General features: G+C 41.4%; 10 protein-coding genes across 18 annotated transcripts in view; 2 read left to right on the top strand and 8 right to left on the bottom strand.

Moving 5' to 3' along the window:
* Positions 1-12,160: 12,160 nt before the first annotated feature.
* On the bottom strand, positions 12,161-16,349 carry cox16 (cytochrome c oxidase assembly factor COX16). The gene is made up of 4 exons (XM_085766972.1): positions 16,187-16,349; positions 15,346-15,423; positions 13,300-13,368; positions 12,161-12,490 (listed from the first exon to the last, which is right to left on the bottom strand). Exons 1-4 carry the CDS (start codon positions 16,244-16,246, stop codon positions 12,377-12,379), a joined length of 321 nt encoding a protein of 106 aa, XP_085623098.1. The 5' UTR covers positions 16,247-16,349; the 3' UTR covers positions 12,161-12,376.
* Positions 16,350-17,788: 1,439 nt separating this feature from the next.
* Positions 17,789-75,044, bottom strand: actn1 (actinin, alpha 1). 5 transcript variants are annotated; one of them, XM_085768414.1, is made up of 22 exons: positions 74,751-75,044; positions 48,265-48,379; positions 47,257-47,376; positions 43,321-43,407; positions 42,637-42,724; positions 38,582-38,660; positions 37,624-37,705; positions 36,602-36,687; positions 30,400-30,492; positions 28,869-29,099; positions 27,275-27,422; positions 26,872-27,022; positions 26,235-26,343; positions 25,665-25,805; positions 24,584-24,766; positions 24,316-24,450; positions 23,963-24,142; positions 22,463-22,609; positions 20,043-20,123; positions 19,630-19,695; positions 19,134-19,292; positions 17,795-18,416 (listed from the first exon to the last, which is right to left on the bottom strand). In XM_085768414.1, the coding sequence occupies exons 1-22, from the start codon at positions 74,847-74,849 to the stop codon at positions 18,258-18,260; spliced, it is 2,739 nt and encodes a 912-aa protein (XP_085624540.1). In that variant the 5' UTR covers positions 74,850-75,044; the 3' UTR covers positions 17,795-18,257. The 5 variants fall into 5 exon arrangements, with proteins under 5 accessions (XP_085624536.1, XP_085624538.1, XP_085624537.1 ...); XM_085768410.1 differs by lacking the exon at positions 19,630-19,695 and having other exon boundaries at positions 17,789-18,416; XM_085768412.1 differs by lacking the exon at positions 20,043-20,123 and having other exon boundaries at positions 17,789-18,416.
* A 7,680-nt stretch (positions 75,045-82,724) lies between these two features.
* Positions 82,725-98,647, bottom strand: dcaf5 (ddb1 and cul4 associated factor 5). The gene is made up of 9 exons (XM_085767173.1): positions 98,127-98,647; positions 96,043-96,186; positions 95,347-95,383; positions 95,075-95,214; positions 93,673-93,802; positions 91,594-91,807; positions 88,377-88,443; positions 87,276-87,403; positions 82,725-84,827 (listed from the first exon to the last, which is right to left on the bottom strand). Exons 1-9 carry the CDS (start codon positions 98,332-98,334, stop codon positions 83,478-83,480), a joined length of 2,418 nt encoding a protein of 805 aa, XP_085623299.1. The 5' UTR covers positions 98,335-98,647; the 3' UTR covers positions 82,725-83,477.
* A 3,624-nt stretch (positions 98,648-102,271) lies between these two features.
* pacs2 (phosphofurin acidic cluster sorting protein 2) lies at positions 102,272-167,061 on the bottom strand. 4 transcript variants are annotated; one of them, XM_085766806.1, is made up of 26 exons: positions 166,889-167,061; positions 123,963-124,050; positions 122,762-122,851; positions 121,880-122,005; positions 119,745-119,907; positions 119,347-119,420; positions 118,419-118,499; positions 115,918-115,977; positions 115,642-115,796; positions 113,779-113,869; positions 112,718-112,789; positions 112,265-112,389; positions 111,860-111,992; positions 111,557-111,661; positions 111,332-111,438; positions 110,854-111,008; positions 110,644-110,754; positions 110,328-110,436; positions 109,210-109,242; positions 106,195-106,239; positions 105,361-105,403; positions 105,207-105,249; positions 104,512-104,647; positions 103,712-103,932; positions 103,251-103,364; positions 102,272-102,747 (listed from the first exon to the last, which is right to left on the bottom strand). In XM_085766806.1, the coding sequence occupies exons 1-26, from the start codon at positions 167,005-167,007 to the stop codon at positions 102,629-102,631; spliced, it is 2,718 nt and encodes a 905-aa protein (XP_085622932.1). In that variant the 5' UTR covers positions 167,008-167,061; the 3' UTR covers positions 102,272-102,628. The 4 variants fall into 4 exon arrangements, with proteins under 4 accessions (XP_085622932.1, XP_085622930.1, XP_085622929.1 ...); XM_085766804.1 differs by lacking the exon at positions 106,195-106,239 and having other exon boundaries at positions 115,918-115,974; XM_085766803.1 differs by lacking the exon at positions 106,195-106,239 and having other exon boundaries at positions 166,889-167,060.
* Positions 167,062-169,887: 2,826 nt separating this feature from the next.
* On the bottom strand, positions 169,888-176,969 carry srsf5a (serine and arginine rich splicing factor 5a). 2 transcript variants are annotated; one of them, XM_085768400.1, is made up of 8 exons: positions 176,879-176,969; positions 175,230-175,363; positions 175,063-175,133; positions 173,835-173,960; positions 173,180-173,249; positions 171,622-171,695; positions 171,429-171,533; positions 169,888-170,898 (listed from the first exon to the last, which is right to left on the bottom strand). In XM_085768400.1, the coding sequence occupies exons 2-8, from the start codon at positions 175,353-175,355 to the stop codon at positions 170,580-170,582; spliced, it is 891 nt and encodes a 296-aa protein (XP_085624526.1). In that variant the 5' UTR covers positions 175,356-175,363; positions 176,879-176,969; the 3' UTR covers positions 169,888-170,579. The 2 variants fall into 2 exon arrangements, with proteins under 2 accessions (XP_085624526.1, XP_085624527.1); XM_085768401.1 differs by having other exon boundaries at positions 173,853-173,960.
* Positions 176,970-181,180: 4,211 nt separating this feature from the next.
* Positions 181,181-189,528, bottom strand: LOC146963522 (deubiquitinase DESI2). The gene is made up of 5 exons (XM_085767645.1): positions 189,280-189,528; positions 185,409-185,481; positions 183,378-183,471; positions 183,141-183,282; positions 181,181-181,652 (listed from the first exon to the last, which is right to left on the bottom strand). The coding sequence occupies exons 1-5, from the start codon at positions 189,316-189,318 to the stop codon at positions 181,413-181,415; spliced, it is 588 nt and encodes a 195-aa protein (XP_085623771.1). The 5' UTR covers positions 189,319-189,528; the 3' UTR covers positions 181,181-181,412.
* Positions 189,529-191,336: 1,808 nt separating this feature from the next.
* synj2bp (synaptojanin 2 binding protein) lies at positions 191,337-197,684 on the bottom strand. The gene is made up of 4 exons (XM_085767413.1): positions 197,494-197,684; positions 196,722-196,858; positions 195,344-195,439; positions 191,337-193,424 (listed from the first exon to the last, which is right to left on the bottom strand). Exons 1-4 carry the CDS (start codon positions 197,555-197,557, stop codon positions 193,287-193,289), a joined length of 435 nt encoding a protein of 144 aa, XP_085623539.1. The 5' UTR covers positions 197,558-197,684; the 3' UTR covers positions 191,337-193,286.
* A 1,574-nt stretch (positions 197,685-199,258) lies between these two features.
* Positions 199,259-205,373, bottom strand: lgals3a (lectin, galactoside binding soluble 3a). The gene is made up of 6 exons (XM_085766844.1): positions 205,218-205,373; positions 204,752-204,769; positions 203,952-204,659; positions 202,656-202,744; positions 202,190-202,346; positions 199,259-200,338 (listed from the first exon to the last, which is right to left on the bottom strand). Exons 2-6 carry the CDS (start codon positions 204,764-204,766, stop codon positions 200,183-200,185), a joined length of 1,125 nt encoding a protein of 374 aa, XP_085622970.1. The 5' UTR covers positions 204,767-204,769; positions 205,218-205,373; the 3' UTR covers positions 199,259-200,182.
* Positions 205,374-207,213: 1,840 nt separating this feature from the next.
* gmfb (glia maturation factor, beta) lies at positions 207,214-216,385 on the top strand. The gene is made up of 7 exons (XM_085766779.1): positions 207,214-207,344; positions 209,789-209,885; positions 210,901-210,950; positions 211,216-211,267; positions 211,431-211,511; positions 211,621-211,694; positions 212,940-216,385. The coding sequence occupies exons 1-7, from the start codon at positions 207,342-207,344 to the stop codon at positions 213,009-213,011; spliced, it is 429 nt and encodes a 142-aa protein (XP_085622905.1). The 5' UTR covers positions 207,214-207,341; the 3' UTR covers positions 213,012-216,385.
* Positions 216,386-217,701: 1,316 nt separating this feature from the next.
* cnih1 (cornichon family member 1) overlaps positions 217,702-223,703 on the top strand; it is a 6,165-nt gene continuing 163 nt past the window's right edge. Inside the window, exons 1-5 of the mRNA XM_085768513.1 lie at positions 217,702-217,823; positions 219,089-219,157; positions 221,912-222,024; positions 222,129-222,272; positions 223,041-223,703. The exon at positions 223,041-223,703 is cut by the window's right edge and continues 163 nt beyond it. Coding sequence (XP_085624639.1) covers positions 217,743-217,823; positions 219,089-219,157; positions 221,912-222,024; positions 222,129-222,272; positions 223,041-223,068 — 435 coding nt within the window. The 5' untranslated portion in view covers positions 217,702-217,742 and the 3' untranslated portion in view covers positions 223,069-223,703. The remainder of the gene's footprint in view (positions 217,824-219,088; positions 219,158-221,911; positions 222,025-222,128; positions 222,273-223,040) is intronic.

Raw genomic sequence — 223,703 nt, 5'->3', positions numbered from 1 at the left:
GGAGAAACGATCTTAAAGTAGATAACAAAAAAATGAAGGTGACATGACAGATTCATAAGTTTTTGTTTGTTTGTTAATTTTTTACCAATGCCATGGATTTGTTTTAAGTTCTGCTCTTCACAACATGTACATATATACAGCAAAAATGAATGCATCCAAGTTACTTCTCTAATCATGAAGTTAAGCATCCATTAATATAATTTTGTTTTGTCAAAATAATCTAAGATGTGGTGCAAAAAAGACAAAAAGCATAAACGGCTATAGGCAAGAAAATGGGCTTTGCAGATGAACAGTTAAAAAGAAAGTCACCCATAGGCCTCAACTGAAAGTTTATGTCTCTTAAAAGTAATTTTATGCTCCTCTGATTTGCGTATATATGATTGTTTAGTATCCTCTGTAACTTTCAATCAAACAATTTCACTGTTGCTCTGATCCAGGCCAGGGTCCCCTGACCTTTCTGACCCCTGGTCTAGGCCCATGTGGCATCTATCCATGAGGCTATGTGCGCTAGTGAAACATCATAGAGCTTTTAAAGCAGCCAACTATTCCACAGTCAAAAGATACAACTCTGAACGACTGAAAACAAGTAGTCCGCTGTTTTCAACATTGCTAGACAACCCAACAGTGACAATAGGACTCCAGAGCGACCCAGAAAAAAAGATGCACAAAACTCAAAAATTAAAACATTGAAAGGTTTTTCAGCGTGATGCAATACTTTACAATGTCGACCACAAATAACAAACTGTTCCTTTAAATAAATCCAGCACAGTGACTCCCAGAGTTCAGACGTATCCTCACCATCCCGTTTGTGTCTTTGTGCCCCCTCTTGCAGTTGTATTGCACAACCCAGTGATCTTCCATCCCCTGTTAGATGCATTAGTAGCCAGTAGATAATGAGCTTCACTGGGCACACAGTCCTTGATGCAGCGCAATCACCCATAACCACTGCTGACAAGACAGACGAAGCCCCAGAGACAGGAGCAAAGAAGGAGGATGTTGACACTACCACCACCTCTAATTACAGCAAAACAGCATCACACAGACCTGAAGCACAGTGGAAAAAAAGATCCTAAAAGTCCCAGGGCAAACCAAACTGTGTGTAAAATTAATACAAGTATTAAAAAGTCTTTAAAATTAATTAGCAATTAATCTATAATGAATTATAATGAATCCACCCAGAAACAACATGGAGAGACTTGGCGCAGTCTTCTTATTGCAGTAAGCAGAGTCTCTTCTCTTTTGGGATGGAGCCTATATGCAAAGCAGGGAAAAAAATCAATTGGGTCCGATTTTAATTACATAGTCCGGCACTGTGGCACAGAATCTTATTAGCCTGTTCAGATTTCCATGCTTGTTAAATTCAAATATGAAATTCAAAAACAATCACTTCCCCAAATGGACCAAGGGGAGGAGACTGGCCAATCTGGTCAGGCAGCCCCGACATCACCACATGCATCCGCCATCCTCCGGTCCTCTCCATGTAAAGTTGTAATTAGTATGGAGAATACGGTTGGATGTTTTAATGAAGTTTTCTTATCTGCAGGGGGAAGGGTGGAGGCACAGAATACAGTGGACGGATTGATGTGCAGGCTCGCTTCAAGTGTACCTGCAGCCAGCATGCGTCCCATGATTGGAATTCAATGCCCGCTCTTGCCTCTCCCATCAAACTCCTGCATGCGTTCAGTGATGATTAATGGATCATACTTGTAATCAACACACCAGGCTTGCTTGTGCTTCCCACTGAGTGGAGCGGCACTCGCAAGGGCGGGAGGGCTTGATGGCCGTAGCCCTGAAAACTGACTGGTTGCATTGATTCGGTGAGAGTAAAGCGACTTCACCTGTCCTCTCCCTCCCTGTTTGTCCCTCAGTATGCCTGACGGCGGCCCAGGGCCCGGATCAGTTTCATTAAAACGTCTGGCATGCAGCAGCAGAAGCAGAAAATCTGGAGCAGGGAACGATACAGCATAGCACAAGAGAATAGTGCTGCACTTGCACTTTGTGATTCGTATTTTCTCCCTCTGCCTGTGCTGCGTTAGGCACTCTGCACATGCTGATCATTTGTAGGCGCGAGTTGCAACAACTTTAGTGGGGGGAAGAAACGAAAAAAAAAACAGTCAGCGCCTGGATGGTGGAAGAAAAACGAGGGAGGGTGGGGGAGGTCATCAGGGGAGTGAACAGTGACATCACCTCCAGGCGACGTCCACTTACGGCAGTAAGTAATGAATAGTGAAGTTGTGAAATGAGAAAGGTAAAGAGTCACCTCACATCAGCATCTAAAGACCCCGAGTCTGGAGGGCGACTTCCTGTCACCAGTGAGTGTGTTTTTGTGTGTAGGGTGGTGTGACAGTGGGGGGTGTGATGATGGGGGCTAAGCACCAAGACACCTGAGGAGTCAGGAGAAATGATACATGGGGTGGAGGGATGCAACAGTGAACTTAAATGCATGTTGTAATTTCATCCATAGTATAACTCATTAATACAAAACTGTGTCTACTAACAACGCCTTATCACTTCTACAAGAAGTAGAAGTAAAAAAAAAACAGGGATTTCTCTCCTCAGGTTGGTTAATTTGTAATGATTTGAGGCCTTGAGGCTGGCTATACACACTGATTTAGTGCCAAATATGTCGCCCCCAACAACCAGGGTTTGTTGCAAATTGTAATTATTACAAATAATCCTACAGTGTTGTGTCAGTACGATTATTTTACAGCTCCCCATCATTTTGGAGCTTCCTCAGTAGGGACGTGTTTGATATCATAAAGTTTCAAACACTCCAGGCTGCCTCCTCTGGAAATACCTGCAACAGCCAATGATAGTGAGCAGACCAGGGAGTGTCACCATCCAGATGTTGCATATTACTTTTACAGCTCACAAACAGGGCAGCTAACCAAGCTATGTGGGAAAATACAAAAAGACCAGCTAGACGAATTATTGTATATCATTACCTAACATAACCGGACCAATGTGGAAAAGACACCGACGGAAATTGCAGCAGCATATTCATTTCTATTCTGAAGTCACGTTTGATCACATGAGATCACAGCAGGTGTGTGGTCAGGTAATCTCTAATGTGTGCATTCACTGGGATTATAATGTTAAAAATAGGTTGAAACTATCCTTATTTTCAAAATCTAGTGTGTAGCTAGTCTGACAGATAAAGCCATACAGTAAAATGTCAAAAAAAATAATAATTAAAGGAGACATATTATGCCCCTTTTCCACAAATAAAATGTCTGTGACATGCTTCGGTCAAAATACCCCAAGGATCAAACATCACAGAACTTTTTTCATCCATTTAAAACAGCCCTGTTCAGAACAGCCGGTTTCAGTGCCTGTCCCTTTAAATGCAAATGAACCACATCTTGCCCCGCCCCTTCTACTGGTACCAGGTACAGTAGGTGTGGGATTATACAAATTTGAAAACTACTGTAATTGCATCATTTGAAGAGAACTGAGGGAACAGCTCGTAAAACTACATGAATTTCAACCTATGGAGCCTGCAAATTACAGATTATTTTGTCAATTCTCATATTTTGGGGGCCAGAAGGCAAGAAAAAAACCCAAATATATGTTAAAGAGCCTTCAAAAAGTGATGTTTCCATAATATGTCCCCTTTAAAGTTTGAAAAATAAACACGATTTCAGGCAAAAAATGTTAGCATTTTCTTGTTTCTTTGTGCCTCGCTGGCCCAGAAAGTGGCACAGCACAATTCATTCACGCATCCTGGTGATACGCCTGAAATGGTGCTGGGAGCAGTATTGTCCATCTGTGTTCTGACGACTTACTGGAAAAAGAGTTAATTATCCCTTCTTGGTTCCCATTTGTGCCGTTGACTCCTGTGCCATAACTACTGCCAACTTTGCTGCACATCTTTGTGGAGCAGGCTTATATATAAACTGGTGCGACACAGCTGATGTGATAGAAAGAGGATCCAGAATTTTTTGACTCCCCACTCCTCTGTTCCCTTCATCAGCTTAGCTCTGCCAAGACACTGTGCAGCAGCCTGTGGCACAGATTCACATGTCAGAGTTCACCCAAGTGAAACTACATGAAAGATCTACTATCATCTTCATTTTAAAGGGTCAGTGACCAAAATGCTTGACAGCCACTGCGTCACAGCATCACTGCCATCCCATTTTCATAGGTGGGTAATGCATGCACATCATCACGTTAAGAGGAAGAGCTGGTTATTCTTCATAATATGCTACAAAACCTTGACTCTTCTGCACCAATAAATCCTCTCCTCAAATAAAACCCTGACAGTCCATAAATACACAGAGAACAGTGAAGATAGAAGGGAGCCCTGCGCTAAGCTTTCACACTGTATGTATTTTTCAGCTTAAATGATATCCATAGAGAGCAGTATTTGCACACACATTGTATAGCTCGTCTATGGAGAGTGCCACTTCTGCAGCTGCAGCTACTGGAGCCGAGCATTCAGTGGTTCACTGGTCTGGAATATATTTGCAGCGGAAGATGGGTGAGAGAGGAATACCCACACTGACTCCATTACATCAGAGACACAGTGAAGATGAGAGCGGGGCACTGGACGCCACACTCATCTACTCATCCACCCTGAGCCTTATGGTGCTGAATGAAAGAGAAGGGAGGGATGAAGATGAAGAAAAAAAAAAAAGGGACGGGACAGCGGGGGGAAGACGGGAGATCAAGGCGGAGGGGTCAGTTCGTCGGAGGGGTCTCGAGCTTCGCCTGCTCGCTTGGGCCCCCTTTGCCCGACAGCCACGTCTCCATGGCAACGCGTGGCCCCTTGCCTCGGTCCTGGGGAGAGTGGAAGTGACGGCAGCGATCTGTGCGCGTTCCGTCTGGCTCATTATGTGGAGAATGAAGTGAAACAGCCACGGGGTGCATTTGTTCTGCGTGGACTACCCCTCAGCTGCCAAGCGTCTGTCTATTTATAGAAATGAAATGAGAGAGTGAGAGAGTCAGAGGGAGGAGGAGAGAGAGCAAGAGAGAGAGAGAGAGAGAGAGAGCCTAAATAAAATAAACACAGGGGTCATTTCCCCGCTAACTTTCCTCCCTCCTTCTGTGTAGAATAAGTCTATTTTTCCTCGTTGGATTGTGCAGCTCGCTCTAAGTGACATTTCAGTGAGTCAGTGAAGGTTGAGGCTCTCACTGACCGCAGCCTCTGCGACTCTGTTTTACTATCTGGGACAAGGGCCGTATAAAAATACATAAATATACACCAGGGCTGCGACTAACGTTAACCGTCCTTATTGATTAATCCCTCAGTTAATTTCCATTAATCACTTTGTCTTTAAAAATGTCCTTATAGCTGCATACAACTACATCAGACTGCATTATTCAATGTTTCTTCTTTTAAATGCTAAAAAAAGATAAAAGGACAGACATACTTTTATATGTTGATAATCACAACCTAATGTGTAAAGCTAGGAAACTGATTCTGTGATCATATCTGACAATATCTGTGTACATGTTGTGAGATACTGTAAATACTGTTAAGTGTCTGACTGTACAAACTGAGAAATCCTTATGTGAAATATGTTTACACTCTGGGTTCATCACCTGATACATCAGTAATCATATTATCTTATAACTCTTTAATATTAATAATGGCATTAACCTCAATTGTACAGCATCATCCGTGCTTGTTCCCATGTGTAGGATTTGTACATTACTGCCTTTAATGACTCCTAGTGGCTGCAGCCAACAACACAGTGGCAGACAGTTGCACCTGCTGCTCCACAAAACTGAGTTTGTCGAACAGATTGTATCATTTGTCTGCATGAAAAAAGACTTTGATGCTGCAAAGACCAACTAATCTTAAGGATTAAAACTTTAGAGATCAAATGAAAACGGCGGGTGTATTTTTTTTCACTAATGAGTCCGTGCTGCATTTAGTGGGTGTGACTTCAAAATCCAGCTAATGGCCACAACTCAGCAGACTATCTTTCTATCCATAAGCTTAGAGTCAAGGTGGACAGACACTCATCTAGTCTAATGTCCTACCCTAATAGGCTGTTTGAAGAGGAAACATCAAATTAATTAAATAATAATAACAATAATCACTAAAATTAGCAATGTGTTGCTTGAGGGTTCACCAGGAAATCCTCAGAAGAGTCACAGAGTGTTTTGCATTTCCTCACTGCACTGAATGATCTTTGAGAAAAATGTCTTCTTGTGAGTGGTAATTAATCATCATCTGGAGTGTGTGTGTGTGTGTGAGAGTGTGTGAGAGGCGGTGGAGGGGGTGTTTCTTCATTCACTCAGGGCCAAAAAGAGACTGAGTGAAGACTGGTTCATCTGCACAGTGTTTGCACATCAGAGCCGAGATGATCTGGCTGCCGCAGTTTGATTTGGTTCACGTGGAAAAACTTCCTTGCAGGCAGGCCTGCAGATCACAGGGGCCAAAACTGAACGACGGGGGAGTCCCAAAGCTGCATGGGGCCACCGAAAATGCCGAGGATTGTGTGGCGCTGCAGCAGACCGGTTCTCACAGGGCCCAGAATTTCAACCAGCTACATGATTCTTCATTAGTTCTACCGCTCGTAGAACGACTTGGTAAATATTGAATTTCATTTCCTCCGTTTTTAGCCTTGTCCAATGAATATTTAATGACGTTTTCTTGCATTTTCAAATGAAAAATTGAATAGCATGTGAAGGGATGGGCCTTTTTCAAATTAGGACTCAAGCTCATCATGCATCCTGACAGGTCACTTACGATAGCAAGGCCCTGAGGATTGACCCATTTTGGCCTCTGACGACTACACCCGTACAACTGGAGTGTGCTGTAACATATCTTTTTGCTGCAGCGCTCTCAAGTCTCCTCCACATGGTTCATTTGGAGTGGGCTCCATAGAGGAGCTGTGAGGCAGAACGGCTTTGCACAATTAGTGAGGTTACGGATGGTTCATCAAACACATACACACACACACACACACACAGCTAAATAAATACCATGTGATGTACATTTTACACGGGACTGTGAAATGACTAAATGTGGAATATCTAATATGAAGCGCAGTTCATTTTTTCAGCAGTATGGCGAAGTGAAAGCTGTCACGTGTGAAACAACAAACACGCTGTCAAAAATATTTCATCAGAACTACTTGTATAAAATTTTTTTTAAAAACACCCGTTGTGTATGGTCGTGTGTATTTATCTACACCACCACCACTTCTTTACATTTTAGCAAATTCAAAAGGAAAAAAAAAAGATGTTTAGTTATTTATTACCATTTCCTGTTTGCATGTACTATAAATATACAGACAGCCACCATTGGATTACTTTGAGGCTGCAGAAAACCTAAAAACTTTATGATTCATAGGCAAATTCTGGAGTGCCAGAATGTCTTTTTTCCCCATGATTTCAAAGTGGATTGATGGATATTTATTCATGGAATATTATAAACATTATGCGAATCATGATGTTCTCCCAAAGTGGAAGCCACACTGGATCTAAAAATATGTGTACAGATTTTGACTGAGTTATATGTCTGTTAAGAAGGAGGCTGCAAATTTTGATGCCGCAATCAGGCAATAAGGGTTTTTATATCCTTTTACATCCTGCTGCTGCAGCTGCTGGCACAATCAGAGACTTAACTACAACAACAAAACTGCCTTCCTTTTTTTTTTAACACCTGCATGTACCTGTCTCTCCGCTTCCCCCTCAGCTCCTGCAACACACACACACCCATCTGGGAAGTTGGAAAACCTCTGGTCCAAAACAAGGGCATTATTTCAGTATAATAATGATTAAAAAATGATCAGAGATTGTGAACATGCTGATTTGAGTTGTTCTGAAAGCTCCCTGAAGCTGCCACATGAGAGCCAGCAGGTTTTAAATGATCTGACAATTCAGAGCTGACAGGGAGATTTTGAGAGGACAGGAAGTCAACCGCCCCTTCCCGTTTTAAATGGTGATGATGATATAGTTCCCTTTCTTTGTTTTTTAATCATACAGGCCACAATAGGTGGTATGAAATTGGTGTAAGTTAAGTGAAGGCAAAAATAATTCAATTTCGAGAGTAACAGTCTAACAGCCTCATAGTAAAAGCCATCTGAAGGTCATTCACTTCCTTCAGCACATCTCAGTGCATACTAATGAAACCATTTCAGAGGCCTGTGTCTGTGGTTTAAACTATTGATCAGTGTGGTGAAAACAACATTGTGAAACTTGTACTTGAGCAGAGACCAGGAGCAGACAAGTGACAGCATGTACGAGTATTTGCAAAGGTTTTTAAATCACATTATAGAACAGGGTAAGAGTTTAGGCTATCAATTCCTTTACCAAAATGCTCTTTTGACCTATACCCATGCTCCTGCAAAGAGAGGGCCAGGGGTCATGGGTCAGAAATCAGCTACAGAACTGCCAAAACATCCATGTGCAAAACTGACACTGGCAGGTTTTCTAGTGTTGTGCTCAAGCTTTTCTATCCAAAAAATCTAATAGTCTAATAATATAACAGTTTCCATGATTAGTTTGAACAAACATTGTGAAGTTTTTACTTTGGGCTCTTGATTTCTTTTTCTTTTTTTTTTAACAAGCCCAACAATGAATTATGAAAACACACGTCACATTATGTAGACTTCAAGTTACTTACACATGGAGGAGAAAAGCCAGTTCCGACTCGAGCTGGATCCTTCAGCCGCTGCTCAGACTCTCCATCCCGGTGCAGACAGAGACAGACCAGTTCATGTGCGACAATAATGTGACCAGGAAACAGGTTCAGTTCCGCCTCGAGATGCATCCTCGTCGATAAAGACACTTGACAGCGGAGGTAATAACTTCACGGATGTTTTCGTTGTCCACCGGCCGAGCGGGATTTGAGCCGCTGGTCCTCATGACTGTTTCACCTGAGAAGGCTTCGTGGATTCAGGTCAGGTGACCTTTACCTGAACTCTGCCATCTTACATGGGGGGCCGGGGTCACCGTCAGGGAACCAATGGCTGAACAGGAGACCGCACAACACACCATCACCTTTTTATTTATTTATTTATTTTTACCATCACCTTTTTATGTCTTTACAAAGAAAGTAGTTCGACGAGAAAACCTCTCCTGTGAAATAAATAATTTAAAAGATTTAAACTCAAATTAGATTATCCCTGTGTTTGTTGTTGTTGTTGTTGACTATATGTATAGAAAATTGGTTCTTAAAGTATTTGATATTGTTATATTTAAATTCCAATTGGTCGTCTGTTTATGTCAATGATAATTCAACTCGTAATTCCAGATCAATTTCCATAAATTCATAGGCTAAATCAAAATGGACACCATTGAAATCCTGCTTTCATTGTTTTATTGTTGAACTGAAACAGGACTGAACTTCAACTGAATATATGAAGACTTATTGTATCTTGAAAGGAAATTAACTTTGCTCGAGTTCTTGAAGAACTCCTTCTGGCTTGTTCAAAGTTTATAATGCAGTTCTGAACATTTTTATGTGAAAATTACTATAACTGTTACAAAACTCTTTATTATACCTTCTTGGTGTAAATGAAACAAATATTGCTGCTGTTTTATCAGTGGGATTTTGAGTGTATAGTATTACTTCTGTTTTTTACCGAGTGGTGGTATTGCTTCTTAAAATATCTTACTACTTCCTCCAGCACTGCAGCAGCAAACATTACAGTGAGAGCCACATTCTCCTCAAGTGCAGTTCAACACTGGTCTATTGACTGTCATCAGACTCAATATTTCTTCTTTCCCTCCGCTGCTTCTCACTGATTCTCAACTGATTTTCAGACAGTGTGTATCAGCCCAGGGGCAGTCTGAGGAGGATCCAGAATAAGTGCATGATTCACCTCTACAATTACAGATGCACCAACATGTGGCTGCTCTAAATTTAGAGAAGCCCCCTTCAGAAACACCAGACATTTTTATCAACACGCAGCCTGACAAGAGAGCCTTGATGTGATCTACTAATCCTGTGACAAATCACTTGATTGCTCTGCTTTGTCATTCAGTCCTGTTTGGTGGATTAGAGGCAATTGCTGCTGCACGGCAGCTCTGCTTGACAGGGAAACAACCAATGACAAAGCACCACTCTCAGCCAGATCCATCTCTGTAAAACCTGTGCATTGAGAGAAAAAAATCGTCACATGAGCTGTTTGTTTGTTTCCCATAAACATCCAAGCCTGAGAAACTAAAGCAACTCTAAATTCATGAACATAAGAGTGTGATTATAGAAAATATAAATATATCCCGAGATATATGGACAGTGTCATGGAGACCTCTGCACCTGAAGAATATTCATTACATCCCTGTAACACGAGCTGAACAAGGCAGGACATACATAACGTATACACAGTGATGTAAAGACATCGCAGTGTACAGCAAAAAATCGTGTTCTTGTGTTTTGTAGGAACACAAGGTAATGCTATTTCCATTATAAACCTAATAAATCCACCGCATTGCAAAGTAATAACTGTCAGAGAAACAGATTACTGTCGAGACCTATAAAGCCTGAGGAAAGGCTGGACTGTTGTGTTATTTATTCTTTTATACTTTCAACTGGTAAATCAATGTGATAACAGTTGTAAACAAAGACTCACCACATCCACAAGCTTTTGTCAAAAACAAAATGAAACTTAAAGTTACAATTTAGATCAATAGCAATAATTTATTGAGATGTGAAAATCATACATTGATATATATGTATATATTTATATATATGTATTTACTCCCCCCCTTTATTTTAGTGTAGAAGGCATAGTGCAACAGGACACAGATGCGCCACCTACTGGTTTATTTTATTACAACTTTCTCATCACACCAGAGGAAAACCAGCCAGCAGCTGACTGCTTAATAATTTTCAGGATGAAAATACATGACTCAATGCCAGAGGTTGCGCTAGACTTTTTCGTCGCCGGTCATTTTGACTGACGGGGTCATAAAAATTCCGTCATAATCTATTTTTACCGGTCACTTTAATTAAAAAAAAAAAAAAAAGATAATAATGCCATATTCAATAGCATTCTATTTTAATTCATGTTTAATTCATATCAAGTCCAAACAAATTGAACAGAGAATGCTCCGAAGCAGAGTCTGCGTCAGAGCACATCTATGGGTCATCAGTGAATGCGGGGGTCACTTTCTGCCACTCAACATCTAAATACAACGTAAATACCTGATGATGACATCAGTTTTCTGTCAACAATCAACATGCTAACCCATGTGTTATACCAAAACATCCAAAGGAGCACGTTTTCACATAGGCACCGCATAGTGCACTGGCGTTAGCTCTCTCTCTCTCTCTCTCTGTGCCTCTCATTTCTCTTTTACGCACGCACGCACGCACGCACGCAGCCACTGCGCATCACTGAAACAACTGAAGCTATAGACCACACAGCCAGATGCAGCACAAATTCAGACAGGACAAAACCAACTCAGCTTTAAGTGTTATAAACAATGCCACGGCGGGCAGAATACATTAAAATAAGGCTTAACGTTACCTTTAGAAGAGTTGTGCGCGGCGAGTGTGTGACACGGTGATGTCCTGCCCCCACCGCTCTACCTGTACCGAGACACACCGCTCTACCTGTACCGAGACACACCGCTGTGTAGCTACAGCTACGTAACTTAACAGCTGACTACTGTCGGCCCCTCGGACACTGCAGCTGAATCTCGCCCGTTAAATCATTATCGACCGTCATATTTGCACTGACACGACTCCCATCAACATTTAATCCACTTGAAGGAGTTTGAATACTGCGGGGAAGCTTTCTGTCTTCTTCTCTGTTGTTGGTGTTTCTGTGTGGCAGCGCTACAGCGCCACACACGCTCCACACAGGCCTGGAGGAGGTACTACAGCGTTTTCTACTGAGCGCACCAGCCAGCTGTGAGTTTTTTTTTTTTTTTTTTTTAAATCTAATTCTCACCGTAGTGACTTTGTGACATTGTATATGTTTTATATCGTTATCCACCGCTCCATGTATTGATTATCCGCCGGCTTCATTGTAAACAAATGCACATGGCCAGACGGCCATGGCTGTGAATTGCAATCTGTCAAAATGACGGATGGCCTCAAATTTTTTCCGTCACCGTTTTAAAAAAACGGTCAATGACGGAAAATATCCGGTTAACGCGACCCCTGCTCAATGCATATTTCTTTAAATTTATGGGCAACCTTGAAGGCATTTCAAGGTTTAGAGCTCAAGTGGCAGAACTGTAACCACCAGTAGCCCTGAACACCCAGAAGAGACCACAACAATGCACCTTTCCACAGTTTAGCCCTGAAGTTGCAGCATCCAGGATAATTTGGTCTCTGTGGTGTCTTTGCCACAGACTCCATCCATTCTTGTCTGGCGCGTCCTGCTGCAGTTTGTGTGTGTGTCTGTGTGTGTGTGTGTGTGTGTGTGTGTGTCTGTGTGTATGTGCGGTCTGCTCAGCTTGAGCCTCAGTCTTTCTTGTTCTGCCTGGATCGCTGCTGCTCCTGATAGTCTTTGGAGTCCTCCCAGGGACGAGGACCACGGATGTTCCTCCACTCATCCAATTTCAACTCCTTTATTTTCTGCAGAAGGAGAAGAAAAACATTAAGTGGGTTAAGAGGTTTACGCTTCAGTATGCTGAAATTCAAAAGTTTCTGCAATTTTATTAAATCAATAATCTGACGCTCAGTTTCCACTTGTCTTCCAGAATAAACTATAAATTAGTAGTTATCCCCATATTAAAGTGATATCCTATAGGAAATCAGGTTTACATGCAATCAAACTGCAAAATTAAAAAAAAAAAGGTTGTAAAATGAAATAATATAAGATAAGATATTCTTTATTAGTCCCATGGTGGAGGAACTTCTAGTACTGCAGCAGCAGACACCAATGACAAGAATAATAATTAAAAAAAACACAAAATAATGAAAACAAGGCAATAAAAAACAATATTTGTAAAATTGCCTGTAGAAAGATACATTTGCAAGTATTTCAGGAAAGTAAACAAAGAAAAGAAGAGAAAACAAGAGGATTATATCTCCACACAATTTATTTTGGAGAGAAGCAGGCTTGTGTCTTGACTTTTACAGACCTGGGTCAAATTATATTTTTAAGTAACTGTAGTGTGTTGTAGTGCTGACGACAGGACTGTTCTTTATCTGGGTGGAAAATGTTCAGTGCTAATGTTACAGTGTGAAAACCCTGTAACTAGGCCGTGTGATAACACCTGAGAAGACCCGGGGACACGGCAAAAAGATCTTTTTGTAGGATTTGATGACATCCTGCATAAGCACATATGGTTAACCAGCTACAGAACAGACAGAACAGGCTGGTTCCTTTCTCTCTTCTTCCCTCCCCAACACCTCCAAGGTCTCAAGCTGTCTCTCCTCACCGTGTACTCCTCCTCCAGCATAACTGGCTGCTTCTCGATGTTCACCTTAGACTCCAGTGAAGGATCCAGCTGAGAAAAGAGAGAATGGAGGAGAGATATTTTAAAAACATATATGGAGCTTTATAGCAGGAATAGGCCTACACATTCATGACATAATACAAATGAAAGGAAGGAAGAGAAAGGCAAAGACGTGGAGCGGCTTCCTGTTTGAGTCTTGGATTAGGTTGGGTAAAAAAAGTATATATATTAGAGTTGAAAGAAATTACAAATTAAAAAAACAGGAACAAGGTGAGAGGTTTGTGCGGTTACATCTTTGAACCGATGTGGTGAGAAGCCGCAGCATCTCTCCTTCGTGTAATCTTGTAGTCTTTCTTTAATGTATAAAAGATGACATCTGCAGAAGAGGTGAATACATTTTTCTTCCACAAGACAAAAACGGAAGACTTTCATCATCTGTGTCAAAGTCAAACCTTCTTCAAACCTACAAAGAGGATCTAATTTAACCCGTTTTAGATTTATTCTTAATTTGGATGAAAATCACCAGGTTTAGTAAAAGTTAAGAACAAAATCTTGAGGGAGAGCGTTGAGTCCAATGGAGCTATCTGGGTTTTGCAATTCAAACTGATTTTGCCCCAGAATAGGACTGAAATGAATCCCATTCTGACTCATTACTTTTAATGAGTTCTAATATTTCATAGCAATAATGCTGCAGTTACTTGGGTGAATTATGAGTTTCATAGTTCCATGACTGATTTTTAATTAGACCCACATACTACAGCAAAATAAATAATATATTGAAAACTTTGCAGCTTTTAGACTTGGGAATTTATTGCCCAAGTAAGTAGCGTGATACCTGCTCTGATGAGGTATTAACGCTACAATGCCAGCAACCTGAACCCCAACAACAAACTGGGAGCCTTAGGAGGCGAGGAAGACTCACACAGAACCTGGACAGGGAAGAGAAACTGCCTTGAAGTTCATATCTGCCTGCAGGCTAAATTAAATCATTGACGAGAAAATGCAAATTGGATCACACAGTGACTTACTCTCAGACAGTGGTTTAAATGATTTAAAGTGGGGAAATGAGAACAAAACAAAAGGACCGGCTGATAACAGACCAATTAAGAACCAGAGGAGTGGTTTTAACCATGTGCATCTGACAACTGTTCAGATATCTGGTGCATTCAATTACGTGTTCACGCAAACACACACTCTTTAACACACACAACACACACAAGGCGGAGATGGATCTCTCCTCCAGAGTCAGAGAGGAGAGAGGCTCATCAGAAGAGAGCGAGTGGTGGGGGCAGCTACACAGGCAGCGTGCCAGGGCCATGCTGCCCCCCCCCAACCCCCCATCCCCTTTACTGTCTTCCACAGTCCAGTGCAGCTTCACATGGGCAGTAATAAGAAGAGATGCCCCTGCCATCTGGCTCCCACCCAGATGACATGCATCGGCGTTTGTCACAGTAAAATAGCACAAAACATCCTCTTCCCCTCGCAGCCAGCTCATCAGATAGTAACGGCTTCTAATAAAGGGTGAGTCCTCTGTCATTTTAATGAATTGGGTCTGTCATTTAATGAATTATTGGAGCCTGTCCTCACTTCTTGCTCTTGTACTACTAACTCACTCTAAACGGGTTGCAAACGCCTCTCAGTGATGTTTGCCTGCAGTGATCTGAAATATACGGTCCAATTCTGAGTTTATAAAAAATATAAGTAAAACTACATTTCCCACACTGACCTGGGAGATCCCAGCAGTGATGAGAGAAACTATTAGAAAGGTGACATCTGTATATGTGAACCATTTTTGTACTGTGAACGTAAAATGAATTTTTCACCCAGGAGCAACTATTATTCTAACCACTAGGAGGAGTATTTACAAACAGACTAACTGTACAGATGCTGCTGCCTTGACCCTGAAAGTGTGTGTATAATAATTCTGTTAAGTGTTAAGTGTTTTCTATTATATTGTACATCTTACAACTTAAACTTTTGTTATTTTTAATCATGCAATAGGTAAAATTTCATCTTTTTACTACAAACCTTTCTTCTGATCTTCTGGGAATCATATCGGATTTGTGTAAACTCTCGCAGGCCGAAGGAGCCTCCAACTACCAGCAACTGAAATAACACCAAAAATATGTGTAGTTAGTTCATCAGAAATGTTTTTTTAATGAACTATGTTCAGACTATGCATGCCACAATACGGGAAATTTTCACAAGTTATGCAAGACAGCATTTGTGAACAGTAACTGGAACTTAAGACTATTGTTATGATCATTGATCATTATTTTCTTGCAGCAAATTTGTCGTTTACTTTTCATTTTATATTAACTACGAAATAAGACCAACAAACCAGGAAATTCTCATATTTCACAACCCACAACCATCAGATGTTGAAATTTGTGTTTGAATTTTTGCAGCTCTTGTGGAGACAAGACAGCACATGTTTTGACCTTTACCTTTACTTTACTTTACTTTACTTGACAAATCTGGACTTTATTACCCCAGACAAGCTAAAGATTCTTTCAAACACAGGTTCAGATTTATGAGACCTTTAGTCTATTAATAATAACACCGTAAAAGAAAATTAACCCTCCATTGCTTTATTCAGATCTAAACCACATCAGACCAGACCAGGTCCAGCTGATAAACTACTAAGCTTAGATGTGCAGAAAAGAAAGTAAACAAACGAGAAAAACAGCCACCTCTATTGTGAAGCTCTGATGACCAAATCATATTATAATAACTTAAACAAGAGAATAACCTAATACTTTGAAGTTTGACAGCAGCCTTACATGTTCATCTGTTAGCTAACAGGCTCAGCTCTGCCTTTCTGTCGTTATTATTTAGGTGAAAAAAATGTGATATAAAAGTTACTTACGAGCATCGGGACTCCATATCTGACCGTCTTGTTTTTCTGCAACGCCTTTATGCTAAACATGATTATTATTTCCAGCTACTAGTCCATTTTACTGGTACAAACTGGGAACAGGTCACAGGAAGCTTCTCTTGGAGCCGTTCCGACGGACTAAACTGTCCGGAGCGACGCGAAGCCGCGAACAAACGTTCCGCCATGCGTAGTAGTTTTTTATTATGTGTGTTTGTCTCTTTTTAAATGGACCCGGAGTCTATCTATCTATCTATCTATCTATCTATCTATCTATCTATCTATCTATCTATCTATCTATCTATCTATCTATCTGTAGGACCGAAATACATGTTTTGTGTAGTCGAGAGAGAGTAATGTAAAAGCCCATGTTATTTTTATTTTATAATAGCCTATATTTCATTTATGGTTATTCTATTGAGTCAGTTTTTAGTCTACTGGGAAGATTATGTTTGATAATACAATACAAACATTCATCGTCTTCCCTTTGTGTGTCAGTGATTTCACAGTGTCGACATTGGAGTCACAACCAGTTACTGCTAACAGTTTATATAACAAAAATTGTGTAACATTTGTAATGTTTTCTTACCTTATTAGCATCCATTAGTTTCACCTCACACACCCATCTGTTAACACATCTAGGTATTTTCATTTGATTATGTGATTATGGTAGATTTTTATGATGTCCTCTTCTAGGCCTTGTCTCTCTTGAAAAATATATTTCTATTTCAATTGGACGTTTGTCCCAGTAAAATAAAGAAACACAAGAATCATTCTACTTTATTAGGGCCTATGAACAAAGTACTATATGAGCAAAATACTCCAGAAAGAGGGTGTGTCCGTTTTTTTATAATCTAATAATAATTTAATCACTTTTCACTTTAGTTTGCCTTTGGTGCTTTTTCTACCTTTTAAAGACAGTGGGGTACATCATGTTCTTTGATATGTCCCTATTGGTGCCTATTGTACTTATAACTACGTGATTGTGCGTTATGTGGACATTTTTCTAGTGTGCATTTGTACAGCTCTAATGGCTGAGTGTTGTGCTTCGACCATCATTTGTCTGCATACTGAGAGGTGATGCTGGCCTCCTTTGATTGACAGGTTTTTTCCCAGGTGCTTCTCACTTTCATATGCACAGTGCTGTTTGTCTGTATGATGTTTGCTGATGAAGGTCTGGGGAGGAATGACGTGTTGTGTTAATGAAGTTCAAGTATGTGCTGGATTCTTTGGTCTTCTTTTCAAGTCGATAGTCTTTGATCTGGCAGAGAGATTTTTTTAAAATTCATTGCACATTTAGGCCCCTACTGGTTAAACCTGCATAGGACTAAATCACAATACACCCTCAGATCAAAAGCATTATGTTGATGTTCATAATATATTATATACATGTTATATATGTGGTCTGATTTTGTAGATTTGATACTTTTATGATCTTTATTACCACAAATTAATCTGAACTAATCTGTAAATTTAAAACAGAGACAAAAAAGGGGGCTGCAGAGTCAGCTACATGCACAAACTGTCAATGTGAATCCATGTGAATCCAAAAACTATAACCGATCCCTGCAGCAAACAGAGAATAAGAAGAGGAAGTATAGCAATTTTTCTTTATTACAATTTCTGTCTCTTATTTTCAATCAGGTGAAGAAAAATACCTTTTTTGTTCAGTATAATAAAATATGTTAACTTTATTCATTTTATGAAGAAAAACAATGACAACAAGAAAATAAAAACAGAAACAAACATTTTTTTCTCTCTCCCTCTTTGTAAACCTGGAGAGCTGCTGCATTGCATGGGAAGCAAATACAACGGAGACAGAGTGTGAAGGAGCGGGGACGAGGCTGGACAGGTGGGAGGAGAAGGAGGAGAAGGAGGAGGAGGAGGAGGAGGAGGGGGAGCAGGGGGAGGAAGAGACAGAGGATAATGACAAAAAGATAAGGCCAGAGACATACAAAAAATGAGCGTAGTAGGACAGGAGTGTGGTGACGGGGCAGTGGGAGAACGTGGCGGTGATCGGAGCAGGTAGGCTGGTGGTCCCAAGTCAGGACAACTGACAGAGTGTTCAGAGGTCGCTCTCTCCATACAGAGCGGTAGAGAACGACATGTAGTCGAGGGCTCCTGGCACGCCGTCGGGGCCGGTGTAAGGCGCCATGCGGGCGATGCAGTAGTCTGCCTGGTCTGGCGGCAGTTCCCGGCGCAGCTCGTCGGCTAAAATGTAGTTCTGTGGGGGATCAGAAAAATATTTAGACGTTAGGATTTAGTACAAGTGCCAATCACACTCAGACTCAATGCAGCTCTCAGCCACTCGTTGCACTTTGCGAGCTTGTCCAGATGAGTCAATTGTACTGTAGGACCTGAGAGCTGGAATAAATGAGTCACTGGCAAAGAAAGGCAAACACTGAGCGAGTTGAAGAGAAATACATATTTGTCTGAGAAGCTGACAGAACAAACTGGTGCTTAAATGTAATTTAATTGACCAGGTGACAAGGACGGTGACTCAGATAGGACACGGCAATTGCTCCATTACTATTGGATGTGTACATCAACTCATATTTTACCCTTTAGTTGCCATAAGTCTGTTTTTGGTGGCCTTAAAACTCTCAGAGTGACTTACCACTAGTCAGCTGCAGATATTTCTCTCTATCTGGATGGCAGATACTTACAAATATCTTATTTTGTCTCAAAACAGAGAAACATAAAACAAATTAATGGTAAAATCTGCAAATTTTTACCTTATATAGCCATGGCTACAAATAATGTATTCACTTCTATAAGAAACATTATCAGACTATAATGTAGATTGTAGTGGCTTTAAATGTGCTGTAGTCTTTACTGTATTTTTATTTTTACTTTGTTGTATCTTTGTCTACATAAAAACATTTTAAACAATCATCTCTTTCTGTGTTAATACCATTTTTCTTTTTATGTATAACCGTACCTTATCCCCTGCCAGAACTTTGAAGGAGGCCATCACTTGGTCGGCAGTGTCTGTGTCGGCCGTCTCGCGGGACATGAAGTCGATGAAGGCCTGGAAGGTGACGAGGCCCATCCTGTTGGGGTCCACTATGCTCATGATGCGGGAGAACTCGTTCTCACCCTGGAGGCAACAGAGAGGAACTGTGAAGCTGGGTAACCATGGTGACAGTCTGCACGGCAACGGACTGACACAACACAGCAAATGACTGGCATCCAACATATGGTGATCAAACTAAGGATAACTTATTACATGAGGAAGTTTTGGAGTATTTTGAGGTGATACATATAATACATTAAATACATAGTAATCAATTTGTTCAATTCAAAATAAAATACAGTACATACATTGTTTTAAAACTGTAATCGAATTAACAGTTACATCTATTTCTTATTTCCGGCTTGCCTCAGTCATCACACACAATCATACTTCCATACTTGAAGAGTGCTCATGGCTTTACCAGGTTGTAACCCATGGAGATAAGGCAGGTTTTGAAGTCTTCCGCATCCATGATTCCTGTTCTCTTCTACAAGGTCAGCGAGGGACAAACGAAAACAGGACAAGAAGAGAGAAAGAGAAAAGGAGAGGGGAGAGGAGAGGAGAGGCAAGGATAGTGGAGGAAGTTATCGGAAAAAACAAAGGATTAACAAGGAGTGGAGTTTAGGAGGAGAACCGCAACGATCCATTGATGGGAGGTTGCAAGGTGTGGGAAATTACAAGAGGAATTTAGACCAGAGGGATCAGCAGAGAAGATGGATAAAGAGACAGAACAGGGGGGAAAGAGAGAAATACAAGAAGGAAAAAGGTGCGAAAAAAAAAAAAAGAGAAACCAGTTAAACCTCTAACCACGGGGCTGTGGCTACGTTTAAGTACCTGTGCATCGTTGGCGATATCGAAGCCCAGGCTGATCAGGCAGGCCTTGAACTCCTCCGCGCCCAGAGTGCCCGAGCGGTCCTGGGGTGTGGGAGGCCAGTGCCAGGCGATGCGTCGGGGCGGGGGGGCCACAGGCCATGCAGCAACACATACAGCGGTGTCAGTGACGGTGAGGAGGGGTGGGGTGGTGGTGGTGGTGGTGGTGGTGGTGGAGGATGGAGGGGTGGGGGGTAAGACGAGGAGGAAGGTGAGGTGGTGTTGGAGGAGGGTGGAGGGAGTGCACCATGCACGGGGTGGGAGGTGGGGGGGGGGTGATGGGAGAGGGCCATGCACGAGGGATAGAAAACAGAGAACACAGTGCATATTCATTAGGACTGGCAGGTGAACACACGGTGGCAGCAGTGCTGCCATGCTGGGCGAGGGCATTCAGAGGCGTTAATGTGCAGTGTGGCAGGCAGACTACTGGGCCTTGTGGTGAGGTTATGTTATTCATATCGTCGATGGCACATGTACTTAAAAACACAAAATATGCTCCACGTATGCAAAGTATAAATCTCTTTACCTTTTTTTTTTGTATGGGCAAACCATGGAGCAAAATGCGTCGTAAAAACACATTTACAATCACATTCATGTTCCCACATACTCATATAACATACATGTATAAACACAGATTTGAGATTATTTTCACTATCAACTGATCTACCAATTATTTTCTTCATTTATCAATGAATCGCTGATCTATAACAACAGCAATAAATACCCATAACCTGTTCACTGAGGGTTAACCGTCTCATTTTTGTTTTGACATCATATAAAGCTGTGAAATATTAAAAACATCACATTAGAGAAGTTGTGAATGTTTATCAGTTGTGCCTTTAAAAAATAATTAACAAGTTCAACAAAATAGCTGCAATTAATTTTCAATAATTCTGTTTTCATCACTAATTTTCTGTTCATTAACTTCTGAGTAATTGTGTGATGGCATGTTGTGTCAGATTAACAGTCAGAGACCATTAGATTGTGTTTAACAATTATATAACATGTGGAAAAGCAGTAAATGCCTATGTGTGGAAAAACTAAAAACCTGTAATGTTTGACGCAGTTATTTGAAAGAATAATTAAACGATTATTAAGAGTTGTTGATTAACTTTCTGTCAATGGACTAATCATCTAGTCAGTTTCTTCAGCAATAAAATTCAGACAATCCAAGTCAATCTGAAGAAAATTAATTATTTAAATGCACCTGGTGCCCAGATAAAACCATGGAGAATAAAATATGACACAAAGACACAAGCTCAGACCCACACTTGACTGCCTGTGGGCTGAGATCGTCCACCTCAGGTATTGATTAACAATACAGCAGCTCTGGAAGAATGCGTGAGGTAATGGTGGAGTCTGCAGGAGAGCTGGTGGGGTGAGGAGGAGCATGAGGAGGAGGAGGAGGAGGAGGAGGAGGAGGAGGAGGAAGAGGAGGAGGAGGAGAGGGAGCTAAATAAACTCCTCCATAATTGGTGCTGTTTCTGACATCGTGAGCCCCAGTATAAACACAGAGGTCTGGGGGGTGGGAGGGTGGGGCGAAGACGGAGGGTTTTATAGAAACTGCCTTCAATGGGAAGATACTGTGACACGATGATCTGTGATATAAACTAGAGTCTTAAAATTTCCATTCTATCTGCTCTGTTTCATTTCTATTTAGACATTTTTGTACTTCACAATAAAATGATTTCATAATCGGTGCGTGAGTCTGACTCTAGTTTTAAGGTCCTGAGCTCTTTAACGGTCACTCCACATGATGCATATCCCACTGTTTTCTGGTTAAAGGGTCGATAAAGGACGTTAGCCACACCTCGAGCAACATGGAAGGACAAAACCCAGACATGATACATTCTCACCTTAACGTCTTCGTTTTGCAGATGTGGTCTGAATATTTAAAAAAGACAAACTTGTGACCACATACAGCAGAAACTGATGCATATTATCTTTCAACGAATAGTTTGAGAAATACACTTAATCACTTTCTTGCGAAAAGTTCAATGACAAGGAACAGGAAATAGTCTGGTACAAAAAACCCCATAAAACTACAAATTGCTGCTTTTCAACTATTTAAATTTCAATAGGTGCTAGTAAGCAGCTTTAATCATTTTTTGACAGAGCTGGACTAAGAGTTTCCTTTCTTCTAAACTAAGCTAACAATCTGATGGCTTCAGTCTTACATGTAACGGGTAGTGATCTTACTACCAGTTGATCCGACCACTTAACTCTCAGTTAAGAGTGAACTAGCATTCCCCAAACTTTTCCTATTTCAGTCTCACTCTACAGCACGTCTGTGAGCCAAGACCCAAATTCGACCGCCTCACTGTAAAAGAGCATCGTCACCTCTCTGCTTTGTGTCTGCGCGGTGACTCAGTGCGAGTACTGACCCTGTCGAAGTGATTGAAGGAAGCCCGGAACTCGTTCAGCTGCTCCTGGGTGATGCCCTTGGCGTCTCGCGTCAAGATCTGGTTCTCGATTTCATTGATGGTGCGGGCGATGGTGGTGAGTAGCTGCTCCCAGCCCACACGGATGTGCTGCAGAGGAGAGAGAGAGGAGTTAAAGGAGGATGAGACAGAGAGTAGAAGTACCCTCAGGTGCATTCAATTTAGATTTACCTCTGGGTCTAACTGTGGCTGTGAATGACGTGTTATTTGTTTTATCATGAATTATGTCTGACATTGCCTCTAACGTGAATAAAATCATCACATTGGCATCTAGTAAACATTTTAGATTTCGAGAGCTCTGATTATGCTCAGTCAGGAATTTGGCTGCTCCTCTGCCACCATCTTCCCTCACAGTGGAAAAGTAATTCAGTACAAAATGACGACAGCCTGTTATTCAGCTGTATCCTATTGTTCAACAGCTTGAGCAACTATAGAATAAACTAATACTCTATATTTCTGCCAATAAGTCTGGTGCCAAGACAAAAACCAGCAGCTTTCTTCAGAAGATGTAAATCTTTAAATACTTTTACAAATATAAACTACATTCCTGAAACAGCTGGACACTGTAGTTTTGAATAAACTTTACTCAAATAGGAGTAAATATTGCCTTTGTTGGGGACTCTGTATACTATATATCCACATTTGAGGACAGCAGCAGGATGTTTTATTTAGTAGAGTGTCAAAAGGAATGAACATACATGTCCATGGTAAAATAGTGTGACTCATTTATGAGATATCATGATATATATCAGTTTTGGATGTAAAAACTGTCTGTTACTTTCTGGTTTTGGTCTCTTTATGGGTTTTAACAAAAAGGAAAACTGAATATGACTTATCTTTTAAATGGTCTAACAATGGTTAAATCACAACCGATAGGGCATGAGAGGTCACCCAGCAAATATACAGCATAAAATATCACTTTTTAATTCAATTCAATTTAATTTACAATGTCGAAATTGCTTTTGTCTCTTCACCAGAGTCGTCATACAGCAGCCAATTCCAGACACACCCACACAACAGCTTTGAAGACGCTTCTGTTGTTGTGCAGGGTGTCTGATTCATATGAATTAGTTTGGCCAGTAAAAAACCCTTCTTGGCAGAAAAGGGCTTCAGAGTTAAGCACTTGGCTGATGAGCCGAAAAGTTAATTTTGTACGCTGGGCGCTCGATGGTGAGGTGCCATGTCAGAAAAGTTCTGTATTAAAACTCTTGAAGACTTTCCTGTGGTCGTCTTCACAAGCCGCCACCCATTGTTTTCTACTTTGTGGTGAACCACAACCATCTGACACCAAGGCGCCGTTCAACACAGCGTAAAGTATTTGCCGGACACAGCCAGGTCAGACGGACACGGACAGAAGTGAAGTTGGACATTCTGCAGAAATCTCTGTTTTTCTTTCACATGTTTGACTTTTACTTGTGTTGAGGCCTTAAATTCAGGTTTTACCTCCATGGTGTAGTTGGTGTGCTTGTTGTCAAAGATGAGAGCTTCCTGAATGAGCTGGTGGTCTCCCTCCAGCTGGTCGATCTTTGGCTTGTAGTTGACGATGCTCTTCTCGTACTGTCGTAGGTGCGTCAGCTGGTCCTCCAGGGTGCCGTGCATCTCGATCGAGATGCGGCCGATTTCCTGCAGCGATGCATGACGAGAATATACAAATGAACTGCCTGGTTTTCACACCGACTTCCCTGCATTTCACTTGTTTTTAAACTTTGTGGTGGGTGATTAAACCTAAAAACCTGGCCTCTCTCTGAACTTGTTCAATCATCATTAAACGTCTTTCTGCCTCTGGCCATACTGACCTCCATCTTGGTCTGGATCCAAGGCCCGATGACATTGGCCTGATTGGCAAATTGTCTGCGCAGACGCTCGTTGTTCTGCTGCCGAGCGTGCTCCTCAATCAGAGCCTGGTCGCGCTGAGGCACCAGCTGCCTGACCTACAGCGGGGCGGGGAACAAATTTCAAAGTGTTCAAATGAATGAAAAATACAAAAAACGAACTAGAAACTGAGGATTTAACATAAGATTAAATTATTATTCATTTTTCCCTGCTTGGGATTGATTTTATTACCTTGTCCCATTTGGCGTTAATCTCCTGTGGGTTGATGGTGGTGTAGGGGTTGGTGCCGGCCATATTCACATGGTAGGTCTGCACAATCTTGGCAATCTCGTTGTGGATGCCCAGGATGGCCTGGCGCTCTTTGTCGGCCTCTGGGAGCGTGGCTTTGAACTGCTCATGGGCTGAGCTTAATCCCTGAGACGCAAAGACATCAAGATATTTATATGTAAATCACAACATTAAAAGGTTATCATGAAAAAGATCTCACTTCCTTCCTCCTCTTGATTTTCATCTTATGAAAACTCCAAACAACCCCCCAACCCCAGAGCCGGTGTATGTATTTAAAGTGATCAAATCTAACTAAACACACACTCGTATCATCTGTGCGTTAACTACATAAACATGAGTAATCCATTTCCTTCCCGCGGGTCCCTAATTTACATTTGATTTGAAGCAGAGAGTTTAAAGTCTGACATTTTGGGAAATAGGTTTATTCCTTTGAGTTTGATAAGAAGATCAATATCTCTCTTATATCTGTCTGTTTAATGCAAAGTTAAAGTGAACTAGTCAAAGTGTAAAAACAAGTTGCAGCTTGTACCAGACTTTTTTTGGCTTTACTCAACTACCTTCACACCACAAAACCACAAACTTGTCCGTTTCACCTTTTGAATTGTTTACATATCAAACGAACAAGATAAATTTGCAGTTCGCTTTAGCAGTGCAGGTTGCCTGATATTTTTTTTAAAACAGTGTCAGGCTAGTTGTTTCTACCCGTTTCCAGTCTTTCTACTATGCTAAGCTAACCAGCTACTAGCACTGACTCCATGTTGACTGAATAAGTGTACTTCCTAACATATTAGACAAGTGCTTTAAAGGAATAGTTCAACATTTTGGCAAATTGGGCCATTGCCATAATCCCTATAGTCATTGCAGTAGATTTATTACCTTTAATTGTTGGTGCAAGCTATTTTCAGAACAGCGGAGCAGATCCCTTTAAATTCTCAGTGACGCATTGTATATAACCTCACACTTGTTCTTTCCAGGGTAAACAAAGTCCTGTCTGTTCCACCATGTCAGTTCTGTCCGTGCTCACCTGGATTTCTTCGATGGTGTGGACGATAAAGGTATCCTGCAGGTCCTCCATGGCGCCCTCCATCCAGTTGTTGAATGGAGCCGCTCTTTTGGCAAACTCAAGGTACAGTTGGTCGATGGTTTCAAGCAGTTTCTCAGTCCTCTGTTGAGCATAAATAAAAATGTTACCATACAAACTCACAGGTTTTTATTGACCTTCAAAGCCTCACTGGGTGAAATTCAAGGATTTAGAGACAGTTTGGTTTTATTCACGATTCTTACAAAGAGCTAGCGCATATAGATGGATTTGGGGGAGGTTATGTTTTTTTTACAGATAAAATCTTCAGATTTCAAAGGATCCTTGAGGCCAGCAGGAGCCCTGAAAATCACCCAGTCTCTTCACAGCTTCTCACTGTGCGGGAGAAGACTTTCATCTCTAAATGTGTAATTATTTCTGCTCCAAGCATCACCAAGAAGAAGAGGGGATTTAAAAAGAAGGATAGCGAGGAGACTGAATTCAGAAGTTAGAAATCAGACTTGTTTATTTTCAATCCTCTGAGGGTTTCCCAGAATCTTTCTTAGCCCTTCTCACCTGCAAAGCCTCACTACGTTTCTGGGTCAGAGCTCCCAGTGCGTCCCACTGGTCACAGATCCGCTGGCATCGGGCGTTTACACTGGGGGAGTCGTAGTAGTCCAGCTCACTGGAGCACAAACACACAAGAACAGAAGAGACTTGTTATCGTAATGCTATAATTCCCAGTAAAGCCAACATCATTTGGCTGCTTTTGTAAAATCATCTTTCTTTGATGCACTTCAGGATCCAACTTTGTCATGGTGTGATATCTCAATGTTTTGTTTTTGCCGATTTTGTGCTGTGAAATGTTTTTATGGATCCCTACAGGGTTTCTTTGTGTCACTTGCAAAGTTTGTATTTCTTTAATTCTTTTCATTTCTTATTGTGTTTAATTATTTACATCTTAGAATGTAGTGAAACTGAGCTCAAGAGAGTGACTTTTAAAGTTTATGGTTGATATTCTGAAAAGAATAAAGTTTGAGCTTGCAAAGTGAGATGATCGATATGAGCTTGGAGGAGTCACGAAATTAGAAAAAAACAAAACACCCTTTGAATCTGAATCAGTTGAATAAATGTTCTAGATGCAAAAAGAAAATTCCCCGTGCTGTTGAGCCAGTACTGTAGATCTGTCCAACCCTCTTTTGTCATCTCTTACTTTAACTCCTGTGCGATGGCTGCAATTTGCTCCACACGGTCCTGATGTGCAGCCAGGTCACTCTCAAAGGCCTCGTGTTTCTTCAGCAGGGCCTTGATCTCCGACAGAGAGGCCGTCTCGTAGTCACGCTTTTGCAGCATGTCCTCCTTACCTGCAGAGGGGAGACACAGAAAATGTATCATCTCAGTTAAACGTACGCTGACATTACTGTATGTCTCGGTGTTGAGCTGTTTGAGACGGCAGTAACCACCAACACCTCAAACATGTAAATGTTTAAAGGCTGTAATTTCCATTTCCAATTCCACTGTGGCTTGAGGCACATGGCACTTAACACTGCAGCCTGCAGGATCTTTACGTCAGAGACCACGAGCCATTCTCAGCTGCTTTTAAAAATGTTCAGTACCTTCGGTCCAGGCTTCATGGATCGCTGCTTTCTGGCGGAACTTCTCCGCCAGGTGGTCGAGTCTTTCCAGCCTGCGAATCTCGTTTAGGAGCCACTCCTCGTAGCCTTTCTCTGCTCCCTCTAGATTTCCCCACGCGTTGTTAATGTCCTGTGTGATGCAACCGAGAACAGTCAAGGATTAATTCTTGCCAAAAACAGACAGAAATAAACAATGTCTACAAATAGCCAACATTTATTCAGTTTCCTGAGCAAAACAAAATGTCATTTGTGTACATTTACTGAAACTGAAATAAAGCTAATCCCACTTTAACATCTTTGGCCAACAAAGAGAAACATAAACAACCTTCAAACACAACAATCTCATATCATCACCTTAATAAAAATTGATATGGTGATTTAGTTTGCCAACAGTCGTTTATTTACTTGGATGAATGTGCATCCAAGACTCACTCTGTTCTGGCCTCCACACACCAATGGAAATAAAACATCTGGCTCTTCAGCTGCTAAATGCCCCACTATGTCCAATCGCTAGTCGCTAAACTAGTCGTTTACAGTTGGACACTTTTATTTTCAGGGATTTTCCACTGAAAACCGCTTCCTGCTGTGACATTTATGAGAGCTATGAGCCAGAAGAGACAATAAAACTGTGAATTGTGCCTGTAAAATCCAAAACTATTAGCTAAAATGTGCTAAAATGCTACCTGCAGCTGGGTAATAATTTTCCTTTGTGCAAGCTTATCTCTTCAAGAAACAGCATTAGTCTGTGTCACTTCATCCAATGCTAAAAAAGCTGTTTGAAATTCTTCTGCTATTGTTATTTAGCCAATGTTAGCATTAACAGCTCTGAACTTACCAGTGTTTCCAAGAGTTTCAGTCATTAATATATTTATTATATATAATATAGCCAATACTATATATTTACCTATACTATATATTTGTTCATTTCTTATTAATAAATATAAAACTGATCTATAAATACCAGTGTGCTTATAAACTGCTGTATGTAGAATATGCGTTTTTTTTTGTTTGTTTTTTTGTTTTTTGTTTTTTGTTTGTTGTTGTTGCTCTGTAAAAAATGTTTTAAATTGAGTGAACGAAAAATGTTAATTTAAGAAGGGTAGGCAAAATAAGCTGATGCTTCAGCCTACACCTTTTCGGTCAAAGTAAATTGATTTGCTCGTTGTGTTTTTTGTTCTGATTTATTTTGTTTTGTATTTATACCTTTATATTTGTCTACTGTATTTGTTTTTATGAGACCGAAATAAACATACTAAACTAATAATACAATGTCTACAAAGAGCCACAATACATGCTAACTGGGCTGGAGCTAGCTGGTTAGCATGCTAACTTCAGAAGAAAAAAAGTGATAAAATCAGAAATAAAACAAAAAAAAAGTTTGTTTTTCCAACTGGAGATAGCTGTTGATTTGATGCTGAACTTGAAAACAAAAAATATTGATTATCAAATGTGCCCTGTCATCCACTCTTGTAAACAATGCCTTGCCCCTTGGGGGTTTGGATTTCAAACTTTGCTTTCAAACTTTCTTGCTGTGTGAGTGAGTTTGTGTTTTTCCACACGTTGCTGTGTGACCTACCGAGACCATCTTTCCCTCCGAGGGCATGAAGGCGGGCCTGTTGCTGAGCCTCAGCTTGGTCTGCAGAGTGTTAAAGTTGATCTCCAGCTGGCACTTCTCCTGCACTTTGGGCGGCTTGTGGAGGCGGCGGTAGTCTCTGAAGTCCTCCAGCTTCTGCTGCATGGCCTGCATGGTGTTCTCCGGCAGGCGGTTCTCCAGCCAGGGGATGGTGCGACGGATCCACTCCAGCAGCTGCCATGTTAATGTTGGTGTGTGGGGGAAAGTGTGTGTGTGTGTGTGTGTGTGTGTGTGTGTGTGTAGGAGAGGGTGAGAATAAGAGGAAAAAATGAAGGAAAAACAAGTTTAAGGAAAAGAAAAAGGTGGAAGAGATCATGCAAGTAAAGGAAATCATGATTGATAAGGAGGAAGTAAGTGAGGTGTAGTGGATGTGATTATTGTGTGGGGAAAAATAAAGGTTGAGAGAACTGGTTAGCTTTATTTTTATTTTACTAATTTCTTGCAATCAAATGTAACACTGAGAACACTTGATGTCTGATATAAAAGTACACAGTTGTGTTTTTGCATGTTTCATCCCACTTCAATATGTGTTATTTTCATTGGCTGACCATTTTCTAAAACAAAAAATAGGCTACTTGGATACCGATAACAAATCTACTGAATATCGCTCAATACTCCCTGTTTAGATTAAAAGGCAAACATAGACGCTTTAACAAATATCTGATTCTTCTTAGTTGATAAATAAACTCACAAATGCTCTCTGATCAATTATTTACGAGTGACCACCTTTCAACTTACAGGACTTACAGGGACTATAAAAAGTTACAATGATGATGTAAAATCAATAGTGTTGTTGCCATTGATGATTATTTCAGTTCGCATAAAGCAGCTAGAACTTATACAAAAACTTATTAGATTTGTTTCATTAATAATGGTAAATTGGTTCATTTCAGCTCCAATACCAATATCAAGTGGTTTTGTTACTGAGTCGTATATTCATGTTGTAATGACATGAATCAAAGCCAATCGTTGCCTGGATGGACTTGTGGTTTTAAATGATTTAAAATGGGTGGTAACACTTTATAATAAGTACACAGTATTAAGCATTAAGCATTAAATACAGAATTCATAATTTATAACACATGAATACTCAGTATGTAGTGGTATAAACCACATACTAATGAATATTCATGCATAATAAATGAAGAATTCAGTATTTATTGATGCTTAACTAATGCTTAATAGTGTGTACTTATTATAAAGTGTCTCCAAATGGGCAAAGACATGTGTATAGTCTAATTTAAAAAATCTATAACACTGTTGTATCCTGAGGCCTCTACAGAGTTTTTTTCCTGGCTGCCTGTTTATCTTGATCAACCACCTTCGCGGTCTCTAACCCTGGACCTGCTCTGAGCACAGACACCCCTGGACTGGGAGGGGAGGAGGTGACTCATAGAAGGGGAGAGAGGAGGGAGCGGGAGAGAGGAAACACGGTTGGTGCAGGACAATTGTAGGAAAATCGGGGTGTGCTCACATCACTGGCCAGCTTCTCATAGTCCTCCATCAGCTGCTCATTCTCTTGGTTGACAGCCAGCACCTTGCAGATCCTGTTGGCCGCCGTCTCTGCCTGGATGACGAGGGCGAGGGGAGAAACAGTGTGAGATGAAGAAATGTATCTCTGCTCTGCTGGTGTTGTTGAGTCACCTATACTGTACAGTTCATGTGAATCTGGTGTAGCTTATAGTCCTTGAAATCCAAGTGATATATTTGATTTATATACACTAAAACCATCACTGGCTGCACAGGATTGTCCCAAATGAGTCATTTTTGTGGATGAGGCAATAGATCTGCAACAATGCTGCAAGCCAGTGAAAACAGGACAACTTGGTATATGATGCTATCTCTCTTATACTGCCTGGGCTTGTGTGTTGTGCTGTGAATGTCACCAAATTTAACAATCGAATGTCTTATTTCCAGCAGGAAGGACTCCAGTGATGACTAACAAGGACACATCATTTAGTACCTGTCGTCAGGTGCGGGCCAGGGGCACCTTCCTCTCTGCACCACAGGCTTTTTATAGAACAGCCGTGTACACTCGTGTTATTTTAGCCTCTCAACCTACATACAGAGACCGAGGGAACAAGGAGCGAGGTTCCCGTGAGAATAAGAAAAGGCCCAGCTTGGGAAACAGAGGGTCTCAGCCATGACACCACACTTCCTCAACATGGCCTGTCAGTCTTTATCACTGGACTGGCAATGCATGAGCGAGTTTCCATGACAACATGTAGTCAGGAGAAGCTCATAAGAGAGAGAGAGAGGATTTAATAGAGAAAATACAGGCAAGAAATTTAAGCAACATGCATAAAGTCTGGAAAATCTGCAGTGGATTTAGCGTAAAAAATGGGACAAACAACCATAAATAAACCGCTGGACCAGTGTTTTAAAGTGTAGATAATATCAAAATCGAAAGAAATCCACGTGGCTGTAATGAATCGGGGCCAAACTGCACCACTATCAATCTCTCTCCGACTAAACAAATTGATTTTAAATGCAGCATAGCCTCGCAGCAGTGTCCTTTTAGAGCACGCAGACACACAGTTAGATCAACTTGATTCTCCCTCCCACGGCATTCCACAGAGAGGACTGCTTCCAGCCTCCTTTTGTCCAGAGATCACGAGGAAACTTGGCTCGGTCGGAGACATGCTCCAGGGGGCTCCACCAGGAGCAGCAGGCAGGCCAGATGCCTTAAAAGGAGAGCCAGGATGTGCAGGTCGTGCTTCTGTGAGCAAATGTTTGCACACGAGGGCTGTTTACTGAAAGCTCTGACAGCCAGGACGGCTTTTATGAATTACTTTGTCCTGACATCAGAGGTGCTGTAGCGGAGCGACGACGCTAGACAGATCAATTATTAAAACAAAAAACTCTCCGAAGCAAATGAGGACAAAGCCCCAGTGTGTGTTTAAATCACAGAGCTTGTTCAAAAATCCAGGACATTTACTAACACTGCGGTTTTGTTGACATTTTTAGGATCAGAAAGTATTTTGTCTGTAGTTCCCACATCTCAAATATTTAATCTTCTATCTAAATGGATTATAATCAGTTGTAGTTGTAGACAGGAGTTACACATTTCGTCACTACACATATTTTCCATCTAATTTAATGAGGGCTTAATCCGGATATTATCAGTCCTAGTATCTTCTTGAATCACCAACATTTTCTTAATATTTAATTTTTGTTATCACATTTTATTTAAGCACTTCAAGCTGCGATAAATTAATTCTTGTCCTCCTGAGCTGATAGGAGGTGTAAATGCAACACTGTGTCACCAACTTTTAGGGTGATGTGCTCTCATTATTGAGTGAATAATTGCATCTTTTCACAGCCAGAAGATCCAGAACTTTTTCATTCAAGAGGCTGGAGGTTGATGAAGATGAGAAAAAGCTTTATAGCGCTGAGGGGAACAGTGTGACCTCTTTCTCTTACAGGTCATCGTGTCATCCATTGTTGGATAATGTTATTAATGATCTCAACTTCTCAGTACTACTTTCTGTAAACTTTTATCACCCTATCTGATTGAAAGTGTTGTTTAAAGCCCTCTATACCAGCGTTTCTCAAACTTTTTTCAGTCAGGGCACCTTTCAAAAGTGAATAAAATCTCAGGGCACCCCTGTGTAAAATGTAATTCAAAATAACACTGCATAGCCTAAATGTAAATGTCCTGTTTATTTAGATGAGACAGTATTATTTAACAGAGCATAATACAAACTGTAAATGCAGGGTGCATAGGTGCCTCTGTAGCCTACATATGCACACACACGCACACGCACACAATAATCCGCAATGTGAGAGGAAGAGAGAAGATCTACATGCGCGCAGCGCGCAGGCACGCGCTCAAATGAATCCACCGGCGTCTCCGCTCCGTTCTGACTCTCTCAATCAGAGAGTTTCTACCGTGTCACAGCAGAGTGTTTTTATACATCAAACGCACCGGAGTCGGAACAGAGCGGACACAGATCCACTGGAGAGAGGAGGAGCTGTGACTCGTGATGTGTGCCTGTCTGTACGACGCATTTTTTTCATAGCGTCCTGTGTCCGGTGGACACGGCCCCTACTGCTCTGAGCGCCCGTGACCAACGGCTGTGTCCACGGAGCGGTCTCTCTCTCTCTCTCCCTCCCTTTCCCTCTCTCTCTCTGAACGCTGCTGAAACGAGCCGCCTCACGTCCGAGCCGCTTGATAAGTGCGGCGCTGTTCCAAAAGTTGATTATTTCAACTCTGAGCGCTCTGAGCGCCGCGACAAAAAAAGAGAAGCCCCGACCCGAGAGCTTTTTTTCCGCCGAGGGCGGGTTAAAAGGGCGTCCGGTGGACACGGCCCCTTTGCATAGGCCTATATGTAAAAAGAATGTATTCTATGAAATGTCAGAAGTTTTTTTCACGGCACCCCTGACGCAGTCAGACGGCACCCCAGGGTGCCGCGGCACCCACTTTGAGAAAGGCTGCTCTATACACTGCCTGAAAGTACTTAAATACTTGAATTAATTTGTTTTTCCTCTAAAAAGGTCAAATGTCATGCAATTAAGTCTTAAACTAAGATAATTAGCATTAAAATACCCTCCTTGGGAAATATGTTTGCAGATTCATCGCTTATAAGACCCACGCTTGTTCTGCAGATATCAACAAGGACACAACTATAGTGACCCCAGTCATGTGACTTCTGCTTCTTTATCTACTGTATATTCATGGTACCTTTCAGTACTTTATGTTTTTCTTGCACAAAATAGCAAAGGAGAAAAAGTAACGTCTGCCATCTCTCATCATCTCTCAGCCTGGCTCCAGGTGGACGGACGGGTCCTTGAGGAGTCTGTAAACATTTTCACTTAACTGTGACCAGATTATCAACAATTTGACTTTTAGGGGAAAAAAATGTGACTCTTATCTTAATGACTGTAGAGATGATTCACATGAGGCAGAAACTGTTGCTAACATGGACCTTTCTATGTAACGTCATGGTGAGAAGTTCTATATTTACATTAAGCCAATGAGAAATGGCAAGAGTGGTGGTGTTTATGGGTAAACTTCTGCCCTGGGGGGAACAAGCATGTTCGCCCACCCTCTGTTTCTATGTTAAATCCCTGCCAGCACTGTAAAACTGTGTGCCAGACAGGAGTTGTTTCCGGACTCCTTCTCCTCAGGAGGTTCAGTCACTCCATTAAGAAGTGGATCCTAATAAGTACAGGAAACTGAGTGGATAACCTGTACGTGTGATAACGTCTCTATTATTCTCAGCACAGATCCTGAGCGGCTTTGGCATGTCTTTGGAATAATGTATCCCCCCAGAGAGGGTGAGAACTTCACGATGGCAGAGAGGGCACGTTGAGTGATGTATAAAGGATCAATACTTCACTGACAGAGGGAAGACGTGGAGGTTTTGAATGACTGAGGGTTTGGTTTCCCACCGGGGCCGCCCACGAGAAAAATGCATGAAGTCATAGCGCTTCAAGGCTCATAAAACAAAACTGTTCAACAGATCTGTTTGAGATAAGATCAGCAATGCAAATATGTGTTTTTCTTGGACTAGTTAATTAAAAAAAAAATCCAGAGCTCCTACTCCCATTCTGAACTCATGCATGACATTAGATTTTCTTTGTCTACTACATAAGAAAAATGCTTCTGCAGTAAATCAGTAAAAAAAAAAAAGAAAAGCTGTTCATTTAGACATCCAGCAGAAACGCAGCATTTCATTGTCAAGTTTCTAGCCAATTGATGAATCAAGGTTCAATATTTGTTGTCCTGGGGGCTTTTACTTTGAAATGTTGCCTGCTGAGGCAAAAAAAATGCTGGAAAGCTCTGCAGAACTGGGATGACCTCTTTGTATCATAAGGATCATACTCATACTCATACTCATACATACTCATAAATTATAATAATAGCAGGTCTTGATTTCAATACTAAGCCTTAAGAAGTCAGCCTGATATTATCCTTCTTGTTGTGGTGCAGTGTCCTGGGATCAAACTGTGGTATCACATTTCAGCAGTGAAAAACAAACGTTGGCAAAATCAGACTGTGACTGATCTGTCATTTGCTGCCAGCCACTTTGGCAGGTATCCACTCATTGTTTGTTTGGAGATTGGTTTTTTTTTAGTTGTTGTTTCATTTCATTTCTCACCTTCTGCTTGCCTGAGAACGCGTGGTAGTAACACGACACATAAGTCATGACGGCCTTCTCATCTGGCCTCAAGGTGCTAATGATATCTGCCCAGGGAACAGAGGAAGGGGAGAGAGGACAGAGAAGAGAAAAATGCAACAAGAGTAAAAGTGTGCAGAGACACAAGGGCCAGCAGGGGGCGTAATCACGAGAAGAGGCAGCACAAGTCGTCTCCAGTCTAACTCCAGTTTGTCTTCAAGGTTCATTTTCCCCTTTTTCATTGGAACAAATGTGGCTAAATTTGAAGTGGGAGATGGGAGGACGAAGTGGAAATTCTTTTTTTTTTTTTTTTTTTTTTTTTACAACACATCTTTTAAAAAAAAATTTAATTCTTCAATTTTTTAAAACATATGAATATCTCAAACTCCTCTCTCTAAGGATGTGTTTAAATGAAATGCCTCCAGCAGCTCCATCTAAAAAAAAAAAAATACAAGCAGAGATTTGGCATCAAATCTCATTAATTTTAATAACTTTCTGAACTTTTAAACTCTGGTATTTTGTAACTAAACTTAGTCTGACCGGATTTATCAACCAGCTGTGTTTCGTCCTACACATCTCAGTGCTGTGATGAAACCCAGAGTCCAGCTGTAAGTTTTTGGTGGGGCAGAGGAAATGGACCACCTCTCCACTCTCCTTTCTCTCTCTGCTCATAAACACAGACTTTTCTTTTTTTTGCTAAAACACAGCTGTGTTGAAACTCTCTCTCTCTCTGTGTCTGCTGCTGCTGCTGCTGGGCCTCACAAATCAACCTGGCTCTTATGTAACTTCTGCTTTGTGATGCTGCGAGAGAGGAGGCACCGCACCGTTGCACAGTTCCCCGCTGTACGTCAAGGCAAGCTGTCAAACTAACCAACAATCATTCATTATCCAACAGAGAGAGTCGATGCAGCACTTCTGTCCTGCAGAGGAACACAGAAACAGACTCTCTACTTAATCCAAACCGGTCTCGTATCCATTAAAACGAACCGTTGTCGCCTCCCTGCTTGACTTTGAAGTGCCGCTTTTAATTTCATTCATTCACTCCACCCTCCATTTAATCTGTCGCTCTCGAGGCTGAGCATAACCATCCACTTAAACAGTTACATCTCCCCCCGCCACGCAAGACTTCAGGCCAATTTGTCTCTCTTCGTCAGTGACCGTGGCCTTCATCACAGGCAATCATCATCATTTATCAGATAACCCTTCGTCGCACCTCCCACCGCTCAGCTTCTGTTCTGAGCAACGAGACCCTAATCAGGAGTGAGTCTGGGAGCCCCCGTGGCGCCGTGACAACGAGGTAGACTGGAGACACACTTGTGCTCATTGCCTCAAAGAACAGAGTGTCGTCGTCCCATCATGCATTTGGTGGTGTGAACCATGCGGAAAGTGAAGGAGAGTGACCCCTGCAGGGGGGCGTTGTGCACTGCAGAGAGAGAAGGAGCACCGTTAGGAGAAACACCAGGAGGAGGGGTGAGGTAGAGGAGGAGGAGGAGGAGGAGGAGGAAGAGGAGGAGGAAGAGGAGGTGGAGGAAGGAGACGCTGCATCCAGGATACCTTCTGGGCGCCTGAGAAGGCGTGGTAGAAGCTAGAGACGTAGGTCATGATCGCCTTCTCGTCCGGACGGGCAGTGCCCACAATGTCTGTGGGGAAGAGAGGAGGTCGGGGGAGGAGGAGGAGGAGGAGGAGGAGGGTGGAGGTTGGGGTTTGGGGGGGGAGTGGAGGTTGTTAAACAGAGAACAGATAAATCAAGAAACAGGAAGTGGAGCTGAGCCTCAGCTCTTCACATAAACAGTATCCAGAGTGGAAAGAAAAACACGTTGTATCACAGTCCAGATGTGCTGAACAGGGAGGAGCCTGAGAGTTTTGACCTAGTGAGCTTGAAGATTCAGGATGACGTCTAAAAGGCCTTAATGTATTTGTAATAAGAGACAGAGTGTTTATATTCAATGGAAAAAAAAGGGGTGTTTGTCTCCCTCTGTGTGCACAGCTGCATGAGTGAGCGTCAAACCAAAATACAGTCTCTCAGATCACTGGGAAAGTCAAAGTGTATCGACTTTTTTAAGGTTACAAGCCTGGAGGATCATGGGACAAGATGTTGGCTGGAGGAGGCCAAAGCAAACTTTAGTCCTACGTGATCAATAAACATAAAAAGAAAACATGGTGGAAAAGGGAGAGTCTTTCTTTCTTTCTTTCTTTTTTGTTAGACCTTTATATAGAATTTTTTGGCCAAACTGTTTTTCTGAAGCCAATCGAGCTCCCGTCACTGCCAACACATTCATCTCCATTAGTGTGATTCAGCAGTTTGTAAGGTGATGTACTATTACTGTAGGTACGGAAAAGAAAGTAGAGCTCTGCCCTGTTTCACACCTTTGCACACCTGGCTAATCACCACGGCAACGCAGACACAGCTGTTAGAGTGCCGGTTTCACAATGCTCTTCCTGAGAGCAGCTTTTAATGGCTCTCAGACTGTCAGATCAGCGCCTCTGAGAGAGAGTATTTTTGTCTTCCAACAGAGGAAAAAAGTCTGTTATCCTCATCATGACCGGTTCACCACTCCCCTCCCCCGACTGTTCACCTTCTGCGTCCAACATCTTGGGGATGTCCAGGTACTTCTCCGCCACGTCGAAGGCTGTGTTCAGGTTGGTCATGGGGTCGTCCTGTCAACAGCAGAGCAGACACATCAAAACATTTACACTTTGTACGTCACACTGTGATTTCCTGGTTCTAAAGTGCTGCTAACCCATCTTACAGAACCACATCTGAAAACAGTGACTGTATCTACAATGTGCAACTGCAATGTGACAAGAGAGATGAAAAATACTCTTCAAAGATTTCACAAAAACGAGTTTAAAGTTAATAGTTCCTTTTGTTTTAGTTGCTTGTCAAAAGGTCAAGCGCAAAATCTCAAACCTTACATTTAATCACCATTTTTTAACCAATATACTGTATCTCTGTAAATACATATCTTTATATACATATGATACATACCTATATAGATATATCTATATGTGTATTATTAATGCTTATGTCTGTTAACACTGGATAGAGTACATTTCTTTTAATTACCACTTTTATATATTGCTAAGCACTTCTGTTTTAAGTCATAATTAATCTTTATTGTTAGTCAGGTTTTCTTTTTTTTAATTTATATACATTTTTTCTAACCCCTAACCCCAACCCTAATCATTCTTATTATTATTATCGTTATAATCAATAAAATATCATTACAAAATGCATAATATTTCTTAATTCTAACTTCTGATGTGAGAATTTGATCATTTTATTTATTGTACATGATTATACATTTTTGCATTAACACACATAGACGTCTTATAGATCAAGGTTTGCTGTGTTCATTGTGTTTTAGCCATGTAACTGAGAGTCTAAAATACTTCTACCAAGTCACAGTGACTCATAGTGAGTCCTGTTTCACTCACTGGTGCAGCCACAACTTCACAGTTTCTTTCTCCTGTCTGTCTGAAGATTTGTCAGTTTTGTGTCGGGGGGGTTCACTCACGGGGGGGTTCACTCACCTTGCGCAGTTTTCCATAGTCAATGAGCTCTGGACGGTGTCGATGAATGAGTGCACAGAAACCCAAACCATCTTTCCAGCTGAAACACAGAGAGACAGACAGAGAGCGAGAGGTCAGGGTGAACGTGACGGGAAACGTAATGAGATGAGGAAAAGAGAAGGAATTTGACTTTAATCTTTGATCGAGACTATTTCACCCCCCTCGTCTGTCTCCCTCATTAGTTTCATGTAACACACCCACATCCTCCCCGCAGCACGTGGTGTGTTACTGTAACACAGCAGAAACTATCAGCCTAAATGGGGATGATGGGTCGTTTTAGAAAACCACATGGGCCACAGAGTCTGCAATTGAAGTTAAACCTCAAGTTCTAAAGTTTGGGAAATGTTTTTGATGCTTTGTCACGATGAGAGACTGTCCGATTATAGAGCATGGTCGGTCAGGACAGTCAGGACAGAGTTGCACAGTGTGTTGAGACCAGTTGCAGGACAGTAAGGTGGGGCTGTTATGTGTAGAGTTGGGTGTTTTCCGTAAAAGTAAAAAAAAAAAAAAAGCTGCAGACCTGGGAACTCTGGTGAAAAACGACCCATCAAATTATTTTCAAGGACTCGCAGCAGAATTGGTAATCTCTGACGTCTGGCTTTAGGAGGCCGGGTTCTGGATCGCGTTCAGAGAACCAGACATTTCTGCTCGGTTACTTTTGTACACTGAACAGACAGGGCACTGTGGTGCTGGCTTTCTTTAATTCTCCAGAGTAATTTCCTTGGCAAGCGGTTTCACAGTGACTTGCTGACTTACAGATGTGGTCCAGTGTGCAGCAGCACGGAGGCGCCACACTCGAGAGAAGCTACTAGAGAATACTATGTTTTTTTATTACGTCATGTGAGTTAAGTTTATATTTATAGCATGTAAATGTTAAATATAAATGCTAAGTCAAAGCTGCATTAAGAGATTTTTCTCTTGGCCATCAGACTACAAACATAATGTTGACAGATTACAGTGGATGTAAGGAAGCAAACAGTTTCCTGTTGACACATGCAGCAGACGTTGAACAACATCAGCATTACAGTAATCTGAAGGCATGGTTACATCCACCAGTTTCATTCTGTCTGGCTGTTTAGCTGCTAAATGCTCCACCATGTTCACTGTGTTGGTCTGGGCTGCTGAGTGTGTGGTGCACAGTGGGTCTGTTAAGCACTTTGCTGCCTGCTGCGACCAAAAAGCACAGGATGGAAGTGAGAAAGTGAAGCAAAACAGTAAAGTTCTGAGCCATAAAACCAAAACAAAGAGTTAGAAGAGGCTGAAAAAACCTCAGTAGCGCTGAGAGGAACAGAAAAGTCTGGGAACAGGTTCATCACCATGTCTGATACCTTCCATGTTACAAATTATATGACAATCAGCAATTTCATCTAGCTCTAAAATTTACTTTAATAACTTATTTACTCTTTATAGCTGTAGTTCCCAGTACATTTCGTTTAAAAACACAGTTTTTCTCACATTGTACACTTGTTTTCTATCTCTGTTCTCCCTCTGTCTGACAAAAAGAAAAGTGTGTCAAAGTGAGTGTTCGATAGTTATTAAAATAAAAATGCTCTGAGAACTTATTACCTGGCTTGTCTTGACAACTGTTAAAGGCTGTGAACCACTGCCTTATACAATGAGAACAACAAACAGCTAAAATATACAACCTAGTATATATATATAGGCACTTCAATAAATAATAGTAAAAATAATAATAGCATAAAAATGAATGCAGTACTTAGGTGCACATAGGTGATCATTTAAAATCCAGCTCAAAGGTTAAGAACTGATCTTTTCCTGTAAATCACCGACCACGTGTTTGATTATATCTGAATATTTTTAGCTTCACCTTCTGTGCGTCATTGATCGGTGGCCTTGCGGTGTAAAAGCAGTAATGACTTGATGCTGCAGTGCAATCTCAATCTGAGTTTGGAAGAGTTTAGGAGGATTTACTGGTGGCAAATTAGTGAGATGGCTTATTTAAGTGTATTGGTTTCCATAAAAAACCTGTAATGCACAAGAAGGGCTTTTACAAGGCTGCTCTTATGAAGCAGCAGCAGCAGCAGCAGCAGCAGCATCCCGGGAGCCTGAGAGGAAACATGTAAAAATCTGTACTTTTTCCTTATCTGCCTCTCATCTGTGGACAGAGATGTATCTGCTCTCATCGCTCAAAGACAGAGCACATCAAAGGACTCTGACATCGCCTCTTTCCCGCACAGGGATCATCATCAAGCCTCTCCCTTTACCGTCTCCTGAAATGACCTCACCTCCACCTTTCTTCTCTGCTCGGCTTTCATCAACTGATCTGAGGATCACAGTGGTCTTCTTTCAATTATTCACCACGCATGGAGGCAACACGTGACGTGGATTCGGGACTAACCACCAAACCCACCCGAGGCAAACACGACCAGTAGCTCACATCCTCTTATTGAGGTTCATCACTTCTCCAGTGACAAATCTGCAGATATAAATCTAAATGCGCTGGCTGGTCGCTGCAGCTCCTGCCCTCGCCAGCTGCTCTGTTGTTTGAGAACACGCCTGCTGCTCTGCTCTGCTCTTCGTCTGCTTTGGGTCTGTTCTGTTCACCGTCACCACTGTCTGAGGCCACTAATGTCTACTGTCAGGAGCCATTTCTGAAATTACATATTTATCTAGACCTGCTGCTCTGAAAATCTTAATTGATCCAGACAAGCTGACGTTTTAATTTTTAAGAATTTCCCTCAGACACACTTGCGGGTTTGAGGGATTCATATTTACAAAGCTGCTCTGTGCTGCAGTGGCTTAACTTTAAAAATTTACATTAAGAAATGACTGCAAACGGCAAGACACCATGCGAAAACTGCACTATTTGTGACTGCCGTTGGTTGGTCTTCAATGACGCCAGAGATTGTTGATAGTGAAGAAAAGTTAATTTACAAATGGATTATTGATCAGCTTCACAGTATAAACCCGTAATGAGGACTACTTTTGGGTTGCCAGACTGTGAAAAGTGCCTCTGGCAAGATTTTATCTTCTATAAGTTTTATTGCCTGCAGAACCATTTAATGAATCACTGAAAAAACATGGGAACCTTGACCAATCCACAACCTATTTATATATAGGCTATATAATTGAAAAAATGACTTGTTAGAAAGTGTGACCTCCAGAAGTGTTTGTTAATGGATTATCAATATTCATTATAACCTAATAGAAGAGAGCCACAGTCACAGGGGTTTATCCACAACTTGGTCCCCCAAAAAGTTCTTCTTTACCATTACTGATGTTATAGCTAATATATTAAGTATTAAGTATATTTACACTGTTTTGTGATTGTAATTAATCAGACAGTTGTCCACTTCTTTCTTTGGCCAAATTAAAAAACAACATTATTCAAAGTCACTGATAATGGCACTACGCTTCCTACAGATGCAGATCGCTGTCCTCCTTCCTGTAAACTGCACTGTGCTGCATCATCAATTAATGATAAGAACAAAAGCAGAACCTAAAATGTCTACAAAAACACAGCTGATACTCGAGAGTTTGCCAATTTTAAATGTCTGGAATAACTAAATGAAGAAAAGGCAAAAAAAAAAACCAGTCTGGACTGCTTGTTTTATTTCAGCTGCCATGAGCAGCAGAGGGAATAAATAATGGGAAGAGTGAGTTGGCCCAGTCCTTCGCTGCTTAGTTTAAATTACAGCACGACTGGATTTGTATTGACGTCGCCTTTTCGGCTACATCTTAAAACTTGTGGGACGATAAATTTTGTTTCCAAACTCTGGTGCGGATAAAACTGGGAGTGTAAAATATAGTTCGAAAGTTAATATTCGCATCACATAAAAACTGACTTCAGGTGGTGGTGATGGCTCCTCTGTTTACTCACAGTCTTTTGGCCTAATTTTACCTGCTTGATGCACAGACTTGGACTCCTTACGGCTCTGCATCTGCATCTGCATCTGCTTCCATAATCTCATTTTATTAATGAAACTTCATCTCTGCTCGTGAGTCTAAATAACAGCTTTTAATTACGTATTGTGTTTCCCCCCCTAAAGCCTTACCTGATGTGAAAGTTTTGGATGTTGACATTCTTGTAGGGCGCAGTCTTCCTCTGGCACCACAACAGGAGGCCCTCTTTGGCAGATGTCTCTGCAATGGGGAAGAAGGGATCATTGTGAGGTTGGAGAAACTCTCAGGCTTTTTACGTCGACCGACTCTCGACTAATCCCTGTTTAGTGGTGGATTAAGTGGAGGTGAAGTGAATGGGAAGCATGTGTGATTGCTTGAATGTTTCGTGTGCTCTTGTTTCCAGTGGATACTGAGCCGTGTCTGGTGTTGCGTTGCACCCAAACAGTGAAAGTGAAATACTCAGAAACACAACATTTTGAAATCTGAAGCTGAACTAATGAAGCCTGATTACTTCTGACGTTCAAATTGGATTACACTGTAAGTGCATTATATATGTTAACCAGGGAGCAGACCATAATGTAAACATTTCTACCTCCAAAAGAGAAGAGTTGTCTCTGAAGCATTCACATTCAAATTAACGTGCATTAGCTCAAGTCTAACTGATATTGTGCACTCTGCCGAGATGCGTGACAAAGGTCTTTACGCTGAGACAGTGTCAATGAAGAGTGCTTTCAATTGCAAATGAAGACAGTGAGCAATAGTTCTTTTCAATATAGTGAATGAAGAAGTGTGTGGAAATGTTCTCACACACACACACACAAACACACACACTGTACCTTCCACAGAAATGTCTTGGATGGCAAAGCGGAGGATGATGGTCCAGATCATTCCCAGGGTCATTTTAGCATTGCCATCTACGATCTCTGAAAGAAGGATGAAGAAATAACATTTACACTTCAGAAATTAAACTTAACATCAATTCATATTTCTGACATCTGGCCGAACCATCCAGATGCTACAACTTGTCCAAATTTGGTTGAGAAGTAGAAGATCTTTGGCTTGCTGGTGATGCTGCAGCCTGCTCTGTCAGACAGATGATCCACAAACCTCGGTTCAAGTCTGACATAACATAATCGCAATATTTCAATCTGTAGTTAAGACTTTACATCAAAATAGTTTACAGGTCCCACATTGTATTAAAGTAGATATCCATGTGTATTTTGATTGTAAAGTCGGTTTAGTTTCTGTATTAATACTGTGAAAACGTCAAAGCCCCAGTCCACAGAGAAATTCACACAGCCTGTATTCAGAAACTGAGCCTAAAACCAGCCGTCAGGACTTCCTGTAACTTTGTGATGTCACAACAAAGCAGTCACCACTCTCAGCCGAGCCTCGCCCACCTGGAACTTGGGTTCTCTGACCTTTTTACCTAAAATCTGCTGTATTTTTATCAGCCAATCAGAAGAGAGGCTCAGGGCCTGCTCTCCTCTGATTGGCTGACACAGACCTGTTGTAACAACAGCTCCAGAGAGAAGCTGAGAAGACGTAAAACTACACTGACATGTTTTTTGGGTATTATGAGCATAGATAGATATTCTTATGGATCAATAATTGAAACAAAACACTAGACAAATGAAACATGCTGGATCTATAAATTCTGACCTCGATGTCATCGACATGACAACTTTTTACCTTCCAATTATCAAATCAACAGCACATTAACTTTTACTTCCCAGTATTAGATAACCATGGTCAATGGTCAATAGCGAGGGCTGCAACACTTACAAAGATGATTCACTTTTGGAAAGAAGAAACTGACAGATTGAAAAATGAGATGTTTTTAAAACTACAACCATGTGTTCAAAAGATGGATGATATGTATACAAACAGCTTTCATGGCTCTGTGAGGTCAGGAGCCCAATTTGACACAGCAGATAATCTGTTGATTCACTGCCAAGTCTCCAGTTGCATGATGGTCCACACACCAGCTCAGTTTAGCTCATAGTATTTCTGAAACAGCGCTTAAAACCCTCATGAATGAGATGTGTGATGATTCAGTGATTTGAGCCTGAACCTGTTAAGCTGTCAATCAGTCGCACGCCTTTAACTGAAGGCTGTGAATGAGCTGCCAACGTCCGGGCCTCTGTGTTGTCAATAATGAAAATCCCCTGCAGCAGGTCACCGTGTTTGCCCGCCTTCAATAATCATTTGTTTCTGCCTCTAATCCAATAAGGCACAGAGCACGGCAGCTCCGCGGCCGCTCCACTGTGACAGACAAACTTGGACTGCGAGACATCAGTCAGTTGTCCGTACATGTAACTCTGTGTGAAAGACGGCTCAGATTGAATTAGGCTCGCTGGCCGCGGCTGACACATGTAGATACATGTTGAGATTAGCTCTAATGAACATGGCTGATCATCGGAGGGGGGGAGCACAAATCCCCCCCGACTTTATCCCTCGTCCACAACAAACCCCCCAATGAGCTGCATGGATCTGAGCCTGTGACTAGTCCCATCCCAATACCACAGTTAGCAGGGCCGCTCGACCAGGGGGGGATTCTAGTCGGCTAATCTGTCTGGAATGCCGGTCTGGCTTAGGAGCTTTTACGGCGGCCTCCGTGCACTGCAAAAAAAAAAAAAAAAAATCTCAATCTTATCAAGTTATTTCTGTTCTTCACTGAGGCCCAAATATCATGTTTTCTGAATGAAGTAGTGCAGAAAGAAGGAGATGGAGTGTAGAGCTGAAGAAATTATCTCACTAATCAATAACTCAGTAGATCCACTGTGTCACATCTGAATATTTCAATTCAATTCAAAACCTTTATTTATAACTCGGGATAGGGAGACCTTCATTTTCAGTGGGGCTGAGTGCACAATAACAGAAATCACTATATTTACATATGCATTTGCTCTCACGGTACAATAGTAGATTAAATCTCCATCTCCTTGGATCCTTTGAACAATTTTTTTTTTTTACTATTATTCAGACATTTGATAGATGTTTTATTAACTATAGATCAATCAGAGATTTGGTGGTGGAGCTGTGTCAGATCATACTGAATATAGAAATATCAGATTAATTAATCAGTTGTTATTATTGTGATAATACCCACAAATTGTGCAGTTTCCAAAATGTTGATAGTAGCCTATTGACTTTTCAATATCCAACCCAAGTCAAGACACTGAACTATGTAATATTCATTAAATAAAAGTTTCAAACATTAGTAATAAATCAGACTTTTTGGACTCGATAATGAATATATTTGCAGTGTGTGCGTATTCACCTTAGAGCAGAGGACGAGATCAGAATAACAACGAGGTGTAGAGGTACAAATATGTGCAATCATTAGTTTATTGATCCATGTTTATGGAGATTTAGCTTTTTGCACTCTACGGCTGATTTGCTAGTAAAACTTTTTTTCCTTGTCAAGATTCTCTCAAAGATTCTTATGTCAGAAAGAGAAAAAAAGCTACTGATGGAAAGAGCAGAAGAGGTCAGAGGTTAACCTTATTAGGTGTTGCTAAAGAACAGGCCCAGGCCTTTAACAGAGCCAGATCCCCTTTGTGTTTGACCTGGATTTGACTAATTTACAAGGGTTCATGTTCCTAAGAGGATCAATTCACAAAAAATCCAAAATAGTTACTTCTGGTAGAGATTGGCCATTCATAGTTTCAGTTCAGTTCTGCTTAAGTTTAGAGATACTGTCCAATAAAAGGGACTAAAGAGTGTTTGTAGGGATTATTTCTGCCAAAAAAAGCACAGTAGCTGCATAAAAAAAACAATGACAGTGACCCAGAGTAACCAGGACACTATTTCTGGGAGGAAAAGTTGTTGTTGTATTTCTTTCTTTATTTTTATTTTGTTTTTAAAAGCTTTGAGCAACACATTCAAATTTCTGTTCCCCTTCACTAGACTCAGACAGCAGAAGAAATCTCACAGACACACACCTCAAAACAACTCGAAACTAAAACCACGAGCAGGACTAAATAACACAAAAAGATAGTGATGCATTAAGATCACAATTTAAAGTATGTGTGTTGCAACAAACTCTGGCATTGCTGAGAAAGAGGGAGATAGATATTACGAGAGAGTGAGAGTAGAGTGTTTACTTTGCTAAAGACTTGTTTACTCTCCAATGGGAGGAGGATGGACATCCCCGGGTTATTTGTGCTGAACAATGAGCAGCCTCAGGCCCGGAGGGGATTGCTGATCCTAAGATCTACTCTCAGAAAATGCATCGCAAAGCACAACCTCCACCGGAGCGTTGTGGAATAAGGATCTCATTAACGGCACAGCAGCCGGCGGCACTGCCATGGTAACAAGGGGAGACAGAGGGGGGAGGAGAGGAGGAGGGGGGGAGGAGGAGGAGGAGGAAGGCGACATACACTACATTATAACTATGGACCTTGGAATAGTAGTTATTGATTTGGATTATGGACTAATTCAAATCAATGCATCGCAATGTGAGATTAAAACAAAGACAAATCTAGAGAAGTTCACATGGGAAGTCACTGAGATGAGAGAAGGTAACTAAGTGCAGCAAAGTTGTACAAATTTACTGTACTTGTTCATACATTTCAGAGGAAAATATTGTACTAAGATTTAATGTTCACAATCAGCAGATTAATCCAGTAACTTTGTAATGAAAGAACAATACTCTAATGTTATAATATATATTAGTACAGCACTTTATACTGAGTACTTTCACCTTAAATGCATTTTCATAAATATTGTATGTAACTTCTAGGACTTGAATACTTCCTGTCACTCACCCTCTGCACCAATAGACACCAGCTTCACTCCTTTGCCGGCGATGAAGTCGAGCGCCTTGTTAACGTTGGAGATCTTGTGGACTCTCATCTTGCCTCTCTCTGGTTTGGCCAAGCGCTCGCCTGCAGGAGGAAAACACAGAGAATGTGAAGCAAAGCATGATGATGATGATGATGGTAATGATGATGTCTGACAGGTTCTCTAGGTTTAACTTTAAAATTTGTTTTAGATAAGAGAAGAAAATTATACCCTGGTTAAAATTAACTGGTGTTTTATTTCTCTCAAAGTTACAGTGAATTGGATTTGTACACTTATACATAGAAGCTTAGCTATATCGCATCACCTCATGAATGCCCTCTAATGTTGAAATATATCTACGTGTCTCATAGTATTTGCTTCTGGAGGATACCTTTGTGTTTTCCTTACAATATTTATACAACTCTTATGTATTTGTTTTATCTGCTTATTTAATTATCCATGTTCAAGCTCTGTTTAATTGTGCAACAGAAATAAAGCTGACTTGATTTAACTTGTTTTTCTTCTCTTTCAAACCCAGATTTTGGTCGGTATTTAAAGTTGTTTTCATTCCCAAGAATGTAATTAAGGTCTAATTTATTAATTTCTTCTCCATTTAACTCTGTATTTAGCAATGGCCCTTTTTCTTTCGCTTTTCCACAGCTGCTTTTTAGTAATCCAGTCAAATTTGAGGGATTTAATTTAAGGGCCTTTCATAACTAGACGCACATGTTTAGTTTCCCTTACAGAAGATAAAAATGCTCAAATGTCCGCGTCACCGTGATTTGCACAGGAACGGATATACGACAATGGGATCAATCTTCTCATCTAACTCTCAGCAAGAAAATAAATGAGCATATTTTCTAAAAAAAAAAAAAAAAAATCTGGAGCTCTTGCTTCAAGGTTGATCCTGGTATCCAAAATCAGCATGTGACCGTCCTGCCCAAGCAAACTGTTTTCATTCACTTAATCCTGTTAAGTGAGGAGCTGTTTACCTGAGATGACCTCGAGCAGCAGCATGAGTTTCAGTCCATCCCGGAAGTCCTCCTCGATGTTCTCGATCTGCGTGCCTGCTTTCCTCAGGTGAGAGTTACACCAAGCTGTAAACGTCTACAGAGATGGGGAAGAAGAAGACAAAAGCCTGTTATTTCACACATGGAGATGTAATCTACAGTGTTTATAATTCCAGCGGGCACTCGCAGGGGGAGCAGCTTTGCTTGTGACGCTACCAGTTTGTTCATATTGCAGAGTTATTAACTTCACACTATTTTTACAATCTGTTGCTAATGGCGTCAGGCCAGTGCATTAAACTCAGCACAGGCAGAATTATATTTGGCTAGGTAAACATTAGAGCAGCAGGCTGGTGGCTGAAGAAGTCAGCCTTTTTTCCCTCCGTCTGGTTGATGGAGCTCTGTGTGAGGCCTTATATAGGCAAAATTCAGGTGCTTTGACCTGAATGCAAAAAACTGCTCTCAGTGACATCGCTAATAGCCTGATGTCAAGCTGGTATGATGTATTCCATGTGTTAGCTTTTGGCTAATTAGCAGTGGACTTACTGAAATACATAAAAGTATCAGATAAATAAATTTAAGAAAAAAGTTAAGCGATCAATTGCACTTAATCCTGAAGGAGACATGGATCTATGACAATCTATCCAATAAGACATTTCACTCAAAACTACAAATGTCAGCCTCATAACAGCACAACAGAAAAAGTCAGATTTATCTTCCCATATCTGTAAAAACTTTATGTTGATCCTTCAGATAATTACTAAGATGTTTCAGTTTGGACCAACCACAAAGTCACTGTTTAACATGTTTGTGCTAAGAAAACTGAATCAGTACCAGCTCTGTGCAGCTAAACCCGACCTCTGACCTTTTAGGCAGTTAGTGGAGCTAACTTTCCTACAATAACATGTGAGATCAGACTCTTAAAGACTGAATTTCAATGACAGTCTGTTGGTTTGTTCACACGCTCCTGCCCTTTCACCTTTCCCTGTGATACCAACATGTTTATGTACGGCACTTTCTCCACAGAGCCACAGCACACTGGGGCATTGTACACTGTATACAGTAGGTGTAGCAGGCCTCGGATTGTCTGGCATCGCTGGCATGCAAACATGCTAACGGAAAACATCTGGAAAAAACATCTCAGCCGCCCAACAGGAGCTGGCATGAGGAGTGGGCCCGCCGTGCACCCTGCTGTGAACGCCTCTTTATGAGTTCCCGGGTTAATTACACCCAGGGCCCAAACATCAGGCACCATGTTTCTACCAGAAAGCAGAAGGAGGACCTGCAGGAGCCGAGCCAGGCGTTTATGAAAGCCAGCACTGTCTCTCGCTGGCCTGCCTTCCTCTGCCGGGGGAACAAAAGCCACTTAAAAGTCACTGGGCGAGTTGGGTCAGAGCACTCGTGGAACTTCCCGCGATGAAGTCACTGTTAAAAATGGAGTGGCATGAGGTTTACATGACTATCAATAAACTGGAGCGGGGAAGTGCCAGGTTTCAGATGTGTGCGAGGTTACTGGCGAGTGGTGAGGAGTTCCAACCAATGAAAACCGTGGATACCGGAGGAGATGAGGAGGGAAGAGAGCAGATTATATGGTGTTTTATCTCCAAGGGTAGAACTGACGGAAAAAGGCCAGCAGCGAAGATTTATGTGCAGCACACGCCCTTCACAGCCTCTAAGATGCTTTGCTCCTTTTAAGTTAGTCATGATTTAAGTCGAGCTCCAACAGGCACTTAGGTATTTCAATTAATCCTGATCAATAGTGTATTTAGAGGCTTGCCAAAGATTTGAAACTGCTGCAGCAGGGCTGTGGTGTCAGCAGATAAAAGTGAATACTGCAGAATTCAATCAAAAGGTTAAGCATTTTCTGGCCCTGAAAGTTCAAGTTCTCACTGTATTGTAAAGTTATTTGTCATGTTTGATAAGTGTCTGTTTCTTTTCTCTTCCTTCCCTTTGTTGGTTCACTTTCCCACCACTTGATTTGAGAGAACTGAAGCAGAAAGAGAAGTTTAAATCTCGCATATTTGCAAAAACCAAAGGCTCCTCCTGATACCACAGTTTCAATATAAGTGTAGAAGATACAGAGGGAGATGACCTGAGCGCATTTTCTCTTGAAGCTAGTGCTGAGTGCAGCTTTAACAGGACCAGACAGCTGAAAATGCCAAAGGGTTTTTGAGTCAAACCGCAAAGAGCACAGTTGTGAAAAGGACTAAAAGTTCACAGAAAGAATGTTAGCTTGTTAAATGTGCTGGAAGGAGGGTAAGTTCGGCCGCTCCGGGGCTGGACGACAAGCCTCCTCCTGAGAAGAATTAGCCGGCCCTCCTGCGGCTCCTCTAACTCTCTGGGTCACTGTGGAGCTTGGCAGCGGCTCTCGGTTGCAGGCTGGCAGCCACCTGCACTGTCACATGACCCACTGGCTGTGTTATGGTCAACACTCCCAGGCCCCTCAGGTGTTCTGGGGCTCTTGGCAGGGCATGACACTGACTCACCGCTCCACTGGTCAAAGTGGCAGATTATAGTGCATGAGCAGACAGTCAGATGGGCTTTAAAACAAAAACTCATGGTCATTATTTTCTCACTAAGACCTGTGACGGATGGACCGTGTGCACAGAGGTGTGAGAACTATATATGAATCTAGGAAAGAAAGAAGTGTGTTTATATCTAGAGGGAATATTTTGGTTCTGATGGATTGCAAGACATTTGTCACCGCTACTGTCCAACCACACTGTTATAATTATATAACTATTGTTTTCTATTCATGTTATAAGTATGTTTCAGTTTGTCAGTGTCTGTTGTTCTAACTGCCTGTTTGTTTTTGTTCTTTTGTGCTATAAAACTCACAAAAGAAAGAAAGAAAGAAAGAAAGAAAGAAAGAAAGAAAGAAAGAAAGAAAGAAAGAAAGATCGATCATTGAAGATGCAGTGTTTAAAAATACAAACAAGCTATTAGTTAACTATTTAATATTACAGATTTCATGATATAATATGAATTCTCTGCACTGCAATGCAAGAACAAATTCTTTATTTTCCCATTTTTGACCAGACAGAGCAAAGCCAACTTTTAACCGCTGTTTCCACAATGCAGCAAATATTTCTTAAAAAAACAAAAACATTGTCTTCTTGTTCTTTTTTTTTTTTTTTTGATGAATCATCTTGAACATGTTGTGATGTTTTTGGCCATGTAGTTTTAAAGCGCAGTCATTTAGCACATTATTACAGGATTCTTGTTTTGAAATGAGTCCTTTGGGGACATTAAAAGTCATTTTCAACCAGTTGTCGGAGGAAGCTAGCAGCAGCTGGAAACATCTGCCAGACACAGTCGTCATTTCAGGCAAAACCAACCAACAGTCACCTGCTTGAAACGAGAAATCAATACTTTTGTCGAAACCAGGAGTCCACTGTTTCATAGGTGGAGCCTGTAGCTATGGAAGTATGTACAACTGAGGTTTTCATTCGAATATGACTGTGGTATGACTTTGTGAAAGATTAGCAGCGCTAGCTTGACTTGACTTGGCCGTGCTGTGGACTAAACACCCCCCTGAGACTTCAGTTGCTATCACTGCAGTGAAACAGCAGACGCTGGGTTTTCCCTGTGTGGAGGGCCGAGGTATTTATAGCCAGAGGAGGTGGCAGGATGAGTAGCATCATTACAAACATGTTCTGAATGAGCACCACTGGTAAGCTTCACCCTTGAACGCTCTTACTCACAGTATAATCAGCTAAAAGCATGAAATGAGCTTTTTCTTTCCTGCTCCGTCTGCTTTTGCTCAGCCGGCTTCATCGACTTCTGAGCCATTTTGGAATTTCCTAAACGTCCCAGAATGACTTCTTGATAAACTCCAGATCTGAGAGCTGCTGTAAACTCGTCACATTCCCCTGCTGATCATATGAGTTTGCTGGGGACTGGGTTGTGTAATAACAGTAATATTTCCAGTGTTGCTGTATTACTCTGCAGTTTACTGACTCTGCTCTGGAAAATATGTGAGCTGGCCTTTTTCAGAGTAATTTATCAAGCGCCAAATTAATAATGAAAGCAATTGTTAGTTGCAGCCTTACTTTTTTACATCAAAATGGCTGCAAAATGAAATATAAAAATGTCCATCATAACATATTACAGCCTCATTTGCCATCATTAAACACTTAATTTCATCCAACCAACACTACACAACCCTAAGTAATCTATTAACTATAATACAAGACCAAGAAAGCCAGTTATTGTTAGTTTTTTGTTTGAAAATGACTTGAATGATTAACTGACCATTCAAAATATTTTTCTTTAGATTCACAAAATGATTAATCAACTCACTGGTGCAGCTCTATGAAGTGTAATTGTTGAAAGGTTCGGCCAAAGTAAGTTATTGTTCTTATTCTATGAGACTGACACAAGGCTGGGCAGAAACCTGAAAACAATAAAATATAATTGTAAATGTAATATGCATGACGAGCAGCTGTTTGACAGAGTTCAACATCAGAGCAGTTTACAGGTTGTTTATCATCTAAATGTCAGTACATTGCTGTGCGTGCTGCGGTGCGTGTTGCATCCTTGTGTGCGCTCCATGTGTGATCGTGTCGTCCTTGCACGATTTTTTCTCGGTACAGTATGTGCTGTGAATCTCTGTAAGCTGTTAACATGTCTGCATCAGAGTCCTGGAGACCAGTTCAATGTGCTGCTCATCAACAGCATGCCAGGGAAAATCGCTCTCATTACCGCAGCCCCAACACAGTCTGTTTCAGTTTCAGTGCAACATGTCGAGTAACGCGGCACAGTGAGAGCACGACCGACTGTGTCTGAGGGAGGAACAGGAGGGTCGTAAATTTTCAGGGCCCACTCCTCTCCCCCTCTTCCTTACTCTCGTCTGCCTCTCTTCTCTCTGGTCTCAGCCTCCCAGAACTGAGGCGGGCTATAAAAACAACAGGGGTCAAGAGCGGGAGGAATCTGCTCCGCATCAGTTTCAGGGAAAGTTGCCAGTCAGCGTCATTACACGCACCATTTTTCCCATGGTAACCAATGAACGCAAAGCTCAGCAGACTGAACTTCCTGGAGCGAGCATCACCACATATTGTGCTCTCTGGTGCGATTGTAAATAAAAATAAATAAATAAATAAATAAAAAACTGCAGTTGTTTTTAACATTTATTCTGACGTCATATAACTTTTTTTTCCTTCACTTTACTGATTCATTGCTCAAAATCTCCCAGAGCCCAAGGAGATGTCCCCATGATCAACAATTTATTAGCCAAAGATATTTACATCACAACAAAACAGTGAGAAGCTAATTTTTTCAGATTTAAGGGATAATTCAACATTTTGGCAAATTGGCCCATTGCCATAATCCCTATAGAGGTAGGTTTGTTACCTTTAATTGTTGGTGCAAGCTATTATTAGAACGGCGGAGCAGAGCTGCGAGCTGCTCAGAGCTACGCTACGGAGGCTCATGAAATTTCTTGGTTTCCCTCATCAAACTCATCAAATACACAATCCAACAACTCCAAAACGCTCTGGTGGACAAGTTGTGACCTGCACATTCACCACGCTATGAGATAATAACGGAAAACCGCCTTTGACAGGAACACGCATCAGCTGTTTTGCATGAATTTACCTCGAAAACAACTCGGTCTTGTAACGTTCCGTTATTATCTCATAGCATGGTGAATGTGCAGGTCACAACTTGTCCACCAGAGCGTTTTGGAGTTGTTGGATTGTGTATTTGATGAGTTTGATGAGGGAAACCAAGAAATTCCTTTAGCCTCCGTAGCTTACTGTAGCTCTGAGCAGCTCACGGCGCCGCTCCGCTCCTACTGCTATGACTATAGGGATTATGGCAATGGGCCAATTTGCAAAAAATGTTGAACTATCCCTTTAACATTTACTGTGCGGTCATGAAAGGGACACCAATTCAGGCTACCTGTTTCCAGTCATCAAGCTAAGCTAACAAGCTACCTGCAGTATTTCAAATTTGGTGTAGCCTAGAGATATTTACGTGATATAAATCTTTTGACTGAATCATCACAGTTATATGAAAGACTTTTTTTTATATATATTAAACCAATACTGCCTTGGGATCAGAATATCATTCCTGTGGCTCCTACAGAGACAAAAATAAACTTGTGCTTGATGCCAACAGATCCATCACTGTGACATGTGACCGGATGAACGGCTTAAAAGTTGGAATAGTTTTGTTTAATTTACTGTCGAATCGAATATCATCAAACATTCACACAAATAAGACAACACTGAAAAAGAGCTTAACCTCCCAGACAGTATAAAGTACTACATAATCCTGACGAACTTTAATAAAAACTGCCTCATGACACATTAATAGGAGCCATAAAAGCGTTCACAGAGTTCTCTTTTTTAAAAAACCACTATCTCTCCTCACTGCTGTTCCTTTCCCCACCTCTGACTCGGCCACTTTCCCCCTCCTCCCCACTCCATTAATCAACCTCAGTTAGGAAAATATTTCCTGCGTCCCTGCCAGTTCCATATTAGTACAATCCTTTTACTGAAACAAGCCAGCTCATGAGTGCAAACCCCTGCCATATCCGAACACACAGGCCGGCAGACAAGTGTAGAGGAAAGGCAGATACTGCTGGCAGAGCGTCCGACACAGGAAAGCGGTTTTCAACACCGCGGCCAGTTTCTCAAGCTCGAGTCTCCAGCTAAGGGTACCAGAGGGCCTCTCATGTCCCCACGAAACCCCACAAACAGGCAGATAAATTGCAAGAAAAACGTCTACAGAAATATCTTTCCAGCATCTCCTCCAAAATGTTCAACAAAGATGGAGAGAGGAGGCTGAAGGAGGGAGGGAGGGATGGGGAGGGGGATATTTCTTTTTACAACATAAAAACCATAACGCCACCCACAGCTCTAGTAATGTAATGAGATGTCTGGGATGCGTTGGGGGGGAAATGGGCCTCTGTGGATCCGAGGGAGGTAAAAAATGTTGTGTCTCTCATGTGAAGTCAATTTTTGTTGCCTTCGTTTCACCCAGACTCATGGGGGGAGTTGAGGGGGGGGGTGTACAGAAAGTGCTGGTGGAAAGTGTTTCTGGTGCCAGGAAAACAGAGCTGCTAACAGCTACAGCACCTTCCTCTTTCTCAGACTCCCAGATGATTTCCTCATGTGTGAAAGATTAGGGCACTGCGTTTATAACCAGACGAGTTCACTGAGAGCACAGTCTGCACCCTGGGGGGGGGGGCACATGTGGAGGGAAGGATGTGTGAATGGGAAGTAATCAAGAGGAGGGATCCTTTCTGATTTACTATTATAGAAAGAGTATAAAGCAAAAAGAGGTTTGAACCATAGACTGTATAAAAAGGTTTGAACATGTTCAGACCCGAGTCAGACGGTCTTGTAGCTTTAGCAGAGTTAAACCTGCAGGAGCTTCATGTTTTGATGTGACAACTGGAAACAAGTTCCCAGCGTCTCTCAGTGTCTTTACCGCAGAGATGAAAAAAAGAAGAAAATCTGTCAAAGGATCAAGAAGTACAGCTGTCACAGACGACGATGAACTGAAAGAGGCTGAGTTTAAAAAATGCGAACTGTCAGAGAAAATGATTGTGCCGCTTCCAGAGGTCACAGTGAAGAGCGCGAGCCTGTGACTGATAGACAAGATACACTAATGTGGGTTTAATGTTTCATGTACACGGGAGAAACGGTTTCAAAGATGTGGACTTTCTCCTCATTGATTTTAATGGTAGAAACAGGACCTGTGTAAAAACTATTTCCTGTCCTTATAAAGTCAGATGTTGGTAAAGGGGGGACATCTTATGATCAGGATCCTCCAAGATTTAGTCTTTTGCAGAGCAAATTTTTGTTTTATAATGTTAAAATAGTGCATGCAGTCCTCAACATGGTGTTTATTAATGATACCATGACAGTAATTACATTATATTTAAGTTAAAATGACAGCTGTTGCAACTTAAACACCTATGACAACTTGGCTGAACCACAACCAGGAAAGAGAATAAGACAATGTAAATAAGTTGGTAAAGCAGAACTTTTTCAGTTTTCTAGGCGATGCCTGAATTTGGCCAAAAAGTTGCAAAACATAAACAAAAACTTGGAAATAAAAGATGGAAAAGTATGTGACGCCCCGCTGTGCATTTCTGACAGCACAGTCGGTGGGAATCTCTAACAGAGATATATATATATATATGACATCCTAAAATAAAAATGAACTGTCATCCAAAAAAAGAGAATATAGAGGCGAGTCAGAGTTGACAATGAAGGTCTGGCGGAGTGAACAGAGGATTCAGGTTACTGCCGCCTTCAGTTTGGCGGAAAAGCAAGAGAAACAAGAGCCAAGAGCCGCCTCTTTGAAAGTCACAGTGAAGCAGAGTGGACGGAGCGGGCACGCAGGACGGGCCAAACTGCTGTCTGGCCGCTCCGCAGGCTGCTGCACTGTGGCTCCATGCATCTGGCAAACAGAGAAGCTCCAACACAGAGTCCATCTCTGCAGCTGAGTGGGAGGCGAGAGAACAGAGGGATGTGACGCAAAGACTGAAAAACCCGACGGTAGAGTTGTGTTGGCCCAGAGACAGAGATGGTGAAGAGAGAGAGACATTTGACAGTAAGGGAAAACTGGAGACCAGGAGGAAAACTGGATTTTTTTCCTGATTTGTGACTAGTCTCTTTGTTCCTCCATGAGCAAGGCTTTAAAATGTGCCATTTTTATTGTAATAAAAAAGTCATAGGACATCTTACACCATAACTACATTTAGAGTGCAACTATAATATTGAGACCAACTTTGGACAATTCTGACAAAATATTCGTACTGTTGACCACAAGCAAACTGCAGAAAATTCAACGATTCACATAATACTCAGTTTTATGTTATGATGTTCTGCCCGAGAGGTGATGGATGGACCGGGCCGATTGGAAGAAAATGTTCCTTGAATTAGCATATTTTTCAAGGAACAAGTCATCTAACTGTGATCCAAAACTTTAAATCAGAAATAAATGCAAGCCTTCAGATAAACAGGGTAAAAAAAAAAAACAACTCTCATTTTCTGCAACTTGAAGCCATTAACTTGATTGTTTTTGACCAAAAACTGCTGCATTTCCAAAACCAAGCTGGAACAAGACTCCTACAAACTGCCTACGGTGGCCCAGAGTGGACAGAAGTCGCCTTGTGTATTGACAACAATGGAAAAAACAATCAACTAACTATGAGAAAAGTGTGAGATTATAGTGTAATTAAACTGAACTTTACTCTTATTATGATGATAATAATAACAATGATACTGTAACATTGTTCCACGAGATAATCCCCTCAGATCTGTGGCATCATCTCTAAAAATAAGTGTGTTCTCACTTTCAGTATCACTTCCAAACAGAGCGGTTTAGATCATCTGGCTCCACAGCCGACTGGTTAACCTGTCTGATCTTTGGCCGGCTCATGTTTCATGTCTTAATGATGCACGATGTGATCATAACTAATAGAAATAAGGGCCAAAACGACACCAAAAGTTGTAATGGTCTATTTATTTCACTGGTATTTTAACAGGTCTTTTGGTGCCACCACCAGCGACTGAAAACAAACACAAAGAGTTGGTCTGACATCTACAGAAGGTCCACAGCATGCAGACAACCTTTACACCTCTGCACGAACAGCACGACTCCGCAGCGCAAAAAAAGCGCCACTGCTCCATCCATCCTGCTCGGAGTGAGTCATGGACAGGAACAATATGACCTTTCTGCCTGTTGAACCTGGTGGAAAGATGAGGGGGAAATATCTGCCTCGTTCACTCTCTTACTGCCTTTCCCTGTGCTTTCTTTCCCCCAACAGAGGAAGGACAGGACAGGAGTCTGGGGGCCGGCCAAGTAGCAAGGGGAGTGTGCTGAGGTGGGCAAAGGTCACCATTCATCCCCCTCTAGTCTCCTTCCTCTAACGCTAGCTGGAGGATACAGCCTGACGAACCACACATGCTCTCGTCCAACTCCAAAAACACTGAATGGGGCTCGGCCTGGCAGATGTGCGGTGTGTGAGTGTAGCTATATGTGTGCGTGTGTTTATCCATGCATACGTGTGTTTGTGCAGAGCAGATTGACATGGTCCATGCCGACTGTTCTCCCTCCTCCCTGCAGCTGCATGGTCCTCCAGACACTTCACTGATTTAATCCCGACTCTCTTTTTCTTTCTTTTCCCACCTCTTTCATCTCTTTCTTTAGAGATTTGAACAAACAAGTGTAATTAAATCTTTTATTTTTCACCGAAATGTTACATATTGGTGCCAATACGACACCTGAGTTATGGCAGTGACAGTGGCAGTGGCAGTTTATATGAGCAAATTTTAACCCTGTTTAAAAAGTAGGTCAGTGGTAAACAAAGAATTTTCCTGAGGTTAGAAAAGATTCCTGTTTTACACTATGAAGTAACCAATTCTTTTCTGTTTTAATTAATCCGGTGATTATTTATACAAAAAACAAGTAAATTCTTCCAGATACCATGGCAACAAGTGTCTTGTTTTGTCCAATCAGCAGGCTGAAAGCCAGATGTTGCCTGGTTTGATTCCCAGCCAAATATCCATGTGATGATCAAAGGCTTCTTCCTCTTTATTGCTGTGAGATGCTTCATTAATCACTTCAGCACTGCAGAGTATTTGGGCAGCGTTGTCATTTTTTAGGCTCATGAATTTTTCTGACCAACAGAACTTTATGTTGGACTCTAGTCAAGATCCAAAGGCCTCCCCAAATACCAGATATGCCACAGCGCATAAAAATTAAATGTGCATAAAATTATAACCACAAGATCCAGATATTTGAGGCAGAGAGGTGCAGTTGTAAAAACTGGCATCTTGGGATCGAAGCTAGTTCATTCTCCTATTTCTACTCTGTTGCCCTCATTCAAACCCTCTTTCTTTCTCTCTCTCACACACACACTTTCCCAGAGCAGCCTCGCTCCCGGCCACCGCAGAGGAGGAAGCATTCTTTCCTCCTCTTCTGCAGCCATGATGTAGTGCTATACGCTCTCTCAGGTGCAGCATCCATCCAGCCAGGCACTCAAAACTCAAAGTGCCGAGTCAGCACAGTCATCCCATTACACTTATCTATCAGCGCGGCTGCTGCGTCAGCACACACGTGTGCATGGGGACGAGTGCATGTAAGCAAATGCAGCCTGGAGCATGAACACTTGTATGAAAAGAAAAAAAAATTGCTAACAAAGAAGAAACACACCGCGTGTCAGCATTCACACAAAATGCGTGCATGCACACTTCTTAACTGTAAATGCAAGCAAATACACATGCACTTGCTCACACACACACACACACAGTCCCCAGTTGAAGCGTGTGCTGGCGGAGCAGTGAAGCAGCCAAGAAGTGCAGACTGACAAAGAATAGCAGCCATTGTGACCAGTCGACTGATATTTACTCTCTTGTGGCCCGAAGCACAGCCCTGATGCATATTCATGTGTGAGTGTGAGTGTGAGTGTGTGTGTGTGTGTGCTACGACGAGAAGTCAAAGTGCGGTAATAGCTCTTTCCTCAGCCGAGTTCATTGAACAAAGAGTGGCTCGTCTGTGAAAATGCCGCAGAGCACCTAACACTGGGGGGTTGCTATGACAACCACAAAAGCCCGGAGACCCACAAACAAACAGCTTGGCTGCTCCGAGGCTCTTTAAAACCCACGTCCACGACTCCCCGAGTGCGAGTGCTCGCTGGGATCCAACACGTCAGCATTCACACACATACACACTACACACACACACACAAATACACAAACACACACTATGCACTATGCAAGTTTACAACCACAAAAACATCTGCCACAGAGTTCACTGTGTAATTTCCTATATGGTTTATGTGGACCTTGAGTTCAACGACTTTCAAGGAATGGTTTGGTGGGACCCGTCTCCTCTCCAGCCAAGTCATCCTGCTAAAAACAAGTAGGCTATTCAGATTTTCAAACAATTAAAAAGTCTTGGGATGTAGGTAAATACTTTTACTTGAGTAGCCTACTTCGGTGCAGTATTCTTTCCTATTTCATCTTATTTTTATGTTCAACAGCACATTTTTGTCACATATCAACATAGCCTACAGTTTACTGTGTTTTCCCCCTCAGTTTATGATGAACTTGTTTTATCTTGTTTTATTTATTTTATTATGCCTGAAGAGTGTCTGTCTTTTTATTTTTGAGCCACGCCAAAGATGAATTTCCGTGATAAACAGACAATAAAGTTTTTTTATTCTATTTCTAGGATCATCTTATAATAAGAGATTCTAGCCTCACCTCAAACAGCTATAACATTCACATGTTGCTTCTAAGTTAATTAACATTAATAATAATACAATGACTGATATTCTTATACTTTTGATACATTTGTTGCACAGTCTAAAAACTGTTGAGGGCTTTTTTTTTATTACATACAAAAAAAATCTCCATATTTGGTAAAGACAAACATAAATTTGTTCTGACAAATGTCTGACTGAGCGACACATGGTGATAAGAAGATGCAGCACCTCTGCTGATCTCACAGCACACAAATTGGATGCAAATCCATGAGCAGATGCTATTCAAATACAGCAGCACAGGCATCAAAGAGGCCATGCTGAGCAACAGGTCATTGAAAAGCCCAGCGTGAACATGTATCTCCCTGCTTCACTGGCTCAAAGCAGCGAGAGTGTCCCACTGAACAAAGGCCGGTCTGTGGAGAATCCTGTTCTCTGTACTGTAGGCGATGTGTCTGAGGCCACAGCTCAGCTTCATGGTGCTGACACAAACATGGAGGACACAGGAACACACAGCTGCAGAAAACAGATGCCAACTTGTAGTATACAAGTATAATAAATTAATATTAATGTTGGTTTTATTTTCAGATCACATTCGAGGTGCATTTATTTAGAATTTTGTTTTCTTGATGTCCCATAGTAGTAGCAATGCACCTTTAATAAAAAATGTTCAGGGTATGGCACACTGCAAAGAGAAAAAGGGATTTTCATTGCACTCAACAGGAATAAACTTGTTATCACAACGACTCAGCACAGTCAAAAGTCCTGAGTCACGCCTGAGCTGTCGGCCCTCTCTGACAACAGTCGGACGCCAATCTAAACAGTGTGATGGGAAGTACAGCGGCCCACTTCACTCGAGTCATAACACAGTACTCATGAGTCAGCTCCGGCTCGTTTTGCCTGCAGTGGTCGTGCGATGGGAAGCGTGCGGCCCGGTTCTTGGTGCCGCTTTGTGCCACAGCAGCGTTTTTTACACTGCTGACCGTCACCTGACTCAGAGAAATGCTGAGCTGGGAGGAGCCACACTGCACTCGAACAAAGGACGCTTTCAACACGTCTACACATCAACTGTACTCTATGTGTCCTGTTAAGGCCACTGTACGTATGTGCTGCATCCCTATCAACCAAACCGCCTGTGGACTAGATAAACAACACTAATGTTTAGTCTTCAAAACCAACATGTTTTGCATATTGTGATGTTAAAAAAAAGTGTTTTCCAACAAACTATTCAAAGTAGTTTGTAAATTATGAAATTATTGATTATGAAAAACAAAACTATAAAAATGTTCATATGATACAAGGGTGACATGGCGGCTGTAAACTACCTTTCATGCTTGCTTGTCTACAACTCAAAAATGGTATAAGTGAATAAGTTCAAATATTGTGGTCAGTAAACATGCCAGCAGATTGGCCTACTAGTGATATGAGCTTTGCAAAAAAAAGTATGTTAAACTTTTTTATAGGAGGTACCAAGGTAGGAAAAACGTTTGTGTGTACTTTTTTAATGTACATGTGTTAATGGCACCACATTAGTCTACTGTATTTAGTGGCTGGTCTGGAGCTTTCAAATGTTCTTCATTGGCAGTTCATACAGATGGAATTAGTTCAAGTGCTCAGGGAAAAAAAAAGTTGAACTCAACTTGCTGATAAAGATCATATGATATGATACGATATGATCGAAAGCTCTAGAGCAGCAACTAAACTGATGTTGTGGAGAAATTGTTTAATCATCTACTGTTTCCACAGTCAAAACTGAAACTGACCTTAAAAACGCCGGCCGTGACATTTGGTCACACGCTTAGTTTATCACGTGTAATTACAGAAAATATCAAAAAGTTCCCATCTGGTTCTTTGCTTCAACACGTATTGTTCTGGAAAGTCAGAGATGCTGATATGAAGAAATAAAAACACAGTCAGTGTGTGTGGCCGGGCAGGAGAGGGGAGCTGGTGGAGGGGAGGGGGTGGAGCTACAGGACTACAGCCTTTTGTTGCTCTGGCCTCTGTGTTGTTTATGTGTGGGATCCTTTTGAGAGACAAACAAGCGAAATGAAGCTTCCTGATCATTACAGTAGTTCCACATGTGAGTAAAACAGAGAAGCGGCAGCGTTTTCAGTTCAGTAAACAAACCTGAAATGAAAGCTACTATCAGCAGACAGGAGCATGAAAAAAAAATAAAAAATTCCAGGTGATACATCAACTGAAACCTTGATCACAAGTTAGACAATCTGTTCCCTGCAGCTGTAGCAGCCACTTGACTTCCTCTGACCTCGATATGAAGCAGTCCTGATGTGGAGCGCTGCATTTATGTCACAGAGAGAAATTATGAACAAAGCTCACTCTGCAGAGTCGTGCTCTGATGAATGGAGGAGAAGCCGAGCTGCATCTTCTGCTGCTGTACAAAGCAGCAGTATTGGAGCTGGAAACTCCTGCTATTGCTAGAAATATAAATGGACCAGCGACTGATGAGCCCCAAGTCCATACGCACAGAGTTATGCTCTTAATCTGGTTTTGGATCTATACTCTAACTTATTCAGAATAGGTCATTTAAACTTCCACTTCGTTTAAGAGAGAAGAAGAGAGGAGAAGTGTCATGGATGAATTGGAGATAATAATAATTAAAAAAAATATTTAATATGTTCTGTTTGTTCAATATGTGCACAGCATTGTTTTCACATTTCCACATTTGCATGCACTATTACAGTTTGGACAATAACTTCTTGTTTCCCTTGTATTGAAAGGCACAGGTTTGGTTTTAGACATGAGGCAGATAGTTATGCCAGTGAGTGACATTAAATTAATGCAGTTATCTTCATACATATAAATGATTTATGTCAGTCAAATTAACCCAACAGATTACATTTTATGATATGATTTTGCCTATAGTTTACAAAAAAACACATTATTATGAATTATTAAAGCATCACTAACTCTACTAGCACACTGAGTTTCCTTGGTATACTGTAGCCCGATGAATAACATTATATTTCTTGTGCATTATTTTGGACTGTTCAATTAAAACCTCTTTTCAGGGATTATAGTAATTATTCTTTTATTCTGAAAAGTTGTACAAGCCGCACCTGCAGTCCTCATGTCTTTTGAAAACCTCAGTATGATAAGCAGCCTGCAAGACCAACTCTAGGGTTAAAATGTCCACAAAGCACTCACTGCCACTGGAGAGGATTAATTGTTGTAAGTGCACAGTAATGAGTGAATTTCTCTCTCAGACGCATGAATCAGCATTTTTATTAGCTGCTCTTGTCTCATCAGTATTTTGTGTTAGTGGAGCTGCTGGAGACTTGCACAGCTAAAGAGAAATATTTTGGTATGGTAGTTTAGTACGAAACTAAAAGGAGGCTTTAAGTCAGTGTGGACAGCTTTATCAAAATGAAACCAGACCTACAGTAGATTATGACCAAGGGTTTGAGAGGGGAACTATTTTTGCAGGCCAAAGAAAAATCTTGCGAGCATGTGTGTGTTTCTCTTTCTCTTCTATCTTTTCGTGCACTGGATCAGCAAAAGGTCACAGGAGTTGTAATTATGATGGACGGGAAAACAAGAAGAGGTTCCTGGCAAAGTCAGAGAGAAATTAAAAAAGAAGAAGACAGTCATGAGGACAGTTCAGGAGGACACACAGAGATCAGTCCTCTGGGGACTCCTCACGACCTCTGAACTCCAGACCAACAGTTTAAAATGAACTGCACGATCAGCTGTGACTGGCCACGCTGCCGTATCACCCTCCCTCTCCATCTGTGTCCGTTCACCAGCCACAGCTCCTGCCAGCACTTCACACAGCTCAAACCACTCTGCTCCCCCGCTGCTCTGCCAAGGGCTCTCCACCACCACCACCACCACCACACACCAACAAGGTGCAGGCGGGCGCTGCTCTTGTGCCGAGCTACCAGGGGTGGAGCTGGCGAGGGCAAAGTGTGTGATACAACTTGTAATGAGATCTGCCGTGAGCACTTCAAAAGTGGCTGATTGTTTACGGCAAACAAATGAGGCGACGTAGGGAGGAGGGGAGTGTGCGGATTAATCCCGCGGCGGGAAAACTCTGGCAGAAAAGTAGTGCAGAGAGAGAGGACGAGCTCAGCGGTCAGTGCTGCAGAATGTAGCTGTGTGTAGACTGACTGTATCACAAACAGCACAGAGTCATTAGTGCGTAATGCAACTTGCCTGCAGGCGGTCAACCCTAACTGACCATGAGCACCGGTGCACCAGACGATCAATGGAAACCACTGATTGAAATTCACACGTTCAATACTTGTCCCACTTTAGAAAAGTGGAGGAGTGCTGCAGAACAAATAGCCTCTGGCCTTCATTTTCATCCCAACACTCTCTCTTTCCAAGGACTTACTAACACAGATTGATGGATTGATTTATTTCAAACATCATCAAACTCAGTTCACAGAAACATTTGCTCTGTCTTCATCCCTTTAACCATTTCACGCCCATCTTACCTCCAACAGGCCACCAAGGAAGGTGCACTGAATTTAACTCCCCTTAAAACTCAACTTAATCGCCTGCAGTGTAAATAAAACCCTCAGAAACATCCTGTCTTTACTGTTCAAATGCTGCAATTGCCTATTTATCACACACAGAGCAAATAAGAGTGACGCACCACCCTGTGCACAGAGGAAGACCGGCTTCCTGATAAGACTGCAGGCAGATTTCAACACGCAGACTACAGCCAAAGCATGGGAAAAAAACACGTTTACCTTAAAAGCATCACCACCCACTAAGTCACGTCAAAGAGCCGAGGGAGAAAGGAAAGAGAAAAAAAGGAAATGATGATGAACAAGAAAAAGAGCCAAACTTCTTCTTATGATAAGTTCTTTAGATTTATAGTATTTTATTTCTAACAGCACTTTGATGCTCACTCTATCCCCCATTTACATCAGATAATGACGCACTTAGTTGTGGTCATTATACAGTAGCTCTTACAGTCTTACACTTCCACTGTCAGCCAGTTCATCCAGGGAGAAATCCTCTCCAACATGGGAAGTGATGCGTTGATAAGTTTCCGGCTGATTTTGGATAAACACAAGAAGACTGGGTAGTGAGTGCGAGCAGAGAAGGCTGCCATGTCCGAGCAGAAGAAGACAGAAGTCAAACTTCATTAAGACCGAAATCTCCCAGATCACAGTTTGATATTCAGAATCAGTCATCATATTACAATGTCTAATCCCAACTCTGTGTTACTTTCAGAGTTTGGGGTGTTTAGGAGTTTGATGGAGGTGGTTTGATATTATGTCCAGCACATGTATGTAAGCTTAGCACATGAACTGGAGGAAGTAGGTTGGCGGTTACAGCTTCCACTAGAAGAGGAAGAAGTGTTTGTACCACTCTTGTTGCTGTGCACTCAGCAGCCAGCAGGTGGTTAGCTTAGCTCCTGGAAACAGTGGAGAACCTTCTTTAGCCTGTGGTTTGTGTGCAGGAAACAAAAATATATGTGTTACTTATTTCACAGGATTTTGTTTGGTAGTTCACTTAGCGTTGGCAGGTAGATTTTGTTTCTTTTGGACTGGAAAGAAGTTTCCCCCTGTTTCCAGTCTTTGAACTAATCTAAACTAACTATCTTTGGCCTGTAGCCTCCTACATGTGTCATCTAACTCACAGCCAGAGACCCAGTAAAAATGCAACATGTGTGAATTGTGCTGAGCAACAAAATTTGAATTTGAAATTGATTATGGCTTATTATCTGCTTACTTTGACTAACCAACACTGTTAATGACATGACGAGCAGGTATGTTGCAGGGGGGAAACACCCTTTACGCTGCTGAAGAGTCATCCGATAGCTCGTACGCCCTGCCGGCCTTTGAGGATAAATTATTGACTCCTGGTTGACAATGTGACAAAGCGCGGCCTCCTGGACACGCTCTCTTTGTGCAGAGACCTGAAAGCTCCTCTGTCTGAACCTCTTCTTCCCTAACCCCTCCACCGCCCACCCTACGCCCCTCACCCCCACCCCACAGAGCTCCACCCTTGCAGCTACTGAATGGAAAGGTGTGCCTGCTGCCTGCTCTTACCTTGGTGTCTGTTTACTCAAAGCTGCTTTCACTTAAATGAGACGCACTGCAGCTGCTCCTGCGAGGAGGCTTACAGCTAATGCACTCACATGTTCGTACACTCTCCTTGTACAGTATGAACCCCCCCCCCCCCCACCCCCCACCCCCTCCCTTCGGCTTCAAAGAGAGACTCCACAGTGAGCACATGCACTTCAGAACGCATGAGGTTTGATTAATAGCATTAGAGGAGGAAAGACCCGACTACATCCTCCCCATGTGGTGCGGGAAAATTCCTCAGAAACATGCAGACAGATCGCCTGTAAACCCCCTCTGGGTCGTATGCTATTGAATGCATGTGACTATAAGTGCGTAGTGGTTCCAGACGTGGTTGGGCAATGGGCATTGAGCAGGTTTTTTTTTTTTTTTTTTTTGCTCTCCACTCTCTGCCCCACAGGAAATGCACCTTGACCCGAAATCCCACAGTGGATGTGGAGAAAGCCTCCCTGTCTGGGGCCTCTAATGTGCCACCAGGCTGCAGATGCGACACCGAACGCAGGCCTGTGCAGAATGAATTGTCAATTATACAGCTCAAATGAAGCAAAGCAGTCAAACACATCCAAACTCCCACCCCCCCCCAAAAAACTAAGTCGTTAAAATTCATTGCACAATTGGCCTCGAAACTGTTTTAATGACCTATAACCATGAGCTTGGATTTCTGTATACGTTTCTATATTTGGAGCATGAGCCTGAGAAAATAAGCCATGCAAGAATTTGCATCAGGGCCCTGGCATTTGGGAGCTGTTCAGATAAGAGCCTGGTAATTGCTCACATTTGACTTTTCAAACAGTGAATTCTAAAAAGCCCAGATGCAGTATACAGCTCAATGAGGAAGAATTAGCTTCCACCTTCCTGAAACAAATAAAGGAGAAAGTGTTTGGGGAGGAGAAGTGCAACAACAGCAGGAAAATGTTTTCCAGACCAAGAAAGGGATGGGGAATTCAGCCCTCTCTCTCTCTTCAGTCAGCGGGGAAAAGTTTTCTCAATCACTGGCTCTGCAACAGGTATGAGACCAAAAAAATTTTGTTTTGTAAAACACGAAAGGAGGAAACACACGGCTACAATAAAAAAAGAAAGAAATGCAACGTGTTTTAAATTTCTCACACATGAATAGGCTGCTCAGTTCCCTAAAAAATAAATAAAAAAATATATTCTGGTATGTGAAGTAAACCTGAATCCAAATTAATATACAGATGGAAACTTAAAGCTATAAATGCTTCTACATTTTGATCAGTTTCATATCATCAAGACTGTTAACAGTTATTTAGCAACTCTGTGAGTCTGTAAACATGCTAACACCAGCATACTAAAATGCTCACAATCCATCTAATAGCTGTTGAGACATCTGTTCAAATCCAATAATGTGTGACCAAGTAAAAGTCAATGGGATCACCAAAGGTCCGTCATCTGGGGATTGTGAAATTAAATTCATGGCAGTCTATCTAAAAGTTCCTGAGAAAATCCAACATCCAAACCTAACAATGTGAGACTCAATATGCTAAAGGGACATTCAGAAGAAGAGATCAACGAAGCCATTTGGGTCATTCATGATTTTATGAAATCCTTTGGTGACTCTGAATAAAAGTTCATGGCAGTCCATCAGCAAAATGTTGGACCAACAACATCCATTCAGACCATCCTCACCACCTCTACAGCTTTGCCTCTGGCAGAGCTAATAGTCTAATGATGTTGTTAGCACAGTGAAAAGAACCCAGTGTTTCCACTTGTGTGTGCCGTAAAACAACTCTCCAAAGGATCAATGTTTGTCAGCTGTCGCATTGACTTTTCCTGGGTAAACACAGCCACCAGTTCTCCAACAGCAGTCACGGTACACCCCACCAGAGAGAACAATACCCCTCCCCGAGACGCGGAGTCGGGTTATGTAATGAGTCATTAGATGCAGGTCAGTTTCTTCTGACACACCATAGATCAGCCAACAGCTTCGGGCTATAAAGAGTAGATGGTTCTTCCTGACTTGGAAGCCTCTCATTAGCGGCAGATAACAAGATGTTTCGGTTAATTATGAGGAGCGCTCGATCAAACTGAGAGAGCCGTGTTCGTGCAGGATCGACTTACAGGCCGGGAGGAGAAGGAGAAAGAGGGGGGTGGAGGTGGGTAGAAAAGTGAACTTGTCGATGACAACTCACAGGTTTGAATCCCAAACTAAACACACTTTACTGCTGTTGCGCACTAGTATTTAGCATTTTGTAATCACCTGGAAATGTGACTATTTTATCCACCAAGGTGAATCGACACTGATTAAAAAGTAATGCGAGACAAGTGAGATGATTCACATACAAAGGCTGACATCCGTTTTCAACAGCCATTAGTTTTATGTCCGGATAATAAACCCTTCAGCTGAAATCCTTACACTTAAATGCTCAGATCTGATCAGCTTGACAGTATTTGAAGATTTATTTTTTTTTTTTTTAAAGTGGGGCCTTTATTCATAGCCATCAGGCTGAGTGAGCTTTTGCGCACACACATAAAACTTCCTGTGATTGGGTGGGTGGAATCTCCTGGGCGCTCTCGGCTGGATTGTCGGCGTGTGTGACCCCATCAATCAGGACAAACGAGACGGACCCCTGACAGCGTGACTGGGGTGGATGATCAGTTCGCTGGGGAGCCCCATGTCGGGATTTATAGTCCAGCTGCGTCAGCCCACGACACCGAGCAGACGCAGGATCATCATCAGACCTCTATTAAGATATCTCTCCATTCCTAGACTTTGTACTATTTCACAGACAGGAGCAGCCACGCTGACGGATGACTGAGTGACTGAGGAATGGACGCTGGACGTCTCCCGTCAAAGAGCAAGTTGCTCATTTCCCTGAAGCATCCGTGATTCAGACAGAGGTGCCATCTGAGACACGGGGCGGCTGCTTCACCTTTTCACCTCACCTCAAACCAACAGTTGGCGAGAGTTGAGGATGAGAAGTTCAACACAACCCTCATACCTGTCTGTTAACGACAGGAGATGGTTAGAAAACAGAGAGGGGGAACCTAGTATCGCTCTTTCGAAGCCAGCAACCTCCAAAGCTGATTAAACAACATGTGATATCCTGTCTGTTTAATCTGTATAAAACCATAAGTTGTGTTTCTGATGCAGCGATATTTTCTTGAGTGGGAGCAGCGACTTCCTCCAAGATCTTGTGGGTGGATTATTTACCCCTGGACAGAGCCAGACCAGCTGTTTCCACTCTTCATGCTAAGCTAAGCTATTGGCTAACCATCTTCAGCTTCATATACAACTGTCAGGTATTAGAGTTCACCAAATAAGACAGTAAATAAGTATATATTATATAATAAGCCTAATTCCTAGCAGCACTCAACTCCCAACAGGGCAGTGTGAGTGTAAAAAACCTGTTGAACTATTTCTGTTCTGTACTTAAGTATTGAATGGAGGAATGTGGTTGCAAAATACAATCGTCTGAGGGTCAAAGGGGAGTTTTATCTGAGGAATTAGGGCTTTACGACCTCGCTCAGGGGCACCTTAAAGCCCCTGACAACCTACTTTCTCAAGCCGCCTCTCATAACTCTGGAGCAGTTTTGATTTCTTCCTATGAGAAATGTTCAGTAGTTCCTGCTTTTGTTTTCTCATTGGTCAGTTACATTTCATAAAACCACACCTGTTGCAATACTGATGTGGAAGATTAGACTGTTGAATTCATATAAAAGTGTAAGTGAGGACGTTTGAAGCGCTGAGTGTCGATATGCAATAGTTGTATTAACTCAGTCAGGAATTCTCTTTATTATAAGATAATTGGCATTCATGAAAGTGTGTCAATATCTATTTTATCTGTTTTGGGCTTCTAAAATATCAAGATTAGTAATTTCCTGGCGTTACATGGACAAATCAACTAACTGGTTAACTGAAAAAACAATTAGGAGATAAATAAATGAAGAGAAACATCTCTGATTCATGTTTCTGGGGTGTTAACCCTGCATCAAAGCAGGCGATTCCTCGGGCAATCTACACTGATCACCAGCTCTCTTATAAGATCATTTACAAAATCTAATTTTACTTTCCTAAAATACCATGTAGGCTCTATGTACTCGCATGAATATAACTGCATGTGAGTTAAATCATATAATCAAGCACAGTTCTGGGCGACATTAGTTAACAGAGTCTGTCTGTAGGATGGGAAACATCACATGACACAGCCAGTTTATTGAATATGGGGAAAAAGGACAAGCTCTTCTGCACACTCATGTTTTATGTAGTGAAAAGAAGCAACATTTCAGCACATTACGCCTTCATCAGCGTTGAGAGCAGAGCTGCCGCCACACAGAGAAAGAGAGGAGAGGGGGGGGGGGTTCATTCTTTTTGACATTCCCTGCTTTGTCACCGGCGGTCTGTGACGCTCGTCTTCTTTTGTTAATATAGTGCTTGTGCAAGGTGCATCACGGGAGCATAGGAATCTGATGACAGGAAGCATTCTGCGAGGTGGTCAGAGCTGACATTACACATCCTATTATGCAATCCAGTAAACAGCTGCAGTCCTGGAACAAAACACGCAACTCTTTTTTTGGTTTTCCTTACTTGGGCTGAGACGTCACACACTCATTCACGCCTTGACTCAGTTTCCTGACAGCTACAAACCTGTCACGTACTGTAATTTAATCATTCCTGGGCACGGAAAACAAAAGTGGGCTTGTTCTTCCTCCTGAGAATCGGAGGCCTTTCTTTTTTTTTCTTTTTTTCGCTGTTGCCACAAGTGCTGTTTTCTTCAGAAGCAATAAAATGTCAGTCTGTGTCGATGTAGGTCAGGATGCTCGCCGGTTTGAGTGCCAGCGACGGCCCCGCCCAGGCAGGGCTGATTAGTCAAAGTGGGGAGTGTAAAGTGGTGACAAGTCTGATGACTGATTCGCTTAGTGGGCACTTCCTGCATATCTGTCACACAAATAGACAAGTTCCCGCACAGCCTGCTGCTGCTGGCCTGTGGGCTGGATTAATTAAGTCCTGTAGAAAATGTATTGACTAACAGCTGCTATTGCTCGTCAGTCTGAACACCCAGACCTTGATTACACTCTAAAAGAAATCCATACTCTCAGTCAGTAGGTTACAAGAAGACACACGCCAGATATGTCATTACTTATGAGACACACAAGCTGGTGTGGCCCACGTCCATCACAGCGTTGATACAGAAGCTCTTTGGCAAAAGTGAGCGAATTGTAAAGTTCAGTAGATCTTATCTGAAGGTCTGACGTGTACGGTCGGAGCAGGGGAATGTGGGTGTGGGTTTTTGGGAGTGTTTGGGAATACTGCTGGTTGTTGGGGTGTGGGAGATGGGAGGATGTAGGAGGCGGGAGGTTTACAGGCAGGCCCTGATCGAAGGTACCGCAGCTTTTATCCTTATAAGGACAAACCTGGACAAATTAGCTACGGCAGCTAACACCTGAACTCCACCTTCCAGCTATAAAAACAAGATAGAAAAAACTGTTAGAGGCAGATGAGGCGTGGGTGTGTTTGGTTCTTTAACAATGATGTGATGTCATGAAAACACCATAAACAAAGTCCTATGTTGCATGAAAGTATGTGGGAGCTGCAGCTTTAAGTAACCTCTGGCACAGCACGGCTCGCACACCTGGGTCTGCAAAGACATTAAGATTCCTAGATAAGAGGATACCAGCGCCTTTATACCTGAGGGTCAGGTTAAGACTTGCATCGGACTCAAAAATATTTTAAGCACTCTCTGACACGCTGGGTTTGTGTGCGTCAAAGCGAATTGCAAAATAGAAAGTCCTCACCGGTTCAATATTTACTGTATTTTTTGTTTGCTTGTTAGTTAAAGTTCAGTTTACACATTTAAAAGAGCAGAGATATTGAGCTCTAACAGCTGTGTTGCCTCAAACAGAATCACTTTGGTGTTAAAACGTTGTTGTCTGATTACCACTTCTTGACAAAAGGCCACTCTTCAGGCGACAGAGGAGCAAAGCAGCGCGGCACCAAAATATAATACGCCTCTGATTGCCGACCTCCGCACGCAGCCTATACTGTAACAGCAAACACATACAAAATGACATCTGTTACTGTTTCCTTCTTCATGTTTTCAGGCTGCTTGTTTCAATCTCAAAGGCTAATGAAGCTCCTCAAGGAAGCCGCTCGACGCATTCTGAACACTACACACAGAGATCAGAATAATACATATGTTAATAATAACGACAACGTTTCTCTTGATGGGGAAAGACTCAGCAAACATGAAAGGCTCCGAGATTATCTGTTCATCAGCAGCAAAGCTGTTTGCTGAGGCCTGGAAGGAATTTAGGTGGTGTGTTTTCTGTGTGTGTGTGTGACAGTTAACTCTCCCTGAGGATGGGGGCAGAGGTGCATGCCTGCTAGGGGAGGGGAGCGGAGGACGGTGGTGGTGGTGGTGGTGGTGGTGGTGGGCTGCTGTCATCTCTCTCGGCCTGTAATTGTCTGTGCGTTTAGTCACATCTGAGCATAACCACTTATCTGTGCTCTCCTGATGAAGGGAAGAGATGAATAAAACACTGTGCCTTGCTCTCTGCAGGACAGTCAGATCAATGAGGGTCACGCTGACACAACACAGATGCAGAAATGTGAGGGTCGTGAGGGGAAACTGTCTCATTGTCATTAAAGTCTGTTACAGGAGGCGGAGAGGAGCCAGGTGTTAATGCTCTAGTGCTAAACTTATGATGAAGAGGCTGAGGACGGAGGAGGCTTTAAGACAACAGCAGCAGCAGCAGTAGTAGTAGACACTGTAATGTCCTCCTCTGCTGGACACACCTGACCTCAGCCTTTCCTGCATACCTTTCCTTTATTTCCCTTGATTTGCTTTCGACCGGTAGCAGCCTGCCGATGACATAATCCAGGAAACTGGAAGCCCAGAGAGCTTCAGTGCAAAAAAGAGAAACTTGGGGAAAAAGTTTTTCCAACAGCAGCGAGAGGGGCCGATTATTACCATTTTTGGGCACGCTCGCTCCCATGCAGGCCCAGCCCAAACCACAGCGCTTACTCAGATTCCACTGCGCTTTTTCTTCCCCCCTTCTTCTTCTTCTTTTTTTTTTTTCTTTTTTCAAGCAGAGGAAAAGTATGGGGAGCAGAGAGAGAGAAAAAAAAAAAAGTAACACCCCTTCTCGAAACAGACCATTCATACTGTGTCTGGAAAAAGAAAGGCAGCTGTGAGACGCGTGTAGGAGATCTGGGCTTGTTAAGACAATATGTGGATGTCTAACAGCTCTTTATTGTGAAGGTGACACGAGTGCACGCCGGGTAATGAGGCTCATATTCACCCAAGTGGAAAAAGTGAAGCAGTAGTAGGGAATCTAGGAAGTCAATTATTTTTCATAGAAGTTATAAAACAAGCACTAATGTGAATATTTGCTGCAAAACATCCAGTGGAGACGCGCGCAAACTGAATTAAAACTGGACACAACGTGAGTTAGAATAGGTTTAACCCCCTCCTCCTCACACATACACATACATATACACACACTCCATCCCCCAGGTTGCTAAACACGGCCTAATCCACGTCGCATCATAAACCAGATGACAGGAGGGGTCAGTCACACACCATATGCAGCCAAGCGCATGGCTGACATCTGTTGCGCAGGGGGGGCAAAAAGGTCCTGTCCAGTTTTTAATTGTTTTTCAACCCCCTTTACTTTACACCCTCCTCCTCCTCTTTTCTTCTCCTCCTCTTCCTCCCCTCTTCTACTCTTTCTTTCCCTCCTGCTGCAGAGATAATGGGTGGGCCTCCTCCTGCGTGTAACTGCTGCTACAGGATATTTCATAACGCTAGTACGCAGGATATGTGCAACGCGTGTGTGAGTGTTTAAGTGAGTGAGTGAGTGAGTGAGTGAGTGAATGTGTGTGTGTGATGTGAAGGCGAGAAAAGTTTTGGATGTGAACCGTGGTGCTCCACACACAGGGAGCCGCACAGGTAGATCAGCCCGAGCTCCGCGCACTGATCCCCGGTCAGTGGAGTAAACAGCTGCCGGTCCGGTCCGGTGTTTGCCGCTTCCTCCCTCAACATGCAGCCAAAAGTCTCCACCACACAGCCTCAACAGCCTGATTATGATCATAACAATTATACTAATAATAGACCTAATGATAACAATCAGCTTCATTATCATCATTATCATCACCACAAACAACAAAACCCCCTCCACTTCCGCACCTTTCCACCACCGGAGGTAGAAGGAAGTCAGTGTCTCACCTTTCTCTGCTGCTTCTCCCATGCAGGATCCAGGAGCAGATCCCGATCCCAGTCATCTTCCTGCTGCATATAGTCAATTTCTCCGTCATATTGATCCATATTAGTATAGGCGAATAATCGATAAAAGCTTTATATTTATATTTATATATATTTATATAGACGGCGGCGCTCTCAGCAGCTTCACGGTGTGTCTTGTGTGTGTGTGTGAGTCCCCCGGTCCTCTCCTCGGCGAGGTGATGTTTTTACAGCAGCTCTATCAGCTCTACTCTCCTCCACGCATTCAAGACGGTGTGTGGATGAAATTAACGGTCCACCCCCGGCTCTCTCTCTCTCTCCCTCTCTTTCTCTCTCTCTCTCACTCCAACTCTGCCTCTTTTCTTCCTCTATATCTGCTCGCTTCTCTTTTTTTTCTTTTTCTTTTTTTTTGCCCGAGCAGGAGAACTCCGCGGCGGCCAGACAGGCAGGCAGGCGGTAGGCAGGTCCAGTGCCGAGAAGCGACAGACGCAAAAAACTTCAGACTTCAGACAAATTGAATCGATAACCGACCCGAGAGCTTCACTGATTGGGCGCCTCCAGGGCCACGTAGCCCGCCCACCTCGAAGCGGATTGGCTGCTGCGGCCGTCAGTGCCGAGGCTTTATACCCAAGGTTGACTGCGTAGGTTGATCCAAACATCTGACTGTTTGACTGCAAGGAGGAAAACTGCGGCCCGCGGCCCAGACCCGGACCCGCAGAGACATGAAATCTGGTCTGAACATAAAGTTTGCACCAAGATTTTTTGCACAAATGGTAATAAAAGATAAATATAGCTAACATATAACACATAGCCTACAAAAATCACCTCCTTCTGTTAAATGACTTTTTTTTTATAAACCTCAAACAAATTATGAATTAAGTAGCCTAAATTACATATCAAGAATAGGATCTGTCCTTGTGAGTCATTTCTCTTTCTTTTTTAAGTTGTTTTTTGGACTTTTTGTGCTGTTATTATAGGCTAGCGACAGAAAAGAGGGGGAAAGACCGACCGGGAGAGGATAATGCCACAACACGTGGTTGGATTTGAATCCATGGCTGCTGCGGCTAGGATTTAAGCTACTGGTGGTGAAAAGTTAGGACAATTTTAAAGCCCTGTTACTAATATTACATCATTAGATCGATATGAAATTATTAACCTACCTTCCTCCAGTATGATATCTTTTCATGGGGCTTAAATCCCCTGGCGGCGCACTCTGGTGAACCACCGAGGCGCCCCAAGTCATTTCTCCTTCTCATTTTATTTATTTATTTTCTTGGGAGCTGGGATTATAAACTCTTCCTCAAAACACAGTTAATACAGCTGTGAACTGTAGCCTACTTATGAATTTACGAGTGAATGAGAAAAAAGGTGAAAAGCCAAATACAAGGATTTATGAGCAGCAATAGAAAAAAAAGCATCTGTTTCATGCTTTAAAACTGATGAATAATCAAAAAACAGCCAGTTAAGTCATTCACGATGAGTCAACACACATTTGTCAGGTTTAAATGTGGTCCATGCACATCGATGCCTAAAATTAAATTTCCTGCTGTGATCCTTGATCTCACAGCTAAAAAAAAAAAAAAAAAAAAGTATTCTGGCTGTGACGTTAAGTTTTATTAGTCCTGACTGCACAAACAGTGTTGGTATGTTACCTTGAACCCACTGTGTATAATTCTCACTGCTCTTTTCTGTAATGTAAACAACGTTGAGTGAGTATTAACATGAGCAGCTGCGACTCTGTCAAGAGAAAAATCATATCTGTCCTTTAATGCAACATAAAACACTGTTTTTATAAATAAACCTTTTTCTAATAGACACAAAGTGCTGCAGAAACAAAATTATCTGTCAACATGTATGTCTACATCTTCACAACACCTCCTAAAGTTAAGGTTAAATGTTCTGAAATGATGAGGGTCATCAAAACAGGATAATAACATAATCTCTTTTAGTGCCATTAAGTTTTTGATGGGCAGTTAACACACATTCTGTCGTATGACCTTTGATCCAACCCATAGTTTCAATCAGTTGCCGTTGTTACAGTAAAATCTGCACATTTTCTGCATGTTTCATGAAACACGCTATCAATTTGTGATAAATTGTGATTAACTATACACACAATTACATCATGATTATTTTAATCTATTGACAGCCCCTATTATTACGGAGGCTAATGATATATAATCGTTGCGAAACATGTATTTTGAAAATAAGAAAAAGTGAGTTTGAAAAGTAAATGATGTGTTTATGTCCATCTGTTTTTGGGGTGAATATTTAGAACATGTACTCACCTCAAAACATATTTATGGCACTTTTATGGTACATGCCCTGCACTTTTCAGTCTTCTACATTATTAGACAGCTATAGTCTCTATAGTTTCTTTACATGTCAAAACCTTAATTAGAAACCACTTTGACAACTGCTAATTATCATTTGAGCTATTATAGCCTCACCCGAACCAACCACAACGGTGAAATGCAGCTTCATGCAGTAACGACCTAATGATATAATATAATAATATAACAGTAACAGGGGCCACTTCTCTTCATTGAAAACTTTAACTATATTCTCCAAGTTACATTTTTGTACGTTTTGAGGACCTGTACTTGTAATGCAGTAGCGTACTTCCTCCTCAACCCAACACGACACACAGTTTGTTCAGGCTTAAAGTCATTCAGAAAGAGAAGTGAGTCACAAAAGCAGCTCCTGTAAACACGTGAAGCTCCAGCCAGGTCTGTCTGCCTTGTAAGGTAAACCCACTCTCTCTCTCTTTCTCTTTCTCTCCCTCTCCCTCTCTCTGTCTGACACACACACACACACACACACACATTCACATTCTCTCATACACACACACACACAGACACATACGGAGCAGGAAAGATGCCGGCATGGGATAGCCCTGGCAGTCAGGGGAAAGTGGAGTGCTCTTCCATATATGGACAAACTTCCAATGGTTGCTGGTTGGGAAAGTGATGTCACAGAGGGAGCAGACTGCCAGCTCACCGCCTGGTCGCTGCTGCTGCTGCTGCTGCTGCTGCTGCCGGTCGGAGGAAGCCGGCTCTGACTGCTGTGCAGAGGTGCAGCAGATACACAGCAGCTCTAGTGATGAAAGTCAGCCAGACTACCTTCTTATAAGGCTCCATTTATCAAGGGTTTGTGTTAATGGCTCAATCACCAGCTAATAAGTCATCTCCTAATGTTTTATAGATTCGTTTTCTGGATTAATTGAGGTTTAATATTTATGATTCCTGTTCTACATTTGACTCATAGGAAATTATGCTCTTTGCAGAATTACAGATTAATTCAAAATTTAAAAAATAATGATAAAACTATAGTAACTTTTTTTTTCTTTCTTTTTTTACTGTGTGTTTGCATGTGATTATGGAGAAATACTTCATCATATTTTCTCATAGTTGAATTTCTGAAGGGGTTGCTGACCATGGGTCTGAGGGCCGAGGGTGGTCTGCACGTATTCTTTTAGTAGAGTCAATTGTGCGACAACAAAGAGGTACAAAACTACCACAAAATGACTACTACAAGCTGTTAAATGGCAACAAAGAGACACAAAACTATTACAAAGATACAAAACAACTAATAAAAGATGTAAAAGGACAACAAAGAGTCACAAAACTATCAAAAAGAGACACAAAAAAATACAAAAATACATATAACGACTTAACAAAGAGGCATAAAACCTACATTCGGATTAAATTACAACAGCACAAATTGTACGCGTGGTAGTTCAAGAGAGTGAATTGACCAAACAGGGAGGAAGTCCATGTGATCCATCCCTGAAGCCATGTTGCTGCTGCTGTGGCTAAAAAGGGTTTTAATTGGGACTTCTGTGTTTAATTTGTTTGAGTTTCCCCTCATTTATCTCTTTCATGAATTTCCAGTGTCCATTATGTCATTTCAACACATAGCCGATCACTCGCTGAAAGCTAAAGGGGATCCAACCCACAGGCCAGCAACAGCAGCGCTAAATGGCCAGCTGACAAAAGAGACTCATCCTCTCAAAGCTGCAAATGATGGCTTATTAAACGCATGAATTAACTCATTATAATTAACCACTGAAATGTGTATAATTATTCCGGTGGCACACTCCAGACCGCTCCGTCTGGTTTGGGCCGGCTTGGAGAGCTTCTCCCTGCATGGTCCAGCCACTTGACGTCAACATAATACTATTCAGCAGAATCCCAGAATATCTTGTGAGGAGTCAGTGGTGCAAAGAGAGTCAGGCGTGCTTTTCCGTGGCACAGGTCATGTGAAGAGCTGGTGCGTTTGGCTCTGTCTGGTCTCTGGCACGTTCCCAAGGTATTCCAGTCATGTCGGGAGGGGAATTCTTAAATAGCTGTGTCCTCGCTGTTAAAGCTGAGCCATGTATGGGAGACTGTTGAACAAGCATGATAATCCCATTGAATTGTACATGTGTTTGGACTTGTGGTCGAACGAGTTGGGCCAAAGGGCCATCTGGGGCCAGAGGGGAACATGGGATGGGGAATGTCACGACTCAATCTAAAAGGAGAGATTTGCTAATACAGCTGGTTTCAGGGGCCAAACACAAGATCTGATTTGAAACCATGAAAAACTTGGCTTCCGACCTCAAAAAGGATCTCCACCAATTTCACACAGTGAAGCCTGTTTACAGGGCTTCTGAGGACGGTAAATGTGAAAAAAGGTTGTATAAAGGTGTGAAATATGATGGACTAACACAAGTGATGTCCTATTGAGTTTGAGTGTCAGTCTGAAAAACTACAGAACAGACAAAATCTGTTAGAAAGACCTGAATTTACCAGATCTTCGTGGCCCTATACTCCTCAGATTTTGACAAAGATGAAGACGTGGAATAGTTTCCATCCAAAATCGGTGCAATTCTTTAACAATTTCTTCCAAATCCCAAAAAGGAAATGCAAATCAATGTGTTTTTCCATCTGCTATTGTGATGTGAATATTAGAGGAGCTGGTTCATTAAGACGAGCAGCTAGTGGCACTAATGTCCCTGTTGTGTGTGACATTAAACTACAACATGAATTCATTAAAAGATCTGCAGTCAGAGCTCAAATGGTGGAAAAACACTGTTCATGTCATGTTTTTAAGGTGAGGAAAGTCATTCACGGCTTCATCATCACTCTGCAGAGATCTGATGTATCTTTGTGCAGCAGGAAACATCATGATTTATTCATGAAGTCTGTTCCCATCTGGACTCTTCTTTTTTTTTTCCATTTTCCTTTAATCGATAACTTTTCCAGCCCATCCAAGTATGACGAGGAAGAAAACTGGAAAATATTTCAGGTCACGCTGCATCAGTTTTGATACTTTAAAAAAACTTGTCACTGTGAATCTGGCAATAAAAGCAACTGTAACTTGGTGCAGTATTTATCTTCCAACATCAAATATTTATGACTAAATACACAAAAAAAAGTGTTTGAGAGCGAGCATTTATTAGAACATTTTTAGATCATCTGTGTTAATTTGGGATTATAATTTGTAGTTTGGCTCTGTTTTTCTTGAATTTGATGTTGGTAACAAGCCAAAAATGAAGACAATTCAAATGAATCAAATATTGCTCAGTCCTGATCGCTGCAGGAAAAACATGATGTCACCTCTTCCCAATCTCCCCCTGAATCCAGCCGACTGCAAATCAGTAGGAAACGGGAGGATGGAAACGTAATTACTGAAATGCTCTCCATTATATAAACAGAAGACAGTGTTTTCATTAATGACCACAGATCTCAAAGTAAGAAACTGACTGAGAAAATAAACCAACATGGCGCATCTTGCCTGAACCCATGCTTCCTGAGGTTGCACTGGGCTCCTCCCAGTTGTGAATGTGACCGGCAGTACGCGGAGGAGGGAGGGGGGCATATAACCAGTTAACCTCCCCTGAATAAATACAGATAAAAAGGCCATTGTAAGTTCACTAATGAGAGCCATTCTCTCCTGATGTGAGCAGCCAGAGACACTTGAGCTCTGTGTGTGGTACTGTAGCTGTGAAACTACTGTGACTCAGTCCTTTCAGGGGAATTAGTAAAAAATTTGATCCCACATGATTTTGATTGATGTTACAGCTGTGACATTACATTGTGAGCTGTTTAAAGGGTTCTCCTGTACACTCTCACATCTGTAGTCCTGTAATTAATCATTAAGCCATATGCAGCCCGGCAGGCACGCTCCAGTCGCAACGTAAACAGCCCCAAAGCCACACAATATCCCTATTTAAAAACTTCTCCCAGGGGAAGTATGAGGGTTAAATGAAGGGTGTCTACTTCCTGCAGATAAGTGACAACCACACTGAGGAGTTCTGAGAAGCAGCGGAAATTATTTTGACAAGAGAGCTGTGCAAACAACTGGATAACCCACAACTACACGTCTGCCTGCCCTCAGATTACCACTTCACTGCCAGCTCCCGAGGCCGCCATGCCATCGGCTGCACTGTTTTTCTTTTGTAGTCTTTCCCACCGACGTCTGGCGTGCATGCCCTCTGAGTGAGTCTGCCTATGCCGTGTCTGGCAGAAGAGTGCCGGCGTTCAAGTGGAGACAGGAGACAACTGGCTTGGCAGTTTCCTCACAAAGCGATGACATCATGTGAGCTGTGCACAATTATCACACTGTTGGTGAAACGGTGGAGGTGTGGCAGTGCAGCTCTCTCTCTCCTGAACACTGACACTCATCCATTTATGGATATCCATGATTCACGATGGCTCAGTATCCTGTGCTTTTCTTTTGGTGGGGGGTTGGAAACTGAACTTTTTAAATCTTGGTGTACTTTAACCTAAATTCTCTCATTATCAGCCTGTTTGATAAGAGGTACTGACTAAATCCAAACAGTGGCTATCAGAGCAGTAGCTACCAGCGATTGTAGTGAGGTCATGTCTTTTTGTTTTTTTTTACCACAGTTAAAAATTTAAAGTGGGAATTGAATCTGTTCATTCAAATATTTCTATATTAAATAAATTCAAATTAGATGACTTAATAGAATAAATACATTAATAAATGACTGAGTATTTAACCACCAGAATGTCTGACCACGTAGATAACTTTTAGAGAAATATGTTGCTATTTGACTAAATCTAAACTTCCTTTGTCATTATTACAAACTATTTACTATTTTAGTTTAAATCTGTATCATAAACCAGAGCTTGGTGTTGCAATTGCAACTTCAAGAAGTTGTACACTACTCAGGAAAAACACAAAATACTGTGTAAGTCTAATTTAAAGTTGTAAACACTGCCCAGATAAAGTGCTTAACAACAGTTAATATTCAAGACAAGCTTTCAGTCATATCACACAGCAGGAGTTTGTCCAGATGTTGTGTAGATTCATATATTCCCATTTTCTTGTAATTTTTGCCAAGATAAGTCCTGAAAGTGTGACAAATAAACATGAAATGTATTAATAGTACCATAATGACTGAGTGAAAAGACTGTGGGATGTGACTGAAAGCTGCAGAAAAGCGTCTAAAGGGACCTAATGGTGAGTTTGTTTTGTCACCTGCTTTAACTCAAAGACCATGAAGACTTTGATACTTTATTTTTCCTTATAGTGTCAATGGCAGTGTTTTTCAGAGATTAACTATTTATAATGAGAAACTGTGACATTTTATATTTTCTTATCATTTTCTCAGTAATGTAAATGTTTTATTCAGAGTCTGATAAAAGCCATGACTGCTCTCTCACTGAAAACACAGACGTCCTCTCGGTTCAGTCAATAAAATATTCCCCTCCGGTGGACTCTGGTTGCTCAGGGTCACGGCCAGATGAACACATTTATTTCACAGGAGGGTTGACTGTTGCCACGGCAACTTGGTTCAACACCACGTGGTTTATGAAAACCAAGGACCCGACTCTGCAATAAAACGATTTGTCTTTCATTACTTCAGCTGGAGTCACGAATAGCACCAACCAAACCAAACTGAGAACGAGCAAAAAAAAAAAAAAGCCTCAGGAAGAAGTTGTGCCACTGTCACCGGAGAACAAATTATTCTTTAATTGCAAGAAAACAAAAGCGAGCTGGCTTGTAATGGTACCCAAGGGCTGGATAATGAGACAAAACACAATCGGTAGAGAGACTGAAAGCGTCGTTTCAATGCACAGCTTAAACAAATGGAGCTCCTTAGGATTTCTACAGAGACAGAGTCAATTCTTCAGGCACCCTGAAGGAGTCTCACCGAAGAATCTCATAAAAAAAAATGAGAATAAACCTTATCAGATTAACGCTCAGTGTGAAAGCGTACAAAAATTAAAACGCTGGAAAGCCTTTGTCCTTCATAAAACGTTTTTTTTTTTTCTTTGTTATGGTTGGAGGCGCTCCAAATCCTGGGTGGAGCTTTCAGCAACAACCAGAGCATGACCGAAAAAGACACTCTGATCCTGTATGAAAGTAAATGAGTAGCCGCTGCATTTCACTTAAGATACCATTGTTATCAACAATATTTACCTTGTGTTTTACATTTCTCATATTTTAACGACCTAGAGAATGATGTCGAGGTCAAACTTATTTGTTCTGAAACAAAAATGAACCACTCTTTCTTTTCTTTTCTTTTTTTTCAGCTTCTTAACGTCTTTTCTCTTCATAAGCAGTTCGAGCTCTGATGTGTCACACAACAACAAGACACAAAATGAAAAAGCCGAGTTGCCAAAAAAACCCATAGAAAACCCACTTTCTAAATGAAGTCTGTTAACAAATGATCTCTTCTTCAGGTGAAAAGACGTGTTATTATGTCTTTAACTTCTTTTCTGAGGGTGGGGAGCCGGATTCGGCCTCTTGCGACCCCACGTGAGTCCGTTTCAGAGCGCTCTGTGCCGGGCCTCTGTCTCTGCGAGGCCTGGTGTCTTCAGCCGTGAGTCCGGTCTCTCCCTCCGAGTCCGAGGAGACGTAGAGGTTCCCGCTCATGTACGACGCCGCAGTCCGGTGCTGCCCGTTCGCTCCGGGGCTGCGTCGGCTCTGGGCGCTACTGTCTGCAGCCGCTGAGCTGCTGCACGCCTCGCCGCTGTCAGAGCTGTCCAACACCGGCCCCGTGGCAGTCCTGTGTCCGTCCAGCGTCTGAGGAGACGCAGCTGGACGTCTTTCCAGCTCAGTCCTGTCACTCCCTTCCTCATTCTCTTGGCTCTCGGGGGACATCACTGGGCTCGAGCACACAAAGTCAGAAGGGCTCAGACACTTCTCCTCCTCTCCGGCGCCGCCAGCTTGGGGCTTTTGTCCCTCGGCCGACGAGGACGAAGACAGGTCGTCGATCGAGATTGACGGGTAACTGCAGGAGTCGATGGCCGAGAACAGAGCCTGCACGGACTCTGGTCGGTCGCCGGCTCTGGAGACCACGTGCATGCGCCGGCGCCTCATGACGTTGCGCCGCCGCACCGCGCTGCGCCGCTCCTCGTCGTCGCTGCTGGAGCTGGACGTGGAGGTGGAGGAGCTGGAGGCGCCGGCGGGAAGAGACGGGGAGGAGGCGGGGCTGGACAGCGTGGAGTTGTCCCTGGGGCTCGGGGAGCGAGGCCGGGGCATCGGGTCGAGCCAAAACTCGCTCGAGTCCGAGTCCTCGTTCACCAGGAAGCCGGACTGATGCCGCTGGTGTCGGCCGCGTCTCCTGGCCGGCGGCTCCTCGCCCTCCGCTCCGCCTCGCTCCTCCCCTCCAGAGGCGTCGGGTCCGGCCAGAGAGGAGGAGGATGAGTTGTCAGAGTCGCTGTGGTGACCGGCAGCCGAGGCCGCGGCGGGAGCTGCTGCTGCTGCCGCTGCTGCTGCCGCCGCCACCGCTGCTACTGCTGCTGCCGCCGTGGCCCGCGTGGAGCGCCGTCCGCGGGCGTGGAGCTGCATGATGGCCTCCTCGCTCAGGTCGCTGTCCGAGTCGGAGCTCCAGCCCTCGATCTCCCGCCGCACCAGCGAGTCGAAGAAAGCCATCATGCGCGGGTCCTCCTGGATGGACTGGCTGACGTAGTCGTGGGACAGGCCGCTGCCGCTGTTGAGCACCAGGCTGATGTACTCCTCGTGGGTGTAGAGGCTGCGGGATTTGTCCTCCACGCGGCCGTCCAGGTCGCCCAGACTGTCGGGCTGCTGGTAGGGGCTCCACACCTGGAAGAAGAAGGAAGGAAAGGTTATGGAAAGAAGACGGAGGTAAAGATTTAAAGTTGGGAGAGACAGGAAGGCAGAATGACAGAATGACAAATGGATGGAGAAACAATGAGAAGCCAGAAGTCAGAGAGATTCCCGGTTATTGATAGTCTCTGAGCAGAACACCTGGGCCGGTGTCACCTTTCACTCTGTACAGTAACAGGCACAAAACACAGAGCTTCTGTTACTGTACTGACAAAGAAGCCGAAGCTTTTCTCATGAGATGAGAACAGTTCCTTCTACTGAATGGCATTTTTTTTCACAATATTTACATGGTCATAAATTTAACTGAGAAAAAAAAACACTTATATAGTTAGATTACCTTAAAGGGCATTTCCAGTCGTAAGCAATGTTTACCTCAGATAGCAGGTCACCTATGATCAGTTCATTTCATACCATCCATACTCCCAACTACAGTGTGTTGACGTTTATATTCGTTTTTGTTTGTTCAAGAATCTATCGTTTCAATGTTCATTAATGGGCTCCAGACTAAATTTAAAATTGTACAGTGGGTGCAAGTAACGTCCTTTTGACCATCATTTAAATGTAAAAATTCACTTTACAATTAAATTAAATCAAAATTCGGACTTACCATGGCTTCCGCATTGTTCTATTCCCTTTCAGAGAACAAAACAAACAGTAGCGGGACTCTGAGGCGTTTGTTCTCTGACCCGGAAAGGAACAATGCGGAAGCCACGGTAAGTCCGAATTTTGATTTAATTTAATTGTAAAGCGAAAATAAATGATGGTCAAAAGGACGTTACTTGCGACCACAGAACAAATTTAAAATTAGTCTGGAGCCCATTAATGAACATTGAAAAAACGATAGATTCTTGAACAAAAACGAATATAAACATCCACACGCTGCAGTTGGGAGTATGGATGGTATGAAATGAACTGATCATAGGTGACATAGGTTTCTGATTGATAGGAATCTCTCTGTACTGTACTGTTGTTTTAGACATGTATACAATTAAACAATTCACAGAGATTTGAATGCTGTTTTAACATTAATGATTAAAACACAGGAAGATGAAGTCGAATACTGGGAAGAAACTGCCTACATGATGCATCATGTTGGGTGTGTCCACTGTTATTTAACAAGCTCCGACATGTCAACAAGTACTAGACTGTTAATGTGCTGCATGCTGATGTTGAGCAGGTGACGTCTGACATGCCATCCTCAGATTTCCAGCTGAACTGACGACTGACTCACTGATAAGAAAGTGAATGTTAGAAAAACAGCACGTGTTCTGTTTCTATGTGGAAAAAAACATAGTGATGATGATGTGAAGCCGAGTCAGTTCAAAAAAATGGTTGAGACATGAGCTTCAGATGCTGCTGCCCGGTTTATTCATGAGGTCATGAACAGAACAGGACGGCGACTCAGACAGCTCGCACCGAATAAGACTAATACTACAGGAATCCAGCTGCTGTGTGCCGCCATTGTTATTCCAGCAGTAAAAAAAAACCTTAATGTTGTGTCTGTGTGTGTTATTTCAGTCAATGGATCAAACAAAAATAAAAAAAAACAAGAACTGGTAACGGATTGTGTCATGATTCAGTTATTTTATCTAACTACAGATAAAACTGATGATTGACCTGTTTGCTTATAAAACCATGAAGCTGCTGGACTGTGGAAAGCCTGGCATTACATCACAGCCTGAGTCTGGTTTCAGAAACACTGTATCCGCTTCTTCTGTTAAAGACGACAGTCGCTTTTTTTCATTGCCCACTCCACAGAAAAAGCCAGAGTTCAGTTATTGTGCAGCGTCACTCAAGATGAATGTATTTCTTAGGTTCACTTAGAGCAGTGGTTCTCAACATGGTGGTCCGGGGACCCCCAGGGGTCCTTGAGAGGGTTCAAGGGGGTCCCCAACTTTTTCTACCACTCTTTTTTTTTTGAGAATTTTTAAAACTATTATTATAGTTTTTTTTTGAGAATTTTACCACTTTTTTTTTTTTTTTTTTAGAAAATCTTCAACTTTTTCTTTTTTTTTTTAAAGAAAATTTGTTTAACCACTTCTTCCTACAAATGTTTAAACATTTTTGGAGAAGTTGTACCACTTTTTTCCAGAAATTTCTCTATAATATTTCCAAAAATTCACGCCACTGGCCTTAATTTAAATGTACAAAAGAAAGTAACATTATTCAGTCTCAGAACAAATATTTGTGTATTTCTGGTGTTTGCTTAAAAAGTTTGTCCAATGGGGGTCCGTGGTCTAATTTATGTCAATTTAGGCGTCCTTGATGTAAAAAAGGTTGAGAACCACTGACTTAGAGGACAATCTCTCCGAGCACTTCATCCTTCTGCTGCAGCGGCAGATAAATCTACTTTTTTGCGACTCACCTACTTTCTTCACCTTCTTCTTGATTGTAAAAACACAGAGACGATTCTCCTTCACTCACCTTGATGACTTTCTCCACGCCGGATGAGCAGATCATGTAGGTGTGAGGGTTGAAGCGGACCTGGTTCACTATGGAGCGGTGACCCTTCAGGACCATGAACGCCCCGTTCACCACACGGCCGGGGCCTCCTTAAAAGGAAAAAGACAACAACATGGGTTTCTAAATGTGACACGGGCAGAAATAACACACACAGGCTCAAGAGTCGCAGAGATGGAAGATACTGACAATGATTTATTAAAACAAACACATTCAGACTGCAGGAAACCACAGCCACAATCATTCAATCTGGGTCTGGACCTTAGAAGATGTAGAAAACATGGCGAGTGAAATACAACAGTCCTAAGAGAAGTAATGTAATCCTCATAATATGCCATTAGTCTGACACCAAATAGGCCCAGTGCACATATTTTCTGAGTGAGTAACACGAAGAAAAATTATATCCATAAATGTGTCACACGGTGCCACACCGCTACCAACAGTCTTATTCTTGGATTGTTGCATTTTAATCTTTTTATTTTTTCACCGTTATTACCACTAATGGATTTAATTCTTCTGTTTGAGTTTGTTTGAGCAGGTGGAAACATTCAAACTCCAGAAATAAACATCTGTGCCGCTTGATAAAAGTGAGAAGTGAGAGTTAACCTGAGCTAAATGGGATCATGGCCGTGAAGTGAAGTCTATTTTGACCAAACTGACTGAGAGCTGGGCTCGGAGAAGTCTGTAAAAACCTCCAACAGCTGAAATCAGGTTTGTTTTGCCTACACTGACGCCACTGACATCTGTAACCTTGCAGTTTCAAAAGGTCCCTGTGTGACAAACAAGCTCCTTTAAAGTCATGATATGTCATTTGACAAGCTCCTGCTTCGCCGATGATGAACAGTGTGTGAGCTTGAACCAAACGCACAAAGAAAACAAAACGTTCCTCTGTTGTGCAGCGTAGACAGAAGAATATTAACTGGGAACGAGATTTGTTTAAATTATTCAACTTCTTTTGTCATGTGGAGAATAGATGCAGAAATAAAAAGGTAAATCAACTCCTTCACATCAGCAAACAGATTCATAAATACAAGAGTGAGAGTGCAGACAGATTCTGTAACGCACCTGCTTCTGGATCCTTGGGGATTTTCCACATGTAGAGGTTGAAGTCGTCCGACCCAGACAAGATGTACTGAGGGGGTCAAAAGGGGGAGATGTTTAGAGATTCAGGTCTGCTCCATTTTGTCTGACAAAACTTTCCAGCAGAGCTCGAGGGAGAGGAAATCTCTAAATATATGTACATACACAGAGACAGGGGCCTGGAGGGGTGGGGTTAATGTAATCACACAAAAACCACCAGATCTTTGTCGGAGTGCCGTGTGCCTCATAATATACCATCAAACACGATCTTGACATGACATGACAATCTGACCCCGGTGCAGCTCCTGCTCCTCGTCTGAACTGGTATGACACTCTGTAAACAGATGGCTCCACTTAAACCTGTCACCTGAGGTAAGGTTTTGACAGAGCCGGAGTGGGGGGATGCTCTTTGTTCTTATAAATACATTAGTATGTCCTGAAGCAAGAAGGTGGAAAAACTCTAATTGCCGCCTCGCAGTCGTGTGCTGCTGCCAAAGAATCCAGTTGTAATTTACATCCATGTCTCTTCCCTTTAACATAAGTGGTGAAGACTCAAGAAGAATTTAATAAAAAGGTTCAAGTTATTATGTCATACTTACACATGAACCTTTGGGTTATTGCACACTTGAGTTCACACAGGAATTAAAATACAAATAAAATACGTTATTCCAGCTTTTTCCTCCTCTTTTCTTTATTTTTTGCAGCACTTTACCAACTGGTGGCACATTTTTTTTGTCAAATCATTCGCATTTGTTTCTAGCCGCCGCCGTCTTGTGCTGCTGGTTTTCTGACAGTGTGTAATATTCCTGAAGCAACAATTTAAACAAATGTCTTTCATTTCCCTCAGTAAATATTCTGCTGGTCTCTGTAGGTTCATTTATCTTTCACAGATTTCACTTTCTAGCTCATTTTCTACTTGTTTTCTTTTTCTTTCTGTGGAAAATAGCGATCCTTATGTCTTCATCTACAAAAAAAAAAAAAAAGGCACCCTGCGTAAAAACAAAAAAACACTCTGCGGTGCTGAACAATTAGGAGAGGAGACCATAACTGGGATCAGTTTTGCTCCGGGGCCACATGAACTCACTCTGGACAGAACACCTGTGTGCTCGGCCTGGGGTTCCCAGAGGACACGTCAAGTAGGAATGTCACACCCATAACGCCCTCCCTCTTTCCTCTCCATCAATTTCCTCTGGTGAGTTGCCACTCTGCAGCTCGGCTCCCACACCAGCCTGAGAAAATCCTCCAATAGTTGTGGTTGTGAGTCGGTGTGAGAAGGTTTTCGGAGAGGTTGAGTGGAGCGACTGCATGAAGCTGTGAAATAATCTGGTCACATGATCTTGGTTTTATCTGACCTCCTCCTTATATCCTGTAAACCCGACACCCTGGATGCACTCTCTGAAGTAGTTGGCTTTAAGTCCTGATTATAAACTGATTGTACGGCAGAAGTCTTGATAGCTCCAAATGGTTGTCAAAACCTCTAAAATATACAGCGTAGTCAAGTCTTCTGCAGCTTTAAGTTTTAAACTCATGAGACAAAACATCAGAATTAAGATTCATCAGAAGAGGGAACCAGTCTAAAGACTCATGTCTCACTTCCCTCTCCAGATGAGTCCATTGCACCTCTGACCACAACATTTCAGGGTGTGGATGGATGAGGCCGGACTGGACACGTGCTGCTTCGTCTCTGACCAGAACCACCGGTGATGTCACTGCCCCACCCTGCAGTGCACGTCTGCATCACATCACTGACGCAAGGTGGGAAGTTTAACCGCTTTAAGTTCAGTTTCAGTTCAACCCACAGCTCTCAACGCAACTCGGACGATCTGACCAATGTGCAGGCAGCGGTTCCACATTAGCTCACTGGACTTGCAAATGAACATGTGCTGTCATCGTCGCCCCCCCCCCAAAAAACGATAAATCTTCATCCTACAACTTGCAAAACAAGGGTCTGATTGTGATGCAACTCAAGCTGTCAGGTTTTTAAGTAGCCCTGATGTCCAGTAGAGGGAGCTCGTAGGAACAGCCTGACCTATTGCCACCTGGTCAAACTATCAGTCAACTATAAACATAGAGAGGACACGACTGGTAACTCGACATCTGAGAAGCAGTGTGTGGAAGTTTTTAGGGTTTTTAGGGAACATAGATGTCGAAATTACCAACAAATATGCCTTTGTAAAAAGTTGCCTAACATCGTTTGAAAAGCAGACAATCCAAATGTGAGCACTTAAAACCTAGTACAGCTGTAAAACAACTATTAATAAAGCTTTGATTAATATGACAACATGATGTCAGTCTGATTCAATGGCACATGTGGATGCATATGCCTGTAATACCTTATACATTGTAGAGCGTTGACTGCCACACAAGAGCTGAGTGTTGATTACACCACAACAAGATACCATGAGGGAATGTATTTCTTTCTCATGTAGATGCAAACCTTAAAAGTACAAGTGTTATTACTACACACAAACACATGGAACCTCTAAAACAATCAACTGTCTCCACTAATCAACCAGAGATCAATAGATGATCTTTGTTTGCGTCGGTCCAGTTTCTCTCTGTCCACCTTTGCAGCAGGTGAAGAGATTCACACCAGTGACCTTCCTCCGCCGTCCTGACCTGATTCTGTAACCTTTAAACCGCTTCCTTCTCCCCATGTAGGGGAGGATCACCGTTAAGCCGCCATGAGCTCTGCCGACACCCGAGGATAATGTTAACATAATAAACATGGCTGCGGGGTGATGTCATGTCTGAGGAGGACCAACGGGACGACCATCGGCTGAGTGCAGCCAGCGGCTTCTGGTGTTCCTCCAACGCTCACAAGTCCCCATTTCAGAGACGCAACTAATATATTCTATTTTTATTGCCTTTATTGATCCCACATGTTCCCGACATTCTTCTTAAGTTTCGTTTTTAAGTAGCCAGAAAGTCAGATAAAACAATATCTCCACTGTTCCACATCACAGCCATACGTATGAACATGTGTCTGCTCGCTCTATCAGACGCTAAATCACACTCTTGGGGGCAATATATTAAGACGCACTGGTTTCATGGCTGCATATGAACATGAAAAGGGAATTATTAGATGTCTTGTATAACGTGTTTTTCCCCCTGTGCAGAGCTACTTCTAAAATCACCAATTAATTTAACAAAGTAGTTTGAAGTGGCGACAGCAGTGGTTTCAGTTTTGTGTTCTCGTCACCTGGTCTTTGTCGCCGGCGAAGCAGCAGCTCTTCATGGTGCAGGAGTTGAAGTAGCCCTGGTTGTCAAACTGGAAGCTGGGCAGGCGCGAGTGCAGCTCGTAGAGGACGGGCGGCAGGCGGCGACGCAGCGCCAGCAGCTGAGTGCCGGTGCTGTTGAAGCGCACGCTCATGGCGCTCTGCAGGGACATGCTGCCGCCGTAACGAAGCAGCGAGCTGCGGAGAGAAAACAGACGGAAGGGAAATATTAGACCTAATTCAAATTGTATGAACCGTTTCGAACTTTTAAAGAGGTTTTATTTTATATAAGGAGAGATTTTCAAGTTGTATGATACAGGTTAATGCCAAGTGTATCTATCATACAGTTTTTGAGACCTACGTCATCAGTGTCATACTTTTTCTTCTAAAGCATCTTCTGGATACAATATAAAATTTAAATACTTCAACGGTGACCAATACGTTTTAAGAATGCCAGATGTATCAAGTATGATACAAATGAAAATTAAAAAAAATATGCAAATTGCTATTTTCTTTTTATTCCAAATTGATTGTCAGAAGGTCCAATAAAGACTCCAGTGTTAGACTTAGAATTTTCTGTCAATTATTTGATGGTTTAGGCTTTAAGGGGTTAAGTTTTATATTAATACAGTTAAAGTATCAAAGCCAGAGATTACAGAGAAATGCACACAGTCTGTATTCAAAATCTGAGCTTTAAACGAGCTGCCACAGCTTCTGTAACTATGTGAAAAAAGCAGCCACCTCTTTCGGCCATGCCCCAAAACCCGAGAGGATGACAAAAAGAGTGTTTTTTCACTCCTGTCACGTCTCACACATACTGACATTTTCCTGTCCCATACCAATCCCATGACTAAAAAAACAAAAACAAACCCAGACCAGAGAGGAGACAACACAAAAACTGGCTTTATGATTAAGATCATGAAAATAGCATTCATTCATATTAGAAATGCAATATATAAAGTTGATTCCTGATCCAATCACCTGATTAACAGTGAAACTGACTCCCATCCCGCCGGCATCCCCATTACAATTACATGACTCACAGGATTCCCCCCAAAGATTGTCAAACCAAGCCAGGATTTAGATTCCCTTTGTTGACCTGAAATCTTCTATATTTTTATGAGCTCACTCAGAAACAGTCGGCCAATCAGAAGACGGCCTCCTCTCCTCTGATTGGCTCTCCGACCTGTTGTTACCAGAGCTCCATAAAAAGGTATTTCATCAAAGAGGTATTGAATTAAATAAACCTGTGCTGGAAGCTATTTTTAATCTTAATAGTGAACTGAGAGAATTTTCTACTGAGTAAGTGTAAACATAACCACACGGCAGAGAGGCAGAGCCAGCAGTGGAGGAGGAGAAATGAGTCAGCGCTTACTTTTTTTTGGAAGCGTCATCATTTGTGCCCTAATAACCGAGGCCTTAATTAACCAAAGTATGTGTAAACACACACTCGGTGTTTTCACAAAGTCATTTTATTGATGTAAAAACATTTGTTGTTGTTTTTTTTGCAGTCAGACAGACAATCCTGCAGTTGGCAGAGGAGCCACAGCGAGGAGGAGGTCAAACAGTAAGGCAACACCGCCACCTGCTGGAGAGGAGCCAGACCGGCGGCGTCACAGCAGCAGGACGCCGTTAGTTCCTCACAGAGTAAAATTAAACACTGGACTTTGATTCTGCTGATACAGAATCTGACTATCAATAATAATACTATTAAGGGAGCAAAGTTATTTAGTAACACAACTGACGCACATATGAACACTGGATCAATCTTGGTTGATGTGCAGAAATGAGACGATACATTTCAGGAAATGTTTTTTCTTTTCTTTTCTTTTCTTTTACTTTTTAACCTTCTGTTCTGGTGAAGTCTAGTCAGTCACTTAGCTCTTTTTCAGATTTTTCCAAACGTCTCAACAAACAGCAGCATACCGAAGGTTTACACAACCAGTGCTGTGCCTCAGACACACAGCAAGGTAACGGTGGTGGCCGAAAGGAAAAAACCTGTTGGTTCTCCTCCTGTCACACACAGTTGAGGTAAGAGACAGACGGCAGGGAAAACGTCTCACCTGCGTGGCTTGCGGATGTCCCATAATCCCACTCCCTCCTTGGAGTTGGCGGTGGCGAGCAGCCTGGGCTCCACGGGGTTGAACATCACACTGTGGAAGGCTGACGGGTAACTGGCCAGACAGAACGGCTCTACAGGAAGAGATTTAAAGAAAAAGAAGACATGAATACTGTGATTAATAACAGCAAATTGCTATGATTAAAAATCTTTTTTTGTATTTATGTGTGCTAATCTTTTACAATTTAAATTACACCAGATTTGATAACAAAGCACCACTTTTAAAACATTAATTTGCAACATTCATTCTTTCTGTTTGGGCCTCCATTGCTGTAACATGCCAATATAAGAGGCCTGCAGGCACAAGTAGAAGAGCAGATAGTACTAATGTATTATTAGGACCACATGGTCACAAGGAAGGTTTCTAAAATAGAAGGATGTGGACGTCATGAAAGATGATCCACTGCATTTTTAAACATATCAACAAGTCTCAACGAGTCCAAACATGAAGGATGAAAGAGACATTTCAGCCCAACAGAGTCAATCATACTTAATACTGTTGCTAGAAAACTGAGTTGTTAACCCACTTTTTAACTCATCACTCAGCTGATTGTAGACGTTAACTTTCATTTCACAGAGTTCATTTTATTGTGTGATTCACGTTGTTTTTTTCACAAACCTGAGCAACTTTTTAATTTATCCTCCAGTGCAGGAAATGTGATTTGATTTTCTATTGTATCGATATCTTTGGGTTTGAATCAGAGGCAACATGACACATTTAAAGGCGAAGGCATCACCTCAGACTGTAGGAAACTGTGATGGATGCTAAAGGGATAGTTCAACATTTTGGCAAATTGGCCCATTGCCATAATCCCTCCGTTATTATCTCATAGCGTGGTGAATGTGCAGGTCATAACTTGTCCACAAGAGCATTTTGGAGTTGTTGGATTGTGTATTTGATGAGTTTGATGAGGGAAACCAAGAAATCCCATGAGCCTCCGTAGCGTAGTTCTGAGCAGCTCGCGGCTCTGCTCCGCCATCCTAAAAATAGTTTGCACCGACAATTAAAGGTAACGAACCTACTGCTATGACGATAGGGATTATGGCAATGGGCCAATTTGCCAAAATGTTGAACTATCCCTTTAAAGTTGTTGTTTTTTGTCTCCCAGTATCTGGACATCATCATTTACTGATTTATTGATAACGACACAGTTGAAGCCTCGCACAATGTAAATAAAGCTCTTTGCTTTCCCCGATGTTTCCTCCAGATTATTATCGTTTCAGTTATGAGAGTCTGAGTGAGTTACCTAAAATACTTCACGTCAGGTTGAATCTTCTTCATTTCTACATGCTTTGCAGCCCAGTTATTATGACTGCACAGGAACAAACTCAGCTCCTCCACTCACCTCCATGCGGCGGCTCGCGAGTGTCCCAGATAAGAACCCGTCCGTCGTCCGATGAGCTGGCGAACACGTTGTCGTTCACTGGGCTGACGGACAAGCTGTACACGGCATCGATGTGGAGGAACACGTTCAGAGTTTCCCTTCTGTGGAAGCAACATTCACCCAAATATCGATCGTTTTTACAACAGTGAGGGTAAGTACACACAATCTTATTATAGCTGTTAAGTACAATCCATAACAATGAGTATCAATTGTGTTATTCTTCGTTCTCTCACCTCTCCACATCATGAAGTATCACCTGTTCGTCATTTCCTGTAAAATGGTAAACAGACAGCTTGTGAGGTGAAGCAGCACAAGGTGTGAGTTTTTAATCTTCAGCCCCAACTGGTTAATTATCTGTCAATGAATAAGTAAAATATCCTTTGCAGCACTTTACCTTACACAAGCTCCACATTCATTTGCATAGAAGCTAGACGGTGGTCAGTGAGCAGCACTCCAAAACATTACAGTTCAGCAGCTGCAGATTGTTAGAAAATTTTCCTTTCTCAATCCCTCCAACCAAAACATGTGTGATCAATTAACTACAGTTTCTGTTGTCCCAAAGTGCACAAAAAAGTACACACTCAGTTTCTTATCTAGACTTGTATACAGGCAGCAGCGGATTGGCCTCTCCCTGGTCTTGTTTGCTCTCAGATTATTAATTTCTATTTATTCATCTACCATTTATTCTCTTGCTTTGCACACGCAGCGTCGTTGTTTTGTTTTTGCAACACATCGATCGTCAAAATGAGCAATGTTTTTTCCGTCGTCTTATCAGATTTACCTTTGACCACCAAACGCCACACTGATAATCATGCAACAACACCTGCATTTCCAACACTCAAGGTCTTAAAAGAGGAAAAGGCCCTTCTTGCCGCTGTGAAAAAAAGAAAGTTAGCAGGGATCACAGACATAGATTTTCTCGCTCTTACCACCAGAGAAGACCTTTTTATTGGTGCTGTCGAAGGCCAAGCAGAAAATGTTGGACAGGTGCTCCCCCTTCAGTTTCACAGGCTTAGACCGAGCATGGATGGCTTGCTCCATGTGCCACAGCAGCACCCGGCGATCGTCTCCTCCTGCAGACGTGCACGGATGGGATTAAAACCATAAAACTTCAAATAAGTTAAATCAAATGCTGATATTTCCTTCACAGATTGTTGCATTTTAAGAATTTCTAGAAACCTGTGCAACACAAAAACAAACAACTTTGTGGTTACCAGCTATTGCAGTGGGTTGGAAAAACATCCACTCCATCTATCTCCATAAATGAGTCTCTAACATTTAGAAAGACCCCACCCTGCACATTTAAGCACATTTATCTGACTTTCATTGTGTAGTTATGCATTTCTTTTTACTCTTGTATGCATGAGTTTGAACAAATTACATATTTTGTTGATTTCCGAGTTTAAAAAAAAGGGTTGAACATCACACAGTGGAAGACTGACGGGTAACTACTAGCCAGGCAGAACGGCTCTACAGGATGAGAGATGTAAAGAAAAAGAAGACATGATTACTACTTTATTAATAATAGTAAATTGTTATGATGATTTGTGTTACATACTATTTTGTTGATTTTTGAGTAAAAAAAGAGAAACAAGAAGTAAATACAAGACCACGCAGTAAGCAGACATTAAAGTGGTCCTTTATCTTCAAATGTTAAAGCACTTTTTTATTAGTAGCATGTGCAAAAGCCTGTACTAACTAACTAACCCCACTCAGTTGTCACAGCTTGCACACCCTTTCTGTGGACATGTTTTCTTCCTGACTTGAATGACTTTTCAGCCTCTTCCTGGCTGCAGATCACTTCAAGTCCTTTGATATTTTTTTTAGGCGGCTTGTTTTTGCCCACTCAGCATGTTTGAGATCGAGCCACAGACTTTCAAAAGATGTTTGGGTTCAGCTTGTGTTTCCTGAAGTGGTTCCTTGTGTATTTTGAGCCGTGCCGCTGAGTATCACTGTCTTGTTGTAGAATACAGTCTCTTCTCACTTTTCTTCCACCACCACCACAACAACACCCCAGTTTTACATTTAAAAGCACATTCAGCTCCAGTCAATGAGACACACTCTCCTTCTTCTCTTTTCACTCGCAACTCGCTTGACTGGCTGCAGGACATTTTCATGCAGTACAGCTGATAATTACTGGAATCCATTCTTCCCACTATCGGTGCAATGTTTCCTGTGACACACTGGCTGCGACACAGGCCCAAAGTAGAATAAATCCACCCCCATGTTTAACAGTTGAGGGTGGGGGTGGGGTGGGGTTACTGGCAAACTTTGTAAACACATGCCACAGTTACTGTATCATTTATTTGTCCTGCTTTATGTAAGTTTATCAAAAAAAGACGTGACAGCTCCTTCATATTTCACTAAAGGCCCTTTGCTTATCTCTATCAGATGCATTGATAGGCTATATTTACTTTATCCACCCTAAAATAAAATAAAAATCAACAAAACGTTTCATTTGCCCCAAAACCTTTGCGTGCATCTGTACTTCTCCATGCAGTCAGCCATGAAGGTGGCGTCAACATGGTGCATCTGCATCAGCTCTACCTACCTGACCAGGTGAAGCTCACATTGTATGTTAAACCAAAACTGCAGATCTATTATTATGCAAAGCAGACCCCCCAAAAAATGCAATCAAGCCCCGGAGCTGCCACACTAGGCCAGATGATTGTTTTTTTTTTTTTTTCTTTAATCCTCTCAGGACATAAATAGCTTTGTGATTCCAGGAGGAAGCCATGATTAGACGCATCGAGGGGCGATAAATGTGCGCTTCAGCAGCGGGTCCAGGGGGCTCATGTTGTGGGGCTCACATATGGCACAGGTCCGGGGGGGCTTCACCGCTTAGCATGAGCGGCTAACTTGGGCTAACCAGCATTAACACGGCTACTACAGCTGACTGCCTGGTTAGCAGCTAGCACATAGCAGCAGCATGCTAACACATTAAAACAGTGTTGGGTCGAGGAGGAGGAGGAGGAGGAGGAGGGAGGAGGAGGAGGAGGATTTGTCAACTTACCAGACACCAGCCATTCGCCGCCGTTGTTGGAAAACTCAATGGCGTTGACACAGCCGAAGTGTCCGAGCATGTCCTTCTTGTAGAGGCTGGTGCAGCCGGACAGCCGCCGTCTCTGGAAGTCCTCCTTCAGGAGCGGCTGCCCGGTCAGCTCTCGGTGGGACAGAAAGCCCACCGAGGACCGCATACCGCAGCCCTTCACCTCCCTCATTTTTTTTCTTTAACACGCCAAACAAAACAAAAAAATAATAAAATAATAATAATTTTTAAAAAAGAGAGAAAACGAGCCGCCGTGCCGTGCCCTTTTGTTTTCACGACCCGCAGCAGCCGCCGCGCGCGACACCTGCTCGTGCCGCCGCCGTCGTTGTTGTTGTTGTTGTCGGGGTGGATGTGGCTCGCGGCTGGGTCTGGGTCTACATTATGGAGGACCCCCCGGTGGCTGCTGCTGCTGCTGCTGCTGCTGTTGATGTCGACGTTGTTCCGGACCTTCTCTGTCCCTCAGTGTCGGTAGTCCCGGCAGCAGCTTCCTGCTCCGGCCTGAGGATCTCTCTCTCTCTCTCTCTCTCTCCCCCTGCCTGTCACTCAGCATCACCAGAGATATCTACAGCTATAGGGCTGTGCTGGATTTTACAATTACAGTACATTACAGTTAAGCTCTCATTTTATTTTAGATTTTATTTTGCTCACCATTTTTACTGAACTAGAGCTTTTTCAATGTAGACAGCCAAAGAGCGAAAGTCAAAATACATTAAAATAACCACTTTTACTGTAGGCTATAAACACTTCCAACATGAGAAGAAACTGCATTGTGCCACTTCATACAGTAACATTTAGTATTTTATGACCGTTTTTATTTTTGTTGTTGTTTTGATGGGTTTTCGCTATGATTTGATTTGATTCAGATGATCAAGAGCACCCTTATTTTGGACTGTATAACCACATTGAATATAGGCCTACAGTATGACAGAAAGATATAGCCTAGCCTCCTCAAAAATGTAATGTTGTAGGCTACAAAATGAACCCACTGTCATTCACCAATTACATCTTTAGGATAACAGAAACTTGTAAAATATAAAACTAGTGTAGATTTCATGTTCCTGTCACCAGTAGTAAAAATGACATTCATTCAGTGCTATATTGCTTTTACTCCACTACATTTCAGAGGCTGTTTATACTCAACTATTTGTCAGCCAGTTGCCTTACTTTGCTGACCAATAGTTTACAATCAAAAATGTGCGATCAGCTTATGCTGTAAACTGCATTGTTCTAGTTGTATGCACAATGAATACAGCTCTTGCAGCAATTCTTCCAAATGTTAATGTAGCCTACTGTCACTGGCTATTAAATTAAGGAAACTTGTAATTGGGGCATGTGCTAAGTCAGTACTTTGTAACTTCCTCTTCTCCAGCTGTGAAACATGGGTGGGGAAATATTTTTTCTAGTGTCTGTGTCAGCCAGTGTGGCACAGGAAACATTACACAGATAGGAAAGAGGAGGGAGGGATGGATTCCCACGAAGTGTCATTTATATCTGGACTCAAATGTGCTGCAGTCATTGGAATTGAACTGAGTATACTTTAAAGGTAAACTGGTTGTTGTGATAGAAATATTATCTTATTAGGGATGGTGTGGCTTTGTCATTCTTTAGCTATTTATTTTGTCACTGTTGTTGATGTTCCTTAATATAAATTATTCATATATTGATATTATAGGTGCATCATTTAGTTTAGTTTTTGCCAAACACAGATTTCAATATCCTCTGAAGAATATAATATGGAAGATACATGTGTGCTGGAAACAATTGTGATAAAAAGACGCAACAGTTTTATAATGAATATATCTGTTTTTTTTAATGGTTTTCAGTGATTATTACCTTCACTACCAGAGTATATGTGACTAAATCACCCCTTTGCCTCCAATTCTTGAGTAGGAAACAGATGGTAGTAACTCACACATGACAGAAAAGTGGTACGTTTTAGTGTGTATAGTAGTTTTATTACTCCCAATTTTGGGATTACAGTGGTAGTCTTTAGGGGATCTTTCAGTTTCAACAAGCCTTTCTCTGAGACAACATGAAAAAACAAAAAAATAACATCTAAAACATCTTTATAGAGAAACAAATATGCTCAACATGAACGGACTGTAGTGTTGTTTTAATGTGTTCAAACCCACGTTTAGAGAGTCAGCTGGCTGGAGTGTGATTTCCCCTCCCTCAAATAAACAGGCTTAACCTGTATCGAGATATTTCTGTTGTTGTCGGACCAGGATCAGCACCAAGTTAGCCAGGGATATCTATTTATATTGATCTGTCAAAATGAAGCAATTTAGGCACTTATCAAGAAATTGGCAAAAAGGTTATAATGAAACTGCTACTGAAAGAAACTGTATTAGCAAAAATCTTTTTTTTTTTCTTTTTTTGTTTTGTTTTATGCTTAATAGTCAGCCAAAGAGTGAGCAAAGATCTACTGACAGAACATTTTTTTGAAATGTTAACATCACATACTGTACACGTTCTAGGCTAACCTTACAGAATAATAAAACTAAAACCTAACATAGTCCAACGAGGCTTCACACACCGAGCTTAAAGTGATATCAAACAGCACTGAGAAGATACAGATGCCGGGTTTTGCTTTGCATATCGGCTATATACCATGTCGCCACTGCTTGTTGTGCTGTTGTTGACCTCAGGTATAATGACAGATACAGTGTCTCTATGTGCCTCTGAACTGCAGCCTCGGTCGTGCCTGCAGGTCCCGGTGCGAGATGGATGGATGGATGGATGGATGGATGGATGGATGGATGGATATGGGGGGTGGGCAGGTTTTTACACACTAAAATCTATAATGGACAAACATTTAAAAGTGCTTTACATCAAGGTACCTTCAATACATTCACCTCTACATTATGAAATCATCTATAATACCACACAGGTAATGAATGAGTGAGCTGCAGTTGATGGGTATTTCCTTTGGCAAAAAGTAACGTTTGCTTTTAGCAAAAGATACGGAGTGAGGTGGTGGTGGTGATGGTGGAGGAGTGTGGGGCTTGAGGAAGAAGAGTTTTTCTTCAATTAACATTTTTGGGAACATTACTGATTACAGAGGATCACTCTGTACATTTTTAAATCTCATTTCATTCATATATTTAAAGGTTAAAGGAATTGTTAGTATTTGCTGAAAACATTGATACCACTTAGCTTAGAATAAAGACTGGAAACAGCTCGGCTGGCTCATTAAACAAACAAAGATAGAGATATAATATGTTGATGTGATTGTGATCTAGAGATGCTGGTAGGTGTATTTTGTTACTTTTGATGTGTGCCAGGTTAGCTGTGTGCTAGCAACCGGTTGCTGGTTGGCAGATTTGTTTTTTTGTTTTGTTTTTTATATTCAGACAGATCCTAGCTGTTTCCCACTGTTATGCTAAGTTAAGATAGCTGCAGGCAATTTAACCACTTAGATGAGATGTTTATTGATATTCTCATCTAGAAAGTGAATAAACAAATTTCCCAAGACATCAATACATTCTTTCTAGTACCATCTCAGAATGAGCTTATTTTGTGCTATGAATCTTCTTTTATAAAATAAAGACAGTGTTTGTTTTGTTTTTTGCATATTATCTCTAAAATTTTTGGTCTAATTTTGGAGCAAAACTCTTCAAACTCGAGCCAGTTCACAGGGATGAGAAAGTAAAAGTGAGAGGGGACTACACAGAGTGAAAACCACAACTAAGAGTGATGTGTAATCTAAGTGCCCGGTTGTTATTCAGATTCTTCAGACTCAGAATCGCATTCACACAGTATTCAGTCTATTGCACATTAGGACTTCTTCTTCATTTAGTGCAGAGGGCCAAAATGGTCAGGGGCCATTTCTTGTTTTTCTTCGTCAAGGGGTAAGATGATGAATCGACAACAGTCTCTGAAGTGGAGAATCCAAAATAGAAAATAAGATCATCATCACTTCTTCTGCTTCATTACAAGACAGCTGCTCTTGTTTATATGAGTATATATATATATTTACACACATATATATACACATACATATATTCTTGATTAATTGTGCTGGCCAAGTGCTTAAACCAACCTCACCAAATAATAAAAACATATGATGGAAAACGATGGCAGAGGGTGAAACCTGGGCACTTATACTGTATGTCAAAGGTTAGAAGTCATCTCTAATTATTATTTAATTAGGCTTTTTTTTCTCAAAAGTCTATAAAACATCAGCAGGATTTTTTTTTCTTTTACAAAGCAGAGTAAAGAAATATTCCCTTGGCCGCTTTGCCTTGAGAAGTTTTTACATAAATAAAAAATTAAAAAAACACGCAAAAGATTAAATAATCGGACAAATGCAACAGTAAAGCAGGAGCTTAAATTAAGACAGCAGGATAGAGGGGGTATGCTGAGGGACGATGGGATGGAGGGGGTTAAAAACGGTTGGCACGAGGGAGAGGATAGGGAAAGGGGGGAGCTGTCCTCTCCTCAGTGTTTCAGTCTCTTAGGTGCTGCTAGTACGGGCCTTTTGTGTGTTCAAAGATCCCGATAGGGAAGTGTTTGACGTGTGAGGACCACTGTGCCGCCAGCTGGAAAAACTTGACGTCATTCCACTCGACGCCATCAATCAGAACTGCAGGAACACAGCACAAACGTTAATGTTTATTTACTTCACAGGACTCTTTTCCCCTCAATTAACAGAACTGTCATTAAGAATAACCAAACAAAACAAAAATATTCAATTTACACTGATACAAAACACGGAAAAGCAGCAACTCTGCACATTTGTAAGTTGGAAATGTAATTGTTTGGAACCAACTGAACCAACAGGTGCATTTGTTTTACTTTGGTTGCAAAACTTGACTAAAGTCATATACCAAATCATACTGTACATGTGTACAATATGCTGATTTATGGTATGTTGTTCAAGAGGTCTCCAGAATGTCCCCTTACGTGGTATATGAGGGAACTATTCTGATTTTATTGCAACTAGCACTTGGCAAACATTACTTGTATTATTTTTTCATTGTCAGGTTGAAATAATGACACACAAACTGAGACACAAAAACATCTGCGATCTCTGATGCAGGAAAGAGGGAGGACACACACGGGCAGGAGCTCTGTGTAGAAAATTACCTCTCAGCATGGTCTGCTGGTGCTTGGCAGTGCAGATGAGCCGGCTGATGCCCTCGATCACTTGACTCTTCGACTCCACCTCCTTGTCTTTGCTCTTTTTTGGCAGGAACATGACTGGCAGAAGGGAAGGACAGAGGCGCAAGCTGTGAGTAAATGAGGGATTCACAACCTCTCTGCTCCCTGAGGATTAAGTTGTGATGACATTTGGCCTTTTGGCCACAGCGTTCGAGGTCAGACTGGAGATGATTTGAGATCAGACCCTGTCCAGTCCTGTGAAAATCCTCTGATTATTGTGGCCTAGTGACAACATCAGGGTTATGTAAACTTTTTAAAAAGGTTCATTTTGAGGTTAACTTCCTCTTTAAAGCTCCCATTGTGACCGCAAGGTAAATCCACACTGCACAAATCCTATCAAACATGCATGTGCCATTCCACATGCACAACACAGACATACGTCTTACCCTTCTTATTCTTCTCCTTGGTCACTACTGTCATGGACATAACGGGCTGGGTGCTTGGCTCAGCGCCCCCCAGTGGCAGCCGGCTGACCTGCAGCGAGCGGAAATTGCACTTGAGAGTGTTTTTGGAGGAGGAGTCCCGCTTCTCCACGTCTTTCTTCCGTTCTGTTGGGGCCACCCAGTAGTCCACCTGAAGCCCCATCAGCTCCGACTGACTGCTCGAACTACAGGAGACAACCAGAGAGGTGAATACTGTGGAGTTAGTTTTATTTTGTTAGGTAAAAAATGTAAGCTGAAAGAGAAATGTCATGTTCCCACTCTAAAAAAATAATGCCTTTACCCACTATTGGCAAGGCAAGGCAAGGCAATTTTATTTGTATAGCCCGTTTTACAAACAGTTGGTCTCAAAGGGCTTTACATGGCATCATAACAACATCCTCTGCCCTTAGACCCTCACATCGACTGAGGAAAAACTCCATAGAAAACCCCTTTAACAGGGAAAAATTGGAGAAACCTCAGGGTGAGCAACAGAGGAGGGATCCCTCACCCAGGACGGACAGACGTGCAATAGATGTTGTTACAGACAAGAAAACAGTTTATAACACAGAATGTGGGAAACATGGAAATGTTAACAACAGCTGAAGAAGGAAGCTTCTAATCACACGTACAATATATATTGAAAATGGATTACTTTTATCATTCTATACTTATTTTTATAACATTTAAATGAATTACTGACCTATATATCACTTTCAAGTTATTATGACAGTGGTTGGCATGATTCAGTTTTGTGTAAAAGGCACCTGTAAGCACAGAAGCTGGAGGTGACGGAGGGAGAGGAGGGAGGAGTGGGTGACGCCTCTTTGAGTGCAGGTGATATTTGTGGAGGGGTGGAGGAGAGCAGTGAGGAGCCCAGAGGTGCAGCATCATCAGAGTCTCCTGAGGGAGCGAACAACAGAGGGGGTCACTATAAACCGGGCTGTCAACAGTGGTACGCATTGGAAATAAACACTTTTTATTAATTTATTCAACTCAAAACGTCCACTCAGACAGAAGTCTCCTTAAAAAAAACCCAATCTGGATCTCCTTTGAGTGCTGGACCCTTAGTTGTTGTCATTATAGAAGATCAAGGTGGGCAATGACACTATTAATCAAGTTTTAGCCCTGCACCAATTATTTTACACTGATTATTTGGTCTCAACTGTCCACATACATGTATTTCAACTCAGTTACAATTCAGTTCACTGTTACACCAGCTAGAGCTCAGTTGTTTTGACTAAAATCCAATATTACAATATCTCTATACCATATACCATCAATGGAGTGATATTTTGTGGAACATTAGTAATTCTTTGGGAAGATATTTGCTTTTAATGACAGAAGTTACCACAATGTAGTGTAAATGTGACCGTGCTCATCGTATGATTCATATAAAGCATATGAGAAGTTGTCGAGTGCAGCTTTAAGAGTTAAAGATTAACGCGATTATGCAACTCACCTGACGTTGCAGATGCCTGCTCCACAATGCCAACTTTCACCATCTGAAGGATCAAAAAAGGAGGAGTAAAGAAAAGAAAACATCAGCTGGACAAAGACTACACCAAAGTGGATTTCTTTTTACAGTGGATTTTTCAGTAAAGTAAAAAACTTACTCCAATGAAAGGGATGAATTTCTGACACGAGTCCTCATCAGGGCTGTGGAGAGGCAGTGGAAAGAGGATGCAACACAAACAACAAACATTTTATGAGAAAATAAAATTTGTATTGACTTTGTATTGATGAAATATTTAATGGAAAGTAAGAAAAGAAAACAAGAAATTCCTATAAGAATTTAAAACTACTGTGAAAAGTAAAAGATTGTAATTCAATGAAATGACATCTAAGGTTAATAACACTAAAATCAGCTGTTAGTAACTGTACATGTTGATGATGCTGATTTCCAGTGTTTCATATCTGGAAATGCTGCAGTTTCCCATTGCATAGAAAGTATGCAAAAGTTATCACAGCCCAAACAGAATCAACAGAGCATGCTGCACTTGCTGTCGGGGCTTTAAACCTCCACTCAAATAAGATTCACGTCCCGACTGCAGGCCCCTGATTGTAGCAGGAGAAGCAGAGAGAAAACATGCAAATTGCCTGCCTCCGCCGCAGCCGTCCAATCATTGCAGAGACAAGAGAGGATCCACCAAATTAAAGTCAGAGGGGCATTCAGGAGGCAGCAAGTCCATCAGGGGAAAAACTAAACTACTGAACCATAAAGAAATGAATGAGAAGGAAGAGCACCAACCTAAATCCAAACCCTGTCTGGTCCCATGCACTGCCACCGAGTGGTAGTGCATCGCTACGCTGACAACAAGCCGTCTACACTATGAACTATTTTCCTGACAGAGAGCAGAAAAATAGCCTGGATGGAGCGCTACTGTTCTGTACGTCTATGTTTTCTACATGTAAAGACGTTTGATGATGTGAAAGGTTGTTGCTCTTGCCTTGAAGAAACCTGCCATCGCCCCCCCAGGGAAGAAACAGAGAGACTACGGAGGAGGGGAGAGAATAGAGAAGACAGTCTACAGTAGGTAACAGTTGGTTTTCCCAGCACAACACATCTCTGCTGTGATCAGTCTCAGAGCAGCCAGAGAGAGAGAGAGAGAGAGAGGGAGGGAGAGGAAGCCAGATGTCTGCCTGGTATGTCAGCGACTTATGTTCATCTCGCCTTGCAGGGGATGGAGTATGACAGAAGACATGATGTCTGTCTAATGTGTTAAATCCAGCTACTGGATATAAATGTGAGGTGTAGTCAGATAGACAATGCACATGCATGTCAATCCATGAAAATGTACATAAATCTACAGACATTACACATGCACTTTTAAGATAAAGGTTAGGGAATGCATTTAACTAAATAACTAACTCCTAATAACATACTTCACAAAAGGTAATTATCAAATGTCTTAAACCTCAACAGGGTCTCTTCAAAATAAGAGTTCAGAATATATTTGTTTTAGTTAGCACTCATTTTGAATATTGTTTTTTCCCCCCTTTTGTCAAACAGGAATAAACCTGATATTGAAAACAGAAAACAAAACCCCAGAAGTCTAGATAGAAATTGAATAATGCAGAGAAGCATGAAAAAAAAAACCCAAGGCACTCCATCTTCAGGTGGAATAATATTATTAATGTATTCCTAAAACATACAGGCAAACAAACTAGACTATAGATCTTCATACATAACAGCTAGAGGCTAAATCACAAGCCTCACCTCCCTACATCCCCCAGAAATGAAAATTTACAACACGGCATACTGTAAAACTTCATTTCTGCCTGAACTAAAGAAAACTACATACCAGTATATAACAAAAAGGAATAGGTATTTCATATTAAATGAGAAATACATTCTTTATTCTAATCCTGAATAATATAATTTCACCTGAAGATGGAGAGCCTCAGATATTTTTTATGGTTGTCTGCATTATTTGATATCTACTGAGACCTCTGGGATCTTACTTTTTTATTCTCCTACCTGTCGGCTCGTCTGGAGCTGAAGTCTCATATTGATTTAGACTACAATCACTTTCTCTATTATCTACATCTAATTGTCTTCTTCTGTATTGCTAAATTCCACCACATAATTTCTCTATTCTATAACATCTATAACAGAAAAATTTATCATTTTCTCCACTTTGGTTTTGTTTCGATCTCATTGAAATGTTATTTCTATCCTTGAATCCTAATTATGTATCAGAGATAAATTAAACTACTGTTAATTTTATGTAAAGCATGAATGTGATCAATAATACCATCACATTCACAAAGCTTTTAGGGACATTGCTACTGTTCCCATAATTCATGCCAAATTGCATTGCATATCTTTATCCGTCAACAACTTGTAAATTTTTAGAATTAAATTAGAAATAAATGATAATACATAATACAATTCAGTTCTACTAGACTGTCTGTATATATAATAATATCTCTAATAGACTGCTACTGAACATATAAGAGGTTTGTACACATTATCAACTGTTCCTAATACAATTTAAATGCAGCTCCAGTAGCACTGAGGACACTGCAGTTGATCATGATGCATTTAAACCAAATTATGTAACTTCAGCACTTTTAACCTTGTGGTTGAGGCTCATGATTAAATTACAGAGGAAGGGGTTAATTAAACTTTGATGTCGTTATTTCACTGACAATGTGCAGGTTTCCTACATCTATAACAGGACAAATAACAGACAGACATGAATGGCCACAAGCACATGGAAATGATGGGAGAGGAAACGGCAGAGAGGGAAGAAACAAACAAAAAAATCTCCAGCGGGAGGAAAAAGCTGATTTTTTTTTCAGTCTCCTGCCACTTTATCAGCGTGTTTTAACCTTGTTTGGAGTCTAAACCAAGACTTTGGAATAATAGAGTTTATAAGTATTCATAAACTGCCTGATAATATAAAACAGATGCATCAAGAGCACAGAGATGTTGAGTTGTTACATTATTTATGTATATTTAGAAGATGTGCAACAAACTTCTAAATGATGAAGCACTTAAAGGAGCAGTTTATGTCACATTTTGGAAAATTGTCTTATGTTAGCTTCGCTTATATAGCATAAAGACTGGAAACATCTCCCTAACTTCACCTCTAAAACTCACCAATTAAATGTTAGATCAAGTTTGTTAACCCAGTGATCAGCTGGAGAGGCAGCAGTGACCCATTTCCCTCTGTTTACAGACTTTATGCTATAAACTAAGCTGTTGACTGTAGCTTCATATTGACCTTACAGAATGGAGAGTGGTGCTAATGTCCATTCTCAACTAAAATAAACAATTTCCCAAAATGTGAAACTGCTTCTAAAGTTGAAGTCTTTGTAATTATGGTCATTAAAGCAGCACCAGATCATTTTGCATTTAGCAGCAAAACAAGAGAGACTTGAGACATGACATTAGCATAATAACTGCTTCAAGAGAGGCAGGAAATATAAACTCATGAGCTCAGATTTTGTTTTGATCTGCTGCCACTTTCTGCTGTTGAGCATGAGCAACATGTTTGTATTTTCCTATCCAATTTCTTGTCACTTCCTTGAGGAAAGCAGTTATCCCACCGCACAACCACTATTTCTTTTGGACGAAATAAGAAAAAGCACCAGAGGATCTGACGCCCTTCTTTACTCCACCTCATGTGTCTCAGTTTATAAAACCCTCTCAATAAAAACTTGGCCTGGTGCAGCTTTAATTAGTTCAAGAAATCTCATACTCTGTCTGTGCACTTCTGTTGTTTATGACTCTGAGCTGTGGCTTGGATGGCAGAGATGGATCTTTTCAGAAAAGTTTCTTTTTTTTTTTTTTTTACGGCTCAGGCTGTTAATAGAAAAAAATATATAACTTTGGAAAAAGCAGCCGTTAAAGTGGCAAAGACTGAGGAGGTTCAAGGGGGAAAATGGCTCCAACACACAGAAAGCACATGAATCAACCAGGCTACGTGAGAAACAAACTCAATCGACCACAATACCTTACTGCAAAATCAAAATGAAAGCTCTTTTTCCTTCAAAGAAAGAAAACATACAACAAAAAGATAAAACATGTTATTCACACGCACGCACACACAGTGATGGAAACACAGTGATGTTTATTAGACAGACACCACCACTCCCACTCTGACACACAAAACCAAGAACATTAGTGAAACCCTGACCTCAGTTTGTTTTTTCAAAAGGGGATTCAGAGAACAGGAATAAAGGAAACCCGAGATTTGTGAACATTTGTGATGAATTTATAATGACTATCACTGAATTTGTCATCCAGCACTAATATTACAAAGCCCAACATCAACATAATGTCCTGTCTGAACACATTCGTCCATTTTGTGGTTGGTGTGAAACTCTACTATGTTGGTTTTGAGCCACGACATGCAGTGATTTCTTTACTTCAGACTTTGGAGTTTATTACTTATTTGTAAAAATATTCAAAACCTTGTGAGAAGTATTTCTCAAAAGCCAGATCCTCTCATGCATTGAGTGTTGTTAATCTTTTACGAATCAATCCCCGTTCGAAAAACTGACTGGTGCTCTGCATTAGAGACATTTGTTAGAGGAAACCCTGAGACTTATGGAAATCCAAACTAGGAGTGTTGCAATATATTGACAATGGCCATTAATATCTAAAGAGGAAATATTGATAATAACATACAATAGACTGTGTTGCACCTGTGACAATGTTGTAAAGGCTGATGTTAGGCCTTGGGGATCTCGTGTTTGCCAGTTCACCTAGTTGTCTTTTCACCGTCCATTAAATGTTTTGTTAACTAGCTATACAGTTATGGTGACAGACTCTCTCTCCACCTCTTTACACTTGAATTTGAGTCTAATTCACATTAATGCAAATCAAGGCATCATGGATATTTATAGATATTGATATAATACTGTTATTGTCAATTGTCAGTTATTCAAGTTATTTCAAATCTGATACAGTGACAGCCCCAATCTAAACTTTAGTGCAGCTCTGAAAAATACATTTCGGGTTTCTGTGCATCAGTGCAACTGGTGGTAACAATCAGTAGGAAACTGTCTGGTTTTGCTCTGGCCTCTTATTAAATGAGAGTGTAATCATGAAAAAAACAAAACAACATACCTCTTCTGTTTGTAGGTGAGCATGGCCTCGGCGATGGGGAGCTGGTGAGCTCCGTTTGCTCCCACCATGTACTGAGTTACCCTCGATACCACGTCTGGGTTCTCCTGGGCTGCAAAGGACACACACAGATTGATACTCCAAATCTCCAAACACTGAATAACCTCATATATCTAACATCGTAAAATCTATATTTATTATGACTTGGCAGCAAAAGCAACCAGTTCTCATTATTGTAGATGATCTATAAACACAGCTATAAATTATGAACAGTGTCGGAACAGTTCTGTTTAAGAGTCAATAAGACAAATGAGCCCACCAACAACAGGAGCTTCTGGTTTGTGAAACAGGTCCCTCCAAGCTGCATCTTGGAACAAACTGTTGTATCGATAGTCAATAGTGCCGAGATACTTGGAGACTGGATGAGCACCTGGATGGAAAGTATTATTACCATGTTACCATGTGATCAATATAAAGGGCGAAACCAGTAAAAAAAAACACATAAACACAAAATTGGACTGCCACTGACCTAGAGGGATGATGAGGAACCTCATGTATCCGAGCCAGTCAGGGGTCTTATGGGAGAGGTGGTCCACAAAAAGCCTCAGGACAGCACTGAGGTAGTGCTGCGCTCCAGCCACGGCAATCTTTATGGGAATGGGCGTCTGGGAGTTACAGTTACAACTGGAGGACAAAACAAGGACTCAATAAATCAATCACCGTCCACTCCAACAGTCTATAACTGAGTGTTTGCAACTGCTACAAGGTAATAGGATATGATTTAATAAATATATTAAGATGCAGCTCCAAACCCTTTTTTATGACCATGCTTTTTATTGATTATTTTACTTTTTGCTTTTATTTCTTCTGTCTTTATCCCCTTACACAAGATTTCATGATTTTATTACTATCATTATTGCTTTTATTAAATCTTAAAGTCTTTCACTTACTCACTTTATTATGATTATTATTATCAGATTGTTGGTAAGAATCAAAGGCAGACTCACAATCTCTGTATGCGGGAAACGATGGTGTTGAACGCAGCTTGGATGTCTGCAGTGGTGCAGGTGCACACCACTGGTAGATGGTGGTTTTGAAGCATATCTGAAAGATACTGCGAGGAAAAGAAGAAAGGAGGAAGTAGCAAAAATTAAAACTAAAAGTCTTCGTTCAGCACTAATATTAAAAGCTGAAACTACCATGAAAATATGTTTAGGTTATGTTGTTGTTACCTGGCCCTGCCAGTCGGACGTGTTGATGAGGATGATGCTGTCAGGGAGCTGGGTGTCAGACACCAGGATGTGGTTTAGTTGGTCGTACACTGTCTTTCTTGGGATCTTTGGAGGGAGATTTAGATAAGTTTGCGTGAACATAAGGAGCCACATTTCTCAGTCTTGATTTAGGGACCATGAAATGTTATTTTTCAGCCAGTAACAAACAGAGTCATCTCCAAAAGGAAGGTCAGGGTTGGTCTGGATCCACACTGACCTCAGTCTGACATTATACAGTTTCCTCGTGCAGCTCTCTCTTCCTACCTGTAGGTGGCAGCGCGTGTCCAGGGACCGTTCATTGTCCAGGCTGTTGGCCCTCTCGTTCTGGGGCCTGCTGGGCTGGCGCTCCTTCAGCGACGTGCTCCTGCCTCGTCTACCTGCCAACTTCGGTTCCTGCCTGCAAAACGAAAAACAGCAGAGGAGGGGAGCGTTAAAGGAAGAGAGAATAATGTGCAGCAACAGCAACAAACAGGACGAACTCTGATGATTACAGTAAAACACACAATCACCTGTAATAAAACAACTCACTCACAATTTCCCTCTTTTAAAAACACCATAAATATCGATCGTTCTCTGTGATTTCCATCATAAATATTCATGTTGGCTTTAAAAGCTGCCATGCTGTAGTGAACCAGTGGCTGTGAATTATTCCTGCTCATGTTTTCTGACCTGTTGGACGAAATGATGAGGGACTCTGTCTTGGTCATTTTGCCACTCGGTGGCAGTCTCTCTAAGAACGTGTCCATGTTGTCCATCTCCAGCTCTGTGGTTGGAGTCACCGCCTCCGGCTGCTCCTGAGGGAAAAACAGAAACAGAGAAAAACAGGAACAGGGTTTCTGAGTTAGGAGCTGACGGATGTGTTTATACATTTCTTTCCTCTCACATCAACACACTGACCTTTCCACACCTTTTATGTCTCGACTGTCTTTGGTTAATATTCAGTATGATTTGCTTCTAGGTTTTTCTGACTGTCAACTTTTTTTTGGACCACCACACAGTCAGTTTCTCCATTTCAAAAGGCCTACATGTGTTCATTTCTCTGTTTCCCCTCCAAATATTGACCTTCATAATAACCCACATGCTGGTTATTGATCCCTGGCAGCTTGAAGGGATCATACTCACATAGGAGACATTATCAGACACATTATCATCTGGATACTTGGCTCCTCCACTCTTGGTTTTGTCTGGGTCAATCTGGAACGAAACGGTGAGAGGAATAATAAGCATCACATTGGTTTTTATTTGAGCTTTGATTTCACACAGACTGTAGCGACGGTTCATTCAACATCTTGTGACCTGATTCTGAGTTCAACAAAGATCCTGCAGCTTCATAAACAAACCGGTGATCACGTTACCTGCAGATTGATGGGAAAAATCTGTGGGTGTGAAGTGGTGGTGGTGGTGGGGGTGAGTGAAATGTGACTCTTCTGAAAGTTGTGCCTAAGTAGGACAATTAAAGCCCTTTCTGCTGCTGTGGGTTAACTCATCAGCCATTGGTGCAGATCAATGGTCACACTGGTGTATGTCCAGCTGTTTGACTGGTATTAGTGACCCAGTTTGTTTAAGTTAATGTAGAGGACGCAGAGGGGCGAGAGGGGGGGGGGGGCATAAACAAGCTGAAAACCTTTTAAAATGAATTTCACACAGTGCCGAGAGGAAGTCTGTGCCCCTGCTAGAGGTATTTAGGGCTGTAAAAAAAAAAAAAAAAAATCCCAAAATTCCCAGCGCACACTAGAGCGGATTGACAAATTATATATTAACAAAGGTTAAAAACAGCGAACAACGCGTTTCGCCAGTTGCTTCGTCAGGTTCACTGTTGATCCTCACAGCCTGACAGTCATTCCAAGAGATACACATACAAATGTATTCAATGGCATATACAGTAAATACCATAAATAGTGTAAACAGGAATCCATCATCTGATAAATGTCAATATACAGAAAAAATGAAAGAAAAGCAAATATATATATAGATCAAAAGGAAGTATAATTAGGACCCATTACAACAATGAGATATAAATACACAATCTAATTCAACTGTACCAACTCATTATGTATAAAAGAATTGGTAATCACAAAAAATAGAAAAAGTAATAACAAAAATGGAAATACACAAAGAATAGAGTAAGGCGGTGTTTGACAGTGTGTGTGTGTGTGTGTGTGTGTGTGGGACTGTGGTCTCACCGGGCTGGGGGGCTCCCTGTGGCTGCGGCTGCTGTGGATGCTGCCGATCTCGGTTTGAGAGCTGGAGAGGGAGAGACCCTCGAAATATGGCCTGAGACAGAAGACAGAAACAGTCTGGGATGAAGGAAAGGAAACTTGAATCACTTTGTCTTCTGCAGGTCAGAGAGTGAGTTTACATCTCAGCAGCTCTTCCAGTCGGATGCAATCAATGACTCTATATGTAAATGCTGCTAATTTACATGGAGTCAATGAGGGCATCCTGTGTGCTAGATTTTTATTTTTACTCTGCATTGTGTGTTTGAACAAAAATAGTCACTACTGTATATATCAGTATCTCGATCTGGCCCAATTGCTTGAAATTACAATGTAGCGTTGCTCATTTTACTGTGTGCAGCCTTTTAGTTTGTTAAACCCCTGAAATCTTCTCAACCTGCTCGTCTTGTGGTGTAACGTCTGCAGCTGCTCTGGAGGAGCTTTCTGAAGCCTGAGAAAACGACTCTGGAGACATCACGGCGGCTCCGGCTTGGAGGACGTCGTATATAATTCAAACAGAAAGCCTGAGTCGAAAAGCTGGAGGTGCGGAGGTTGACTGACTTGAAAGAAGAGACGCTATTGAAGTGCATCATGGGAAGCGGAGGATCTTGCTTCTCTTGCGTTTTTCTTATACTAGGGCATGAAAAGTCAGGATATACCTCACAGCATCTGCTCTATTAAATATTCAGAGCATCATGATATCAAATATCAACACAGCCTCGTTGGAGTACTCTTTTACATTTAGTAACAGCTGCAACAGTGAGGCTGCTGTTGTTTTCTCTCACTGTGTGTGTGATGAGGAAAACCTACAGTAGCAGAGAAAACACCACAGAGGTGTTTTCGTGTCATAACAGTAAAAGATAAAGCCGTGAAACTTGGCAGGTGTGTACTCGAGACCAGAACAAAGGCAGAGCTCAAAGATGGGTGTGGTCCAAACCAGGAACACTAAGCATTCTAGAATCTACAACTACAATCTAGAATCCGTCTTATCATGGAATCACACCAGCTGTTGACCTCTGACCCCTCAAACTTCTGCTGTATATCTGTTGTTGAGACTCCAGCACCGGTGGATCCACGCTGATCCCTGTCAGTACTAGTTCCAGTCATGTTACTATGGATTTATCATTATTAAAGGGATAGTTCACCCAAAATTCAAATTTCTCATTATCTACTCACCCTCATGTCGACTAAGGGCTGGGAGAATTTTCAGAGTCCTCCGTGCCTTCTCTGAGTTACAGGGGGGCTCAGCGCGGCACTGCATGTCCATATAATGATTGTGAATGGTGCTTACTTTTCTTCGTCCAAAAAGACACACCAAAAAACATACAAATACCTCCATACTGCTCGTCTGTAATGTCCCTCTTATATTGAAGCCCTGACATGAGAAATTGTTCCGAAAAAAATGAAATAAGTCTATATTTTAAGCTTGTTTGTAGCGGAAGCTCCCAGTGTCTCAGTTCACTGCTCTTCCTGTGTCAGTGCAAATCTTGCGTGATTTGCACTGACCGGTGGAACAATTTCTCATGTCGGGGCTTCAATACAAGAGGGCCATTACAGACGAGCAGTATGGAGGTATTTGGATGTTTTTTGGTGTGTCTTTTTGGACAAAGAAAAGTGAGCACCATTCACAACCATTATATGGACAAATACTGCTGCGTGGACCCCCCCGTAACTCCGAGAAGGCACGGAGGACTCTGAAAATTCTCACAGCTCTTAGTCGACATGAGGGTGAGTAGATAATGAGTGAAATTTGAATTTTGGGTGAACTATCCCTTTAATGTGAAAACACAGACACACATACACACACACTCATCAGTGACGGTCACGCACTTGAGTTTGGGTTTTGGTGTACTGAGGACGCTGTCGTCGTCATCCAGCTCCGGGCCGCTGTCGCTGGGGTTTTCGAACTCCACGCTGTCCAGGTCCAGGTCCTCCTCCTCCACCTCAGGAGGCGGCTCTGCAGGGTCCTGCTCCGAGTCCAGCACCTTGTCACACACAGACACAGACACGAGCAACATCTGTTAACATCTGCAGTGGCTCTGCAGCAGAGACACGAGGGAGCATTAAATTCCCAGCAGATGCAGCAGCGACTGGAGAAACACCCACCTCGTCTGAAACTCTGAAGCGCTTCAGTAGAGCCACCACACGCTGTTTAAAGTTCTGCTGCTAAAACACAGGAGAATAAACACACAAACACAAGTCAGTCTGTGGCCGAGCTGTGATTTCACTACCACAGCGGTCTGACCAATGCAGAGCGCAGAGTGCAACTCCTCCATTTCGGTCATTTTACCGGCAGTAGATACATTTTCAGTGTTGGCTGTGCATCGATTTTCCTGTTTGTGCTCATGTAAATCAATAATCAAGTCGCATCATGCTTCATCTGCTTTCTGAGGCTTTCATCTTCTGCTTCTGCAGCTCAGCACAGCTCGATAACTCCACATCATCCCTGGGCAGAAATATTCAGACTCATTCTCACTGAAAGGTGTTTAATAATAACATCTGTCAGGCAAATGAATCTCATAAAAGTTGGACTCACTGAGGTGTTGATGGGGAAAAAAAGGTATTAATTTTAAAAGAATATTGAGCTGGGGCGTCGTTTAGCTCAGTTGGTGGAGCGGGCGCCCCATATGCAGAGACTCAAGCGGCCCTTTGCTGCATGTCATTCCCCCTCTCTCTGCCTCCCCATTTCCTGTCTCAATTAAAGGCAAAAAAGCCCCAAAAATACTTTATAAAAAATAAATAAATAAAAGAATATTGAGCTGCAGAGCCTGAACTCATATTCGACACTGTTTTTAATCCATCAAATTTGAAAAGTAATTTCTAAACCTGTTTGTTTAATAGGCAAATATAATCTTTTCCATTAGTAAGTGAGGGCAAACGGTGTCACAGCAGCTTGTGTTAATACTGATTTGACAAAATATATAATGAACAGCGGCTCTGTGGTTAATGAGAGTACTGCTGTTGAAATAAAAGTCTGTTCAACTGTCATGTACGAGGCGCAGCACATATACACACACACATAGCTCTGTTCCAGTAAATCTAATGAGTACTTGCATCACTCAGTTGACATGTTATTTATTTGCGTCATCTACAGAATCTGATTTATGGTTTGTAAGACTTCAGTTCAGCACCTGAGGCACAGTAGGCTCGCTTTGTTTTCATACACATGGGGGCAGTATTTAATTACATGAACTTACATACAAATTGTATTGTACTTTCTTGTTAGCTATTGTAGATTTGTAAACATGTAAACTGTAAATGTTTAACCGTTTGAAATACATCGTCCCATCCAAAGGGACTCTGACCTTGCTAAAGCTACTTTAGTGGCACACATAACTGTTTCAAAGCTCCTGCTCCACTTTTTACAGGTGAGCCAAACAAATCTGAACATTTCTACGAGCAGTAACTTTGATCTAGCATCTCTTTTACTCATTCTGACATTTTGGTTTTTAAGATATACATTGTTACATTTCAAAGGACAACAGGGTTATGACTGTAATTCAAAAGATTGAAGAAGTAACCCTTTTGATTTTGGACACATTGTGTTCGAGCTTTCAAACAAAAAATGGGCTGTGTGTTGACGGTTTGACACAAACTATGGAAGTGAAAATTTTATGTTTTATCAGGTGGCCAAATATTTTTCCTGGTGGGATGGATTTGGTCCAGTGTTTGCCTACGACTACCACAGACCAGAGTCACCATTAGATACAAAATAACAAGATAGCACCAATCTATCATGATGCATTTTTCAGATGTATGAAATGGTTTTCAACCACCATCAAGTAAGAGAGTTAGAGACCCTGCAAGACCTTTTTACATACGTAACCCCTCTGGACATTAAGATAATGGTCTTTTGGACATGTATCTCATATAAATATATTTCAAGACTCAGGACAAATAAAGTGATTTGAGTTAAATTCAACTGGAAAGAGGTAAATATTTAATGAACATCCTGCTGGTGGCTGGTAAACACAGCCTCACCAGGAACTATTATCACAGGAAGTGTAAATATGTGGATGGAAATGACAAAAATAACACCATTTGTTAATCATAAATTGGAACAATTTACCGCATACTGAGAAAAATGGATTAATTATGTAACACAACAAAGGCCTGATTTTATTTTCACTAATCCATAAATCTGTTATAGAGAAAAGATAATTTCGTACTCATTACTGGTTCTTCTTGATTGTCTCCTTTTCTTTTGTATTAGAAGTATTTAGGTATTTGTAACAAACATAAATACTGTATGTTATATACATGAAGTTTTACATTTGAAATATTGTATGAAAATGTAATTAATAGTGATTTTTCTTTTATGTAACTTGTTAATCTGAAGGACAGGGTTCAACGGGGTTCAAACACTGTTGACAGATAGAAATGTGCATAAATATCTGTACCATTAATACAGATGTGTTCACCGATCCAGGTGTTTTTCAGGGCATTTGGGCGATCTGTGAAGGAGCACTGGAGCTGTTCGGGAGGTTTATGGTGGCCAGGCAGACACCTTGGCTAAGATACTTTATGCAGTCATCCATCTGTGTGTAATTTTTCTGCCACTGTGGCTGAGAATATAAACGGATTAGCCTCATGGCCCCGTCTCTTACTCTGGTGATGGAGGGGGTCCTCACAATCGACCTCCTCTGCATCTTTGTCTTCCTCACGCGGTATTCGTCTTCCTCCAAATCCTGCAAACACAAAAAAGCCAATGCATTATTTAGACTTGTCTTAAAAAAGTCTTCAACAGATTTAGTCTACTTGCCAACAATGAGTACCCGGAAATGTTGAGTACCCCAAAGTTTTATGTTAGAAATATATAGTATGGGTCTCCAGTATTCAGAAACTGCCGGATGCTAACTTATATATATTGGGCAATTAGCACAATTGACATAATTAGCATAAATTAGCATCGTTGCCTATATGGGCAATATTTCAGCAAAATTGACTTGGCTGATCTGGACAATATTGGAGTGGTTTTAGGGGTTATTGATGATGCTGAATCCATTTCTGACATTTTCAAAATTCAAAATGGCTGTCTAAACCGGAAGGGACCAGATGAAATCCATCAAAATCGGCCCACTGGCGGTTTAAATCTGGTCACTACCGGTTTATACAGCCATTTTGAATTTTGAAAATGTCAGAAATGGATTCAGCATCATCAATAACCCCTAAAACCACTCCAATATTGCCCAGATCAGCCAAGTCAATTTTGTTGAAATATTGCCCATATAGGAAATTATGCTAATTTATGCTAATTATGGCAATTGTGCTAATTGCCCAATATATATAAATTAGCATCCGGCAGTTTCTGAATACTGGGGACCCATACTATATATTTCTAACATAAAACTTTGGGGTACTCAACATTTCCGGGTTCACAATGGGGCCCTATGGGCTGGCAAGTAGACTAATTATGCAGTACATACAGTATATTATTATTTATTTCAACCTCATGCCCCAGCTAAGCGCTAAATAATTAACCCGCCAGACCAGGAGAACATCAGGGTGATTTGTCTCATGACCCTGTTTCCTCACCTGTCCCTGCACGGCGTCGTCGCTGGCCTCCGGCTCCGAGGAGAAGCTCTCGTACTCCTCCTCCGAGTAGTTATCTGGAGCAGAGGAGACGTCTGGAGATTAAAGGCTGGAGAGCAGAAGACGCCTCATACATATTTCAGCTCTTCTTCAGCTCTCCTTTTTAAAAATTTGACATGCAGCCAGGTCCTAAATATACATGATGTACAGTACACAGAGCCGTATGCTACCTGAATTTCACCGCTTTTTCTACACGATGAGAGAGAGAGAGAGAGAGAGAGAAAAAAACACGACTCCCTGAGCTCTGCTCCTTTTAGCCCCTCGAGCACATTAGGTGATTATGATGGCTTCGTGCTGTTTTAACCTCAGCGCACTGGGGGTAATGAGAGAAAAATGTGTACCGGAGCATTTGATCTTCTGTCCGTCCTGCAGAGCTGCCTCCTCGTGGTCTATTGGCTGACTGGACAGGGAAAAGATCCAGATCTCTGCCACCTTCCCCAGCATGTCTTTCTGGTTGCTGCAGAGGGGGAGGACCTGGCCTCCCTCTGTCGGATGCTGCATCACCTGAGAGAGGTGGGAAAAGAGAGAGAGAGGGGAGAGAGAAAGAGGGATGAAATTAATGAGGGATCAGGTTTTCTCATTCTTCATACCTCAAATACATTGTCCAATACAAGAAACAACCACCTCTTTAGAGACATTAACACTGTTACAGAAAGAGTCCTGCATTTTTAGACCCATTATGCAGTTATACTGAGTTCTCCACCTATGCAAACTCTGTTTACCCAAATGCACACACTTTGCATAAATGCACCAAACATGTAGAGGTTGAAATCAATTTCATAATGAAGAAAAGAAGGAGTTCCTGTACCATGCATGCAATGTGTTTCCCCCAGTGGGCTTCATCAGGCTTATAAGCCTTATAAGCGAAACGCATTGCTTTACTTTTAATGTAAATCAGTATTGAAATGAGTGCGGTGGAACTCCTTCCTTTCTTCATGGACTCATTTCCTGACACCACCGGCACCAATGTGAGGATCTAATCTGTGCAGGGCAATCTCCCCTTACTCAATTCATAATATTTTTAAGGGAACAAAATGCTGAAAAAAAACATATTGTACCTATTTATCCTCCATAGCTATCTTAAAGGAAATATGATGATAATAATAATGAGAAAATTGATGCCAATCATGTTTTTGAAGCTACCATTGGCTTAGTGTAGGATAAGGAGGAAACAGCCTAGCTTTGCCAAAAAGGTAACAAACTCCACATTGCAGCAGCTCTAAAGCTCAATAGTTGGCTCACTATATCTCAGCTGTGATTATTAAGACAAATAAAGACAAAATCAGCCTCGTCTTTCCCCAGTCTCTTCTGATTGGAGGGAAGTGACGAGGCTTTAATGAGCTTTAAGGCGAGTCGTTACTTCCTGTTTCCAGTCTTTAAGCTCAGCCAGGATAAACCATCTCATCTCCTGACTCCAGCTTGATGTGAAGCAGACAGACATTAATCTTCTCATAAAAGTAAAGTGTAACTACTCCGTCAACATAGGTTGGACGTTCATTCTTTGATTTTCCACTCACACCTGCGAGCATTTTAATCACCTGTTTGCTTTTTTTTCCGTTCTCATTTCAGCCCTCACACCTGTGCTCTGCCAAGTTAGTGTAACCACCCACTGTTTCCGTCTGATACCAGACACAGACTGAGTGCCTTGCCCAGTGGCACGTTAGTAAGAAGAGTGTATTTTTTATTAAACACACTGAGCTGATCACAAACTCAGGTCACTTCAGGACAGAGCCGCCCCAAATCTGGAAGAGCTTCTCTCTGCTCCAGCTCCGTCCTCTGAGACCATGTCGGCCCTCAGCAGTTTCACGCTGCTGGGGCTTGTGTGGTATGTTGTGTGAGTGAGCGGCTTGAAAATGCAAGAGCCACTTCTTCTTTTTTTTATGGTTAAGTACAACTCCTTTTTTTTTCTCCTCCTCCCAGGCGCAATTTTTTTTATTTTTTTTTATTTTTTTCTTCATCTCAGCTGCTGAGATGTGACCTTAATAAGCTCCACTGAGCTTTGTCTGCCATATGGGAACTCCTTAGTGAACCAGCATCATCATCATCATCTGCACTATATGAGGTTTTCTTAAAACATAAAAAACAATCTGTCTGTGGGGTGAGATACCTTTGATTTCCTCTAAATATTTCCTCTTTGGGGAGAAATAGTGGAAAGAAATGTTGTCTTTCAAAATAAAAGCATTGTTTTAGACTAATCAGAGGACAAAGGTGCTCATTTAAGGAGGCGTTTCCTTTGCACTGTGTGATATAAAGAGCCAGGAGGTGTGGTAGCAGATCCCAGGTGAGCATGAGGAGGATAAAATCAAGCCACAGCTCCACCATTTTCTCATTATATGTTGATCCTATAAGAGCTGACGAAGCTAAAAACACAAGACACAGTGCAACAGAAAACAGCCACACACACTAACTGACTCATTAAAATCGAGAGTGGACAACCGGAGCAAAAACATAAACATGAGTGCAGGTTTATTTGTACCTCGGCCATGTCAATAGATCCCACCGCCAGAGTCTTGTAGCCCAGGATGGTTCGGTTCTTGTATCTCTTTCGCCGCTGGAGCATGATCTGCAGCTTGTTGCCCTCTCGTTTTAAAAAGTGCGGGTACTGAAGGAGGAGGGAGGGAGGAAACAGACAGATGGAGGGAGGGAGGGAGGGAGGGAGGGAAAATTACAAATGACTCACTCAGATTTTTAGCTTAAAGAGAAGATCTGCTGATGTTCTGCTGTTTTTCTTATTGTCAGCAGAAACCAAGAAAAGACCAAACTCAGCAGTGAGTGTGTGTGTGCGTGTGTGTGTGCGTTCAGATTTGATTGACACCGGCTGACAACATTGGAAGCAGCCTCACATGAAAATACATGAAACAACCTTCTTCTGATTGAATTAATAAAATGTGCAATGTGATTTTATGCAGCAGTAATAAAGATAGCTATACTAGAATTTACATATTTCAGACAACGTAAACAAACAGCCTTGTGTGTGGTCACTGTGGGGCTGTTTGTATCAGATTTACAAAAATAAATGACCAGCCTCAGTCTTTCATTATTCAGCAACACTTTGCATTTTGCACCCACACAAGATGCATCTCCACACAATGTCAGCATGCAACACAAAGAAAAAACTGAATAGGCTTCAATTCTCACTCAGTATCTAATGGAGTAAGTTTGAATGGTTGCCGTGGCAACAGGTGCAATGAAGCTCATCCCACACACTAAACTCTGCAAAAAAAATAAAAAATAAACACAGCAAACACTGAGCTTTAACACTCTTCATAAATTATTGATTGTTTGGAAATCAGCAATAACAAATAGATAGATACACAATATACACGAGAAACGGCGTCACATTGATTTTATCTTCTACCTGCAGCGAGAAGTTCAGAGCCAGATCCGTCTCCACAGACCCACTGGGTGGCAGCACTATCTCATGGGACCTCAAAATCCTTTTAGAGCCCTGTAAATAAAGAGATAAATAAATATCTATGTAAATTAATAATAAAAGAAAGGTTTGTGTTTAATTTTGTTTTCATCCTCCCCTCTAAGTAATTCTGCTGCCGTTATTCACGCTGCAGCAAAGGTGCAGGGCATACATTATTCAACAGGATTCAACACATTTGCCAGGGGTTTTGCATGTTTTAGTGCCTTTTTTAATATATACAGTATATATATATATATTTTTTTTTGTTACAAATCTTATGTTCTTCACAGCGTATTAGAATTTCACAAAGCCTTTTTTCTTTTTAAAGGGATAGTTCAACATTTTGGCAAATTGGCCCATTGCCATAATCCCTATAGGAGTAGGTTTGTTACATTTATTTGTCGGTGCAAGCTAGTTTTAGAGCGGCGGAGCAGAGCCGCAAGCTGCTCAGAGCTATGCTAAGGAGGCTAATGGGATTTCTTGGCTTCCCTCATCAAACTCATCAAATCCAACAACTCCAAAACGCTCTGGTGGACAAGTTGGGACCTGCACATTCACCACGCTATGAGATAATAACAGAACGTTACGAGGCAGAGTTGTTTTGGAGGCAAATGCAGAGACTGCTTGCCGAAAAACTGCCCTCGACAGGAATGCGCATCACTGGTTTTGCATGAATTTACCTCTGAAACAACTCGGTCTAGTAACGTTCTGTTATTATCTCATAGCGTGGTGAATATGCAGATCACAACTTGTCCACTAGAGTGTTTTGGAGTTGTTGGATTGTGTATTTGATGAGTTTGCCAAAATGCTGAACTATCCCTTTAACTATTTCCTGTACAGCAACCACTTATATTACTGTCAGTGATGGATTATGGCTGCATGAGAACATGCATGTCTTTGACATAAATAGAACCAGACATGATGTTCAGTTTACTGGAAGATACTTTGAGCCTTGAAGGTGGAAAACAATATGACAGAAAATAAAATAACAGCAAAAGGTGGATTTAAAATAAGTTGGGTATTGTCCAGCAGGAACTAAAACATGTCTTTAACTTACTTTACTACATTCAGGGGGGTGGAAATGTTTTTGTTTGTGTGGGACAGGTTGAGACATGTCTGTTGTGTTGTGTCTATTTACGCATCATACCTGGATTTTAACCGCTATGACCACAGAGATCAGCTCTTTATCGAGTTCCCTCATCACAACCAGCTTCTTCAGAGTCAGACTGCACAATCTGCAGACAGAGACAGAGAGACGGAGAGAGGGATGGAGGAAGAATGAGAGGAAAGTGTTTAGTTTACCGCCGCTGGCATGTTTTTCTTAATGAGCACAAACAGATGAGTCATTCACAGAAAAAGGCCCAGATCATGTATTTATTAAACAGCCACGAGTAAACCGTTTACAACCAGAGCAAAACACACGGCGGGGAAGAAGATTCAACCAGGTCTGATTCATCGCCAGGGAATCAAGGTTACATTTTCACACTTGAATGAAAGAAGTGTTGCGCTGCCAGAATCTCGCGCAATTTGCGGAGCCGTGAACTGGGTGTCAATGCAAATCGCGCGAGATTTGCACAGACACAGGCAAAGCAGTGAACTGAGACACTGGGAGCTTCCGCTACAAACAACCTTAAAATATAGACTTATTTAATTTTTTTCTGAACAATTTCTCATGTCGGGGCTTCAATACAAGACGGACATTACAGACGAGCAGTATGGAGGTATTTGGATGTTTTTTTGGTGTGTCTTTTTGGATGAAGAAAAGTGAGGCCCATTCGCAACCGTCATATGGACATGCAGTGCTGCACGGAGCCCCGCTGTAACTCAGAGAAGGCACGGAGGACTCTGAAACTTCTCCCAGCCCTTAGTCGACATGAGGGTGAGAAGATAAGAAATTTGAATTTTGGGTGAACTATCCCTTTAATGTGATGATGAGGGGAGCAGGTCACAGGTGACGGTTTTATACAAACATATATAGCTCACAGAAGGAGGAGGAGAAGAACTTCGAGGAAGAGGAAGCAACAGCAGACAAGATGAAGCAAAAGAAGTGATAGAAGAAGCAGATTAAGAGGAAGAAGGAGGAGGAGGAGGAAGAAGAAGAGGAGCAGCAGCAGAGAGAGACGAAAGAAGAAGCAGCAGAAGAAGGAGGGTAACAAGAATGAGAAAAGGAGGGGGGACGAGGAAGAAGGAGAACTTGGAGGAAGAGGAGACAACAGCAGACAAGATGAGGCAAAAGAAGTTGTGATAGAAGAAGCAAATGCAGAGGAAGGAGGAGGAGGAAGATGAAAAAGAAGAAGAGGAGCAGAGAGAGAAGAAGAGGTAACAGGAAGTGCTGTGGCGCTGGCTGCAGATCACAGAGCAGCTCCTAAATTCCCACACTAGTTAGTAAAGTGAATGTGAAGCGGCTGTTGCAGCTCTGGGTCGAGTCGTCCAGCAGCCGGGACGCTGCCAGCAGCAGAGTAGTGACAGTGAAGCTGAGTGGTGGTGGTGGTGGTGGTGGTGGGGGGCAACTGGGGGGGGGGGCATTGTTAGGGTATTAGGAGCAAGGAGGGAGGGAAGAGGAGAGGGGGGCACGGTGCTTTAACAACCCTGTCACGATTTTTTTTTTTTTTTTTGAGACACTTCCTCAGCAGACAAAAGTGAAAAAGAAAAGTTTTTTTTAAGCAGCTTTTCTTTTCAGGCACCGTTTGGCTCCTTTCATGAAATCATCCAGAAGAGCTGCTGAGAACAGGCTGGCTGCTCACAATATGGAGGCCGGCCATTTATCATCCTGCTTCTCCTCTTTCTTTTTTCTTTTTCTTTTTTCTTTACTGCAAAATTCAACAGTGTTAATGGGAGCTGCTGCTCCGAGTGACATCACTGCTGAGTTATTCTGGTGGTGGCGTAAAAAACACAGCGTTGACCGTCGTCCAGCAGCAGGAACGAGCCAGTTCAACAGCAGCAGCAGCAGCAGCAGCAGCAGTGACGGGTTTTTTTTTTTATATTGTCGCTCACACACAGTGAAAAAGATGTGGGTCAAAAAACTGCCACTGGTGACAGAGAGGAGGGAGAAATGTGTCGATGGCTGAGAGGAGAGAGTGCGACATCAATACACCTGTATCCACTGTCATTTAGTGTAAAGACTGAGCAGCGGCTGACCTTGGATGTAACCTAACTCCTGTCTGATTCGTCTATTTCGAGAACAGGAGGTAAAAAAACCCACTGTCGGATTAGATGAAGAGACAAACAGCAAAGTGAACAGTGGAGGGTTTAGTTTGCTGAGTGACATAACGCTGTGGACGTGTGTGTGTGTGTGTGTGTGTGTGGGTAGAGGGGGGGTATCAATCAGCCACGACAGACAAGGAAAACACTGGTTTGACTGCGATGACAATGGCAGGTTTTCAAGAAGCCCCCAGCAGCCTGAATGAAGACCTTTCTCTCTCCTTCAGCCGAGACACGACCCAAGAAATTCCAGGCACAATGGACACAAGCCAGTGAAGGCCCACATTGTCTCTCCGGCCTGCACACACTCGCTCACACACACACGCACACACACACATATACACAATACGCAGCATTATTGTGCCTCCTGTTTTGTATTCTACCCTGTTCCCTTCACTTTCAAAACCAACAGCACTATCCATGTCAGTCATGTTACGTGGCTAGGAGATGATTTGTACCACCTGAATAAAGTCACATCCAGCTCTTTGGCCTTTTTTAGATTTGATGTCACAGAGGACTTATCTCGCTGTGTGGACTCCAGGAGCTAATCTGTGCGCAGGAGCGGCACTGAAACACTATTTCTAATGCAACAGCACTTTATTTAAGAGGATCTGTGTTTTGACCCATTTCTCATTAGTTGGTGGCCTAAAATTCCTAAAACAGACACAAGCAGAGCGTAAATAGAGGATGTTTCCTCCTCTCTGGACAAAGTGTTTTTGACATTAATGACTGAAGGTGGTTGATTTTCACCGAAAACCATTTCAGACGCCACAGATTCCCTGAATCGAGCTATTTAGAGTTCATTAATAAGATACTGTTATTCATAACTCTATTGCTTCCTTGCCTTCACCAATAATGAATATCTAAAATATCATTATCTTACATACTGGGTGTTCAAGGTTCATAATGATTAGAAAAAAACACTGAGTTGATAAAGTCTATTGGCTGATAATAACAATAAATGACATAAATAATCTTGATACAGATTCCTATAGATACACCAGTGCGTAGGAAGCTGATATTGGCATATTCATGGTCCTGGGCTCTTGTTCCAGCTGGTTTCATCACCTCTGAATTGCGGCCCACATCACCAGTGTTTTTTTTTTCTCAGCAGTTCAGACACTTCAGGTCTGGTGTTATGTAAACTGATGGCACTTTCCCCAGATGGTGACACAGACTGAGCCAATCAGGGCTCTGTGGGCAAAATTAAAAGAATGAGGACTGCCAAAGCAAGACTGAAAAAAATAAACAAACAATAACAAATCCTAAATCTGTTTTATGTCTTTATGAAAATTATGATAACGTCCTGCCAGCTTCCTGATCAGTGATGGCATGCATCACATTTACCTATACGCAGAGCAGAGGTGGAAATTACAGTATGGTGATTTAATTGTACACTGAACGACTGGGCCAAATTGTAAGACACCTGTCATCAGACATGAGCTCTCACAGAAACTGATCAAACGTGACTTCAGGAGAGAAAACATATAAAGATGTACTTTTATATGCAGTGAAAAACAAAATAAGAGAAAAAACATATGGGTTAAATCCTTGCTGAGGTTAGCTGCTGGGTTTGTGTGCTGTAAAACAAATATGCAACGTCCTGTTGGCGACATTTCCTGTTCTTCTCCAACCTCTTCTCACTCTCTTTTTGCAGATATTTCTGTTGAAGGAATCTTTAATCATCAAACATGTTTGATCAGGCCCCAAATCAGATCTAAAATCTTCGAGTGAGCAGCCAGCCTTAGATTTAGGGAAAGATATTCAAGATATTCAAAAAGCTTTATTGTCTATCTATCACAAGACAGAAAATTGTCATCGGTTTGGGCTCCGAACAGAAGACACCAATTTAAAAAACCCACATTAAAAAAACTCACATAAAAAGCTATAAAATCCACACTGAGGCTCACATAAAAAACTGCAACAGAAGGTGCATCTTGCACTAAAAGCAGGTACATCTTTCTTTTTGTTAAAAATGCACACTGCAGTGGGGATAAAATCAAGAGATCTTGATTTAGGTTCAGATAAGAAAACTAGAACTTTCCTGTCGTGGACTTTGTCGCCGTTAATGCTACGTCACAGTGTTTTTCCCTTTGCTCTTGTCATACCCAGTACAGCCACTAGATGTCGCCTAGAAACAAAATGTAACTGTGGATCTTATAATAAACGGCTGCACAGACGACCCATCTGCTCATTTTATCTCATGTAGTTGTGGAAGCAGCAGCTAGGAGCACAGCTTCCTGCTCTGACAGAAGTTAAATGACTCCCAAGAATCCACTCAAAGACCAGACAAGTCTCATTTCCCACAATGCCCCTGTAGACAACGTGTTTAGCATGCAACACGCTGGCTGCATAGAACAAAAATATGGGAACAATACAGCCAAGTCCCGAGGTTTTTTACCCGACAGATGCTGCTTTTTTCCCTCTGAACCCACGATGAGGACACACACCCGCTGCCACCAGCTAATGCGTGTGTGCACTTAGCTCCTGTCTGCGTGTTCAATGACACACATTCAACACACAGCTGCTGTTTTGGCGCTGCAGCAAAGAAACCTGTTCCCCCCGTCCCGTCCCCTCTCTGCAGCCCCCACAGGGACTTCAGCCTGCTTAAACACACGGCCCACCGCCGCCTGCGGCCCGCCTCTGCCAAAACCTCCGATTCCAGCGGCCAGCTCAGCACAGATGCTCTGGCAGCGGCCTGAGGGGAGGAGGAGCAGCAGCCCCAGTGTGGTACTGTGATAGCACAATCACACTCGCTTCACCTGCCAAGACAAACCAACAGGAAGTTGTTTCGGTGTCGGTGATGCAGAGGCAAAACAACACCGTCCTGATGAATCATGTCGGATCATATCAGCACTACACACACACTACATGTGTAAATCCTGACACTTTAAGCATAATCTTAAATAATCATAATCATAATCATAATCATAATCACTTTAAGCATGTAATCTTACATTTATAGATCAATAAACATAGAAGAATAAGATCATTTTCACCTTGTGCTAGTGGTAGTAAGAGGCGTGAGTGCTGGAGGTCAGGACTGCTGTGGTTTGTTGTGCTACGAAACAATTTTCTTCTTTCTGCTCAGCACTGAAGTTTCAGAAAGATTTTTCAGATTCAGAAAATTGGGTTTTCTGTCAGAGATTGAAAGTCTCAGAAAGCATGACGCCTCCCGTCTCCTCTGATGAGATTGAATGCTTTATTTGCCACTGAATTACAGTTTAAAAAACTCATCTCTTCTTTTCTTTGGCATTTTAGTTTTAGGTTTTATATGTCTTCACTTTTGTTTTATTGTTTTATCCCATTTAGCTTTATTGTTACTAGTTTTACTACAGCACTTTGGACAACTTGGGTTGTACTTTTAAATGTGCTATATAAATGAATATGTATTGTAAGCATAAATCTTACATTTATCGATCAATAAACCTTGTTTTTTTAAAAGAAGAATAAGATAATTTTCACTTTGTGCTAGTGCTACTAGGGTCTCACTCTTATTACAACAGTTAGCCTACTAACTCTCCTGTAGCCAACAACTGATACATTTGCTAATACTATGATTTACATATAGTTTTGCATGGTAGTTGATGCTGTGCAAACAAGCTCACAGTGATGTGACGTTCACCACATCCTTAGTTTTGCATCCTAACATTTGCTGACACAGCTGAAGGTAATGAGAGTTGCAGGTATTTGGTCTAAAATCAAGATTTTGTTTTTCATTCTTTTGTCACATCTGCATAAAATTCATTTATTACAATTCATCCTTTTCTTATTAAGCTTCTATTAAGCTCTTATTATGCTCTCCCTGAAGCCTCGAGCTAAAATGTGGCTTTGATAAACAGTCCCTCAACAGAGAGGGAAATAATAAGACAGATTGGTGTCAAAGGTCAAATCAAAGCAAATGTAGTATCTGATTACACACTACTATAGTGGGTTATTAGAAAGTGCAGCTCCTTTGAAAAGGTTTTGATCATGTCTCTGCATCTCAGTCGACTTTTCAAAGAACCGGTTCAGACTGAAGCTCATGGGCCTGATAAACAGTCAAGTTGTTCTGTAGGAGTGCAACACTCTTGTTCGTTTCCCGCCCTTGTTCTCAAGTCACACGCTGTTTTCTTTCGCTGACTTTTTCATGCTGTTCTGCCAAACGCAGCGAACAAAGGCGAGCTTCTTCTTGCTGTCAGGAGGTCGCCATCGTGTTTTCTAGTAGTGTGGAACGTGTCTGTGTTCGCAGACGCTCCGACTGTTGTATGAAGAGAACAACGTCCAAGTCCACGTCCGTCTGTCAGCCCTCTGTCAACCAAAGAGCTGCAGATATCGACACTGATTAACTGTAAATGTTTTTACAGTTAATGTATTGTGGCGGTGTGGTAAAATATTTAGGATTGAACTATTTATCTTAAAACTTAAACTAAATCTGGAGTCAACTTTAACATGAACTATAAAGGTTTTAAAGAGAAGAAGGGTTTAGTTTATTAACATTATAATCACTGTATGTGCCAACACTGGCTCCTTAAAGCAGTGGTTCAGGTCCAATCTGCTGCACATTCAGTCCTCCCTCTCTACCCTGACTTTCCTATTTCTTCACAGAAATAAAGTATAAATGAGAGCAGAAAAAGCAGCAAAGGTTTGATTTCAGAGGAGGGGAGGACACAATCAAACTCACTAACAAACAAAAACAAAAATAATTCTATATAATTCAGAAATTCTATAAAAACCTTGGTATTTTAACCATATTTGAAAATACATTTAGTGCTTATACTTGCTTATAATTGTTATGTAGTTATTTTCTTTTACTGCAAAGGGAACTCTGTTTTACTGTCATATCTGTCGGTTTCTTTCTTGTCTTTTTATCTACTGATACAAACTTTTTCAGCTTTGATCAATGTTTGCAGTTTCCCTATATTGCACCAACAACCCCAGCAAGAAGAAAAAGGGCTGCAAATCCTTCGCTGTGGCTCATTAAGCTTTGAGTGTTTGTATCAACAATCCTGCCAAGTCAGTTATTTATTCCTGGAGGCTGCAGAGCAAGAAAACATCATATAGAGTCAGAAAGTGAAGGGAAAACGGTGACTATCAACATCCGAGGGTCAGTTTCACCCCCTGGTTTTGGAGTCAGGGAACCGGACATGAGGAGCCGAGCTGCTCCGATACCGATAATCTGATTTCCATACTTCACGCTGCCACTTCCTGCTCCCGTGGCCCCCGGAGCTCAGCCTCACACAGAGGCACTTAAAAATAGACGCTCCACCACAACGTAAGAATTGCGTTAGCAGTGTATCAGATATCATTAAAGGGGGATCATCCTAGAGCTCCCATCTGATTCTCTATTGAATGATGTGTGCTCCATCGTCAGACGGGCTAATGCATCGATCGCCTGTGAGAGAATCCCAGGTGTAACTCTGGAGTGAAAGAGTCTAATTTCAGGATCTGTGAGAGAAAACAAGTGTTGATTGCTGACTTGTGACAAACTGATGACACACTGGTTTTATCTGACGGCAGCACTACTGTATGTAGCTTATGTACAGATTGAGTTGGAGGCTTAGACCATAGGGCAACGGATAAACTAGAGGATTTACCATTTGATCTCCCTGCATTCTTTTTGATTACATGTCACAGCCAAGCCCAACAGAGAGGTGTTATTTAAAATTACAGCTCAGGCCGTGGACTGTACTGCACTGTAATAAGACTGGAGAGCAGTCGGCGCGGCTTCAGTTCAGAAAAAAAAAGACGTGTGTGATGAAACTTTGGCAAATAAAGCATTCAATCTCATCAAGAGAAGACAGGAGGCGTCATGCTTTCTGAGACTTTCAATCTCTGACAGAAAACCCAATTTCTGAATCTGCTGAATTGAGATTGGATATCAGACAGAACTTCAGTGCTGAGCAGAAAGGAGAAAATTGTTTCGGAGCACAACAAACCACAGCAGTCCTCCTGACCTCCAGCACTCACACTTCTTGCATAACCCCTCTGCTGTCTGGCTGAGCTTGCACAACAAACTGCATCAAATTATACTGGGCCACCTTTTTCTGCAAATTCACTGTTATTCTTCTTCCGTCCTGGACCTGAAATCTGATCTGGACTTTGTCACTAGAGTGTAAAAAAAACAACAACAAAAAAACACCTTTGTCTTTACTGAAAGTCAAAATCTTTCAACATTTCTCATGTCAGGTGTTTGCACTGTCTGGTATCAGTTGTTCAGGTTTCACTCAGACATTCTTGCAATTCCTTAAAATGTAAATTGAAACAAAAAAAGCTACAGACTTGCAGCGCTCACTCCTCTTTCCTCGACTACGTTCTGTTGTGGGACCTCTGATCCATGTTTTTGGTTGTTTTCCTGCTAAAAACTGAATATTTTCCCACAGCTGTGGATGAAGGAATGAAAACTATGCTCTTAACAAAATCAAAAAAATTGTCTCCATGCTGACCCGAGGCGTTAAAAATCAAAAATGTTTCAGTGAGAATGTGTTTTTTTGTGTTGTTTTTGGACACACTTAGCGACTTGCTGGTCAAGAAAACTGTTACATTTCAGGGACTCTCTCAGAAACCTGTAACAGTTTTCATATACTGTATATCCGTTTGTGTTTTATGAACCGAGACGGAGCCAAACTGGCTGGTTCCTCCTGTTTCTGTTTTATATGCCGAGCTAAAACAAACCCCCAACGCCTTTGACACACCGAACACACTGATATTTCCCCTCTCCTCGCCATAAAAACATAAAAACTTCTCTCCATCTTTCATCCGCACGACTGTAGATTTCAACTCCTGTTTCAGTCTGTTCAGGGATTCACACCCAGCGACCTTTGGGTCACTTTGAAGTTCCCGTGCTTAAACCACTGCAGGCACGCTGAGTCAAGCTCAAAGCAGCAGCAGCAGAAGGATCCGATTACCTCGTAATATCTGAAACACAAGACTGGCTATAAATCGACAGATGCTGCACATAAAGCAGCCGCACACACACACACACACACACCGACCGTGAACACACAGGACTGGGATGGGACACGGTTTGGTGTGCTTTAGGATCTGTTAGTGTTTGGCAAACGGATGAAATCACCACTGACAGTCTGGACAGCCTCTGATAAAACTATTACATTCCCACAAAATTGAAAATCGGTCTGATGCTCAAATGCTGCATGGATTTCCAGAGTTACCATGGAAATGCTTCTTTCTCCTCTGATCTAGGTTAACAGCCACCAGTCAGTCAGTTGTGAATAAAGTGGGGCACAGTTACAGAGACAAAGAGAGTGTGTGTGAGTGCATGCTCATCTCTTTAGGGGCTGAAATGCATTAAGAGTGAATTTGATGAGCATCATATTGACACACTTGTTTTCTTCTGTTCCCACATCTGCATGCAGCAGCAGCAGCAGCAGCAGCAGCAGCAGCGGCAGCAGCCGAGGCATCGAGGGACCGGCTCCACAGAGCGATGCATCCCACAATCACATTCATCTGCTTGATGACACCACGTATCCATTGTCACATCTGGGGCTCTAATCTCTCATAAACTGCCTCCACAGTTCAAAGTAAAGTTGTGCTGCTCTCCTGGAGACCACAGATTAAAACCGAGCTCCATCACTCAGCGACGGAGGGAAACCCCCTCTAACAGGATTGACTTGGACCACTTGTGGATCCCACACACACTCTGACAGTGACTCAACACCGGACCTGCTGACCCGGTGGAGCTGACGAAGGAAAACATCTCCAGTGCCCAAGGTTGATGGATGGACGCTGCGTTCCCAAAGCTGTTTAAAGAAATTGCGAATGTGTCTTCCAGGTGATTAATAGCGTTTCCCCGCTCCGAGCTGCTTGATCTCTGCCCGACTGACTCTTGCACCATGATGAGGGAGTGTTGAGCTGAAAAGTAACCACCCTCCAGAGGATGCAGAGAGGCCTGACAGTGATGCTTCATCCATCAGTCTGCAGGTTCTACTGTCTGGGCCCAGTTCAGACAAGGTAACACTCCCCTCTCCTTTACATGCAATTTTACATTTACATGTGCATTTATCCTGCATTTTTTTTGTCTCTATGACCACCCAAAGCACTTTACTTTGGCTACATTCAGACCTACATTCAAGTCTTACTGCTCAATTCTGATTTTTGGATTTTTCTGTTTGGCTGTTCACATTAGCTTTTGAAGGGATAGTTAAATTTTGACAAATTGTCCCATTGCCATAATCGCTATAGTCATAGCAGTAGGTTCGTTACCTTTAATTGTCGGTGCAAGTTATTTTTAGAACGGCGGAGCAGAGCCGCGAGCTGCTCAGAGCTACGCTACGTAGGCTAATGGGATTTCTTGGTTTCCCTCATCAAACTCATCAAATACACAATCCAACAACTCCAAAACGCTCTGGTGGACAAGTTGTGACCTGCACATTCACCACGCTATGAGATAATAACGGAACGATACGAGACCGTTAGTTGTTTTCTAGGTAAATTAATGCAAAACCGCTGATGCGGATTCCCGTCGGGGGCAGTTTTTCAGCAAGCAGTCTTTGCGTTTGCCTCAAAAACAACTCTGTCTCGTAACTTTCCGTTATTATCTCATAGCGTGGTGAATGTGCAGGTCACAACTTGTCCACGACAGCGTTTTGGAGTTGTTGGATTGTGTATTTGATGAGTTTGATGAGGGAAACCAAGAAATCCCATTAGCCTCCGTAGTGTAGCTCTGAGCAGCTTGCGGCTCTGCTCCGCCGTTCTAAAAATAGCTTGCACCGACAATTAAAGGTAACGAACCTACTGCTATGACTATAGGGATTATGGCAATGGGCCAATTTGACAAAATGTTGAACTATCCCTTTAAAAATGTGGCCTATATCAGATTCTAGTGTGAACTGTTTGCAGATCCAAACTGACCTGCATGTACAAAAGAACAATAACAATGACGCAGCACACTGTTGTACAGGAAACATGGATGAAATAAGCATTTTTGTCAGACAAAATATCAGAGCAGGTGCTGAGGAGGAAACAAATGAAGAAACAGAGAGCCAAGCTTTGTATTTTGGTGTTCTGCGGTGCTTTGGCTGCAAATTCGGCACAGAGGTCTGTGTGGATGCGGAAACGAAGCCAGGAGTGGTGGGACAGTAACTGCAAAATTGTGACAAATGTCAATATAAGGTGATGTAAAAGTCACATCAAATCGCCTTAGTTGTTCATGTTCACACTGGGGTAGCATTGAAAAAAAGGACCACATATGGAAGTGGTCTAAATCCGATTTGATCTGGGCAAGATTTGAGTGTTCACACTACTTCAAAAAAGATTTGACCTGGTCACTTGACCCTTACAAAATCCGATTTGGGCCACTTTTGGCTGCAGTCTGAATGCAGTCTTTAGTCACATTATGTGGACTGAAGGGAGCTGAGGATCAAACTACTGGTCCTCTGATTAATGGACAAACCCGCTCTACCTCCTGAGCCACAGCCACATCCACAGCTGCATCACTTCATGTTATTTACACCACACATACACACACACACACACAGTGTCCTGCTGTGATGGTGCATTTCTAGAGCTCAGCTGATCATTGGCCGAGCATCAGCAGTACAGGGTTCATGTGCCTGTTAATATTTTTCACTGAAAACTCTTATTAACCGTGCAGAGGAAACACACTCTGCTGTTTTTACCTCCTGCGTCGTTGTAAATGATTGCTGTGATGTCATCCGTATCGCTGCAGCCCGACCAGCAACATGACAACGTGGCCGCATTTGTTTTCTTAAGCTCGTGATGAATGCGAAAAACAACCTGAAACCTACAGAGAATTAAACAAACCGCACACAGAGATCGTTTCCACCAACTTGCACATAAACTGTAACGCATGAGCGCTCTCACTAAACAACACACTGAACACACACACACAGCAACGACTGGACTGTGTAATGACAGCGCTGCCTCTTGCGTGTTATTGTACCAAAACAGAGATGAAAAGTAGCAGCAGCATCTTGTACTGTTACAGTAACATGTGGAGCACTGAGGAGGAAACAGGAGGAACAACGTGGAATTTCTTGCTACTTTTCTTGTTATTAAGTTATTTGAGTTCACTCAGTGTGGTCTCACACCACAAACACTTCTGTTTCTTTATTCTGCTTCTTTTATTTCCTTTAATTGCCAGACCCAGGTTGAAACAAACGCGGCCTGACTTGGTCATATTCCTCATAATCAGAAACTCCATCATACAGAGAATTAAAAAACCCAAAATACAAAGACAAGACTAGAAACCAACTAAAAATACACAAAAAACACACAACTAAAACTTGCACCTATTCTGCATATTGCACATATTCAGCAGCACCAAACAACATGGGACACTGATGATATTGCACAACACTGTGGCCTCAAGTGGCATAGTTTAAAATCTTTACTGATGTAAGTATGAATTAAATTGTAAAAATCTGTTTAACCTACATCTGTGTAATCAGATTTAAAGTAATTAGCTCAGCAGCTGTAACATGTGTCTTATGGCCGACTTTCCACACTCTAACTGACCGACCACATTCGCCTCCAATTATCTGTCTAAGGTTTCATGATCTGATTAGATGTAAATGTATTGATGGCCATTATATATACACACCATAAGTGTATATATGTCTGTAAAGGAATATAAATGAGACTGTGATACAGAGCCCTGCTGTTATACGACACAGGCCTCAATATATAAACGCGGGAGGTGTGATGCTACATCTTTAATCTGAGTTTCCGATACCAGTTTCATCAAGCTAATCACGTCACACAGACTAATTCTAATGTACTATATGTATTTTATTTAACATTTTCCACGTCACTGGTCTTATGCCATGATCATTAGCCAAACTCTAACCCTGAGTGGCCGAGCTGCGCAGCTTCTACTTTTCCCCAGAGTGTGAATGTTGTGTGTCAGGGAGCTGGACTGACCTAATTTCTAACATCTCTTGGGCTCTGGAAAACCCGCGTCCTCCTGTCTCTGTCTCTCTCTCTCCCTCCCTTTCTTTGTCAATCTGATTCAAACCATCTCTCGCTTTTCATGACTCACGACAAAAACACGTGAAAACAGCTCTTCAGAGACTCTGAAACGGCTCCTCAGCTGCAGTTAGTTGAGTGTATTTTGAGAAATGCCTTTGTTGGATCGACTAAGAGGAAACTTGGAGCTGTTCTGCGGGAAGACGAAGCGTTTCCACCTGTCAGCCAAAGAATAAAAAATGTCACATGGGAGGCGTGGTACTGGCACGGGGACCCACAGAGGCCTCGGGGAACAAAAAGAGAAAGTAGTGAGTGTTTTCGTGCAGAAATCCAACTTTTCTTGACTGCATTTAAAGTTTCTGTGGAAAAATCTGAGCTGCAAATTAGAATTTGAAACATTTCAGAGTTGGGGAAAAGCAATGGAAAAAGCAAAAAGCAAATGAAATTATAATGATTTAATGGCAAAAACAGCGGTTTTATATTTCACTACTAAAAGTAGTGAAATATTTTAAATTTTAGATGAAAATAACTGAATTAGAAAGTAAGTCTGTGCCACAAGGAGAATATAGACGCAACCTTTATTCCTCCAGAGCAAATCAGTCTTTGAGAAAAATTTAATCTCTAAAACAAACTTCTGCATTTGTGTTGTTTTAAGACTTTTTTTAGCCCCATCAGCCGCTCCGCGAGGCTGCGGCGCTAATTATACATCAGCAGACAAACAAGTTGGACCAATAAAAAAAAAACAAGAAAAACAACAACTTGCTATTTTCAGACCCACTACTTGTAGGAATGTCTGCCTCGAGGTCATGTTGTAAATCAAAATATATTATTCTCTGTACGGAGGCCATTTTAGGACATTTCCATCTCAGTTCGTCAGACAGACTCTGCTCACAGCTCTGTTGTGTTCATGCTGCCTCTATGTATGTGCAATTAAAACATCTTTATATTCAAAAATGTACTTCTTAATATTGTGACAGCCCGGAGAACTGTACAAGTGTATTTGTGATTTATGCAGAAGAATGTCAGAAACAATCCAATGAGCCTAAGTTGTTTGCCAAACTGTTATTGGTTCGACTGTTCAGTTTATAGATTTCTTATAACGGAAGAGAATGGATGGATGGATGGATGGATGGATGGATGGATGGATGGATGGATGGATTGAATAACTTAGATTTTTCGTATGTATGTAACAAAGACAAATCTGATGTAAACCAAAATATATGTGTAAATACATATGAATGCCAATAAATACTTGGTTCCAAAAAAAGCCCCTCCCACTCTGTGTTTCCTTCATGTTTACAGGTTTGTCAGGTTAAGCCTGTGTGTTGTTGAATATATATCAAAATGAATCTGATTTGCTTTAAACCTCCATGATTTGTGGGATGTCCTTTTTTTTCTCCACAGAATTAGGGCTGGTTCTTGACAACATTATTTCTTACATATTTAGATTTTATGATGAGTGAGGAAGTCATACACACAGTCGTCAATACTTTACCTGCAGTAGATTCTGATCAGTGCATTATGAGTTGCTGCACTCAGAGCCACCAGGAAAGAAAAAAAAGAAGGTTTTTGACACTTAAAATATAACATAAAAATGTCACGCACCAAAAAAAATGTAACATCTGTTTGAAATGTTGAATATTTTCAGCACTTTTCCTTTGGCACTGCATTTTTCTGATCCACTCAGCTGATCTGCAGCTGCAGTATGGTACGGTGCACTCTGTAGGTGCAGCTGTGTGTAGAAATACAGCAGATCAGCAGTACGAGAAAATTAGTTTTCACCGGAAAATAAATACTGTACTTGAAGCCATCATGTAAATGGATATTGCAATTGTGGTATGGCGCTTTTAAAAGTGTCAAAAACTGGTTTTATTGGTGGTGAGTATGCATGACCACCTCACACAACCTCATGTCTAAAAAGCCCAATGTACCACTTTAATATCACTTTTTGTTTCCTCTCTTTCTAACACTTGTTCACACTGGAGCGCTGCAACTTTACATCATTGTTGAAACTGACAATGAAACAACAATGCAGTGATGAGCTACAGTTTTATGAATTTGCACTGTGGGAGGACAAAGAATGTGCATTCATCATCATGAGTGTTACACAACGCTGAGCGATGGACTGCAGGACATTTGTCTTGTAGGACATTTGCATTATCGAGTTGGATCCAGGCGCAAGTGTCAACACGGGGGAAATATAGTGAATAAGGAAGCATAACAAATGCAAATGGTGTTTGTGGAAGCACCAGGAAACCTCTGCAGTGTGTTCATGACTGAGTTGTGTTAATGTAACACCTCCGACCGTTGCCGCAGTTTATACATCCATCAGCTATCATGTGTTAAATCATATGAGCTGAAACACCTGTAACTTACTGAAAGAAAATCAATCCTGTTATTTTCCGTTCCGTCCTTTATGGGCTTGATAAACGCTGACTTTTCTCTCCTTTGTGCGTCATCTAAACATTTAAGACGTGGCCGTAATTGCCGCTTGTTTATCTTTCCTCCGAGGTTCGCAGCCTGTTCACACATCTGTGTTTCTGATGAGGCGACATGGCCTCGTCATCACATCCTTTCAGAGTTGTGGATCACTATGGGAACTGGGATTGCACATCACACACACACATGCTGCGGCTAATTGTGCGTACAACGGTGTGCACGTAAATACTGAGGAGGAAGCTGGTTTTGCATGATTCCAAATTAGAGAGAGGAGACGAAGCAGCGGTCACATGGGACACGGTGTCCCGGCTGCAACCTGAGACACAAACATTACAGCGGCATATGGCCTCATAGCTATTTAAATACACTACCTCCCTCCACACACACACACACACACACAGTTAGGGTTGTCACTGCCTCAGAGCTGGTGGCATCCTACTCCAAACATGCCTCACATACTCACATACATACTGTAACATCACCAGCAGCAGCAGCAGCAGCAGCAGCAGCAGCTCCGCTCTAACACACACGCCTGCACACAGAGCCGTCAACGCTTGACTGAGTCTTTCTTTCTTTCGAGACATTTCTGCTTTGCTGAACTTCACAGGATGGAGAATGACAGTGAAAGGTGGGTGAGAGGTGGAGGAGGAGGAGGAGGAGGAGGAGGAGGAGATCTGTCAGGGTCAGAAGCCGCAGTTGAGTGCACACACATTCCCTGGACTACGGTTTACAAGGAAGGATCCAGGGACTATGTGGGTGTGTGTGTTTGCATTGACCTAAACACCGGTGCTGCTTTGACTTGCACCAGAAATGAATTCACTAAAAGACATAACTGTGTCATTGGCAAAAGTCAAATGTGCACCGCAGCCGATCAGCTACGTTAGCTTCCTCCCAGCTGCTCTGTCCCCTCAGAAATCAGCTGTTTCTGGCCAGTGGTGCAAAGGGTCACACGATAAATCTGAAAAGCCAAGATGTGATAAATGAAGGAAATTGTTGTACTTTTCTCTAAGCTTTGTCTATGAAATGTTGGATTTACTTTATCTCTTTGGGCTTCAAACTGTCACCTGACCAGTTTAGAGGTCCTTATAGTTCACCTGCAGAGAGAGGCCGCTGGAGTCTGGCTCCAAAGTGAGTCAGTCCCCATAATGTCCAACTTTACAGCAGAAATAAATATGTTAACAAGCTGCAAAAATTGGTTTTGGTTTCTACGGCTAACTTCCTCCTTCATGATGAGGTCACAGGAGGTGAGAACTTGTTCGTTTGCATTTTTCTTTAAAGCTTTAAAGTTCAGCAGATCTGAGGGTGTGCCAGCTCTGAGTGACAGGTGGGTGAGTGTATACTTGCTTCAAATCAGCATGCATTAAAGTCTCAGTTCTGTAGACACACATGCACACACACACATAGAAAAACATATGTAATGTGTGAATTAAATGTAACTGAAAAGTTTGTATTGATGAGATTTGTGCAATGACTATTATGATACTGTATTCATTAGGCTTCATAGACTTCACACAACAAAACAGTTTCCCTTTGAGCTGAGTGCATCTTGTTTAAAGTGTAGTGGAGTAGAAATATAACACGTAAAATTAAGATATAAGTACATCAGTAAATGTGCATTAAAACTAAATAAATTTTGCGAGCCACTGGAAGGAAACGACAAAACTTGTTGTGACTTATTAATGATTCTTAACTTCTTATTCTTTTCCTTCAAAAAGAAAAGCTGTCTCACCATGCACTATCCTCAAATATCTTTTGGTGTTTTCCAGCTGTGAGCAGCTCTTACATTTCCTGTTTTCATTATACGTACTGTGGGACGACTGTTTGCATCAATAGCAAACAAACAAATCAAGCAAATTTATTCTGCATACTGACGGTTATCCTGTGTGAGTAAACTACAATTTTGAGAACATTTTTCCACTGAAGCTTGTGTTCAAACTCAGGTGGTTTGATCTTCTCTGTGATAGCGAGAGAAACAGCGTCAGAAGCAGAAAAGTGTCAGAAGTTTAAAAATGTTGTTCTAAACAAACAGCAGAAAATCACAGCTGGACTAAAGGTCTTCTGAGGACGCGGCGCTCTGAGCTCCACGGCTCTCTGCACAAACTGGATCGGTCGTATCCAAAGCACGATCAGGCCGACCAAACGTGACCACGCCATCACGACCTCCAATGCATCCGGCTCCCTGAGAGACAAGAAAAGCAACTTCATCGCAGGTCAAGAATTTACTAAATAAAGAAAGCAGGACTCTTGACGGCCACAGTTCTGTCAGAGGAGCACGGTGCAGTGGTAGTAGGGGTCTCGGAGGACGAGCAGCAGTTTCTGAAACACTTCTTAGGGAGGGGAAATGAGGCCAAACGCCCGGGGTGGGCTGAGAAATCCAAGCATTTCACAGTGGATGACTGGAAGAAGTCCAGTTCACTGATGGATCCAAGTTTGAGGTTTATGGCAGAAACAGAGGGCTTTACGTAAGGAGATGGACAGGAGAGAGGAAGTGTATCGCAGCGTATCAAACACACTGTGAAACATGGTGGTGGGAATAACTCAGTGTGGGGGGCACAGACCCTGTGGTTTGCATCTTGTATATTAAAATTGTCCCACTAAAAGCGTATAAGAGCACATTACGGTAACACTTCGACGCCTATTTCTATAACGCATTGTAACCATACTTATGAGTTATAATGCAGTTATAGCACTGTATAACTATAGTTATAAACACTCATAAATGATCATAATGCTTTATAACAATAATCATAACACACTATAAAGCATTTTATCATGACTTATAAGGTCAGATATTATAATACGTTATAATTAGTAACTCGCCCACATCGATAATGCATTATAAATATAGTTATAATGTGTTATAATTGGCTTATAAACGTATATAACTATCATCAACACTCATAAATTATCATAAGGCTTTATAACAATAAGCATAACACATTATAGAGCATTATAACTCTATTATAATACTTGCTCTATGATGTGTTATGCTTATTGTTATAAAGCCTTATGATAATTTATGAGTGTTTTTAACTATAGTTAAACAGTGCTATAACTGTTTTATAACTCATAAGTATGGATATAATGCGTTATAGAGATAGGTGTCAAATAAAGTGTTACCCACATTACAAGTTAGAACAGATACATCTGATGACTTTGTGCACTGTGGAACAACCAGTTCACGTTCGCATGTGCACACTAAAATGTGACCGGTGCTAAATCTTTTAAAATTGGCACCAAAGATTTATTATTCCAGAAACAACCATCTGCTGTTGTTCCTGTGTTTTATTGCTGGACTACGTGGCCAGGTGCTGAATTTGTAAAAGCTACAAATTGATTCAGGTTGAGAAAGTTGCAGAGTGATGATTAGGCACTCTTTGCTTGTTTTTCCTCCCTCCTGTGGGCCGGTATTATCCTGGTGGAGTGAGGCCACGGGGAGAGGTGCCAGGAAGACTCAGGATGGATGGAGAGAGGGATGGAGGGAGGAGTGTATGCGTGCGGAGGGGGTTGGGGGTCCTGGGCAGGAGCCGAGCCCCGACTGTCCCTTCGAACCACTGGTCCTCCACTGCAGCCCTGAGCTGAGCTAACATCCACGAGGCTGCAGGTCTGGGACAAAGACTGAGCGAGCGTATGTGTGGAGCGATGACGGACATAGAGAGAGAGAAAAGAAAAGAAAAGAAAAGAGAAAGAGAAGCAAAGAAATGAATCAGAAAGTGTTGAAAGGAAAAGTAAAGTGTAAGCTTTATAATGAGCGAGTGTGAGATCAGTCCAAGGACAGAAAGAGAAAGAGAAAGAGAAAAAAGCAGCAGCACTTGTGCAGCCACCGCCTGGTGCAACATCTTTTTCAGACAGTGTAAAAAACAGATTTGACAGCCAGACCGTCGCTCTCAGGGTTTTGGGTTTGAAGCTCTGACTTGTGCCAGCCTACAGCTCCCAATTACTGCTGCTGCCTCCTCCTCCCTCCATGGAGAAGTGCACCCACAGCAGCAGCAACGCCAACAAAACAAAAACTGCAAGAGGAAAGGTTATTTTTACTTTAGGGAGGAACTATGGTATGGTCTCGGGTGCTGTTGTGGTTGTTGTGGCTGAACTTTAAGGCAAACAGCATCAGAACAAAAGAGAGGTGTTGTTTCAACTCCATGGGTTTTCATAAACGGTCCATACTCTGCATGCTGTAGTTTGCAGAGCTGTTGAAGTGTATTGCTGCATTATAAAGTGGTGTTTCTGTCATTTAGTCTTGACTCATTGATATAAATGGGATGGATTAAAGTCAGTTCGAAATATGTTAAAATTAAAAAAGTGTTCAGCTCATTTAGAAAACATATTATCAGCTAAATGTGCTTTAAATACCAAAAGCATAACTGCTGACTTTGCTGAAAAAAAAAACTCCCTGTGCTGATGCATCAAAACATAAATATCATTTATTATTATGGCTGCGAGTGATGGAGCGCTTTTTAGACGGTCACGGTTCCAGTGATAACACAGGATAAATCTGAAGGTTGTGACGTGATGAATGGGATATTCACATCCTGCTACATGAATCTGTTTTCATTTATTGAACAAAATTTTCTTTTTCACTTCTTTAGACCTTGGACAGAGATCTGGAATGAAAACAAGGTGTCTATAAAGTTTTAGATACTTTATTTTGAAATTAAGAAACACTGTTTTAACATGTTGTACTTAAGCTAAATCTGAAAAATATGTGAATCATAATGTGAATAGGTACGCTACTGAGTAAATGTACTTGTACAGCTTTCTACCATTTCACATACAGGAGGAAGAACCAACATGTCTGTGTGTGTTACATCAAAGAGATTCAGATGAGACATAACAACCTCTCACACGCTTTAAGAATGAACTGACAGTGACTAAGACTTTACATCACTGACTCAGACATCAGCTGTCAACTCTTTTAAAAGAAACACAACTGACAGTCGTGTCAATTAATTAGGAATCTGTAATAGTTCAACATTTAGGCTGTCAATCACCTGAAGAGGGGGCGTCGCCGTGGCGCTGCAGCACCGACCTGAACAGACTGACACGTGACACAGTGACTTAGTTTCACAGGAAGCTGCAAACGTCCTCATACATTGTTTTTCACCTACGTTACATAACAACCAGAGGCAACATCAACTAAAGACCTTATTTATTATTTAACCTTCCCGTTGTCCCAGAAGAAAATCAGAAATATAATTTTCTTTGAAGGCACTTTGGTTCCCCACTACACCTAGTTCCTTTTTTCAATTTTTTAGCATCTGTAGTCAGATTTGACCTGGCCACTAAAATCATGCGATGACTGACCCAACTGAAATGGTTTCACATGGTAAAACAGAGTTATTTTTATGTAAATGAGATTAATTAACCATAAATTTCCAAAAGAAAGTGTAAAAGTGGAGTGATGCACTTAATGAGTGATGATTGAATACTTCATGTTTTATAAACAGTAACACTGTTGGGTTCAATTTTGACTTGAGAGGACAAAAAGCTGTGAAAAAATACAAATTTAATGACATATTTTACTGTGGGTAGAGTTGTAGCAGGTAGAACGTGAAAGATGAGTCGTACTTTCTCTTTACATGTAGTGAAACTTTGAATCTTTAATACTACTTTAAGTACAGTTTGACTTCCTTGTCACCTTCCTCCCGGTGTTCGCTTCACCACACTCCAGTACAGTCAGAAATGTTTTTTAATTCCTTTATAAACTTTCTACATGTCGTCAAATTAACTCTGCTCCTGCCCCATAATTAAAAACAGACAGCTGTAACGGTCGACTGACCACATGTGTTGTTTCTGCACATAGACTGTATAAAGAGTCTGCATCACCTTTGTCATGACAACAATGGGCTGCGTCAGCACAATTTACTAAGGCCATACATTATTCATTTATTAATCCCTGTTGGGAAATCTGTCCTTTTGACCCCTCATAACTGTTTATTGGTGACTAGTGCTGAGTTTTAGGCAACAGGCATCCACAGACCCTACACCTGCTGTGATTAACCATAGATTATTTAATTAATTATTTGTTCTATTTTATTGCATTTATCTCATTTTTTGTCATATTTATCCTCAGTGTCATGATTCTTTGTGTTTCTGCAAAGCCCTTTCTTGCATTTTAAGCATTAACTATATTATATAAATAAAGTTTATAATTGTCATTCTCATATATATATATATATCTCAGGACTGATTCCCGCCAGAGGTTTCTGAGAGGACACAGTGAAGTATTTGTGTTTACGACAGCCGACTTTGTCAGAGACTCCATCTGAGAAATCCTCCCTCAAAGTCAAAGAGGAAGAAAGATGAAGCCACATCCAGCATGTGACAGACTGAGACATGTGAGCATTGAAAAACTCAGACTCCTGCTCAGTTTAGACTGTAACTTCAATGAGCTGTTGGTTCTCAGTGTATTTTGGTTTTATTCTTCGTTCTTGTTTAAACAAAACTGAACCCACTTTGCTTTTCTGTCCATATCCTCGGAAACATTAACATTGACTGCAGGTGCTACTGTTTTAACCACAATAAAATAATAATGTGATCCTCTCAAGTGCATGTGACTTCATACCGAGCACTGAACCGACTGAATTAGCCTTTTAGTCTTAGCATTTAGTTTAGTATCTGTATTCCCAGAGGGAGTTGACACTTATACACTGCAGTGTTGGTGGCCTGATTCACTCACTGCTGCACCACGAGTGTCAGAAACACACACATACATGTACATGCAGGAAGGTGAAAAAGGTTCAAGTCTATAGCTTTGCTGTGGCAGGCAGACCGAGTAGCCGTACCACACACACACACACACACACACACACACACACACACACACACTATAATCAATCTGCTGTGGTTCTTTCCCATTATTCAGACGTGTGCCGGGGGCTCTCCAGCGCTCAGCTGCTCATGCAATATTCAGCTGTGGGATTTACCGGCTGGCTGGGGAGACGGCGTAGTGAAGTGACAGAGCAGTTGCTTGGTTGGTTTGTGCCTGTGCCTGTGTCTGTCTCAGTGTATATGTATGTGTGTGTGTGTGTGTGTATGCTTGTGTGTGTGCTGGTCACGACAGTCAGGACGCACCAAGCCTAAAATAGATTTCAGTTCAACCTGTCTGACGAGAGACAACAGCTCTGACAGAGAGAGTACAAGCGTGTGAATGAATGTGTATGGAAATGCAGCATCCACACACACAGGTACACACACACACAGGTACACACACACACACACACACACACACACACACACGTACACAAACACATACACACTTTAAAGCTAATGCTCAACATTTTAGGAAGGCTTCTTCACTTCCTGGCAGGGAGTTACTGACTGGTGGAGCGCACTCATACCACAGAACTTCCTCTGGTATTTTTTCATGGTTTAAAGTTTTCTTCAGTATCAGATACGTCCAGTGATAGTTGTAGATACATGCATGGGTGCAGTGCAAACAGGAACTGATAAATCGGCTCGGTTACAATGATGCCAATCTTAGGAAGTGTAAATAAATATACAGGCTCTGTTTTTTAGATTTTAAAAAAACCTAAATGGATTTGTAATGGTTGAACAGATCCAGGCTGTTTCCCTCTGCTCCCAGTCTTGAAGCTAAGTTGATCAACAAACCAGCTGCTGGTTATAGCATCATATTTATTATACAATCACTACATGAGGGTGGTAAATAAGCTTATTTAAAAAAAAAAAAAGGTGAATTATTGCTGCTGCCTTCTAGCTTCATCTACCTCTTAGGAATCAAGACTTAATCCAAATGAGGGGGTTAAAAAAGTCCTTGTCTCACATTAAACCACTTGATCCTTTAATTAGAGTCACAACAACAATATCAAGAAGACAGGAGTCAACAACATTGTGCTGCGCAGACGAACAGGGGCGGCGTTACCTCACAGAATGAAGTCAAAACAAAAGCACACATGCCCGTACTCATGCACATTCATCGCCCCCTCTTTGAAGTGGCTGGGGTTCATACATAAACCGTCTCTCTCTGTTGCTCATGAATAATAAACAGACGACTGGAGGCAAAGTCTAAACTCCATCCTGATCGGCGCCCTCGCTCGCCTTCCTATAAATCACGCTCATATTTGCTCAGTGAATCTGTGTCAGTAGATCATTAAGCTCCGAAGGCCAACGGAGTGGCAGCGGGCGGACACGGCTCGCCTTTGGCCTCTTCACACCTCACCTTCTCCCTCCACAACAACAAGCTTTTATCATGAAAGGGGATGAGGGGGGGGGAGTGGTCTTTGGTCCACACTGCCAAAACACAGGAATGCCATTACGTGTTAGGTGGAGGAAAAACAGAGGGAGAGGGGAAGAGAGAGCACTTCAGATTTTTATCTGTGAAGCACAGAGGAACAAATGTAGGCTGGTTCTCACTTGGTATTTCCTAATTGGCTCTCATCTTTAATGTGTGATGGGAGGATGAAAAAATAAAAGAGGAGAAACATTCAACATCCTAATGACAGATTTATGCCAAAATAAACTGAGATAAACTCTGTTTACTCTGCTATACACATTGAATCTAAAAACGCTCAATAATGAGCCTCAACTCAACACATGCAGCGAATAGAAAATACAAAATATAAGAAAATATGAACGACACTTGGCATTTTTATGACATGCTGCACAATTACAGCAGAAAACATCAGCTGCATTTTAACATAGTACTCCTGTAATTGGTTTGGTGTAAACAAACTGCAATTATGCATGCATGTGTGCACGTGAATGTGTGTGTGTCATCTATGGGTGTGCATGTGCATGAGAGAGAGACAATTTAAATTTTTAATTTTGCACAGCAGGATAATAATGAGCACAAAAAGAAATTGTGTGAACTTCAAAAGAAAAAAGCCCCAGGGATGTAAACCATGAAAGACGTCTCAAAGCGAAACTGGAAAGGGAAAAATGAAAAATGAAAAATGAAAACAACGACGGCACAATGACAAAAGTCACAACAAAACCGGATCAGACAGAAAACTAAATGACAGCAGCAGACTCAGCCAGGAAACCAGAGTGAACGCCTCACTCACTCACTCACTCACTCACAGCTAAACGCCTCCACCAACCAGAACAAGCGAAAATGACTTCTCAACTGTTTCACTGCATTATTTCATCCTCTTCAACATTTGTGTGACATTAGGGCTAAAAAATGTGATTGTTGTTGAGGTAACAGAGATCTTGACCCTGATTCGACCCTGAGTCCAAGTGAACGTTTGTGCAAGATGTAATGAAAGGCGTTTCCAATATATTGTATTGACATGGTTGCTAAATTGCTTTAGAAATAAAAATGAAAGAATTAAGAAGAAAAAAAGGTCAGACGCAGGATCACAGCAACTTTGACCTTTGACCTCTAGTGTAGAGGAATAATGAAAAAAAAAAGAGATATAGGGGTGGACTAAACTTTAATTGTGTTTTTTCTTTCATAGAAATGAGGCTTTGTGGGTTGATATAAGGACAATGTTTTGCCTTGAAGCCATTTTTTTTGTTTTTATTACAAGGAGAAACAAAGTGAAGGAGACAAGGGGTCGGAGAGAACCCGAGAGAGGGAGACGGGAGGGATTGAACAGAACAGACAACAAGACGGCGAGTTAAAGACAAAGTGATAAAGGTGAGGGGTGAATTAAAAATAGGGGAGGTCCCGTTCTTCTACATATCTCCTGAGACTGGGAACGCGGAGACCCTGAGGACACAGACTGAAGCTCACACACTCACGCGCCTCCTCGACTCCCCTTCCTCACTCACTCCCCGTCCCCGGCCGCTGTCGCCCCCAACGTTACTTTGACAGCTCAATAATTGACTGCTTATCTTTTATTAATAGAGGGAGCCATTAGGCCACTGAGCCGTGTCTGGGGTTCGGTCTCTCCAAGACAAAGCACCGCCGGCCCTCTCAGATCAGACACCTCCTCCCCTCTTTTTGTCTCATATTTTGGCATCTGCCCAATGCTCCACTGTACCGTGGCCTGTTAATTGGCCTCATAGACAACAGAGGTGTCCTCACTGTCACTGTGGTGTTGCCATGTTACCCACAATGCTTACATCACAAAGCAACGCAAAATAAACGGGCTTGTTCGCAAAACACCGTCATGAGAAATAAAATAAAAAGTTGCTTTAATCTGAATTATGAAGACTGCAGAGGCTGAGAGAGGCTTCTTCAAAGAGACTGAAAACATCAAAACATTTCAGATAGTTTTCTCGTGATCATTACTCAAACATCTCATTAGTTCGAGATAACAAATTGAACGCCTCACTGATGTCGCCTCAGTTTTTTTTTTTTTGACAGGACGGGCAAAGACAGAATAAATCAAGCACATATGATCAGAGGAACATATTTTCCTCTGAGCAGTTTCTGATAAAGGCTGAGAGACAAGACTCAAAGAGGTCAGCACTGGTCACAAAGTATGGAAGCCCAGAAAGGACAAAAAAGCATATTATTATTGAAATGTCTAAAGCAAGACTCCAAAGCTACATTTCCATCACAGGTAGGGATGTATCGATTGTGAAATAAATAACACTTTTTGTCTGTTGTTTATTCCTCTTTTATCTAAAGGAAACAAAGAAATCTTCATAACTCCCAAAAATCTGACATTTTCACTCACTTAAAGCAGAAGTAAGCGGAATGCTTGTGTTAATATAAGTCTTAAATAGTTATATCTTCCGACAGCAATCACTTATATAGAGTGTTTGGTCCAAAACACGGGTCTGTCAGTCACTCTGCTCTGCTGTAAGCCGAGGAGAGAAAACTTTCCTTGTATCCTACAACCTTTATCCAATGAGGAGAGAGAACGGCATAAAGGGGCGGTCCTCTCTGTGTGTGCAGCCAAGGGATGCGCGTGAATGTGGTGACGCAGGGATGAGGGCGGGTACTGCTAACTGCATCGGCTGACAGGAAGTTAGCCAAAACGACCGGATCGCTTACTTCTGCTTTAACTTTTTTTTTCTTTTTTTTGTGCCAAGAGTCAGTGAAACTAAATTTCATTCTATGCACACTGTGTACTTGAATGACAATAAAGTACCTATTCTATTCTTTTCTATTCTAATTGAACGTGCACACGCCCTCTTGCGTCTCGGCAGAGTCACATCCCCCCAAAAAAGAGGGAAAAAAAACAGGCTTCTCCTCCGAGTCAGCATAATAAGCCATATAACAGATAAACATTGGGCGCTGCCATCAGTATTTTCCGATGGCCAACGACAGGCAACGAGGTGAATATTTGGCCGATACCGATGCATTGGTGCATCCCTAATCATGGGAACGAGTAACCTCGAGGAAGTATGTGCATCTGATTTACCCCCCAAATAAGGAAGTATGGGGGTGTGTGGTCTGCAGTACTGAACATTGCTGATTGGTTTAGCTACAGGCCGACCGCTGATCACATTGTGGGGGGTTACAAACGGCAAATGGCCACAGGTCAAAATCAAGGAGCAGGAAAAGCCAATAAACTACAGTTTATTAGTGAATCTAAACAGAGGTAATGACCAGGATAACGTTCCTCTAAGAACCCCACATCGAAGAAAAACAAAGATCAATAGCAGCGTCCGTCACTATCTTCAGGGCTGTGTACACGGCAGCTGAGGCCCACAGTGGTTTACGGTCTTTAGTACCTGCACACACATCACAGCAGCTGAGTGAAATCCTACTAGTGCAGTGGAGGGAGGCTCATCCTCTGATAAAAGCTCAGCGGGGGAGATTAGAGTTATTGAAGGTGCTCTCAAGCAAACACAGACCTTCAGCTTTGTTTGCTGCCTGTCATTTGTCCTGCAGAGACCGAGGCTTTCTAGACCTGATAAGACGGAGAGCACAGCTTTCTGCCGAGATGAAGGCAAACTGAGGACGTCATTCAGAGAGCTATAAATAAAGAGTTTCATTTTAAGTTTTGATATAGGCACTGCCATGTAATATTCACTGTTGTTTCTGTATATTATCCAGGCCGTCATGGCTCCAGAGATGGCAGGAGTCAGTCGGTCCATCTCACCAAGAGTCAGGAGGATTGCTGTGGGATTTGGAAAAGAAATTTATGCTACCCATGGGATAAAAAAACTATCAACATTTATGATCCCCCTGATGTTTCATTTTACACAACTAGCAGGTCAACATTTGTTCATCATCTCAACCTCTACTGGATAAGTTGAGATAAAACATACTTTATATTGGTGATTCCCAGAAGATGCACCCTGAAGACTTTGGTGATGATATCTGGAAAACTGTACTGTCGGGATCACAAGATACCTGCAAAACTGAAGCTATTTCTATCACCACGTGTTAACGGCCCAGTTTCATTCTGCCCCCTAAAGACTCAAGTCCTGAACGCTCACTGACTTGTCTGAAAGTCAGTGAGGGTTGTTGTTGGGCTTATACATAGTATATATACTGTATGTGAAAACAGCTTAAAGTTAGTGAGTCTGTGAGGGGTCGGACTGGAATTCAGCCCGTATGTGTTTACATGTTAGAAGTTACTGAATTACCAGTCTCACAAAACTGCTAGAAAAGCTTCTGGTTCTTAAAGGGATAGTTCAACATCTTGGCAAATTGGCCCATTGCCATAGTCTTTATAGTCTTAGGAGTAGGTTCGTTACGGAGTTGTTTTCAGGGTAAATTCATGCATTCATGATGAGTTTGATGAGGGAAACCAAGAAATCCCATTAGCCTCCGTAGCGTAGCTCTGAGCAGCTCGCGGCTCTGCTCCGCCGTTCTAAAAATAGCTCGCACCAACAATTAAAGGTAACAAACCTACTGCTAAGACTATAGGGGTTATGGCAATGGGCCAATTTGCAACACCTGCAGCCATTATTTTCTTCTTTCTTTTTCTTTTCTGGTCTATGATTCCATTATTCTATTATACTATTCTGTTCATCCTGTTATCTCCACAGATGGAAACACCGCGGCTGCTGGTGTACGCTACATGCTCCATGGGCAGTGGCCCTGAGAGCTCAACTCACTGCAACTTAGGAAATGTGAAAAACATCATTCGAAGAAAAAAAAAAGTCCCCTGGAAATGCTTCTGTTGTGTTGCTTGAAATGCTTTTGTTTATTTGCATTGTGTTCTCTTAATACACAGCGCACTGAGCTCAAGGCCACTGTGGTCATGGACAGACTCAGATGAATACACCATTATGTGAGGCCTCTGTGGAGCTCTGTCAACACGTAACTACAGGTAAAAGAGCTTTGTCTATTTTGTGAACCACAACAAGTGTCTTCAAGAATCACTCACATCTTTAATAAAAAGCCAGAACCAATTTCCTCAAGTTGTTTTTTTTTTACTGATGTGAAATGAAAAATAGCCTTGGTGATGTTTTGACTATTATATCTATATTGTCCAAAAATATCCACCATCATTCTCCTTTGATGAATAGAGATTCCTTCATTTCATACAGCCGAGCTGCTTGTGAAGCTCAGAGAAGACGTCAGAGTGTCCTTCAACACTCAGCAAAAGACACAAATAACAGACTGCTGAATACCAAAGAGCCATCCACAAAGAAAAGAGCCTAATAATCAAATCTATCCACTTATCCTTGGCCATGATATTTGAAGGCAGAGAGAGGAAAAACACTGGAGTAGCTCTGACGTAAAGCTACGTTTTCTAAACCAGGAGGAGAAATCTTCTCTTTTTTTATCTATAATGAATGAACTCTATTAAAAATGCAGGACAAGCAGATATGAACACCATCTCCCCAGAATAAGAGTGACCTAGAAACAATTAAAGCCACGATGTATACCGAAACCGATTTACCTTCAGGGAGATCTGTGCCTCTGTGGTTACACAAGAGCATCTGCACATATGTGTTTTTATTAGTGGGAAAGAAATGGGAGGTATGTAGGTTATGAGTTGGCGCCGCGCTCTGCGGTTAAACCAGCTGACGCAGAACAAGGGAGGGCAGAGAAACTTCCAAAGCAGCACAGCTCAGAGCCAAGTTGTTGTTTCATGTCTCGCAGCCAAAATGCGGAGAATCTAATCCACTAAAAAGAACACAAAGTGATCCATGCCCTCCAAGAGCCCCCCGGGGGGCCGCGGCAGAAACTGGAATACAAATGAGAGCTTTGTATGCAGTGGTCTGCAGCGCGCCGCTCTACGCTGCTCCACCCATGACGCCTGACCACTGGACACCCACTTTAATCATCTCCGAAGAAGAATTACTCGTCTCTGCCCAGCGTTAATTATCCAGGACTTTAAAAATCATTATGAGGCAAAATGTTGGCGTGTGGTCACTGGGTTCAGCATTAAATGTTCAAACTGTTGGAGAAAAAAAGGTAGAGAAACATTTGCATGCATTAGTTGAAATACAGGTTGGTCCAGTGGTGCTTAGTAGTATATCTCTGATATGAAAAGTGTATGTTTTACACATGAACAAACATGACACAAGCTTGCATCTGTATCTACTCAAAACCTGTGGGAAATATTCAGATCCCTCTCTTCGGTTATTGCGTAAGATCTTGGAGCCTGGCTGCAGAAATTTGCTCCAATTCAGCCACAAGAGCATTAGTGATGTGATGTCCAACACTGATGCTGGGCGGCTGGAGGCCCGGGTCGTCCAGATCCTCCCCACAGTGCTGCCTGAGGTCGAGATGTTGGCTTGGCTGTGTGCACAACAGTCAATGTCTTTCACAGGAAACTCAGACAACTATTTCTTGTTCGACTTTCACTGCTTTTACCTCCGGGGCCACAGTCGTGTTCAAGCAGAGGGGACTTCTCCAAACTGTTGTTGCCTCCATATTGAAAACATCACATGTCACTGTAGGGGGCGAGTCCCCTCAGTTACAACTAATGGATTTAGACCAAACCACAAAAATGAACAAACACGTGTCCACAGAATCTGCCATAGCCACCAAAAGTGAAACCATAACAATAAATCTAATATATTTGCAAAATGCCAACAGGGATCTTCCCTTCACGATTCATACAAACAAAGGGCAGAGAACTCCAAGGAAATCTTAACAAATTATTCAACCGGTTGTTCAGCAGAAAGGTCATTTGTAACTTATTCACTGTTTCACTCAACTGTCAGGCAAAGGTAGAGAACAGCAGGATATGCTGCTCGTCTTTGTCCTACATCAGATGAAAACGAGCCATCTGAAGACATCACCTCGGGCTCTGCTGAGTTGTGACTGACACTACTGCACTATTGTTTTGTCATTTCAAGATCAAACAATTCACTGAATGATCCAGAGAATAACCTGCAGGTTAATCAATAATGGAAACCCTATAGGTGTCATTTCCATCAGGCCAATCTGTGATTTTTTTTTAAAGCTAAAAGTAAAACATAAAAGTTAAAAACAGACACCAAGTTTCATTTTGAGCTGCGGTGTCTGAGTTAAAACATTTAGACTAAAGATGGATTAAACAAACAGCAGACACTTCAGATCCCATTACGTCGCCATCTGAAGTGTCCTAGATAATGATTTTCATACCAGTGGAGAGTCTGTAAACGGGATATATAATTGCAAAACAAAACAAAAAAAAGATGGCCTAGCTCTGGCTCTTTTGTCTGAGTAATTATAGAGCAGTCTGCAAATGAACTGTACAGTCACAACAGAGAAACCACATCTGTGCTAATCTCTGAGCTGTTGGTTGAAGAGCCCTTTGGCAGGATCTTTCAGTGCCACTCTGACAGGTTTCTGCATTTTAGGGTCATCTGGAAATGGACATGTGGAGCACTCAGTCCATTTATATGACTGTCTATCGACTGATGTGGCTGAAAGGGTCACATTTCAACCACGCAGACCTATAACTGCTCTAATCCGACGCTCTGTTAAAGGTCTTCATGAACCAAATGTGAGGCTGAATTTTGTGGCTCAAGTGGACGCTGCACGCTGGAGTGTTTTAAAGCCCAGTTTTAGAGCACCACTCTGTCTGACTGTCTGAATGAGCAGACTGTTAAGAGCTGCATTATAGTCATATAGACAGATACAGTTTGTGTCCATTTTGGTAGATTAAATTAGTCTCTCAACTATCAAATGGGTGACCAACCATGGTTTTTTCAGTCAGGGTGGTTGTTTATATGATCGTGATCCTTATTTATAGTGATGCATACAGTATATATGGTGATTTTTTTTTAAGTTTCCATATAAGCCATTATTATTTCTACTACTATTATTCTTTTGGCTTTTTAATGATCAATAGTGTAATATAATTTGTTCTTATCCCAATTAGAGTTTTAAGTGTTTAAATCTGTTTTATTTAATGGTTGCTGTTTTCTTTTGTGTCTGTGTCTGTATGAAATGCTTCTCTGCTGTGACACTACAAATTCCTTTATGGATTAACAAAGTGACTTGACTTGACTACTAAATGCTAAGCTAAGTAGAAGTAGTGGTAGCTGTAATGGTGGTAATAGCAGTGGTGGTGGAAGTAGTAGTATCAATAGTGTAGTAGTAGTAGTAGTAGTGGTACAAGTAGCAGTAGTGACAGTAGTAATTTAATAGTGGTAGTGGTAGTGGTAGTGGTACCAGTAGCAGTGGTTGTGGAAGTGGTAGTGGTAATAGTAGTAGAGTTGGCAATGGGAGTAGTAGTGTTTGGTAGTAGTAGTAGTAGTAGTAGCAGTTTTGCAAGTAGTAGTACTAGTGGTAGGTATAGTGGTAGCAATTAGTAATATTGTATTATTGTAATATTGATTGATCGATTGATAGTTGTAGTGGTAGTTGTAGTTTCTGTACAGTCAGCTCCATCTGTGTGTCCAATAGTAGTAGTATTTGTAGTAGTAGCAGTAGTTATAGTAGTAGTAGTGACAGTAGTAGTAGTGGTACTAGTATTTCTGCACAACCAGTCTGTGTCCAGTCTGTTGCTGCTGGAACAGGGTGTTTCTCTCACAGGGTCACGCGTCAATCAGACCATATTAACCCATTTCACAGAGTGAGTCTGTCTGTCTATTCTCTGAGCTGTGACTGAGGCTTTTAATATCCACTGTCTGCTAGAACAAATATGGATTAAAGAGACAGCGAAGCTCTATTTTAGTTACAAACAGGTTAGGCAGACTCTTCTCTGGACCACATCTGTATAACCTGAGCACTTAGGGAATTACAGTCAGCACCGACCGACTGCGAGCTTTGTCTGAATCACCACAGTCACTTTATTCTCTGCAGCTTCGGTCGATGTCGGTGCTGCAGCAGCAGATTAGCAGGACCACACTGCTGCTGCGGCTCCCTCAGCATCTGGGAGGCCAGAGAGGTTATGTTGACGGGCGTGTAAACCGATGCTTATTTCAGACTGGCAGTGATAACGAATGCTCATTTCTATCTACAGACAGTCCAGGCAGGGGCAGAGATGAGAGGTTTTGGTTCCCTTTTGGTGCCAACCTTTAGGATTTTCACTGAGTCCATCTATCCAGCAATACATCAGGGAGGAGTCCACTGGAAAACACAGATGATGTCATATGACTCAGCCACCCAGTAGTGAGATGCCAGACGTGGCACAGCAGCCTCCCTAATTACAACAATATGTTAGACCTTCTAAGCTCTCCTGCCGACTGCAAGATTTCTAAAAAGGACCCTGACCTACATTTCTCCTGCATGCTCTGAATACAGAAAAAAAAGTTCTTTAAGCCTCAGTGAAGGGAGGACTGAAATAGCAACTCTCTCTTTTCACACTGCAAGAGGCAAACCCGCAATCAGCGCCTACAGGGCCCTCCTGCAATTAACCAAAACCACAAGTAGGAAAAAAGGGTTTATTCATTAGAGATTTTATGAAATTCACAGGCTTTGGTGGGGAACAAATTATCAAGAAAGTTGCAACATGAATAATCAATAACCAAAGTTCCATGGCCCGGATGCTTTTAGCAGTACCGCTGCCAAAGTGCAAAATAATACAAACACAGTTTCTATGGAAATGAGTGACTAATGTATTACAAGGATTTCCCTGGAAGTCACTGTTTGGACACAAATCAGAAACAGGGCCACACTGGCAATATGACTGCATGGATAAACAAAAGCTCCACTCAGCACAGGAATTCAGCATTTCCACAGGCCACAAAATCCAATATGAGAACCAAGGAGCAAAAATCAAGATGTCAGGAAATGAATCAAAGCGTGGCACTCGCTCAGAATAACAATGCTCTCTGAGTGCAAAGTGTAAATGTAAAACGCGTCAGAGTCAATTCACTCAGTCCGAGGCTGATAATAGAGCAGCAGAGACACTAGTGAGGCAGAAAATCTAATTTCAACCAGAGACAATCAACCAAGAAAAAGTCCATGTTATTAATATTTTGTGTGTATTGAAAGACATTAAAGATTGAAAGGGACATTTCTGGCAATGAAAGATGGCAGCGTACATCCTCCTGCATTTTCCTAACATTCTTCACCCTTCATAGATGGAAAATAATAATAACACCAACCAAACTTAATCTCGAAGGCTGTGGTTAATGGAAGAACAGCTCAAAACCTCATCAACATTCCTCTTAAATGTGCCCCTGGCCTACAAAGACACCTTTTATATACAACAACATATTATTCAGGGACAGTCCAGGCAGCCAGCACTCACAGCTCCAGAAATGTCACATTTCCTTTTCACTTACACTAAGCCTCCACTGTTCGCAAGCTACCTCGATATAATCTCATCAACATCTGGCCCAAAGTTTTGACACATCTCTCTCTCTCTCTGCCTCTCTCTCTGCCTTTTCAGCTCGTTAACCTCATTTTCTGCATTACCCCCAAAAGTGCTGGAACATGGGACAAAGTAAACAAGCCCCCGGATGCCCCGCGTAATCACAAAGCTATTTCGATAATTTGAGCTACATTTGGAAATAAGGTCACCTCTGCAGCCAACAATTGCAGAAAACCCAGTTATGCATGATGGCAGTCTTTAGAAATGGAATTTATCTATTAGCAGAATTGAGATGGAAATTAGATTTGTGGTGGATTTAGGTTAAAAAATGAGGTGGACATTATTGTAACTAAATGGAACGTAATCTGCAGTTATGTAAGGGAGAGACGTAGCTGACAGAAGAAAAGTAAGTCAAACTGATGCAGGGCATCAAATATGTTTTAGAACCAAACTCTTAACTTCAGGTCCTGATTCTACTATTCTCCTCAAACCCATTTACTACCAAAAAAGTGAGATGTTTGAAAGCTCTAGAAAGCTTTTAAGTGTAAAATTATGTTGTCCAGCTAGCGAAAGTTGTTTTACAGCCAGGTAACAAGTCCTTCCTCAATCATTGTTTTTTGATGAATCTATGAACAGAAAAAGGTTAAAATATCAGAGAACTGTTTTTTACGGCCCACTGTACCAGTATGTGTATAAGTATGTATTGTTTATTACTCTGATTTAAAGTGCCTGTTTCCTTTTAAATATTCAATGCCAATAATTTCAAAACAGAAAAATGCACCACATTTCTGACATTTAAGATGCAGGAACCAGCTAATATTTGATATTTTACTTGATAAATTGTTGATTAAGAGTCTAATTTCTGGTTGTTAGCACAAAACTTACATATTGCTATCACTAAGTGATGCGGCTATAGCTGGTTAACATGCAACCTTCAGCTTTAACATTGATGTTTCTTTCAAACCACTAGAGACAGCTCTTAGCGAGTAAAGGAATGAAGTCTGACGTAACGTTTCTCCTCAGCTTTTCATGCTAACAGTAATTATAAGCAAACATTACAAATAGCTCCATTAGCGCTGCGTGCGTTTGAATGGCCGAACATCAAACCCTCTGATGCTAAAAAAAATCAAACCTAATTGAAACAACTGGGGCATTATCATTTTATACTGAGTCATTTCTTCCCTTCACCGTTTGATATCTCATTAGTAAGCTGCTCTTATTGTGTGTCCGGTTCAGCTGGGTGCCATTAAGCCTGCTCTCCATCACCCTGAGATCTATCTGGAGTGAAAGGCGTCCAATGAGGAGGACATTATGCCCTTGGACTGAAACATTTACACCGACATACGGATTGGCCAAGGTTGGATTAGCTCTGCCACATCAAAGCTGACCTATTCTTCCAAGTAAATCAATGTGTTGCTGAACTGAAAAAAGAAATGTCATCCTATACGTCATATCTATAGTGGTACATGTGCTTGTCCCACCTTGCAATTATCATGAATTCAATTAGGAGAGTATTTGCTAATAAAACGTCAGTGCTGTAGGTGCATGTAGAATATTGCACAGTGACACAGTTTTAGCTCCTGAGCTCAGAGGCTTTAATCTCCTCAAACACAAAAGCTTCATTTTTCTCAACCTTCATTCACCTGAAAGAAGATTAACTCTCTTCAATGTTTCTGTGCTATTTCTAAACATTCGGGTTAAATCAGGCTATTTACAGTAATCTTGTGTTTATGTCTACACTTAATCAGTTGTATAATACCCTTCAGACTGCTGCAGGCCTTGACTTCTGACTAGAGTCCCTGTCACAGTCTTATTGTTCCTTCTGGCGGTTTCAAGAACACCGGCTACATTCAATGTAAACAATCTCCATATTGTGCACGTCAGGTTTGCTCAGTATTTCAGGTCATTTGTTGACGCAGAACATACACAGACTGTCCTTTTTCATGCTCCGCCGTCTCTTTCTGCAGAAAAAACCATGTATTCAAATATGAGCTGAAGAGATATTATCAACACGGGGTCCTTAAAATCAAATATTGTCCGTGGGGAAATAATAGAAGATTATAAAAAGCAGGCAGTCGGGCATGGAGCCGGGCACCGGGGCGTGACGAAAAGTCAGCTGGAGGCAAAATTGATCGGCCTGCAGAGTCACAAAGCATCTGAAATGAGTGTGTGAGGGTGTGTGTGTGTGTGTGTGTGTGTGTGTGTGTGTGTGTGTGTGTGTGTGTGTGTGTGTGTGTGTGTGTGTGTGAGGAGGCGACCGCCCTTTCCTGTCCTGCCCCGTCTGTCCTCCAGGTCATGCTGCATCAGCAAGATGGGGATGGAGGGCGGGTGGGGAGGTGCTGGATATCTTACATAAGGCCGTCTGACTTAACATTCAAACAACATGGCATGAGTTGAACTTGACAAAGACGTCTGTATGAAAAGTCAGTGGTTGCATGAAGCTGAATGACTTTGTTTTGTTTTTTTTTAGTCACAGCTCTATGATCAATTATTTATTAGATTTTTCCTTTATAAAAAAAAAAAAGGTGGGGGAGGAGGAGTGACCTAAATTTCAAAGGAAGATACTACAATTACTGGAGCACTCCAGACGTCGGAGAATTAAAAAGTTCATTACCATACATTATTACAGTGTGACAAGCCAATAAGTTCTCCATGTTAAAATCAAGGATAAACCAAAACGGTGTAATGGATGTTTGAGTGACAGTAAACCCAGAAGATAGCTCACTTTGCTGATTAAGGGTGACAGCGTTTTTGTTTCGCGAGTTGATGGACACGTGGGCTGAATCTAAACTACAATCTAATCATTGCAAATCAGCCAAAGTGAAACTGACAAATGTGGAAAAGGTTAAGACGAAGAAGACAGACCGGTCCCAGAACATGACGGAGAATGGTCCTGGCATGTTACCAGAGCAGAAAGGACAGGACAGATAGAGTTGGAGGTCAGATCACTTTCTAAACATGACGATCTGTTCATCTCCTGCTACTATTGAGAAGTATGTATGTATTCACGAACATTTCTCCACACCAAGAAGATCTATCTATTGACTTTCCTGATCCATAAACCCTCCGACTAATTACAATTCAAGTGCAGGTCAAAGTTTACATTAATTGGATTGACACAAAATTTCAGAGCGAAACATCTTGACAACTTAAAGACAGATTACCATGAAATTCAGAGCAAGACATTCATTGTTCCCAGAGGACGAAGCCCTCTTGTCTCTTTATCCCTTCTGTGCAGCACGTCTTTTTGGTTGTCCAGTCAAATATCGCAACAATTGCACTGGAACAAACTTAATTACAGATACTCATGGTTCCAAGATAATGAACCCTATTGACTTTGCTGATCCTCATCTAAGGTTTATATTTGTGTAAAACATCTCAACAACTATTGCATTGTGAAACGACCCTTTACTTTTCCTCTAGCACCATCATCACATGACATTGACATTTTAATTTATTACCAACATAATGGCATTTCCATGAGCCTATAAGCTTTATCTTGTGTTTAGTACTAGTACTTGCACACTGGAAAGCATATTAAGTTGATATCTAAACATGAGCATGCTGGTGTTAGGATTTACTCAAAGCACCACCAAGTGCAGCTTCACAGAGCTGCATGGCTGATGTGGCTCTGGACTCTTCGTCTTGTTTAAACTCCCAAACATTGGTACAGAACAGGCACTGAGGGCAGGACAACAGGAACAACACGAAGAACATAAAACAATGAGAGGCTTTAACTGCCTCTCATTCATCCTACTCTAAATTCCCGCAGTGTGAGCATCCCAGGCAGCCAGGGGACAAAAGAGCAAGTGTCTCTCACTGCTGCTCAAAGCGACATCTCAGCACTCTCGCCTCCAACAGGCCCAAATATGACAGCCTACTGGGTCCAGCTGCCACTCGAGAGCCCGTTCAATCCCGGCTCTGTCTCAGAGATTGGCCCCGTCTCTGGCGACACTTAGCCTCACGCCTGTGGGCTGATGCGCAGAAATGCAACTGATGCCCACTTCAAAAATACCAAGATGAAACACGGCTCCTTGCCCTCGGCTCTTAAGAGGAGAGAGAGAGAGAGCTTCGGCGATTATACATCTCCAGCGTGATTGATTTTGCACGCCGGACAGAGGGATGAACCTTTAGGAATAAGAGGGCGATTATTAAAAAGCGCGGCGCACCCTGAGCGATGAAAAGCCGCACTTTTATTCAAATGCTTCTCACGATGAGGTGACACATCTGAGGAGTGCATTTCACATTCACACTCAGAATCTAAGTCCAACACTTAAGCCGTGCTGCTGCTGAGGATTTTAATAAGGACAGCCCTTGTAGGGTGAAGTATCCCTCAAGTACTTCATATCCTGGCTTAACATTATAAGCAGCAGCAGCAGCAGCAGGCCAGAGCTTCTAAACGCTCTGTGCTGCCTCGTAAAAGCAGTACACAGCAGCATTTGCATTTCACTGGCCAGCTCTTGGAGGTAAATGCATCTTGAATCTGACATCTGGATATCCAAACCACGGGCAGTTATCGTTCAACCACCCTCCGAGTTAGGTGATTAAGGCCCCTCCCTCACCTATGATAGGTTATTATTAAGCATCTCAGCGTGGAGTGGCACATGTCCTGATGTGGCTCGGGGGAAACGTGAGATCATTGCCGAGGCAGCACTTCTATAAGCCTCCCAGCCTAATAGCCTTGGGCTTCAGAGACCTCCGAGCCACAGCCAGCGTGGTTTATGGAGCCATGGAAGAAGAACAAGGAGAAGAAAAAAGGATAAATAGACAAAATCAGGAGAAGAACAGGATGTACCAGGATGAATATAAAAATGCAACTTGGTCCCTCATGAGAGACAGTGGCTTTAGCTGGGTTACAACAGTGATGATGGTGACACCATGCAAGGTGAACAGATGCAGCATGAATCACATCTGAAGTCTCATTCTGGCAACACGACATCGTGGTCAGAGTCACCACAGGGATGGGAACATGTTACTGGCCTTCTTCTCCACTGTCAACCTCCAATATGTTTTCCCTTATGAAATAAAAACCAAACGCCATCTGCTAAGCAACTCCTTCAAAAAAAAAAAAATCCTTCAAAAGCAAAGGAACTTTATTTGTTTATTTTTGCTGGGTCAAGTGTGAACTTCCGTGCTCAAGATTTTCCCAAGTCCTCCCACATTACCAGACCAGTGTCATCAATTACTCCACTGTCCAACTACTTAAGTCTTTTGGCTTTAAATTAGCTTGTTTTTACTTTCACACTAGACTTGCTCACTCTGTTTAGAGATAGTCCTGTATTCAGTTTTCATTTATTCATGACCAGACACCAAAGACAACACTTTCACACTGTGGGAGATAGTCTATGCTTTCTTTTTCTTTCTTTCTTGCCAAGAGAAAAATCAATACCACTTTTACATCTTTCAGTTAAATATGAGGCTGGAGCCAGTAAGTGGTCAGCTTAGCTTAGCATGAAGACTGGAAAGAGGGGGAAACAGCTAGCCTAGCAGTTATGTGTTGTAATACTGTGATAGCAGTGATTTAGGACAGAGCCGGGATCACCGTTTCCCTCTGTTTCCAGTCTTTACGTGAAGCCAAGCTAACACCCTCCTGGCCCCAGCTTCATCCAGATACAGACACTAAAGCTAACTCACAACACAAAACTGAAAAGGTCAATTTCCCTCAATGTCCTAAATGTTGAAGTACTTATCTATTAAAGGCAGCTGCAACTCATTCATGAAGGTCATTGTTGTACATTCACATTCACAAAAAACTCATTTCAGACTGGCAGGTTAGCATGTTGAAGGCTGAAATTCTGACTTTTGGAGGAAATTAAACATGCTATTTTCCTGTCTAACTTCTAAATAGTATCCTTAAATCTGCAAAGAAATTCCTCCATGTTTCTCTCTTTGCTCTCCAACTGTTTAAATTTTATTTTATTAAGGCCGCCCGCCCTGCTATAAAACAAGTTTGTCCTCTGAAGACAAGCAGGGGTCAGTTTGTTTATCCACCTTGAGAGGCTGATATCACAGGATGAAGCAGTCGACTTGACACATGGTTAACAAGGCGAGTTTCCCTCCGTCTACACTGACAGACAGCACTCAATAGAGATCTGCAGTGATCCTGATTGGCTCGGGGAATGAAGTGTCCACTCAGACCAACTCACTGCGGAGGCAACTATCGCGTTAAACAAGAGTGGATGCTCACAGTGAAGCGGCTTCATGTGACAATCTACACTGTTCATGTTACTGGCACACACTCAGGGTCGGGGAGGGGGGGTTGAACATGGGACTTTTTAGTTACAGGAACCTTTATATCCACTTGTCCACTCAGGAACATCACCGCTACACTGTTCCTGGAAATGAATTAGTCTTATTTCAGCTAAAAGCCATGCAATGTAATACTCGCTGGAGGTATTAACTTAAGAGGATAGAGAGTGGCTAAGGAGAGGCAGGCATCACTTTAAAAAAATAAATAAAAATAAACACACATATACTCCCTACTCGCACGCTCCTGTATTAATTACAGCTTTTTTCCTTCTCCACAGCTGCTGACCAGAATCTGGCAGCAGGGTTTAGCGGAGATGAGTCTTAACCACAAACTCCCTTCATTTCTGTCATGACATCAGGCTAAAAATGTGCATTTGCTTATGTGACTGGGAAGGAAAAAAGAGACGACTACTCATCATGTTTCAACATGATGTGACTCAAAAACGCTTGGATCAGATCTCCAGAGACGCCCGAGCGGGAGAAGAGGAAAAAAAAGAAAAAAGAAAAGGTTTCCTTCCAGTGTTTTCTCTGACCACTTCCTCTGAGGCTTCGCCAGTGTTTTCACCGCTGAAGAAAGACCGTATGTACAGTAGTAGTTACACAAAATATCACATGTAGGTGCAAGGCCACTGAGATTCAGATAGATCTGTTCCTCATCAACAATAATAGCTTTCATGTCATCATAATGCAACTCCTGTTATGAACCTACGTGGCACCAGAGTTGATTGAACATTCAGTCAGTCCATCGGTTTTTTCTGATAAATGTTTTTTCAATCAGAAATGTATTATCTAGCTGCAGCTCGTTAAATGTGAGGCTTTGATGGTTTTCTTCATCTTATGTAACACTAAACCGAACATCTTGATTGAACAGAGCAAGGAATTTGACAACATCATCAAGTTGTTAATCAAAAAATTGGAAGACCAAATGATGAGAGAGTGATAAATGCAGCGTGAGTGAGCTGTCAGTTTTTACGTCTAATGCCGTAGTAGGTCTGTGATTGAATCTAAAATTTCAACAGTCAATTAAAACAACTGAATATATTTGATTACACAGTCGGTTCACAGCGCTGCAGAGTTTTATTTTATCTGTTCAATAACCCCAGAGAATGAAAGCCACAGCTGCAGCAACTCACAGTCATTTTCATTATCAATTAATCAGCCGGTTATTGTCTCAATTAAGCGATTCTTTGCTATGTTTACCATGAGAACACAATGAAATGTTGAGCACAAATCGCCAAGACTGAATCACAACATTTCAGATTGTTTGTCTTGTCTGGGTTCGAACCCTCAGGAATTGGGAACAATGTGGAGTTTACATGTTCTCCCTCTCTCTTCCAGGTCCTGCGACTTCCTCCCACCGTCCAAGGACACGCAGCCTACAGGTTAATTAGAAACTCTACAGCACCCACAGGTGTTAAAGTGATCAGCTGGTGTCGGCTCCAGCCCCCTACGGCCTCTTTGGAATAAGGAGTGCAGATAAGATGTAGATAATGGATGGATGGATCTTAAGACAACAGGAAATTTAACAAATCTTCAGCTCAGTTTGTCCCCTGTTCCTCAGCATGACCTTGACAGAGTTTTGACTAATATTAATTATTGAATGATTACCTATAAAAAAAATAATACAGACAAACCCTTGTTGTGTTGAAAACTTCAAATGAAGACAGTAAGTGGGACTTGAGCTACAACTGCTTTGTAAATGTACTATGTTCAATGATGAACTGCCATGTTTAATAAGAAGTCCTAAAAGAGCTGAAACACCAGATTAAATAAACAATTAGTTGATCACCAGACAGTTTTAAATGTGGGAAATTGCTGTTTTTGTCTATTTTTTGTAGGATTATAATCACTCTGATTAAAGAAAATCTGGGAACATCGCCTTAACCCGTGATGGTACTTTTCCATGATTTTCTAATATTAGGCTACAGACTGAAATCAATAGATGATTCCATAATGACAATAATTGTTGGCTGCACACCAACCACTGATGAAACTGTATCAGTCTCTGAGCTCACGTGGTGACAAATCCATGATCTGCATGACATTGATGAAGGCAGCGTGATACAGTCACAAGATCTGACAAAGCTGCCCCCATGAGCTGTTTAACAATAATAAAAAAAAAATTCACCCAGAGAGTTTTAAAAATCAAGAGTTGCACACCGAGGAGGACCTGCAGTGTGAACTCATCCATGGGGACTCTGGGGAGGGGGGAGGGGGAGGTCACAGGTGCCAAGTGGTCTCCATGGTGCAGCCTGGCACAATGACCTGGCATAAAAAAAGGCTGGTTTATCCATCATGACAACTGAGAGGAAAGATTATGAGCATCCAGAGCCCCTGAACACAACACACACTCACGTCTGCAGGATGCACAGGCTGCTGCTTGTATCAGTGCCCGCCTGCCAAATGGCTTTCACCAACTTGAAGCCGCATATATCTTCTATTTACCACAACATCAGAAGCGGAGCAGATGGCTGCAGCATGAGCATTACTACCCCCGCTGCTGCTGCTGCTGCTGCAGGGCCTGCATGGGCATCCACCTGGCATGATGATGATGATGATACAGCTATAGAGCTGGCGGGTATAAGCCGCTGTGCAGCTGTAACGTTATAGCTGCAATCTCACAAATGACTGTGCAGGTCTAGCGCACTGCAAAAAGCACACGAGGCTTTAAAGTTTAAAAGGACAATGAGAGGGGGAGAGGAGATGTCAACGCGTGCACAGGCAGCAGCAAGCAGGGACTCACCTCGGGATGCAGTTCGGGGAGGATCCGTCAATCTCCCACGTTGCAAACAGGTTCATGGGCACCGGTCTGTTGAGCGCCCCGCTCCCGGGGAAGCTCAACCGGCCGCTTCTCTCCGCCATGGTCCGGGTCCGGGCTGCTGCTGCTGCTGCTGCTGCTGCTGCTGCTGCTGCTGCTGCTGCTGCGGGTGGTGGGACTGTCCGACACCGAGCTGCTGGGGGACTGGTAGACAGCAGACCGGCGTGCAGGCTTCCTATGTGTGTCTATGCGTGTGCGTGTGTGTCTGTGAGTGTCCGTGGAGAAGAGCTCACGTTAGTGTGATGTGAACGGCGGAGGACGAGCTCATTTCTCCGGCCGTGTGGCGGCGGCGGCGGCGGCAGCAGCAGCGGTGACGGTGGTGTCGGTGTCGGTGTCGGTGGGCAGGTCGGTGCGTGGTGCTCGGTGCCAGGGAGGAACTCTGCAGTGGGAGCTGCGCTGAGTGAACGGACCGACCGCTGAGCTTGTTGTGCCTACCACGCTGCTCCCAGGGTATGGCGGGTGATCAGTGCCACTCAGGTCCGAGGAGGAGGAGGACAGGGAGGAGCAGCAGGAAGAACATGGGTCACAAAACATTTCTTCACAACTGGCTTTGCTGCTTTTAGTTGCATATAAGAAGGGTCTGATAGGGTCTGATAATCAGTGTTGGGCACATTACTTTTAAAAAGTAATTAGTTAGGCTACATTCCCCCCAACTCAACTGAGTTAGTAACTGAATTACTACATTATTTTTTTCAATTACCAGGAAAAGTAATTGTTGCGTTACTTTTTTTTCATAAAATGCTCAAATATGTTAAATTGCCAACCCTCCCTAACCATAACCAACTCACTCAGTCCTCCACACAGGCAGGCTCCGCGAGTTGGTTAGTTCCACCTGAACAGCTTTTTTCCGAATAGTTGATGCACTGAAACACTTCCCTATTCAAATAAGGGTGTGCAGATCAGCTAAGATGTGGGAAGTGCCCTAAAGGGAAAAATGAAGGACATTTTATAGGAGGCTGCAAGTTCTTGTATTGAAAATAACTATTCATTGCAACCCTTAAAGAATTAGATCAGACTGTTGCAAGTACTCAATGACCCTTTGTTCTGCAGTACAACTTTATATAACTACATCTGTACGGTGTTGAACAAGCTCTGGTTAACAGTGTCCCTGTTATTGTAGAACCTGCATCTTATCAGTGATCGGGCGTCTTCACCCACTTCATTCATCACCTTTGAACCAAGCTGTGTGATATGTTTGTGTATGCAGCCTGAAAAAACAGAAAAAACACTTTTCCTTTCCATATTTGAGCTGATGGTGCAGTGAGGGGACCTGCTACAATAACACACAGTTGGTCCTCATATGATGATTTAGTTCTTGCAATAAAAAAAGCAGTATTTTTTATAGCCTACTGACTTCATGGTGGCATTGATTTTCTGCCATACCTGGCAGCTGAATGACACAGCTTTCAGTTTTAGTCAGCGGGCTTATCGTGTGGCATTAACCACCTGTCATACAGTCCTCACAGGGAAAACGTCATTGAAGGCCTCTCTCCAGTGTTGGCAGGTGCAGACAGTGCAGGTTTGGGCGGATCCGTGGACTCAGGCCGGGGCCGGTTCGATTCCCACCCTGACACTGCAGTGTGTCCTGGAGCACAGAGTGTCCACTGCTGCCAACAATAGTACATGTGACTGCATATTATGGTATATTGTATTAGTACGGCACCCAAACAGTGAAGTGTGATGTTGACTTTCTCCCTTTATTTAGCAATTTGGATTTTTTTTAATTTTTTAATTACACACATGACCTCATGCAGTGTTTTAATCTTAACCTTGATCTTTGGGTTTGTTATCTTTATTGTAATTAAGGGGCAATTATTCATTAGCAACAACCCATACCTGTCTCCACATCTGTGCCACTCAACTACATTTGACCAAGACACCAACCAAAACCAACAACTTTGTAACTGTTAATGGTTAAATTAATACTGAACACTGGTCAGTTATATTCTTTATGCACATCCGTGTATACTCAATAATGTGCAGTTAGCTGTTGTTGTACTGTGAGAAGGCACTGCCACCATGTGGTGAACAGTGTGGTTGAAGCTAAAACAAAAATTGCTGCAAGTACTCAATGACCCTTTGTTCTGCAGTACAACTTTATATAACTACATCTGCATGGTGTTAAACAAGCTTCATAAACGTATTTCACCCATTACCAGTGCAACCATTCACTGTCAAGGTGCTCAGAGACTGCATGGCAGGCATCTTAAGGATTAGCACGCATGAGTTGATGGATAAGCTGTTATCACATTAATCCATGGATATAGCTTCACTCTTCTTTTATCAATGGCCACTCCTCTCTTGTACTATTTATAGTCGTCTCCTTGTGAGCAAACGCACAACTCAACCTTTCACTGTACTGACAGGTATTCATAAATATTGGCATTAAATCTGTTTTGAACCATTTTCACTCCCTTTGGACAACGTAACAGAACTTTATCTTGGCTTTTCAAAATAAAAGTTCCACCAGTGACCAATACAGTTAATCATCAACCTAGCATATTAAAATGTCCTTCATCTGAAGACATCATATTGTCTAAAATATTCTTCTATCTTTCTCACTACATATAAGAGTTTTATTTGTGTGTGTGTGTATCTGGGGTTTGGTTAGTCCAATAACTAGTGGTAAATAATTTTAGATGATAGATGTTGGATGACAGTTTGAGAAAGCTTTATTCAGTCGACCTGCAGAGACCTTTAGTATTCAGTCTCCACATTCACAAAATATATATATAAAAAAAAAATTTACAAAGAAAAATGTATAATAATGCAGTGAGTTTTATTAGTATCAAATCAATCAATGTATTTCTTTCTGCTGAAATAGACACAACAGCACACAAGCCAAGGCTGGAGATGAAGTAAAAGCAAAGAAAACAAAATCACCAACACGAGACAAGTACGTGATACAGCAGTGTTTTAAAAGAAAAAAAGAAAGAAAAAGTCAAAATTAGTGCCAGATTCCAATATTATTACACAACAGAGCTGAAAAATCACCTACTGAGATGTTTGCATTTTCATGTTCACATACATATCAGGGCAGTGAATGCAGCATGTGTGGAGGCACCGGTCCTGGTGCCTTGTCAGAAGCAGAATCACAGTTTCACGGCAATGCCAGGAGCTCGCATTACAGACAAGAAAACACACCCATCAACATCGTGGGGAGTTAAAACCCATCCCCAGTGAACCTTGAACACTCAGGCAAAGAACAGAGGAGTGGATGGAATCAAAACATGGCAGACGACAGCGACGATGACGGGCTGCAGGGTTTGTGATGATCACCAATCAAAATATTTTTCTGTCACTCAGCATTTCATCAAAATATGAAGGGGCTTTTAAAAAGAGGGAAATGTATAAATCATTAAGTAACAGGAAAACAAAAATATTTTCCCCTGTAGAAGCACATCCAAAAAATAAACTAACAAAAAATGAAAAATAAAAACAAGAAGGAAATCAAAAGCCAAAATTGGGCACATTAAGAACTGAAGATCTTATTTCAAAAGAAGCCACGTAAAAGGCAATTCCTTCCCCTTCATTAAGAAAACAAAACCACAGGTCACCGTACAGACCTATGGTGAACAACTACCAGTCTATTTTACCGCCTACTGGTGTGTCGATCTCAGTGCTTGCTGTCTGCAGAAGCGGAGCGGGAACGTGAGCGGGACCTGGAACGGGAACGAGAACGGGAGCGGGAACGGGAGCGAGACTGTTTGTTCTGAGCGGGAGCCGGAGAGCGAGAGCGTGACCGAGACCTGGAGCGGGACTTGGAGCGAGATTTGGATCTGGATGGGGATCTGCCTGCGGCCTTGCCCCCGCCCGATGTCTTCTTCTCTGGGGTGCGGCTCATGGATCTGGAGCGGCTCCTGGACCTGTTGCGGCTGCGGGAGCGACTCTTTGAGCGGGAGTAGCTGCGGGAACGGGAGCGGCTCTTGCTGTGACTGTTGAGACCAAAAGAGAGAGAAGCAATGTTAAACACAAGTCCTCTTCAAACTTTAACATTTTCATTAGTTTTTCAGTTTGCTTTTTAATTTCAGTTTAGTTTTAGTTAGTTCAACAAGTGATTAAGCAGTTATAGTTTACCAGTAGTTTTTATTTTTGAGGAATTGACTAGTTTTTATTTAGTTTTTCCAGGTATGAGGAGAAAGACCTCTGAAGATGAACTTTCAGTTGCATCCCATACATGTTCCCATCAGTCCTCGTCATGTTACATTCACTTGCAAATTCAGTTTAGTTTGAGTTAGTTTTGCAGTCAATGTAGTTTTTATTCAGTTCTCATTTTTGGAAAATTTTTATTTTCAATTCAGTTTACCAAATTATTTTGTTCACTGCTAGTTTTAGTTTTTGTGAACTATTATAACCCTGGCTCTGAGCAGGGTGATGACACAGAAATAAGTCTTCATTCTCAGATGTCAGATTTGGGGGTTTAACATATGAAAAAAACATTTAAGAAAATTTAAGGACACATCACCTTCTGCTGTCCTCGTAAATCTTCAGCTTGCGTCCGTTCAGTTCTGTCCCGTCGAGCTTGGAGATGGCGTTCTTCATGTCACTGCGAGATGCAAACTCAACCACCCTGTTTTGTGGAAACATTAATTAAAATCAAACTCTAAAATACAAAAACCAAAGAGTGGAGCATTAAGACAACGAGAAGAGAAACCCACCCTTCATTTTTGTTGGGTCTGTGGGCGTCCACAAAGGTAACTTCACCTGCTTTTCTCATCAGGTCTTTCAGGTCCTGTTTCAAAGCATAATGTGGGATTAGTGAGGCAGAACAGAGCACGAGGTGCCAGTGAGAGCCTTTTCTGACCTGGAGGGAGAGAAGTGAGCAGACAGCAAGAAAAAACCAGCACACACAGAAACATGGCTTATCTAATGCTGTCTTTTTGTCACTTTGTGTGATAAGCTCCCATTTCAGTGGAGGGCATGTAAAGAAAAAAAAAAGAGCCACTGAAAAATGCTGTGAGCGTGGACAAGTGTTGCCTTTTCTTAAAAAAAACAATCTCTATGTCCCATTTAATGGCTCCATGAAGTCACGTTTATTGTGTAAACTCATGACCTAAAAAACAAATTCAACTTCATAGTGAGACGCCAGATAACACAGCAGTACAGAGTTTTTATGTGTCAATAGTTACAACTTGTGTGTGTTTTTTTTTTTTTTTCATCCGAATGTGAGAGATAAAAACTGTCCTCATTAGGGGATGGATGACAATAGCACTATGGGTAAGTGAACAAAAATCTGATCTTTTTGTTCATTTAAGTGACTTGGCTCAAAAGATGTGAAGTCTTTACAAAGTAAAACTGCCCCCTGCTTCCCATTTGAGACTGTAACTCTACACCCCGTTACCACCCGACCCTGAACAAACCCAATCACATGAGTTTTATGCTACTTACCGCTCCATACCCAGGAAGATATTAGCATAGAGCCACTTGTCCAAATAGCAAATGGGAACCAATGCAGTGTTAAGCCCTTGAGAAACGACCTCGGCCTTGACTCAGCATCCGGCCTCCACAAGTAAGGAACCACCAGAGAGCAAGTAGGGGGAGGGGTGCGCGCCCCACTCAACACCCCCCCCAGCTCCATCAGCAACAGAAAAAGACCCAAATGGGAGATTGTAGGGACCGTGGATTTGAGGGGGGTTACAGCAGTCGGGGATGCCAGCCCACAGAACCTCCAGACTGTGGCTACGGACCTCCTAAGGCTACCGTATCCTGCGCTAGACCACTTTCACCCGCTACGGGGCCCAGCCAAGACTTTAGACCGGCGGCAACTGCGTGTAAGGAGAGGCACCAAATGGACACTATTCAGAAAAACAACCAGGAGAGGGCGCTACACACTTCTGACACCTCCGTGGAGGTTGTGCATTCACCTCTTGATGTAAAGGAAACCAAATCAGAGAAGCTGTTTAAAGTGAGTTGTTTTTTTTTAAAGGGGTTTTGGTTAGAAATCCCATGAGCAGCAGTAACATGTGTTTTTGTGTGGGGGAAAAAAAAACATGTAGATGGAGGTAAACAAAAAACTGGGGGGCTTTCTGTTGCAATTGGCCAATTTACTGTTGAGTGCATACTTTTGTTTTTATCCATTAGGATATTCGAGTCTAAACAAATTGACCCAGCCTGTTCAAATGAATGCTGCTTCACTTTAAAAAGTGTGTAATTACTATGCAATTTGAAAGAGCTTGTGTTGTAAGATAGATAAAACAAAGTTCAGTGATCTCTTACCTGCCAGCTGATGCGTGAGGACAGGTTCTCTACAATGAGTCTGTGGTCAGTTCGCACAGGAGGGCCGTACCTGTACAGGTTGAATGAAATGGTAAAATAAATAACAGCCTTTAGTTCAACATTTCTGTGAAGACAAGAGAGGGCAGATGTTTCCTAATCTATCAGGAAAGCCTTGTGTGTTGAATGCAGGCTGTAAAATTCACCAGAATTAACTGCTGTTGTATTTACTCTGTCAGCCCGAGAGCTGGGTCAATATTTGAATTTGATTCAGTGGTGGAACAACAAGCTTTCATTTTCCACCGGCTTTGACTTTATCTCAGTTAGTCCTGCTTAAAAGATTAAAGTCACATATTTTTTGGTGCACATTTTATGCCTCATGCATGCAATTGTGTTTTGTCAGTCTTAGCTTTGAAGTCTTAGTTACATATTTATGGATTAGTGCACTACATGTTCTTGCATAAACAGCCTGGCAAAGGCATCATGGTTCACTGTGTTGTCTTAAGAGAGATCAGGACTAAATGATGAATTTTCACAGATTTAATACATATTTTGCCTGATATAAGTTTCTAACAATCAGTGTTACAAGACAGGAAATTTCATGAAGAATTTGAAAACACAAGTAGAGGAGGTAATTAAATTGATAATGTATAAAGACCTGTTTTCATCCATGTACCTGGATCCACTGCCGCGAGACGGGCGATAGCTGCTGCTGCTGCTAAAGCGTCCCATGCCAGGGCCACCACCCCTGCCCCTTCTGGAGCGAGCGTGCTCAATAGTGACTCTAAAACAAACAAAAAAAGACAGAACAACTTTTCTTTAGATAAAAGGCAAAATTATTAATTATTATTATAATTAATTTATTGGTGTTGCTGTTGTGTGTGTTGTTCTATATTTGTGATCAGGGCGTCATTGTAAAAGAGAGCTTGCTCTCAATTGGCTTCCCTGAATAAATAAAGGTTTGAAATGAAATTCATTGTAAAAATGCCCCGCCATGCCCACTTTCTGCAAACAGGCAAAATTGTCACTGCAAAAAATGACTGCAATGTCTGGCTGGTGTAATGTGAGCAGAATGACTGGTAGAGTGAGAAGACATTTTTCACACCCTCTAAATTTCCCCTGACATCAACTGCCTGCGAAACCCTTAGCAACATCATGGTGCAGCTTTCTTACCATGTATTTTCACTTCACTTGGCTATTTGAGGTTAAGATCTATGAAGACATACTAGTTTATAGTGGAAATGCCTTTTACATTTTTAATTAGGCTCATCAAATATCTACATTTGTTAGACAAATGATGAGATCAAATCCTCATATTTGTATTTAAAAACTAATTATTACATTAGAGCTCCAATATCGGTACACTTGTATGAACGTTTACTTAATGTTTTCAGCGCCTTTTTAATCATGTGTGCCGACGCTGTGAGTCAGAAACATGTTGAATAGACTTGTGACAGCACTGGTATTTATCTGCAGCGCTGTCACAAACCCAATTTGCATATACTGCAAACTATTAGAAACTCCTACACAATATACAACAATAAAAAGTAGCAGCACAGTAGGAGGGTATTCATTCTGACTTCAGATCTGCTTCGTAAAAGTCTGTCCTTGCAGAGTGAGGAAGCTTGTGAGTCACAGTGGGACCCGAGAAGTTAATAGTTAACACCAAATCTAGTTTTAAGTGTTTGGGCAGTAACCAGAAATACATGGTTAACAACCGCTTCTAATTCAGTCTCTACCACATTAATAACCGATGGTGGGTGTAGTGGAGGATGGTGAACAACATCAACATTAGCTTCCTCTGACGGTTGTGAAATGCTGCACTTCTCTTCTTAGATTGAGTGGTGCTCAAAAGACAAAGAAACCAGCCATGATTAGATCGTTACCTCTCACTGCACAACTCTTTGCCATTCAGCTCGTACACTGCATCATCTGCATCTCTGTGGTCATCAAATTCCTGAGAGAAGGAGGGCAAACAAATGGTGATTAGAGAGGGAAAAAACAAGACAGGATCACTGGTCATCATGCACACAAAGTGTTAAGTGAAACTAACCACAAAGCCAAATCCATTTTTCAAGTTGATCTCGCGAATCCGTCCGTATCCCTTGAAAAACTTCTCCACGTCTCTCTCTCTGGCGTGTGGGCTCAAACGGCCAATGAAGACGCGACAACCACTCATGTTACCTGCTGAAAAAGGGAAAACACAAGAGTTGGTAAATATTTAACAATGGGTGGGAAGGTGGAGTAGAGGCACTGTAATATTTAATATTTGTCAAAGTAGTGCCTTTACTTGGCCCTTAATTCATTCAACAACATTTCACAGTATAATGGGTTGCCAACTATACTTTGGCAGCCATTAACATACCTGGGCAGATTGCCCATGTAAAGACTATGTGTGGTTTCTGTTGCTTAGGCCACATTTTTACCAACTGTTCATTTTTAGATGTTCCCCGTGGCCTACAACCTTTTCAAAATTGTGCTTCTGTGACCTTTTCTTATTTGAAAGCTTTTCCTGCCTTTGTGAATAACAATAATGCAGTGAAACACACCAGAAGTAGTGAAACTGGGATGAAAGCCATGTGATACCCAACTTCCAGTAAAACCAGTTCCAGTGAAGTCGTTATCAGACACAGACCCAACCCCAAGATCTCCATTAAACTTAACAACCCCCAACGTTTGTGTACTCCTCCCCAAGTTTATTAGGTGCACTTAACATTTATTTTAGCCTGGTTGTATTGTGTTGTATTTTTCATACCCAACTATGAAGGGCATAACCTTCAGGTATATTTTGGCCTGTTGCAGTTAAGTGTTAGGCTAACTCAACATCTATGATGCTTTTAATGTTAATCCTAAATTAACTCTTCCCAACTGTTAATTTTCGCTTTTGATACCTGAAGTACAATTTCAGGCTGCAACAGATGGTAGATTAATCCATCACATGCTTTACAGCCATTTATCCAGCAGCTATCGATGCAACTGACCAGTCATTGTATAAACAATGTCTACCACATGCGGTTTAGAATTTGCGTCTTTCCTTTGTAACGCACCATATGGTTCACCTTCCCTATTTTTGTTTACTTTTGCTTAGGCCAAATAATCAATCTGCGGATGCCAGGCCTTGTAATTCGTTTTTATCATTATCATGTCTTTCTTGCATTTGGTCGACAAAAGGAATTAGACGATAAAGACGATTATTGGTTGAAGCTTTGAACGCACACAATCCCAACAAACTAATGGTCGATTGATTGAGATTTTATTTTTCAATGCAGGGCCTCTAGTTGTAATGAAATATTTCTATACTCTGCTATCCGTGCTTTTATTTCCAGTAATGGACCCGAGTACTTCCTAAAACAGTCATCATCACTTAGGCCCTAATTTTAGCCTGAGGACACGCCGTGTTAGATTTCATATATTTAAACGCCAAATATAACGGGGAAAACGGTAAATTAACGGTAGAAAAAAACTAGACATTTGCCTAACATAATATAAAAAATAGATAAAAACGACGGTGAAACAGGCTTTAATTGAACCAGTAAACAGTTTCGCCTGGTGGCTTCGGTGTAGTTGTTAGCTCGCCTCGAGGTCTGCTAACTAGCTTAGCTCGGACCAGACGGTGAAGTCAACGGTTAGTTCATCAAAACCGTCGAGTTCAGTAAAATAAAATAAAAAGGAAATTTAATGCAAATTCATTAATTTTCTCACCTGAGTTTTCTCCTCAAGCCGTGCCTTGTTCTGTTGATGTGGCTTTACGATGTGGTTTAGCTGCTACCTGCACCGTGTCGTCCACTCGACTGTGTCAAAATGGCGAAGTGTGGATCCAAAAGAGCAAAGAGAGAGAACAGGAAACGCTGCTGTCGACGTCCGGTTGCCAGTTCCGGCTTAGTCATTAACTAAAAGTTAACGATTTTATCACCTTTATTGTTTGGACAGGTGATACGTAGGTTAAATCATTTAACCCTGGTTTTTGCCAGACGCAGTTTTTCGGTTGAAATATAAAATAATGCGTTTGATTAGAGAGAAAAAACTGGTAGTTTCGTGGAGTCCTCAAAGAGGGATACGGCACGGGTTTGGCAACCAAGGTCAGAGTTCAGTTCAATGAGCAGGAGGGAGCTACACGTTACCATGTACTAGGCCCTTATTTTTACAGTCTATGACTAGGCCACAAACAGTAACAGATTAAACACGTTACTTTCCTTCATCTTACATCATTTTAAGGCCACATATATTTAGAATTTAAAAGCAGTTTATGAACATTTAATAAATATTTTGCAGCTGTAAACAAATATACATGTCAAAGTTTAGCAGGCACACCTCACCTGGCTAAAAAATATTCCTGCCAGTAAATATTCTCTATATCAGGGATGGGCAACATTCAACAAAGGGCCGAAGTATGGCTGCTGGTTTTTGTTCCAACCAACCAAGAGCACACAGTCTGACCATCAGTCAACTCTGAAGACTGAAACCAGTTGATAAAATTTGTCAATTTGGTGTTGCTTGGTTGGAACAAAAACCTGCAGCCACATCGGCCATTTGTGGAATAGTTTGGACATGCCTGAACTAAAGTTAACAATTTTACCTCACTTCTACCCAAGCAGGTGCTATGTAGGCTGAATCAGTTAACTCTGGTTGTGTAAGACGTGGGTTTTCATTTTCGGCTTTTCGAGCTACACTAAAAGAAATAGTTCTGTCCGCTCCATCTACTGGGTCACAAACACTGACAGATTTAACACCTTATGCTTTACTTTATCTTACATTACTTTAAGGCCACATATATTTAGTATTTAAAAGCAGTTTATGAACATTTAATAAATATTTTTGCAGCTGTAAAATATAGCTATATGTCACAGTTTATTAGGCACACATACCTGACTAAAATAACAATCCTGCAGTAAATACTTTCTATGTCTGTCATTCAGCTCATGGTATTCCCTCATAATAACCACAATCTCTTCTTGTAGGTTATATCTTAAAGTGCAAAATTAAACCAATGGCCCAATGTGTGCCTACAGTGCCTGGCTGCAGCTTCAGTCCAAAACCATTCCCATCTACTTCCACATCTGGGCAGATTCTGGCTGTTAACCTAAAGTACATTTCTCTGTGTGCCCCAGAACTGGTTCAGATGTGGTATTTGAAAATCATGCTGTATTCGGTCCACATCCTGACTGGGGTGGTGGAGGCTGCAGCGATTGTGATACCTGACAGAAGAAGGCACTTTATCACCACAAGGCTATAATCTATATTTGAGAAACCCAGTATTACCATAAACCTTGCTCACTGATTTACAGCAGTGCCCACAACAGCTTCATGCACCCAATTATGTTAACTTTGAATGAAACTTGTTGTCTCACCGAATGTACCATCATACAGTATAGTCTGCCAACACCCATATTTTAAACTAAAACAAAAGAAGCAAAACATTTCCTGGTTATCCATCTCTTTATTCTAGTACTATAGCATCATTCTTGAAATTGTCTCTTGGGTTAGGAAAAAGAAATACAAGGTTAAGGTTGACACCATACAATAGAAAAGAAAAATACCTGTCTGGTCTGCTCTGTAGAAAGTGCCATAGACTTTTGAGCATGAAATACTGACCACTGTACAGCTCCCTGTCAACTTAAAATATACCAAAGAATCTGAACACAATACACTTGGTGAAATGTCAGACTACATCAAAAATAAATAAGGAAATAGCTTATTTAAGAGCATGGAGAAGAGGTCAAATGATTAATTAGCACTTTCAGCCCCACTTGTCATGGTGTTCAGCAGGAATTAGATGACTGTCAATATCACAAGTCATGTGATTTCCTTCCTGAGAAAGGGTACCTGTCCATGAACACACAACAGCAGGAGGGATAGGAAAGGATTCAAATCACACGTGGCCTTTGTTTACTCAAAGTTTGCATTAAGAAAAGCAAGCGGCATGAGTTCAGATAAGTAAAACTACAAGGAGCAGATTTCTGTCATCATTGTCATCATAATCACCACCATCATCAATATCAGCGGGGGAAATAATCAATATGCATACTAAATTCACAATGTTTACAAATAATTTATGACATCATATTTTTTCCCTTTACGGACATCTGCAACACAGCTGACCTTGGACATTTTGAGTAACTTCACAAAAAAAAAAGATTTGTTCCTTACCTTAAAGGGACATTTCAACATTTTGGCAAATTTGCTTATTGCCATAATCTCTATAGTCATAGGAGTAGGTTCATTACCTTTAATTGTTGGTGCAAGCTGTTTTTTAGATCAGTAGGGCAGAGGCGTGAGCTGCTCAGCTAACACAATGGAGGTGAACGGTATACCTTCGCCTTTCCCTCATCCAAATCATCAAATACACAATCCAACAACTCCAAAATGCTCTTGCGGACAAGTTGTGACCTTCACATTCACTACGCTATGAAATAATAACGTATAATATAACATTACGACACATGAAGTAAATATTCAGAACTATTTGCGTTTTTTGAAATCACTCCGCCCAGTAGCTATGTCTGCTATGTAGTTCCGGCTACGCATTTGCCTCGAAAACAACTCTGTCTCATAATGTTACATTATTATGTCATAGCGTGGTGCATGTGCAGGTCACAACTTGTCCACGAGAGCGTTTTGGAGTTGTTGGATTGGATCTCAAAACAATATGCACCAATAATTAAAAGTAATGAACCTACTCCTATGACTATAGGGATTATGACAATAGGCGAATTTGCCAAAATGTTGAGCTATCCCTTTAAAAAGCTTTGTATCTGTAAACATGTCACAGTTCAGTTCACAGTTGAAATCAATCAAACATAAAAAATATCGCCTTAAAGAAATAGTTTGGCATCTTGGGACATTTCATTGATTTGGGACATTGCAACATGTCATAAGTGATAATAAGTGATCTTCACAGGTGCTGGTAGGCGGATCTTGTTACCTGCAGAGAGGAATGCTAGAGCGGTTTCTCCCTGTTTCCAGTCTATATGCTCAGCTTAGTTAACCAACTTTCGGTATTCAGTCATAGTAGATATGAGGTTTATGACAGCAAATGAACAAATTTCCCTAAAATGTTGAACTATTCCTTTGAGGCAAAACTGTGATTTAAAGGGGAATACTGAATATTCTGCTCTTCTTTCTCATGGCAGTTCAGTCTTTACCAGTTTAATGGTGAAAAATAATGACTAGACCACAGAGCAGCGATCTCTGGGTGTAAATGTACGTTTCCTAGCCTGGAAGTTATCGCACCATTATAATATAAATACCGTTTAGATATAAAAGCGTAGACAAAAATAGTACTGGGTCACAAAGTCAATAATAGTCGGTGTAGCAGCTTGACTTTCTTTGTGTTGGTGTCTCTGAGATGTTCACAGATAGTGACTGGGCTGCCTGACGCTGTATGCACAGCGACTATTTAAAATGAACAGTATTTGCCCTTGATTGTTTTATAACCGTTGGTGAACTGGTTGTACTGGCAGGTATAATAACCACCAGTTTATGGTTTGAAACACGTCCCAGTTTAGATCATTAAAAACAAATAAAAGCAAAAGGAGAGGAAATACTTGATATGATCAGAACAGTGGCATCGCATTTTAGTTTCATCAGATTCTTTCAACATGCAACATTTGAACTCAGGGAGCAGTCCGATCCTCTTTAACCCGCTAACCGTCTAAGATGGCCAAAGTAAACTACTAAAGCTCCACACAAAGAAAGCAGAGTCAACAATATCAACTGAAGGCCACATAGAGGTTATTGAACGAGAACTTGTTGAAATTGAGCAGATTAGCAGTTTCCTGGTAACGTCACTATCAGTAGTCTCAGGTGTTGTCTATCTAGTTATTCTACAAAAGCAGCTCAGAAGGCAGGGCAGGGAACAAGGCTGACAAAGGTTCAAAAGTTTATGGAAAAGACTAATAATATCGTACTACAAACTTCAGATCTACAAGTGGTTGTTGTTTGACGTCTGTGCCACGCTTCAGCGCTCAGGTTTGCCTCTGTCATCCTGTCGTCTGTTGAGAGAGAGGACAGGAAGAGTCTCTGTGCTGTCGGTCTGAAGTCTCTGGCTGCAGCTCCCTTCATCAGGAGGAGATGCCTCTTTCCCTGCCTCTTTGCTCAGAGGACAAACAGTATGAGGTCAGTGGTTGTTCAAGCCTACTAATGCCACTTGAGCCACTTGCAGTGGTGGCAGGAAGGTCCAGAGGTCAGTGTGTGTGTGTGTATGTGTATATATATGCGTGTGTGGGGTCGGGCATTTTTACACCCTCGTGTGCCGGCAGCTGTGGGAGGAGCCGGAGGCCGCAGCGCCCGACGGGGACGAAGGGTCCTCGTCGCTGGACTCGTGCTGCTCCTCCTTGTGGAGGCCGAGGCTGATGTGGCTTTGCAGGGCGGCCGGGGTTAACCACTCCTTGGGTAGGCAGCTCTGCAAGAAGGGGATGCAGGAGCTGAAGTACGCCAGTCTGTTCACCCAGCGAGGGATTTCCCGTCCACACAGCAGCTGGAAAAAAGGAAGAATACAGGTATGTGAGTGACATTAAACGCACTTTGCTCTTTGCTGATCACAGAGCAGTGTTGTTTTCTTCAACGATGACGATAACGAAATTATTTCGTTGACGCCCCTTTTTTTCATGACGATAACGAGACGGTGACGAGATAAACATGTCTCTCTTATGATGAAAACATGACAAGACGTGTGTGAGTTTTCGTTGACGAGACGAGAACGGACAGGTTTCTGTCCAACAGCAATCTCCAATAGCCTACTTATTGAATTAATTTGTTAAAAGACTATTTTTTTACTAAAACTGACTAAAACTAGACTAAAACCTTTTTGAGTTTTCGTCAACTAAAACCGGACTAAAACTATTACATATAGAAATGACTAAAATTGACTATGACTAGTAAGTATTTTAGTCCAAAAGACTAAGACTAAAACTAAATTTAAAATGCCTGCTAAAAACAACGCTCTCCCAGAGTCCTCACTAAGACCCACAAAGTGAATCACATCACTCTAGTTCTTGGGCTTTAATACCAACTTCCTGTTTGGGAAAATATCGACTTTAAAATTCTGCTGACGGTTTAAGAGACATTAAATGGTTTATACCTGCTGCTCGGCTCTGAATCATCCAGACCTCAGCATCATCATCCAGGCAACACAGTCAATAGTTTTCATCTATTGTCTACACACTACTTATATAAATGCAGGGTTGCAGTGTGGTGGAGCCAATCCCAGCTGACATACGGCGACATGTGGGCCTTCTCTCTCCCTGACTTTCCTTTTATTTTTGTGGATTTTTTCATTTTTTGTTAAATAAAACTGGGATGTGGAAGGCAATAAATGTGTGAAAAACAAAAAAACAAAGATATAATAGAAAAGCAAGAAGAAAAGAAGATGACAACAATAATTTAACTACTGCCAATTGAACTACAGTCATATCATATCTTAACAAGTGTATGTTTGCGGCTGTGTGTGCATGCCTAAGTGAGTGAGTAGGTGCGTGTACTTGTGCGTTTGTGTGTGGGAGTCGGGTCTTAACTTGTAAAGCCCTTTGTGTCGCATTTTATATTTATGAAAGGTGCTATATAAATAAATAAAGTTAAAGTTACTGATAGAGATACTGTTAACAATAATAGAAATACGTATATAAATTAACACTTAAACATAACTACTTCCATGTCTGTATGTAAACAGACAAAAGTACAACACTTGTATTAGAGGCACGGAGAAAAAAAATGAAAGAATAAATAAATACTTTCCTGTCTATTTCCACTGTCCTGTCTTTATAAAGGCAAAAAACGACGAAAAAGGTTTTTACAGAGAACAAAATATGTCATGCTGAAACGCAGGCCAGAGAAATCCTATTTGAAACACACACAACATCAAAGTGTTTCCATAGACTCCAACTACACTAACCTCCATGTGATATTGGTGAAATGCCCTTTTCAGTGTATTTCAGTGTGGTATCATACTGTGTATATATAGACTGACCTCGGACAGTGAGGAGGAGAAGTGGTTGCAGTTTTTGTGCATTAGATGGTAGGCGTTCCCTTTGAACTCTTTACCGAGCTCCTCCATGATTTTATCTATGTCCTCTTCTGTGAAGTCCGTGGTGCCCAAAACAATGGCCTCCCTGTTTAAAAAAAGGCAGATGAAGCACACTTATCTCCACCGTTAACATTAACAACATCACAATGCACTGTATGCTAAAACCTGGAGCCGGCTCACTTGAATTTGAATGTCTCTCCCAGCTCGGCAGCGTTGCCTGGGTTGATTTCAAAGATACCACTGAAAGGGTACGGATGACCCCCGTATGCAAATTCTGTGAGGACAAGGAGACAAAACAGAGGTAAACTTGTCAAAATAAAAGCACTAAACAACTGCAATTATACTGAAGCAAGTAATTAATCACAGTCACACTGTAGTTAAATCATTAGGCCTGACTAATTACAGGTCTCCGTGCTCTATATTTACACCAGAACAATGGCAAACAGTGGTGAACACAAGGAGATTCAACAGAAAACCTTCAACTGCTGGTTTTGTAGATTCTGAATTTAAACACATTTTATTAATGATACGTTTACAAACAGGATTTTAATTGTAGAATTTCTGTTATTTCTTTCTACCACTGATGGAAACTTAAAGGAGCTGTATGTAAGACTGTGGCCAAAGCTGTTGCTGCAGTCTAATTTAAAATACTGCAGTGCACTGTTCCCCCTGCCCCCCCAGACTCGAGGTTGCCAGATAGTCACACGCTAACCTCTGCCCTGCTCCATCTTTGTGGCCATGGTACCCCGAGACTCACTCACACAGTCTCTACGCCACTATAGCTGCGACGATGTAGTAACAGAACGAAATGAGCCGGATAAAGCTGTGTACATGCACTGGGAAAACGGATCATTGTGCAAAAAGATAGTGTGTTGGAGTGGAAAATTTTCCACTTCAGCATCTGTCCTCAAGTTCTTCTCCTCTCCCAGCTGTCTCCATCTTTTAAACGCACCTCCTATGCAGATCCTGGTTTTGTTTCTGCTTTTGAGAGCGTGGTCTTTTAATGTTAGCAACGTCAGACATAATTCACAATGCTTGTAGCTGCAGCTCAGTGGTAACTGGCAACCTGACTGACTTTGTGATTGGGAGCGAGCGGTGGGTGGTGCAACAGGCCAAAAACATAACATTTAAAACATAAACATGATTTGCGTGCTGCAAATAAAATTTTTAAACGGGAATATTCTGGCTGTTGTTGTCAGTCAGATCAGTATTTCAAATTAACATGATTCCTTAGTCTCTGGTGACAGATTGGATGATTTTATGATTACTTGCCACATTTCTTACATATAGCTCCTTTAATATACTTTTAATATGTTTTAATGGCAGTTGGATGATCACGTATTTCTCTATGGTGGAGGAAGTATTCAAATGTTTTATTCGTAAATGAGCAAAAGTTTCAAAAGCGCTGTGTTTGCCTTTGTGGAATAAAACAAGTGGACCACAGCAGTAAATGTAGTTGGTTGAATTCTTCTTTTGTCTGTGGTTTCTAAAAACCCACGGACTCACGAAAACCTCCTTTACAACTAGACTCTTCTGATAATATCCACATTCAAAATATCACAACTTCTCTGTGATGCAGGCTGCCGATGTTACACAGATTCTTTATCTGCATGGACTGTATGCAGCTACATTCAATAAATGAAAATTAGACATATTTCATGTCATATTTTGCTGCCTTAGCTATTAAATTTGAGATATTTCATAGTTGGAGCTCTTCACCTGACAGTGAGGGGATATTAAATTCATGGCATCATTATGTAAAAATATGCTGCAAGCTCAGGATATTATGCTGAAGATCCATTAAAAGGAGTGATTTCCTGCCTGAGTACAGACTGCATTTTCACTACCATCATTTTTCCCGGTGCGCAGACCCAATATTTCTGGTTGCAAGGGCATAATGGAATTCCCAGTGATCTAGTTTCATGCTGGTTTCTGCTTCTCTTCTTTTTTTTTAAACCACAAACACACACATACACGGTGAGTCAGCGGTGACTCAACCCAGAGAAATGGGGTCATGTTATTAGGAGCACAACTCCATATTCCATTTTTTTAAAGCCCCACTTCGTCTAAGTCGGTGAAAGCAGCCTTGCACGAAATTTTCAGGATCAGACGGTGACACTCTGAGAGTCTGAGTCTGGCCCCTAGAGCCGCTCCGCTCAGACAAAACTGTGATGGGACTTCACAGATGTAAAATAAGCTCCTTCGTCTCACCTCTGCCATAAATCTCAATGCCTGAGTGGAAGACTCCAATGCCCAGATTGGAAGTGTATTCGTTTATCCAGTACTGCAGAGAAAGAGGGAGAGAAATGGGGGGTTAGGATCAATATCAAATTATATCATCAAAAAAAAACAGTGTTGGATCAGGCAAGAAAAAAAATGCAGAAGCTCTGCAGAAAACAGTTTTAACTACGGAGAAAAGCTGATGTGACTGTTGGGGCTACTCAATACTGCTGAAGAAGTAGATCTCAATTACTTACAGCGATGAAAGTTAATCAAACACGTGTTTAAAGCCTAATTATTATACAGCACCTTTGCTGTTCGATTAAACTGAAAGTGTTTTTATATTTTCTGTTGAGGGAATTGTTTCACATTCGATCTCTTTCCTATGTGAGTTAGATGAAAGGATCAATACCACTCTCCGTTTCTGTATGGTAAATACAGCCAGTTAACATAAGAAGAGCAGCTAACCCGGCTCTGTGTTTACAACACAACTTGTACTGCGATACAAATACTGCACCATACTGCAGTGAAATCAAAACATCACATACAACTGTAATATTCTACACTACAGTCTCTTAAATATAAATTGAATATTGCTGTTTACACCATATCAAAGTGAATCATTCCCAAATAATCTCTCATTCACATCTGTATACGGATTTGACATTAAACAGGATGTTTAATCAAATTTTGCTGAATTTTGATCGCTTTGATGTTCTGATTTTGTTTCATATGCAAAAAACATTCAATAAATTTACAATTGTTGAAAGTTATTTTGTTATTACTGCCCATCTTTGCAGGTGTTCTTGGTTAAATAAAGACTTTTTTTTAAATGTTAACCTGCAATTACCAAAAAAAACAACCAAAAACCCTCTTATTCAACAAATAATTCATTTGTTGACTGTATCTGTTTCTTCTTGTTCAGGATTGTAACAGCAGGTGCATCCCAGCATGCACCAGGCAAAGAAAAAACAACAAAACAAAACAAGGGGAAGACGCAGGACTGATTCATCTCAAGGGCAAATCTACTTCAATCACAGTCTCTGGTTTTTCTGGCTTCTTCTTCTTTGAACTGCAGGAGGAAAATTATTCACACACTAGACAACCCCAGCACGTCAAACCGAGCTTATTCTGTGCTCTGAGCCATAGTGCCACAGCCGCCCCTCACTGCAATCTATACTATCAAGAGATTATTCATGGCAGGACCACAGCTCGCCCCACCCCACACCCACTGACACTCCCATGCCCTGGGACACCCGTGAGGAGACATGCTAAGAGCTATCCACGCCGCCCCAGCTGTCCTCTATTAATAATAGAACACATTTCCGGGGCCCAGACTGATACAATAAAAGCATTTCCACCACTCTACTGTGTGTCAACAGAGTCTTCTCATGTTTCTGCAGTGACCTCTAACCTACTGGATCTATAGCTTTTTTCATTTCCACCAGGAATGAATGGAAAAACCTTCCTGGAAAGAAATCGCTGAGAAATCAAGGACAAATCCTTCCACCCGAGTGAAATGAGATTGTGACAAATGACCCGACTTCACCCGAACGCATCAGTCCTGGCAACATTAGTGAAGCTTTCATAGTCACGGTGGAGATAAATCACCCCTTTCTGATGGGTGCACCCTCACTCTCTTGCTATTTTGTGAGATCATGTTGCATGCCCAGTGCAGCTGCAACGATCCATGCGGCCTCCCCCTACAGTATATACCATCTCCTGCCTATGCAGATACAGCATGCGCCACTACACACACATCCACCAGTCAGTCACAGTGATTTCACATCAAAGATGATCGACTGGTCGCCACCCTCCCTCCTCCTCCTCCTCCTCCTCCTCATGAATCATGTTGCCTTCTCGCCTCGTCTTGTGTTTAATTCTCATCAGAGTATTTAAGGCTGCCTCAGAGTGCCGCCGCCCTCATCCTCACTTTCTCCCTTTGCAACAGCCGCTGTCTGACCTGTTAAGTCCTGGCACTGCAGAGCCACGCTGGGATTAAATCAGCTGTTTGAGACGTCACCTTCGGACCCACTGAGGTCCTCAAGATTTCAGGAGAGAGCCAAGAGTCCAGACCTGCACCCGGCCTCGAGTTTTAGTGTGTGATTAACATTTATGTGAGTGTTACTAAAATCACGGTCTCATTTCTGCCTACACATCATCATCATCATCATCATCATGCTGTTCTCTCAGAGTTGTAGGCTACAATTTCTCAAAATATGAAGCAGATCTCTAGTGATTAGAAATCCCCAATGGCTTTCTATTGGTACTTTCTTTTATTATCATTATTTTAACCCCCACCCACCCTTCTGGCATTAATGAGCAATATTATGCATAATTTATAACACACTGTGCTGCACTTTTAAGCACATTTGGAAATACAGTATCGCTGAATTCATTGTTATATATGACGACATCTGACCCTCCCTACAAATCAAAGGTGTTTTACAAAATACAGATTCAGAGATATATACAAAAATATAATAAAAGCACAAATATTATGAGCACGTTTTTTTTTTAAAAGGGAAAGAAATTCAAATGAGAAACTGCTGCACATCTACACCAGACGTTTCACATTTTTGCCAAACAACCCATCGATCTTGGCTCATCATCCATATTTACTTAATGTAATTAAGTATAAAGTCTTAAACCTAATCTTTGATGCTATTTATAGTGTTTTTTCTTGGCTATATTACTATTAAATGTAATTACACTCATTAGTTGCCTTGCCAGGTGCAGGTCTGGATTCAAATGATGTTTTGTAGGTTATATAAAGTGCTTATTCTATTTACATTTTCGTGTGCAAAAGCAAAACTTTTTCTTCACTTTCAAGACAAGATACAGCTGCCGGCTTAAATGAAAAGTACATTTTTTTTGTGTAACTACATCTTCGGTCTTGAATAAACTCTTATTTGAACTTTGTAATGGTTGACCAATACATTAATAAATGAATTACAATATGAACAGTATCTTGTACTGCTCACAAATGCTGAATTAAATTGTGTTTAGTAAAATAAAGTGTGTAATTATTTGCATTTACAGCAACATGTTGCATAAATATTATTCACACAAGACTTTGTTCAGCAGTACAGTATGTGGAGACCAGGCAGTGGGCACATGTCTGAATGAGGATCCTTGTCCTTTCCTGATGCGTGCGTGCGTGTGTGAGTGTGTGAGTGTCTGTGTGTGTATCATGTGAGCTCAGGGCACAGTGACAGAGGGCAGAGGGTTGAGTCAGGCTGAGGTTGGAACATGAACCTGAATCGTCTTATGCACTTGTCCTTTTAAATAAAAGTATCACTACATTGTACTTTCCCCACAAGACAAAATGAGTGAAACTGCTTAATAGTGGTGTAGTGGAGAGAGTACAACTTGTCTTTATGACACAATGCATGATGTCTGCTGCAGCACCAGTTAAAGCCACACACACTCTCACACTGTGCAGTGTAGGCTACTATAGGCTGCATACCATCCAGTCTCCTCTTCAATTAGTGTTGCAGTAAATCTTTGGACATGGGTGTGCCTGCTCTTCATAATATACCATAGAAAACACTTGTATTTTATTTTAACTATTAGTCACCTGTTAGAAGTGCATTGTGTAAGTGCAATTATTAAAATTATATATGTTTGAGTTTATTTTAACAGGGTTATTTGAGTCCAGCTCGTGAAAATAGTGCTGTGATGTGCACAAAATGAAACAGGTGTGTGTAGGCCTCACGTTTCTAGTGGTGCATTCACTTCCCAAGTTGGTCACACGTTTTCTGGCAGCAACAAGAAACCATGACATAGCCTGGCTACATCCGAGTATGAAAACAAAGTGGGTGCAGTCAGTGTGGGTTTGGTGAGGTCAGGTGTATCTTACCATATCATACACGTTAAGGATGACAGGTTCATTGGCCATGGTTTAAACCTGAGCTGGAAAGGCGACCGTCCCCACCCTCCACGTTGTTTTAAGGACCTCCACACCCCGCTGGAGTCACAGGGCCACACCGTGGGCAGGAGCAGGAGCAGCAGCTGCGGGAAGGCTTCTGCTGGACGGATGGAGGCTCTTCATTCCCCCCTCCCCGCAGGGCAGCGACTACTGCATGGGACACAAACTCTGCACGGCAAGCCAGGGGAAGAAGGAAAAGAAGAAGAATAGGGGGAAAAATGTCCCAAGAGCAAACCCGGACAAGTGAAGCTTAGCGAGATGTCACAGAGCCATTATGGAGAGTGAGGTCAGGAAAGCATGAAGCTCAGATTCCTGCAGCAGCAACAGCAGCAGCAGCAACAGCGGCCCATGTCCCGGTGGCTCCGGTGCAGACTGTGGAGGAGGTGGTGGTGGTGTGTGAGCTAGTTTGCAATGAAAACAACAGCAGCAGCAGCTCAACAAAATATCAGATCAGAGCTGATAACGTGCTCCATGAAGAGGCATACAGGGGCCTACAAGTGTTAAGATCCGAAGCGGGCTCCCCTCCTGTCATCGTGGGCGAAAGAGGGGCAGCAGCTCAGCTAAGGCGGACCGACGCCGAGGCCATTTTTACGCGGAAGCTGGAGTAGCTACAGTATGGGGAGAGAGGGGTCCTCCTGAGCCATGGCCACGGTTAATTACAGCTGATGGGATGGTGGGTGGGTTGGGTAGGTGAGGTGAGAGGTGGTGGTGGTGGTGGTGGTGGTCCGGTTCACCAGCGGCGGCAGCAGCAGCATCCCCGGCCGGTGCCGCTGCTACTGCTCGCCCGCATCCAGCAGCATCCTGGGGAGGGGAAGCTGGTCGGAACAAACCTCCGCGACATGACTCCTCCAGCAACAGCAGCAGCAGCAGAGATCAGTCTCCCTAAAGCCGACCGATTAAAGGTTTAATGTTAAAGATGAATTTAGGAAGAAAAAAAAGGTCCCCAGTCCGTGTTGTCGAGCTGATGCTGAGCTCAGTCCGGCTCTAGTCTCTCTCTCTCTCTCTGGACGCGGCTGATGCGCTTGATTACATCATAGCTGCCTCCGAGGCAACATCCTCCAACAGCTGATGGGAGACGGAGCTGCTGCTGCTGCTGCTGCTGCTGCTGGTGCTGCTGCTGCTGGTGGTGGTGGTGGTGGTGCTGGTGGGTGTAGGACCGGAGCACATATTGTTATAAAAGACACCACTTTACTATTTCTGTCCAGCAGCTCCACGTTAAAACACTGAAAACTGCTCAGTTTCACCAGCGCGTGGTGCACGAGACACCTGTTTATCACATTTTTTTTTGGTTTTTTTTTTGTTTTTTAATTTAGGTCTACTGGTATCAAGATAGATTATTTAGTTTTTTAAAGTGTTTTTTGTTTGTTTGTTTGTTTTTACTGAAAATGTAGCAAGACTTGATCAAAAACCGATATAACATGCAACAATACAACAGGTTTCATGGTTTGTTTCATGATGGTTAATTTTATTATTCCCCTACTGTTATAACCTATCATTAAATCATTAAACTGCATTAGACACAAGGTAATAATTTACTTTTTCTGAAAAAAATGTTTTTATATACTTTATCTTATTTACCGGTAGTCAAATTCTAGCAAGTGTCCACTTTTATTTTGAAGCTGAACTGCCTGCATCCGGTATTGTACCTTATACCTCTGCTAACTTGACAGCTTTTGTCCATTACGCAAATATCAATTGCATTTATAAATGAAGTATTATATCACTTAGAAACCAGTTATTTAGGATATGTCAGATTTCAATTTATGAAGTATAACTCAATGATAAACAATACTTCGATGAGCAACACATGTACTCATGGTTAGTGAGTGTTAATAGACGTTTGGTAGATGAGCTTCTGAAGTCAAAGTTGAACATTTATAACTGTTAAACACAAAAAAAAACATCTTTATTTATAAATAAGCAGAATTCAGATTTAATTGAAATATGAATTTCCTGCCTATTCATTAAAAATGAAGGAGAAATGCAGGTGAATTCAACATGAATTTTAATGGGTGCTTAGATGTCAAACACACAGTATTTGCATAATTTAGTAGTGCTTCTGATCTACTCGTCTGGTTTACTGCACGTATTCACAGTCCCAATCAGCAGAGCGACATGACATGTATTTACAGATAACAGGAGCCACATACAGTCAGAGACATTTACATGACAGATGCACTGCACGCCGACAAATGTGGACAAAATACACCCAAGCACACACAATTCACACAATTCATCTGCTCTATGGCCGTTTACTGGAGGACTTCCATGATTGTGGCTAGTGCAAAAACAAAAAAAAAAGAGAGGAAAAAAAACAAACATTTAAGGTCACTGAAAGCAACAAAGCTCTTATGAAAACTCCCCCTTTAAACTGAATTGGTTCGAGCTGCGTCGTTGTTGGTCCTCCACACAAAAGAACTCCTCTCCTTTCCCCGACAACACACTTTCAATTTTCATTTTCACCCCACAGAAAGAATCAATCGGCGGGAGGTGCGATGTGACGACAAGCACTACTGGCGTGGAAAGATTACGAGAACATTTGGAAACATGACAGCATCTCTCAGAGTCATCAGCTGTGAACGGACATACAGTATGGGAGTGGGCTTTCAACTCATTATATACATATTTAATGGTTCACCCTGAGTGAACATGTGAAGCTTTATAATATAAACTCTTCAAAGTGAAACTACTTGGTGAGACTAAAAGGATAAGTCTGGTTATGATCTACATTTTTCTTTCTGTCAACAAATCCCAACAATAATCAATATATTTCCTGATTTATCTCATTCCTCTGTCTCATAGAGCTCCACTGTCAACTTTTCAAAATGAGACACTGGGTCATTCATGAGGATAAGCAAGGGCACAATACTTGAAATACTAAGTTCGTGTACTGAATATGTGTTAATCCGCAGCTAAAAATAGTTCCCAGTGAATGCACTATTTGTGACGTTTGCTAAAACCTACTGTGCCATATGGTGTTTTAGAGAATTAATGAATTGTTTTTGAAATTAAACTATCTGTCTGTGACCTGTTATTCACTGTATTCACATGTTAAAACAAATGAGTTTGTGGCACAGGAAGTCAGACAATGTTAGCAAATGGAATAAAACACTGTTAGTATGAAGCTACTTTCAGGATTTGTTGACAATAAGAAAAAAAAGAAAAAAGCCAGCCATATCCATTAATTTAATGCTATCAATGGGCATAGTGGGTTGATTTTCACTTTGGTCAATGAGAGGGAGCAACAAGAACTGACGATTTGTAATATACAGCAAAAAAAAAAAGGCACTCAAGAAGTCCATTACTGGACACAAGTTATCAGATGAACTGCAGGGTTTTTCAACACCCCAGCTCAATCTAAGCAGCACACAGCAGGATGCTGCTCCTCTCATGATTCTGTGCAACAGAGCAAAATGAAAATCAAAACCCAGTGCTGTGAACTTTTAATACAGACAAACTGAAAAAACAGGAATGGGTTCCTCTCACGTCGCCCCGTCAAACAGAGCTGCCATTCAGTGATGGGGGTTCAGACCGAACACAACACTGTCTTTCAGTCTGTGAATGGATCCTGAAGCTTGAGTCAGTCTGACTTGACCCAAGGTTTGAATAGTTTTTTTTTTCTGCAAACAAGTGTTTGTTTCTGCCTGAGCACAGCCCAGCAGCAGAAATGTTGTGTGTACGTCCTTACCCTCACAGCGTTATCTATTAGAAGTCGTCTCTGTGGTAAGAGCGCGTCCCTTTGCATAGGAAGGGTGTCAAGAAGCTACCATTAATCACATAACAAACATGAAGATGGAGAAACTCATCGGTGACACCAACACCTACTAATCAAATAAAATAAGCTCTACGGTTTAGAGTTTGTTCCCTCGTTCACTTCTTTGGCCTTTAGCAAAGTGTTTGATCTTAAAAAATAATAACATACAGTCGTCGCTGCTTGGTTAAAAGTGTTTCCCGCTGTGCCGCATGTAAAAAATCGAAACGATGATGGCAACCCCCGCAACAGCAGCCAGCAATCCCAGAGAAAACCCCGAAGAGTCTGATGGTGAGGGTGAGGGTCCGTTCATGTGAGCTGCCGACTGCAAAACACAGATATGAAAATAAGAATTTACATTAAAGCTGCACTCGAGGTGATATTTACACAGAAATGCACCAGTTGTTATTCTGTTCAAATGTGGATTAAACCTCCAGTCAGAGCTGAAAACTGATTATTATTTTCATTATTATTAATTAATCTGTTTATTTGTTTGATTAAGAAATCAAGTTCTTGTGATAAAGTTTTGTTTGCTGGAGAGCGCCACAGACCAACATGACATCTTTAAACTGTTGAAAATCCAAAGACATTCAGTTTATTATTATCATGTGTGGCAAAGAAAACATCATATTGTTGAGATTTGAGAAGTTGGCAACAGCAAATATTTAATGTTTTTGCTTACAAAACTCAGGCCTCTTCTTTTGTTTTGTTATAATTTTTCAAACTGAAACAGATTATGAATCCACTTGTTGTTAAACCTACTGATTGTAATGGTTCATAAGCATTAAGAACCACGATAATGTGGATTTCACAGAATTCATTTTTGGAAAAAGAAAGATGAACATAACGGTAAAAGCCATGTAAAAATGATCAGATTCTGCTCTCCGCCTATAATACAGTTAAGAAAACTGTTTACTATAAAAACATATACGATGCCTTGGGAAACAGACAGCTGGAATAAAAAAGTATGTTCAGTAATTAATGTCTAAAGCAAAGCCAAAACCACGGGCATGGCTTTAAGAGTGAAATCCAAGCCTCATGAGCAACAGTGGGTGAGATTTCTGCCCATAAATGGCGGTACTCTCTGAACCTGCTGCCAAAACTGTTTCAGTCACTCTGCTAATTTCAACCAAACCAAAAGTAGACGAGGAGAAATGAAGCCAAGACAAAATGTGCCTGTGAAGGAGGACTGGGTTCAATCTGCTGGCAAAACACTACTGTACCCAAACAAAGCACAACACCAGCAGCATTAAAACAATATGAAACAACAACAGTAGCTTTATCCGCCCATGTTTTTACGTTTTTTTTACTAGACGCTGGCGGCTTTGTTGCAGAGAAGTGGCAAACCTCCACCTCTTTGTTCTGAGTATGTCGCTGTGGCACCGTGAAATCACAGAAAGTGGAACTAGATGTTGTCCCGATTTTAACCTGTAATCTTTAGCAGCAGGACATAGTTCACTGATAAAGAAAATACCTGCAATAAAGGCGGATAAAGTCACATTAAATATAAGGTTGTGTGTTATCTGTTTCTCATCTTTAGTTGGTCTTTGTCTCACTGTTCTCCCATATAAAAATAACTGAGTACATTAATAAAATGGAGTGAAACAGAAACCGTCATCGGGAAAATAACTTTGATTAGGGAGCAATTGTCAAGTCCATCATCTATTAACAAAACTGGTCAGTGATCTTAAAACCCACTTTTACAGACTTGCTTTTACGTGATGTCATCTTATGATCTATTTCTTTTATCTCAGTTTTACTCAAATGCTCTTTGTTTTACTTTACACTTTTGTCGGTTTTAACTCTTTTATCCTACTTTTTCTTATAATGGCATCTCATTTTATTTGTTTTTATCATGTATACCCCCCTTTTATTTATTTTAACTGCATCCTGCATTTTAATTTGAGTCCTCCTGGTATCAATTTGTTGTTGGGTTCTTGTATTGCCTGTGTTGCTGTATCACTTGGGCGGTCCACCTCTTATGGTTTTATGGCATTTGTCTCTTCTATATTGTTTTGTGAAGTACTTTGTAAACTTGTGTTTTTAAAGGTGATCAGTGTTTCTATGCCACCACAGTGTGAATTTGTTTTTTGTCCTGCTAGTAGCTTGTAAAACCATCAGGACAAGAGACATGAACACCCTGACGGACTTTACTGTCTCTCTTTGTGACAGAAGTACTTTATAAAACACTATAACACATTTTAAGAAACATTTGAGTCCTAGGTAAAGTTTCATGCCTCCTACCTTTTTCATCACACGGAGCTTCACGTCCTCCCCCGCTGTCCTGAACAGCTCCACGGCAGCTTTGTGTGTCTTATTCTCCAGCTCGACTCCATTGATCTGAGGTGTACAGCCCACATGAGACAAAAACAAATTAAACACTTGGCTTGTATTTTCCACTGGGAGTTTTCAAAATCATTTTAATTTCTTCCAGACAGTTTAGATTTTATTTAATTACTAAAAATCTAACAGCACTATCTTGCTGCCAGAAGCTGGTTTTGACAAAATCATTGGTGTTCTGATCTTAGCCTCAAGTATTACCATATGCTTGAAGCAATATCTAACTTGTGGGAACCAGGCTGTATTGCTGCTGACCTTTTTAACCCCCGGGTTTTGCCTCTCATGCTACATAAAGGCTGCTTTCAGGAGGATGTATGCAGTGTGAGAGCAATGCTACAGGAATAACTCAAGGCTGCTTGTTTTTCTATTGAAAGGCAGCAAAGGCAATAAACGATGCACTGTAAAATGATCTATCATACAGTATATTGTCTCTACCAAACATTTGCAAAAATTATTACAAGCCAAGGAGAGGTGTATTCTAATAATGCAGCAAACAAAAACATACATGGAAATCCCTCTGACTATGTTCATCATAATATCTTATCACTGGATTGTTATAGATGCATATAAATAAATACAGGCGACAGCACTTTTTATTTTACACTCATATGATGTTTTATGCTGGAGGAGAGACTGAAGCAGAATAATTAATTTAATTTAATTTGCCCATTTATGATTCAATCAGTGGATAGATAATGTGTCTCTGTTAGGTAAGATAGTTTTGAATTGGTCTAGTAAGCCGATCGGTGAGCCACACCTGAACCAGACCTCATAGTAAGACAGTCAGAGCAGGTATGCAAATGCATTTCAGTCCTAAGGTATAAAAACAAAGCACTATGAAACAGGTTTATTCCAGCTGCCATCACACTGAAAAACAGGCTGTAAAACTTAAAAAATTTGCACAAGATCTTTTTGCCTGTAATAACTAGTATCTATTAGACTGTTTTATTTCAGGGTTTGGTTATGTAGTTTGGATGTTTTATTGTTATTTAACACTTATATAACATTTTTGATTAATTTATTTGATAATTTTATCTTTTTATTTTCATGTTTAATCCTAAATGGTGTCTGAGACTGTGTCAGTGGGTGGATGCCTCGTTATTTTCTGTGTGTTTTTTTTTACTCTGCATCTGCAAACCACATCTCCCTAACAGGATGAATAAAGTAACCTGAATCTGAAACACTTTAATGTGCTTTCAACCTGGAAAATGTGCAAATATGATCCTGGCTGCTGCACATCCTCCTACCTCCAACCTTCTGGATAATAATCAACATTTATTACCGCCAGGATTTTGTCACCCTCTTGCAGTCGTCCATCCAACCCTGCAGCTCCATCTTCTTTAATCTTGGACACGTATATGCCATTGTCGTTCACCACGAACTGCTGGTCCACGCCCCCAACTATATTGAAGCCCAAGCCTGAAAGAAAAGTAAGAAAAGAAAGAAAGTGAAAGACATGATGTGGCTTTTAAAGTAAAAAATTCAATAGGTTTTATATATGTGTCATTGTTTGTCAGGGGCAGAAGTTGCTGATCCAATCATGCCATTTATCTCAATTGATCAAAGTTCAAGAGAAATCCCTCCAACACTGTGCTGCTGCCACCAAAAAGAGAAGAGGCCAGTTCATTGAATGTTACATAACAAATCCCAAGTGTAAACCAAACATTACTCTCTCTCTTTCAGCTTAATAAACCCCCTGAACTGTCCAGCTGTAACACTGGGCTTCAATGAAACAAAACTGTCACAGTCAGTCAGTCAGTCAGTCAGTCGGGCCCCGTCCACTTTTAAAAGATTTAAGTGCATAATAAATCAATGTTTCTTTTTAGCTTTAGCTTAAATAAAGTCGTCAAAGCTCAACCAGCTGCGACGACACTGGTTTCCTTCTAGTGCAATCCACGACAGCAGCAGCTAGGGCGGTGTTTTCTTCAGTTTTGATTCGCAAATTAGCCTTTAGCTCTGGGATACACACTTGTTTTTTTTACTGCTACGTAGCTTAGCTCGTTGCTAACAGCCCGTCAACTACTAACGTTACGTCTGCTGTGTCTGTCTCTTACCTGCCGGTCCTCGCTTCAGGTTAATGTCCGCCACGCTAGACGAGGAGTGCAGAGAGCCGTTCATCTTGTCAACACGGCACAACAATTAAAAAAAATGCAAGTGCTGACAGGATGAGGGGGGAAAAGGCAGAGAGAGAGAGACAGAAAGGGGGGAACAAACTATTTATCTGAAGGTGAACTCATTGAGGAGTTTCGATTTGCTTCCTTCGGCGCAGTCAGTCGGTCTATGGGTGGTGGTTTGTGGTTGTGCTGCCCCCTGATGGCCAGAGGCGGAACTGCAGGCTGACCTTTGAATTACACATCAGAAAGCACAGACAGAGGATTAACTCTATGAATAGTAAGGCGCCCCACATAATGAAATGTAATGTTACTATTCCTACTTTTTCCACTAAAAAATAACTTATTTTATTTAATAATATAATAACTTTACCCCATCTGTGCAATAGTTTATACCTGCCGTACAAGTACCAACACTGTGTATATCATTTTTATTCTGTTCTTGTAAATAACTGTATAAACTCTGCAAATAATTTGGTATATAACTGTACAGAATGAATCTATCTCTCTTTGTTTTTTATCGTTTTATATTTCTATATCTGAATATTTTTCTACTTGTATGCTACAATGCTACTGTAACGACCAAATTTCCCACATGTAGGATAAATAAACAGTTTTATGTCTTATGTTAGGATTAAATCTTGTGAGTGAGGACAGTGAACTTTCAGTGTGTTCGTGAAAAAATAAGTCAATTCATTTATATTAGGTTATCAGCCTATTTAGCCATATCCTAAAGATGATCACCCCCCCAACTGTGCAATAGCTTCTTATTACCTTACAACTTCCAACACTGTGTATATCATTTTTATTCTGTTCTTGTTATACCTGTATATACTCTTGAAATAATTTGGCAGATAACTGTACAGAATGTCTCTCTCTCTTTGTTTTATATTTCTACATTTGCATATTATTCTACTTTTTTTCACATGTATGCTACAATGCTACTGTAACGACCAAATTTCCCATGTGTAGGATAAATAAACAGTCTTACGTCTTACATTAGGATTAAATCTTGTGAGTGAGAACACTGAACTCCCCGGTGTGTTCATGAAACCAGTCCGAGATGATTTTATGGCTGCGGGAAGATTGGTAAATTGTGGCCATAAATGGATACACATGGTCAGCAATAACACCCTGACAGGCTGTGGTATTCAAGCCATGATTGATCGGTAGTCAGGGTGCACGGAGCGTGCCAAGAAAACACTCCTGTAGTATTTTCTATCAGCTCCGACCAGGCCGGTCGTTCTCCTCTGACCTCTCTTATCAACACAGCCTTTCTGTCTGTTCTGTCCACAGAAGTGCCACTATCACTGGGTGTTGTTGTTTTTTTGAGACTCTTATGAGTAAACTCCATAGAGATTGTTGTCTGTGTGAAACTCACAGCCATTCTAGTAAAAATTGTACAATTGTATTCGCAGGCTGCAATTTGTGCTGCTGTTGAATTGTCTTGCATTATGCAACCAAGGTCTGCATGACTGAGAGTCTTCAGACATCTTCGGCTGATCTTGTTTTAGATTCAAACTCATGATCTGTCAGATAAACAGTGACTATAGGTGTCTAGTGTATAACAGGGAGTGTGATCCAGGATGCACACTTTATTAGTGTAATATGTCCAATAGATGGGGCTATGCTACACACTAGAAACCCTCTGTTTTGACTGCTAACAGGATTAGCTTCCTCCATGTTTAGGTAAAATAAAGAAATCCCCACAGGGAAACTAACATTTATTACATGTGCAGGCAGGTAGCTCATGAAAAGTGCACATTATTCTGAATAAAACAGCAATATCAGTCAGCATTTGTATTTGTTGCCCCTTTATTTATAAGCAAACAATCTCAAAATACTTTACCATTGTGATCTTTGGCAACAAATCAGAGAGCCCGTTTCTCCCATTTTCTACATTTTTAATTTGAGCCTTAGGTTTTTCTCAGTTTTTTTGACTTCGACATGAAATCATAAACTGTAAAACATTACACGACCATCCCATCCGAGAGCTCAGGAGGATAAATACTGAGCGAAGGAGGAGATTAGAGTCTGTATTTAAATTAATTTTGAATAAATTTCATGATTAGCCTACTCTATGTTGGCCAGCACTGATATACAACTGCGGAAAGAAAACCACGTTGATTTTCAGCATCATCACACTCTCATGCATTACAAAGGCTTGTCAAGGCTTTGATATAAAGGACAAAAATAATAAGCATACAAGTACATACTGTAAACAAAATACAGCATACTAGTGGAAAATATATGAAATGTTTGGGGCATGTCACACTTTTTCCACTTGGCCTACAATCTTTTCATTAGGAATAAATTAGTATTTCCTTAAAATATCTCTATTAAATGCACTTCACCTGGTTGAATACTAAGCTGTTATGTCATAAAATATATCGGATTGTGAGTGGCTAAAAAAATGAGAAGTCATCCTGTAAAAAAGAAATGGAGGATTATAATGTGTAGAACCTGGGTTAATCTGCCAGGAGAGCAAAGACTGCACTGTGCTGACTATTGTGCCTCGCAAATTCCATCAAATGCATCAAAGTACTTGAAGAGATTTCAAATACAGAAATACAGTGGTTACATTGGACCTATGTCTCCTGTGCAGCGTGTGCGGTTTTAGTAGCTCTGAGGTTCAGATCATGCTCGGGGCCGCGCTGTAGAGGGTGATGTCTCCGCAGATTCGCAGAAGGGTGACGTCCTCCAGCTCGCCGACTCTGTGCTCGTACTCCAGCAGGTGAGTGCCGTCCACTGCCACTTTAAACATGTCCTCCTCCACCAGGATCTTCAGCTGCAGGGAGAACACAACAGCACAAAAACCTGTCAGGACACGGCAGGTAACTGTGGGAAATTCAACTCAAGCTGAAACTGTAAGTTGATTGACTGCTCATGAGTCTTTTTTTTTTTTTTTTTTTAAGGCAAACTGCCCGTAAAGTAGTCATCCAAGCGCCTTAAATGTAAATATTTGCTGCTTTTATTTGTCTTAATGACAGTAAACTGAATACCTATCATGTTGGGAGTGCTATTTGAACAAACAAACACAATGAAAATGTTGCCTAAAACTAATAATAGAGAATTCATTATTGTGTAATTATTATTCTATAAAAATAACCCTCACTTGCAGCCCTGAATGCAGCTTAATGATGTTAAGATAATACAAAAGCTTCTGTTGACAGAACACTGTAGGGAAAAATATGCAAAAATATCTTCCTTATCCTGTGTTAATTAATCTTACACACTGATATGAATGAGGTAAAATAGACTTCTACCTATGGCTGCTACACATGGAAGTTTAATTCTTGCACTTTATTCTGCAGTTGTACCATAAAACAACCTTCCTCTAAGCCATAAACTCACACCAGTGTGACCTTGAAAAGATTGTTGTCTGTCATTTCTAACCTGATTTACAAAATGAAAGTGAGCTCAAAACATGTTGTGCTGCATCACCACTGCGACCCAGATTAAATAAGGCGAACACAGGTAAAATGACTGCAGAGCTTTATCTTTTTAAACACCTTTGTATGAGGTCAATACAAACTGCAAAAGTAAATAATGTTTTTTTTTTTTTTAAATGCAAAGTCACTGGATGAATTCTGGTCTTGTAAAAACTTTAACAGCTGTGGACTCAGGTGTTGTGTGCACAGTGAGGTCACTGTGTACATCCATGACTAACTATATTGCAGGTTTCACCCATGTTCAGTATCTTATGTAAAACAGACGACTCGGTCACTCTCTTCTTTCCATAACCAATTAGCACCTACTATCAGGCTGACTGACAAACTTGGAACAAAGGTCCACATGCTGCTGTCCACCTTTTGCCTGAATTGGCCATTTGTCTGATGTTAAAGGTCTCCCAACCTCACACAGGAGTTTCCACCTATTCTCACTCATTTGACGTTTGCTTAGGTTAAAACTGAGCAGAGCCATGGTGGAAATACCAGTTTGCTGAAGTCAGTGTCGTAATAAGAATGACAAAAGGTGTAACTAGTTTCATATCTGTGTATATAAGAGAGGCTTAAAGGGATAGTTCAACATTTTGCCATAATCCTTATAGTTTAAGAAGTAGGTTTGTTAACTCTTAATTGTCGGTGCAAGCTGTTTTTAAAACAGCGGAGCAGGGCGCGAGCTGCTCAGAGCTGCGCTACGGAGGCTAATGGGATTTCTTGGTTTCTTGGTCATCAAACTCATCAAATACACAATCCAACAACTCCAAAACGCTCTGGTGGACAAGTTGTGACCTGCACATTCACCACGCTATGAGATAATAACAGAAAGTTCATGCAAAACCGCTGCAGTCTCTGCATTTGCCTCGAAAACAACTCTGTCTCGTAACGTTCCGTTATTATCTCATAGCGGGTGAATGTGCAGGTCACAACTTGTCCACCAGAGTGTATTGGAGTTGTTGGATTGTGTATTTGATGAGTTTGATGAGGGAAACCAAGAAATCCCATTAGCCTCCGTAGCGTAGCTCCGAACAGCTTGCGGCTCTGCTCCGCCGTTCTAAAAATAGCTTTCACCGACAAATAAAGGTAACAAACCTACTGCTATGACTATAGGGATTATGGCAATTTGGCCAATTTGCCAAAATGCTGAACTATCCCTTTAATTGTGTATAAGATTATCAAGGTATGCAACACTTTACCTCAAAGCGTTGTCCCGGGACAAACGGGAAGCCTCCTTCACGCTCCTCTGGTCCCCAGCATTCAGCAAACTTAGAGTTTCTAACAATAGTTTGCTCAGGAAACCGGGGATTGAAGTGAAAGATGACATCTTGACCTTTGATGAAGTCAACATTGAACCTGCAAGAAAAGAGATTTTTTTTTTTTAATTCTAAAATACAACCAATACAAGAGGAAGGAAAAACATGTTTTCATTTTGCAGCCCAAACGCCTTTTCCACTGTTACTATTACACCATGTTAAAGGGGGAAGGAAATGGTGCAGCGTGTGGTGTGGGCTGACACTAACTATATGAATCAGGAGTCAGATGACAACATTGATCTGGGAGATTAGTGTGGGTGCAGGGTTATTATCAGTCATTCAAATATGTTTCCTCCTCAAACAGAGAGCATCCCTGACAGCAGAAATGGCGGCAGACTCTGGTCCATACCTGTCTGCACCAGGTAAAGGCTCCGCGTCTATTGTGATCAAAAGTTGTGGCATAATTCCAGCATGAAGTGGGAGGTCGTACGGCACCATCTGCAAGAAATATTTACATTTTCAATCATCACGTTACTTTTATTTTGAAATTAAGTTAATTTCTGCTTTTGTATGTGTTAATAAAACAAAATACAGAAATTACAAATAGTGTTACCCCTGCTGGTTATATCCCTGTGGACAACTGTAGAAAGGTTCACATTTATTCACCAGTATATAAATTATGTATTAACTATAAATAGTCTGAGAATGGTCAAATACAGCAAAGTGTTTGATGTCATTAAAATAAAGAAGGAAATTTTAGTTAAACATTATTCAGCGCTTTGACCCTGCCCACATTCCTATAGCAACACCCCAGTGACTCACCACCTCTTTCCACTCTTATGCAATTCACAATGATTAGTTAAGACAATGAAGTAAAAATCTGTTTTCAACATTTTTTTATAACATTAAGGCATCAGCTTTACAAAGTGACTTCAAAGCAAATTGACAGAAAACAAAAAAACACCTTTTAATCATCATCAACTACAAAAACGACAAGTCAATGTGCACAGAGTGATGAACATACAGACTGTGATTTCAGCAGATAGTGTGTGACTTAACACATTAAACATGAGCTTTGTGTAAAAGTGTAATCCCAAATTATATTGCACTTGATGAAAACAATAACTGTATACTGCGTGTGTAGATAGATAGATATATATATAAAAGCATATCCAGTCTTTGGCACTAATCAAACCATATGTTGATTCTGGAGGTGACGTCCTTGTCCGACTGAAAAGTTGAGTTCATTGCTTTCAAAAATATGGTGGATTATATCTGGGCTGAAAGACAAAAATACATTTTTTGATAACGACTTTTGTATATTTGATAATTCTGAGTTATGTTTTGCTTTGCACCTCAGCAGAGCCAAAGACAGAAAAATAAATAAATAATCCAACCACAGCCAAAAAAATTCTTTTTCCACCAGCTGCAGTAGTAGGCAAACACCAAATGAGTCTTACTGAGTATCATAGAGGAGACCTTGTGCCAGAAGAGAGCCGAGTTGGCTAGAAGTGTAGATGTATTTACCACCCACAAAGAAGGATTAACAACATTTAACTAATATCTGGCTGTAACTTCCCACCCTGAACCCAAGAGACTGCCACACCAAAATAGATGCTCCACCACACACCAGAGCAAAAACACGAGTAAAGAAATGCAGCAAGCAAGCAATATAATTACATTCACACACAGTGCTGATACTCACCATGCCACCTGGAGCAGTAGGTCCACCATATGGACCCATAGGCCCCGGGCCAGGGCCAAAGGGGCCGGGGGCAGGAGGGAAGCCGCCGCCTGCAGGTGGTCCCCATGACCCAGTGGGTAGCGGGGGGAAGCCTCCAGCAGGGAATGCAGGGAAAGCGCCAGGGCCGGCTGGAGGGGGGAATCCGCCCGGGCCGCCCGGTCCGTACATGCCGTTTCCTCCTGGCTGACCACCGGGGAAAGGCACGTTTGGATAAGGCCCAGACGGCGCCCCGGGGCCAGAGGCGAATGGTCCGGTTGGGTAAGGAACAGGGCCTCCCGGTAGCTGCCCCGGAGCTCCTTCAGGTGGATAATGCCCCGGGAACTGGCCGGGGGCGCCGGGGCCAGAGGGGAACTGCCCCGGAGCCCCCGGTGCAGGATACTGTCCAGGGATCCCAGGACCGGGCGGGAACCCCCCGGGTGCTGACGGAGGTCCTGGGTATTGTCCTGGCGCTCCGGGGCCAGAGTGAAACGGGAACTGACCCGGCGCTCCAGGGCCTGACGACCCACCACTGTAGTCACCCGGGGCAGACGGCTGGGTGGGGGCCCCAGGGGCAGAACCGGGCCATCCGGGGTTAGAAGCAGGTGGGGGGTTGCTGGCAGGGGCAGACGGGTTAGTGTTGCCCATTTTCTTCGCCTGGCTCGGGCTGTCATCTCCTAAAGCATCTGTCAGCTGAAGCAAAAGAGAAAGTGAGAGTAACTCTTGGTTAAATCTCTTCTTAATCATTCTTAGAACTTGTAAACACCAGAAAATGAAGGACTTACCGAGAAATCTGCCATGATCTACAACAAAACACAACACAACTTTCATTAGTTTCATTACGGAAGCCATTAAAACAAACACTGTCTCACACTGTGAGGCATGTCACACACACACACTGGCTCTGAGTAATGGCACAGTAAATGTTTCCATCCCCGACTCATGATCAACAAAACCCATTTGTTGCAGAGTCAAAGCAGCTCCACTGAACTGAACTGTTTTCCCAACGAGCTACACAGATGCTACACCGACTTTATCAGCACATTAACGGGGGGTGTTGGCTCTTGAAATACATTTTCTTAAACTGATGTTTCACACACACATACACACAGTTGACTAGTACGAAACCTAGCTAGCAGCAGCTAACTGTTCAGATGCTTAGCTCGTGTTGTTTATTTTTTAGCTCCGTGGTGTTAAAAAAATAAAATAAAAATAAAATAAAAGTAAGTAAAAGCTAATGTTTGGTGTTACCTCGCCAGAAGATGGACTCCTTTCAGACGACTGTGACGGGCAACGGCGGTGGTTTGTCCAGCGGTGGGGGCCAGTTAGCCAGCTACTTTAGCTGCCTGCTGCCGAGGGGGACAGGAGGACTACAAGCTGACGTCACAGCTGCACGCACGCACACAAGGGGAGGAGGACTGATGACGTAATGTTACACAAAGGCGCGCGCACACACACCCAAGTTTTTTTTTTTTATGTAAAAAAAAAAAAAGTAGAAACAAACGAAAGCACGGGACATAAATGTTGCTTCTTCTTTTCTTTTTCTTTTTTAAAGAGCCTGTATGTATTTTTTTTATGTGTGTTGGTTGTGTTTAATTTTCAAACACATGTAGGACACTGACATCATGCATTTCTCTTTTTTTCCGGGGGTGGGAGGAGGCTGTGGGGAGGGTTAGCCTACTTTAGGTACAAGTAGGTCTATATTATCCAGATGTGTGTGCACTGGTTTGTACAAACTTGGGACTAGTTACAGATGTTTATATGTCTGTATAATGTAGAGTTAGAACCATTAAATGTAAAAACAAATGCACTATCACACATTTAAAAAAAACTTGTAATATTGATTCAGTGAAAAGCTATGTTTTTAGTAGGCTATTCTGCTTATCTTCTGAACATGTTTATTTTCTCTGTTTACGTACATTAATCGTAATACACTGTTTTTATCCAGATGTGTGCATAATGATTGTTTTCATATACATGAGGCTAACTCCACATGTTCAGAATTATTACTGTTTATTTAGAGGTTAGAGAGAGTTTCTACTGTGGAAATAAGCCCAGATTGATCACTTATAGGAGCCTTTCATGCTGCACTGGTATTTCTTGAATCTATAGGAGCTAATCAAGTAGGAGTGGCTGGGACATGACACTGCCTGTCAATGGGGGCTGTGGATGTTCAGCCTCATCAGATGCAGTATGAAGCTGTGACTAGCCGCAGGATGTCAGCTCTCTGCGTGGGTGAGAGTAGGAGCTAAAGGCGGCTTAAAGGTAGGTTAGGTCAGGGCTACACAGGTGTTGGCTGTCATGGGGCCCAGTAGATTCAGGACAGCACGGCCTGATATCCACAAAAGGGCCTAGTGATCATTACCTAACAACAGCCATGAATGAATAACAGACTGCCACAGGAACGCTCACCTAACATTTGACTGATAAAAAACTGACAAAAACATTTATTTGATTTCACTTTCACTTTTCTCCTTAAAAGTGTTATATCCACATACATATATATATATATTTTATATAGGCTATATAATAATAGCTAATGATGATGAATTAAATGTGCATAATGCCATCATGACAAGGCAATTACCATATACACTGGGGGGGGGACACATCTCATGGGGGGGGCACATCTCCCCAAAAATTCAAATGCTCAAAATGTACCCTCCCCCTCCCCCAATATATAGCTAGCTGATTAAAAAATAAAAAATAAAAAAGTAGCCCATGTGTTAGCGAATTTACCGTGTATATACAGTATATAGAGAAAGAGAGAGATTTGGTCCCCCCCAGTGTTGACTCCATGGTTACAGCCTTGCATCATGAGTTGTCATTAAGCCACTATATCATTTTTTTTGTACTGTATATATCTATATGTGTCCTATCATGAGCTTTAATCAGGTAAATTCATAAGTTGCACTTTAATGCATTACTTAATTGTTGCCCTTTTTCAGTTTTAACATCTGGCCAGGGACAGCAGTTTCTATCAAAAATACTGTTAGTGTTAATATAATAATATTGTTGTTGTTGTTTTTAAGTTACTGTCAAATTATTAAAAAAAGAAAAATCAGATACAGTGGTGTTGTTTTGCTTTATTAAACAATAAAAACAAACAATTAGCTGACTTGAAGGTTTACTTTATTATTTACTTCATAATTTAAATATTAATGGGAGGCTTTCATTCATTTGTGACTGTAACAATAGTAGGCTATGGAGACAGATTTATGACCAACTTTTAAAGGAGGGGGGGCGCTGCCTCGTGTGGGATTGGCCAAACCAGTCACAAGATGATGTGAAGTACGAAAAAAAAAAAACATTGAAAGCGTCTCTAACCAGTCAGAGCAGCAGCTGCAGCTTCAGGGAGATTTTAACTCTACAACAATGGTAAGTTGTTCCGTGTTGTTTTCAGAGACCCTGGCGCTCTTTCGCTGTTTGCTTTCTTTAATCGTGTACTCGCAACTAATGTGAAGTTTTCGGAGACTATTGAGGAAAAGTAAGGTCGTAGATTGGCTAGCGTTAGCCTGTTAGCTTAGCCCCAGAGTTCCACCCTCTGTGAAGTCAGACAGAAAGGCGTCGGCGGACTTCCGGCGTCGGATTTCAAAATAAAATGCACGTAGTCGAGTAAGTGCCTACCATAGACTGTAAAAAGAAGGTGCCTACCCTTTAATTCTTCATTTCAGATAAACCCTTGGAGCTCTTTATGTTTTCAATGTAACAGAAAGTAGCATGAATCTTATAATCAACAGATAAAGCCAAATACATATACCGGTATTACAAATCTCAAATGTTGAATCCGGTTTATAGCTTTCTATCATACTATGTTTTAATTTCTTTTCAAGCTGCGTTATGTCACGTTAATCACGTTGGCAGTAGTCTTAGTCAGAACACAAAACACAAAATGCTGTGCTCCTAATTGTGGCCATTATATCTAAACTGCAGCTCACATATTCCTTAATAATGTGAATATACTGTAGTATTACAACAGTCATATCAAGTATCCTCCTGTAAAAAAAAATGTTTTGTATTTATTGGCCATTCTGCATGAAAAAAAAAATCAGATAAAATTGTGATTGCATATTTATGTGCTTTGGTTTACTCTGTGTTCAACAGAGTGCAATGGTTGTATTTGAAATACACACTTTTTAAGCACCTGTAAGATCAATCAACAAAAATAATATAAACACGACGTGCCACATTATGTTTCTTTGCTTCACTGATCTGTAAATTTAGTGTTATGCTTTGGGACATGTTTTAATGTGAACATCATCTGTGCACAGAGCACTTTTTTTGTGTTTTGTACTTTGGTTGAAACTTGTGCACAGTAATTACTGTGTTCATTGCAGTCCTTGTATTTTGTGCAAAGGTTTTTGTTTTGTTGTTTGGTAACTTATTGAAAAGCGATGAATAATAGAGGTCATTCATACCAAACGTGAGCCAGTTTGTTGGATTTTTATTCCATTATCTGGTAGTTGAGTATCTTTAGACTGTGCGATAAACAAAACAAGACACTGAAGATGTCATCTAAAGGCATCTGGAAGAATGTGTGGGTTTTTTTTTTTGTCATAATAATCCAGAATAAAAATAATTGTTAGAGGCACTTTGTACAAGCTCACTGTTTTGTGTTTAATAAAGATAATAATTTAGCACAGCTTAATCACTGATACTTTTACACACAATTTGTAATGCTTTTATTTTGAAGACTCGAGTGCCGGGCTTCCTGTTGGGTGGCTCGCAGTGATGTGTTTCAACACGCCTCGGTTTTGGGAGCTGCCTTCATGCTAGCTCGCCTCAATCATGATGAATAATGAGTCCCCTGGGTTTTTGACTGCGTGTCATGACAGCTCAACTCTCCACAGTGTCGACCAACATTAACACCGCGATACTGTTTCATTGTTCCACCTTTATGCTTCAGTCTAAGCGCAGAGTTGAAGTTTCCCCCAAGGAATTTAAACCAGAAGTAAACCTGTGGCCACCTCCGGCTTTTTTTTTTTTTTTGGTCATGCCTGTTCCTCATCTTCCCCTGTTCCTCTGCATCCTGTTTTTTTTCTTTTCTTTTCTTCCCAAGAGTCCCAACCACACACACTCCGGTCTCTTTTTAATCTGCAAAGATCTTTTTCTCAGAGCTCAGTGAAATCCTGACTCCCACCAGCCATCTGTTCAGGAAGGTGTAATTATAGATTTCAGAGACTCTGCACAGACGCTTAAAGAGTTTATGTCTTTGTGCTCGAGTTATGTAATGTTATGTGAGAGTGTGTGTGTGTGTATGACAGGTTCAAACCAATGAAATCGTACTGTTATGAATCCTGCAGAAAGATTGTTTCAAGATACAAAACACTTGGTATGCAGCAATAAGCAAAGGCATAAGTTTGGTAGTACAGTTGAAAGTCAAAGTTTTAAGTACAAATGTAAGTCATATTTAAGTTCCAGATATTCTCATGTTCTTTTAGATTAGATAAAATTAGATATTTAGGAATACAATGGGTTCACTTGTTGCAGTCAAATCAAATTGTCAAAAAAAAAACTTATACAAAATTTCAAATTTATTGTTTAAAAATATCTGTATTGGAGAGATACAGTGGAAAAATCTGACTCAATATACCATAACTAACAGCTACAGTCTGTGACGCTGCAGATGTCTTCTATACATCCAAATCCTCTGCAAATATCCCTAAATTCATGAAGCCAAGTAAAACACAAGTTATTTGGCAACAGATTAGGATGCACAGCCCGGTTTGTTTTTCCTTTTACGATGTTAGATGAGCTCTAGTTGAATTTTATGAATTAGAAACACAAGTGACCTTTGTCTTTGCCTGTTTATTTCCTGTCAGAGTGAATCACTGGTGGTGTGCGATGTGGATGAAGATCTGGTCAAAAAGCTGAGGCAGTTTCGTTTCCGGAAGGAGACCAACAACGCTGCCATCGTCAGTGAGTACCAGCAACGCATTTTGTGTTGATTTATTGATATCGTTTTGAAGGTCAAGCAGGAATCGGTATGGTGATGTAAGGAATATCGTTATTTCAGCGTAAATTGACATTGATGTGTTATTTTTGCAGTATCAAAAATCTATAGCCGTTTACAGAATTGGGTCGCCTCCAAAAATGTGCCTTCCTTCAGTAAAGTCTAAGCCATAACCCAGCACTTGTAGGTTAAATGCAGATTGGTCACTGCCTCCTGCTGTGTGGAACAAGATGGAGGCGGACGCTCGGCCTCTTTAAACTCCGGCATCACACAAATGAAGATTTGGATTAATCCAAATTCACAATATTTCAGGAATAGATTTTTGGTTTCTAATCAAGATTAGTTTTGCTTTACTACAGTTTGAAATCCAGGAGCAACCTCAGGTCCACACTGACTTCCTGCCGCTGACATTTTTTAAAGGAGAATTTCAATAAAGTCAGGGGTCTTAAGGTTGGATTAAGGCCAGGGTTTAGTTGAAAAGAACTAGTGCATAAAACGTGTTTTCCAAGTACATGTCGATGTTTACAGCTGTTTCCACAGGTTAATAAAAAAAACAGCCATTATAGAAAAAGAAACACATTCATCTCTAGAATATGAAACGATAAAGGAAATGTAACATATTACTACATTAATAAGAAATGTAAGGTAGTGACAGACAGTGTATGACTGGAGGGGGGAGAGATGCTTCAAACACAGCAGGTGGTGTGACAGTGTAGTATTGCATCACTTTGACTCAAACTCAGCTTACAGCTTTGTCCTCCACCAGCTCCGGGTCACAATGTCACTGCTGCTAAATTGGATTACTGCAGGAATGCATCGACTGTAAAGGCAGAGAGACATCAAGCCGATGTTAAACAGAAAACATGAACAAATACCTTTTTTTTATTGTTGTCTTAAAATGATGCATTATTAATGAACCCACAGCTAAGCTAATGCCAAAGCTTCTTATTGTCGTGCTTTCTTTTTTTTTTTACTCTACAGTGAAGATTGACAAAGACAAGCAGCTTGTTATTCTTGATGAAGAGCATGAGGTATGAGTTATCTATTATCTTATTTTCTCTCATTATGATCTGATGTACTCTATTCTCTGTCGATGTTTAACCACCACATTGGAAATAAAACCAGAGTGAATTCTGTAGTTAATAAGTTCACACTACACTACATCATTAAAAAGGGATAGTGGACTCATTGAACTTTGTTTTGGTCTGACCCTCTGTTAAAGTTAATGTATAATCGTCTGTTTAAATAAAGTGTAACTTCAGACTGAATGTTGATCTCATGTGTGTCTTGTTTTAGGACATTTCTCCTGATGATCTGAAGGACGAACTGCCTGAGAGACAGCCAAGATATCCTTCAAATTAATGATCGGCCTAATATCAACTGTCAATCAATCAATCAATCGGATTTTGCTTAAAGTAGATGATTTTACTCACAGATAATATGTACATGTTAGTTTCCTCTGTTCATGTCTTCATATGAACTAAATGACTTGTCCTTAGCACCAGGAACATTTATCGTCTATAGTTATAAGTACCAGCATGATGATGGACGTGTGTCTTATCCCCTCTGCTTCATCTTCTCCAGCCCAGTGGGTGAGTAAGATCGTCTCTGGAGTTACGTTTGATTAAAGATGTCATGATGTCATGTCATTAAGGAAACGTATAAATATGTATTTGCTGTTTTTGTGTGTGTGTGTGGCAGGTTGCAGACCGGAGCAGCAGATGATGTACGCAGGAAGCAAAAACAAACTGGTGCAAACTGTTGAACTGACCAAGGTTAGTGAATTTAGACTGGGCTGAGAGAAAGGCAACACTGTGATACAGCTTTGCAAATATCTGTCACATAAACTCTCAATGTGGTATTTAGGAAAGTGCTTTACAGAGGTCTCCTTGGCAACAGTTACAGTTTTTAAACTTATTTGGTGAAACTCTACAAGCTTCACAAACCTGGATTTGAGCAGTTTATCTCATATTTGCCTTGGAGGAGCCTCTTAAGATGAGAAGTGTATGTGAACTCCAGATCTCTCCATAGAAGTTTACACACACACACACACACATACTTCGGTTTGATAAACTTTAGGAGGAGTCGTCAATCCAAATTTCTTTCGTTACACAATTTTTGCAGCTCCTGTGTCTAGAGATTTCCTTGTGGGTTTCATGGTTTGGGTTTTGTCCTGACATGCAGTGTGAAATGTGGAATCTTAAAAACACAGGTGTGTGTGTGCACCTTCTCAAAACTATTTATGTCCAACGAGCTCAGTTTCCCACAAGTGGAGTTAGTTGACAGTTTTGGACACATTATAGGGGTGATTAAAGCAAACAGGTTGATTTACAATAAATTAAAAAAAAAAATTGTATAAAACAATGTTTTCACTTTGTCATTATGGTTTGTCAAGTGTAGGTTAGTTGTATCCTCTCACAATTAAAACAACAAAATAAAGTGTGAAACAAAAAAAATCAAAGGGATCTATTCTGAATCCTTTATCAATCCACTGCAATTGATGACATTTTAATCTATTTAGTTCTGCATGTTGTTACATTATCTAACCCCTACTGCATTATCAGTTGTTGCTGTGTTTCTTCCATATTGTAATCTTTTATCTCTAAATGTGAAAAATGGGAACAAAACACAAAAATCTAATACATTATAGGATTAAAGAAAGATTGTGAGATTAAACAACCCAAATCGTCTCGTTAACAAAAAAGAAATACTAGCTAAACATCTCAAATCAAAATGTATCAATAAAGAAAGAAAAAAGGAAACACCAATTAATAAAAACAAGTGTGTGTATTGGCAGATGTTGCATGGCTCAAAACATTTTTTATAGGGCTGTTGGAATAAGTATCGGTCCATATAATCTTGAAATCTCTAAATAAAGGCAAATTAACGTTAATGTTAACAAACATTTGAAACTTACCAAATGACTGATGTCATTGATAATACCAGCTGTCAGAGTCTCATATCAGACTGAATGAATGAGATGTTTTCATGAAGCCTTTTCCCTGCTTTTTGTCTCCCAGGTGTTTGAGATCAGAAACACAGAGGACCTCACGGAGGAGTGGCTCAGAGAGAAACTCGGCTTCTTCCGCTAAAGTCTCCACCTCATGCAGAGGTCTGGGATGTGAGGAGGACCCAGGATGCGCAGCTTGTGTCATCTCTGGGGGAAGAGCACACCACGGTTAACGTTTCCCTCCTCTTTGTTTCCAGTCCTGATTTAAATACTGTGCAAAAACACCCTCTGTTCTCAGTTTTAGGCCTCTTTGGTGGAGTTTAGGTGATGTTACAACTCTTAGTTTGCCCCCGACAGTTCAAACGGTCACAGGAGTTTGAGTATGCTTGAATCCTGCGACTGTCGACATCTGTGGCACTTAACTGAAGCTCACCCATCTGGCAGCCTAAAACTGAAAATACTATTTGACACAGGTCTGCTTTTGTCTCCCATATACGATCTCTCCATGTGCCAGTTATGTGTCTGTATTGAATTAACACTCCCATAGCTCTTGAAGTGAACAGAAATTGATAGTGCTCATCCGCCCTTCCTCATCATGTTCATTCAGGAGAATTTAAAGGCATTTTAACAACGGTTTCCGTTTCCTTGAGTAGTTTACACCGTTTTATGTTTAACATTTTTTTCATCAATTGAGGGAGTCTTACTTTTTAGATTTATTTTTTTCTTTTCTCTGGTGTATCTAGGGTTACGTAAGCTTACACTTTATAGCATTCATTTCCATATGTTGTGAAAAACAAACTTCCTGCCTGAACAATCACAGCCACAATTCACACAGCAATTCTTTAGAGTTTAGTCCGTTTAGTCTCTTTCAGTATTTGTTTTAAGGGCATTTAAATTTAAATTTCAGTAACAAACTCACTAACACTACTACGACCATTAGACAAGACGCTCTCCTAAGACTTACAGTATATGTGATATGTTGTACCGTCTCCTGTTCACATGAACACGCTGACAGCAGGGCCTGAAGTAGTTCGTACATCACACGGAGCAGAATTGCCTTTGTGCGAGTCAGTCAGATCACAGCTTAAAGGAGAGACGGTGTGAATCTTTGGCAGAGCTTGTATTCTGCCTTTTGACCTGCACCACATCCCAGGAAAACAGCAATTTTCCACCGAAACATTCCAGACTGAGCAATTTATACGACAAACCTTCGTCTCTGGTGACCGCGACAGTCGTGAAAACACTGCACACGGGGCAGAACCACCTGCCCTCTTTTTACTCTACTGGGCTACTCTGTATAAGCAGGTTACTGTGTCCTTAGGGAGATTGTTTGCTAATATTGTGCATTATAGCTATTACTGTTATTAGTGTTTATGAATGTTGCGCTTAATTCTGATGTAAAGCCACTTTGATTGCTTCGTGGTGGTCACAGTTTACGACAGTGAACGGCTGCGATTTTTTTTCCAAACGCCGGTTGTGCTTAAAATTTAGGGTAGGTAAAGTGAAGCATCTGCGAAATTTACATTCTCCATAAACAACAGGGTTCGACCAATGAGAAGGCTGATACTGATAATTGTGAATTGAATGTGCCAGCAGGTCATATTTTGTGCCAACGTCTAAGTGAAGTCTGTAAGTGAATTAGACAGTTGCACTTTTTTTTTCTGTTGCATTTGACCTGTATTCTATCATTCGATTGAGGTTAAAATATCTCATTTTAGCTTTAGGCACATCTCATATTCTGTGTGCTACAGATAAAACAACAAGAAAAAAGTGTAATTTTCCACATGCTGCCATTTTCACACCCCAAAATCCTCTAAAACTGCATGTAGAGCAGTGTAGCACACTAAAACTAAACCTGACTAATAAATACTTAAAGGATTAGCAGCTCTTAACAACAGCCTCTGATAGTTCAAAGCTTAATAAATTGTTCTCAAAATTGCTAGATGCTATTAAATGGTTTTATGTGACCAATATGAGAGGGGGAAAGAAAAACTCATTATAGTGATAGTGGATGACTTGAGAAGCAGATTTCTGATACTGAAACTTGTACTTTGGGAACAGGTATGGGAGGGTTGTAGCTGATGAGGCAGGAAATGACCACATGTCCTACTGCTAGGTCGACCAGACCAATGCCTTGTCTGACATTTTTTGTCATATTTATGTCTGTTTTGAAAAACCATGAGGCCAAAATGAAAACACGACACATATGTTTTGTGTGAGGATAATTAGATGGTGATTGAAAAAAGCTTTGTTGGGGACATTTTTCTATAACACTAATCTTTTTTTTAAACTTTATGATCTGTAAATTCAGTGAGACACTACTCTTTTTTCTGTCTTAATTATAATCCTGGTTGTATTACATAATAGAAACAATTTCTTTTTCTAAATATCGGACTCAAAGATACAGTATGTACGCACAATCACAGCATGTCCTGTAAATCATTTAGTGATGATGTCAAATGTTAGAAAATCATTTATGATTTACATGTCAGGCAAGGTTAAGCCTAACAGGAACAATGGGATATAACTGTAATCACTTGTTTTTCTATCTACTAATAAAATATGGACTAAGGTTTAAACTACCAGCTTGATGTTATGCTGCTGTGGCAGAAAAACAGAACTCCATCTGGGTAATTATTATTACCTGAGCTGGAGTTGTGTGCTATACTTTATGAGTACAGGAAGTTTCATGGCCCTAAGACCTGCTCCTTTTACAGACATTCAAAAATGCACAGTGAAATCAAGAGTCTCTGTCGACTGAAATATAAGGATTTTCTTTTGACAATAGCAATACAGGCTAACCCTGAAACAGTCTTAGTATTTCACTTGAAATACTGTGTGTGCAATGTGCTGCTTTTGATGTGAATACATAAAAAATATGTTTAGTTGTTCTCTGGTTCAAAGGAAATTATTTAAACCTCTAAAATGTGGAAAGCTACTGTATAAGAAGTGCATGCTTTAACGTATGTCTGAACAGTTTGCATAGATCTGACACATTCAAGAATTTGCTTTTCTGTTGCATGTTTTCTTGCAGAACTGAGAATTGATATTAAATTATTAAGTTTATTAGAAATGGTTGCATCTCAAACATCTGGTGTTGCCCATCTTCTTTTATATGTTCTCATGGAACAGGGACATAACAGACTGTACATCGGTCATGTATGAAAAATGATTTTCCCAGTACATGGTCTATTGGAAAAAGATTTCCCTTTTGGTTTTGAGCCATCTATCTGGTTATGTCCTGTGGATCGAATAGCTTTTCCTTTTATATGGTGAGCCTGTTATGTATTTGGCCTTTTGCGTCTTTTTCTGTAACCTGCAAATGTGTTGTTCAGCTTTTGGTGTCTTCTCTGAACAAATGCCTAGTATTCCCTTTCCTTTTTAATAAAAACACCTGAAACATGTATCATAATCAGCTGCCTCATGGCATCAGTGAAACTTGAGATATTTGTATTTTCCCATACTTTATAAAGTGTCTATTGTCCTATTGTCCAAATAAAATTGCAGCGATGTTTACCTCTGTTTTCAGATGACTGCTATTTTCAAACACATCTGGATGTATGATTAGCATGTGCATCATTATGTCATGTGTATTATCATATTTATGATGGATGAAATGGAGAGAACAAGCAGTAGTGTAGCAAAGACAAGCATTAATAATGAATAGAATACTGTATGGGTAAAGAAATTACTATATATAGAGTACGTGTATGTACAATTGTACATACATGAGTGCATGAGTTTAAGGCACTTAAGATGTTTAGGTGTGTCCATGGTCAGAACCAGCAGGGGGGGCATTGAAACTGGTTCTGCAGCCAGAGTAACCTTAACCCCTCACCCATCAAGAATTATCTTCAGAGACCAGGACAAGGAGTCCTGCAACAGATGGTCTGGCCCCTACAGATCCCTGATGCCAACATCTTGGAGTCAGTCTGGGATTAGGCTACATGAAGTGTCAGCCTAAATCCACAGAGGAACTGTGGCAGGTTTTACAACATGCTTGAATCAAAGGTGTGCAAGTGCAGCTACAGGTGGCACTATCACATCAAATATGGGCTTTTTCTGTTTACCTTTGCCCTTGTGTGGTGTACAATTAATATGTACTGGTAATATGTATATCACATTGTTAAAGCAACACAAAACCTGATAGATTCAGATTCAGAATGCTTTATTTGTCCCAGAAGGGCAATTCAGTTCTTACAGTCACAGACTTAACCAGACAAATACTTATACAACAATAACGTACATTCTCAGACAAAGGAGCACAGTGTGCCTCAAGTAGGTAATAAAAAATGTAAATATGCAGTAAACTAGAGTAATAATAACCAACTTAAAATAGAGTAGAATAAAATTGAATTGAATTGAATACCTTTATTGTCATTCATACCAAGGTACAAACAAAATTCAAATGGAAAATCCCATGTGAGACACAGTGGTAGTTAAGAGACAGTGAAGGATAAAAACACACAAGCAAACAATAATAAAATTCAGTATTGCACAGTCCTTTAAAGTGCAGCACAGTCCATTCAAGTGCAGTCAGTGCAGGAGGCATCAGGAGACAATATAAGAGAGAATATACTGGTAATAATGTTTATATCTTAAAAGTGCTTATTACTATTATATCATTATAAAAACCATAACATAAATAAGTAAAGTTTGAATTTTGGTAGGTGTGATGGAAAAACGTAAAGCCTGAAACACATAAACAACTCCAGGAGATGGCAGTAATGCAACAATAATGGTGTCAGCTAGCTGAACACTCGCTGAAGAAGAAGACTCTACTGACAAATCTCAAATCGGTAGCGAAGCGAAGCTGCCTGCATCACCCGCCACCAGCTGAGCCAGGGACCGACGAGCAGAACCGGAGGAAAAAATGGCGTTCACATTCGCGGCCTTTTGTTACATGCTTGCTCTGCTGCTCACGGCGGCGCTTATCTTCTTCGCTATCTGGCACGTAAGTACACGGTTTGTTTACACGAGCTCAGATTAGACACGCCGCCGGCCTGCCGCCTGCCGCCTGTCCCACGGCGCTGGGTAGAGGTAGCCGAGAGAGCGGGGTGAGGCTGGCAAACACCGGGCTAACGGTAGGCCAGCTCGTTCGCCCCACACACACACACACACACACATCACAGGACGTTTCTTCTAGTTGGTAACGTCGCTAGCCCCCCGCCCCGCAGACGATCCTCTCAGCATCTGGATCGAACGTAACCAAGGGAACTCCATAGAAACAGCACACGTAACCACTCGTTCTAGAACGTCCCTCCCTGCGTCCCATGGAATGAATGGGAGGAAAACACCCAGCTCTCGTTGGGCTAGGAGCTAAAGTTAGCAGTCTAATAAACAATAAAAGCTCTATTTTTTATTGACACAACGCGTTGATTTTATGTATTCACAATGTCCCACCATTTGTTTTATTAACCGCTGCACGGTTACAGTTACAGTCTTATTACCACGTCAGGCTTGTCACATGATGAGAGTTCAGCTAACGTTAGTAGTGTGGCTAGTCAGCTAGTTAGTTAGCAGGCTTAGCTAACTAACGTTAACCTCCAACCGTGGAGCAACAAACCGCTGCAGTGCTGCTGTCACTCAGTCGTTATCTTAATCTCTGGCAGTCCCCACCTTGACACGTCGCATGTCTTCGTTTAGTAGATAGGATTATTTTTATTGACACAATGTCAACATCAGCAGTACACATAGTAAACTTTTGGTTTACTGTGTCCCATGTTTCATAAAGTAGCCTAATCCCATTGACTGCGCTGTAAACTGTTGCTAATTTAATATGCTCAGGTAAGAAAGAGAGGAAAGGGTTTATAATAAAAGATGACAGGAAATATAGGAGTATAGGTAAACTGTAATGCATATAACTGTTAACAGATTATAAATCTGTTTGCACCATTAAAATTGTACACCTATTCAGAATAACAAAATGAAATGAAATGATGTAATTGATAACCTAAGAAACAAGTTAAAAACTGTCAGTTATTTAGTCCATTCAAAATAATCTCAGCAGTTCTTATTATTATAAAATTAAACCAGGCAATCTGTATTTAAAACTTCTTCAATGTGAGAATTTTCAGTTTTTCAATTCAAATGTAGCATTGTAAATGAATGCTGTCAATCAAATATTATGAAAACACTAGCATAGTCCTTTGGGGGTTTGTGGTATTTTTATTTTGGCTCTTTGTTCATTTTTGCATTGTGGTCGTCTTGTTCCTCCAGATAATTGCATTTGATGAGCTGAAGACCGACTACAAGAATCCTATAGATCAGTGTAACACTTTAAATCCGGTAAGTGACACCACGGAGAACCTGACACCTTCCTTTGCCTCTTTGACCGCATGCAGATTTGCTCTGTTGAAAGATATTTCATTTACTTTAGGACTTTATCCGCCTATCTGTCTTTTTTCAATCATTTCTCTGCACTGTTTTGCTAAATAACCTGCCTGTTATGAATACAGTGATCTTGTCAGCTGTCAAACTCTAACGCCTTTTGTTGTTTTGTTTTTTCCTAATCTGCTTTGTTTGTTTTTACACTTTGTTAACGGCAAAAAGACAGTTGAAAAGGTCAAAAAGATAAAAAGAGTCAAAATTGCAATTAAGGTTTGTACCAATCTTTAAAATGCCCGCTCAGTTCAACTCAGTCTGCAGTCTTGTCATTTTGCACGGGGAAGTGTTTGCAAACGTCTTTTCAGTTAACTAATCTGAGTCAAGGCCAGAGTTCAGGGATTAGACAAGGTGCCACCTGTTTCCCACATTTTCCACTATCCTGTTGTAGATTTTCCTTCTATCTGCCCTTTTATGTATTTATTTATTTATTAGTTTTTTACCTTTATTTCTATTCATGAGCATTTTTTTCTGAGCATCAATAGTCATAGTTTTTCTCTTCTGCAAGTCTCAAAGTGCAGCTCTGAAGTTGTCAGCATGAACTGAACTGGGTTTTGTTTTCTATTTAAATTGACTAATTACTTTTTTCAAGCGTGGAAGCCTTTGTGCTTATGGGAAGTGTTAGAATATGAAATAGTGGGATAAGGATACTCTCTTGGATGAAATATCCATTGTTACTGAATAATGTTAAAGTATAGTTGTTAACTGAAAAGACTTGCAAATGCTCAAAACATGCATGATCTTTATTACAACCTACCCTTTGTTTGCATATAGTGTTACTGGTACAGTAAATTCCCAGTAAACTCAGAAAGTCAGGTAACTTGTCTTGAGTTTGAGATGACAGTAACACAACACCCGACCCATACACTGTCCCGACAGAGCTTTCACACAACAACAGTGTTCGTAGAAATGTAGGCAGCAGAGCTTTTTTGAACAGTGGAAACTTTGAGATGTGGATTGAAATTGAATTTGTACCCCAACTAAAATGTAGACTTTGCTTAATGTGAATAACCGGTAAATGATTATCACTTCACTTTTCTGTGATGAAGAGGAGGCTGCAGTTTGATTCAGCAATTAGCAGAACTGAGCTACTGTACATGAGCTCAGAGTTTTGGCTCTAACCTCCCTCACCTGCGGTTCAGAGCAGATGGCTGCAGAATCCCAACACTCTCCAGATCAGCAATATTTGGGACCACTGATTGGTCGGTGGTTTCACTATTATTAAGTTAAAGGCACAGATTTCTCTCTCTCACTCTCTCTTTCTCTCACACTCTCTATCAGCAGTGCACTCCACAACATGATCTGCCGTTTTGACCGTGCTAGTCTTTTTGCGTGTGGAGCGCTCAGCTCAGTTGCCAAATTTTTTATTATTTTTTTTGTGCTGTAATCAGTTGTTTTGTATTTGGCAGCACAGTGCAGGATTTCAACATATTATAGCCCCCCCTCTTTTTTTCCCCCCTTTACCTCTCTCTTCTTACATGCCCCTCACCTTTCCATCTGTGGGCTGTTGGTTGCCCCCGCCCCCCCGCCCCTCCTCTCCTACCTACCACTCCTCCACCCTCTGCTCTTTCTGAATGCATGGCTTCCATGTGGTGCCTCCATCTGCCCCCCTGAACTCCGCACCAGTTCGAACTCTTGTCAACCTGAGGCAAGCTGCTGCATCAACACTGCTAGTGCTCACAGCATGGTCTCTCTCTCTATCTCCAGTGTGCCCCCCCCCCTCCCCATCACCCACCCACCCCCCAACTACCACCACCGTCCCCTTTTTATCAGAAAGTGGGATGATTTGTAGATTTGCCCCTCACTGAAAAAAGATGTTGATGTTGAGATGCAAAAAAAAAAAAAAAAAAAACATTCTCCAGAGCAAGTTGTTGATGAGTTCCCTCTTGTACCTGTGGTCAGACTTGATGGTGCATGACATATAAGCAGGGTGGGAAATTATAATTAATTAACTGTTTCTATATCAACCTGATGACTCTGAAATTCACAAGATTCACCACAATTAGAGGTCGAAGTGGAGGGGGCGGGGGGGTTGAGGCTAAATTTGGCTGCATGGCTAAAAACAGTCACACATTCTGGCTGCCTCGTTGTGTTGCCACATCACACAGTGGGAAATCTAAGGATGGTGAATAATCCTCACTGTGGGGTCTTTTTGTTCTCATTTTGGGGAGAGTTTAGGATTTATAACATATTTTCTGGTGGTATCATGTTTTAATTTTTCACCCTGTTTGTTAAAACTTATGCCAGATCAGTGCGATAGCTGACACGTGTAATAATAATATAGGAAGAAAATGAGCAACTAGTGCAAACCAAGAGGCGAATCTGCACAGAACATAGTGACTAGTTGAGCTCATTTGTATTTCACTCCTTTTGTTGAACTCTCTGTGGAGTTGGCTGCAGTTTTTAGACGTCAGGCTCTTTAAATAGCTTAATTTTCTCTTTGTAAATGGCCTCATTGTCTTTGAGGCTTTGCTGCAGTATCTTCTGACTAGCATGCTTTAACTTCTCACTGCTTATTACACCGAGTCCGTGCTTTATATGAAAGTATTTTGAGTGGACATTAGGGTCAGTAACACAGCACACAGACAGGCCCATGGGGATAAAGAGAGTTGGGCCGTGTGATGATTCTGACATGAGTCTGGTTTATTCTCTCTGCAGCTGGTGCTCCCGGAGTATCTTATCCACTTCTTCTTCTGCGTGATGTTCTTCTGTGCGGCTGAGTGGCTCACCCTCTGTCTCAACTTACCGCTCTTGGCTTATCATGTGTGGAGGTGGGTGTCACACACACACACACACACACAGAGGAATCCACACACAGTCTTCATTGTAGTGTTTTGAGTCCAGTTTGACTGAACCTCATGTCACTGTGCTGCAGGTATATGAGCAGACCTGTGATGAGCTGTCCAGGACTCTACGACCCAACAACCATCATGAATGCTGACATCCTGGCATTCTGTCAAAAAGAAGGCTGGTGCAAACTGGCTTTCTATCTCCTGTCGTTCTTCTACTATCTCTATGGGTACGCATCTATTTTTACATCTTGTTTAACTCTGCACAAGAACATTTTACATACAGTAGGACTCATGTGTCTGATTTATAATGATGGGAGATTTTTATTAACATCCTTATTTGCAAATCTGCCATGTTTATATTTGTAAAGTAAATTATTTGATCTGATTTTGTAAAGATGGAAATAACCTGACAATACTAGTCTTGTGCTAACTCATTAAACAGCATTAAAACTGGATTATGAAGCCTCAGGACAGGCAGCATCTGATTAGGTTAGTTTAGCATAAAGACTGAAAACAGAGGGGAAGTGCTAACCTCGCTCCTCCTGAAAGTTTCACCTCTATCTACCTCCTAAATAACCTCCAATTAACAGATTATTTGTTAATTGAAATGTAAAATGAGAATTTGTGGTTCAGGCGTCCTCATGGAGTCAGATGGTCGTGGTCGACTACTTGGACATAGTCCTGCAAAATAGTGAATTGCCTCTTTTATACTGTGGTCATTGTTCATATTAAGTCAAAACATTACATTTTGAGCTTTAAAAGTGATGTAGGTGAAGCTAAACTAACGTGGTATGAACCTCTGCATCTAACTTGATTTTTTTTTTAAAGAGCAAATTTTCCAACTACGTTGAACTATTCCTTTTTATATGATACAAATTACTTTATTAATCCCCAAAGAAAAAATAATTTACTCTGTGTTTACTAGATGTAAACTCTGTGTAATATTATTCCAAACAATGCAAGTTTTAAAATTATTTTATTGTTATTTCCCACAGGATGATCTATGTTCTGGTGAGCTCTTAGGCCGGACGATGAAGGAAAAGGACCTGCATGTACAGTAGAGGACCAGACACTATGATCTTGGTGCTGGAACACTGGACCTGCCGGAGAACCGACCGTTCAGCAACACAAAGACGCCATTTCAAGCGGACGAACTCTCGAACCCCCACACACAGCGCAGAGTGTCATTTCGGAAACATTTAGCCCCGTTTTAGGAGAATATCTTGGTCGCAGCGTTCTTTTCACAACACTATAGTTTAAATTTTACGGAGAATAAGGACAAAACCTGAATGGACATGTTTTTTTTTCTTTTCATTTTTCTTTTTTTTTTTTTTAAAGGTGTGGTGATTTTGATGCTTGGGATTAAAGTTGTTGTTTTTTTTTTCTTTTCTTTTCATCTTGGTTCCCAACTTCTGAGTGTTTACAAATTAGGCCTAATTTTCAGGTGTGCATATATCTGTGAGAATCTTGAGCTGTGTGCTGAATTGCATTAGCTTTTTCTGCTAAATTAGATTCTGGGCTTCGACAGCTAATTTCTACCTGCCAAGTGATCCATTACCTTCACTAAAACAAAACAGCACTTAGGTTCTTGCCCACGGATACATCGAGTCTTAACATTTACATGAAAGTACAGTTATGTACAGTGAGGGCTGAAGTGC

The sequence above is a fragment of the Trachurus japonicus genome, chromosome 22, assembly GCF_045865225.1.
Source record: "Trachurus japonicus isolate A0001 chromosome 22, Traja_1.0".
NCBI lineage: Eukaryota > Metazoa > Chordata > Actinopteri > Carangiformes > Carangidae > Trachurus > Trachurus japonicus.
The sequence above is the reverse complement of the archived record's forward strand: the minus strand, read 5'-3'. Positions and strand labels throughout refer to the sequence as shown.

Bases quoted from the DNA above. Each gene is read 5' to 3' on its own strand.
- cox16 (XM_085766972.1), bottom strand. From the start codon at position 16,246: ATGTTTAGCATAAAGGCGTTGCAGAAAAACAAGACGGTCAGATATGGA. The intron at 13,369-15,345 runs GTTTGTAGTAAA...CTCTTTTCTCAG, and splicing joins CCCAGAAGATCAGAAGAAAG to CTGGATCCTTCACTGGAGTC. The intron at 12,491-13,299 runs GTGAGGAGAGAC...CTCCTTCTGCAG, and splicing joins TGCTGGAGGAGGAGTACACG to AAAATAAAGGAGTTGAAATT.
- actn1 (XM_085768414.1), bottom strand. From the start codon at position 74,849: ATGGATCAATATGACGGAGAAATTGACTATATGCAGCAGGAAGATGAC. The intron at 29,100-30,399 runs GTGAGCACACCC...TTAACATGGCAG, and splicing joins ATGAGAAGCTGGCCAGTGAT to CTGCTGGAGTGGATCCGTCG. The intron at 24,767-25,664 runs GTGAGCACGGAC...TTTGCGTCTCAG, and splicing joins ACACCATCGAAGAAATCCAG to GGATTAAGCTCAGCCCATGA.
- dcaf5 (XM_085767173.1), bottom strand. From the start codon at position 98,334: ATGAGGGAGGTGAAGGGCTGCGGTATGCGGTCCTCGGTGGGCTTTCTG. The intron at 96,187-98,126 runs GTAAGTTGACAA...GCACGTCTGCAG, and splicing joins CGGCGAATGGCTGGTGTCTG to GAGGAGACGATCGCCGGGTG. The intron at 84,828-87,275 runs GTGAGTGAAGGA...TTCTTCTTCCAG, and splicing joins GCGTGGAGAAAGTCATCAAG to GTGTGGAGCCCCTACCAGCA.
- pacs2 (XM_085766806.1), bottom strand. From the start codon at position 167,007: ATGGCGGAGAGAAGCGGCCGGTTGAGCTTCCCCGGGAGCGGGGCGCTC. The intron at 113,870-115,641 runs GTGCGTGACCGT...CTTCTGTCTCAG, and splicing joins ACACCAAAACCCAAACTCAA to GCCATATTTCGAGGGTCTCT. The intron at 111,439-111,556 runs GTAACAACAACA...TTTTCCTCGCAG, and splicing joins CGTCCGACTGGCAGGGCCAG to TATCTTTCAGATATGCTTCA.
- srsf5a (XM_085768400.1), bottom strand. From the start codon at position 175,355: ATGAGTGGTTGTCGCGTCTTCATTGGCCGTTTGAGCCCACACGCCAGA. The intron at 171,696-173,179 runs GTAAGAGATCAC...GCTTTGAAACAG, and splicing joins CCTCACGCATCAGCTGGCAG to GACCTGAAAGACCTGATGAG. The intron at 170,899-171,428 runs GTGATGTGTCCT...TGGTCTCAACAG, and splicing joins ATTTACGAGGACAGCAGAAG to TCACAGCAAGAGCCGCTCCC.
- LOC146963522 (XM_085767645.1), bottom strand. From the start codon at position 189,318: ATGGCCAATGAACCTGTCATCCTTAACGTGTATGATATG. The intron at 185,482-189,279 runs GTAAGATACACC...CTTTCTCTGCAG, and splicing joins TCCTTAACGTGTATGATATG to TACTGGATAAACGAATACAC. The intron at 183,472-185,408 runs GTGAGACGAAGG...TTGTCCTCACAG, and splicing joins CATTGAGATTTATGGCAGAG to AATTTGCATACGGGGGTCAT.
- synj2bp (XM_085767413.1), bottom strand. From the start codon at position 197,557: ATGAACGGCTCTCTGCACTCCTCGTCTAGCGTGGCGGACATTAACCTG. The intron at 195,440-196,721 runs GTAATAAATGTT...TGTACACCTCAG, and splicing joins AGGGTGACAAAATCCTGGCG to ATCAATGGAGTCGAGCTGGA. The intron at 193,425-195,343 runs GTAGGAGGCATG...TGTGTTTTGCAG, and splicing joins AGCTCCGTGTGATGAAAAAG to TCGGCAGCTCACATGAACGG.
- lgals3a (XM_085766844.1), bottom strand. The intron at 202,745-203,951 runs GTGAGTATCAGC...TATTTCTTGCAG, and splicing joins CTACTGCTCCAGGTGGCATG to ATGGTGCCGTACGACCTCCC. The intron at 202,347-202,655 runs GTATGGACCAGA...CTTTTCTTGCAG, and splicing joins CCTTTACCTGGTGCAGACAG to GTTCAATGTTGACTTCATCA.
- gmfb (XM_085766779.1), top strand. The intron at 210,951-211,215 runs GTATGAGTTATC...GTCTTGTTTTAG, and splicing joins TTCTTGATGAAGAGCATGAG to GACATTTCTCCTGATGATCT. The intron at 211,268-211,430 runs ATCCTTCAAATT...CACCAGGAACAT, and splicing joins GCCTGAGAGACAGCCAAGAT to TTATCGTCTATAGTTATAAG.